The sequence below is a fragment of the Carassius carassius genome, chromosome 37 (genome assembly GCF_963082965.1).
Source record: "Carassius carassius chromosome 37, fCarCar2.1, whole genome shotgun sequence".
Lineage (NCBI taxonomy): Eukaryota > Metazoa > Chordata > Actinopteri > Cypriniformes > Cyprinidae > Carassius > Carassius carassius.
In genome coordinates this window covers 24,274,061-24,553,351 of record NC_081791.1, presented here as the reverse complement: position 1 = coordinate 24,553,351, position 279,291 = coordinate 24,274,061, and the positions used below count along the sequence as shown (strand labels likewise).

The following is a 279,291-nucleotide window of genomic DNA, read 5'->3' as shown; positions in this document are numbered from 1 at the left end:
TTATATTTGAAAATGTAATTTATTCCTGTGATGCCTTCTTTCATAATTCATTCTAATATGCTAATTTGCTACTCAAATCAATCAATAAATAAATTAAACAAGCTAGTTTAGCTGGTCTAAACCTGTTCTGGCTGGTCTGCTTAAGGTGTTAGAGAGGTTCTAGGCACTTTTTAGCACTGGAAGCCCATCTTAAACTAGCTAAGACCAGCATGTGTTTTCAGGATTTTACCGTCTGCGTCTGTCTAAAGTGAGATGCATTGTTAATCTGAAGGTCTGTGTTTAAAGTTAAACACTTCCTGCAGGACGCACGGTTTCTTTTCTGCGCCCGCGGCTTTCATTACAATTCCAGTTTTCAATTACAGAAGTGCAGATAAAAGTGAAATTCAGCCTGTTCAGAGTGTGGTTTATCTTCAACCCGGCTATTCTTTCCACTTTTTTCAGCCGATAATGAGGATTTAGCTATTATCTTTTCATTTTCCCATGTTGCCAATTTCACACATTAAGAAAGAATCCATGAAGTCCTCTTCACATTAATGAACGCCTTTGAAATATAGTAGCTTAATTTACTTAACCAATATACATTCTGTGATTTTAAAGTGTCTATGTGGCCATTGATGAATAAATCTCTCTCTTTCTCTCTTCATATCAGGTAACAGAGGTGTGCGGTGCTAAGCGGCTTGGCTATTTCGGCTGTGGACAGTTTTACGTGGCTCTGAAGCTAATGGCCGCGGCGCAGGCGGGTTTGCCAGTACGTCTGGAGAGCGTCGCAGGTGGTAAGTCCTCAGAGAAACAAACGGGATCAGGGATTTGCCCTAGTGTGCTTGGATTTGCACTAAAGAGGGATAATGCACGGAGGCCGTGCTGCGCGGAGAGAGCGCCACACGCTGAGCCAAAACTCGCTGAGAACGAGCTGTGTGATCTAAACCCCAGAACTGTTTCCTCAAATGCTTGTGAGGGCCTCCTTTAAGGGTCTTGCCCTTTAAATCCGTATTTAACCAACATAAGTTAACTTTTTCCTGTGTGGCATTACAGTAGTGTTTTTACTGACAAATTATGAATGAAACCTGATAAGCAATACATAATTTGAAAGCTTAATTACTTAAGATCTTGATATTATTTTCTCATCTTGATTCATTTTTTAATTCATTTATTTTTATTTCAGTTTACTTTAGAATCCACCAAAGTAAATAAAAATGTATTACAGTTTAAGTTGGGTCTTGAGGGGGAAAAAATCAACAAACAAAGAAACAAATAAATAAATAAAAAATACAGTGTCAGATCCAATAACCAATATCCATAACATATTATTGTTTATAATTTCTGCAAAAAAGGACATAACAAAATATACATTATTATTATTATTATTGTTGTTGTTGTTGCTGTTAAATTATTTGTTTAATTATGGTAATAATTCATATTATTTCTTACTATCTATAAAATGAATTGTGTATAAATTGAATATGCATATATGCATATTCTGCTTAAGAAATTAGAACTTAAGAAATTAAGAAATTAAGAACATCTTAGTAACTCCACAGTGATCATAGCAGTGAGTTTTGCTTTTGCAAGCACCACTAGTTTCCAGTTTCAATAATATTATCCAAAATGTTGCTATATAACTGTTGGGCCTGAGCTCAGAAAATAAATCAAATATTAACTCAGCAGAGGCAAAACATTCATTTCCTAAATGTATTTACTTAAACACTGTGATATTGAGCACTAGGCTAATTCAGAGCTCTGCACAGCTCCAGGCCACCCTGCCGGAGCTGGATTAGTCTTTAATCCTGGTACAGACTGTTCCTCAAGAAGACCCTCACAGTGGCGAGAGGAGCTCAGGTGACCTCACGTCAGCTTCTGTTTAACCCACAAATGTAACTATCTGCTCCTTTTACTGTGGAAAGACGAGCATTAAGATGAGTTTGTTGACTGAAAAGACAAATTTATCAAGATGACCTCAAAGGTTCCTTTGAGAGATGATTGGCTAGGTTAAGTTTTACTTTTCAGAGAAGATCCTGTAGATCAGCGCTTCTCCGTCCTGCTCCTGTTTTTGTGCAAAGTTTAGCTCTTGCTGAACCAGCTGATCCCTCAGGTTGTTCACAATTCTGTGAACGTGAAACAATGCAAAATCTTTTTTCTTTTCTTTTGCAATCCTGCATAATTTGCTATTTAACCCACAAAATTAGTTTGATAAAAAAATGTATACCATTACTGACATTTCATTTTTCATAACTAAAGTTAACTTGTTTAAAAATGTAATACATTTTATAGTACCATTTTTTTTTTACATTTTTCCTGTCATATGATTATTTTAAATCTAGTGTGTGACAAAATATCATTTACAGCCACAAAATCTGTCATTTTGATTGCAAAAAAATCGCAAATTTAATTCCCATTATTATTGCTTTTATTAATTCATTTGTTATTTATTTATTTGTATTAATTATTAGTGCTGTCAAATGATTAATCGTGGTTAATCGCATTCAAATAAATGTTTTTGTTTACATTATATATGTATATGCAGTGTGTATATTTATTATGTATTTATAAATACACAGACATACATTGTGAAAATATATACATATATATACATTTTTGTATATAAACATTTTTTATTTATTATTTTTTATTTTTTATTTATTACATATACATAATAAATATACACAGTATACACACATATTATGTAAACAAAAACCTTTATTTTGGATGCATTTATCGTGATTAATCGTTTGACAGCACTATTAATTATTAATTAATATCTTGATGAAAAGTTGTGTATCAGAATTTGATAAGAGTTTTCCCCACTGTCATGAATCATTATTATACCTAGCGTCATACATAATATGGTAAATGTGGTATCATAATTATAAAAATAACCACGAAATTCAAAACTTTTCAAGAAACGTATGAAATTTTCCACGAAATCACTTTGATCGTAAAAAAGAAAATCGCAAAAATAAATAAAATAAAATCTGAAGTAATAAATTTATACAATTATTTTTTTAGATCTTAAAAGTTGTCATAATTTAATAAGATGTCAAAATAAACAACCAAAATAAAGTAAAAATAAATGTAATAAAATATAATTCATTAATAACATATATATATTTTTTTAAAGTGAAATCCTGGTGGATCTTCTTTTACACCACTGTACACAGAAAATAGGATGAGTAGTACACTGTTATGAACATATTCACTCTTCTCTACAGAACTTCCTCTGCCTGTGTTCATCGGGATAACGAACGAGCTTGAGATGCGTTACCCCAATCACCCCTCGACCAATGAGATTCAGGCTCACATCCTGGGCTCGCTACCAGGCTCCGCCCCTCATCCCTCTGCAGACAGACCTGTCCTCAGACACCCTGACACCAGCATGGACAAACAGGTCAGGTTATCAGCGATGACATGCAGCACTAGCTTGATATGTTTCCTGTAATTAATGATTATAATGAATATGTTTCACACTTGTATCTGACAGGAGGCGTGGTCTCCACCGCGGTCACCTGGCATCTCCCCGCCCCGCTCACCATCAGCCTATCGCAGCTATCCATATGGTGCACAGAGAAACGGAACAGACACGCTATTGGGTGAGAGTCGCTGTCAGTCATTCTGCATTCACAGAGACCAGTCAAATGAACCTAAACATGAAAATGTTTGGATTGAAATAAATAAATGAATACATTGTGGAGAATAAATATTTGGACTTGGATGATCATTTGCATAGTAAATATTCAGATAATTAAAACAGAAGATGAAACCTCTTCTTAAATGATGCATCAAGGGAGTTTTTCTTTTTCCAGCAATTCCTATGGGAATATGAAAGGAGATATTTCCACATTCACACACAAAGTCATGCTGTTATTAGATAACACAAGAACACATCACACAGCCGCTGTGTTTCACACACTGTGAGCGTTGATGTCGCTCGATACCTATGCTGTCAGACAGCTGTGTGTGTGTGTATGTGTGTGTGTGTGTGTGTGTGTATGAGCGCTCAGCCTTGAGCTGCTGTCTGCCCTCAGAAAGCAGTTGGCTAATTGCTGCTCTCCTGTGGCGTATCAATATCACGCTTGTCTAATCACACACCTGTTGACTCACAAGACCTTCAGTTTATCCACAGACAGCAACACACACTCACACACACACACACACAGGTGAGAAAATGCCTTGAGCATGGATATTTAACCATGTAATAATGTATGCTAGTGTGCTTCATTTATTGCTGCTTGTCCCCCTTGACACTTTGCACTCTAAAATGTCAAAAGAAGCTGAAGTGTGAAGCAATTATGCACTTCAACTTACTTTATCATGCACTTGTCAGAAAGCAGAAATACTGCTTCTTGTACACGCCACCAAAAATTACAAGGTTAGCGGTTAAAATCTAGTATAAATTAATTAAAAATGCTAAATATTGGCAGTACATGCAGAATCATAAATTCATGCAAATTATGCCGACTGCTATGAGGACAGTATTTTCACATATACAATAGCGCCCCCTCCAGTACAGTAGGAAGCAGTGCATATGAACTCCATAGAGATTAACTGTGTACATTTTACATATATACAAATGATATTAAAAATACTGTAAGTTATCCTATCTATCTATCTATCTATCTATCTATCTATCTATCTATCTATCTATCTATCTATCTATTCATCCATCCATGCATCCAATTGTGTTTATTATTAACACAGGGTCGTGTTCAAACATACAAATATTTATTAATCTCAACTAAAGCCAGTGATTATGAATATTAAGTGTAGATTCTCCCAGCGAGGGATGAACTCCGTGAATGTATACTGTGCTGATATTCAGCGTTGTGAAAGAGCTTTTATCTCATTGTTAAATCCGTCCGTGAACAGAGAAACGTCAGTGTTATTGAATGCGGCACGGCTTTCTTCATTAGTCAGCAGGGACCATTAATACTTTAGAATCTACTCATAAAAGAAATGATGCTCTGGAAGAGCTTCAGATGTAAAACACGCTCATGAGATCAAACCCCAGTCAGGCCTCTTTTATTCTTTCATATTGCAGTTATATCAAAGATCATGGCCATCACGGACCTCATACTGAATAATTGATGCTCGTTCAGTACTTTACATTTATTATTCCATTAAGTCTAGGCTGAAAACTTTTACTCTTCTTCTTCTTCGGTTTAAGTTGAGTCTGAAAGTGTGTCTTTTATGTCACAAGCATCTGCTGATAGTGTTTAATGCTGTCATCTGCATCAGTGTGTCATTTACAGTGGTGCGAACTGTTTAGATGCCAAAAGCAGTGATCACAGTAATGAAACGCTACAGTATATGCTATCAGCTGTCTTCACCTTGAAATGTTCACTCTCTCTCTCTCATTGTCATTCACAGTGTATGATGGTAAAGTGGCGGGTCGTCCCAGCGTTCCTCAGGAAAACTCCTCTCCCAGTCATTACTCTCTCAAAGTGCAGTCAGAGCAGCCTGTCATCACAAGCGTGAGCATTTCCTCACACCGCCTCGGTTTTGCATCTGATTGCACAATCAAATAGAAATCTGGGTGTCAGTCTTACAGGAAATGAGGAAACACATTAGGGCTCGAAATCAGGATTTAGGTCATGACACTGCTTTTTAAAAGTGTTTTTTGGGTTAGAATATCAGTAATAACAAGTCGGGGCACGTACACACCAGACCCTATATTTTGTTAGACTTGCTTACAAAAAATAGATAAATATTAGGTAAATTGCATCCAAAATGATTACAGACATGAGCATAAAACATCAAAACAATTTGAAGGGAATAGAAAAAGTCCAATATGATACTGTATCTTGTAATCTTCATCATTTCACAATGCTTGGTGAAGTGCTAAAAGTAATGTATTGAATAATATATATGAATTATATTGTATTTGCAAGCTGCAGTAGTGTGCGGTAGTTTTATATATATATATATATATATATATATATATATATACAGTATAAATGATCTGGTCTTTGGCAGGTCTTAAAATTTGGAAAATAAAACCTCACATTACACATCACTCCGTTTTATTATTTAATTAACAAAAATTAAGCAAAAATGGAAAAACCAAGTGTGACAAAGTTAGGACACTCTATCATTGAATTGCCTGTAGATCCACATTTAGCTGCAATAACTTGAATTAATCATTTTCTGTATGACTTAATCAGTCCCTCCATCGTTCTGGAGGAATTTCATCCCAGTCTTCTTTACAACATTGCTCCAGTTTATATTCAAGTTTATGCACAGCTCTGGCCACAGTATTTCAGTCAGGATGAGCTCTGGACTTTGACTGGACTGTTGTAACCCCTTGATTCTTTTCAGCTGTTGTGTTGTAGATTTGCTGGTGTTCTTGGGATCATTGTCCTGTTGCATGACCCAATATCAGCAGAGCTTTAGCTGTTGGACGGACACCCTCACATTTGACTCTAGAATACCTTGGGATACAGAGGAGTTCATGTTCGGCTCAATGACTGTGAGGTTCCCAGGTCCTGTGGTTACAAAACAAGCCAAAATTATTTTTTTTAATTATGTCCTGACATGGAAAACCATGGAATTCATTAGGGTGTCCAAACTTTTTCACATGACTGTATTACAGGTATATACTGTGTGTGTATTTAAATCTTAAATTTCCTTATCAGTCTGCTGTTTCCTTGAAATCAGTGAAAGGCATATGTAATTGGAAAATATTTTCGTCTGCAGGCTTTTCAGTTTTCCTCCGACAGTTGTTTTTCTGATTCAGGTTGCGTCTGTGGAGCGGCTGGTGGAGCGAGCGGAGATGGATTACTCCGACGACCCCTGGAGGATCACAGAGGAGCAGCGAGAATACTACACCAACCAGTTCAGGAGTCTCCAGCCTGACCTCAACGCTCTCATCATGGGTAAGAGAGATCCGTCTGAGATCATCTCATACTTTTAGATTTATGACTTCATGTGGACACTTCTGAAGTTTGCATTGGTTATGCTTTCAGGAACTGTTGCAAAAAACTTCTTCACCAAGTCGAAGCTTCCAATTCCAGAGCTGTCTCATATATGGTGAACATAAAGCCTCAATTCCTCTTTAACATATGGTGAACTGTCTCTTTGTATTCAAACAGTCTTGTTTGATGTCCTATAGGGAGCTGAGCGACGTCGACAAGGATGGTGCTCTCACTTTCCCAGAGTTCTGCACTGCCTTCCATCTGATCGTGGCCCGGAAAAATGGTTACCTTATTCCTGAAACACTCCCCGCCACGCTGAGACCCGGCTTCATGGAACCAGGTGTGGTTACAGCGCCACCATCTGAGGTATGAGATCTAAAACTCGCAAAATACCTACAATATTTACATCTGAAGTATTTAATGATGTCTAGTTCTTAAACTGTCTAGTATTTCTTATTCAGTGTCATGTTCTGCAATTATGAGAAAATTCAGATAGACAAGTTTGAACTGTGCTCCAAATGGGTTTGCTTTACAGGCGACTGAACCGCTTATTGTTTTTGATGACCATACGATGCCCGGAGCCAATCAGCTCGTAAGAAGATCTTCATTTAACATTGATGCCAAGATTTCAATGTTCTGTACATTTAGTTCTGTCTTTTTTGTCACTCATTCTCTCTCATATTAAAATGTTTTACTGGCATAATGATCTGTACACAAACTTGCCAAAGCATTAAAACAAATAACAAGAACAGTTGCACAGTAATGGTTGAAAATAAGTAAATAAATTAAAAAAAAACATTTTTGTTGTTGTTTTAGTTACCTATGAAATCACACATTCATTCATTCATTCATTTAGCTTTTTCTATTAATAACAGTCCCTGGTTTTAAAAAAATGCACATATAGATAGATAGAGAGAGAGAGAGAGAGAGAGAGAGAGAGAGAGAGAGAGAGAGAGAGAGAGTTTTATTCATGTGCAATTTTCTCTGAGAAAGTATATTTGTCTGAAGGCAGAGGGTGCTAATGAGTCTCATATGAGATCCCAGTAATCAAAAATCCATCTAGTCCAGCCCTTATATCTGACTAAACCTCTTAATGTCCTCATATCAGTCATTTTATGCTGGCTTTTCGTTTTCCCAAACAGGAAATGGGTTCTGTTGACCTGCAGATGACCTCTAGACCATGTGAGACCGCTAAACAGGACACGAGAGATGAAAGCAGGAAACCGGGTAATGACTTTAGAGACAGATGTCAATAAGCATAAACATGATTACATGAAAAATATAGCTAATGCTTTTTATACAGTGGAAAAGTATTTGGACGCTTAAAAATGTCTAAAGAAGAATTACAATACCTACAAAATATCAAATGAAGTGTCTGTACTAAGTGTCAAACAAATAAGTGATTTTTTTAAGTAAGTGCATTTGTGCTTTAAAATAAACTGCACTTGCTTTGATATTTTATGTTTTAATGCAATAATAGATTTGTTTAGTGTCTTCAGTGTGCAGATATTTTTGGGGCCTCTCTTCCACACTTGAACTAAAAAAAGGAAAACCTGTAAACTTATTGATGGTCTTATGTATATGGTCTCATTACACTTTTCTTATTGTGTTTTTATTGCTGTGTCAGAAGAATTCAGCCCAAAGAGAATTCCAGACCCGCACGAAAAGCCAATACAGCGTGTCAGCGCTTTAAAACCAGGTGAGTCAATGTCCTCAGGCGCAGCGGGCCAAGCACACACCCCTGACCCACACCAAATAACCCAAAGCCTCTAATTTACCTCTGCTTTACTGTCTGTGTTCAGGAAACAATGAAAATTCTGTGGTCATTTACTTACTCTTATTTTGTTCAACCTTTATGACTTTTCTTTTGTGTAACGCAAAGAGAGATGTGTAGCAGAAAGTTCCAGCTGCTCTTTTCCATATAAGTGCAAGTGAATAGATGCTGTCTAGTTCAAAAAAAAAAAAGCACTATACAAGTCTCATGAAAGTAGCCCACGTGCAATAGATTTCAGGTCTTCTGATACAAGAATGAGGCAGTTTAATGTCAAAAACAGCCCAACATTTATTTGCTTGGTTTAAAATCAATCACACCAGAAACATTGTTTTTTGTGTCTCATGTAACTAACATTACAGAGTATTTTGAATACATGAAAGTGTGAATGACGAATGCCACTTTCTGTATTGTAAAGGGCAGCATGACCAATCTGCAAAACATCTACTTTTGTGTCCCACGGAAGAAAGTCATCTGTATTTTCCACAACATGAATAAATCATGACACAATTTCTCATTTCTGGATGACTTGTCTCTTTAAGTGACCCATGATAAGATGAATCATAATTAAAAACTGACCAATCACTGCTGTCTCTTGGCAAATCAGCTCAGATCAGGTTGAAGTCACATTTAGCCAGTGTATTATCCTAGCACAGGCCTGTTTGTTATTTTCTCTCATGACGGGTGCGATGTTATGAAGTAAAACCTCTCAGCGCCTCTGGGTGTGGACACAAAGCCTGTTATATCCACAGCACTGACCTTTTGTTCTAATATTTCATGCAGCTATGCTCTGATCCAATAACAGCTCATATTTATTACAGTGCCCAGATCCCAGGGCGTTCACAAATAATCTGGCGCTTTATTACTTCAGTTTGAATGCAACATTGCTTCCAATATGGTTCTTATGAAATGATTTTTCACCCAGGGTTGGTAGAAGTCGATACTGAGTTTTCGTCAATGCCCCGGTGCATGATGGGATAGGAGACAGAGGGCCGTTTGAGGTGTTCAAGGCCTGTTTCAGATGCTGTTGTTTGGATAGTATCGATGCTCTCGAGAGTGTTTGATGTTTTAGGGTTGCGATTCAGTGTTTCTGTTGAGAAGTGGAATCTTTTGGCTAGAGAGAGCAGTTTAGGCTTAAAGCTTCAGGTTGTGGCTTTGTTCTCTTGTAGATGACCGGTAAATAAAAGATGTGGGGTGTTCTCAGTAAGTAAAGTACAATGCCTTTGTTTGGATTATAAATTACATAAGGTTTTTCTGTAGAGTTTGTTCAGTTTTATTGCAAAAATAATAATTTTAATGTGTAACTGTTTAATAACATACAATGTTTTACAGATTCTCCACAAGAGCTTGATGCAAACATGAAGTCAAGAACACGGCCCAGGTAAAACCTTTTTAAACTCTCTACTGCTACACAGTTTTTTATTTATATATATATATATATAAATTCATACTTTTATTCAACACAGACACATCAAATTTAAGCAAAAGGTTGATTTTTGGATGATTACTGACACTGAAGACTGGAGTAATGATGCTAAAAATTCAGCTTTGCATCACAGGAATAAAAAGAAAGTCGTTCATCTTCAGAACACAAGTGACGATATTATTGATGCATTCTGAGCGCTCTCTGACCCTCTCATACACAGCAAAGTAATTACCACGATCAAGGACCAGAAACAAAGCAAGAGATCGGTCAAATGATCGATGTGACATTTAGGGTTCAACTGTAATTTTACCAAGATACGAGAATACTTTTTGTACGCAAGGAAACAGAAATAACGACTGCATGGAATAGCATCTTTTAAAGCTTCTGTTCTACAGTTTATAACTTTCCAAACAGAAAAGTACAAAGGAGTTTTTTTGAAGTACCTAAAGTACCATACAAATACTATGGTATTGTATATATCAAAGTATCATCTAAATCCCTTACTGTACCGTGCTACAACTACATATTGCTATTTATTTCTTGGTATACAGTGTAAAAGAGGTCTGTATGTGTGTTTTCCCCACAGGTCGTATTCCAGCACCTCCATAGACGATGCCATGAAGAAGGTGGAGGAGCCGCCCACTCCTCCTCCTCGACCCCAGAAGACTCATTCCCGCGCCTCCTCTCTCGACCTCAACAAGCTCTTCCAACAGAGCGCTCAAGGTTCTCGCCCATCCCAACATTCCTTGAGTATTTAACCGTTAATACAAACAGACGTTCATATGCTGAGAATACAAAGTACAGACATTGAAATATCTTACATTTATTACATTCATTTTAATTTAATTTAAGTAAATATTTGACTTGATTTTCAATGCGGTATTGGCTGTTCTAGAGTTGTACTGGCACATGTGTGGATACTTTGACTGCTGCTTTTGCAAATGCAGTAACAGGATTCTCTGAGAAAATATTGAAAGTTTATTCTTAAAATGTATGAAGCCGCAAGTTCATAAAGTAAGAATAATAAGCTACCATACAAATTTTTGAAAAGAGCTTTGATACGATGTGTATTTGATCGGAAAACAAATGATCTTTGTGGTTGCGCCTTGTCCGATTTCAATAAAAATTCTGGTCCCAGTTGTGGAAAAACCATGCAAGTTAAGTAAACCCTTAGTTGGTCTTAATTTGAAGGACATTATTATTAAGGGTTTTCTTAAGTTTGAAAGGTCTGTTGCTATACATAAACACATTCGGAGTCTAGTCTAAACCATAGAAATGTTTAAAAGAGTAAAATATCCTTTTGATCAATTTTGCACTGATATCTGTTGCTGAATTCTCATCAGTTTCATGGCAGGCAAACAATTTTAAAAATGGCCTTGGCTTGATTGTTAGTGCATTAAACTCAGGCTACATTTACAGTATCTGATCAAAAATACAGTAAAAACGGGAATACTGTGAAATATTTTAAATAATTTTAAATAACTTTTTTCTGTTTTAATATATTTTAAAATGTAATTTATTCCTGTGATGCAAAGCTGAATTATATTATATATATATATATATATATATATATATATATATATATATATGTAAAATTTAATTTATGTATATTTGTTTATTTTGCTAATGAAGTGTGTGATTACTTCTCAATTGTATGTACTTGTAATATTTTAGTAAACAAATTGCGCAAAAGAAATGATGATTATTGCAGTGCATAGCAGATGCAACGTATTTTAAAGTGTTGAATTGTTAATGAATCTTGTTGTGCTGAAGGTTTGTAATCAGCCTTACTAGTAGTAGCAGTTTTAGAGTGGCTGGGAAGCTTTCTGAACATCTTCTCTTCTCTCAGGTGCTAAAAGTGGATGTTTGCCTCGTCCTCCAGCTCTCCCTCCACGACCCCCAGCTACACAGGTGAACCGCTCAGCATCTGCTCTTTTACAGTGTTTCATGATGCCTGCGGACAGCTGGTTTTTCTAGCTTGTCATTAGCTGTTCGACCTGTTTTCATCTGCCAAAACCCAACTTGACCTTATGCTGGTTTGTGACTGGTCAAAGATGATCAATAATATAGAATTTAACTGATGTGCAGTTTCTATGGTTTCAAATATGGCTCATCCAATCAGATTGTAGGTCTGTTTCATGCAATGGTTAATGGTTTTGGTACTTTACTCTTCTTTAACTTGTATAATAACTTGTGTCTTAATTCAATGTCTCAGATCTTCAGCTTCCTCCCTGGCTCAGAGAAGAGTTCCCAGAAGGCTGTTCAGCAGCCAAACTTTGCAGATTTCAGCAAATTTAGGGAGGAGGTGAGTAGATGTTCACATTGATCCTACTTACAAGTAAGGCCTAAAAAAACACACACAATTTATTAACGTCAGATGTGGGATCTCTAAACTGGCATTGTATCAACTGAATGCAACTTCTGATGTGACTTTTCCAAACTGAAACAGAAAATCCATCTGGAATAATGTAGGGTGGAACTTAATTTTTATAATAAATAGACTTGTAAAATGTAATTTTATGATAAATTGACTTTAACCATTAAGAATTAGGACATTTTAATTAACTCTATTTTTAACATTTCATTTAGATTTGTATTAGTTTTGTACTTTAGATTAGTATTTTGTATATAAATACTAGAGTACTTAAGATAAGTACTTTAGATAAGTATTTTGTATATAAATCCAAGATTATGAGAGAATTATGATTGTTTTGAATTCATTTTGCAATAATACTTTTTTTTACACTAAATTGTATTTTTTAAATAAATGAATTGTGTACAGTAATAATGAGGTCTTTTGAATTGATTTTAATTTATAACATTTAAATTATTTTTTATTTTGTAATTAAGTATTTTGTACTTAAATTATTAAAATATTTATTAAACTAAATCAAAGATTGTGTGAGAGCTATGATTGATTTGAATGAATTTTTATACGTACCAAACATATTCGTACCAAAAACTTTCATTACATTACACAATCATTACATTTTTCCAGGAAATTCAGACTATAAATGCAGATTTTTATATATATATGGCTCAATCAGTGTTATTAGGTTATTTATTTCATTTATAAAAGTACATGCAGGGTCTTAACCATATTTGTGCAATTATTAATGTCCAAAAATATATATGTAGTTCACAGATTTTGTAAAATAATAATAATAATAATAATAATAAAATAAAAAGACTCCAATCAACCAGTTTAATAAGGGTAGGCTCATTGAAATTGTGCACACACACTCTTCCTGCTGTCTGTCATCCCTTATCTCTCGGTTATTAATTATATATCCTCTTTGAAGAGACTGAACTTCCTCTTTTTGGCGTGTGTGAACGTGTCTGCAGCTCTTCAGCCGTGTAACTGTCCATGATGTGTGTGTTCTCATGTTTCTGTGGCTGCAGGCTGGGGAGAGACGGCAGTTTCCCACAGTTTAATAAGAGTATAAAGCTGCAGGAGCCCAGTGAAAACACACACTCTCATCACAAGCTCATGCGCTCACCGCTGCGGGCCGTTCTTACCTCAGCTTACATTACACACACACTGTTTTGACAGCACAGGCACCTGCATATATATGTGCTCAAGCCCTGTCTATGAAAGCTAATACTTACATAAGATATGAAGATTTGACCATAGACTCTATATGAAGGGATTCTGGTCTGATCAAATACTCATAACTCAGCTGAAGTCCCTAAGAGCCCATTTAACCCTCTCGTACCACAAGCTTTCCCTCATCTTCATGGCCTTTTTGCCCCTTTGTGCTTTTAACTTTTGATTTCTATAAGGCGGTGAGAGGGAATGTGATCGCTGTTTGAAATTCATTTGTCATAGTCGTATGAGTTATGAGTTTCATGAGGACAAGAAACTTTCTAGACTGCATTTTGAAGACATTAGAGGTATGTTCTTTAATCCCTTATAAATCTCCAATATCTCAATAATTGATTTGGTATTAATATTTCATGCATTTCTAAACACAATACAATAGAATAATAGTAACTGAATATATTTCATTTTATAATAATTATGATGATAATATTTTTATGTTTTATGTTCATATTTATGTATGTTTTTATACTTATTTAAATGCATCCAAGATTGTGAGAGACTAATAGGTTATTTATTTATTTATTTATTATTCATTTGTTTATTTATACTGTAGGAGTATTGAATAAAAACATTTCATAAAATTAAATAAATAATAATGGACTTTTTTTTGGAATTATTTAACCTTGTTTTTTATATTCTAAAATAATCCAAGATTGTGAGATTATAGTAATAAATGCTTTATATATAATAACATTTGTTTTATTAAAACAATTATAAAAAATGATAATAATCTAAGTAATAGTGGACTTTTGAAAGTTCAAGATTTTTATTTATTTATTTATTTTTTTGTATTTTCTTGTAGTTATTCAAATAAATCTAAGATTGTGAGAGAATAATAGTAAAACTATTATTTAAATGTATAACATTATAATAATAATAATAATAATAGCATTATTAATAATAATATTATTTAATATAATATGTATATTAAGTAATTTTTATAAATAAAAAACTTGTTTTGTTTTGTTTTGGACAACTTTATTGGAATCGATTATGAATCATAGCCATAATAAATCCAGCATCTGTGTTTGCTGAGACATGTTTTCCTTCATATCTGGCAAGTTCGGACACGCATGATCTACCTGCAGGACTTCACCTACCATCTGATTTTACTTCTCCATCATAACGATGACACTTAACATTTTATTTAGGACTAGACTGACAGCCTGTGATTAATTATATCTGGGGTTTTATTATTATTATTATTTTTTTTCATTTTCATGTCCCTTGTTGAATAATGACAACACAGCAGCCGAACCCTGAGGTGTTCATTACTGAGTTTCATCCCGAGCTCAGGGCACATGTCATGGAAACACAGTCTCAAAAAAACATCCTCCATCACTTACTTTCCGCTCATTTACATCTCAGATCTCTCCGTTTTCTTCAGGGGATGAGCTCAAGCTTAATTAAACTCTGAGCTGAGATGTTTCTGAGCGGGAACCAAGAGATTTGTGATTGACCTGAAATCACATCCTCTCACGCTATTATTATCATCATCATCATCATCATCATCATCTCTCATGAGTGCTGATGGATCAGAGAGCATATTAATGTAGTATTCAGTATTATATTGTGATAATTACGATACAGTCATGATTTGTTTGAGCCCCTGTCGTTACAGAAACACTGTATTATAATTGATTCATTTATTTTAATTGGATGTACTGGTTGTATTACAACAAGTTCGGACGTTTTGTAAAAATTTGGTGGCATTGCATAAGAAACCATCAGGCTGCGGTGTTAAATATAACCACATGGGCTCAGGAGTACTTCAGAAAAATGCTATCACTGAACACAGTGTACTGCTGCATCAAGAAATGCAACTTGAAACTCTGTTAGAGAAAAGAAAGCTATGCATCAATTCTATGCAGTGATTCTATGACTGGGCCAGAGTTCATCTTCAATAGTCCAAAATACATAAAAAATGTGTGCTCTGGTCAGATAAGTCCACATTTCAGTTTGTTATTGGGAAATCCAGACATCAAATTCTCAGTCCCAGAGACCAAGGAACCATACAGACTTTTACCAGCGACATATCCAAAAGCAAACGTGACATTGTATGGAGGTGCATCAGTGCAAAGGACATGGGTGACTACCATATGTGTGAGGGAACCATTGACATAAACTGGGATTGTACAGAGATATATACTGCCCTCAAGATGACGTTTTGGTTATTAGATCAAGACAATGCCAGCTTTTGTAGACAGAGTGAATGTGACTGACTGGACATCAGATCAGTCTCCTATTGAAAATGTATGGCACAATCATGAAAAGAAGAACGACTACAGATTGATGAGCAGGTGAAGTCTTGTATCAGGCGAGACTAGACAAAACTTTTGCTTGCAAAACTTTAACAATTAGCATCCTTAATTCCCAAATGATTCAAATGAAAGGTAATGTGACACTGTGGTAAACATGCCGCTGTCCCAGCCTTTTTGGAGTGTGTTGTAACCATCACAATTTTTTATATTTACAAAATACAATTAAGTTGGTCAGTGGAAACATTGGAATTTTGTTATTTTCTGTGTGCTTTAGTCAGTAAGGGAATTAACAAAATAAATTAAATAATTAAAGAGAATTAACAAATCACAGATTCTTGATTTTATGGCATTTCACAAAATTGGGGACACTGGAATTGGGGTTGTACCGTAGTTATATGCTTACTGTGATTCACCGAGCCTGTGTAGTGTTCCTGAATCAGTAATTCTGTATTAATATTCCCATCAGCCAATCAGATTTTAGAGTTTGGGGTTGTAAAATGTTTTAGTAACATCAGGCTATTATTATTTCTGTCCTGTCTCAGAGGTAGTAGGGTCAGGGTTAGGACTGTGCTGATTTGACAGAAATGTTGTTCCAGGAACAAAGAACTCAATTTTATTTGATTTTATAATTTTTTATTTTATTACATTTTATTACATTTTGTTTAATGTAATACATTTAGTAAAAAATATTGAAATTAATATTTTTATATAATATTATAGTTTTTGTAACTATGTGCTTTTCAACTTTTTAACTTTTATTTGTTTTATTGAATGACTATATATACAATACTCTCTGCATTAGATCACTAAATCGAATTAATTCTGCATGCAAATTCCTCTGTTTTGTAGTATTATTCTCACTACATTATACAAGCAACAAGTGGCACTATTGTAAATTAACAGCTTTAACTGACAGGTTTAGACTATGTGACCCCATCCAACTAACCAAACTTAATTTTTCCTATTTTTCTCTCACAGTTATGCAAGGCAGGTCATATTTTTCCAAAGTTTTGTACTGTTCGAAGAAACACTTGTTTTTATTTAATGCTCCTTTGCCATGTAATAGTCCTTCTGAGTTTTAAAGGAGACGATGGGCACCGTTACCTTCACACGGCTGTATTACGCTCGTAACTCTTGCGTGTTTTCCCGAGGGTACGGCTGGCTGAGTGAAATAACTCGTTGCGTGCCGCAGCAAATCAAACCGCTTTATGACTTTTCAGACAAATTTATAGCCTCGCAATCGGCCTGTTTCTGCTATTACTTTTCATTGTGCCATAAAGAACAGATTCCTTGTGCCACATCGACCACAGCCCCGGACGACAGGCGCTTTTTAACCAACACATTGCATTTTTTACGAAGTGATTGAATGTTTGCACAACACCGTCAGAGTATGATAGTGTTCCAGTCACGCATGGTTAAATGAACAGTAGTCACATCTGTGTGAAATACAGCAGCGTAAGTGGGATGTTGTAAGCTGGAGAGTCTTCAATGAGAATGTCAAGATGGATGTTATGCCTTCAGTGATCCATGAACACACACGGCGCAGCATTGAGAGAGAGAGAGCGGTGTAATTCACTTTAAAGAGAGGGAAAAACTTAATGTGGCCTTCTCTTCTACATCTCTACTTTTTCTTTGCCCACTTCCTCTGTGAGAGAGACTCAGAAATTGTGGCTTTAGGAAAGAGACGACTAAGGGAAAATGCAGACTTAAAGTGGTAGTTCATCCAAAAATGCACATTCGGTCATCATTTACTTTCCCTTAAGTTGTTCCAAACCTGTAGTTTCTTTCTTCAGTTAAACACAGAAGTATGTGGGTAACCAAACAGTTTCTGGTCCCCATTGACTTCCACTGTATTTTTTATCTGTACAAGTCAATGGGGACCAGCAGCTGTTTAGTGCTTACCAACATTCTTCAGAATGTCTTTTTTTTTTTGTTACGATTAAATGATGACAGAATGTGCATTTCTGGGTGAACTGTCCTTTAAGGAAGTATTTGGATTAATACGCTTTAGTTAAAACCTCAAATTTAAATGTCCTGATTACATGCTTGTGTAAAACAGGGATGTATAAACAAGAAATGACCACAAAAATGTCACAGGGAACACTTAGTTACTTCTATGTGCATTATGTGCAATCCTTGAATCCTTGAAAATTCAGCTTTCATCACAGGAATAAATTACATTTTAACATATATTCAAATAGAAAACAGTTATTTTAAATTATAATATTTCATGCCATTATGACCAGATAAATCCAGCCTTGATGGGAATAAGATACTTTTTTCAAGAACATTTAAAAAAAAATCCTTTTGAACAGTAGTGTAGATAAAAATTATTGAAGCCCCTCATGATGAAAGATCCTCACAAATGTGTCGATGTCTTGGTTAATGTTATAAATTGCTTTGGAAAACTAACATCGAAGGCTTTCTGATCTCAAACTCCTCCTCTTTTTACAGCAGGAGAGCAGCGTGAGAGGAGGTCTGAGCACAGAGGACCTGGCGCCTCCCAAATCGGTATGTGCCATTAACATGCTCCCAGCACCTCATCTGAGTCCCTTTAAAAGAAGCCCATATCTCATGGACGCTCAGCCTCATCATAAACTTGAGCATCTTCTACTCATCTTCAGTGTACTTACATTTAGGGAATGTGTGTTTGATGATTTTCTTTTGAAGTCCATCTTTATCATTTAAACCTCTTCTCAGGATTCTACACTGAGACATCAAGGCCACACCCCTCAGAAGCCAGTGCGAAGAAAGCTCCACCCCGAAAGTCAGAGTGTCACGCCCCCATCGGACACGCCCTATCCTGCTGCAACATTGACCAAATCTACACAGAGGTCCATATATTTGTATTTATTTGTATTTTTTTTTAATGGCAGTGTTAAAATAGCATATTATAACTATAAATATGACTTACAAAAGTAAAAGAGTTAAGCAAATGCAATTGCAGAAAATGCAATAATAATAGTAACAATTTCAAATGTGTTAAAGGAGTCATACCCTCGTATTACCTTGGATACCTACTGCTGTATTATAGTCTTTCAGGCCCTTCTAAAAAAGAAAAGTGGAAAAAAAATAAACACAGAGCTCCTCAGACCCTTATCTCTGTAGGCATTATTGTCTCGCGAGATCTGATGCGATATTTTGGCTGTCGTGGACGGTCATTATAATAATGCAAATGAGGGGCACGTTGATTGGTTGCAGGAAGGAGGGGGGTTGACACCGCAGGTAACGCTTTAGCATATCATTACAAACTGACATCATGGCGTAAGTTGTGAATGAACGCGACCGGCTTCCCGGCCAGTGTATAAGTATGAGGCGCCGTTTAGGGCTTAAATCAAACTTCATTCACGCACACATATGAAACACGCTTGCATATATACTAAGTACTAGTCACACATACATGTATATGAACTATCCACGCACATAAAGTTACTCATATGAGACGTGAGCACAGCACACACACACAAATATAAGACTTGAGCACACACACACACAAACTAGACGGGGCCTCATGTAAGCGTTAGGCAATAAATAAACAATAACCGAATTCATGATGATCTCAGTCATTTGTTTTTTGCAAAGTACGTTAGCAGCCATTCCCCATACCTCGAAGCTAATACTCCGGCCAGAGTTGTGCCTGGACGCGTTCATTGAACGATAATTCATGAATTCGTTCATGTTTTGGACTGAACTGAACGTACCGCATTACTGCCTGATGAACGTTAATGTGAACTCGTTCATTCTGGTATCTGTGAACGCCACGCTCTCTCAGTTTAACTTCGTTCAGTAGGATGCCAGATTTCTATAAAGCCTTCCATGCGAAAACCCACCTAAAACCCACAGTAAACCGGCCTTAATATGTAGCGGAAAAACACCCAATCTGGCAACGCCAGACTCTCTTGTTCAAACTCGTTCATCAAAATGAACAAATCTTTTTTCGAGTCATTTCGTTCATTTAAGGGGCTTTAAATGTTACTATTAACTGGCAAATTCCCCGAACACATCAACCTACGCAATCTTGATCATATTCTGAATTAAGAAATCATTATAATGCAGTCAAAAGTCCGTTTTTGCAGTCAGTTTACAGGGAACATAAATAATTACTTCACCACGAGTCTTTCGTTTATTTGTCTAGTGACAGACGCAATAGCAGCATACAATAGCCGCATTAGCAGTTAGATGCTGTTTGTTACACACAGTAGAGCAATAAAAACACAGTCTTACCGTTTCAATTGCAGGCAATTTTGTTGGAATGGCGCTTTTCCCGAGCTTCGATGCCAACTTCGCCTGATATTGCCCCAAATTTGTGAAGGATTTCGGCGTACAATGTTTAGCACAAACACGTAACGATAAACCAGTGGAAGGGTTGAAGGAACCACGTCATTAAAAATGAATTTAATCCACTGGTCTCTGATAGCTAGGTCCGTTCTTGGTAGAGAAAACACATTTACATGTTGATTCTGGCAGTCAACCACAGAGCAACTCACGTATGCACTACTCCAGCATCTTTCGCGACTGAATATGAGGGGGAGAGGGGAAGGGCGAGCTTCCTGCTGCGGTGTCCATATATGGTATATCCTGCCTCGTCTTGACGTCAAGACGGGGAAAAAATCTCGTATTTGAGTGCGCGTGCACGTGGGCTATTTTACAAACCCTGAGGTAAACAAACGCTTCACTTTTATATATCGGCTTCCCGGCCAGTGTATAATCGTTAGGCAATCATAACATACATTGTTTCTCGTGGAAAAGTGAAAATTGTGGGTCATGACTCCTTTGAATATAAAATATTATATGGGGAATAGAAATATTTACAACAACTGTTTAAAAGAACTTATTCTAGATTAGATAATGATCTAAATAAGTGATAATCTAATGTGTATTGAATCTATAATATAAAATCAATATAAGAATGTTTTCAGTAACTATCGCAAATAACATATATTTGCTTAAAGATATACAAATATCCAATATTAATAATAATAATATAAATTGTATTTAATAGATATAAAACAATTACATATGCAAGAATAGCACTGTTTACAGTAACTGTTAACCAAAAAGCATGCTATAGCTTAGATATTAATTATAAAAATAAAATAAAAAATAAGCAAATATGTAAATGAACAAATAAAAATAAAATAATGTATTACATTTATAATATGAAATATTAAAATATACAAGAATGCCAGTATTTAAAATAACTATTGACAATAATATATTATATCTTAAATATTATTTTTATGTAAAAAAAAAAAAAAAAGGAAATACGTAATTTAGAAAAAAATAAAGATTCAATATTCATAATACTAATAACAAAATGTATTAACAATATAATATAATATATTTAAGAAACATTACAAACTACATTTAAATCTTAAAATGAAGATATCAATAAACACCCCTCTTACAAAACACATTAAAGAACAAACGGCATGAATCAGTGATTTTTAAATTCTAAACAAGTGGGGTCATGAATTGAACACCACTGAAAGCTCATCTACACATGCATACACAGGTGATGATGGTTATCCGCTCTTGTGTTCCAGGCCTCCACCCAAGCAGAAGAGAGAGATCCAGATGGCCATAAGGAAGAACCGAGAAACCAACGCAGTCCTGACACGTCTCAACAGTGAACTACAGCAACAGCTTAAGGTGCCCATTTATACTTACAGTTCACTCAAAACATTTACATTCTGTCATCATTTCTCACCTTCCTTGGCATTCCATGGTAGAAAGAAAGTCATATGGTTTGACATGAGGGTGCAGAGGATGACAGATTTTATTTTTGGGTGAACTATCCCTTTAATTTTTCTTCTCTTACACATGGCTAGTCCAAGAAGCCAAGACATTAATAAATAAATGGCGTCCATTGATGCCTAAAATTTTAGCAGTCTCATGTGATCGGATCTGGAGATTAAAGCTGTCTGTTCACATATGGTTAGTTTTCTAGATGGGCAGCACATACTATTTCCGACACCTCTAGCCAGAGTGGATCAAATATCTCTTCTAGTCTGGTATTGGACGCATGCCGCTCTTATATATAAACACAGGCAGCTAGTGTTTGCCTGAAGAGTTATTGAGTGACTGGAGTGACTGGTCTAGAGTTACAGTCCTCAAATCATTCAGAGATCCGCTCAACGAACACACACACATGCTGGCTTTCTGAAAATGCAAGGTTGGACTCTGGTTCAAGCAGTTGTCTTCTTTAAAATAGTGCATCCTACAGCAGCTGTTGTGTTTTAAATGAGGCTGAGATGTTTCTCGTGAGCATCAGAATTTGCTTGGAAATGCATTTTAGCACCGACAATGAGAACAGAAAGTAAGAGAGTAAGGGAAATGAAAAGCATAAGACGCTAGATTGCTGCAGATCAGGTTGCACTGCATGCTGGGAACTGTTAACCTGTGAACCACTGTATTCTGTGTTACGACTGTCACATCACAAAGATGTTTGTTTTCTAGTCTTTAGGTCCTAGTCCGAAACTCTCGTCCGAAATATTCACACGTTAAAAAATAAATACAACATGATGTGTCAATCACATTTACACACTGTCTCTTAAACCTTCGTCCATCATAAAAAAATTGAATCGGGTTCAGTTTACTGTGTTTATCATATCCATAGCAAGTATTTGGAGAGGTGTTTTGGCTATTAAGATGAAACTCTCCTTCCTCTCTAAGCATCTCAGGATTGGATTGACCCAATATTTCCTCTTTTTAAGAAGAGAGAGCACAATAAAATCATCCTCACTGATGGAAGAATTTTTAGTTTTTTTTTTAATTATTATTAATACATCAGATTCTGTGTGCAAGCTTTCTGTGTTTGACAAACACAAAAAAAAGAAAGAAAGAAAAAGAAACGCATTAAAGGTCCTTGCACACCGAGTGCAAAGTTTTTGTGCTAGTTTTGAGAACATTCTTGTTTCATTCAAATTTTTTCCTTTTATTTATTTTTACTTTTTACATTTATTTACTTAGCATACTGTAAATGATTAAATGTAAATATAAATGTAAACATTTATAGTAGATATAAAAATACAATTGTATTTTAAAGTTTTAAAATTTAATTAAGCACCTTTCTTTTATCAAAGTTTGCTTTGCTTTAAGGGTTAAACATGATTTAAATATAAATGACAAAATATATTTATATATAATCAGTCGTCTAGTGAAACTAAAGTGTGCGTTGCAACAAAAATATAGGATTTTTGCGAATGCATGAAGGTGTAGATTAATTTCATGAGAATTGGATTGTAAGATGTAATTGTTGTTAAAGATGCACCCATTTGTATTAAATTCAATCCTTTTTCAAAATAAATGAAAATTAAATCACTAAATCAGTTGTTTTAAATGTACCAAAGTCCTCAGAAAATGATCATTTACAGTATGAAAAATTTCGCTTTTGAGATTTGCTAAATATTACGTTTAACAATGTTATTCAATTATTAGTGTTTTAAATATGAACTTTTTAAGTGAGCTTTACATGGTGGGTAATATAAATGTAAAAAACAGGAAAAATGAGCATGCACAATAGAATATCCAATATATTGCCTCTAACTTTCTTAGTGGAAATGCACGAAGTCTTGTGAGCAATAGCACCATGTATGGAGTATCAAATTCACTGATACAACAAGAATCTGACATATGTTTCAAAAAGAAGTCAGACGACTGCAGATATTTGAGAAGACGCTCCTGATGGGTGTCAGATCCGACTGCGTGTCTTTGTCTGTCTGGATTGTTCCAGAAGATACGTGATATACTGGACTTTAATGACAAATGAGGACAAGTAGCAGTAAATGTTCCAGAAACATCAGTGAGTGTCAGACCAGCCGCTTTCATCCTTTTGTTTGATGTCATCTGAAGGTCGTGACCTCAGGTCATTCTGACCAGCATTCAGTGGCATTCCTCATATAACAGATGTCTCTGTGCTCAAAACATTTGTCAAATGAGGATCAGCTTATTAGTGTTAAACCAAGCAACGCTTGTAATATTGCTCATGTTTGAGATTTGCAACCACTCAAAACAACCACATAGCGGTCAGACCACTTCTGTTTTGGCTTGAGGTTTTTGACTGTGAAAGAGAGGAGGATTTCATACAGGCCTGAAGGAAATCGTGAAATGAAGTCGAGTTTAATTTAATCGAGTCAGCTCCGCTTTTCTCAGATCATCACAGCTTTGTTTCTTTGTCTTCTTCATAAGGTTGTGCATCGGGAGCGAGTTACTCTGGAATCCCAGCTGGAGTTACTGCGGCCCGTGGCGTCTACCTGACCCGACACGCGCTCGCCGTGCCTCTCTTTCTGTCTCTAACACTGTGAGGTGGCACAGGATACGCACTTTAAGTGACCAAACTCTTGGGACGCCACAAACACTGTGTCAGAAGCAGAGGAAGAGGATTCTACCTCCACGGGAGAATGTGAAGAATTCTAGGAAGTTTGTTCAGTCAAAAAACTCTCTTGGTTTAGTTGGTTTTGGGTTTGTGTTTGTGTGTTCCTGCCTGTTTTACAGCAGAATCATGCTAACACCGCTAACCGCTAGTTACACAGACTAATGCAAAAGAAAAGGTTCAGTATTTCACTTAATTCCAGGAAACTGGAAATCAGTTTATGGTTTATCCAATGGATCTGGTTCTATAACTGCACAAATGCATCGAGTAATGATTTAAACTGTTTTTTTTATGTTCCCATAATTTTATAAAACATGAATTTGTTTGAGGCTAATCCTGTTCTACCAAGAATAAGCTTATAAGGGTGAATATCATGAAAAAGTCAAGAAACATTTCACCCCAAAATCAGAAGAAAAACTGAATTAGAATTAGAATGTCTATATATATAATTATTATTTTATCTATTAAAATGAACATGTGTACGTGTATACGTGAACGTATAACATATATATGTGTATGTATGTGTGTGTGTTCAAATCAAATTATATATGTATATATATATATATATATATATATATATATATACATACATACAGTATATATTTTAATAATATTTAAATGTCTATATTTATGAGTATAATTCATTCTCATTCATATAATGTATATTCTAAAATAATATAATATATAAACAACATATTGTTCTGAAATATACTTGCATTATAAATACACACAGAGTATGCACACATATTCAAACTAAATATTTTGGATGCGATTAATAGTCATTTATCATTTGACAAGACTTAAAATATGTAATTATTTTATTTATGATTATATTGATAATTATTATAATAAATATTACATTTTTAATGCATATAGTAAAGCCTATTAAGATTTATGACAATTAAATCTATAATTTAATCATTAACTAAAGTCAGCACAACAAATAATATCCTCATCATAATAATATGTAATATTTGTTTTCCATTATAGTAATTATTAATAATACTTTGGTGATGAAAAAAAAAAAAAAAAACAAGCTCAATTTTCTTTGATAAAAATATAATTTATTTTCTCAGAACTTCAGTCATTTTTTCTTTTGGATTTGGGGTCAAAAAAAATCTCCCTTGACAGTTTTTGTGTGATTCGCCCGTGATGAACACTGTTGAAAAGTAAGTAAAACGTAGAATGATCATTATTTTATGTGCTGGGACAAAGAGTGTCGGATGTGTTGTAGAGACTCTTCAGATGTGAGTGTGTTTGTGTTCATGCATGAGATGAACGTTTACACTGAAGAGGCATTTATTTTTACACAGCTAGTTCTGACGGCATGTTGTATGTGAGTAGTTTGACAGTACAGGACTGTTTATGACTGGAATATTAGAATATGTAGACGTACCTGTTGAATGCCACACTAACCTCAGATCAATGAGGGTGATCCAGTGATTGTGCTTGTAATGGATTACAAAAACCATCCATCCATTTGTGCTTTTATTGCTTGTCCTATCTTAACTATTATTTCTAACTTTTCTGTAATTTCTTAAGCATTTATCAATATCCTAAAAATAATTTTTTGGGGGTAATAACAGTAATTATGAAATGTCAATTGTTGATTGTTTAAAAGAAATGCATCAAATGAAAACCAGCCACTGCAAAAAAACTAAGTATAAATGTCTGTATTTTTTTGTTCAAAAGTGTGCTAAATACTTTCCTATGCAAATCATATTGGTGATTTTGCGGGCCAAGCTTGTTGTGGGCCATGTTGTGTGTTTTTGATACTGATTGACTTTATCATGCACTGTGTTCTGATGCAGGAGTGTTCAGGAATATTCTGTTTGAGTGTATCAATAAACAGGGTGGAATTATGGGAGATTGTGATGGATGTGGTGTCTTGCCTTGCAAATTTTTAAAAACTGTTTGCTTGTCATTTTGGGTTAGTTTTTAAATGTTCATGATGCATATATGTAATTGTTGTTCGTTTTTACAAATTGTTGAAACTATTTTCTAGTGTGAAGGAATGCATGTTATAGACTTAACCTGAATGGAACCTTTTCCCGTCAGTTCATCTCTCTGGTTGTCTCATATGTGACTCGAGCATGAGGACCGTAGAGAATCAATTGTACAGTTGTGGTAAGTGGAGCGATGGCTCGTGACCTCTGACGACCCTCTTCTGTTTGTCTGGAGAGCTTGTTTCACTGCCTGATCTCGGGCTTTTCAGATTGATGGTTTGGAAATGCTCGTTTTCTTCAGCACGGACATTTGACATTTTCAGCATTTGTGATGTCACTATAAATGCTCAAAGACAACTGGGCACAACCTGCACATTTTTTTTTGTTTTTTTTATGTTCCTGTTTTAATGTCACTTAAATTATAATATGTTCATTAGGTGCTCAGGTATTTTCAAATATTATTTGTGCTCCGTTATTAATAATGGTATCTGATTAATATTGTAGAAACAACTGATAAATTTTTGTCATATTCTTTGAATAATGGAAAATTAATAATAATTTGATTATTATTATTATTATTTAAATCTTATCACGTATTTTTGAATGTAAGTCTATTACAGTGACCACAAAAATATTAAGCAACATTGATGATAATAAGTAATGTTTCTTGCGCAGCTAATCAGCATTTCAGAATGATATCAGTATATTACATCAGCAATGATGCTGAAAATTCAGCTTTCATCACAGGAATAAATTACATTTAAAAATATATTTAAATAATTAAAAAAAAAACAAATCAATGGATCAAATGGTTCCAATAACTCTTATACATGTTGTTACAAAATGTAGTTAAATATGTCCTGTTGCACATTTATACTTACACAAACCATCCTGAGAGTTGTTACATATGTGTAGTTACAGAAATATTACAGCTGTAGATACTACCAATGTGTACTTACACTGTGGTTACATACTACATACACATTTACTTAATATGTAAGTACACAGGTATTAGGGACAATTAATATAAACTGGGATCCTCACTTTTTTCCTTATTGGATCCCTTTAGGATTGATTCTGAATACCATTAGCATTCCAGCCAGGCATTTGAATTTGTTTAGATTCCAAACGGTTCTGATAACAACAATCAAATGCTCATATGTTAGTCCAGATAATCAACAGAATTCCAGCTATTGATCTAAACACATTTAGTCAAATATTTCTTTCAGGGGTTTAAATGTAAAATAGCATGCGCGATGTATACTTGTAAATGTTGGGATCGGATGCTGTTGAGAGGTAATCATGTGAACACTGAATCTGACCTCATTGCCTGATAGCACGTCATTGTTCTGTCCATCATGTGCCACAGCAGTGGAATGAAGGCCAAACAACAGGACAATAGAGAGTGACATGCTTATACAAACATATGACATAAACCTCATCCTGGGCCTCATGTCCTGCCAGTCTGGAACAGTCCACAGTGTATTTGACAATTAAACCACCCATTTAAGCCCACCGGCAACTATAGTTGCCACAGTTAATAGTTGTCATTTTCCTTTTGTTAGTATTTTTTTTGAGTTATCCATGTTTTATTTCTCAATGACATGCAAGAAAACAACCAAATAAAGGATAAAAAAAGGTATTAACTTCGTTCTTGTCACATGGGGCTGTCAACTTCCATGAAGCATGGCGAAGGCAAACCCTCCCAAAGAAATTACTACTAAGTATTACTAATAAGTATTTTATGCATTAAAAAAGAGAGAAACCTCACTGGCACACTTTTCAGACGTAATTCAGAAAAATAAGTTTGAAATGTTAAAATAATAGATCTTGTGTTGACTCCATGGGCTCCCATTCAAAGTCCAAGTGGTTATACTTTACAATATTGTTTAATAAGTTACTATACATTATGCATCAAGTATAATGAACATCTTGGTTACGTACATAAACCTCATTCTCTGCTGGAGGGCCCCAAACATCTCTGACTTTACGAGAAAGTGCCAATGAAATTTGGCGAGTGGATCTTGCGTTTCTGAACCACTCCCTGAGCATATGAGTATAAATAGGCGACAGGTGCATCCACTCGTCAGGTTTTACACTGAAGAGCCGCGAGCTTGTCACTGGCCGCCTGCGATGGTCGAGGTTGTGACATGGGGAAATAATATCTCCATTTCCTCCATCAGGGAACGAGGGTTACGTATGTAACCGAGACATTCCCTGTCTGTTGCTCACGAGTTATGTTGTGATGACATTAGTGGTCCATGGAAAGCATCACAACCTGAACCCCGTCACAACCCTATGCCATCGCAAATGTTAACAAGCAGCTGCGTGTTAGACAAATGCCGCGCAAAGGACGTAATCTTCCCACTGACCCAGCGCAAATGAATTGGCCTTGGTACCCGCAGAGACCAGAGGGGAGTATAACACTGCTGGTGATAGCCAAGCCGCTGTTGCTTTCACCACAGTCATTTCTTAACAGAAAGGATTTCGACCTTCAGTAAAAGATTTGCTTCAAATCTGTTCTATTTGTTGTTACAGCTCGGCAGTAACAGTGGGGAAGCGAGCCTTCCGGAGAAGGGCGCTATGGAAGCCACATCATACCCACAGGGAGGTATCATGTGAAGACACTGAATGGACTGACCCAGGACTGGGGCAGTATTACTGTACATATGGAACGGGTCTCTGATGCCGGTTCTACCTGAGAGTAGGGATGGAATGACTGCCAGCAGAGACTGACAGAATCGGTCAAAGGGAAGACACCTAGCCAAGTACAGGGGCTGACCGGAGATCTGGGCAAGCTAACACCGATACTGGGCCTGGCGTCAGACTGCTCCGCACAGTCTGACTGCTGAGGGTGCTGGAGGATACTCAACCAGGATTCGGCATACAGGGGACTTACTGGAGGAGGAAAAAGAGTGGGTGAGGGGGAATGGCGCAGCAAGCGTGACACCGGCCAGCTCTTCCCGCCACTTAACTGTTACCCAACACACGGGAAGAAACTGCCTCAACGTGGAGATGCACGCAAAAGTGTTCGGTGTCGCCCAGCCTGCAGCGCTACAGATGCCTTAGTTTAAACTATTTCATCAAACAGTATATTTAAAAATATAGTTATAAATACATTAACTTATTAATAAATATAAAATAATACTATATTTAACCAAAATAAAAATATATTAATAAAATATATTTATACATTTATAAACTCTAGATTAATAACTAACAATGAAACTTTAGAAATATTGTATTATTAAAAATAAATATCAATAAAATAAATGAACAACAGTGTGTGTATGTATATAGATAGATAGATTAAATTAAATAAAAATATTAAAATATAAATATATAAAAAAGAATGATTATATAAATACATACATGCATACAAAAACACTACAACAGTGAGTTAACAATGCACAGTTTTGTATTTATAAGTTACAGTGACCCAAAATTAATAAAACATATATTAAAATATTTTTATTAATATAATAATAAATAAAAAACAAATAGAAAACAATGAACAATAATATATTTCTATTTATAAATTAACATTAACCTAGATTAAAAAATGCTGTAAAAAAATGTAAAAAAAAAAAAGAAAGAAAAAAGTTTTCAATGAAAATGTACTGTTTAAATGTAAATGATTTGGACTGTATTGTGAAGTTTTACCCTAGTTCTTGCTCCTTGTTCTGGATGCACTTCAAATGTTGCCTAAATACTTTAAATAACGCCTAAAAATCAATGCATTTTAGATAATAAAGAATATCAAAGCAAATTGCATTTACAACCCGAATTCCGGAAAAGTTGGGACGTTTTTTAAATTTGAATAAAATGAAAACTAAAAGACTTTCAAATCACATGAGCCCAGGGGCGGACTGGCCATCTGGAGCACCGGGACTTTTCCCGGTGGGCCGCTAGCCAATGTGGGCCGGCCCACCCGGTACACAAATATATATATATATATATATATATATATATATATATATATATTTTTTTTTTTTTTTTTTTTTTTAATTAACGGAAATCATAATATTACATCTCTTTTCTACGCAAATGGATGAGTGAGTCGATCGCGCAGCCAACAAGCGCGTTTTCGTCTAATTTAGAGAGAGACAGATTCATCTGGTACAGCGAATTTCTCTGAGCAGCAGGCCACTGTATACGTTCACTTAAAACATAACCGACTGTGTTTACGAGAATACTTGCAGAGACAATTATTTTGAAATAATTGTGTGTGTATTTGTTCATTCAGAAGTTAGGATACCCAAAAGATGAATTAATTCTTTGTACGCGCATTGTCTGAAATGCTGCTCACAGCGCGTGCTTTGAACGAGTGCGCGCAAGCTTCGAACGCGCGCAAATTGTTTAAAAAAGTTGAATCAGCGAGATTTAGAAACAAGTGAGAACGATCAACTACGATACATTTCACCCCTCCAAGCGAGTGAACAACGCGAATTTTAAATCGCTATTCACGATAGCCCGTCGGGAAGAGCAGTGATACATTTTGGAGCCCGACTGCAAAACACAATAGCCCCTGGACGTCGGGCTAGCGATTTTGCGAGCCCTGCACCTCAGATCTATCCAGTTTGTGAACCACTGGTTTCCACAATGTTTTCGTTAAACAAAATAAATGATTATTTTAAAAGATTTACTCAAGAGAATAATCTGTTCACGAATCGGATCATGAACTTATATTACCGCATATTCATGCATCTGTTAATTGAATGCAAAGTGTGAGTTCTAGGAGAATGTTTGTCTCGTGATGAACATGTATCGCTCACTAGGAGTCGCTAAATGAACAGCTGCAGCACGCAGGTTATCTTTTTTTTTTTTTTTTCAATGGAGGATCAGTTGCCCTATTGGTTAAAATCCCCAAACAGTATACTTAAATATCAAATAAATAAATTACATCAAAACAGGGGCGTTTGCGTTTTGATGTGGTGGGCTGCTGTGGGCCAGAAAGTCCAGGGCCACTTTTTGGTCCCAGTCCGCCCCTGCATGAGCCAATATTTTATTCACAATAGAACATAGATAACATAGCAAATGTTTAAAATGAGAAAGTTTACAATTTTATGCACAAAATGAGCTCATTTCAATTTTGATTTCTGCTACAGGTCTCAAAATAGTTGGGACGGGGCATGTTTACCATGGTGTAGCATCTCCTTTTCTTTTCAAAACAGTTTGAAGACGTCTGGGCATTGAGGCTATGAGTTGCTGGAGTTTTGCTGTTGGAATTTGGTCCCATTCTTGCCTTATATAGATTTCCAGCTGCTGAAGAGTTCGTGGTCGTCTTTGACTTATTTTTCGTTTAATGATGCGCCAAATGTTCTCTATAGGTGAAAGATCTGGACTGCAGGCAGGCCAGGTTAGCACCCGGATTCTTCTACGACGAAGCCATTTTGTTGTAATAGCTGCAGTATGTGGTTTTGCATTGTCCTGCTGAAATAAACAAGGCCTTCCCTGAAATAGACGTTGTTTGGAGGGAAGCATATGTTGCTCTAAAACCTTTATATACCTTTCAGCATTCACAGAGCCTTCCAAAACATGCAAGCTGCCCATACCTTGTGCCCCATACCATCAGAGATGCTGGCTTTTGAACTGAACGCTGATAACATGCTGGAAGGTCTCCCTCCTCTTTAGCCCGGAGGACACGGCGTCCGTGATTTCCAACAAGAATGTCAAATTTGGACTCGTCTGACCATAAAACACTATTCCACTTTGAAATAGTCCATTTTAAATGAGCCTTGGCCCACAGGACACGCCGGCGCTTCTGGACCATGTTCACATATGGCTTCCTTTTTGCATGATAGAGCTTTAGTTGGCATCTGCTGATGGCACGGCGGATTGTGTTTACCGACAGTGGTTTCTGAAAGTATTCCTGGGCCCATTTAGTAATGTCATTGACACAATCATGCCGATGAGTGATGCAGTGTCGTCTGAGAGCCCGAAGACCACGGGCATCCAATAAAGGTCTCCGGCCTTGTCCCTTACGCACAGAGATTTCTCCAGTTTCTCTGAATCTTTTGATGATGTTATGCACTGTAGATGATGAGATTTGCAAAGCCTTTGCAATTTGACGTTGAGGAACATTGTTTTTAAAGTTTTCCACAATTTTTTTACGCAGTCTTTCACAGATTGGAGAGCCTCTGCCCATCTTTACTTCTGAGAGACTCTGCTTCTCTAAGACAAATCTTTTATAGCTAATCATGTTACAGACCTGATATCAATTAACTTAATTAATCACTAGTTGTTCTCCCAGCTGAATCTTTTCAAAACTGCTTGCTTTTTTAGCCATTTGTTGCCCCCGTGCCAACTTTTTTGAGACCTGTAGCAGGCATTAAATTTTAAATGAGCTAATTAAGTGGATAAAAGTGTAAAGTTTCTCAGTTTAAACATTTGCTACGTTATCTATGTTCTATTGTGAATAAAATATTGGCTCATGTGATTTGAAATTCCTTTAGTTTTCATTTTATTAAAATTTAAAAAACGTCCCAACTTTTCCGGAATTCGGGTTGTATTTTAAAGGAAGCGAAAAGGACGACGTTGTGAACTGTTGAACTACACCTGTGACTGAACACCTGTGTGAACTTGAGCAGATCTGACTTCATACATCCATGTGAGAGAGATCCAGGACGAATGAGCACAGCTTATTTTGGGGACATGGAGAGAGTGGGAGTCTCAGCCGCTTGACCTCTGACCTCCACACTGCCTGTGTCTTTGTGAGACCGGCACAGCTGCCACCAGTGAGTGTGTTTCTATATCTGTCTGTTAACGTGTGTAAGAGTCCGTGTGTATGTGTCTAAATATGTCGCTCTGCTAAAACGACGTCTCATCTGTGACGCTTTACCCTGTGGTTTCACCGCGAGAAAGCTCATTCAGATACATCCAGAAGGCTTTGTTTTACATTGTTCACAGAAAAAAAGAGCATCAATAATGAATGACAAAGGCAAGCAGAGAGAAAATACAGAGACGGAGCTAGAAAGAGAAACAGAGCTGAACTGGGTTTGAACTCATTTATAGATTTGTATCCTGACAGAATGAAGCCAAACACTCATGTGACCCAAATCTGGCTGTATTGATGTGTTTGTTTGTGATGGCTGATGGGGCTCTGCATGGTTCAATATTCAATATGACTTCGTACTTCAGAAAAAAAATGAGCTGAAGTCATTGAATTTAAAAAACAAAATATCAAAGCAACTACTCTAGGGTCTTCTCACATTTTTCTCACTGTATTTAAATGAGTTGGTGTTTTAAAGAAGTATGTGTTCATTTGCAACACTACATCTATTGTTTTAGCATTTCTTTTTATTTTTCTGAATTTTTTTTTTTTTTTTATAAATGCTTTTACATAATATAATAAATAATAAATGCAACTGTGTATTACACTGCATTACATTATACACTACTTACAGTAGTGTATAAATTTGTACTTTTGAAATGGATATTTGGCATACATAAGAAGTGCAGCCTTCTGAATTTCAATACAGTTACTGTCATCCAAACTGTTGCCATAGTTTATATCAGGTAATATTAACAGCATGAATAATATTAACAACATGGCTTAGCATTTTGATTATCTTGTTTATGAACAATGACACAAGGACTTTTCATTCTGGTGGCACTGATATATTCACTGGCATAAATATTTACTTTTGATAGATGAACTAAATATTTTGAGTAAGTTACAGGCTTTTGCAGGTAATCCATTGTGTGGTGCTGTTTGTACAAATTGTTTTGAAAAAAAAAATGCACATACTTCTTTGCAAATATTAAGGATAATTCAAGAAATGCACCAAAGAGACTAAGAAACTAATAATGTAACTTTTTGTTAAGATGATATATACTTTGTGTACATGTACACACACACAGATCGAAAAAAAATGTTTGGACAATTTTGACACGGAGGGATCAGCATGTAGTACTGAATTTTTCTGAAGTTACTTTCTGAAAAAAATGGGGGGTTAAATTTGTAGTTTTAATTAAGTTAGATTATCATCATGTTCCTAGCCCCTGATTAAGAACCACTGATCCAAAATATCTTTTCCCTATCCGACAGTAAAGTAGTGTCCCGAAAAGAAGGCTGTGAAGGATCTGCCACTAGAGGGATCTGCAGCATCTGATTAAACACAATCCAGCGGCTACAGTGAATGCTGTAATAATACTGAATAAACTGACCAAATTCACTGTGATTTCTCTGATTTTGAGGCAGTAAGCAGCTCTGCACTGCTCTGTGGGTTTGTGCTCTGCAGTGATGGCAGTTGTGTGTGAGCGGCGCAGTAGGAAGGGCTTTAGGGTCGCGAACTCTTCGGCTCTTATCAGGCTTTAATGAAATCCTCACTCAGCAAATGTGAATGAGACTCTCTCAGTGACGCGTCCACACAAGAATGTCTCTCTCACACACACACACTCACACATACTAACCTGCATGGAGTGAAGTGTGGAAACACATTTTAATGTTTCACACACCCACAGTCTGCAAAGAGCAACATTTATTCACTCAAAGCTCAGTTTTTGTTTGCTACATTACAGGTTTACAGGTTATTATACAAGCTAATGTTTACCACAAGCATCAAAATGCATTCTATTCTATTCTGCTCTGCTCTGTCATTAAATGTTGAAGATGTCACATATCTAGTCCAATACCTAGGTATGTTTTAAATGTTGGCACATTCTCTAATATGTTTTGTAATTTTATACAATTATTTACAGTTTCTATGCACCAAAACAGTGGTATGATATATTTATTATCTTTTATATTTTTGCCTTCACAAATTCCTTTGCATTTAGTTTTGTTTAATAGTTCATTAGTTATTCATATTTATTTTACTGTTTAAAATTTTCTGAAAAAAATAAATAAAATAAAAGTCATTAAAAAGCAGCCAGACTGAAATCAAAAGGGAGTCCAAAAATTATGGTTAGATCTAGTTTCTGGGCTAAATAAAAATATGCATTAAAGAAAAATACAATATTAAGTTAAGAAGGTTTTTTGTTTTTTTTTTACATTTCCACTTTCTTATTAAAATTTATAAATATTTACTGTACATACATATGACTGTCTACCAGTGTTGTTATTGTTAAATGACACTATTAAAAAAAGGTTAACTGAAATAAAGCTTAAATAAAATAAAATATTAATATTAGATAAAAAAATCTTAACCCTAAAATTAATAATAATAATTTATGACAGTGTTTAAGTGCCACATAAGAAGTAACAATAGTGAAAACAAAATCTAAATTTGCGAGAAAAAAGTCATAGCAATATGAGAATAAAGTTAAATATGACTTCTAAACATATAATTTCAAAATTTTATGACTTTATTCTCATAATCTTCTTTTTTTTTTACATGCCACTTAAACTCATTGAACTGAAGAAAAAATACAGTTAAATAGAAATATATATATATATAAACAAGAACAAATAGAAATGGCACAACATGAATAAAATTTAAAACGGAACATATAAAAATAATAGCTAATTCAACATATTAATAAATGCTACAATATGAAAAAAATTATACAAAATAACACTGCTCTGTACATAAAAACTATTTATTTTAATTTAAAAAGAAAAGTAATTTGTACTGATATTTTATTTAAAATGCTCAGTTTCTCTATCCAGCAAGAGATGAAAAGGGAATTGAAGATCTTTTAATGTATTTGCCATAAGTTTACATTTACCAAGTCATTTAGTATACGCTTTTATTTTTTTAAATTGACTCTGAATAACATCTGTCTGTCTGATGAACGGTTAGCGGTCGCTCCGGATCCAGCTGTCGCCGCCGTCCGCTCCACGTTTTCGCTCCGCCTTTCCTTAAAAGCACTCGGAGTTTAAAGCGCAGAAAAACACGCGAGTGAGTGGAAGAGGGATCAGAGCGGCAGAGGCGGATCTCAGTGCGGTTCAGCGTGTGTGTGTCCGGAGGAGGATGGAGGACGAGCCGCGAAAGACCCTGGACTAACGCAGGAGGAGGAGGGGGTCTTGCTTTTTACATGGAACCTGTTTGCGTTTTCCTCCAAAGGTGGATTTTATACTGAAACACTACAGGACAAAATGCCATTTGCCAAGCGGATCGTGGAGCCCCAGTGGCTGTACAGACGCGCGGACGCGGATGAGGAGGGTCTCCTGTTCCAGGACCTGTGCGCCTTCAGTAATGTGGCTCTGTCCCGGACCCTGCGCCAGCTGTCGGATCTGGCCAAACACGCCTGCTCGCTCTTCCAGGAGCTGGAGCACGAGCTGCTCGCCACGAACCTGCGCGTCTGTGCGCTCCGGGACAAGATGGGCAGGATCCAGGAGACCACCAGCGCGCTCGACCCCAAACAGGAGGCAGTGCGTGAGTACCTACCCCGCTCCTGGAGTGTCTTTTCTATCCAAAAAGTGATGAAGAGTTCGTTTTCTCAAGGTTTAGTCCCTGCGTCATGGTGATTGATTGCGCTTGCGGTCTTTGGGTCACCAGTCCAGATGTTTTACCGCTCGGATACATCATACTAACAGCTCTTAAAGAGTTATGTAATAATACAACTACTTGTTTACTCTTGCGCGCTCTTGACTCCTCTCCAGCCCGCATGACTGGTGGTCTGGTGTTGTAAGATCTGGACTTGTGATCTAAAACTTGTGGGTTTGAACCCAATCTGAAGTGATTCATCCAATTCTCAAAACCTCTTGTTACTCTATTGGGAACGTGTGGTTGTTTGGTTTCTAGGTAGACCATCTTGATCAAGCTGGTTTTTAGACATCATTGTAGCTAATCACCATCTTATACCAGAAACCAGCAAACATGTTCCAGAAACGCAGCTACTGTAGGGTTGTGAGTCCCTTTGCTCCTCACAGCAGATGATATTGGGAAAACATGATTCTTGTTACTGTGAACATCATTTCCGTGTTGCACAAGAACAGATTCTGTCATTCATGCACATGTGAAAGTGAAACAAGCCTGATGTCTGTGATCCGTGATAGATCCAGGCAGAGTGTCTGTTTCTGTTGGATTCTGTACTCAGTTTGTGTGGCATAATGAATTCAGTAAGGTTAGGTTGTTTTGTGTATTTGCTGATTTGCATCACATGAGTAATGCAGTCCAAATGGACCTGCAAGAGTGACAGAGAAAGTTTTCTTCTTCTTCTTCTTCTTCTTCTTCTTCTTTGAGAGTTTTAAAGTCTCTGGCCTTTTGGATTAAAAAAAAAATCATGAAAGTGTTTCAATAATATTTATTAGAAATTATATATTATATTTTGTATAATTGTATTTTATATTTTATTAATATTTATGTTAAATATTTAAAATATTATTAATACTACAACTACTACTAATAATAATTATGACATAAATAATAAAATAAAATATATTAATATTATTTTGTTATTATTATATGTAACTTATTTCATGTAATGTTTATATTTTGTATTATTTTGTTTATTTTGACTATTTTATATAATAATAATAATATCTATTTTGTTTAATGGATTGTTTTATATTACATTTTTGTGTTTATTTATGTTATTGTAGCGGCTTTATTTAATTGTTTATTAAATAATAATAATAATAATTATTATTATTATTATTATTATTATTATTTTATAAAATATTAAACAATATTAAATGAAAATAAAACAATCTAAAATGTAAAACATAAAAAAAATTAAAAAACATTATTGCTGTTGTTGTGGTCAAAACATCTGGCATTGTAGAAAAAGCCCATAATGTTCTCTTTAAGAAGACCTGGAGTTGGCATGTATGATTTTACATATATTAATATAAACCAGTGACCATGGACACGGTTGAAAGCAATGTTTCATAACAACTGTGATATTCTATTTATTTGTTTATTTTTTGTTTGTTTGTTTGTTTGTTCATGATAAATATAAACCTGTGAAAATTTAAACTGCGAGTAGCTGATCAAATAATCGGTGTTTGTAATAGCAGAAAAGCCTTTACCGTGCTGTCGGGACGTTCTGTCTCTTCTCCAGATCTTCAGGGTCATTTTGGGAGAATGCAGTATTTATGGAATAACACCCAACCTTTGTCCTTCCAGCCCTCTTTCCTTCCTTCCCCGTCACGTCTTTCTTTAGCCACTGAGAGTTTGTTTTGCTCTGGGAGATCTCATTCAAACACTTTCCTCATAAGGTTTGTCTCTGTATGTGACCCATTCAGGGGTCAAGAAGGAAGTCTGGTCCAACCGAGACTGTGAGAGGATCCTGAACAAAATTCATAACACATGGGCTTGTGTAATCCAGCTGGCTTTAGACAGTGAAATCTGCTTCAATAACTGAACAAGCACCTGCTTTCAGCCTCTATTTCTGTTTAACCTGTGGTTTGGGGGTCAAAGGTCACTAATGCACTTCATCCAGCTCTAGTCGCCAGTACCTGTGGGTCATCATGGGTCAGCCAGATGAATTTCGTCATTAATCAAACAGATTGGGATGTTTGTGTCGGTCTGCTTTAAACATGACATCATAATTATGGTAATTCATCAAACCAGACCACATAAAATTTTTATTTTTTCAATTTAAGAGGGTCTTGAAAGTAACCTGTTATTTTGTCGGCAATTACAACAGACCTGGGTGGAGAGGACACAGAACCATGCAAAAGTTTTAGTTACAATGCAATTATAAAGAAGAAAAAAATCCAGACCTATTTTTTATGCATCATCAATTAATTCTGCAATCAAAAATGTGCAAAATATGTGGTTAACAAAATGAAGTGAATAGTATTCAGTAAGTGCACAATCATGATTCAGAAAACTAAATTACAATATGTTTTGGTGTGATTATCAAATCAGATTCAAACTGAGTTAAATAAACGTATGGCTATGTTTCAGAGTGAAGCGTGGCACTGAAGAGAAACTTTAAGGACTTGCTGCATTTATTCATCAGAATAAATGTTGGATGGTTTAGTTTAATTTAAAAAATAAGACAGACATAAATATTAGTATTGTAATTTTAAAGTCTAAAATAAAATTATTATTATTATTAAATAAGTTTTTATTTTACAGTGAAATATTACAATAGTATTCTTATTTTGTTTTATTTAGTAATAGTAATTATTATCATCATATAGCAATATTCATTCATAATCACAAATTGCATTTTTTTTTCAATTATAATTATTATTTTTTTTTTTTTAATTACTATTTGGCCCCACCCACACCAAAACAAAACAAATACAATAGTGCAGTGGTAGTATTTTGCTATTATGTGGGAGATTTATTATGTGAGACTACTATTTTTACGTTTTTAACTTTTTATGTGGAAAAATGTACTTGTTGCACCTTCATTTGGATTTTTACATTGCTTTTATTTTTGTTAATATGGGTTAGAGCTCTGTTTAAATCTGAGGTGTTCAACTTTAGTGTGTGACTTGAGCCTGTAAGCAGCTGGAGGCCCTAAAAACACTAAATCACTCTGAACACCTTAGCAACCTTTTAGCAACGCCCTGTGATCCATCCCAGCAGTCACATTATGGCAAGTTTTATTTTGGCATGCTCCGCTCATATTTTCTTCAGAAAACGTGAAACTGATTTCTGAGCTTCCAGCTGGTGTCGTGAGTATGATGTTGGTTTGTCATATCAGAGGAACTTTTGAAGTCTGTGTTATTGTTGTGGTAATGATATATATTGAATAGATTTGTGTACACCATCCCCCAGCACCGTAATTACTCTCCATCAGCCCTTTCATAGTGATTGTCTCTTGTGCGCTTTAACAACAGAGCAGCTAATATGAATCTGAATTAGTGCAAATGTGTGTGTGTGGTGGGATGGGGGGCGGGTTTGTTAGGGCCTGTAGTACCATCCAGAATCACCACGTTAGGATCTGTTTACGTTGCTTCCAGTGCACATGGTGTGTGTGTGTGTGTGTGTGTGTTCATCTCTGTGATATCAGGCATGATGCTGACACAATTAGGTCAGTGTTTTGCACATGCTCTCTAAGCCTCATCCCTGTTCAACACACTCTCATATAAACATGCCCTTCTATTTTCCTCATATATTGTCTAAATGCTAATAATGGTCCAGTATTTAAAAAATATCAGTGTGGTTAACATGAAACAACATTTACAATGCATTTAACCTTTCTAAAGAGACTTATTTTTATGCAAATAAAATATTCAAATAAGAATATGGGTTGATTTATGAGAACTGAATCATGAGAAGTAGGCTATTTTATTATTTTGTTGATATCTTTCTGTCATTTGAGAGGTGGGGAACATTTGACAAACATGCAACATGTTATTATGCGTGATTTTTATTTTATTTTGCATGATTTCTTTTTTTAAATAATTTTTTTTTTTTTTATAATAATCACTTATATGCTTGCATTTATATTATATTATATTATATTATATTATATTATATTATATTATATTATATTATATTATATTATATTATATTATATTATATTATATTATATTATATTATAATACTTCCAAAAATGTCTATATTTGTGTGTGTGTGTGTGTGTGTGTGTGTGTGTGTGTGTGTGTGTGTGTGTGTGTGTGTGTGTGTGTGTGTGTGTGTGTGTGCGGTTTATTTTTTAGCCTCTAAAGCCTCAGAGTAAGTGAAACACTTTTTGGTGGGTGGAATGGCTGTAAATGCTGAAGTGTGTGTGTGTGTGTGTGTGTGTGTGTGTGTGTGTGTGTGTGTGTGCGGTTTATTTTTTAGCCTCTAAAGCCTCAGAGTAAGTGAAACACTTTGTGGTGGGTGGAATGGCTGTAAATGCTGAAGTGTGTGTGTGTGTGTGTGTGTGTGTGTGTGTGTGTGTGTGTGTGTGTGTGTGTGTGTGTGTGTGTGTTGGTGTGCATGTGTGTGTGTGTGTGTGTGTGTGTGTGTGTGTGTGTTTGTTAGCTTAATAGAAGAACGCATGACTGTGAGGCACTGAAGTGTGTTCAGCTCTTTCAGATTAGCATTTCCGTGGTAACGAGACAAAAACTCTAAATGAGGCGGCTCACCCTTCTCCTTTCAGTAAAACCTCCTCAGGACAGCTAAAACTCCTCATCATTTTGATTTCAAGGCTGGATGTTGTTAGGGTGCATATCTTTAACCCTCATGTCCAGTTTGGGGACTGAGAGAGAACCTCGCTGAGAGTCGGGTATCACTTCATAATCTGTTTATAGTGTGTTTTATAAAATTGTCAGTGATTTTAGATTTTAAAAGTAAAATGTTATTAGTAGTTAATATTGTAGTGGTTGAAATATTATTTACGTATGTATTTTATTTATTTACTTATCCTTGGTGAGATCAGCTGTTAAAAAAATAGTTTTATTTTATTTTATTTTTTTCTTTATGAAAACCATTTGAAAAAATAATAATAATAACATGCACTGATAAATTGTGCACATAGGACCAGAGACATTTATTAAGTTGATGTGGTCGGTTTTGATGTAATGTTGGCTTCATAGCAATATTTTATTTTATTTTATTTTATTTTATTTTATTTTATTTTATTTTATTTTATTTTATTTTATTTTATTTTATGATAGTAATGATGATAGTAATGATAGCTAGAGATGAGTGAAAGTATAAAGAGAGGCAGAAAGTGAGAAGACAGTATTGCATTCTGCTTTAAAAATAGTATACAGTATGCACATACAGTATTTAGTAAGAAGCATGCTGGTGTTCCATGCTTCCCAGTATATCCTATGTCTGCTGCTACAGTAGAGGACTAATAAGGGTGCAGAGAAGAGGTCTGGTCTTTGGCTACGGTCTGGAAACACACGTGCTTGGCCGTGAGCCACATTCCAGTCCTGCCTGTCATGTTTGTGTATTTCTTTCCAGTGGAGATTAATGGCTTGTGATGTGTGTGAAGTTCTCAGGAAAGCCTTTTCTAGGAAAAGAGTATCTTACACTTGCACATAGTTCCCTATAGTTGCTCCTCGAGGACCCTGGCTCCGGCTCAAGTGACTGCGCTGTGGACATTCATCGTTTTTAGCGGTGCAGGTGTGTTGATTTCAGACTGCAGGGTTGTCAGTGAGACTGTATTACTGGACGGTGAGCTCTCACTGCTTTCACTGCTTGTGTTGAAGAGAGATTCACAATGAGAGGAACAGTCAACATCCTGTCAACCGAATGTCATGGGTGGAGCAGTGTGCAGGAGGAGAGCTTTGATATCGAGATGGACAGGGTGTGTCTGAAATATGAGACAGCGGATTATTTTTGAGATGGGTGTGAGCTGCTTTTTGTCTGACTATCTGTCTGTCTGTCTTTTATCATGTGTCAATCTCTCTTTCTGCCTATATGTACTGTAAATCCATTTGTCTGTCTATCTGTCTATGTAAATAGACAGGTCTAGTTTGTTTATCATTTGTCAATCTCTGTTTATATGCACTTTATATCAGTCGGTCTATCCATCTATCAGTCTCTGTCTAGACTCTGTCGATCTGTCTGTCTATTTCTCAAGGGTAAAAAAATCGAAGATAGATCTGATATCTATATATATAGATGGATCTATCACGTCTATCCTTCTGTCTATATCTATTGTATATTCATCTGTTCGTCTGTCCATCTCTCTGTTGATTCGTCTGTCCATTTTTTATCAGTTTTTCCATCCCCATCTCCTTTCGTTTGTCTTGTGTAGTGTCTCGATCCCAATTATCTTGCCGTCTCTCCATCATTTGCTGTCGTCAATGTATGTCAAAATGATGTTTTCATAAAAAATAAATAAAGTACTGAACCTGGAAGTCTATTCCCTACCACAGTCACCTTTCAGCACACTTGCATTGATGTCTTGAGTGAATCCATGCTGCGCTCCAGTGTGCTCTTCACCTCAGTTTTGTTGAATTATATATGACGGCGTGAGGCTGGAGCGCGTGGCTGTTTAATGCAGCTCTCGTGTATGGTGTGACTGGAGACTCCACATACTAATGTCTTGCGTGCTTCCTTACGCGTGTTTCCCCGATCTTACACGCACCCGTTGAACTGTTTTTCGGGAGCTGAATCACCTGAAGGAGAAGGATGACAACAAACACCTCGCCCTTCCCCCGTTTGCATCATTCTGTTTTTCTCTTTGTCTCATCCAGCTGTTATGGGTCCTCTACTCTTTTCAGAAGGTGGAGGGCGGGAGGCAGCGTTCGCTGTGTTGTCATGCGTCTCCAGGCTAAGCAGCTAAACAAGGAACACAGCGAGCACATTTGTTATGCAACATTTAGAGTAGGCCAGCGGGCTGCAGGCAACTTTCTCTCTCCCTCTCTCTCTCCCTCTACCGCAAAGTCTGCATAGTAACAGCCCAGAGGTGAAACTCGTCTAACCTTCTCATCGAGGACCCAGACTGCAGCTGTGCTTGCGTGTTTCTCTTCTTTATCCACAGCATATTTCTTCTGCATCACTTCTTCTACACACTTTAATCCTCATAAAATGTACAAAGGAGCTTCAAATGGTCAATATTTACTTCTAAACCTGTATGACTTTCTTTGCTCTGTGGTACACAAACTGTGAATTTCTGAAGAATGTTCTGTCAACACTTTTCAGGAGGACTGGGGCTGGCAACTTTCACAATAGAATGTTACTAAAAGTCTGTATCACTCACTATGCTCCAAGTCTTCTGAAACCATTCAATAGTTATGTATGACAAAAACATCAAAATTTAAGATAATATTTAATAAAAATTCATGATTTCTTATTTTATTTTAAATAAGATATTTTAAATGAATCATATGATTCTATCTATCTATCTATCTATCTATCTATCTATCTATCTATCTATCTATCTATCTATCTATCTATCTATCTATCTATCTATCTATCTATCTATCTGTCTGTCTGTCTGTCTGTCTGTCTGTCTGTCTGTCTATCTATCTATCTATCTATCTATCTATCTATCTATCTATCCATCCATCCATCTAATCATCTCATCTAATCATCCATATAATCTTTTTGGATCTTTTTGATGAATTATATTTATTTTTTCAGTTTCAGTTCTTGTGAATTGAACTCTAAAACTTAATGTAACTCTGTTGATCTTTGAGTCAGATTGTAGTGAATCAGAGTGTTTAAATGCACTTTCTCAGAAAGGAAATCGAAAGGTTGTCAGGTTTGGGTTGAATTTGGAAATGTACAATTTATCGGTACTGGTCAGATCTGGATTGGTTGGGTCACAGGTCTTATTTATGGGCTAAGTAATGTGCATAAATATTCTTGAATGGTCTCAAGGTTGTTTCTTTTGAGATTGGCAAGATCCGACTGTGCGTTTGATAGATAGGAATGCTTGAGATCCCTTTTTATGTAATGTAAACGAGTCAGGTCAGTGAATTGGATTTCCAAAGGCACAGCTGAAGTTTTCATTTTCACTTTCTGTTAAAAGCCTCATGCAGGTCTAGATGACTGTGAGCAGATAAAATATAGTTGTTAATTATAGCTGGAAATCAAAGACCCGTCTCATTTCTTGAGTACGTGTCTGCAGACAGGCTTGATGCACCTCTGCTAGTGTACATCTCAGGTCAGGTTTGAGGCCATATTGCTGAGTTCAGGGCCCTGGGGCCACAGGAGACACCTCCAATTTTAAGCTAAAAGCAAGTGTCAAAAAGACACTTTATGTCTGCTTCAGGTGGAAATGTGTTTGAAAAGGATTAGTACATCTGTTTTTTTTTCTTTAGTTGTTTTAATTGCACTGAAATTAAGTGGTGAAATGAATCCTGGTTGTACTTTGTTTAGAAATGAATCATAGACTGGCGGTTATTGGCTTTGTCTCACACACACACACACACTACGGGTGAACCCAAATTCAACGGCGGTCTCCGGTAGGATGGTTTTGGTGTTTTAAGTGTCTGTCTGTTTGATGTGGTTTCAGTGGGTTGCTCAATCATATCAAGCATTTTAAATCCAGCTGATTTATAGGAAAACACTTTTTACACCTCAGGGAGGCTGAGTCCATTTCCAAACTGAGAGTGATGAGTGGTATGATGGGGAAAGAGGAAGGGGTCAAAGGTTAAAGGGAGGATTTGGGAGTGTTTACACTTTGAGAGTTTTTCAAGCTTGAACAAAGTTTGTGTTTGTATGTGTGTGTGTGTGTGTGTGTTGTAACTTACTTAGGTAAATACTTAGGAATGTTTATACTTTAGAAATGTTTAGAAATACTTTAGTAGGGTTGGGTGAGTTTTAGGCAATTTTTCAGATATTTAAAACTATTTGAAACAGTTTTGTTTTCAGAAGAAACATTGTTTGAAATGATCAGTGTTGTCAAGTAGATTCATAGTGTTTAATGCTAAATAAAAAAATAAATGATAAAATAAATAAAATACAGTCAAATAAATCAAATAATGTTACATTTATTTTGTTTTACACATACCAGTATTAAAATACACAATAATAAACAGCAATATATTATTTTTGTTTCGTTTATTTATATATAGTGAAAAGTAAAGAAATGTTTTTATATATATTTTACTTTGCAAAAGTTTTTTTTACGTGTAAGTTTGTGGTTAAGATGTAAATAAATGTAACTGTCTGCATAACTATAGTTTTGTGAATGTATGAGAAAGTTGTGGTGGAGTGTGAAAGGGAGTGAAAGCTATTGAAAGACGAGACGAGACTTTGGAAAAGGTCATGACCTCTCAGGGTAGTCCATGATTTGTTTGGAGTTGATGTTTGTTTGTCTGTGTAAAGTAGATGTGTATTCCCATAGGACAGTCACAGTTTAGATCTCTTTATTTATACTTATCTGAAATCTCTTGAAAATTTAGATATCTTGAAAGCAGTGAGATTAAATAGAGCCCAAATGGAGGGTCCTGTAGTGTTTAAGAAAAGATTGCCAAATCTTTTACGTTTCCATATGAAAATTGAGCATGAAATCCCATGACAGCAGCTCTCAACCAGAGTTTGTTTTTGTATGTGTATGTTTATCACATAAATAATCAGGTCACCCTCACTCATGATCTGTTTTAATACAGCACACAAACTCGTGCACACACACACACACACACACACACACACACACACACACACACACACACACACACACACACACACACACACACACACACACACACACACACACACACACACACACACCTGTAGACAGGCAGATCTCAATCCTAATCCCATAGTCTTTATAATTGCACACCTCCATAAGTAATAAGCACTGAATCCTCCCTCCTGTGCATGAATGCTCTGACTTACAGTGAACCTAAGGATGAACAGCCTCTTCCTGTGCGATCTGACTTTGTGGGGCGGAAACTCAACACCTGTTTGTTGTTGTAAGGGTGTGTTTCTTAATGCAATGGAGGTCACCCAGGTGCCCGTGTAACCCTTGCCTTTCTGTTCTCACACACACACACACACACACACACACACACACACACACACACACTGCTGGTGCTAAAATGTCTTAAAGGGACAATTCACCAAAAAATGAAAGTTCTGTCATCATCACCCTCATGTCATTCCAAACCCGTATGACTTTTTTTCTTCTATAAAATACAAAAAATCCAGGTGTTTTTTTTCTCTGCAGACAAAGTGTTGACCAGGGCTGTCAGGCTCCAGAATTTACAAAAGCACTGTGAAACAGTTCATATAACTTGTCCATTTTATTCATATGAAGCCATTTGATAGCTTTTAGTAAGGGAAAAGACTGAAATTAGGAACATTTCAGGTAGGTGCTAGCATGTTGCTGTGGTTGCTCGGGTGTTTGTTAAATTTGTTTGTTAGAATGTCACATTACAATTATATAGTTAATAAGCTGTTCTGAGCTATCTTTAGCATCTTTATCACATTACAGTTATATAGATAATAAGCTGTTCTGAGCTATCGTTAGCATCTTTATCACATTACAGTTATATACATAATAAGCTGTTCTGAGCTATCGTTAGCATCTTTATCACATTACAGTTATATAGATAATAAGCTGTTCTGAGCTATCGTTAGCATCTTTTTATATGATTAAATGGTTCCTGGGATGTTTTAGTAGTTGTTAGCCTGTGCTTTACAGTTATGTTAGAGAGTTTTTTTTTTTCAGTTTTTGTAAACAAGCCACTTAACGGTTGTCCAGTGAGGTTTTCTTGTTGTTCTTAGCATGTTGCCATATGGCTGTGTTTTCTAGATTTAGTTGTTGTTAGCATGATGTTGTGGTTGTTAATGAGCTGTACAGTTACGCAGTTTGCTGAGGTGATTTAAGTAGTTTTTAGCATGTAGCTATATTGTTAATTGTTTCCTAGAGTGTTGTTGTCATTGTTAGCATATTGTTGTAGTTTTTGAATGTCTTGAAAGTCTTTTAGCATGTCATTATACAGTTATGCAGATGCTAAGTTTTTTTTATGTGATCTTTAACATCTTTATGTATGGATAAGTAGTTCCTAAAGTGTTTTAAAAAATTTTTAGCATGTTGCCCCACAGTTACACAGCTTTGAGTATTTTTATTGATGAGTACATGCTAAAATTAATACTTAGAGGTTTATTTAAACCATTTACACTAAGTATGACAATAGAAAATCAGTTTTGCGAGTTTTTTTATGTCAGGTAATGTGTCCATGACTGTTGCAATCATTCCTCTGCATTTCTCTGTATTGTTGAGATCACGCTCCAGCCTAACACGGAAGTATGAAATGTCTGAGGATTAGGAGTGACACTCCGGGCTCTGGAATGCCTTTCATTGCTGTCAGGTATTTTTGTCGCGCTGTCTTCTCCCTTTGTGTTGTTTTAGTGTGTGTTTTTGTGATGATGACAGCTCATCTCCTGGCGGTTGAGCTCTCCAGGCTTGCGTTACCATAGAAAGCTGCCACTTGGACTGACATCATGCTGTTGTTCAGGGCTTGACATCGATGGAGCCCCTGTGTAATTTTTCCTCTGAAAAATGTCTGTTATGACTTTGGCCTGCACACTCTATCCATGACATCAAAGACATTCCTCCGGCTTACCGTGCTGTTAGATCTGCCCGCCCAACACACACTCACACACACACATGCTCTTCTCTGTGATTAGATTGATGAAAATGAGGGGTGCGTCCTCAGACGTGTCATTACAAACTCTGCTGCTCATAACTCAGACCCGTTGCCTGTCTCCCTGAGACCTCCAGCAAACCTCTAATTACTCTACATGTGTTTAATGTCTTCACAGCAAGACTCTCTCCTCTCAATACAGTTCAGTGGAATTTGAGACTTTTAAAGGGGCCATGGCCATGGCCTACACCAGGGATGCCTAGTTCTGTTTCTGTAGATTCACCTACCTGAAAATTTCATTTCCAGCCCTGCTCTAAATCCTATCTCTCTCTTTCCATTCATAGCAAAAACCCTCAAATGAGTAGTTTACAACCAGGTATCATTGTTTCTTTCACAGAACAACAAACTGGATGTTAACCAGTCAGGTTTCAGGAATGGCCATTCAACTGAGACTGTGCTACTGTCAGTTACGGAAACCTTGCAGATTGCAAAATCTGATTCCAAATCATCATTTCTTATTCTGCTGGATCTATCTGCTACTTTTGACACTGTCAGTCACCAGATCCTCCTGTCTGCCCGCTCATCACTGGGCATCACAGGAATTTCACTTAGCTGTTTGGAATCCTATCTCACTGGTAGGTCTTTTAGGGTGGCCTTGGGTGGGGAGGTTTCCAAAGCACATCAAAGACTGCTCGATCTTGCAGGTTTGGATTCCACAACATCAGAAAGATCAGGCCCTTTTTTTAATGGAGCATGCTACAAAACTTCTTGTCCAGGCCCTTGTCATTTCTAGGCTGGACTACTGCAATGCTCTTCTGGCTTGACTTCCATCATGTATAATCAAACCTCTACAAATTATTCAGAATGCAGTGGCATGACTAGTCTTCAACGAGCCCAAAACAGCCCATCTTGCACCTCTCTTTATCTCCTTGGACTGGCTACTGGTTGCGGCTTGCATCCGGTTCAAGACATTGATGCTTGCATATAGAACAACCACAGACTCAGCACCCGCCTACTTCCACTCACTATTACGAATCTACATCCCCTCCAGAAGCCTGAGATCTATGAGTGAGTGACGCCTTGTGGTACCATCACAGAGAGGCTCAAAATCACTTTCCAGAACATTATCATTCACTGTTCCTGGCTGGTGAAATGATATTCCCACCCCTATGTGGAATGCTGAATCCCTGCCAATTTTCAAGCGACAGCTGAAAACTCATCTCTTTCAACACTATTTGACTAATTCTCTTCTCACTTTGTGTTTCCTCCCAGTCTGCCTGTCCCTCATCTTCTCCTCTCCTCTCCCTCTTTAGCACACATCTCCTCATTTCCTTTTGATTCCTTTTGCCTCATTTCATCTCTTCTCTCATCTAATTCTGTCTTGTTGGATTTTCTTACACCTTCAGTTCTCACAATAGTCTCATGAATAGCCAGTGTCTCATGCTGTAAGCGATCTCTGTGGTTGTTCTCATAGTGGAGTCTGTCTCTCCATGGCAGCGCCGAGAAACATCTAAAGCAGATTATTCCCATAAAAGTCCCCAGACCCTCCTGCCTTCCATGCACCCCTGGAGCCAGCCCACCTGCCCTCATCTCTTTCTCATCATCTCAGAAAAGGGCCTTCAAACAGCCCTGTGACTCCGGCCAAAACCAGATGAGAATTGAATGGCTCCTCCCTGAAGTTTGGCTTTGTCCCCCTCTTAAAATCCTCCCATAACTGTGAGAGACGTTATGTAACTGTATTACATAGACAAAACACAGCTAGCCATAACCCTGCCCTGCTCGCTGGTTACAGTCAGAAGTGAAGACACTTTAAAAGCTAAAACACTCCCATAATGCCACAGTAAAACTTTCCATTTTACATTTCCTCAGAATAAGTGCTGGAGAGCACAGCCAGAGAGGCTTGTCATCAGGAACCAGAGAGCAGGGAAGAGGGAGGGATGGGTTTAAGAGCTACAAGTTATTCCAATTTCCAGGGTTTTTGGGTCAGGGAGACCAACCAACCAGCCCGCCAGTGCTGGCAAACAAGTGTGTGTTAGTAATGCATCTGATAACACACACACACACACACACAACACACACACTTCCATCCCATAATATCTTTCTGATGTCATTATATGATAAATGAGTTTTAGAACTGATGACATGGGAACCCTGTATTTTCTGTGTACCATGTCTGTTTGAATATAAATAACCTGTTAGTTCTAAATCTGATGGAAATAATTGACCTATCTGTAAGCCCCGCCTCCCTTATTCACTGTTGTGAACTCGGACAAACAAACGGTGTTGCTAACTGTCTTACAGTGACAGCTGTTAGTGTAAAAACCTTGTCATTATATCTTTTTGATAAATTTTGGACACAGAAGGACCACCATTCAAGTTGAACTTAAATAGGCGAGGTTTTACAAATCACAATTCAAGCGGGAGAAGCCTCATGTTACGTTCGTCACGATCGCAGATAACAACATCCCAGATCGACACGGTTCATGTATCACAGGGTACGATTAAATTAATTTACATTTAACCACTTTAATATGAAGAGACAGTGAAATATTGACCTTCGTTTATGTGTTTTTGCCCTACAATGTCCATGATGTGAGAACAGTTCGCTATTTAGGTTTGTAATAGCATTTACTCACTAACTTTTACATTAGCTAGTTTTAGCTTGCTGAAACGCAAGATGACATTAACGTTCTGCTTGAGAAGAGGAAAAGTGTAACTGATGCTCAACTGCCATTGGCTCATCTACGTTCGAGGGGAGGGGCTAAAAACAACATTTGTGACTGAAAACCACCTGGCTGACCATTTAAACACCAGCAGAAGACCACAGAGGAGACAACAAACCAGTCTGGTCTAATCTGTTTTTGCCTGGGAAGCATCATAATAAACAAATTTTTTTTTTTTTTTTTGGAGCAAGAAACCTCAACTAATGTTATGAGTGGGATTGAAACCATAAAATGCTACAAAAGTGAGGAATATGTCCCCTTTAAAAGTCTCAAATCCCACTAAACCAGATGGGCCCTCACTACCCATAACCCAGCACGTGGTGCCAGTAAGTGGGTCTCTCTGGAATAATGCAAACTCCCTTTTTTCATCTGAGTTAAAAGCTCATCTTCATAAATCATTTTTATGAGCAAACCAGTGCCGACGTCAAAAAATAACACCTGTGGAAATGAGGAGACAAAAAGAGGGAGGGAAAAAGCACAAAAGCACTCAGCTGAAGTTCCTTTTCAACCAAAGCTTCAGTGAGCCTTTAAGACTCCAGGCCCTCATATCTCATATATCTTTGCTAAAGATGTTTTTACACCGTATATATACAACAAACATATTGTTTTTACGCAGACAGACAGATACAGAATCCCTAAATCTTGCACCTAAAAAAATCGCATACATAATGTCTATTATTGTCTTTTTTTCCCAGCTAAAATATATAAAATTACATATATACATATACATATGTACTAAAATATACTTTTTCAGTGCAAACTTTCTGTAGCTCTCCAGATGTACACTTTTTAAGCAAAAAATATAGAAAGACAAGAAAGAGTAGAAAAGTTTTGAAAATAGGGCTAAATTGGCCAAAAATCTGTCCTTCTCCAGCTGTGATATATTCAAATCTATCTATAAAAATGACCATGTATGACATCACAGATTGTGGGCGGAGCCGTGCTTCATGGTTTACAGAAGGGCCTCATTGATTCACGGTCTGCAGTATCTCAAACCCCAGCGAATCAGCGACTGGACAGTCTGCGTTCAGTCACGGCTTTGACAGGCAGTTGTCTCAGACGGCTGGAGACTGAGCGCCTGTCAAGTCAAGTCTTTATTTTGCAAGAAAGACCCACATTGCCTGGAATTCATTTTGGTGAATTGGCTCAAACAAGACAGTACAACACAACATATTATACAATAAAAACATGAAATCTAAACAGAAAAAAATACTTAAATTACTGCTAATAATTAGTAATAAAGCTAATCAGACAAAGTGTGTCACGTTTGGTGTTACTGAACACACAGGAGAGAGAACCAATAGCGAGTATGTCTTTTATTAGGGGTTAATCCACAGAGAATAAACAGTCCAGGCGTGAGTCGAAAACCAGAAGAGCAATCCAAACATAAACAAACACGACGGCAAGGCAAGGCAAGATGACGGACAAGAATTAACGTTCAACATTCAACAAGGACTCCGTGACTGAGACTCAGACAGACCAGGTATAAATACACACAAGGATGATGGGGAAACAGGAGACAGGTGGGGAACACAATCAATTACCTAAACAAGGAGGAAGGTGACCAAATAAGGAGACAGAAAGTGATAAGGTGATAGACACCGTGAGAAGGAGGACATCTAGTGGACACCCAGGGACACAACCCAGACACTGTGACAGAACCCCCCCTCTACGGAGCGGCTCCCAGACGCTCCACGACAGACACAAGACAGACCAGGAGGGAGGCGGACAGGTGGAGGCTCAGGGGGAGGGACGGAGGGCCAGAAAAGAAAGACATTGGAAACAGGCACCAGACAGTAAACACAAAACAGGAAGACCAGGAGGGAGGAGGACTGGAGGAGGTTCAGGGGGAGGGATGGAGGGCCAGACTACAGAGAGGAACAGGGACAGGAGTAAATACAAAAACAACCGACAAAAAACAACATGAAGCCCCCCCAGGGCGGGGCAGGAGACCACCATGTCCGTGTGGTCAAAGCAAAAGCCCCCCAGGGTGGAGCCGAAGACCACCACGTCCTCGTGGTCAGAGCGGAAGCCCCCAGGGTGGAGCGGAGGACCACCACGTCCTCGTGGTCGACGCCAGAGTCCCCCAGGGCGGAGCGGATGACCACCACCCCCCTGTGGCCGATGCCGGAGTCCAACCGGCCCGAGCAGCAGCCCACCCAGTGACTTGACTTGACTCCGAACGTCCCACGGTGACCCGCCCTGACTCTGGAAGGTCATCAGTGGCTGGTCCTGACTCTAGACCGGTCTTGGGCACCGAATCGGGAACGGCCTCAGGCACGGGCACCGAATCGGGAACGGCATCGGGCACCGCCTCGGCCTCGGGAACGGCATCGGGCACCGCCTCGGCCTCCGGAACAGCATCGGGCCCCGCCTCGGCATCGGGCACCGCCTCGGCCTCGGGAACAGCCTCGGGCACCGCCTCGGCCTCGGGAACAGCCTCGGGCACCGCCTCGGCCTCGGGAACAGCATCAGGCACCGCCTCGGCCTCCGGAACAGCGTCGGGCACCGCCTCCGCATCGGACACCGCCTCGGCCTCCGGAACAGCATCGGGCACCGCCTCGCCCTCCGGAACAGCCTCGGGCACCGCCTCGGCATCGGGCACCGCCTCGGCCTCGGGCACCGCATCGGCCTCGGGAACAGCATCGGGCACCGCCTCGGCCTCCGGAACAGCATCGGGCACCGCCTCGGGCACCGCCTCGGCATCGGCCTCCGGAACAGCATCGGGCACCGCCTCGGCATCGGCCTCCGGAACAGCATCGGGCACCGCCTCGGCCTCCGGAACAGCATCGGGCACCGCCTCGGCCTCCGGAACAGCATCGGGCACCGCCTCGGCATCGGGCACCGCCTCGGCCTCGGGAACAGCCTCGGGCACCGCCTCGGCCTCCGGAACAGCATCGGGCCCCGCCTCGGCCTCCGGAACAGCATCGGGCCCCGCCTCGGCATCGGGCACCGCCTCGGCCTCGGGAACAGCCTCGGGCACCGCCTCGGCCTCGGGAACAGCATCAGGCACCGCCTCGGCCTCGGGAACAGCCTCGGACACCGCCTCGGCCTCCGGAACAGCATCGGGCACCGCCTCGCCCTCCGGAACAGCATCGGGCACCGCCTCGGCATCGGGCACCGCCTCGGCCTCGGGCACCGCATCGGCCTCGGGAACAGCCTCGGGCACCGCCTCGGCCTCGGGAACAGCCTCGGGCACCGCCTCGGCCTCCGGAACAGCATCGGGCACCGCCTCCGCATCGGACACCGCCTCGGGCACCGCCTCGGCATCGGCCTCCGGAACAGCATCGGGCACCGCCTCGGCATCGGGCACCGCCTCGGCCTCGGGCACCGCATCGGCCTCGGGAACAGCCTCGGGCACCGCCTCGGCCTCGGGAACAGCATCGGGCACCGCCTCGGCCTCCGGAACAGCATCGGGCACCGCCTCGGCATCGGGCACCGCCTCGGCCTCGGGAACAGCCTCGGGCACCGCCTCGGCCTCGGGAACAGCCTCGGGCACCGCCTCGGTCTCGGGAACAGCATCGGGCACCGCCTCGGTCTCGGGAACAGCATCGGGCACCGCCTCGGCCTCCGGAACGGCATCGAGCACCGCCTCGGCATCGGCCTCCGGAACAGCATCGGGCACCGCCTCAGCCTCCGGAACAGCATCGGGCACCGCCTCGGTCTCGGGAACAGCATCGGGCACCGCCTCGGCCTCCGGAACGGCATCGAGCACCGCCTCGGCATCGGCCTCCGGAACAGCATCGGGCACCGCCTCAGCCTCCGGAACAGCATCGGGCACCGCCTCGGGAACGTCCTCTGGGCTTTGAGGAACGGTAGACGCCTGTCTCCTCCTCCTCCGTCCTCTATGTTGGCGAGTCGGTGACACCTTGTCTGGAGACTCAGGCGTTGAGTCGGCCATCCTGTGCTGTGGCGCTGGGCTGGCGGCCATCTCGTGCTGTGGCGCTGGGCTGGCGGCCATCTTGTGCTGTGGCGCTGGGCTGGTGGCCATCTTGTGCTGTGGCTCTGGGCTGGCGGCCATCTCGTGCTGTGGCTCTGGGCTGGCGGCCATTTTGTGCTGTGGCGCTGGCTCAGCAGCCATGACATTAACCGTCTTGGGAATCTCTAGGATCTTGGACAGCGTAGCGAAATAATCCAAGAAGGAGTCAGCGGCCCTCTTGGGCGTTGGCGCTGAGCTGGCAGCCATCTTGCACCGTGGCGCTGGGCTGGTGGCCATCTTGTGCTGTGGTGCTGGACCCGCGTTCATCATGGGCAGTGTCGCTGGCTTTCTCCTTCTGCCCTGGTGAGACGGCGGCTCTGGTCCCTCCCACGTGAGCCCAGAGTCAAAGGGGAGCCATGGTGGAGAGCGATGCTGGGCTTCCTCTCGCCCACCTCCCCCTCGGCGCCCTCCCCTGGTCCCGCGAAACACGACCAGGCGGGTTCCCTCAAACTGAGTGCCTCTCTCCCGCTCGGTGGCTGGGGAAGAAGCGTAACTCGACATACCGCTGGATCTCAAAGTGACGGAGTCCTTCTGTCACGTTTGGTGTTACTGAACACACAGGAGAGAGAACCAATAGCGAGTATGTCTTTTATTAGGGGTTAATCCACAGAGAATAAACAGTCCAGGCGTGAGTCGAAAACCAGAAGAGCAATCCAAACATAAACAAACACGACGGCAAGGCAAGGCAAGATGACGGACAAGAATTAACGTTCAACATTCAACAAGGACTCCGTGACTGAGACTCAGACAGACCAGGTATAAATACACACAAGGATGATGGGGAAACAGGAGACAGGTGGGGAACACAATCAATTACCTAAACAAGGAGGAAGGTGACCAAATAAGGAGACAGAAAGTGATAAGGTGATAGACACCGTGAGAAGGAGGACATCTAGTGGACACCCAGGGACACAACCCAGACACTGTGACAAAGTGCTAGTGCATTTAGTAACCCTAAGAAGAAGGAGGGCATAGCTGTGTCTGTAAAAGGAAATTAGATAGAGATTGTTGTTGTGAGTTGAGAGCCCTCACAGCCTGCGGGTAAGTGCTATTAGAAAAACGGGTGGTTCTGGATCTTATGCTTCATAACCTTCTGCCTGATGGTAAAGGGATGAAAAGGGAATTAGCAGGGTGTGATGAATCCTTGAGTATTTTCAGACCGGTTTTGAGTAGACGGATGTTATAGAAGATCTTAGGGAGGTCCAACCCAATTATTCTTGTCGCAGTGCTAACTACCCTGTTCAATGCAGACTGCTCTCAGGAATCAGTCCATAGGAATAAACGCTAGCTGCCAGCTAGTCTGAGCCACAATAACATTCCTGTATTTTCTCTCTTTCAGTCTTTCCTCTTTTGTCGGATTATCTGCAGCGCTGTTTGTTCAGTCTATGAGATCTGACACACTTTCTCTCACCTCTTGACCCCTCTTGTGTTGAGTGTATGCGTGTCTGCAGGCCCATTCTTTGACCAGCGTTCCTGTCTAGGGTGAATTTAACTCTTTCCTGATTGGATGTGACTCTGGGCCTGTTGCTGTTGTTAGTTTTGGGTCAGAATTGGCCAGAAAACTAAATATGTGTCCCAAAAGCTCCTGTGCATGATGTCTAAGATCCTTTTAGACGATTCCACAGCTATGAGGTTCAAACTGACTTGTTTCCACTCAAACAGATGCCAGACCACATGAGTGGATTGGCCTCCACACACACACACACACACACACACACACACACACACACACACACACACACACACACACACACACACACACACACACACACACACATATGTGTGCTTAGATTACTTTACCCTGTTATGGGCTGCAGATCATTGTTGGGTGAGTCTCACGACGCATATAAAACATAAGGCCTATTTTAGAGTAATGTGATTTTTTGCATTGTGCCATTATATTCATGACATTATATTCAAAACAATAGTTTTTTATCAATATTATTAATAATTTTGTATATCACACAATGCTTATTATTTCTACTATTCATTATTATAAATATATTAATATATGATTATTACTCATTTTTATTGTTAGTAGTAGTAGTAGCCATTATTGTTTAGAACTTATGATTGTATTATTATAATATAATAATGTTATTTATATGTTATTTATTATAACAATTAGTAATAGTAGTAGTACTTATTATTAGAAATTATAATTCATAATATTTTATGCTTATTTATGTCACTATTACTTGTGATAATAGTAATAATAATAATAATTATTAATTATTAAACAGTACTGTGTAAAAGTCTTAGGCCTCTATTTCACCAAACAAAATAAAATGGCTTTAAATTAGTTATTTCTATGTTTTGCTGTAGTGTGTCAGTAGTAAATATCAGTTTACATTTCCAAACATTATTCTTTGCCATTAAATGTAATAATCCAGTGAGATTTTTGTTTGCACAAGGAACATCAAAGAGCAAATAACTGACTTAAATCAATTTTTTGTTGGTGAAAATACTAGTGGCCTAAGACTTTTGCAATAAAAATACATTATATATTAAATGCTTGATTTTCATTAAAAAATATGTCACACTGCATCAAATAAATAAATAAATACTGCAGTGTGGTCTTTTTTTTTCTTCTACATTTCTAAATAAAAGTATTTACATTTTTCTGGACCATTTCTGATTTTATACACACAAGCTTTGTCCCAAATTACAGCCCGTTCTGTTAACCAGTCCCTGTGTTGAAAGCGTGCTCTGGCCTGCCGAGGACCGTCTGTTATCAGCAGAACCCTCTTCACCTTATCTGTGGTCTGAATGATGGTGTCTTGTGTCAAACTCCAGCCAACAGGAGGAGGGATTTTCTGCTCATTGTTATTTTACAGCTCTAGATAAAAGAAGAGTTTGTAAGACAAACCAATGAAGTCCAGTGATAGCGTTCATCAAGTAGTGCTGCTACTTCGCCTGTAAGACTCTGTGTACAAGCATAGTTCAGGGTTCCTTTAACTTTTGACCAAATCATTTCTATGCTAGTTTTTTTTTTTTTTTTTTTTTTTTTGATAAGAGCTAGATACAAGTCATTTTACACAGATTGTATTTACAAAGAACGACTAGCAATAAAAATCTTTATTTGTGTGTTCTGAGAAACATTTGCTCTGTCTTTAGCTTTACAGTCAATGCTCCGTTTCTCTTTTTCCGATTCTGGCATTCCTTCTGTGGCCGTGGCACCAGAATAACCCCTCATTATTAATGCATTAGCGTCTGCCTGTATGTCCACTTCCTGTCAGTCTTTTTACACTGATTTTCATGATGATGTGTTATGTGCAATAACAGCACAAAATCAGGGGTGAACGCTTGTGCACTTTTTTATTTCAGCAATGTGTGGGTTGAAATCAAACATGCACCTATTCAATTTAATCCTTTGATTCATGCAGTGATATGGTGGATTTTTGAATATGAAACTGGAGAACAGTCATGCAATCATACATCTGTGTGCGGTAATCACATGGGAACTTCCCAAGATATCCGAGACACATACTAATGTCACGGATCATCCATGAAACTAAACTGGGGATTTCTGTCTCTCTCTGTCTGTCTGGCTCATTCGCTTTCACACCCTTCTGGAGCTGTTGGTGAACTTAGTGCGTAATGATGCATCTGCTCACAAACATACACACAGTCTTATTCTGTTTTTTGTTGCTTTATTTGTTCTCATTTTGGCCGATGTGATGACATGCTGTAACTTCCCAAAGTTCCCCTGGAGGCCTCGGATTTTCCCACAACACAAGCATCTGGCGTCCCGCTAAAGTTCATTTTCTCATTGGTTTATCTCCAGTTAAATTTGCAATGAAAGGAATAGTTAAACCAAAAACAAATTCTGTCATCAACGTCCGCCACTCATGATTTTCAGAGCTTCCCTTTCTTCTGTAGAACACAAAAAGAGATCATTTGAAGCATGTTCAAGCTGCTGTTTTCCATACAATTTGGAGTTGTCAAAAGCTGTATTTTAGTCTTGTTTTTCAGGACAAATACCTAAACATTCTTAAATCAAGATGCAGTTATTTGAGAAGCAAAACTTAAAACAAACAAAAACAAAACAAGTCTGCCAGTTGGGTAAAAAAATAAAAAGTTGGAATTAAACTTTAAATTAATTTTATTTTTATTTTTCTTACCCCATTGGCAGATTTTTTTCTTCTAAATTTAAGCATAAAATCTGATTTTCATAAAACATGACTTTATATGTGAAATGTGTCTTAATTTAAGAATATTTAGATTTTTTTACTGGAAAAACAAAAAAATACTGAGAAGAAAAGTTTTTTTTGCTTCTGAAACATTATAAAATGATCATAAATGTTCTCAATATGGTTTAATATGACATTTTATTCCAAAAAAATCTGTATAAATTATGATTTGTTTTGAGTGAAAAAAAAAAATCTAAGTATTTCCACAGAATATGATTAACAAAACTGTTGGTTCAGTTTACTTCCTTGGAATTCATATAAATTCCACTTAAGTAATTTACATAATTCATGCCACCTTTGTTCTGAATATGTTATCATATGTAAATGATTGTTGCCAAATGTTTGAGCTCATGATTGTCATAACAATTTGGGCAGTTTAGTTTCCATCTTTCATTTACCATTTACATAATAAGGATGGGAACCATCATGAAAAACTAAATTATGTATGTTTTGGGGAAATATACACATGACTAAAAATGCAAGTGGAATCATATTTGTTCATTGGAAACTACTAATTTAAAATTATGTTCTACTACATTACACTAAATTTAGGTGTTCTTTTAAACTTTGGATTTGTTAGAGTACGCAACAACAACAACTACAACTTTAAAAGAGTTCAAAAAACAAAAATAGATGACTTTGATGAGAATTTGATGAGTTTTAATATGAGTTTGATTATTGATCAATGGAAAATAAATTGCAAATATGGTCATTTAGAAATGGTCATGATTATGAAGTGACCATTATGAGCTCATTAACATATGACAGCCAGTATTTGCATATAGTCAGTATTCAGCGAGTGGACTAGATAGGAAGCTTTGTGTTATAAATGGTAAAATATCCCTTAATTAAAGATATTTACATTTATTCATTTAGCTGACGCTTTTATCCAAAGCGACTTACAATTGCTATATATGTCAGAGGTCGCACGCCTCTGGAGCAACTAGGGGTTAAGTGTCTTGCTCAGGGACACACTGGCGGTTCACAGTGGATTCGAACCCGGGTCTCCCACACCACAGGCATGCGTCTTATCCACTGCGCTAACACCACCCCATATTAAGTCGCAAAAGAGTTTTAAATAATGTTTTTCACTACATCTGTTAGCTTTTTTAGTTTTTGTGTTTGTTGCTGAGTATCCCAGGTCTCGGAAAGCGAACCCCCAGGACTCCGGCAGAATTGAGTCGACTCTCTCCCACTATTAGGAAAACAGTAAAGATCAAAGGAAGAGGAGAAGAGGGGAGGAAAAACAAAACGACTACAACCACCATGTTGTCATTTTATTCCAGACCATTAATCCTCTATTAGAGTCATCAAATGTTGTACAGCACATCGGGGACTTCGTCCACAAAACATGACGTTAAAGGGGTTTTTGCTTCTCTTTTTCTCTCTTGTTTTGCTGGATTCTCAAACTTAAGCGCACACACTTTGGAATGTAACTTGGATATGTTTCTGGAAACCAAAAATCACACATAAAGGACAGAATAAACACAACTAGATTAGTTACATGTGTTATGTGTGTGTGCGTGTGTGTGTGTGTGTGTATTTATAGTGGGCGATGGACTGAAACAGACCACTGTCATAATCCAATATGAAGGAAGATGCAGAGTTTCATTTAATTTGATTGGGCAGACATGTGTTCTATTTTATCCGAGCAGAGGAGGACAGCTGGATATCAGTTTTTAATATATGGAATGCTTTGCAATGAGTTAGATCATCTGTGTTTTTAATCCAGTTAATTGGCCTTGATTCTTCTCATAGGACAGGAGGGAACTTTTATGAATGGTGTACCACAAGAAAATGTCCTGGAATTGAGGCTCACGTCGACTCTGGCCTTGGTCAAGTTGAGCTTTGTGTATCTCCAAGGCAGAGACATTCTCAGTTACATGAACCCACTCATTGAATCTGTAAGATCACTGTGGTGTCACATTCTCAGATGTGCTGAACAAAATGAGGCAGTCGTTATTGTAAAGTCAACTATTGTCATGACAAAGCAACATTTTGAAGAGAGTCTTGAATGCTAAAATATCTGGTTTAAAGTAATAGCTCACCCAAACATTCAATGAAAATGTACTCACCTTCAGGCCATTCAATATGGAAATGAGTTTGTTTCTTACAACTTGTCAAGTGAAAAGCTCCATGTTTTTAAGAAACAAATCAATCATTAAGATGTTTTTAACTTCAAACCATTGCTAAATTACAAATCTTATATCCTTAATATTGCTTCCTCCTGTGAAAATGTGTTTTTTTAATGAATAAATGATGACAGAATTTTCATTTCTGGGTGAACTATCCCTTTAAGTATGTACAAATTACGTAGGGTATGATTCTTCAAAAGCAGTGCAGAGGCAGAGAAATCATTCACTGGCATTGTAGCTCTCCGCACATTGTTCGGAATGACTCCCCTGAGCCAGTTTGGCATGAGAAGCAATACTTTGGGCTCCACTGAGGATCAGATTGTGTGGTTCTCTTTCTCTCTCTCACACACACATGCTCAATACAGTTATGAATACATAAATAAGTTTTGGTTTTAGCTCGGCTGAGCCAGTGTTCATTCCCAGTATGTCCTTGCCTTTGGATCTATATCTTGCTTGAATGACTGAATAACACTTTAAGGCATTATTTGACATGCCTAGTAGCTTGTGCTCGCCAGTGGGCAGTTAATGGAAGTGTTTTTAGACTGTTTCTAATCACACAAACACTTTGAGTCGAACACTGTTAGATTTTAATGTTGCATATTTTCATTTGCACTAAGGTTGGACAAAATGGATAGATGGTTGGATGGCTGGATAGATCAGTTTATTAAAAAAATTTAGGAATTTGGCAAGCACAAAGACAGAACGCGTCTCCGAGATGAAACAGAGCTGTTCGTGTGAAAGGCAAATGACATGTAGGCATATATATATATATATATATATATATATATATATATAGCCTACAAAAAAATCTTATGCATTGCAATCCTTTGATTTTTAATATTTGGCATGTTTGTGTGCTGCTGTCCCTGTGTTTAATAAGCAGGGTGTACGTGCTTTAAATAAAAAGAAAAAACATTGCGCCAGACTTTAGACCATGTTTGAGCTGGTCTATGGCGCAGTCTATTTTCAGCTCCTTAAAATAGCATTGCGCTAGCAATGCGCCTGAACACAGCTCTTTTTTAGACCAGCACGCCCATGGGCGCAAAAATGAGTGCAAATTCATTTGCTAATTAAACGACATGACGCTGGACGGGAAAATGCGAATGGCGCTGGACTGAAAATAGCAAACACACTTGTGCTGCGCCTTGCGTCGCATTGTGCCGGGTGTATGATAGGGCCCTTAATGTCCACTTCCTGTGCATGGGGTGTGGTCAATTCAAATTCACACTTAATTCAATTCAGAAATTTGAACAACCAATTTTAAAATTGATCTTTAAAAATGTGAGCTTTAGATCTTTTAAATTACAAATTGTTTGTCGACTTCCATTGTATGAAATTTACAGTAAACACATTTAAAAATTGTATAAACTGAGTCAAATAATTTTCTTGAAATATTCAATAGCATGATATAGACAGTTTAGAGCTTAGGTTGTATTTAATAACCCAGGACTGTTCCTGGCAAATATTTCAGGAGATAACTTTGAAGGATGTAACAGGACATGAGTTGCGTGACATGCAGGTGTTTAGCTTCATGCTAATAACTTCTATTATGAGGCAAACCTGTCAGAGGAGAATGACGTAACGCTTACAGCTGCACGCTATTCATGTGGATGGCCAAAAAAGAGACGGAAATGAATGAAAACTTCGCCACTAGTCTTGCGAAGGTATGGGGCTCACGGGTTGGTTGTTATGTAGGGATTAGATTCACTCAGAAGGCATGAATAGTGTGGACACAATCATGTGGAGGAAGCCCTTAACATACAGCCAATGCACTGACACGGACCAAAAATTATGTTATTTTTATTGCATTACTGCTGCTCTTGTCCAAGATAAACAGTGTTACCACAATCAGATAAACAGATGAACATACATATGTGTCTGCGAGAGAGAGCCGGCAGTGAAAGCATCCCAGATGAATGCGTCTAGCTTGGCTGTGCATCAGAGAGAAATCTCAATTCCGGTGGGAATGTTGGATAAAAACATGGTCACGGTACATCCAGACGTACCACCATAAATTCTCAGTTTCCCTACATTAGAGCACTTTCCTTTACACACAGTTACACCCGGTCAAGCTGCCAGTGACCTGACTCTGTTTTGTGGCTTCTGCTGCCTTTGTTTTCGGGGCTCTGATATTGTTCTTGGAAACAGCAAAACCCTGCTGACTCACTTTCGGGAAAACGTGCGAGAGTGTGTGTATGTTTTTGTAAGTGTGTGTGCATGTTATGTCACAAGCTAGAGTCGTCATTGTAGCTACCAGACTCAACATCAGCTGTATTCAGTGAATTTGCGTGTGTGGTGAAAGAAGGGGTTTTTGTTGTCTGTTTTAGATTAGGAACAAAATTAGTAATATGCATCGATGGGTTACTTTACTTTTACAATTAAAATGAAACAAATTGCTAAAAGTGTTTTAAGTAAGTAAAGACATTTTAAAGGGTTACTCCACCCCAAAATGAAAAGTTTGTCATTAATCACTTATCCTCATGTCGTTCCAAACCCATAAAAGCTTTGTTTGTCTTCAGAACATAATTTAAGATATTTCGGACGAAAACCGGGAGTACCTTGATAGTGTAATTTACTTGGCAGTCTATGGGACAGTCACAAGCCACCCTGTTTTCATTCGTAATATTGTGTTCCGAAGATGAATTAAGATTTTATGGGTTTACAACCACATGGGGCTAAGTGATTAATGACAAAATTTTCATTTTGGGCTGGAGTATCCCTTTAAATGATGATTTACATATTAATCAAATTTTAAAATGTAAAACATGTAAATGCACTTACTATGTAGCCGTAAAACAAGCAACTATCAGGTGTAAATCTAAAACATAAGTTACGTTATTGTTACATCAATTAAAAAAAAGGTTTGTTTCGTTGTTACTTTTTATGGGAAGTAATGTATAATGTGTAACTGAAGTAGTATGGTATAAACATTTATAAAGATACATTTTTGTTTTTTTTTGTTAAAAGTAACTAAATTTGTTGCTATTTTTTCAGGAAGTAATGTTACATTCTCTGGTGTTATGGTGTAAATACAAAAAAGCAGGTTGAATTACTGTTACTTGTAATGGAAAGTAACACATTTTGTTTCATTGTTGCTTTTGTATACAAATAATGGGAAACTGAAGTGGTTTTTGAAAAGTACCAAGTATGTTTTTGTTACTCCTATGAAAAAGTAACACCATTTTTGCTATTGTTTTTCCCCCCTCAGGAAAATGTTCTCAGGTGTTAACTTGTTGCATTATTGTTACTTCTAATGAAAAGTATTGTATAGAACTATTGTATAGAAATAATGAGTAACTAGAGTGGTATAGTATAAATACGAAAAAGTTATGAGTTACATTATTGTTACTTCTATTAAAAAAGTAACCAAATGTATGCCATTGTTGTTTTCCAGGAAGAAACATGTTACATTATCAGGTGTTTGGTGTATACACTAAAAATAACGTATCAGATTACTGTTACTTCTAATGAAAAATAACACAATTTGTTTCAGTGTTGATTTTCTATAGAAATAACAAGTAACTAGAGAGCTATGTTGTAAATGAGAAAAGTAGAAAGTTACATTTTTGTTACGCTTGTTAAAAAGTTACAATTTTTGCTACAGTATTTCAGGTGTAATGGCCTAAATACTGACAAGAACATGTCATAATAAAAAGTAATATATTTTGTTTTAATTGTTGCTTTGTATTGAATTTAACAAGTTATTATGGGGCCAATTCTAAGTTACGATAACGGTGTAATGGTCACCTTTTCATTACTCCTAATAAACATTTATGAATATATATTGCGTTATATGACATTAAATGAAAACAAGGTGTTTCAGAACCTAAATGAGCCTCAGAATAAGTGACTCTTATCTCCTGAGATTAAGTGACTCTTGCACTAGTCAATTCACACAGCAATGTGAGGTTTTGTTAGCTTTATCTAACTTCTGGGAACAATATGTCCCTAAATTACTGCTAAATAAACCCACATACTCACCCCTCAGCAAATTCGCACACATTTCTGAACATGTTTCCAGCACTAGCCAGACGGCCCGAGGAAAACCCCTCGATTGTCAGCACCACAGACGGTTCGTGTTGTTGTGTGAGACAGAAACGCAGGAATGAGAGAGACAGAAAGTGGAGTGAGACTTTAGAAGGAGAGTTGGCAGGACAGGCATCCCTAAACAAAAGGGTTGGGGTGGGTGGGTGGGGGGGGGGTTGTTTGGAGAGGGGCGCGTGGTTGTGCAATTTTAATTCAAAGCAGGTTTTACGCGGCTGATGTTGCAACCGGCCGCATGTGGCCTCTCGTTCTGTCTCTGGCCTCTCTCTGTTTCTCTTTCTCTTTGTGGTGGAGAGCGGTCAAGCAGCTGGCGGCCTAAGGAGAAAAATGTGTGACGTTTGGGCCGTGTCTCAGGGGATTTCACTTGTTTTTTTCCCAAGGCCGGAGGGTTTAATTATTTACCATAGAAGCACATTCATTAATAAAAGTGAAAGGGATTTATCAAGATTAAAAACCACCACCGTTATTTTCACAATCAAGAACATGAACAGAAGAAATTATATATTTTACAATGGATTGTCATTTTTTTTAATCATTTAGTTGATGGATTTTTAATCATTTCTGGTGGACATAAAAATAAAAAATAAAAAAAAAAACATGTTGTGAAAAGATGCATGATCTACTTTAGGATATATTGGCCAATGCATCACAAGTATGTGATGTGTTCGATATTATGTTACTGTGGCAGTAAATGTATGTACCGTAAAAGTTTATAGTTTAACTTACTTGAACTAACTTGCATCCAAGGGTTTTTTTTACAAACTGTTGCTCTTTTCTTCATTTCTACCGTGACAATAGACCTGAGAGCCCATTTTTTGGTGATTGAGAAAACCCAAAGTAATAAATCAAATCAAATAAAGAATTAAGTAAAATAACATTTAAAATAAATACAAAACAAAATAGAAAATAAAATATAGGGTAAAATATAAATAAAATAAAATAAATGAAAACGAAAATTTTAGTATTTGCAACCAACTATAATATATTGAAGCCATAGCATTAAAATTACTAAAAGTGAAATAAAAATTAAATAAAAGCTACATAGAAATATAATAGAAATGTAACTGAAAATTAAAATGAACAATGGAAATATAAAAATAAATGCTAATTCAAAATAATAAAGCTATAATAGTGTATAAATACTGCTAAAACAACACTTATGTAGCTTGAAACATTTGTCATGTGCACATAAAGTATGTTTTGGACAGACAGTATGGTACACAAACTTTATTTCTATTTCTCATAACCTTGTTTTGTTTAGGCAGTTTAGGCTAAATATGGAGTCTGTTTAAGCTCAGGAACTGTTGGTGTACCTTTAAGGAGAATTTGTCTTTCTGATAAGTCTCAGCAGAGGTCAGCAGGGGTCAAGGACGGGATGCCAGGGTGGTCTCATTCAAAGGTCGTTCAGGTCTTCAAAGAGGAAATGTTCACTCAACAGGCTGTGAGTCATCCCTGTTATAAAGTGAACAAGAATTAGCTAATGATAATTTGTATGTGTTTTACAGATCAGACATGTTCACATTTCTCATTTAATGAATAATTAATAAGTTGAAACCTGTACTGTAATTGACACTACAATGTATTGTAAAATATGTAATTTGTTTGTTTGAGCATCCAAATTAGTAAAAAATGACACACTTTACCTTAAATAAATCAGTCTAATGATTCTGATATTCACTTCAAGCAGAAAGTGCATTTCAATAAATATTAAAGTGAAATGACTATTTATTTTCCCTCCTTTTCCAATGAATCTCTTGTTTCATCTCATCTCATGTTTCTATTTTCCTGGACCTCATTCAGAACAGAGAGTGTGTGAGTGTAAGTGTGGGAGAATGCAAGCGAAAGTAGCCTCGGGCTGAAGGGGGGCGTGGGGTCCCATCTGTCCTGCACAGATGGCCGATGTGTTGGGTTAGGAGAGCAGTTCGACCTGCCCGTCACTGGGTCGTCTGTCATGTCTGATCTGAATTGGGTCTGGTCTGGAATCTGAGGGTCAAATCTGATCTATGAAGGTTTGAATGGTGCCAGCGGTCTAGAAAGCATAATAATTTCATTTCAAAATATATTCAAATAGAAAACAGTTATTTTAATCTGTAATAATATTTCACAATACTACTGATTTTACTGCATTTTTGATTAGCTTTGGTGAGCATAAAATAGTAATTTGATATGAGAAAGTGAAGTACAAGTTTTGCATAATCCCATTACCTCACCTCTTGTTTATTTGTACGTTCATTGACTTTGTTTGCATGTTTCCACTATACGAGTGAGCAAGTCACATCATGTCGATAACTTAAAATGCTGAGGGGTGAATAAAATTTCACTGCCTGTCAGCAGCTTCCTCGATGTGATTTGTGTCTATAGCTGTTGACGTTGATGCCCGGCCAGAACAACGACTGGAACGACACAAACCTTGGCACCAAACACACAGAGATAGGCTGAGAATTTGACTGCAAGGAAAATAGATAAACAGATATGGGATGGAGTATATGAGGGCCCCTCTTGCCCCCAATAGAATGCCCATTGCTCCAGATATCCCCCCTCTGCAGGCGGATTACAGTAATAAGCACCTTACAGTTTGATGAGGGGTTGAACATATGACCTCATTCAATCACAATAGACCCCATTATTGTAGAGCTGTGGGGTTAAGACTGAGGCTATAAGGGGGTTTGTGTTTGTGTATGTGTAGTATATTGTGTTTGTGTATAAATTATTCTGTCATCACTTAACCAAACTATTAGCCATTGGTAGCCATTGACTTCCATAGTATGGAGACAAAAAAGAAAAAAAATAATAATATTATAGAAGCCAATGGCTTCCAACAACTGATCATGAACATTCTTCAAAATATCTTCTTTTGTGTTCAACATGAGAAAGGTGCTTAGATGGTTTTTATACTGTACAAACTGTATATTCTATCGGCTTTCACCAACCCTACACCTAACCCTAACCCTCACAGGAAACTTTGTGCATTTTTACTTTCTCAAAAAGTAAGCGTTTTGATAAATGGGGACATGTGTTATGTCCTCATAAGTCACCCTCTCTTTGTAATACCTGTGTCATACCCATGTCATTATACAGAGTTGTGTCCTGATATGTCACAAAAACAAGAGCACACACATAGGTTCAAGTCCTGATCCCATTCCCCTTTCTGTCCCGGTAATTTCCTGCTTGGGAATCACATTGTCAATGGTTAACAGCTACTATACTGTTTGTTGACTTCTTCTGTTGAGTCAATCAGCCGTTTCTGTCTTTAATGGGCTCTACAGTGTACTGTGTCGGTGCCCAGGTAGTGGTGACATTTTAGCCAGACCTTTACTTAATAAACTAATACCTTCTGAGAAATAATGCTGTAAGTTAATGATTCCTGGACTCTCTGAGATGTTTAGACAGACGTTGGCACCAAGTGAGGATCCCTGCCGTCCACCTGTCTGTCTAAGGGACATGGATTTCAAGGTATCTGTGACGGGGCATGACAGACAGTAAGAGATCTCTTTCTGATTATGCGTTCTCCTGAAATCACTTCCTTCTCATGTACTTGGTTGTAATTCAACAAGTGCTGAAGGAATCGCCAGACTGGCTCCAAACAGTGGCCCCTGAGGCTCGGGTTTCACATCAGACAGAGTCACCTGATCGCTTGAGAACTATCTGTGTGGTAAAATACTGTGATTTACTGTGAGTGTGAATCAACAGTCTCCGCTGGGTTGGAAATCAAAACTCCATTACACTGTTTGCCAACCAACAGAGAATTTTGATATGCACTTGTCTTGTCAAAATGTTTTGGAACCTGGAGTGCAGTAGAACTAATTTGGGTGAATTATTTAGGTTTTTAATTCCATAAACAATGTTTTCTCGTTGGATCTGATCCTTTAATAACATACAGCATCACTGACGGGCGGATCATTTTCTCGTCCGTTGAGCCCAACTATTGATATTCGTGAGCTTTAGCCATTCAGTCTGGGTCTGTGTGGTAAACACAGACATTAAGAAAATGTCCTCATCACATTCCATGGATGTTAAATGGATGACCTGCCAGTAGCAGTTGCAGTATTTCCTATTAAAACAGGAAGCTGAGGCAGTTTTCAAAGAGCTTCCCAGCTAGCCAAGTCAAGTTTATTTGTCTTTTTAATATATTTATTTAAGGAAATTTTAGGGTTATTTATGAATATAGTATGTATTATTGTTTTGAATGAGCTTTTTAAAAGTATTTTTGTTGTAATATAATTTTAGTTTAGGTTTTAGAAATTATTTCATGCTCTTTTATCGTTTGTATTCATTTTTTACTTCTTCTAATTCTAGTAACCTTGAATTTATAGCACTTTTTTAGCACTTCAACTTAATCTTATTCATTTAACTTTGGTTCCAAGGCGACTAATCAACTTTATTTTTTACTTTTTTTTTATGTATTATTTTTTCAGCTTAAATTCATTTAACAAAAAGGAAATAACATAGATTTTTATTTTTAGTTAACAATATCAGCACTGCACGTAATAACATTTTAGTCCACCTTAATATCAGATAATGCATATTTTCATGTTGCAGAAACCTTTTATGCAATTTGTTATATGGAATTTTTTCATCTTTAAAAATGTGTTGTGAATGTATACATTATGTTATTATGACATAATTACATAACAACATAACATATACCAAACATGCAAAATTTTTGTTTTATTTTATTTTATTTTATTTTATTTTATTTCACTCAGTCGGAGTACTTTAGCAAATAAGTCGAAATAAAAAATACATGTACTAAAGCTCATAAAAACTTAAATTTTTTATTAATGGCACAACAGTTAAAACTGCAGGATAAACATCTCATTCTGTTGCTTGTTTCTACTTTGATTTGAGCCAAATTCCCATGATACTGTTGTATTCTGTGCATTGATGCATGCATTATATTCTTGATCCTCCCTTAAGGCGCATACAGTAACTGACTCTAGAGAGGAGAATCATTTGGGCGTTATCTAATGCTTAAAATGTCACAATAGCTGCAACAACACAACAATATAGTGCATTGAGAGTGTTTGTGTTGAAATAGAGCTTGTCCTACAGAAACTGAGTGATGGCACACTTTGATTTGAACTTATTGATTTGTTTGCACATGTCTGTATTGTTTACAGCCAGAACTGCAAGTGCTGCTATTCATGTGAATGAAAGCTGACTCTCCAGACTGTGTTTGTTCAGCATTGAATTCTTCCATCTATATAAACAGGACATGAAAAATATAGTCTGATAAATATGTTAAGTAGCCTGATTTTACTACCCCACACCGTTAGTGTGAAAATGTGTAGCACTCTGCAAACTGTGTATGCACATTGAGTATGGTTTATACTCTATAAAGTATATAGCTTCTCTATGGACTTCAAATGAACCACTAATTAATTACTGATATGGCAACACATGCTAAGTAGAGCATTCCAGTGTTATTTTAGTATTGATGAGATGTTATAATTAAAAAAAAAAAAATTCACCCAATGTCTATCGAATTTGAGGTACATTTTTTCAAGTTTTTTATGTTGTTTATTTGTGTATGTGGTGTTTTTTTTTATTTGCTTTTGGACAAAACGTGTGGCAATCCATTAATCAACACCATTGCTGAGTAATTTCTCATTAAAACTATAGTTTCCCAATAGCAGTCCCAGAAACGTTGTTTGAAACTGCCCTTGGTTTACTATGTCACAAAATGCAATAACCCATCATGTAAAGGGAAAGATTCCTATGGTTAGCAAATCCTTCTCTGTATTTATACAAACACGGCGCACATAGAGATCATAACTACATTAAACTGATTATTAAGTTTTGAATATGGATATTTTTCTTACAAAAATGCATCTCTTCGCTACAGGAGACCTTTGTTCACCCCCCGGAGCCATGTGAGACACTTTTTTTAGTGGATGAGCTTTTTATTAAACTTCTCATGGACCGATGCAGTGCAACACCCTCTGAGTTGCATCAAACAGCTTGAAAGATCACAGACCATTTTAAAAATAACTCCAACTGAATTCATCTGAAAGAAGAAAGTCATATACACCTAGGATGATTTCAGCGTGAGTCATTTATGGCTTAATTTTCATTTATGGCTATGTACAAACAGGTGTGTGTGTGTGTGTGTGTGTGTGTGTGTGTGTGTGTGTGTGTGTGTGTGTGTGTGTGTGTGTGTGTGTGTGTGTATATATATATATATATATATATATATATAATGACTATACTGTAACATAAATGACTATACTGATATATATACTTTGTCAAAATACTAAATAAATAAATGCAGTCAGAATAGAAAAAAAACACAATATTTTATATATTGTGTATGTAGTCTGTATATCTTATTTTTTTACTTTTTTTCTTTATTACTTTTTATTATTATTACATTTTCTATCATTTTTATCTTTCTTTTTTTCTTTTTTTTATCAAGTCGCATATTTATATTATTTGTCAATAGAATATAGGGTTGCAAATTGGCGAAAGATTCTGGAAATTTCTTCAAATGTTCCACTCTTTTGCAACCCTATTGCCATATACAGTATAAAAATATGCACTTCATTTAATCTGTAATCTGAAGAGTGGTGTCTTTAACTTTTGTGTTGACATCTGCATAAATAAACAACTAATGGCAGCACTTGAGAATTACACATCTAATAACAACATTCCAGACGCTTCCTAAATCTCCATGTCCACTCACATTCCTCTTCCATGCCTGCGAGCGCCTATCCCTGACCCGTCATTTACTAAAGCCCTAAACCAGTTAAAGTGCTTTAGACGCAGTTTACACAGTCAAAGCCCTGCATTACTTCTACACATCATTGACCTGATTGTGTTTATGTCTGTTGATTAGATTAGTGTGCTGCATTAGCAAGGTGTGGTGCTGGTTTAGTGGTGTGTTTATAACCTTCTTCCAGGGAGGTTACTTGTCAGCTAACTGGCCTAATGACTTTATTGCTGATCTTTACAGCACTGATGGCTATTTACCCAGCATCTGCTGGAGAGGGAGAGAGAAAGAAGAACTTTAATGTGCAAACTGCGTGCTAAATCAATCAGGAAGGAATTTGAAACGAGGCCGTCGACTTGAGTTTATTAGTAGGTGCAAGAATACACTTATTTTCAGTTCTGAAGACACTGTATGTAGTTTTGAGGGTTGTTCGTTGATATATATTTTTGAAATTTGTTGCATTATTGTGTTCACAGAATATTTTTGCAGGGATGTATGATAAGGTTTCACATTCTGTATCTGCATATAACGAATTTATTTATTTATTAAATGTAACATTTTACATTTTTTATGTTATTTGTTTTTTATCTTATTTATTTCAAAAATTAAATAAAATTAAAAATATAAATGCATTTAATTATTTTAATGTTAATTAATTTTAGTTTTAACTAGTAAATGTTTAGTTAACTACCTGGTAAAACTACCTGGGTTTTGTTAAAACTCATTTACATAGAATTTTTTAAATATATATTTTACTTTACTGCTGACAGTAAAGTACAGTTATATATGTAATATGATTTAAAGCGTTTCTCAATTATTGGTAACTAAATATAGTATATAGTATTTTTATTTATCCCAAAGTGACTTTGAAAGATGAGAGTTAATGATGACACAATGCACATCTTTGGGTGAATTAGTCCATTTAGACACACACTTTGAATTAATGCAATGTGTTTTTATAATAGCCATCGCTGTAGATGGAGGAACTCGAGTTAAGTTGTCAGGGATCTGCTCTGGCAGCTTTGTCTGTGTTGTCTTTGTTTAATGTCTCTTTGTTTGTCGTGTGTCTTCACACATTGCTTTGTCTTTGTTTATGCCTGCCATGTGTTCCTGTGGTCCCACCTCCTTGTTTCCCTTGGTCACTCCCTCTTGTTTAGGCCTTGTCTTGTCCTCATTTCTGTAATTTTCCTCTCCTGGTCCTTATGTACCTTCCTTCCTTTATATTGTGCTGTTTTTCCTCTTGTGGTTGCTGGTTCGTCTTGTTCAATAGAGACAGTTACTGACTTACTGCTCTATATACCAATCTTGCCCAGTTACTGTGTGTCCTTGTTGTAGTTTTTGCTCTTGATTTTTTCTTTTGGTTTAGCTCTTTAGTAATCTTGTTTATATTTAATTGTAATATCATATTTAGTTATTCATCAGTTGTTTCTACTCTTGAGCTATTTAGATTTTATACTTTAGATATTTTTCAGTCTAAACTTGGATACTTCCATTACATTTGTTGGTATTTTATATATATATATATATATATATATATATAATATTAATTAATTTATTTGTTTTTATTCACTTTTTACATCAAGTTGTTTCTCTTTGTGTTGCGCTGAGCAGTGTTGCTGTGTGGTCTTGAGTGGTGCCTTGTTGTGTATTCGTTTGTGCTGTGTGTTCACTACAGTCCTGCTGTACCTGCCTGTTGGTTCCCCTAGGCAGCCTGCCAACCAAGCCTAGTGCTGAGAACCGTATCTCTGATACTGCCTGCTTTGAGCTCCTTCACTCTTCTTGCATGCTCTGCTGTTTTCTGCTCTGGCTTTCTCCCCATCCTTCTGCCCAGATTTGACCAATGACTTACACTGTACCACAGACTGTCTACCTCTCCTGGCATTGATCTTTCCCTGCTGGTTGGAGCTGTCCCAAGATTGTCCACCCCTATGCTGTAAACTTGTGTGTTTTCACTAAATCTTGTTTCACTTACTCTACATTTGGGTCCCTTCCTTTGTCTGGAGACAGCACTTCTGATGTCCTTCAAAGCCGATAAAGGGCTGTTCAGAAAGTCTGAAACTCAGAGTGCGATCTAGTTATGTGCATAGGGCTCACACTGTTCAACCTACAGGCACCTCTGAATTACTGAATAACCAGATCGTGCTTCCCCAGTGATCTGCCTCCCATGGTGTCGTGGTTAGCCGCAATCACGGCCATGTACACCTTAAAGTGTAGAAGAGATAGGAGAGATAGGTGCCTGTCCAGGCCTCCTCGGAGGAAGGAGAGCACAGATCTGATACCACATCTCAGAGGGTCTTTTCCCTGGGAAGAACACAGATTCACAAAAACGTGCCACTTCAGGTCATACAGCCACCTCGTTGAGGGGGCTCTGGTCTGAGTAATGGTGTGCCCTTCCACCTAGAAAGGAGGTCCTTCCTCAAGGGAATTTGCCAGGGAGGAACTGATGCTATGAGCACAAGCTCCAAGAACCAGGCCCTGTTGGGCCAATAAGGGGGCACAAGCAGGAGCGGTTCTCCATCTTCCCTGACTGTGCACAGTGTCTGTGTCCACTTGCCTCCACTAGAACCTGTTGCTAGAGGAGATCCGCTACACTATTGAGGTCACCCAGGATATGAGCGGCATACAGAGACCTGAGTCTGTGCTGGCTCCAAAGTGCTTGCATTGGATCAAGGGTCGAAACCTCCTCAAGGCCAAAATCACTGTCAACAACTCCAGGCAACTGATATGCCAATGCAGCTGAGGGCCTGTCCAGACCCCCGATGATGCATGCCCATTGCACACATTGCCCCAGCCTGTCTTGGAAACATCTGTTGTAATAACAATGCATCTGGACACCTGTTCTAAGGGCACTCCTGCCTGTAGAAAAGAGATGCCCTCCCAAGGAGTGAAGCTTTGTGGCACAACGGTGTGATGTCCACACAATGTGAGCCATGACGCCCATCTCGGGACTCGGGTACGAAGCCAGTGCTGAAGCGGTCTCATATGCATTAGTCCCAGCTGCGTGGCCATGGCTGAGGACGCCATATGCCCCAGGAGCCCCTGAAAGTTTTTGAGAATGACCATTGTTCTCTGCTTGAGAGCCCTCAAACATTTCAGCACCGACTGAGCACAATCCTGAGAGAGGCGTGCAGTCATCGTAACCAAGTCCAATTCTACATGACAAAAGAGATATTCATCACAGGGGAGAGGTTGCTCTTTTCCAGTTGACCCAAAGTCCCAATTGCCTAGGTGGTTGAGGACCATGTCCCTGTGTGTGCAAACCATGAGTGAGCTTGGATCAGCCAGTCATCAAGGTAGTTGAGAATGTGAATGCTTACTTCCCTGAGAGGGGCAAGGGCAGCCTACGCTATCTTCTTAAAGATGTGAGGAGACAGGGACAGCCTGAAGGGAAGAACTTTATACTGATATGCCTGTCCTTTAAAGACAAACTGAAGAATCTGCCTGTGACTTGGTAGGACTGGGACATGATAGTATGCTTCCTTCAGGTCTATTGCCACAAACCAATCCTGATCTTTGAAACATGTTAATATGTGCTTGAGGGTTAACATTCTGAATGGAAGATTGTGAAGGGCTTGGTTCAGAGTCCTCAAATCCAGGATTGGACTGAGCCCCCCTTCTTTCTTGATTACAATGAAGTATGGGCTGTAAAACAAGAGAGCAAGACACTTAACCCCTAGTTGCTCCAGAGGCGTGCGACCTCTGACATATATAGCAATTGTAAGTCGCTTTGCATAAAAGCCTCAGCTAAATGAATAAAATGTAAATTAATAAATGTAAAACCCCTTCTTCATTTCGGGCAGGGGAAAAAGACTCAATTTCACCATTCTCGAGAAGGGTTGCAACCTCTGCCACAAAGAACAGCCACATTCTCGCTTCGTACTGAGGTAAACAGAATGCCCCTGAACTTGGGTGGGCGCCTTGAGAACTGAATCACATAGCCAAGCTGAATGGTTCTGAGGAGCCATCGGGAGGGATTGGAGAGGCTTAACAAAGCATAGGAACCATGTTCAACATACCTTGGGGAGGGTTCCTGTGGTTGAGCGGAGTGGAAGGTGCTGTGGTAGGAGGTAAAACATCCTGTAAAACACAACGTGCCTTGTCTGCACGGTCTGTTACATGTGCCACCAACGGATGAGGGAACATGAATATGCCAGTATGCATCATGGTGGCTGAGTGATAGACCCTTTGCATCTTATACTTGAGGAGACAGAGTGTCTGTCCAAACAAATTCCGATGAATGGCTCCAGCATCTGCAAATGGGAGGGCCAAAACACTCACGCTGTGTGTGACACCCAAAAAAGAAGGAGCATTCGGCTTTAAAAAACAGAATGGGTGAGCAGATGCCACACTAGCCTATTTATACCTAAATGTCCGGGGCGTGGCCAGCTATGCAAATTCTGCACACCCAATTTCATTGGCCTTTTCTCAAAGATGTCAGAGGTGTTTGGGCTCCCAAGAGTGACCCCTAGTATCGTACACTCGACACAGCGTCAGAGTGAACGACAGAAAGTCTATGGACCATAGAAATTCAAAGCAACATAGTTATTTGTTTTATTGCATTTGGTCAGTATGCAATTTATGGTGCCTTCAAGTCCTCCTGTGAAGTTAGAAGTTGTAAATACAATGTTAGGTGTGTTCAGATAACTTAAGATGGCAACTTAAAAATCAAGATGGCAATGTACCTTTTCTGCATAAAATTCAACAAGATTTTTTTTAACTCTACATCTACAAAATAGTGCATAAAGAATGTGTATGTGTGTTTAATGCAAGTTCTGAAGGTGCTGTAAATTGGAATGTTAACTGCATTTTAAACTGTACACTATTTTGATGTTTTACCTACAAATTGCATTAAATTTGCATTCATTTGACCAAATGTACTATTAATACAGATGCTGCATCATTGCATCCAATGACACGCCCCAAACTTTCCTGTTTTCCTCAACTTTCCCACTCATGATTACATCTTTGTGGTGATGTTTATGTGTGTTTAACTCATAAATGCAGTCTTTCCGACATGACTTGAATGCACCATTCTTAACCACACAGAACAGTTGTGACCCAGAAAACATGTGGGAACTTAATATGTTGTGTATTGGCTCTGCGGGTCTCTGAATTGGACAGTGGATGGAGTTTAATTGTGTTGCTCATTAAATCAGTAGATGTTGTGGTAATTCTGTGCAGTTTGTCAGCGAGTTCACAAAGCAGCAGCATCCCACATGTTCACTGCTGACAGCCAAAACATGGCCTTTGTCTTGATCTCACGTGTTAGTGTGGATTAACGTAATCATGGATGCTTAGAGGGAAACTGAGACGCTACACTGCGTGTGATAATGCTGATGGCAGATTTTGGGAGTCGCTCCCCCTCCCTTTCCACATGTTCCCAACCAGCATGTGCCCCTATTGGAGGTCCCGACTCTCCCTGCTCTGTCTCCATGGGAACTAATGACTCCTCCCCTTGTGCGGCGGCATGTGCGCTTGTTTGTGCTGAGCTGTAATCTCTGCCTCCTGCCGCGAGCATCTCTCAATGAGCCTGACAACAAGCAGACAGGATGATTTTACACACTACACACTCGGGGAATGAGTTAACAGTTTGTGGAAACTTTCTATGCATTTTGTAACTTGCCAACAACCAGCCAGAGGCCAGGGTTATTATAGTCAACTAAAACTAAAACCATAAAAACGTTACTTGAAATAAAATGAACAGTAACTGAATTAAATAAATTATTGAAAAAAAAGAGAAAATCATTTTTTAAAGTTAGCTAAAAATAAAGTCTAAAATGCACAATGATATTACTAAAACTTTAACTCAAAATGTATAAAAAAATAACATAAATACTGAATAATAGTGTATCTAACTATTTTTGCTTATGAGAAACTTGATATTGCCCCTTTGGTCTTGAGCAACTTTTTAAAATTTGGATGATGCCTTTGAACAGTTGTGTTTTTCTCTGTGCCACCCCATTCTCTCTGTAATCTGTTTTTGGGGGCCACTGTCTCTTTGTGTCACATCCTTGTAATCTGCTCTGGTTTTCTGTGCTCATCCAGACACAGACAAACATGTCTCATTAACATTAGCATGACACACACCAACTCACCCTGAGGTCACAATGGCTAGTGTATTTTGGGACACTACATCTGACTGAGCATATTTTTAAAGACTGGATCTCATGAGGTCATATTTCACCCTAAAATAAAATAAAATATTAATACATTTTTTAAAGTATTTTCATGAGCTTCACCCTAAATGTGTTCATTTCGTCTTCCACTTCACCTCCATATGAATTTTCTTTTCTTTTCTTTTCTTTTCTTTTCTTTTCTTTTCTTGTATTTTCATGAGATTCACCCTAAATGTTTCATTTAATCTTCCACTTCACCTCAATATGATGATTCAATTATTTATTTTATTTTATTTTATTTTTCTTAGATTAACCTTTTAATTTAATTTAATTTAATTTAATTTAATTTAATTTAATTTAATTTAATTTAATTTAATTTAATTTAATTTAATTTAATTTAATTTAATTTAATTTAATTTAATTTAATTTAATTTTCATGAGATTCACCATAAATGTTTTCATTGAATCTTCCACTCCACCTCTGTATAACACCATATATAACAAGGGCAGTTTTAGTGCAAGAACAGACATGGCAGTTCAGAACGGACCTGCTGCTCTTCTTTCGTTATAGTTTGTAACATATTCAATATATAACCCCTTTGTAAGGGTTGCTTGCAAGGAACGGTAAAAATCACTCATGCTTTGTTTTTGTTTTTTTTAGATCTCTAATCCACAGAAAGAGTAGGATTAAATTTGACGCTGAAATCCTATTTGGCTGAACTTCCTTGTAGATCTTCTCTGAGAGCATTATGTCAAAATAAGTGACTCAGTGTGTTATGCATTCATGCTCAATGAACTTTCATTTTAATGTCATAAGCTTCTTAATGTCGAGTTTTAAAAGAGATTGAAAAAGTAAAAGACAGACTGAAAAGAATAAGAATGAACCTTTTATAGATCAGTCCTACCATAGTTTATACACTTCAGCAAAACTTCTTAGATGAGGTCTGTCCTTTTGCTTTTTTATGTAGCTGAACATAATACTTTCATTTAATGCACTCCACCAAAGCTGAAATTCCTAAGATGCATCAGAAAATCCTCTCAGGAAAGATTCTCTCAGTTTATTCCTGGCCTGATGACACATTCTGATGACGCTCGTCTTCATTTTTCCACAGTGGACGTCACGGCCCACATGACTATGAGCAGTGAATCTCACAGAACATCTCTCATCCTTTTTTGACCCAAAAAAAGTAGAAGAAAAAAAAAGAAAATGTATTTTGCCTAAATGTTTATTTTTTGCATTGTGACATTCTTTTCATCACAGTTAAAGTGTAACTAAACCCCTGCTCAGAGCCTGACTCCACCCACTGACAATATTTGAAAAATGCTGAAAAGTGGGCAGATCACAGCGGAGATAGAGGGGATGAACCTAGGGCGGGGCTGAGCGAGTGCGGCGTGATCCTGAGACTCGCAGTGACGGATTGATTGACAGCTGCTGTCAGAGACGCTAAAATGGAGAGTGACTGTAGTGACGCAAGTAGCTTTGCAACAGAGCGATCATTTGAAGTAGAGGACTTTTCTCCCCCACTTTCACCTGAAGTGGAGGGTGTCGAGGTGTCTGTTCATATTAATTCCAGCCGCTGGCTCAAACTGCGGTCTTACCTCCCGCACCGCGTCGCTTTTCAGCCCGAGCTGTGTGGAGAATCCCATTTCCACCTCCATTGCGTTGGAGAAGCAATCCCGTGTAAAATGCAGTTTGCACACTTGAGCTCTAGGTGGGAACTCACGGTCTTCCAGGCCAAGTGCATGCAACCACTGGCGCTTAATTTTAAAGTCTGCTGGAAAACTATGCAGTTCAGCAGTTCTGTCGCAACCAGCAACACACCTCCGTACCATCCTGACCACTGTACTAAATACAGATAAATCTACGCTAACTTGAAGATCTAAATAACTATATAATTGCTATGCTAAATAGATGCTATAATAGTCTATCCTGGTCGTTACCAATACTCGCAATTCCAGCTCCTGAGTCCTGACTCACTACAGTGATTTTGATGGTTTTATACTGTCAAGGGCAAGGGCGTGTTAGCTCGTACCAAGGGGTGTGGTGAGCTGGAAACTGCTTACGTCACCTGCCACCGCTTACGTCACTTGCCACCGCAACATCCAATAGGAAAAATCAACTGCAGTAGCCACCGTTCAACCTGAAGAGGGCAGCACTCACACGTTTTTACACCATATATTTTAGAATTAAAACACTTTATACTCAAATGTCAAAAAAGTTACTCGAATCAATGAACAGCACTAATAAAGCCCCATTCTTACAGATCATTAACTAAAAAAAGTTGGTTTAGGGTTTAGTTACTCTTTAAATACAGTCTCCCCATACTGCAGTACCATTTTTGTCATGCATAACAAACACAAATGTACAGTTGTAAAGTGCATTCATAATGGTACAGTAGTAGCTGTATGCTTATTATTTTATCATATATTACTTTTTCTTTTATAACATTTTATGACCTTTTATGACAGTTTTTATTGTTTTATGACATTTTATCATTTCATTATTTTATTAAAAGTATTTCACAATTGTAGAGTATTGTAGAGTAATAATAACCCTGCTATAATCACCCTTATTTGGGAGGAAATCATTAAAATATTTTGAAAATAACGTCACAATAAAAAAATATATATATATTATTTATAAATATTGTAACTTATTTTTATGAAGTATGTTCACATAGTATGGTTACTTATATGTTTATTTCATTTTATTATTTCATTTTTTTAAAAATTGTATTTTATTTTTATTTTTTTAATACGATTTCACTGTAATTCATTATAGTGAATAATATGTGGGGAGGAAATCATGAAAATTAACATGAAAATAATGTCACAATGTAAAACGCTTTGTTTATAAAAAAAAATCGAATTCATTCATTATTTGTTATTTTGATGCTATGCACAGTTTACCTAGTTAGATTCTGATTGGGCCCCGTGGACTCATGCCCATTATGCAATCCAATTGAATTTCCATTAGAGTTCAGTGGTACATGATTGATGAGGGGCTCTTTGTGATGTCATCAGCCTCGCTACATGCTAATGTGATTAGCATCACTGACATCACTTTCGGTGTCGTCATACATGCTGTTCTCTTTTCATCTTTCTCTCACTGTCTCTCTCTTGCTTCTCTTTTCTCCTTCTACACAACGTTCGACTCTAAAAATTCCTCAAAACCATTATCTCCTTTGTTGTGTCTCTGTTTTCTCTCCTGTGCTTTCCATTTTTGGCATTGTCTTTTTTCTCTCTCAACATTCACTTTTAATGTAACTCACACGACTGAAGTGTTCTGCAATGAATCTGTCTCTCTCTATATATATATATCTGTCTTTCTCTGTCTCTGGATCTCTTTTTTTCCTGATGTCATAGCCTGTGGAGCCGTATTACCCACAGAACTCAGTTCCCACAGAGAAAGAAAACGAAATAAGCCACAATTTTGCCGTATGCAGAATCTAATTTAGCATGACCGAAGCCTCGCTCATTCATTTGAGGCCTACAATCTCTCTGGCGCTCTCTAGCCAGCTCTTATGTGGAACTTGGCCATGATGCTTGTTTTGCTATAAATGGTTTTTTTTTCTTTACCTGAGGAATGCTCACACACATATATACAGTATACATACATATATATATATATATATATATATATATATATATATATATATATATACACACACACACACACATAAATATTTAATTGCCATAAATTCACTGGAATTTCACTGGAATTTCATGTTTAAACTTTACCTACCCTGACTGTGACTGTGAGTTAATATATTGTGCTTTGCTTTCTAACTCACCGTAGAAGAGACATCACACACCCATCGCTAACAAACTTGTGTCTTCCTCACTCTGTTTCTGGTTGTGGCGTTTTTGCTGGGAATTCACGGTGGCCCACACAAGATGTCTATTCCCGTGGAGGAGAAGTAACAAGCAGTTCAGGCATCAAATATTTACCTTTCTCTGAATTCTCCTCGAGCGGAGCGCTGTGGCTGTGAGAGGTGGTTTGCTGTGTGCATGCTTGCTTATCTTAAAGGAACAGTTCACTAAAAAAATCATTCACTCACCCTCAAACATACAAACCTGTATGATTTGTGATTCCTTTGTGAAACACAAAAGGGATAGTTCACCCAAAAACAAAAATTCGAAAATCCGAGAGACTTCTGACCCTCCATAGACAGCAACGCAACTGACACGTTCAAAGCCAAGAAACGTAGTAAGAACATAGTTAAAACAGACCATGTGACATCAGTGATTCAACCGCAATGTTATGAAGCTACGAGAATGCTTTTTGTGTTCAAAGAAAACAAAAATAATGACTTAATTCAACATGAGGGCATGTAATTTATGCCAGAATTTTCATTTTAAGGAGGACTATCCCTTTAACCATCAAGACTGCAAGAGATCAAGACTATCAAGCTTGAAAGCAGAATTTACTTTGAAAACCAACTTGACCATAAACAGCATGGATATACAGCAACAAAACATATACACATCAGATTTCTTGTCTTTTTAGCACAGGTTGTGAAGCAATTTTTACACCTGGAAACCTTTTTTGTGTTCCAATTATAGTGCGTATTAAGAACAAAATATATGTTTGAAAGTATATATAGTGTGTTGGTGCATAAAAGCAATCAGCTGGTTTCCTCCTTCACACAATCTCTGTTTCTCTCCCGTTCTTTTTGTCCCTCAGAGTTTCATCTGCAATCCTCTTTCTTGGCAGATATGCTCCTGAGCGCTCATCAGCCATTTGACTTCCATTAGCCTGCAGTGAAAGTATGCCCACACTTTTACTATAGAAACCACCCGCATAGAAAACCACCTTCCAGCTCTTGTTTAAGTCTAAATCGGTGAGTCTGCTGAATTATCTTATGCCAAAAGATAATTTAGCGAACCTGAGACTTTTAAACAAATCTAAACTAATCAGATAACTTCTTAGGAAACAGTAGATCCCCACAGCTGGTCTTTTCAATGCTTTTAAGTCATTCAAATCAGTTATAATCACACTATTGTGCGTCAGCTGGCGTCTTCTTATTACTGAGCTGTAATCTCTGCCTCCTGCCGCGAGCATCTCTCAATGAGCCTGACAACAAGCAGACAGGATGATTTTACACACTACACACTCGGGGAATGAGTTAACAGTTTGTGGAAACTTTCTATGCATTTTGTAACTTGCCAACAACCAGCCAGAGGCCAGGGTTATTATAGTCAACTAAAACTAAAACCATAAAAACGTTACTTGAAATAAAATGAACAGTAACTGAATTAAATAAATTATTGAAAAAAAAGAGAAAATCATTTTTTAAAGTTAGCTAAAAATAAAGTCTAAAATGCACAATGATATTACTAAAACTTTAACTCAAAATGTATAAAAAAATAACATAAATACTGAATAATAGTGTATCTAACTATTTTTGCTTATGAGAAACTTGATATTGCCCCTTTGGTCTTGAGCAACTTTTTAAAATTTGGATGATGCCTTTGAACAGTTGTGTTTTTCTCTGTGCCACCCCATTCTCTCTGTAATCTGTTTTTGGGGGCCACTGTCTCTTTGTGTCACATCCTTGTAATCTGCTCTGGTTTTCTGTGCTCATCCAGACACAGACAAACATGTCTCATTAACATTAGCATGACACACACCAACTCACCCTGAGGTCACAATGGCTAGTGTATTTTGGGACACTACATCTGACTGAGCATATTTTTAAAGACTGGATCTCATGAGGTCATATTTCACCCTAAAATAAAATAAAATATTAATACATTTTTTAAAGTATTTTCATGAGCTTCACCCTAAATGTGTTCATTTCGTCTTCCACTTCACCTCCATATGAATTTTCTTTTCTTTTCTTTTCTTTTCTTTTCTTTTCTTTTCTTGTATTTTCATGAGATTCACCCTAAATGTTTCATTTAATCTTCCACTTCACCTCAATATGATGATTCAATTATTTATTTTATTTTATTTTATTTTTCTTAGATTAACCTTAATTTAATTTAATTTAATTTAATTTAATTTAATTTAATTTAATTTAATTTAATTTAATTTAATTTAATTTAATTTAATTTAATTTTCATGAGATTCACCATAAATGTTTTCATTGAATCTTCCACTCCACCTCTGTATAACACCATATATAACAAGGGCAGTTTTAGTGCAAGAACAGACATGGCAGTTCAGAACGGACCTGCTGCTCTTCTTTCGTTATAGTTTGTAACATATTCAATATATAACCCCTTTGTAAGGGTTGCTTGCAAGGAACGGTAAAAATCACTCATGCTTTGTTTTTGTTTTTTTTAGATCTCTAATCCACAGAAAGAGTAGGATTAAATTTGACGCTGAAATCCTATTTGGCTGAACTTCCTTGTAGATCTTCTCTGAGAGCATTATGTCAAAATAAGTGACTCAGTGTGTTATGCATTCATGCTCAATGAACTTTCATTTTAATGTCATAAGCTTCTTAATGTCGAGTTTTAAAAGAGATTGAAAAAGTAAAAGACAGACTGAAAAGAATAAGAATGAACCTTTTATAGATCAGTCCTACCATAGTTTATACACTTCAGCAAAACTTCTTAGATGAGGTCTGTCCTTTTGCTTTTTTATGTAGCTGAACATAATACTTTCATTTAATGCACTCCACCAAAGCTGAAATTCCTAAGATGCATCAGAAAATCCTCTCAGGAAAGATTCTCTCAGTTTATTCCTGGCCTGATGACACATTCTGATGACGCTCGTCTTCATTTTTCCACAGTGGACGTCACGGCCCACATGACTATGAGCAGTGAATCTCACAGAACATCTCTCATCCTTTTTTGACCCAAAAAAAGTAGAAGAAAAAAAAAGAAAATGTATTTTGCCTAAATGTTTATTTTTTGCATTGTGACATTCTTTTCATCACAGTTAAAGTGTAACTAAACCCCTGCTCAGAGCCTGACTCCACCCACTGACAATATTTGAAAAATGCTGAAAAGTGGGCAGATCACAGCGGAGATAGAGGGGATGAACCTAGGGCGGGGCTGAGCGAGTGCGGCGTGATCCTGAGACTCGCAGTGACGGATTGATTGACAGCTGCTGTCAGAGACGCTAAAATGGAGAGTGACTGTAGTGACGCAAGTAGCTTTGCAACAGAGCGATCATTTGAAGTAGAGGACTTTTCTCCCCCACTTTCACCTGAAGTGGAGGGTGTCGAGGTGTCTGTTCATATTAATTCCAGCCGCTGGCTCAAACTGCGGTCTTACCTCCCGCACCGCGTCGCTTTTCAGCCCGAGCTGTGTGGAGAATCCCATTTCCACCTCCATTGCGTTGGAGAAGCAATCCCGTGTAAAATGCAGTTTGCACACTTGAGCTCTAGGTGGGAACTCACGGTCTTCCAGGCCAAGTGCATGCAACCACTGGCGCTTAATTTTAAAGTCTGCTGGAAAACTATGCAGTTCAGCAGTTCTGTCGCAACCAGCAACACACCTCCGTACCATCCTGACCACTGTACTAAATACAGATAAATCTACGCTAACTTGAAGATCTAAATAACTATATAATTGCTATGCTAAATAGATGCTATAATAGTCTATCCTGGTCGTTACCAATACTCGCAATTCCAGCTCCTGAGTCCTGACTCACTACAGTGATTTTGATGGTTTTATACTGTCAAGGGCAAGGGCGTGTTAGCTCGTACCAAGGGGTGTGGTGAGCTGGAAACTGCTTACGTCACCTGCCACCGCTTACGTCACTTGCCACCGCAACATCCAATAGGAAAAATCAACTGCAGTAGCCACCGTTCAACCTGAAGAGGGCAGCACTCACACGTTTTTACACCATATATTTTAGAATTAAAACACTTTATACTCAAATGTCAAAAAAGTTACTCGAATCAATGAACAGCACTAATAAAGCCCCATTCTTACAGATCATTAACTAAAAAAAGTTGGTTTAGGGTTTAGTTACTCTTTAAATACAGTCTCCCCATACTGCAGTACCATTTTTGTCATGCATAACAAACACAAATGTACAGTTGTAAAGTGCATTCATAATGGTACAGTAGTAGCTGTATGCTTATTATTTTATCATATATTACTTTTTCTTTTATAACATTTTATGACCTTTTATGACAGTTTTTATTGTTTTATGACATTTTATCATTTCATTATTTTATTAAAAGTATTTCACAATTGTAGAGTATTGTAGAGTAATAATAACCCTGCTATAATCACCCTTATTTGGGAGGAAATCATTAAAATATTTTGAAAATAACGTCACAATAAAAAAATATATATATATTATTTATAAATATTGTAACTTATTTTTATGAAGTATGTTCACATAGTATGGTTACTTATATGTTTATTTCATTTTATTATTTCATTTTTTTAAAAATTGTATTTTATTTTTATTTTTTTAATACGATTTCACTGTAATTCATTATAGTGAATAATATGTGGGGAGGAAATCATGAAAATTAACATGAAAATAATGTCACAATGTAAAACGCTTTGTTTATAAAAAAAAATCGAATTCATTCATTATTTGTTATTTTGATGCTATGCACAGTTTACCTAGTTAGATTCTGATTGGGCCCCGTGGACTCATGCCCATTATGCAATCCAATTGAATTTCCATTAGAGTTCAGTGGTACATGATTGATGAGGGGCTCTTTGTGATGTCATCAGCCTCGCTACATGCTAATGTGATTAGCATCACTGACATCACTTTCGGTGTCGTCATACATGCTGTTCTCTTTTCATCTTTCTCTCACTGTCTCTCTCTTGCTTCTCTTTTCTCCTTCTACACAACGTTCGACTCTAAAAATTCCTCAAAACCATTATCTCCTTTGTTGTGTCTCTGTTTTCTCTCCTGTGCTTTCCATTTTTGGCATTGTCTTTTTTCTCTCTCAACATTCACTTTTAATGTAACTCACACGACTGAAGTGTTCTGCAATGAATCTGTCTCTCTCTATATATATATATCTGTCTTTCTCTGTCTCTGGATCTCTTTTTTTCCTGATGTCATAGCCTGTGGAGCCGTATTACCCACAGAACTCAGTTCCCACAGAGAAAGAAAACGAAATAAGCCACAATTTTGCCGTATGCAGAATCTAATTTAGCATGACCGAAGCCTCGCTCATTCATTTGAGGCCTACAATCTCTCTGGCGCTCTCTAGCCAGCTCTTATGTGGAACTTGGCCATGATGCTTGTTTTGCTATAAATGGTTTTTTTTTCTTTACCTGAGGAATGCTCACACACATATATACAGTATACATACATATATATATATATATATATATATATATATATATATATATATATACACACACACACACACATAAATATTTAATTGCCATAAATTCACTGGAATTTCACTGGAATTTCATGTTTAAACTTTACCTACCCTGACTGTGACTGTGAGTTAATATATTGTGCTTTGCTTTCTAACTCACCGTAGAAGAGACATCACACACCCATCGCTAACAAACTTGTGTCTTCCTCACTCTGTTTCTGGTTGTGGCGTTTTTGCTGGGAATTCACGGTGGCCCACACAAGATGTCTATTCCCGTGGAGGAGAAGTAACAAGCAGTTCAGGCATCAAATATTTACCTTTCTCTGAATTCTCCTCGAGCGGAGCGCTGTGGCTGTGAGAGGTGGTTTGCTGTGTGCATGCTTGCTTATCTTAAAGGAACAGTTCACTAAAAAAATCATTCACTCACCCTCAAACATACAAACCTGTATGATTTGTGATTCCTTTGTGAAACACAAAAGGGATAGTTCACCCAAAAACAAAAATTCGAAAATCCGAGAGACTTCTGACCCTCCATAGACAGCAACGCAACTGACACGTTCAAAGCCAAGAAACGTAGTAAGAACATAGTTAAAACAGACCATGTGACATCAGTGATTCAACCGCAATGTTATGAAGCTACGAGAATGCTTTTTGTGTTCAAAGAAAACAAAAATAATGACTTAATTCAACATGAGGGCATGTAATTTATGCCAGAATTTTCATTTTAAGGAGGACTATCCCTTTAACCATCAAGACTGCAAGAGATCAAGACTATCAAGCTTGAAAGCAGAATTTACTTTGAAAACCAACTTGACCATAAACAGCATGGATATACAGCAACAAAACATATACACATCAGATTTCTTGTCTTTTTAGCACAGGTTGTGAAGCAATTTTTACACCTGGAAACCTTTTTTGTGTTCCAATTATAGTGCGTATTAAGAACAAAATATATGTTTGAAAGTATATATAGTGTGTTGGTGCATAAAAGCAATCAGCTGGTTTCCTCCTTCACACAATCTCTGTTTCTCTCCCGTTCTTTTTGTCCCTCAGAGTTTCATCTGCAATCCTCTTTCTTGGCAGATATGCTCCTGAGCGCTCATCAGCCATTTGACTTCCATTAGCCTGCAGTGAAAGTATGCCCACACTTTTACTATAGAAACCACCCGCATAGAAAACCACCTTCCAGCTCTTGTTTAAGTCTAAATCGGTGAGTCTGCTGAATTATCTTATGCCAAAAGATAATTTAGCGAACCTGAGACTTTTAAACAAATCTAAACTAATCAGATAACTTCTTAGGAAACAGTAGATCCCCACAGCTGGTCTTTTCAATGCTTTTAAGTCATTCAAATCAGTTATAATCACACTATTGTGCGTCAGCTGGCGTCTTCGTCCAAGGACTTTGTTCGTCGAGTTTCCTTATGCTAAATTGACCATCTGCAGTCCGTTGTGCCAGATTACACAAAAACCAGACTGAGATCATAATTCCTTCAACTGTCTCTGTTTTGATGGAATAAATCAACAGTTTTTGTTTGGGGGAAAAAAAGATTTTGAAAGTTGTGAGGGAGAAAAGCAGACCCATAAAACGCCTGTTCTGGGTGCAGGCAAATAAGGTGAAATCAGATTGTAATTGGACTAAACCTCACAATTTATTTTTAAAGGTCTGTACAGATGTTTGTCAACGGTCGTTTGAAGGTAGGAGGCTCTTCATAATTATAAGTGCCCTTGTTAAAACAGCTCGTTTTCAGATGAAGGTGGTAGGCATAATTGCAGCCAGATTCGGCCGTCGGCTACCTTGACTCAACCTGTCACAGTTTAGTCTGGGAGCTTCGCTCTGTTGCCGAGTCAGACGGTCTGCCACGAGCCGAGCGGGATGCAAACTCCGGCGGGGATGCCGGAGCGGCTTCGCTCTCCGTTGTGTTGCCAGGCAAGATGTGCCCAGGCTGCCAAGTCACATTTTTGTCGCTTCAGAGTGGCAAGAGAGAGTGAGAGAGTTTCTTCACAACACACACTAGCGGTTAATACTATCTAAATACTAAAATCCAATTTTTTGAAAAATCATCACCCTGTTCTTCAGAATCAGTTGATTGTAATAACAGCTGATCCCTTAATACTGTTCCTGCTTGACCTCTTTAACCTTTTAAGAAACATTTCTCTTTATATGCTGTATGTGAAATATGATTTAAGGAGAATACGAGTTAAGGAGTAATATGTTGAGGACTTAGGAGAGAAAACTTGTAAGGAACATATCTGTGTCAAAAAATCAAAAGAAAAAAAGATGAATTTAGATTTTTCCTTTGTATATGAAGCTTATTTAAAATTAAATTCTTAAATGCTGATATTAATTTCCAGACACGGAATTTAGATTTTCATTACTGTAAAACAAAATATTTAGTAATAATAATAATATATATATTTGTATGTAATATATTTAATTTAATATAGCCTCCTCAAAATATAAAGAAATTAGTAATATATTCAGAAACAAATATATAGGTTTAGCTTTATATTCATATAGAATTTTGATGAAAATGTGCTTAATTGTCATAAAAAATAAATAGTGTCATTAATTTTACACACACACACACACACACACACACAAACACACGCTTGCATAATAAATATCACAAAGAATCATAAAGAATATTTATTTACATTTATTTTATTGCTTTGGAATTGACTGTAAGTGTTTTGGGGTTTAAAACTGTAAGTTTAAGTGCTTTTAAGTTATTGTGTATATAATAGGGGTGTATTTTTAGGCTATGTATGGAGTGATGATGGTGTTGTAGAGGAAACTGTGGTTGTGTGTGTGTGTGTGTGTGTGTGTGTGTGTGTGTGTGTGTGTGTGTGTGTGTGTGTGTGTGTGTGTGTGTGTCCCGAATTTTCCGGACCCAGTCCATTCAGACCTCTCTCGTCCTCTTTAAAACAGACAGAGAGGGAGACAGAAACAGGAACACAGTGAAGTACTGGCAGAAAACAATTGGTTTGGAAGCAAGAGAGATGGTGAGAAAACAAGAGACGAGTCCCTGACAGAGTTTGTGTGACTATTAACAGAAGGTTTGGAATAATCTGAGCTCTGACAGACAGACATCACACACACAAACAATGCAAAACCAGGCCATTGGCTGCCAGCACATGCTTCACCGTCCAATCACAGCTTGTTTTGTTCTGAATTACAATACGCATGCTGCATCTGTGTAATCCGGCCTGGTCCAAAAGGATTCCCCCCTTCTCTGTTGTTTTGATTTGCCTGGGTTGTGTTGCATCTGTTTGAGCATCTGTGTTTTGAAATAAAATAATAAGTATTTTTAGATGCTTTATTAAGTTTTAATGATAGGTGTTAACAATCCATTTTCAATTCCATTACGCGTCGTTTTGGATGAACTTTCCCTTTAAGAAAGTAAACAAGGTCAATTCTGATATATCATGTTGACTTTAAAGAGACAATTGTGCTCTTTTATTTACAGATGTTTCTCTGGTCGTCATCTTTGCCTAATTTTTCCTCAGAGTCCACTGTTAAAATAAAAGAAATGAGCAAAGCTGTCATAGTGACAATGACTCACAAATTATTATTATTATTTTATTTATTTATTTCTATATTTATTTTTGGCAGTGGTGTCAAAAGTATTGACATTCATTACTTGAGTAGAAGTATAGATACTAGGGTTTAAAAAGACTTTTGTAGAAGTTGAAGTATCAACTCAAGCTTTTTACTCAAGTAAAAGTGTAAAAGTACTGGTTTAAAAAACTACTTAAAGTATAAAAGTAAAGTAAGGAAAAGAAATGCCATTAAGAACAAAAGCTTAGGCCGCGCCACAGGGGCCTAATGTGCACTACCCCACCTCCTCAAAAAACATTTTTCTAAAGGCCATAGGCCATAATGACTATAATGTTATATTAAAATGTTCATGTTGAAAAATTTGGGATGCACTAGGTTACCTGTTTCTGCCGCATATATGCTATATGGGGGGGTAACAAGTTACAAAGTTGGTACAGCCTATTTATCACAATATTGTCAATCACGTCGTTAATCGCAAACAATAATGTATTAAAATGTCTCACTACTAAACTACCTACAGTAGCTTAATTTGTGGTGGACGAAGAGAAAGCACCCATTTGGTAAATGAGCCAGTAGTGAGAAATAATAACTTTTATGTAGGGTCCAGTGCCATTTTGATAGTTTTAAAACGGTACCAGTGCATAAACGGTGCCTGAACCGATACAGTACTTTAAAAAAAAGAGCCACAAAAAAATCTATGGATAACATTAAAGAACTTTCACCTTAGATGCTCTCATTTCCCAAGTTGTGCTTCCCTTACTCTAAGGCTAATAAATGTATTTCACAATCTGGGTCATTACTTAGTACAAAACCACACATAATGTTTCTACTGTATCTCTGTCTCTCACTCTGATATTTAGTTAAGATGAGTGCTGTCTGTCACTGTCTTTAATGAGTTCTGTGAATTACTGTATGCTCATTCTTTATAAAGTATAAACAATGTCATTAGTAAAGTACAGTACTGTGCAAAAGTTTTAGGCACATTAGTATTTTTACCCCAAAAAAGGATTTTAAGCCAGTTATTTATATCTTTTGCTGTAGTGTGTCAGTAGGAAATATCAGTTTGCCATTAATTTTAATAATAATCTAGTGCGATTTTGAATGCACAAGCAGTCTGACAACGGCAAAATGAATGTTTGGAAATGTAAACTGATATTTTATACTGACACACTACAGCAAAATATATAAATAACTGGCCGAACACCATTCTTTTAAGTGAAAATACTAACGTGACTTTTGCACAGTAGCTAGTGTATGTATAAAGTACGTATGATTAAATAAAGTATATTTAAATAAGTGTGATTAAATGTATGTGTTCGTTCATATGTTAGTGTTAAGGGCTACATTTTCGCTGCAGGAAACAGCTGTTTAGTGATGAGCGGTGAACGCAGCGAAAACTTTACAGTAGATGTAAACTGTATTTATGACAAAGAACTGCACAGATAAGGATATTCGAACAATCTATCGATAAACACATACCTTGTGTCCTCTGTTTGTGTTTGAGTCCGCTTGCGCTGCTCCGCCGCGGTCTGCGGATTGAAGAGCGCACTGAAAGACGGCGAGGAGACCGGTCTGACGCCGGTTTCATATGAAACTTAAGGGGACTGACTCTGAGGCGATCGCAAATTTGTGTACAGTTTATGGAGCTAAATGCTACAGCCCCGCTAAAAAAAGCCTAGCGACGCCCGTGCTTCTTGTGTACATTTCAGAGAACCAGGACAAAAATTTCAATCGATCGCTCAGGCATTTAAAAGGCACCGAAATCTGCTTCCACTTATTCGGTTCGGTGCATACCGGTTCCATACCCAACCCTACATTTAAGAAATATATTTTTTGATAAACGAACCCAACACTGGCTATGTCCCGGCTGGAGTGTGATGTGATTTGTGTCATGTGCAGGTGCGATGGATCGCGTACAAACCAATAGGGTGTCGGAATGGAATATATATATATATATATATATATATATATATATATATATATATATATATATATATATGTTTATACTTCTCATCCAACCACAATCAAATTCACTCCACCCGGATGGCGCGATTTATCTGGATAGGTGTTTTTTTTTGAATGATGACAAGCCGGAATGAAAACAAGCCGAAATGAAATAGCAGTAACGAAGCTATTTTTAAAATGTAAGGAGTAGAAAGTACAGATACTTGCGTGAAAATGTAAGGAGTAGAAGTAAAAAGTTGGCTGAAAAATAATTACTCAAGTAAAGTATAGATACCCCAAATTTCTACTTAAGTAATGTAACAAAGTATTTGTACTTCGTTACTTGACACCTCTGATTTTTGGTAAATAAGGACAGAAGATTCACACTTTCTGTACATTAATTACTTTTCAAAGATTTGTGGTTAGTAAGATTTTTTTGTGTTTTGAACGTCTCATTTGAACGTCTCAAAAATATAGTAAGAACAGTAATATTGTGAAATATTATTACATTTTAAAAGAACTGCAATCTGATTGAATATATTTTAAAATGTCATTTATTCCTGCAAAGCTGAATTTTTCACTATTATTACTACAGTCTTCAGTGTCACATGATCCTTCTTCAAGAAACATTTCTTATTACTATCAATGTTGAAAATAGTTGTTCTGCTTCATATTTTTGTTAAAACCATGATATATTATTTTAGTATCCTTAGAAAAGAAATGAAAGCATTTACTTGAAATAGAAGTATTTTGTTACACACACAAAAAAATAACAATTTGGAACAGTATAGTGAAACTCTTTTTATGGCATTAAACAACATTTTCAATCTCTTGTTCTCTCAGTTTCACAGAACTCTTGTATTCTTTTCCATTTGTGCATCTCTTTTTTTCCCCATTAAGCCTTTAATATCATAGGAATTTCTTATTAACCTACTGAACACTTGGCAGACCCTAGAGTCCCTGAAGTAAAACCTGTTTATTCAGAGCTTGTAATAATCACATTTGCAGTTTTTATGGTGGCGTTAAATAAACAGAATCCAGCCCTGGAGACTTAGAGAGCTTATTTCTGATATGATAATCATGCTTCGTCTGTCTAACATGTATCATTCTGTCCAAAAATCTAAAATTTTTCATCAAACGATAGCGTGAAAAATGAGCAAAAGCATTATTTTTAAGTTTACAGTTTTGCAAATGCATATCCAAGCAGTTTTGATAAAGCATGATGCATTTATGCCTAAAAACGATTGCATTTTTGAGTGTTCACTGCTGCTGCAGATGGAAACCAGGTCTGTGTGGGGTCATCTCACTTTGATTGCACATTGTCAGATCTACTTGTCTAGATAGACTCGCTCAGACACATGTAGCACACGTGAAACGCTCAAAGTCATCTGGTTTTAATTTGGTTTAATGGATTGGGGCAAAGGACATCTGTAATTTCAGCACATTCATCTCCTACTAGAGGCATATTAACCAAACCAGACATTTATTGACGTGTGTCACACACATGCAATCTCAGAATAAGCTTGTAATTTACTTAAATTGAACTCTTTTTGTGAACAAATTATCAGTGCTGTTTATTTAGAAGTCATTCCAAAGGAAAGCTGTGTGAATATGAGGGCCATGCATTGTGTGAAAGTTAACACTAGATGTATTGTGTTTCTCCTCTTTCTTCTGCCATTACTGATCTCACAAATAGCCCTTATGCCCTTATTAACTTACTATAGATCACAGATGCAAGTGATATTACTGGTAAATAAGGGCGTCTCAGCATATTTACTGTAATGCTGCACTGTTTCTAGTTTCTCTCAGCTGTAGGTGTGCACACTCTTTCTGTCAGGTCCTTGGTATGTAAATCCTTTTTTCACTGCCACATATTTTCCATGATAATTCCTCAAGCTTGGCTCTTGTCTAAAGCTGGAGGGCTGAGCAGAAAGATCTTTAAAAGGGTCTAAAGCCAGGCAGGTGTGCATTTATAGTGGTTTTATTGATCATTCTTCAATATTTTTTGAGCTGAATGACTTCCATATGTTGCTTGCGACTGTTTGGGAAAACAGTATATTCACATCAACAGAAAATACTTATTTTTGCGTTCACACTTGCATTGACCTTTAAAGTGGATTTAGATTCATCTTCACTCCACATTTGTTTTAATAGGATGTCCTTATGTCTTTATTTCGTACTGTTTTTGGACCTATGCTATAAAAATGATGTGAATATGAACTCTAATACTTTAAAAACTACTTAAAATACTTGTGTTTTGTTTGAGAGAAATTTGATTCACTGAATCATTCCCCATATTGACTTCGATGTGTTGTCTTTTTGGATCTTATCTGGTTGCCATGTGAGCCAAACTTCTGTTTTTGAGTCTCGTCTGTTTATGTGAATGAATTGTAAAACTAACATTTATTTCTCATAATTGTGACTTTACAATCCTGAAATCCATATAGCTTGTAAAAAAAGTAGTGTAAAATAAGAATGTTCTAACATTTGAGTCCTGTACAAAATAACCTCAGACCTTTTAGGACCAAAAAGTAAAAACACAAAACCAGTTCTTTTTGCATTCACTGTCATTGGCATTAACAGTGGTTTGAGATAAGTTTTGCTCAACTTTAGTTATGATAGGGTCTCATTATGCTTTTACTTTGTATTTTTTTTTATTATGCAATGAATTAAATATGAAATGCTTTGCATTCACATTTAAAGGTACAGTATAAGTGAACTGCACAGCGAACCTAAAGCGAACTGTACTTGGAGCACACTTTTGTTTTGTTATAGAGCAGTCTGAGTCAGTTAAGATTCGTTTTGAGCTGAAATTCTTTAAGTATGAAATGGACCAAGCATGAAAACACCTTCAAAACCCCCAAATTCCACAGTGTAGGAGATCCGGCTGTAACACCCTGGGAAGCTCTTTAGAAAACACCGCCATGGTAACAGCCAACTTTGTATATTTAAAAACCCAGCCGACTTTGCACTTTGACTTTGAGAGGTTCATTGTGGACTAAAGAGTGTTTAGCACTAAACCAAGCAAAGACGGAGTTACCCATAACAACGTGGGTGAGATTTAACAGCCCTCGCTGCTTCACCTTGTATGGTAAAATGAAAGTGCCTTGAGGTTCTATCTAGGGCTTCCCTCCGTGTGAGCATCAAAGAAAACAAGTAAACAAGTGGCAGCAAGTGTCGACGTTTGACATGCTGAGGAAGAATGATGAGAGGGTTAGTGCGCTTACATAAACACTGGGAAACAAACTCACCATAACTAACGATTAGTCCTGTCACATTTTATTTGAGAGCTTTACCTTTCTGGTGTACAGCTACTCTTTTACAGATATATGAAGACGTGGTTTCCATCTGCTTTTTTAGATTCCAGACAGATTTTCACAGCTGCCTCATATGGGAACCTGCTGGAAGGATTTACTGAGGTTTTGTGTCCAACATTTTGCCCAACTGAATAACAATGGGGAATAAATCGCAGTGGTTGAGAGAGTGTGGCTATCTATATAAGGTAAAAAGGATTGGTGTGATTTGAAGATAAAAGTAGAGAAATATGAAAGACAAACACTGGTGAAGTATCTAGGCTGAGCTTAGATGTTCCGACCTGCAGGCCGTTCCTTAGAGTCTGGACTTTAGAAGAAAAATAAATGATGTTTTAGCTGAGCTATGTGAAACGAAACAAAGAAATAAATAGACAGCCTTGTTTTGTGTTGAGAAGTCCTGCTGGTTGCAAGCTAGAATTTACATGCAGTTTGACTCGCGAACAAAGGACTGTGATGAGTTGTTTCAGTTTTATGCAACTGAGGAGTTAAGGGACTAATTTAGTTTAAAACCATGACAATGAAACACATTTTATTCACACATGAAGTAGACCCAATCATCAATAATAATAAAAAAAAAAATCACTCTTTAACTCAATATTGATTTGAAGTCCAAAGAAAATTAATTTGATCTATTTAGTAAGTTTTTGGACTGATTCAAATCAAAACACAAGCACACACTTATTGTTCACACAGGAATCCCACTTTGTCATTGAAAAAAAAGACTCAAAATAATTGATTTGAATCAGTCCAAAGACTCACTAAGTGAATTATATTAAATGATTCCTGAATGTTAAGTAATTCATTAATCATTCCCTATGAATGATTTAGAGAGTTTTTGGACTGATTCAAATCAATTATTTTTATGGTCCAAGTCGATATGAAATAAGAACTGCATCTGCATTATGTTGTGTTTAAGGCACATCAGACCTTAAATGTGTGTGGTTACTGACAAGTTTAAAATGATTGAATTGAGCAAATAAATGTTTTAAACTAATATATAATATCAAATGTTGTTCATTATGCCAACTATTCTTTCCAGAAAACATCTGGTATTAACATAATCATTAATGGAATTGAAACCCTACCAATTAGTGTTATTGAAATCAGAACCAGAATTCATGATGGGTTCAATTTCCAAGCAGTGCATTAGCTGATAAAATGTTTTTCTTTGGATAAAATGCATCAAATTCCACATGATTCCCATCCCTACTTAGAAGCACAGTATGTTCTTCTGTGGTCCTTTGCTGAGAAGGGACAAGATGAAACGAGGAACTTGTCATGTGCATCCTTACTGGTTAATTTGGACTCTGCTTAGCCAATCAAATCAAAGGCCTGTCTTGAGATATAACAACAATTGTCTCCATGACAACACTGTAGTTTTCCTGGGGGCCAGACAAGACTATTCACCTCCTGTGTGAATAAAGTGCTTTTTTCCTAATGCATTGTTGAGACAGTCACAGCACTCCGTTTTTTAAATTTCTGTTTTTAATAATGATTTTTCAACTAAGTGTGTTGTGTATAGCAGTTTAGCAGTGTGTGGTTTTGTTTGTTGAAGCTGACGTGTTGTTGCTCTGTGGTGAGTCGGGGGCTTTTAACTGGGTCAGTGTGTGTGATGTCTGTGGAGACTCACGGATGTAGAAATGATTCGCTGTCCCAGGAGCCTCTGCGCTGGTGTGTGGCCCATGGTGTGACGAATGATGTCATCCTCACTATGAGAGAAATGTCATTTGCAGCATTCAGAGACAAAGCTCTCTTCTCCAGTCCTGCTGAGAAGAAACATACACATCCCGTTCCTTATAACCAAAAGTATGCTGGGAATACTCTTGAAGGAGCTTGACATACTAGAGGTGAATGTTTTTGGTGGTATGATACTTCTTCAATCCATGTTTGATAGGGTTACCTCCTAAAAACTGTGAGCACCATGTGACACTTTCAACATATTGGTCTGTTTTGTCTCGCAACAACCACGTGTCAACTTTTGACTTAACATGAGTTTTGGGTGGCAATATCTGGTTGTGTGACCAATGGCAGATGGGAGGCTAACAGAAATACTTTTGGAAACAATAATTATGGAAGTGGCACTAAATGTGCTTAATTCATCATTTACTCACCCTCATATCTTTTGAAACCTGTATGAATTTCAGTATGAGTTTTTTCCATGCAACACAACAAAAGGGATGTTAGGCAAAATATTCACAATTTGTAAAAAAAAAAAAAAATTGCCTACAATTAATGTGAATCAAGTTGGACACTAATATGTCCTAACATCCTCAGATAACATGGAACATTCCTGCAAGGTTCTCTTGAAGTAATTCAATAAAATAATTTCAGTAACATTGATAGAAGATTCATTTAAAGATGTGTGTTCTTTAAAAAAGTTTTCAAAATGCACAACATTTTTTCCAGCTAACAAATACCTGTTTCCCAGCTAACAGAAATATGTTCTAAAAATGTTCTGACAACTTTCCATTATTTTTTGAAAATGTTATTTCTGAATGTTCTCTAAACGTTCAAAATGTCCATGTTTTTATTTTTTAATTTTTTTTATAAATGTTTTAAAAACACTTTTTCATGGCTATTGGAATGTAAAAAAAAAAACATTTCATTATACAATTTTGCAAATGTTATGGACACATTCGTTTTGAATGTTTTTGGAACGTTCTGAAGCAAGTAGTAACAATTGTTTAATCAATGTCCAACTAAAACTAAAGCATTTTAGAAGAAAAATGTTCCATTAGAACAACGTATAAATAAAGTTCACCATCATTGATAGTTATTTTCTTTTTTTTAAAGTATACTTTATTTTTTTATTAATTTATAATTTTTTTAAAGTATTAGATTTTTTAATCTTTATGTCTTTCTTAATCTGTCATTAATCTATCATTATAATTTTTATGCAAAGCACTTTGAATTACCATTGTGCATACATCGTGCTATTTACTGTAAATATACTTGCCTTATCTTGCAAATGTGTTTTCACATGCCCTATCTTATAATGAGCAAATACAAATTTAAATATAACAAATATAGATTTAAGATCCATGCCTTTAAATTTTGTTAGTACATAAGCCATATACATTAATTTTACTGTGTTTTTATGGTGCATATGTTTATTCTTACACTTCACACTTTCCGTCTTATATTTACCTTTCATTTTAAACTGGCATGTGCAAGAATTCCTGTCTGTCACTTCCAGTACATACTGTACATAAACAGGTCATTATGCTGCCTGATGTGGCAAACTGGTATTTGTTATCATGCAATTTTATTAATGTAAGCTTATTATTTTATTAATTAATAAAAATTAAAAAAGTGCACATTAACACTTTTTTGTGTGTGTTGAAAAATGAGCTGAATAGAAAAAAATGGGGTTTGGAATTACATCATGGTGAATGAATGATGACAGAATTGTAATTATTTTGGGTGTTCTTTCCCTTTAAATAGAATTCCTCCCATTAGACGAGTACCAGTGTTTTACCAGTGTGCCAAGACCTCATCCAAAGTCTTGGACAAACCCCTCGACAGACCCCGAAAATGCTAGTGGCGGCAGATGTATTTAGTTACTCTTTTCCGTCCTCGTGTTTTAGCAATATTCAACCTTATGGCTCACAAGAATGCCCCACATCCCTTTTAGATGAGTGTGGTGCCTTTTAGCTGTTGTCCTAATGCCAAACTGTAACTGGAGCACGTGTAGATCCACAAGCACCAGACTCTGCCTAATTACCTCCATGTGCAGCGACTGTACTTCCCCAGCGCTGTGCTTTTTTACAGTACACACATCATGCGGTTAGTTTCTACTACGATCAGAATCGCAACTTATTGTGCGAAAGAGGGAGGTCTAACTGAAAACAGATTATGGATGTGTTTCCTCATCCAAAAGTGTCACCCAATATCTTTGAGATCAGAGTTACGAATCGAAGTGCTTACCTCACCAGGGCGGCAAGGCAGGTGTTTGTTTTTAAGAAGCCTTCAGGGACATTAGTTTAAACCGAAATCGGATGATATTCCTGGCCACGTCCAGCAAAAAAAACATTAAACATACGGGAACAATCAGGATATTTATTTGCTAAGTGCATGTGTGTTTTTAAGAATGCAGTTAAATAGGGTATGCCAGAAACAATGACAGTAAAACACACAGGTTCACTGACACACCCTCACTTCGGGTCAATCCGGCACGCTCCAAATGTTTTCTTAGCTGGGAAATAAGGAATCTTCAGGGTGGACAGATGATCTTTGGAATGAAGGGGTCAGACAACACATTTTTGTTCCAGGATTTACAGGCAGAAGGCAATCTGGCCTTGAGGGAGGGTCACTCAAAGACTGCAGGTCTCGGCACGCAGATGTAGCCACTCGCATTCATATGTTCGGGGGTCGGGGACTATCGGGAAATAATGGAGAGCAGATTTAGTGGCTTGCCGTGTTTTTATTGTCCCACAGGTGCCTCTTGGAGAACTCTACTCGTGGACCTGTCAAGCATCCAAATCTCAACTTCCTGAAAATGACTCGCTTTTGTTTGCTCTCCAGCCCCAAAGCTGATGTAAAACTTCAAGGAAGCGTTCAAAACTTTGTTTCCGTAGAAATCGCTCAGGGACGTTTAGAATTGGTAACGAGGTCTTGTGCCCCTCAAACGGTGGTTTTTAATCTGTTCTGTGGTTCAGAGCACCGGATGCATTTAAAAAGAAGAGCAAGAGACTCTAGGGTCATGTGACATTTACAACTGAATTGAGAGCATTTAAAATTCCATTTCGTTCCTGAATTTGAATTGAAGTTATTTCAAATGGGATTCTAATTTTCAATTCAAATGTGATTGTAGGGATGTAGATTTAAAAGATGAACTAAGAAATACATGTAACTAATTTTTAACTAGAATAGCAAAGTTTGTCAGTTCAAATGTTAAATTGATTGATTGATTGATTGATTGATTGATTGATTGATTGATTGATTGATTGATTGATTGATTGGTTGATTGATTGATTGATTGTTGAATGGATAGATGTATAGGAAACACTTAATTTCCCACAATGCATTGGTTGTATTTTCTTTAAAAATGACTATAACATGAATTTCATTTCATTGGCACTCAACTCTAATATCAACAGTAACCCAAAAAATTGATGGATGGATGGAAAGATGGATGGATTGATTGATCGATTGATAGTATGAGTGATGGATGGAATGACTGATGGATGGATGGATGGATTGATCGAACGATCGATCAATAGTATAATTGATGGATGGATGGAATGACTGATGGATAGAATGACTGATTGATGGATGAATGGATGGATAAATAAATGGAATGACTGATGGATGGTTAGGAGACATTTTATTTCCCACAATGCATAGGTTTTGTTTTCTTTAAAAAAAAAACTGTTACATGAATTTCCATTCAATTTAATGTACTTCCTTAAATTGAAACAACATTTAATTGTCTTTGCTATCTCAATGCAAACTGAATTAGAATAGAATTTAGTTCTGATTGGTACACAAACCTAATATCAACAGCACTCAAAAAATCTAAAATGTTTCCTGGATGCCCCTTTAGCTATATTGTCCATCTCAGGGCCTTAACATACGTAAAATGAATATAAATCATGCAGGGACAGGGACAAAAATCACCACAAAAATCATAACCATAACAGATAATTACTATAAATAGTATAATAATCTTTAAGTTCTACTATTATGTAAATGTTGGAGGAAGGGAGCCCAGATCTTGGAAAAATTAAAAGACTTTGACTCGTTCAGACAAATTTTTTCAAGGTTTAAAACAGAGACCATCTCCGCAAGCCATTTCTGAAAACATGGGGGAGCAGTGGCTTTCCAATCCTTTAATATAATTCTCTTGGCTACAACCATGCCCAACATTAATGCCAACTGCACATGATCAGGCAAAGAGGAAACTGTGTCAGAGTAGCCAAAAATGGCCAATTCCATTTCAGGAGGAAGAGTATAAAATCATAATAAAATCATAATTTGTGTTCTACTGAAAAAACAAAGTCACCTACATCTTGGATGCCCTGGGGGTAAAGCAGATAAACATCAACTTTTAAATTTTGGGTGAACTATCCCTTTAAATCAGCACAGCCAGCGAAGGATCAAATGCAGCTGAGCGCACTTTCGTTGTAGTGGAAACGCAAACCGAGCCATGCCGTACTTTTCTGGGTCGTACATACCGAGCCGAGTCGTACCACGCAGTGGAAAAGTGGCATAACTTTCTGTTGACTATCACAGACCCAGCCCTGATATAAAAGTGTTGGGTAAATTCTTCTGATTTTGGGATTGAGAAGCACTCTTCTCTTGCTATGCAATATCGTAATGGTGGTCCGATATGATGCCAACTCCGTGTGTGGGCTAGTTCACTGACTTTGTGCCAGTCCTTTTAGCTTATCTCTTCAGTTCAGTAATGACTGCCTGCAGACAAGGGCCGTGTTGCCTTGACCTGCTTAGAGTAAGGAAATGGATGAATTTGGAGTCAGATGTTTAGTAGTTTAGTGCTAATTGAGGAATATTGCCCATATTTGAAATCTGTCATAATATGAGCATGCACATATTTTATGAGACTCATTAGAACTCTTAAAATGTGTTGATCTAAAAAAAAAAAAAAAAAAAAAGGACAGTACATTCACATAAGGTGTCACATTCTCGTACTTTGGTTGTTTCAAGCAGGTTTCAGGCAGATTGTTCAGGATTGTTTAATGCTTGTGGCTAAAAAAAATCAATACAATGGGAATCAAGACATCCCATATCTTTCTCTGTTTTGTTTTTCTCATTTTGTCATGCTTGTTATTACTGTCAAGTCAGCGTTTCCAAAGAAGGAATTCTAGTTAGCTGGTAATACTTGCTATAGACCATTTCAGGTGTCTTTAAATTTAACTAATTATGATAAAGTTTAACATTCTAGTGAGGATATTACAAATACTCAAATTTGTGTAATGTAATATATAAATACATATCCTAAAATTCCTTTTTTCCCATTGACTTTCAGTTTATAGAAAGAGCAGCATGAACATTCTTCAAAACATCTTCTTTTGAGCTCTACGGAAGAAAGAAAGTCATACATATTTTGAATGACACAGGGTTAAAAGGCAATGAGAGCCATTTCTTTTATTTGTTTTTTTGGATGAACTGTCCCTTTAAAATGATCTTGTGCTGCTCACTGTAATACTACACATGCTGGTTGAACGCTCTAGTGTGTTTCTAAGTGAGAATACATCTCTCTAACTATTACCAAGAGGAAAAAATTTGACCTACATTCTCGTAGGCTTTGAGTAGCATGAGGTTGGTCAGAGAGAGAGAGAGAGAGTGTGTGTGTGTGTGTGTGTGTGTGTGTGTGTGTGTGTGTGTGTGTGTGTGTGTGTGTGTGTGTGTGTGTGTGTATGTGTGTGAATGACGGCCCGTCCCATTGGCTGTTCCCGCAAATTCTCTCGACATCACGCAGAGTGATGGAGACAGAGAAACAAAGATGGAGCAGTGAATGAGTGTATTTGCTGAAGACAGGGAGGATGAATGTTTTCGCATTTGCCAGCGAGAGACAGAAAGTGTGTGTGTGAGTGTGTCGACCACGTGTGCCAGTTGGCGTTGTTGCTACCCATCCATTTCCTCTCGACCAATCAGAGGCGAGTAATGATGCAGCTTGCGAATGAGTGTGTGTGACTTTGCCTCTGGGCTGTGTGTGTGTGTGTGTGTGTGTGTGTGTTTGAGAGAAAGAGAGACAGTCTTCATACTTTTGGCACATCAGATATTTTTGAATGAAGGATCTCAGAGGAACATTTAATGCTCTTTTATAGCTCAGGAGACTTAATGGTTCTGTGAGTTATTGTATTTACTATTTAAACTTTGTGTCAGATTTTTCTCCTGAAACTACTTATGAGAACAAAAAACAAGACACTTATTGATAGATTTATGAAATGAATATGGATAGGAGCTCAGATCAGTTGGTCTAAAAAAATTAGAAAATATTTTTTCTTATATATATATTAAAATGTTTTTGTTATTTATATATTAGAAATTCTCAAAAATATATACAGTTATTATAATTGATCAATTCTAATTATGATTTGTATAGAAATAAAGTTTGAATGATCCCAAATTAAACTTGACCTTCAGTCTGGTTTTTAAATCCACTTTGTGCACACTTTAGTATGTTAAAATATTAAAATATATGGGCACATATTGAGTTTCACACATAAATTCTGTCACATGAAGTGAAGTGCAGTTGACCTGAAATGTATGACCTCACATTATAGAATTCAGTTGAGGGTTTCTCTTTATGGGCTATAATGGCTACTTTGTGCTCATGAATTGTCAGGACATAAAGACATTGAGGGCAAACACTTAAGTGCACTGCTCACATATAATGGGGAAAACGGCAAGTTTCAATCCCTGGGGCAACTCTTATTGAGGTTACTTAAAGGGATAGTTCACCCAAAAATGAAAATTCAACTCTTCAAACTGATTGCATTTTGAGGTCTATTTAAGTTCATACCACAGTGATGAAAGCAACTTTAAATATAATATTTATTTCATTTTATTATAAGATTTTTATGATCATATGTAATATGAATTTAATTTTTTTGAAATAAGTATTTTATGTTAACCAAGAATGCATTTATTTGATAAAAAAAAAGAAATTTTGTGAAATATTACTAAATTTAAAATAGCTATGTTCGATTTGAATGTATTTAAAAATGTTATTTATAAGTTTCAGTATCATTACTCCAGTCTTCAGTGTCACACGATCCTTCAGAAATTAATTATCAGTGTTGAAAACAGTTGCGCTGCCAAATATTTTTTTATGGAAACTGCCAAATATTTACTGTCACTTTTGCTTGATATTATGCATTCTTTCTGGATAAAAAGACAAAAAATAAAAAAGGTAACTGATACCAAACTTTTGAACAGTACTGTACACACTCACACTATATATCCATTGACTGACTATCTGTCTGTCTTTCTTTCTCTTTCATGTTGTCTCTTCACCAATCCTTTCTTCTCTTCTTCTTCAGGTAAGTAACAATTTTTATACCTTAGATATTGTTTTTATTGTGTCAAAGCCAAAAGTTGATTTTGCTGAAAGTACTATAGAATCAGTTTGATTTGGTGTTTTTGGTGTTTTGAACCACAATGTTGGTCTTGGACCTTTAGTTGGTCAGTAGTACTTCTATAAAGGGAAACTTAATACTTTTGTAACGATTCCTGGCTCAAATCTCTTTAAAGCACCAGATTGTTTAAATGCTAGTGGTGTTGAAAATTAATAGTTGCATCGTAGCACATGCAGTGATAGACCTCAGAGTGAAATAGATCTGTGCATTAGTGTGAATGCAGCCTATTTAAGCTGGCACTGTCTATGATCTCATCAGTAATAATCAAATGGCAATAATGCTGAGGAAAAAAGAAGAGCCCATAAATATGATTGTCTGTAGAGTGCTTTTTGTTTATCACTTGTAATTGTCTTTTTTACCCCCTTTATTACTTTATATTTGCTTGTATGTTTTGAAGCTGTTTACTTTCATTCTTAACAATAATTAATTAATAAATCAATTATTAATACATTAATTAACTTAATTAAAGAAGTAGTCTGCTTATATAATTTATATTATATTATATTTGAGCATTCAAACTGCACAAAATAAATTTGATATATCCGTGATGCATCGTGATACCGAATTAAATCGAATCACTGACATGATAATCGTAATCAAATTGAATCATGAAACCAGTGCTGATTCACACCCCTATTAAATACTCAGTTTTGGTTAAAGTACATAGACCTGTACAGATGTGGCCTGAAATCAGACACTCACATGCAGAGGGTTTACACACTCCCATGCAAGTTGGCAGGAGTGTGCGGGTCTTCTCATTTGTGGCAGTTTCCATGGAGACAATGAGTTAAAAATAACAGCAGAGACGGCTTTCCCGTGCCATTTGCTGGTAGCGCTACCTCAGGATGTTATGATGTGCTCTGAGGACGTAACACACACGCCGTGACGTAGTGTGGGGTGATGAATCCAGGACAGTCCAGTGAGGTTATTTTTAAACCCAGATGTTTGTTTTTAAGACATTGTATTAGACAGGAATTAATTTATTATTTATTGCCACATTTTAAATCATAATTTAAAAGTATCTTTAACAGAGAAAGCAATCCCTAAATGCATTGAGCCAGGGAGGCGGTTGAGGTGACAGAATTGCTATAACTATAACTTGTATATGAAACTACAAGCATGCGTTACAGCTTTGCGTCACTTTCAGCAGTGGCAGCTCTTAAAGTAATAGCAGCCAATAACCTAATAACATAGCTGCTGTTATGTTTGTTAATCAAGAAACAAAAGAAGAAAAAAGAAATCAATATCTTTATTCATCTATATTTAATTGAGAATTTAGTGTTTGATAACTTGGCTATATTCAGTGGTAATTATTAAATTCACAGAGACATCAGTAGAAGTATTGGTTTCATTGATACTAGCTTTCAGTCACAAAAAAGAAAAGAAAAAAGATGCCATTAAACAAATGTAAAAATATATACTGTTTGTACATTAATTTGGAAATTGATTGTGAAATTATTGCAATAAAAAAGTATAGTTAAAAACTTTATTAATCGCGATTAATCACGTAAAATTTTGATTAATTTCAGGACAAAATATTGCTAATTGCGATTTAATTTGTTATTTTTTTAATCCACTTTTCATGCTCTGTTTGATTTAAATATGTCCTGTTGAATCAATTTGAATACAATATTTGTTTATATATGGATACAACATATGTTATATAAAGTAAATAAAATGAGTAATAACAGAAATTAAATAAATAGCATTTTATGTGAACATAATATTTATATACTCTGGCCTTTTGGTCACACGACCCTTAAAGTTATTTCACCGAAAAATGAAAATTACGTCATTAATGACTCATCCTCATGTGACTCATGACTCATACCTTTAAAGCTTCATTTGTGCCTTCATCCTCTACCAGTTGAGCTAGTTGTTTGTTATTTTTCTGGACTATTCGACACCATTTGGTTTTGACTGTATAACAGCGTCAGTCGCTGTCTGTTGTCACCAATTTGTTGTTCCAATCATCAGCCAGCATTTCTCCACGTTGGGCTCATTTCTCTGACTGACAGATGAGGGCTATGATGGCTTTAGCATGCGTTGTAGCTCCCCTGCTTTGGGCAGTCGGTGACTTTTGGGAATACTGACATTTTCTCAGACACAGACGGGAGTGGCTGCAGCGTGTTTCTGCAGGAGAACGATGAATACGGTGAAACGAGGAGATGTAAAAGCCCTCTGGAGTGTGTTAAGCGAGTCTCTCATTTCTCAACTGGCTTTCACCTTCCCTCAAACTTTTTACCTGCGTGAGCCCTGTGTTTGTGGGCGTGCAAAGAGCTGTTGAGTGACAGCTGTGGGAATTGTTGAAACTGGATGCGTTTCTCTGTAAGTTTGTGGTTACACAGGGCTCAGTGGGCAGAAACGCTCTTATGATCACACTAGTGAGACGGTTACGTAACGGGCACCTTCATGCAAGCTGCTTTTGGCCGTCGCTCTGCAGTCTGAGGAACCTGAATCAAAGGGCGGCGCTCAGATCATCTGTATCTCACACGACACACAGAAATCTTTTCTTCTCCAGTCAGCTCAGCTGCTTTTAATGCAATTAACTACACGTTTTCCCCCCGTGTTAAAATTACGTCCGAACGTAAACGCTGTGGTGTGTACATAAAATGATTTGTGGGTTGCAGAATGAGGCTCATAAAAGGGAAGTGGGGCAGAGTGCTGTGTTAGTTTTGGAGGGAGAATCCCAGGCCGTGTTTTCCAGATGACCCATGCTGCACGTGGAGAACACGAGATGATGGTGTATGAGGGAGGTGAATGATTTTGTGAGTTTAGTGCAGAGTTTTTATGCAATTTTGGAAGTAGGGAACTGATGGAAAGCTTGTTAGAAAAGTGAAACTCAACCTTAGAATTTTCCAAACCTTGATATTTGTGTATTTATTGATTAAATCAGTTCATTTTAATGCTATATTAAGAATTGATTGGTGAGTATTACTTTGGCTTGATGCAAAAAAAAAAAAAAAAAAGAATATTGTGCATTTACAGCTAAATAGGAATATGTGATGTTTACACTAAAGCAAAATTTGTGAGCTGTAGGTGCTTTATTTATTTATTACTTAACAATATTGTTTGCAAATAAGTACAAAGACGTATTATAACTATTTATTATAATAACGTGTGTGTGTATATAAATATATATATATATATATATAGTCCACATTTAATAATATTTCTTATAAAAATGTAAATAAAGATTATTTATTTGTTTGTTGTTTCTGTCTATATTTAATAATATTCCCTGTAAATACAATAAATGAAAAATATATATTATAATAATCTGTATGTAACTTTATTATAATGAATTTTTGTTTCTATTTAATAATATTTATTTTAATATATTAATATATTTATTTTTGTCCACTTTCAATAATATTGCTTGCCAAAGATAAATATATGATTTATTTATTTAAATTGCTTGCACATGTGTACAAAATAGATTAAAACTATTTATTATAATAACATATAATTTAATAATATTGCATGTAAATATAATTTATTTATATATTTATTTACTTACTTTATTTACTTACATATTTAACAATATTGTTTGCAAATAAGTACAAAATATTTATTATAACTATATATTATAATAACCTTTATATAACATTATTATAATGTAATTTTGTGTGTTATTATTAATATTACTTGTAATATATTTATATATTTTATATTGCTTATCAAAGCTATTAATTAATTTATTTATTTATGTATCCCTTTCTTTATTGTACATGATAACGTGACATCATAAGTATGATCTGACATCATCAAACAGGAAGTGATGTGTACTCCATTCATACCCCATTCATCTCTCTACTCGTCCTTCTCTGTCCTGCTTCCAATCCTGTGTCATCTGTTCATTGTCAGGATTATAATAAACTTTAGTGATGTAGTGGTGAATGAATTTCATTCACTGTATTCAGTGTATCTAAAGTGGAATGTAAACTCAAGTTAAATGAATAACCATAACTGATTCTTTGAGTGCTTTGAGGAATGAAAAAATCTCATGCAATTATAATAAAACTATTCAGATGCTATGATTTCCTTGCTGAAATAAACCAATTAAACCAACCGCAAATGATTTGCTAGTCTTAGCTGGTTTATAATGGTGTCACAGCACATTCAAATTCGTCCGTCCATCTGTTTATTTAGTTTTTGTCCCTATTAAATAATATTGCTTGTAAATAAATAACTAAATTATAAATGTATTTGTTCATATTTTAGTTTTTTGTTTCTATTTAACTATCTGGGGTCTGAGGGGATTTTGAGGCCTGGAGAAGTTTTGACATGCCCTGACATTTGTGCTTTTTATTAATATGATTCTTATAAACATTAATAATATTGCTTGCAAATAAGTAAATAGTATATTGCTTTACTGCTGCTGTTTAGCTGGTTAGCAAACTAGACATTATTTGTTTGTCTATTTTTGTCCCTATTAAATAATATTGCATTTATTTATTTATATTCTATATATGCCTGTTAAATTATATTGATCATTAATATATAACTTAAATATTTTGTATTTATGTATTTTTATACATCCCTATTAAATTATACTAATTGTAAATAAATAACTTATTTTTTGTTCGTTTATTTATTTATCCCTATTAAATATTTATTGTAAATAAATTATTTATTTATTTATTTCTGGTGTTTAGCAAAGTTCTGGTCTGCAGTGGTAATAAAAGGCACCAGTGTAATTATCAGAATAAACAGTACTTCCACAGAGTTATATTATATTTTGTTACATTGCTGTTCATAGTAGCTAAGCAATGCAGCAATATGGTACATTAATACAGAATTTGCAGAACCGATTAATGTGCATTTTACAGCAGTTTGAATGCAGTTCATTCGATCAGAATTTAGAGAAAGAACTATACTCTACTGCATTTTTCAGTCATGCAGGAATTTGTTCTTTTATTAAACTCTGGCATGCAGTACATCCCTGCGATAAATCATCAGAGATGACATCAGAGGACAGAACAGGCTTTGTGAGGTGGGCTAGTTTGGCAGTCGAACCGTGTGATGAAAGATTCATCATATTATTCTCTTCCATGTTTTAGTTGGCAGGTTGCTCGTGAGGGTGAACCATACAACGTATGCTTTTAAAACTCCTCCTTGTTTCAGCAGGTTAAGCATGTTTGATATGCTCTGAGAGCAGGAACTGTGTTCCTGTTGTGGTCGGCGTGAGGGAGAGATGCTCTCAGGTCGGGCTTGTTCAGTCGAGCAGAAACTTTCCCAAATTGAGATGGTGAAGTCTCAATCGTAACGGGATCTCCTGGGTTCTCTTTGTAACAGCAGGGTCTTTGTTTGACTATGATTTTCCAGGGATGAGAAACTCCTACATGGGTGAGACGGGGACTCCCTAAATTCACAATCCCCCTCTCAAATTGAACTATCTGTTGAGTAATATACTGCTTCTCTGGCCCACCGTCATGAAGGTAAAGTACCGTAGTTCCAGCATGTTTGTTACCATGTGTATTACATGACCCGTGCAATAACAAATGTTGTCATTGTTAACTAAAACTAAAACCAAATACTACCAACATAGTTTTCAGTAATTGAAATAAAGCTGAAATTAAATATAAATATTAAAAAATTATGAAATACCTTTTTCAATGTATTTATTTTTTCAGCAATTATATTTATGCTGGTTTAATTCACAAAGCACTGACTTTATTGTAGAACCAATGTCTTGTTGACTATCTTTTGTAAGTTTTTGATGATTCATTGATGTGTTTCCGCCTTCAGAACAGAACGTTTGTGTTGTCTAGCGCTCTTTCATTCACGAAGGCTGCATGTTCTTCATGGCCGTTGTGTTGGTGCGACCGCACTGAGATTAGCAAGTTGTTCTTGGAGCTCATAAGGCCAAATTAGTTTCTTTCTCATGGCCTGCTCAACATTTCATGGGTCATAAAAACCTTTTTTTTAAATGAGCTTTTTTTGCAGAGAACACACACTTCGGTCAGATCTCAAAGGCCCTTGTTCCCGCCAAACCTGCTTCGCTCACAAAACACAGCAGTTACAGGATTGGCAGACAGTCTGTATGAAAGGATTTGAAGCAATGACGGAGGTCTGCTCTCAGTAACATCTGTCTCTCTCTCCACAACAACTCCAGCAGACCTCCAGCCAAATGGATCTCCGTCAGCGTCTGTAACTTCTGCTTCTTTGACTCAAAGGTCTGTGAAAATCCAGATGCGGGCAGATTTTCAGTTGGGTTTCTTATTGCGCAAGCTGAATTGTAAGCAACCACAGTTAGATAACCAACAACAACATTTTTGTTTTGTTTTTACTCTAGTGAAGTGATATAAGGGTACTTTTTGTTGATGTAGGATCTCATGTTGGTGTTGGCAGAGTGTGATTGTTATTATTATTGTTAACTAGATGAAAATAAGTACAAATATTTTTAGAGAGGTTTGATGTTTGTTTAAAAAAAAGTTTATTTTTGGTAGTGCAGGTTTGTCTTTGGCTTTCAAAGACATCTTAAAACTAAAAATCTTGTTCTTTTTTAAAAATTAAGATTTACTTGTAAAATATAAGTGTATGATCAGATAAAACAGGGGCAGTAATCGTCATGTTATTATGTACTTACCATCTATTTTACACTAACTAATTGATAGCAATATTAAAAAATATATATTTAAAAAATTTGACTAAATAAAAACCTGTTATTTGTTTTACAAATGTTATTAATATTTTGATTTTTTTTTTCAGGTTTCACTTCAATTTCAGTTTAACTTCTAGAAATTTTGTTATGTGCCTTTGCCTCTTTTTTGTTATTATGTTTTTTAATATCGCTATTTAGGTTTAGTATATTTTCTGTTTCAGTTTTAGTTTTTATTTATTTATATTTAGTAATTTTAGTCCTTCAACTTGAACTTAATTTGTGCTCAGTTTAAGTTTTCGATGTTAAATTCATAGTGTTTTATTATATTTCAGCTTTATTTCAATTAAATTAACAATTAAATGTTTTCAATATAGTTTATGTTTTATTTCTAGCTATTTAGTTAGTTGCAATTGCAGCTTTTTACATTTTTACTTAGTTTTACTAAGTTATCCATAATAGCCTATATGGTTACTATAATGTTGTTTGAAAACACTTTTGAAACATATATGTATTGGAAATATGGGTAACAGTTTTCAATAAGGTCTCATTGGTTATCAGCAATTAATGCATTAACTAATATGAACTAACAGTGAGCAATATATTTTTACTGCATTTATTACAATAAATTTTGTTAATGGTTCATGTTCATATTTGTTCACAGTGCATCAGCTGATGTTAAAAGACACACTTTTCATCTTAAATGTCAGTAAATGTTTAGAATAATGTTAATGAAGATTTATAAATGCTGTACAAGTATTTTTCACTGACAGTTCATGTCCCTAGAATTGGTTCAGCTCATATTTTGGGTGGTTAGACCCCCATACCCCCATACCCCCAGTAATTTGCACCCTGGTTTGACTGAATGAGGTATTCAGGTGGTGATGAGCTTAATGGTGATTGGATGAAACTCGATCTCTGTTAGCTGAATTCAAAAGGGGGTCTCCATCATTGAGCCCAATTGCAGGAAAATCAGCATGGTCAGTAGTTGACCTTTCCCCTCGGGTCAGTCTGTCTCAGATCAGAGGGCTCTGCTTCTGTTAGGAGTGCTGTAATGAGGTGGCTGGGGGTCAAAGGTCGAGTCTGTGAATGTAGGTGGTGATGTCAGTGACCCCGGGCAGTACAGATAAATGACCAGTGGGAGGTCCGATTTGTGCATACGAGTGTGTGTGTGCCTCTGATGCAGGGTACACAAAAATGACCCAGTAGGAATCACAAAGACAATGTGCAATAAAAAAATGTCTTTTGCGCCTGCTGCACCCATGGTATGGCAGCAAAGTTCCTCGATTATTACACTAGAATGAGAGTATAGTTCCTAGCCATATCGACCTAGAAAATCACAACTTTTCATTTTCCGTCAGTCTTGGTACACGATGTAACTATAGAAGAGTCAAGTTTTAAATAGGAAAAATATAGAAACTCTTTGGACATTTTTGAGCGAGATGCTAACGTTCTAGTCAGATTCAGTGATCTATGCTAAGCTAAGCTAAAAAATGAACAGTGCTCTCTTCCACCCTCAATACCCATGGCTGAAGTGCCCTTGAGCAAGGCACTGAACCCCCCATTGCTCCTGTATGGGCTGCCCACTGCTCCGGGTGTGTGTTCACAGTGTGTGTGTGTGTGTGTGTGTGTGTGTGTGTGTGTGTGTGTGTGCATTTGGATGGGTTAAATGCAGAGCATCAATTCTGAATATGGGCTACTATACTTGGCAAATGTCATGACTTTCACTTCACTTTCATTCTGCCAATCACAATGTGCTGGATAGCTGTCAGTGTACACTTCGCTTTTTTAGAACGATGACTTTTGTAAAAATCAGTGCATTTCAGAAAGGCTGGGCATAGAGTAGAAACAATAATGTACAGTATGTGGAAAATAATGTGTTTTTTTTTTACCTTAAATTGCATAAACATGTTTAATTGCACCAAATAATGTTCTTTTTAGCAATGTCATATGACCCCTTTAAAGGTACAGTAAGTACAGCACAGCGTTAAGTGAAAACATATGGCAGAATCTAATATTTTGTGTTCATACACATTTTTAACTTATAAATTGCCATGATTTTTCCACGTCTCTTCTGCTGTAGATGGAGAAGGATTTGAAAAAAATGTTTTCTTAAATCATTGTGATTGCACTAACAGCAATTTCTCACCAACAAAATATTGACTACTTAGCAAAACAATAATTTATATTATGAAGATTGTTCCACTACTTGTCCAGGCCTGGAAAAATTACAATTCCCTGACATTTATTATATATTTATTTTTTTCAACGAATGTACTGTAGGTACCTTGAATATTTGTCAATATAAACATTTATTTTATGTATCAAATTTATTCTACAATGTCCATGACCATTAATGCTTTATTTAAGATATAATATAGATCCATCATATATGAATTATTAATATAATTCCAATGCTTAAAATTGCCCTCAAATTACAGTTTTTAAAGTGATTTTTTTTAAGTGTGCCTCTTAAATTTTAAGAATAATAAATAAAAAAAATTTAAAAGTTAACCTAATCTGTTACCCCATTTAATCTTATCCCATTCCTAAACGTAACAACTACCTCACTAACTATGAATAAGAAGCAAATTAGCAGTTTATTGAGGCAAAAGTCATAGTTAATAGTAAGAATTTAGTGTCCAAATAAAGTGTGAGCCCTAAGGTAAATGAGTTGTTAATTGTTGAATTATTGTTTGTTGATGTGAAATGTAGCCAGTTATAGAACAAGGCATATAAAGTGACTAAATACTTATTCTCAGATATACAGTAGTTTGAGATATTGTTCTTAATGTGGCTGTGGAGATTCTATGAAGTTTAGTTTACCTGTAAATAGACATTGCCCTATGCACCACTAGAGGGCATGATATCTCCTGTCCTGAACCCAGAGTGATGATGATGCATTGTGTTTCATTTTGAGGTAGATAGACTGAAATAGTATTTTCTTGTAAAACATGCTCCAGTAATCTTGGTTTTGTTTACAAAATTCAATGTTCCCAGACAAGACACGTGCGTTGCATTAGCGTTTGATCACATCACTAACTGTAAGTGTGAGCAATAGTACCAGTGAAGTGTAGTCATGAACTCCGAAGGTGGAAAATATTCTTGAGTAAACCGCGGTGCAGAGTAATACATCACAGCTGGAGAAACGAAAGTTCTGCGTTCTGCGCAAACACAGCTCGCTCGACTCCTCCTGTCGGCCTTTGAAGAGTGTTTTTCTCTGGGACTCAGGGGTTTGCGTTCACTTCTGAAATTAGACAGCTGCTGTGAGGGTCTGCACCACTTTCTGCTGATTTATGGCTTCGTAAAGGATAACTGTTGTGTTTTTTTTTTGTTTAGAAAGGTGAAAGCGTCCAGTGGACCTGCTGTTTTCAGGGGGTCTGGTGAGTTTTGATGTTTGGAGAGTTTAGGAGTTTTCCCATGGCCTGGATAAGTGCTTCTTGATGAGTTTGGGTTTGTGCCTCTTTGCAGTGTGGCCTTCCGCCAGGCTGTTACTGTTTCAGATGCCAGACCCTGTCAGACAGATCAGATGAGAGAATGGGTGGAGAAAATGTCATAAAATTACATTAAAGAGGGAATCCAGCCACATCTAGAGTTCAGAATATCTCAGAGATTTAATGGCAGACAGTAAGCAACCGCATAGCAATGACCTGGTTATGAGTTATTTAACACACACACACACACACACACACACAAAATATTTGTAATTATTTGATGTAGAAATAATATTCACTCAGTAATTAGAAATAAATTAGTAACTAAAAAGAAATGGCCAGTAACACTGATTTAAACATGAAAACTGAAAAAAGAAGAACTGTAATATTTTATTTTCTTATTTATAACTTTATTTTTTTAACAGTGTAGTTAACTAAAACTTTATCTTAAATGATAAAACATTTTTTTTTACAATTTAACTTATTTCAGCTAGTTAGAAATGCAACATTTTTCATTTTCTTTTAGGTTAAGATGATGTAGCAAAATAATAAAATTAAACTGAAATAAAAACTTAATATTATAGACATTTTTCAAAAAGAAAAAGAATAACAATTACAAAAACACAACAAAAATTATTTAAACTTTATTTAAAACTAATGAAAATCTATCAAATTAAAATTGTAAAATTATTTTAGTATCTCAGCGATACGAAAATAACAGTATTGTTTTTTGTGTTTACTTACTGGATATGGTTGATAAAGTTTCATTTGCAATTGTTTGTCCAGAGCAACTTATATTCAAGTATTGCATTGTATATATTTTAGCATGCATTCCCTGGGAAACGAACCTTGACCTTGGCGTTGCAAGCATTGTGCTGTACCATTTGAAAGTTGAACACATTTAACCAAGAATATTCCTTTCCTGTATTCTTGTAGAGATCAATTGAATAGATTTTCACCCTTATAAATATCTCTAATTATAAGTCAAATTATTTAGCTTTATGAATCTGAAAACTACTTAATTGTTAAGTGTTAATCTAATTTAATAGCCCAAAAAATGGAGTATGCAATTATCCTGGGACAGCATAATAAGTGCATTGTCATAGTACACGTGCTGAGAAATTAAACACACTTTGGATTGCATGCGTGTCGAGAGTACAGACTTGAATCAAGTTGTGTTGATTTTATGTTTGCATTTGCATTTATGCAACACTTTTATCCAAAGCGACTTACATTGCATTCAAGTTACACATTTTATTAGTTGATGTGTCCCTGGGAATCAAACCCATGACCTTGATGTTGTTTTTGACATCTAAATTGGTGAATATTTTTGCAAGAGAATTGTAAATGCATGTCATTCTATAGAAGTATTGTAATATATAAATGTACTGAATTTATTGTTTTATTAAAGGGAGTAAAATCACTATATTTTATGCAAATAAATTAAAAGCAAAATTCTTCACACGCTTTCTAAAATACCACATTTTTTATGTACCAAAGCACACAAAACAAGTTGATGCTGATGCACTTTGACAGTTCTGTCCGAAACGTCTAATGAAGTTCATTTCTGTCAGAGTTCAGTTTGCAGTCTCACAGGCTCTGGTTTGGAAAGTCAATGTCTTGTGAACCACATCACTTGATACTTTAATGATTCGGTACAGGCGTCCTGCTAATGAAAACAAGACACTGTGGATATACAGTTTAATCCAGTCAGCGTTCCGCACAGTTTTGGTCTTATTCATTCTTACGGAGCACACAAATACCATCCATCTGTGCTCTTAGCTTTAGCGGTCAGGCGGTATGTCACAGACTAAACCACTGCAATTTAGCCCTGGATAGGAGAACCAAGTCGCCCGATCCAGTGTTAGTTTAAGAAAGTGGAGAAAAGACGTCCTGTGCTTCCTCTTTGAGTGATTTCAATCGCAGATGGGAAGTTTAATCAACTCTACTTGAGCAATATTTTGAATGAAATTACCTAAAATATTCATGCATTGTACTATTCCTTGCATTATATAGTACAAATGCATAAAAAAAAATAGTATTACTCACAGAATCTTGTTCTCATTCTCATATATTTTTCATTTTAAATAAAAGTTGTTATCTCCAGGAAGGAAGACCTGAAGGTGTGTAATGAAGATGACTGTGGTTGTTACCTGCGGGGCAGCTGCTGCTGTAGCAGTCATGAACCTGGCTGGCAGACTCAGGCTTTATAAAACCTACAATCACATTCCAGGATGATCTATGAGCTCCACCCACTTAGAGCAGATCAAAGAGCTTCATCACAGAGGAAGGAGTGAAAGATCAGGAGACAGAGAGAATTACAGGGAAAGCTTTTCTTCCTGTGCTGAGATCATGCTGGAGATATTCGATAAAAGGACTAGAAACCATGGCTATAAACTGCAAGTGCAAATCACAGTGTGCAGTTACAAACCTCAGTACTCAAGGGGGCGATGGAGTTACCTTCAAATGGTGGCTAAATATAAACATGCTTACTTTAGGACAAGAGTGTTGAAAAGTAAATCACACTTTGGTAGCAGTGATGAATTAGCACTTATAACAGATCCACTGACCCACCAGCCTTGGTGTGTGTGTGTGTGTGTGTGTGTGTGTGTGTGTGTGTGTGTGTGTGTGTGTGTGTGTGTGTGTGTGTGTGTGTGTGTATGCACAAACAGGCACTCTTGGCTTCATTTCAGACTGAGGGTTACCCTGCCAAATTATAGCTGACTGCATTAGACGTGTTATTTTTGGACGTCTACCTGCTGTCTGAGACTTAAGCTCCTCCCTTTCCTGCTTCTCACTGATTTAATCATACTTATTTCACAGTCTAACTTTTTTGTCCATGTATACAGTGCAGATAAATAATTTACGACCATCCTGGACAGGAGATCATTTAGTACCCAGCTAACACAACTATATTGTAAAAACTTTAAAAAATGTATTCTACATACTTAATTTGGCAGAGGTATTTTCATAATATTGCCCAAACATTTTTAGCAAATCCCCTTTGAATGTTTTATAAAACACATAACCATTTCCTACCTGGTCCTACCCTCAGTTCCTACCTGGTCCTACATTCAGCATCACCAACATATTAAGATAAGATAAAGATAAAGACAGTAAAGACATTTATGATGTTCCAATATTACTATTTCAAATAAATGATTTTCTTTTGAACTTTCAAATAAATAAATAAAAGAAAAAAGCATGACTGTTTTCAACAATGAGAATATCAAGAGATTTTTCTTGAGCAGCAAATCAGCATTTTAGAATGATTTCTGAAGAATAATGTGACATTGAAGACTGACTGGAGTTATAGAAAAGTTATTTTAACATTTATTTTAAATATATTTCATAATATTAATATTTTACATGCATTTTTGATCAATAAATGTAGTCTTGGTGAGCATAAGAAACATATTTTCTAAAAGCATAAACTGCATGTCAGGTTTTGGTTACATATTTTTTTATTTTATTTTTTATTTTTTTATGGTGTGGTTTATAGAATGTTTAAATACATTGCAATGCAATGTAACATATCTGGAACCAACAATTCAACGTTGTCAAATGTTTGCTGATGCAAGGAATTTTGACCTTCTATTAACACACACACACATGCACTTCCTTCTATACAAGCCCCGCCTCTTTTGTCCCAGGTGAGAACAGCTCTGTAAGGTCTTTGTTTTTTTAAACACTCTGGTCTCAATCCAGCATTTGGTCATGATGGCGCTAAGGTCAGTGGAGGCTGAGAGTGAGTCGGATTAGAGGAGATTAAGACAGAGGCTTGGATTTCTCTCTCTCTGTCGCTCTCTTTCTCTATAATTGTGTTTGTAATCAACACAGAATAAGTGTCCTCATCTTTCTGAGACATGTGTCAAAGCACTGTATGTGAAGCCCCCTCTCATTTAGTCAGCAATACTTATGCAGTTGAGACCCTCCAGGGAGCAGGATAATTATATAACCTTTGTTTCAGGAGTTTCTCCTAAAATTAAGTATTTTTGAAGTATATTTGAGTTCATATTGAAATCTCCAACTTTTGATTGCAGATTTAGGTGTCTTGACAAAACTTGACAATTTGAAAAACAATTGAGACACTAAGGAAATGCAATTTGTATTTTTTTCCGTCATATAGGCCAGGTTATAGAGCTGGATTGCAGCAGTTTACCATCTGCCTCCTCTCTGAATCTTCTACACCACCATGACAAAGCAGTGATTGGTGTACCAGCTAACATAACACACACACACACACACACACACACACAGGCATATATACGAGTCTATTAGCACACTAGCCACAACTCACAGTAAATACAAGCCATTTACTCCAGTAACTGAGCCATTTCCACCTTAATTTGTGTCTGAAAACAATAGGTTGTAAACTGCATACTGGTTCCTTTAGAGCGATAAGAAGATCAGTTCCTTGTTTTACGGATTGTTTCACTGGGGGCTCTTTACAGTATTATCAATAGACAGGATGCAGTTACTTTAGTCTGGTGCTCAGGAGAAAGTTAGATGTAATTGTTTTGTTTACAATGTATTGTTTTAGAAGATTAGCGAATGGTTATGCAATTCAACTGTAGATTAATATTTGGGGAACATATTTGGAAACATTTTAATTGTTCCAACCTGGAAATCGATAAAGTAATACATGTTTTTTAAAAGCAGTTCTAATTTCTGCACCACTGAAGACCCCCAAAAGATGTCTCTCAAAGTGCTCTGTCCACAATTATCTAGACAAACAGGTAGTCCTGCCCTCAAACTTGCACCATTGGTTGAGCCAAAAGTTGACGTCAGATTGTCAATAAGAGAGTTTTAAAAGAGTCCCACTGTTTACAATTATTGGAATGTCAACTTAGTTATTTGATTTTATAAGTTTCCTTGAACTGCTGATCATTGTGAATCAAACATGCATGAGCCTGTGCAACCAACAGCATTAACTGTCCAGCGTCCCACTGGCAGCAGTGCGGATTAGCGACCCTGTGCTTCCTTTCTTTGGACCGCTCTAGTGAAGCATAAAGGGATTATAGCAGCCCAAGTTGCAGCTGGACTGAACCATGTGCATGGTCTATGGGGGGTAGAGGACATCTAGGGTAACAGGGTGGAGATTGGGGGGTGTTGCAGATGTTGCAGCAAAGCTGAGCTGAAAGTAGCCTGAGGTCACAGTTAGTCAGTCAGAGAGAGAGAGAGAGAGAGAGAGAGAGAGAGAGAGAGAGATAGAAGTGTGCTGTGATTCCATGGGGGTGATGAACAAGCCCCAGGGGGCTGAAGCAGAAAATCAAATGAAAACACGAGGAAAAAAACAAGAGGAATGATAAAGACATACTCATCCCTTGCTGACCAGCTTGGCTGAGACGCTCCACTACAGTCATGGCTCTCGGATGCTGCATGCCGTTACGGTCTAAAGGTACAGTAGACGTCTCCTGTTACAGTGACATCTTGAATGCTACACTTTGTAGCTTCTTATGGCTTCTTATGTTTTAGAGTTTATCCATAACTGCCAAATCCTGCATTGCAATCTTTTCCCTGGATGTAGTTTGTTTTATAGCCTAGAAACTCCAACTTAAGTGAACTCATGTACTTTGAATGTTGCTAAATTTACTTTTGCATCATACTGACAATGTAAAATATGCATTACTTTGGCTCTTCTATGGCTCAGTGGGTTTATTAACAGCATTGTATGGTTGTGATGATGTGTACCTGGAAGATGAATTGGCACACTTTAGTTATTTTGGCTCTTCTGTAAGTAAACACAAACATTTCAATTGTGGTAATACCAAATGTGCTGTGACCCAAGAGGAGGGAAGGTGGTCTTCAGTGAGGTGTGGTTTCATTGAAATGAATGGCTAACATTTGGAGGGCTAGACTTTCCCACGTTGGAAGGTGTGTGTGGTGTGTTTGGATTGGGGAATGTCAACGGTCTGGGTTTGGCACAGGGTTTGTGTCACAACCAGTGGCTGATGATTAGATAGTGACTGTTGACTGAAAATGGTGGGTTTGAGCTTGGGAAATAGGTAAGCCTTAAGGTTTGTTCAGTCGTTATACATTTGCTTGCAAGTCAGCTGTAAAGGGGTTGCATGATATATTGGCATGGGTGAAATTGGATATTGAATTTTGCATCAGCCATTTAATTTCAGCCATTCATTTTATTTTATTCTATTCATGTATCTGATTTATTCATAAAATGTGAACGTGTAATAAAAGGATATTAAGCATTTAAAAATTTTAAAATGATATTTTTAAAATAATATTTTATTATTATGCCATTTTGCATTGGCAATGGTTGCTGTCCCTGATGCAAATCACTGGCCTTTTTCAGGTTATTTCAGGTTCAGGTATATAAACCATATAAAGGTTAGATTCTGCACCATTGATATTTACAGCAAAAGAGATATTGTTGAAGATATTGCTGAGAAAGTTATGAAATCCAACACTGTAACTATATAAAATGTTCTGAAAGTATGTTCTGTTGTAGTTGAAATATCTATTAAATTTACTTCCAAAATGAAAATGAATGTTTGAGGTTTTGGAATATCCAGCATGAATCCACGCCAAGGCCTCCAACTTTAGCTCAGCTTTCCATCTGTGGCATTAAAAATGTAAGTTTCACCATGTTTAATCTATGGATAACATTGATAATAGAAGAATAGCAGGGAAAAACATCAGGAAAGGAAAAGGTTGAGTGATAAAGCCCGTTCTGTTTCCCATCTCCACTTCTCATGCCAGAATAAGCCTGTTGGCTTATCTTAGATGATACCATCAGTAGACAAGCAGTCTCCATTAACCATTTCTATTGTTTCTATTGCTGTTTACTCATGTCTTTGCAGAGCAGAGGAATTGGAGGTGACTACTTTGGCCAGATTTCTCTTGATTTGTGTGGAGAAGGGGGAATTCACTAAGAATTAATTGTGTCTGTTGATAGCGATGTTAATTTGCACGTTGTCTTTGTTGTTTAATGCTTGGTTGAATGGATTGATGGCCAGTTATAAAGTGACATCTCTATTATTTAAGCAAAATTTGATGAATGACTGCTTCCGTGATCACCTTTTTGCACTAAAATGCTATGCTCAAATGTTATAAATTCACTCAACTTGATTCTTTTTCTCGGTTTAGTGTGGAAACACTTTAGGGTGTTTATCAATTAGGTGTAACAGCTGCTGAAAGGACCCACATAGACAAATGCCCTTCCCTCTCTGAGATGACTGAGGTGTTTGGACTGTGGAGGGATATAAAGAAAGAGCTGTTAGAGATCACTGCTGGGTTGCTCTCTACCCCATGCTGCTAAACAACTAACAACCAAACAGCTTTATGAGGAAGAGAGCTCCCAGCCCCCTTCCCAGCACAACTACCTCGCCCTGGATTAACTGACTGACTGAGTTTCAGAAATTCTGGATGATCTATTGTTGCTTGGCAAAAATTCCCATTTTTAGCATATTTTCTGTTTAATATACAAAGGAATGAAATAGAAAGAATTCTGCAGTCTCAACATGAGAATTAATTTTGGTTTTGGCATTTGTAGGCATTTTCTAAGTATTTGAAGGTAAAAAGGTTTGTAAATTCCCTGCTGTGGTTTCTGTTATGGATTTATAGAAAGGCTTCTGGGTCAGAATCACTGTTCATTCTTTTTTAATGCACTTTATTATTTATGCATTGTCCTCATTTGACCCTTTCCAGAGTACGAAACATTATGTTTTTAGGTCAAATCACATCAATACTGTATTATCTCCACAAAAGCATGCACAAGATTATAAACAACTGGTTATATATATACATATTTACCATTTTTTATATATATCATATAATTTATCCTAAATGTATTATTATTATTATTATTATTATTAATTAATAAAAAAATTATATGTAATGTTTTATTGATCATTTTTTATATAATTAAATTTTTACATTTAAATGTATATTTTAATAAATGTACACACTTTATTAAAAATGTAACTTTAGTATTTATACTAAAATACTATACTAATACTTTTCTATTTTAATTTTTTAGCATTATTTATTTTTGAATGTGCAACCTCCCATTATGTGATAAGTTCAACAAAATATACTTTTTATTTCCACTAAACCCCTATAAAAATTATGTGCATGTCAGCATAAAAATTTTGATTGTAGACTTGCAAATTAAATTAGATCAGTGAAATGTAAATTTAACATGCCTGTGTGTTCAGTTGCATTATGTGATTTTTTGCGTTTAGTTGCATGGTGCCGTCTAGGACATCAGTGCTGGTTTTCATGCTGATGGTGAGTTGATGGGCTGCAGGGGCTCAAAGGCTGAGATGCTGAGATGCTACCATGATCACCATGGTTGACTGGAGCCATGTCTATCTGGATAAAGACAACCAAGAAGGGCATTAGTTCAGTCCTCAGTGGGGGGTCTCCCCTTGGGGAGCATACTTGGAAACCCTGGTTTAAACCTTCCCCGTGTTTTCAGCCACACTGAGTGCCCAGTCACCATCACCCATATTTACCATGTTGTGGCCTTCACAGAATGAGTCATCTCGGACTAATGGATGTGAATATTTCATCCCAAGATTAGAAGGGTGGCACTGTAAATAAACATCAAACTAGAGTGAATTCAGGAAAATCAAGCTACGATTTTTACCCCATCCATACAGCCGAGGGCAATTAAACAAGACAAACGGACATGCTGTTGGGGATTTCTCAGATTAGTCCTTAAAACAACGGTCACTAAGCATATTTTCAAGGTCATTGAGAATGTTTGGCATAATGAAGCTTGAGATCAGAGGTCAGATCTTTTGACTTGACTTGTGAGTGTACACTACAGTCAGTCAGTCTGTGAGGTCAGTAAGATGTTTTTTGAAAGAAATTACTGCTTTGATTCAGCAAGGATGCATTAAATTGATTAAAAGATTTCTGTTATCAGTAAATGCTGTTCTTTTGGACTTTCTATTTATCAAAGTGTCCTGAAAACAAAATGCATCACAGTTTCCACCAAAAATATTAAGCAGCAAAAACGTTTCAACATTGATAGTAATAATAAATGTTTGTTGAGCAGCAAATCAGCATATTAGAATGATTTCTGAAGGATCATGTGACACTGAATATGAGATTATTGATGCCGAAAATTCATTTAAATTACATTTTATGTTAAGGCCATAATTGCAGCCTTAGTGAGCAGAAAAGATTTTCAAAAACCTTTAAAAAAAATCTTACCTGCCCATGGAAGGTTTTTCAGATGATTAAAATGTGCTTTACACTTAGGAAAAAAAAATATTATTTTAATAACTGATCGCTGAAAGGATCTTTGGAGAACCAAAAATGTTTCCTTTATAGCTTTACAGAGAAAGCCCCCATTTGGAACTTTTATTTTTAAGAGTGATGTTGAATTCTTTAGTTGCTTTGGAGGAAAACTCTTGATGATACATTCTTCAGATCAGTGTATTGGTTCTAGAGGACACATTAGGCCCGGCGGGTCTTTCTCTGAACCACAGGTTCTCTTGTGACATGTGAAATTGTCTCTGGAAGCTTTATTTTTCACAGTGAAAGGCATTACATCTGAGGGTCGGTTCATCTTCACAGTCAGGCGTCTTTGATCAAGACCCAGAACTCTGGTCCAGCTTGCTTCCAGATAGATATTCCCCTTAAACAAAACCTTTGAATCCAGTCCCAGATGGGAGACATCCTCAGAGGGCAAAAATGAGAGAAATAATCTGGCAAAGCTACAAAGGGGAACAGGGTATGGGATGGCAGAGGTGGTCTGCAGAACAGGCATATATATGAGCAGAAAGGGTCCAGGACGACACAGAGCAGGTACTGGAGGAAATGTTTAGCAGACGCCCCTTGTCTGCTGTAAACAAGGTCCGTGATGCATTTTCTCAGAAGAGCTCTGTGTTAGGGTGATGTCATGCTCCGCAGATCAGCATGTCTGTGTTGTAGAGGATCATATTTAAATGGGATTTGTGTAATTTTGGGGATAATAAACAGTTTGGGGGTGGCAAGATTGTTTTCTGTTTTAGCAGTCCACTTATGCTCACCAAGGCTGCATTTATTTGATCAAAAATACAGTAATAACAGTAATATTGTGAAAACACATTACAATTTAAATAGTTTTAGTTTTCATATATTGTAAAAATACATTTATTCCCGTGATGCAAAGCTGAATTTTCAGCATGGTTACACCAGTCTAAGTAAAATTTATATTAAGTATTGTCTCATATTAGTTGATTAAAACACAAGAATAAATCATTTATTTTACCCGATTTTACCCAATGTTGCCATAGAATACTGGCAAATTGTTTTTACTTTACTGAACATTTACAGATGTCATAGAAAGTCTAAATTATCGATCTTTAATGCGAAAAATCATTAGGATATTAAGTAAATATCAGTTCCATGAAGATATTTTGTAAATACCATAAATTTTGATTAGTAATATGCATTTTTAAGAATTTCATCTGGACAACTTTTAAGGCGACGTTCTCAGTATCTGGATTTTTTTGCACCCTCTGATTTCAGATTTTCAAATAGTTGTATCTCAGCCAAAATATTGTCCTATCCTAACAAAACATACATGAATGGAAACCTTATTTATCATCTTTCATACGATGTACAAATCTCAATTTTAAAAAATTGACACTTATGACTGGTTTTGTGGTCCAGGGTCACATTTATTATTTGCATCATAAAATGTAATTTTGCTGTAAAGTGTGCAAGATATTAAAGTGTGTGTGTGTGCACTTGTGTGTGTGTCTTAAAGGAGCACACACAGAGATAACAAAGACACAGACTTGTGCTCTATTGAGTTTGTGACCTAGATTGTGCTGCATTAATGCTGCTGTGTGCTAATGACGGCAGAGGAAGAGGAGCTGTACGTCTATTCACTTATATTATAGTCAAAACTGCCTGCAGCATCCCAGCCAGACACACAGACACTCTATGTCTATTCATAACCGAGAAATGAATGCGTGTCTGCAATATGTGTAGTCACAAAACATGTGAAACATTACTTTTCAACCACAAATAGTATAGCTAGCTAGCTAGCTAGCTAAATAGATAGATAGATAGATAGATAGATAGATAGATAGATAGATAGATAGATAGATAGATAGATAGATAGATAGATAGATAGATAGATAGATAGATAGATAGATAGATAGATAGATAGATAGATAGATAGATCTCATACAGTGATGCATTAGTCACTGGCAGATTGCAGCATTGTTTTGCTAATGTTGGGCTATTTGATCAGCCGCTCAGTTTATTTGCTCTTTACACCAGAAGCAGATTCTCTGAAAGCATTTGAGGAAGTCATTAGAGCAGGTTTAGTTTTCAGCTACTGAGTTAAAGGTCTACATTCTTAACCAGCTCATATCAACTGAAGACTATTGTTTCACTTTGTGTGCATAGATTATCTCGGTAAAGCTTAAAGTCAAGAGGATATGCAATAATGCCTGAATCTTTATTGAAGAGGGAAGAATATATGTTGTAAAACTATTTGTATGTGTCTTTCACATGTCAACATGGATGATAAAACATATGTTTACTGATGTACAAGTGATATTTTGTAACAGATTTTCTCTTTCATCTGCAGCGCTGTCTAATCTGGACATTGAGAGTAAACTGAGTGGACATTATCAGGCTCCATGGCACCTGCAGAGAAATGTGTTTCTGCCATCGACTCGGCCCGCGTGTGTGGAAGAGCTGCATCGTAATGCCAAACAGAGCCTGCGGGCGTTGTACAGAGGTTAGACACACTTATGAATCAATACTGAACAGTTATCAATCACCCAGTGAACACCTTCTGAGCTCATCTAAGCAAAGTTGTTCGCTCTAGTGAAAATCCTCCATTCACTGGCAGTGAACACTGCCCTCTAGAGGACGAAGATAGAAGCATCAAGTTTCTTTTTTAAAGGACCAGTGTTATTTTAGTATTATTTATATACTATTATAGTATTTGTTAAAAAAAAAAATTAACTCGCTTATTGTTTATATTTTCATTTAAAATTGTAGTAATGTTGTTAGTAAGGTTGCTTTATTTTTGCAGTTTCTGTTTTAGTTTTAGTAATTTAGTGCTTTCAATTAGTTGCCAAGGAAACAATTCTAATTTTCTTTTGTAAGTTTTTTAATCTAATATTTAGATTTCATTTCATTTCAACACTGTAAATGACAGGATAGAACTATTACAATTATAGTAATATGAACATGTGTATTCTTTAAACAGAATCTATTTATTTGTATGTGTAATGCGTAGTGGGTAAAACAGCAGAAGGATATCAGATGACAAAAATCATCCACATGCTATGATACATTAAATCATTAAATCTTTAAATCTCCACTTTACATATCAATTATAAATGTCAAAAATTACCAAAAGTAAAACGATTAAAAAAAAGGACAAAAACAGAACATCATTTTTATGATTATGATTTCATATAACTCATTTCTAAATACTAGTGGTGCTTGCAGGCATCACTGTTATTATATTGCATTTAGGTAAAGTAAGTATTCAGCTTCAGTGTAACCCTTCCAGCACTATTTTCTGCTCCAGATATAATTGATCATTTGATAAAACTGACTTACGGATTTGTCTGTTGTGTGTGAAACTGCTCATCAGACCAGCAGCAGAGGCAGGAGGTCAGCGAGAGAGAGCGCAGGGTGACCATTTCCATCTCCATGGCTCCGCCCATGCCCACCTACCCGTCGCCCCATGCCCACCGCAGACGCCAACAGAGAGACAGACCCCTCACCACGGTAAACATCGACCCACTGGCCTGCAGCTCTGATCTATAGTGTGATTGTAGACGATGTTGATGATGGTGTGTCTGTGTGTTTAGGAAAGGACAGAGAGAGACATAGAAACTCAGACAACACAAGCACAGGTAAACACACACTGCATGGAGATCTTTGATTTTAGCTGAATGAATCCATTCTTGTTGTCCTTTATTTTTGTATTTTTGCCTTTTGAAAAAGACGTGCACTTCAGCATTTTTTTCAAAAACGTATTTATTACACAAATAACCTATTTTAAAAGAATATACTTAAGCACATAGTTAATATAATATTTTCGGACAGTATATTGCATGTTATTTGAAATTAAGTTAAAATATATCATAATTAAAATTTATACTAAATGGAATTAGTTAAGAGTGTTAAGAGAGTGACCCACTAAAATTGCATGTCTTTGCATATAATTCCATAATTTCTTATTTTGTCTTTGAAATATGGTTAAAGTTTGCTGCCGAACATTTATAGTAGACTAAAATGTACTTTAATGTAATTTATATTGAAATGTGTATGTTATGTATGTATATTTATTTAAATACATATTTGAAATGGTGAAATATGCAGTTCAGTACATTTAAATGTAATTATTGTATTAACTTTAGCCTCTTAACTGTCACCCCCATTTCTGAACATAGATATGAAAATACACAAACTTCAATGGTTGTAATTCATGAACACTTTGGAATACATGACTAAAGCTGGCATTTAAAAAAAATTAAGTGTAAGTTTACTGTAAAGAAAATGCACTGTACTAAAAAAAAGTTTTATTTAAAACTGCATGTCTAACTTAGTTATGTTTCAAATTTTAAGTTGATATCACAAACATCGCAGTCCCTGTGAGAATTTTTAGTCCCTATACCAAAAATAGCCACTGGGTGACACCCAAACTCCACAGATTTTTTAAAATGGATTTTCCTTTGACAAATTTATAAATTTCTGTCACAATATTATTTTGTTTTGTTTTTATTATGTAAATATTGCAGTAAATTTTGTAATATTACACTTGACACTGCCCAAAAGAGGGAGGATCCCGCTTTAAAGTATTTAAAGTACCATAGCAATTTTCCATAACAACATAAACTTTCAAATAATATCTCATTTAGGATGATTACTAAAATATGTGATAGGGGAAAAGGGTAATAGAATATACAGCAGGCAGTTAACAGGTTAAATGTTATATTGAATAACACTACAGACAGTTAAAATTATAATAAAATATTTTACAAGTGCTTTAGTATGCTAATCAACACATCAAAATGTGCACTTTAATAATTAATAAAAAGATTATTAAAACATAATGATTTAAAATGTATTTTTAAAAAAGAAGAAAATAAGAAAATGCCCTTGATGAAAGCACTGACATGAATGTGTATTTACACTTAAGTAAACTTTCACTTCACTAATATTATATTATCTGCAAGTATGGTTGCTTAAAAATATGCTATAAGTGCACACTTAAACAATTAAGCACACTTCTTTTTCAGAAGGCAAATAACTTGGAAAGTATGATAAGACCATGCACATACTTCACAGTCATTTAGAGATTTTTGACATTTTCTTTGCACTGAGGTTCATAAAATCATAATGTTTTAGATTATGCATTTATTTTCAACCTCATAGTTTGTATCTGTGACTTGCCGTGAGTAAAGCAGATGCAGGTAAACATCTATATTAATCAGGTTGCCAGTTTCTTTCTTTCTTTTTTTACCCATGCATGAGTAGTCATTCCAGTCGAATGATTATTTAATGATTATTTTGATCCAGCTGTTTTAAAGAACAGGGAGTGTCTCACTGGATGTCGTGCTTTAAGGACATTAAGCACTTACTTGTTTGTACAAGGCTAGTCATTATGAAAATAACTCTTCTTTCGCAGCAAGCCATGTGGACAAACAACGTTCATTTCTTTGTTAAGGCTCCTATAATAACTCTATTTATTTCAGGGTGTTCATGTGTTGCTGACAGGTGTTCAGTCATCTGTGCTAGATTACATACCTTTACTTAGTAAACCATGATTTTGAGAAATATTACACCCCTTCAAAATGAAATTGTGCTTATTTATTTACTCTCAGGCCATCCATGATTTATTCTGATAAGGAGTTTGTTTCCTCATCAGAACAGATTTGAAGAAATTTAGCATTTCATCACTTGCTCAATAATGGATCCTCTGCAGTGAATGGGTGCCGTCAAAATGAGAGTCCAAACAGCTGATAAAAACATCATAACAATCCACAAGTATTCCACACCACTCCAGTCCATCAATAGAAAAAAAAACTGTAAATCAAAAATAGGAGTCTATAATCCATAATAACTCTAGATGTGAATTGGGTGTTATAAATGTTTCAGTTGCTGCAGAACTGAGGACGAGCTTTTAATTATATTTAATCAACTAAATCTATATTATCACGTTGTGTTTTGACAAGCACCGTGAATCGCAGCTGTTCTTTCAGTTCTGATATGGAAGCAGATGCACCCTCATTGTGTTCATTCATTTCTGTGTTCATGTTCATCCTCACATTCATGTCCATCTTTGTGTTTGTATGTGTTGTAGTTCCAAAGCACCCGGTCCTCCTCCCCTACTGAGTGTTGTCATTTTTCCCCATGGAGCAGAAAGGTATTTTACCCCCAAATGTCTCCTAAATCCTACATTCACGCTGATCTAGAAACAGTTTTACATCCTTAATCAAATCATAATCATGGGGATGAGGCCAAAACTGCTTCTAGATCAGTGCTTTAACAGAAAATCTTACATAAGATAGAACCTTCAAAACATGTCTGTGTTAATGTTATTTAACTCTCATAAGTTTTATTATAAACACAATCAGATATTAACTTCTGAATGTAATCTGAACAGGACTATTTTGTGTTTGTCTAACATATCTATAATATATATAACTAACTATTGTCTAATTCTTTAAAACTCCTCTTCTGATGCTACTACCTTCTAACATCAGCAGTACGCCTGAAATTTCAACTGGATATGCAAATGTCAAAATGATGATCATCTGTGCATATGAGTGCAAATCTGAATTATGGAAAATGTGTGTGAATTGATTTCGATTGGGCATTTTTGACCTTTATAAAAGCATAAACTAACTTCCAAAAGTTTTAGTTCTTAACCTATTTATAATTGAGGTCTCAGAACTTGTAATTTCCCAGAATTGTGAGATAAAATGTCTCATTTTACCTTTTTTTTTTTTTTTTAATAACATATGGAAATGGGCTTCCACGTGTTTTGGCAAATCCAAGTCACTTTGAATTATCTTCTTTATCTTTGCCCTTGTTTCAACCCTGGTAATGCAGTATAAATCAGCACTAGCACAGATTAATAAAACACTGCCCTTCTCATAGCCTCTCCAGCATTATGCTCCTGAAATACTTTGTGAAGAATGTCTACGATAAACACACACACACGGAAGTGCGCAGGTCTGAGGTTTCTTAATGATATGGTTTCCAGGGTAGAGCTGCTGTCTGACTGTGTGTGTGTGTGTGTGTGTCTGTGGCAGAAAAATATAATTACCCATCAACTCCGGGCACTGTGGCTTACCCACAAACCCCTGCTTGTGCGCCTGACTCCAAGATAGATGCTTTAAAGAGCGAATAGAATATTCTGTCATAAGGTCCCTTTTGAAAATTTCTCTTCACTTGTCACTTGTTGTTGCTTGTCTTTTCTGATCTATTTCAAGGCATATTTAAGGTCCAAAATTAATTTAAAGTAAAAAAAAATAAATACAAAAAATGGCTGTGATGGGTTTTGGCAACATGATGCATACTTTTAAGTACAATGAAAAAACAGTAATATACGTATAAGTAATATATAATATAAAGAAATATAATCTAATCTGTAATCACAGTTTCCTCTAGAAATTAATTTAGTGACACAAAATAATGGAATAGATGGGATACTAATGAAAAAAAAATTTTGTGCAAATATTTTTGTGCAGTTTTACGTATTCATACTGGGTCATCCTGTGTGGTTGCAAAGAACATGGCAAAATAAACTCTGCCAATATTTGCTTATTTTATATTTTAAAAATATATTATTATTACTATTATTTTATTATGGTCAAACTTAATAATTATTTCTCACTCCTTTTTAAATATAAACACTATTATTATTATTATTATTATTGTTAAAAAAAAAATTTTATATATATTTTTATTGACATTTTTTAATCACTTGCCATTGCAAGGTTGCCAAAATGTAAATTTTGGACTCTTGATATAGGTTTTGTATACATATTATAATGTTCACTTTTTCTGTTTCCTCGTGCTCCTTTACGCTCTGTGTTTCTCTCTTTCTGCTGCTGAACTTCATGAATGGCATTCTTTCATTCCCCTAATGTCTAGTTTCTTTTCTAATCAAAATAGCTTTTGAACACGAGCCAGATGGAGAAATCAAACTGTCACATTTGGCTCTTTCCCAGCCCCCTATGTTCCCTCCTCTCCTGCTCATTTTGGCTCCATGCACTCCTTTTTTTTCCCTGCTTTGATCCTGTGTTTTTCAAAACTCCACTTCACCCCTCGCCCCTCATTTCAGTGCTGGCAAACAAAACGGTCATAAACTCCTTTTGATTCTGTCCATCTCTTTTTGTGGTGCTTCCCTCATTCTTTTCGTCCTCTTCTGATTTTGGGAGAAGTTTCCGTAGTAACCCTTTTTTGGGGGGTTGCTGTTTATTGTGAGATTCTCATTGACCGGATGGGAAAAAGACACACCGAGGCAGAATATCACAGCTTGCTTTAACAATGTGCATGTTCATATGTGGCTGGGTGACAGCCACTAAACTCTCCAAACTTCTTTAGTTAACACTGTAAACTCCACAAGGTAAGGTAACTGATTAGAATAACTGCTAAGTTAACTATCTGACAGGGTTTAGCAAGTGTACTTCAGTTGGTGCTGTGAGTGAAAGCTGAAAAGAAGGGATTGAACTTGAGTTGTGTTTTATACTTAATGAGAATATGCATTTGTTTAATTTCTTTGTTTAATAACTTTTACTTGAAACTGTTGTATACTAATGCATCTCCATTGCTACTTACTTTACTACTTGTTTCAGTGTTTCTTTATGCATGTGCATGTAAAACTAAAAATATAAATTTTAAGTTTTTAATTTTTAGTATGTTGTTTCACTTTTTCACAGACCTCATGAAATCAAAATAGATTTTTGTGGGGTTTTGTCTACGTCTGTTTGCACTGAAGTATACTGCACACAAGTGCACTGCTAAATGTTAACTTTTAGCATATGTACACATTGAAAATGTCTTTTTTCCAGGAAAAATGGACCAAAAGCAATAATGACGTATCCAATTGCTGTAACAACTGACTAGCAAACATCCATAGCAAATCGAACCAACACCATTGGCTATTTATAAAAAAAAAAAAAAAAAGAAACAGCCCAACATCCTTTTCCAATTGGAAATATTATGCCAATTTAGAAACTTAAACTGCACTTATCAACTGAATTCATGGTGTCTAAAGCATTAAAGCACGTGGAACCATCATTGTTCGATACAAATATAAAAGATTTTCCAACCTCAGTAACCCTTATATTTAACACCGTAATGTTGTTCTAGGTTGCTCCTCCGGTGGATTCCGATTCAGAGGTGGTGGCTTTGGGCCACTGGCCGAAGTATCCAATCCCAAACGTGCCCTCAACGCTGGACAAACAGACCAACTGGGCTGGAATCTTACCACTGCCAACCCCAGATGAGAAGATGAAGACGGACTCTCAAATCATCACCTCATGCATCGTTCCCATTAATGTAACAGGTAAATGCCCCCTAGTGTTTGCTGTCGATAATGCATGCTGAGTCAGGGCTGAGTATGACACATAAATAGTAGCAGCATATTTCTTGGGTAAAACATAATTTCATTATAACAAAGAAAATTAATGGTTGTATTCATCTTAATGTTGCAAGTTCAAGTACATATATACATAAAAATACATGTTTCAAGTACATACTATAAGGCTAAAGTCTGGTGACGCTTTCAATACTAAAGGAGAACTTTGGTCCATTAGAATCTAGTGATGTTGTGAATGTGTGAAAAAAAAAGGTATATAAACAATATATTGTATGGGTGAAAATGATTGATTTTTTCTTTTATGACAAAAATCATCATGTTCCATGAAGATATTTTGTACATTTCCTACCATAAATATATCAAAACTAAATTTTTTATTAGTAAAATGCGTTGCTAAGAACTTCATTTGGACAACTTCTTTGTCTCAGTATTTAGATTTTTTTGCAGCCTCAGATTCCAGATTTTCAAATAGTTGTATCTCGGCAAAACATTGTCCTAACAAACCATGCATTAATGGAAAGCTTATTTATTAAGCTTTCAGATGATTTATAAATCTCTTTTTTTTATTTACCCTTATGACTGGTTTTGTGGTCACAGACTGTGATTGAGTGAATAATATGTTAACATTAATAGTTTGTGATGTGTTTAAAATGACTAATAAAGCTTTTTTTTCACCACATTTTACACTGTTAGATAATATGTGATTTGAACTGACATTTGTTAGCATTTGAATGTACATTAACAAATTTCTATTAAACTCCTTTTTTTGAAAATTTTTTTAAGCACATTTTTGAAAAGTGTGTGATTACATGAGCTGGATATTTGATGACTTAAGCATTTTAATTTACATGAAATAATAATCTGTTAATTATTAGGTAGTGTTTAAGTTCATTAGTAAACATTAACAAGCACATTATCTCATAATTCTAGCTTTGTGAATATATATATTACAAATGATCTGTTAAGCATTACATACTGTTTATTAATGGTTTATTAATGACATTTATTATTGAACAGTCTATGTTACACCTCATAACTAAATCTAATTGAGAATATCATCATCTTGACCAAAGTTCTCCTCTGGCATCAATGAACAGAAAGATTATCTTGTGAGAACGCTGAATTTTGCGTGTGTTGTTTTCAGAGGAGGGCACCAACGCTACTTCTCCCTCAGCGATATCAGCTGTCCTAAGTGAGAGATCTTTTACATGTCCATTAAGTTTCCCCCTTCAGTATCAGTGACACTTCATTCCCTAACCATCACCATTTAGAATAACATGCAGAGAGAGAGAAGGGGTTGCCATCTCAGCCATAATAACACTCTCATTTTGGCTATTGTAGCTTTCTAATTTAATGAAAAAAGCTGTTTTGATTTTCACATTACTAGCACACGCTGCTATAAATTAGCGCTAAGTGGCCACTAACTCTATAAATTAAGAGTTAGTAGTCCTGAAACGTAGATGGCTAAAGTAAATGTTTGATTTTTTAGTTTCTAGTTTTAAAGCGTAGATTATAATTGCTTTAGACGTTTGCTATTTTAGTTATTTTGCTAACTCCCATAAAAACATGTTAGGAAAATGCTTTACAGACAAAGGCAGACCAAAAAAAAAAAAGTAAAAGCATGGGCTGCCTGGCACCGTTTTTTTGTTTTTTTTTTAGTTAAAGGTTGAATAAGGCCATGAACAGAGCCTTTTTATTCCATGACACATGATTAATATTTTAACATAGATGAAACATGATTTTGAGAATTTCTTTCTTCACGCTGTTAGAAGGGCCCAAACTGAAGAATCACCCAGATACATTAGAATAATAACAGTATTAGACACACTGGAAAGTAGGTTAAAATCTGCAAGTCATGAAATTTGAAACAAAAAAGTTCTTAGTTGTCGTGGTAACTTACTTTGTGCCAGGAAATGCAAAGAGTCAAGAAAGCGTTTTGTGCATGCTAATCAGTTGCATTAGAATTACAAAGAGGCCAAATATATCTACTCTGGGCTTGACTAGAACAGGACTTTTGAGGTGGGTGTCAGAGAGGACTGAGTCAAAGACAGTGTTGACTGGAAATTGCACATCACAGGCACAGTGGTGTAATTGGTGCTTAAAGGGCCAAGCCTTGCAATCACATGAGAGTCATAATGCATGACACTGGACAAACATCAAAACAAATAGAGCTCAACAGTACAGCAGCAGACTGCAGTCTAGAGTAAGGCTGGGGTCGGGTAGGACAGCAATATTCCCATTTTCAACCCTGGTTGTTTTCTGTTCTGACGTCCTGAATATGTCGCTCCTTTCACCTTGCATGATGTTGCGTACTGTCCAGTGTGCTTTTGTGTCAGTTAAAATATTTTAACATGAATGAAAACCATCTTTTTATTGCATTTATGATCGTATAATATATACTTTTTTTTTCTTCTGAGAAGTGTTGTTAGCCTTGTATATTGATGCATAACTTGTCAGACTTTTCATATATATGATTTGAAAGTAGTTAAATATAAAATATATACTCATTTAATATGTGTGTATGTATATATATATATATATATATATATATATATATATATATATATAATTAAAATGAGTTAAGATACATTATTTTCATCTTGACTAAAATATTGTATTTAGCATCAAAAATCTCAGTGGTGTATGAGTGTGAGAAACATGGGAGGGAGAAGTAGAAAAAAGTGGCTTGCACCCAACAGCCTCTCACATGTCTGGTGTTCTTTGCAGGGGTTGGGTTCGACAGAGAGGCCAGTGTGCGCTGTTCACTAGTCCATTCTCAATCAGTGCTTCAACGGCGAAGGAAGCTAAGGAGACGGAAAACTATCACTGGCATTCCCAGATGCGTGCAGCAAGATTTTGGTGTGTGAACTTGTAAAATTCTTTTATTCCTCTTTAATTTTCCATTATTTGTTTATTTACAGTAAAGAATAAGACATATAATAAGAATAAATGGCATGTATAAAATATTATTTCTGAAAAATCTTTTATTGTTTTTTAGATTCTGATGAGTCTCCGGTGGCCAGAGAACGTACAGTGATAGTTCATACCAACCCTGAAATTTGCCAAGAGGATCTCACACTCTCTCGTTTCAACACCAAGGACTCTGGTTGCCAGACAGAAGAATCCCTGATTGTTGGGGCAGCACCCTCACGTAGACGGATCAGATCACAAAGGGTGCAGGGTGTGACTGTGGCACTATCCCATTCCACAGGCAACATATCTTCTCTGCCTGACAACTCTGACACAATGTTCACCGCCTCAGTAGGCTCCCATCTGCGTTCTCGAAGCCTCCCGCGTAAGGCAGGGCGAATGGTGGACGAAGGCCATGATGACAGTGATGAGGATGATGAGGAGGAGGATGAGGAAGAACTGTCCCCGTTTGAGGCAGAGGATTTCCTACCAGTCCCAGGGGAACATATTCTAAAAGATGATGAAGAAAGTACTGATGACCAGGCAATCCCAGAGGACCAGCATAACAGTTTGAAATTCAAGCAGCATGCTGGAAGTACAGAACATGACTGGATAGAGAGGGGTCGATCCCATCTGCCTCGGAAAGCTGACATGGGTAGCTGTGAGATTTCCTCTAGTTCTGATACATTCAGTAGCCCCATTCACTCCGTTTCCAATGCTGGTGTGCTGACTAGCCAAATGGACCACAAGGAGGATCACCAATCCTCGAGCGGCAATTGGAGTGGTAGCAGTTCTACCTGTCCCTCCCAGACATCAGAGACCATTCCACCTGCAGCCTCACCTCCACTCACCGGATCATCCCACTGTGATTCAGAACTATCGCTGAATGCAGCTACCAATACTAATGATGACTCCTCTGGCTTCATTATTGATCCATATCCTGGAGACCAATCACAAGACCTCCGTAGCCATAGGACAGGTTCATTTACTTCCACTGTGACTGACATGCTTGATGATGCTGGAGTCAGCACTGCCAATGAGGGTGAGTGGAGCTATCCACATTACAGGCACAACATGCCTTGCCATCCCGACTTCAGTCCTAAGCACTCTAGGGCAGAGAATATCCTAGAATGCCCCAGTTTTGCTAGCATAGCCACTTTAGAAAGTTTAACAGATAGGCCACCATCTGAAAAGGCTGACACCACCTCACACTTTTCTGTAGATGCTGAGGGCTACTATACCTCCATGCACTTTGACTGTGGTCTTAAAGGTAGCAAAAGCTTCACATATAACTATGCATCTGTAGACCAGCAGCAGGCAGAATATGGACATCAAACAAACACACTTGGGAGATGTAGTCTCTCTCTAAGTAAACCAAAGGTGAAGCCATCCCCACCAAAACGCAGCTCATCCTTGAGGAAAATAAGCAGCCATGTTGGACCTCCCACTGACAAGATCGAACCAAAGAATGCTGTTGGTCAGAACAAATCTATGTCTTCCGGTGAAAGAACACAGCATGTGGGGTTGAACGGAGGCTCCTCAAGTCAGCTCGAGAGTGAGAAGCCACTGGGGGCTTGGGGTGTTGAGAGTTCTACAGAAATTCCAGAAGTTGCTTTGTTTGGCGCCACAGAAACACATTCCTTCAAGGACGAGGGAGCTGTCCGGTCAGACTATGCAGATCTCTGGCTTCTTAATGACTTGAAATCCAATGATCCTTACAGATCATTGTCAAATTCCAGCACAGCTACGGGTACCACTGTCATTGAATGCATTAAGTCACAGGAGAGCTCTGAGTCCCAGACTTCCCAGTCCGGATCTAGGGCCACCACTCCTTCATTACCATCGGTGGAAAGTGAGTTTAGATTGCCTTCACCAGAAAAGCTGGTAGGTCTAGCGTCACCTTCCAGTGGCTACTCAAGCCAGTCAGAGACACCAACATCATCTCTTCCATCAACTTTCTTCCCAAATGCTCACCCAATGTCCCCTACTGGTGGCAAAAGGAAACCAAAAGTCCCAGAGAGGAAGTCCTCACTTGCTTCTTTGCAGCAGTACTCATCCAAAAGGGACCTTGAATTGCCCATCATTCCTCCCTCCCATCTTGACCTAAGTGCCCTTCCCAATGTTAGCAGGCCTTCAATTCGCAACAACCAGATGCACATCCTCCACCAGAGCAAACAAAATGCAGCAGCTTCAGCCGATACCAAGCGTGAGAGTCTGGCAACTTCAGATTCAAGTGATGAGCTGGCAGTCACTAGTCCTTTGGCCATCACTCCTACAGTACTTCGTTCAGTTCAACTACGTTCAGTTGGCAAATCTGGAGAAGGGAGCCACGATCGACCTATAACTGATACTGCCACTAGGCCTAAGTGTCCCACTGTGACTATCATTACCCCACCTACTCACAATAAACCCCATGAAACTAGGAAACCTCCACCCTACAGACCCCTTTTCACAGAAACCTCCTCTCAGGACAATTGTGAATCACTGTTTACCCCAGTAGATGGACTAGCTGATAAGAATATAGCAAGCCATTTTGGTGCAGGAAATAGATATGACAGATTAGCCCCATCACCTCTTTGGAGCATGACTGCTTTTAAGGCCCCATCTGAGAAGATGAACATGGATGAAGTGATGTCTGTGAATTCTCGAGAAGTTTCAGAAGAGGTGAGCATCTCAGATAATTTATTTCCTCAGAGTAGTCTGGAAGTGGAGCAAATCCAACCATGGAAATCTGAGCCAAATGAGGGAAGCCCTGGTCAGAATGGTGTAGGAAAGAGGTCAGATAGTCTTGACCAAGTGCCTGATATTGTCAATCAAAGATCAGAGACATTGCAAGCTTATCTAATCAGTAGTGCTGGAGAAGAATCTGTAACATCAGGTGTTCCAACCAGAAGTGCCTCACAGGAACTTGTACAGGAAGGATCAACACCAGACACCGAGGACTATTTCAGCAAAGGTTTGTTTGTGTAATATTTCTATTACTAAGTAAACTAGCTTCCATTTTGTGGAAAGTTTAGACATTTTGAATTGGAATGAGTTTCAGATTTTCTATTTAAGAGTCCACACCAAGCGATCCAACTGTGTCCCCTCTGACAGACGAGTCCAAAACTGAGGATGATAGTGTTTTCCTTTCACCAAGTAAAAGTCGCACAACAGAGGATCTCTTTGCCATGATTCACAGGTGTGTTTATCTGGTAGATTTTTGATGATCTGAGAAAGTACTGAAAAATCTCAAAATGTTTATTGTCTCTTGTTTTGTTTTTTGGCATCTTAGGTCAAAACGAAAAATGCTGGGCAGGAAAGATTCTGGAGAAAAGTCAGTGCGGAGCCGTTTAGAGGTTGTTTCTGGGAATGGCTCTGCTACTAATTCTGCAACCTCGCCAAGCACCCCAAACATGCCTGCAAGTCCATCTACTCAAACTGGGGCTCAGAGAACCCCAGGCCCAATTTACAGGAGTGTCAAAAAGTCCAGTACCTCAAATGAAGAGTTCAAATTGCTGCTGTTGAAAAAGGGAAGTAGGTCCGACTCCAGTTATCGCATGTCAGCTACAGAGATCCTTAAGAGCCCCGTTGCACCCAAAAGCCCCGGTGAGCTCCTGATGGAGGGTTCTAGACCATTTGAGGAGCCACTCTCTCCTTTACATCAGCAACTTCCAGAGGGAACTCCTGAGCAAATGCCCATCCCCTTTCCCAAATCGTATGCTGAGGGCTATTCTCCAAAAGCTTTTCCCACATCTGCCTCAACTAGACAAGGTCGGTCAAGGATGCCGCCAGCTGCGAATAGCAGCCGCTACAGTACACGCAGTCGACTATACACTGCTCCCATGCAGGCCATATCAGAAGGGGAAACAGAAAACTCAGATGGAAGCCCACATGATGACCGTTCCTCCTGAAAAATGCATCTTGACTTTTAGAATCAGTCTAGACACAATCTTTGACATCAAGTTCATAATGCTGTGCACTTGGCATACTCAATTCTGTTCTTAAGAAGACCGTAAACAAACTACGTAGCATCTGTACCATTTTGTATCAAGAAGAACAAAACATTCTAATAATGATTTTCAGTAGTGATGTTCTAATAACTTCCATGAACATATGATTTTATGTGAATACTTTGTGTAGCTTTCATTTTAGAATGAGAGTGGAGAAAACTACATGATAAAAATCCATCACTTTGTAATTACTCACAGTGATTCAGTTGCGGATGCTTTTTATCACACATTTAATATTGTCTAGAAAGATAAAAACAGTACTGTACTGGGCTAACTGTGAAAATGAGTCCAGATGGTATTAAAAGAAGGGAAAATCTTTCTTGTACCTTACACACAGACTGTTTATGGCAGACAGCTTGGGACAATCAAAGAGTGGCCTTTTGTATAGTTAGCTGTAGCATAAATGGGCTAAGTGCTTTCAAGTTAGCCCCGCAACTGGATATTATTGGGCAAGAAATGTAGCTGTGTTTGAATATCCTGATGGCCAACCACTATATTGCACTTCTTTTGGTACTGAAAAAAAATTTAATTTTGACATTTTAAAGAAATCTTACAAAAATGCCACAGAATAAAAAGTGACATAAAAATAAATATCTATATACAGAATATAAATGTAAAAAAAAAAAAAAGTATTTTTAACGAGATTACCTTAAGAAGATAAAAGGCAAATTGTGTCCATATTTGGCATTTTTAAGATATTGAGCTTTTTAATGCACCAACTAATAATTTTAAAGCAATGCTGTAATATATGACAACATGATTATTTGTTTTCATTCGGTATTTATCTTTTTTAAGCAAATTTCTTAAAAAAATAATAATAAAGCAACCCATGGTTTCTATATCAATAAATTGATTTAAGAAAAATGACAACAGCCACAACACAGACACTAAACGTATTCTGTGAATACTGTACCCATTGTTTCTAAAGTATATATAATTCTGCTCTTTGTGAAGTGATTTTTTTGTTATTGACCACTGACCCACACAGCAGGACTAATACTGTGCAAGCGTTTTACAGCCAACTCGAAATTATGCCTCTACTGCAGTAGTTGTAGCTTTTCTATATTTCACGTTAATAGATCAAATTAACTGCATGCAATAAAACTTGAGGGGAGCTGATATTGGTACATCATTTTTTAAGTGTATCAAGGAATTTGCCTCCTCAGATTTGTAAGGCCATGAGCTGTTTTTGTCAAAAATCTGATTGAAACACTCTTGACAATCTTTTTCAAAGGCATTTACATGTAGTAAACAGATCATGGCAGAATAATATTGTAGAAGGATAAAGTAGAAGTTTTTAGAAGTGTGTAGTGGACGTTTTGGTCAGGAGACTTTTGCAGTTTGTGTTGCTTTGGGTTTGAATTTGCAATGTTGAGAGGGCAATGAGGAAAGTTACATGAAGGACTTAAAGTTTGGTATCATTCTTGAAACTGATGGAAAACATATTCTTTTCTCAATGCTGTTGCTGTTTGTGGCACAGTAAGATATCCAAAGAAAGACTACAGAGGTGTAGAGTCACGTTAGACTGAGAGACAGAGCAAGTCTGCAGTAGGAGGGTTTGCGTCTTGATAAAGACTTTCTTTTGCTGGAGCAACAAATAAATATGTGCATATGAGGATGTGCTGAAAAGGATGCAAATCAAAGGAAAAAAAGGTTGTAAAAAAGGTTGCAAAGGACAGATGAAAAAACATGGACTTGCACTACTGTTTGGTCATCGTTCAGCTTTTTTAAAATCAGTTTCCAAGAGCCACTTCGTGTTTTTCATTTTGGTACTAATGCAAAAGGATTATTAGTATCTTGCTGGCTTTTATGAAATATTGGGCTTTGATACATTTATGAATGCAGATTTATTTATGGATTAATGGACTTATGTTTATCTTTTCAGAGGTTAAGCTTTAGTTGGTAAACACTGGTTTCAAATGACAGATGAATTTAATGCAGAAAAGAAAACCACTTATAAATAATATTTAAAAAAAAAAAAAAAAAGTTATGGCATAAGCTACTCTGTTAATGATCCTTTGAAACCTAATGATGTCCAGTGGTGTATTTGGCATTTCTCTCCTTTGTACCATTGACCTTCTGGTGTATTTGCAATTTACCTTGCTTGGTGAGATTTAGTCTTTGGATCAAGAATCAACTATTCAATCACTAACAACTAACTAGCTTTAGGTAAAGATGTTATACAAAGGGAAAAACACATTTATAAATCTGAGCAATCTAAAAGTTCGCAAAGACTTTCACTATACATCTCCAAGACAGAGGTAAATGATTTTGTAAGCTACCATTCCAACATTGTAAAGTCTAACCTTAAAATTTGCACTGATGTTTAGTATGTTTGTGAAGGTTTTCTCATTGTCTATTGCTGTACCTAAGGCTATTTAAACAGGAATAGTTAACACATAGCAAAAGCAATTATGAACTGAAATCTCATATTGTTAAAGTTAATAAAGCATGCTTGGTGAATGGTAACATGCAAAGATTTGTGTACCAAAGGATTTCAGAGTCAGACAAACACTTGCTGTACTGAACACACACAGTTACGTGATGTCTCTTCTGGTACTGAAGTCTTCAAGCAACTAAAAAGATTTGTTTTGTAAAAACTTGTAAATAGAATACCTTTTAAAATCGTTTCAAGGGTGTTTCTTATGTAAAATGTTTTCAAAGTTTACATTAATTATAAGCCTTTGTATATTTTTGATCTGTGCAACACTTTTGAGTCTTGTATTTATTTTTTAGTAATCTTTGTGGAAAGTCCCATTGTAAAATGTCTCTAAAACTGTTTGCCAGCTTGTCTGGCTGTTTAGTAAATGTGCATAGAAGAGGCCAATAAATGTGACTGCTTTAAACACATGAATGCCTGTGTGTGTTTAATGTTCGGTGATAATGCTGAACTGGGTTGAAGTATGGTAAATTGTACCACATTTTAAGTCATCATTATATGAAATATAAAGCTCAAGGATGCAATGGTTTTAATAGAGCTTGAGATGCTGAAGTAGAATAAAATGAATGGCTTTTTGTTAGTGAAGTGTTAATGGCAAGTACCTGCTCTACTTTGACAGGTGTTTTCATAGTTTTTAGTTTTGAAATACCTTTATTCCACCGTGTTTCAGTGCTCTTTGAGTCTTAATACCAGCTAGATGCTGTAGTTTAGGTTAATTAGTGAACTGAGAGCCACCAATGATGACGTTTAACAAATAAATGAATAATAAATGTTTGGTTTTTCCATTTATTGATCGGCATAGAACTACAAGCAGAGGCTAACTAGGATAAGTACCTCGAAAAGTATCATGCTTGTATTGCATAGATTAGGTCAAACACATTTTGCTCTCATTATAAAATACTGAATCCACAGTGCAGTTGTCATTGTTTTAAGAATGTGGATATTTGCACTGATTAGATGAAGTGAAGTTTATTCAGTGATCTTTGACCAGGATGTTTGGGACTCCGTGCACCTGAGTGAGCTGAGTACAGTCAAGTGTTGCTAGAAGCTTCTGTGGGCCGGACCGTTTGGGAACAACAGTCTCTGTCAGACACATTGAGGCTTGCTCTGCAATATCACTGAAAGAAAGTATAAAAACAAAAGTAAATATAAATGTAAATGTTATATGGATTAGTATTATAAAACACAGTTTGACCCAGTCTTTGCAAAAGGATGTCTTACCCATAGTGAATGGTTTTGACATGCTGCATTCCCAATCCTTCAATCCGGAATATGACGTTCTTCAGCACACAGGGCAGTGGCTTCTGGAACTTGATTTTGACTTTTAGTTCTCTGCAGAGCACAGCATCACATACAGGCTAAGAGAGAAAATAACACACAATAGCACAAGTCACATTAATACAATATAGCCATGATAGATATTATCATGTGTAATCTTAATATACAGCGAGTCATCTGAACTCACAGTGATGACGAGGTCTGGTGTGCACAGCCTGAAGCTGAACTATTTGGCCAGAGTTTGTCTAGTCTGAGTGACCTGTCCAGAGAGAGTGAGCATCAGCGCCGCATGACCCACCAGATGGTCCTTATTGGGTGCACCCAGATTAGTCCATACATAATTCATGCACTGCAATTTGATTTGATTTATTTTTTGTCATTATGAAGTGTCATTCAATTGAAACTGTGAATACTGTTAAATATATATATATATATTTTTACTTTCACTTTATTCTCTACAAAGAACTAATTTATTTTCAATACAAATTTATTTCCCCACAAAGTTAAGCTTGTTAATTTATGCCTTCCAAGCCGAACCTATTGGCCTATAGATATTAGTATATTGTCAGTGCCTGTCAATCAACGCAGGTGTTACACATTCAAAATGTTCAAACTAGACGCGGTAGTCGCGAATTTGACGCTCTATTCGTGTTTGGTGTGAACGCAGCATAATAAATCAACCTGTCACTCACAGACTCTCACAAATACATCCCTTATAACCAATTAAGCTGTAATTACACAGCATTTTCAGATTCACAGCATCTGAAGCTGCAATCTAAATTATTATTCTTTTTATTTATTGTGTAAACCCAATGCTGAATAGTGTGATTGAGAAGTGAGTGTATAAAACTATTGACAGCCGACCTACACCATAAGTGTCCGGCACATCACAAAACCATTCTCATTTAGACAATGTTTATTTGGTTTTGAATCTTCAAGAAAAGTGTATGTAGCCTAGCTACTGGATGTGAAATACAGGTTATTCATCAAACAGACAATTATTCTTACACATTTTGTTTACATTTATTCCCCCTTTAGGTAGACAGGTTGCTGTATAATGTTGTTTTAGTGTTTAATATCTCTGCAAGAACACCATATTATAGTCAAGCATTATAGAAGTACTGATTATTCAGTCATTATTGAAACACTTGCCATTATTGAAGGTAGGACAATAATGCTTATAATAACACATCAAAATAACTGCAAAATATTGTAGGTCCTTCAAAGTACTTTTACTGTATGAGATAACCATAAGCAGAATGGTTCCATATACTCTGGAAAATATTGAGCTTCAAGTATCAAGTCTAAATCTTTTCATGAATATCAATGTTGGTGAATCCATACACCTGAGTGAGGTGAGGACAGTCAAGAGATGCTAGAAGTTTATGTTGCCCATGATATTTAGGAACAAAGGTCTCCGTCAGGCTCACTGCGGCCAGACTTGGAATATCACTGAAGTGACAGAGAGACAAAATTAGTATAATCCATTTGTATTAATTTTACTCATTATTCAACTGTAATTTATTTCAGGTGGTGTAAATAAATGTAAAACTCTCGTGTCTTACCCATAGTTAATTGTTCTGACGTACTGCAATCCCAGTCCTTCAAACCGGAAAATGACATTCTTCAGTACACAGGGAAGTGGGTTCTGGAATTTGATTTTGAATGTCATCTCTTTGCCCACGACACCACCACAAAGAGTCTGAAAGAGAAAAACAGTCAGGCACTAGTCTGCAAATTCTAATGCTTCATATAAGAAATTAGTTGTGTGAAATCTAACTTGAATGCAAAAACTGGCAGATGCGCATATGAAGAGTTCATAAGAAAGAAAACTCACAATAATGATAAGATCTGATGTGCGCAGTCTGAAGTTGAACTGGGTGGTCAGTATCTGCGTAGTCTCTGAAACCCGTCCAGAAAGAGTGAGCATCAGCGCTGCTTGATCCACCAGGTGTTCCTTGTAGTCCTCATACTGCAAGATCCACTCCAGAATCGGGACTACAGAGGAAAACAATGCTTTTATAACAAATCTACAAATCAAGGCCTTTTGAGCTCTGGTGTAGTACATGGCTGCCACCTGGCTGTACAGAGTGAGGCTACGAGGAGACCTGCACTTGTTCTTCAGGATGATGGAAAGCACTGCATCCTGACCAACACATGGTCCGTCACCCTTCATATTGACTTCAATGATCACATCCTCAGTGTTGGACAGCGGGTATACAGACTGTTTGGAGCCATTGCGACAGGCTGTTTCTACAGCAATTCGTGCACCGTCTGAACCTGAGGAATGGGATAATATAATAATTATACTCATGAATATTAAATGTGTTGTTGGTTACTATGCATAAAACATCCCTACTTCCAAAAATGACTGAAATCACGTATGCCACTGTGACAGAACTAGCCTGTCAGAAAACCAACTATTTTCAAATGCTTGATTTTATATTATAACATATTGAATTTTATATTTTATCAGAATGCATTGCTATTTTTGAATTGCCATCAGTAGAGAATGATGCTTTTCGTCCATAGAATGGCGTAGTTATGATATCTCACACTTTTTTGTTATGTATATAATTCCATATATAATTCCACATGTGTTAATTCATAGTTTTGATGCCTTCAGTGTGACTCTACAATTTTCATAGTCATTAAAATAAAGAAAACTCTTTGAATGAGAAGGTGTGTCCATACTTTTGGTCTGTACTGTACATGTACACCAGGGGTTGAACACTATGTAAATATCGCTTTCAGTTGAAGTGGCCTTTCCTCCTGGGTAGCTGGTTACGATAGTAATTTGTACCGTCCAATAGAAGCAGCTGACCGAGAGTAAACACACAGTTTGATTCGGTTTTGCATCTGTTCAATGATCCTGGCTTCCCAGGAATCTATCTTGAATTCCTTTACTAACGGAACAATCATGAGCGTCTCGCTCCATGCTGATAGGATATTACCTATGAAACCCAAACAGGAAGAGGAAATAATGGTAAGGGTTTGCCATTAGAATATTGTGAATTTTCCGGTTTGTATTTTGGATAAACATAGAATAACTACAGAATTTGCACTTGTTTTGTCTTTCTAAATGTAATACATTATTAGCCAGTTTCTTTAGGTTGTCAGAACACATCTGGCTGGGTAGCAAGATGGCATCTAATGAAAAGAGTCCTTAACTGACATAGCCTCAGCTCCAAGTGAAGTTGGTCACAGTTTGGATCGAAGGGTCGGGACAGCTCAATCCACATCACAAAACACTGTCCTCTGCGGATGATGAGGTGATTGCTAAGATAATGATCGGTGTGATGCTATTGTCGATTCTGTCCCATCCTGGATTTGATGAGGTCGACAGAACAGACCTGCAATGGCAGAGCTGAGAAACAGAAAAGAAGATGATTCTTCTTCTTCTTATTATTATTATTATAATTATTATCTTACTATCACTCTCTGTTGTTTAAAGTGATAAAATATTATCTTAATTCCCACCATATTTCTGATATTATCTATCAATCTAATTTGATTGATTTGATCGTTCGATTTTATTCTAAATCTGCGAGTAGAGTGCACCTGCAGCGCGTTAGCATTCGTTCCGGGATTTTTAGCTTGTTTACTGTACACCTTGTCACAAGCACTTTTAGGCATTGCTCTGTTTTTTGTTCTAAGTCAGAAATGACAAGGAAGGAGCTTCCCGCAATAGAAATTAAAAAGAGTATTGAAATGAGAGGCACAGTTTAGTGTAAAGTCAAGAAAAGATGAGACATAAGCATGACAGTATGTTAATGTTATAATGTAAAAAAGAAAATGCTAATAATTATAATAATAAAATAAATAAAACATGTTTATTCTGTGGCTCCTAAAAAACAATAATTTGGCACTAAGTATTTTTATTATAGGAGCCAATGGATCCTTGGAACCCTGTCACTTAGGCTTATATGTGAATCATATTAACAAAACACCAATAAACGTTGATATACTCAAATAGTATCTTTCTCAGATAACTTAATACATTCCCCCCATGAACAGATTACAGTCTTAGTAATAAGATCACAACCCTAACAAAAAAAAAATTAAAGAACTGAAAGGATCTAAATGAGAAAAAGTCAGATTTGCAAGAAGAAAAGTAACAGTTTGGAGGGGAAAAGTCAGAATTTGTAGTTTATGTCTTGCGATTCTGTGTTTACATCTCTGACTTCTGAGCTTTTTTCTCAAAATTGTGAGATAGAATGTTGCAAAAGCTTCCATATATTAGTCTTTACATACAAAAATATCACATTCTATATCTTGTATTATTACAAAGACTACAATATGTAATTCAGTATATTAGGTGCTGTTTCTTTGTTATTATTTGTGAAATGTCCTCACAATTCCTGAGAGAAAACTGTTTCTACCGAGTTGTTTATACTCATTCTGTTGTTCACACACACGTCCTCATAGTCACACTTTCCACACATATACATCAAGCATGGCTATTTTTCACTTTATTTCACGGAGCTGCTGCTTTTCTGCAATGCTGCATCTTGTTTTTGTGTGTGCCATAAAGAGGTTTTATAAAAACTACTGAGTGATGACATCTGCTTTATATCATGCTTGTCAGATTAACTCGAGATAGAAGTTGTTAATCTGTCAGATTAATTCTCCTAATGACAAATGAGGTTTATTATTACTTCTGGTTAAACCTCCTTTCCCATTATCACTAAAATGACTCACATTTACACTTATGTAATGCTATAGGCTGTGAAATCTAAATAAATACAGCAAGTGAAACAATCTTATGTAACACTAAAGACTGTACAGCTGTATTTAAGTTTAAAGAAGTGAGACCCATTCTAAACACTAAATGCCCTCTCATGAAAAATAATGGATGAGTGTAAATGCAGTGGAGCATGTGGAAAGCATGCATACATCTACATCAAGCCACTTGTTTTGTCAGTACAAACCTTGCAGCAACCTGACATCATGCAATGATCATGTGGTCAAGACCGTCATTCAGGATGACAGTGAATTGGAAATGAAGTGTCCGTCTCATTCCCTGTCAATAAGTGGAAGTGTGCATGTTGCACACCGGGTTGTGATCAACTACCACTGCAACTGACCGACAGAAAGCTGTGATGATGTTGGACTGTGAGGTTTCAGTCCTCAGATTATTGTGTCAAAAACTGAGATTAATCTTGAAGCTGGAAAAATGAGGCTAAATGTATAAAGAAATCTCAAATGGAGAATAAAAGCATTAAAAATAATACATGAGTGAATTGTTTATTTCTACAGTTAAAACTATCCCTTTTCCCAATAATAAACAGACCTGTACTTGCAGTTATACGGTATGTGACCCTGGAGCACAAAACCAGTCTTAAATCACTGGGGTATATTTGTACCAATAGCCATAAAAACATTGTATGGGTCAAAATGATCAATTTTTCTTTTATGCCAATTATTTGTATACATTTCTCAATTTCACCAAAATGACCCTTATGACTGGTTTTGTGGTCCAGGGTCATATAGAGCATAAACAAATCTGACTAGAAAGAAAAAAAACATTACGCTTAAGTTTTACTGATGCATTTTATTTAGTCTAACTAAACATAAAACGATCAGTGTGCTGCTTAAAATTAATTATTAATAATTGGATAAAAAGGTATCATCAACCAATCTCACAAAATAACCCCATATTAAACTCCAAACAGGCTCTTGTATTACTCTGGTAGAGTTCGTTTTGCGGTAAGCGGGACAAGGATGATTATCAAATAAATACACAGACATAAAATACTGATTTAAGTGAAGGTTATTTTATTACCTGAGACAATAACTGCAGAGTGCAGCAGATGTGAAACAATAGCAGCTGTGTAAGAATATGAATAAGTCGCTTTGTATAGAGCAATCTAGTGTTAGAGGCCATTTTATTAAAACATTTTTATTATATAATAAATTAAAAGAAAACACATAGATAGAATACAGAAAGTACAGAGAAGCTAGTACTTTTTTAAAGAAAATAAGTAAATGAATAGAGTGGAAGTCTAAAAGAGGCAAGTTTTTTCACTTATGTGATTTATTTATTTAAATATGTGATTTATGTTACAAGTTTTTAGAATATATAGCTACTTTTGGATGCCTATCAATGCAGAAATATGCTTTGCACCCTAAACAGCCTTTTGACTGACTTTACTGCCTTCAATTTCAGACACAACTAAAATTATGTACAGTAGGATACATGATTAAACATGGGGGTTTTATGTTACCAAATAAAAACAAATGCTTCTTTGTGCTTCACAGTGAGCTTCAATGAGCGTATTCTTTTATTTTATGATGCAGTCATATGGCACTATCGAGGTACAGCACAAATGTGGAAGGGTTCAGGAGCAGAAGCGATGGCGACTGTTCTTTTGAGACTCAGTGTTTCTCCCTCAGGTGGCAGGAAGGTAAAATGCTGCATCAGACAGATAAAGAAGAGGAAGAGCTCCATACGAGCGAGCTGCTCACCTGGACACATCCTCTTACCTGGAAATCAGGCTCTGGATCAGTTTTTTAATTATTATTATTGGTTTATATATAGTACCATTCAAAGGTTTGGGGATCAGGTAGATCTTTTTGAAATAAATTAATAGTTTAATTCAGCAGGAATGCATGAAATTGACCATAAGTGACAGTAAAGATATTTAGAATCTTACAAAAGATTTATATTTCAAATGAATGCTGTTCTATTGAACTTAAGAGTAATGATGCTGAAAATTTAGCTTTGCATGACAGGAATAAATAAAATATATTCAAATGTTAAACAGTTATTATAAAAAATGGAACGTTCTGGTCCTTGATTCTGATTGGTTGAGCCGCGTTTGAAGCTGTTGTAAATTACTCTACAAACATACATCTTTGTTTACTTCTCTGTGTTGCTCGGCAGCCACTTAGTTGGAACCTCAATTTTTTGGTGGAAGAATACTGTTTATATTAATATCATTACACTTTATTTGCTCTGTTTTATTCTGTGCAACCTTACTATGGGCATGGAATAACCATTTTATAAAAGCAATAAGCCACGTGAAGCCATGGTTTACAGTGAACTTATAACAGCTAAGGGGGTTTTAGGCTGTCTGCTTTGCATCGTGTTATAAATTCACTGTACACCACAGCTTCTTGGGGTTTATTGCTTTATTTGAAACTGCAGTCATATTTATAAAGTAAAAAAATTACTGACCTTTAAACTTTTGAACAGTAGTTTATGCGTGCATGTATATATTTATTTTAGTTCTAGTTTATATATTGTGTTATTATATCATTATGTTCCTCCTCATGACCTACCTATTGAAAAGGGTATGAAATTTTCTCTTTTCAGAAATTTGCCATCTTCATCCAGAAAGTGAGCAGGATTGAATTCATATGGATTGTGATATTCATTCTTGTCCTCCAGAATTGGCTTCAGCATTGGCAGCACCATCACACCCTGTTAAAACGTAAGAATTCGAACAGTCTTCCATAATCCTTGCATCTAATGCTGTATCTAATGTGAATAATCATTGAGATATACAGTGTGGTTCTAAAATCTCTCTTTTTTTTGTTGCTACTTATAATTTTCCTTGTGATTTCTGGTTAAAACATGACCTGGATTCTATTCTACAAACGATACGTTATGACTTACCTTTGGTATGAGACATCCTGCAACTGTGGTGTCTTTGCTGGCAACTCTCGGTGGAATGAAGGCAAGAACATTTGCGAACCTCAGAATCTCATGCATCACTGCATAGGTGTACGGCAGATGTGCCCTGTCTTCCATCAAGGGCTGACGTGTCTGTCCCAGCACTTGATCAATCTCAGAATGGACTTTCTCTGTGGAACATGAATGTGCATGAGTAGGTGGACATGAATATACATACACATCTGCCTAACAAGTAGACAACTAATAGGAGCGAAGTGGCCCACCTTGCACTTCTTGAAACTTAGCCATGTAGAGTAAAGCCCAGCTAAGTGATTTAGCAGTGCTTTCGGTTCCTGCTCCAAACAGATCCAACACACAGTGTATCAGGTTTTCCTCAGTGAATTCCGCCTCATTGTCCTTACACTGAAAATAATGGAAAGATGAGAAAGGGTATACAACAAAGGAAGGGTTAAACACAGAGTGTGTTTCATTTGAAATGCTTGATTTATCAGCTAGCAAATGTGCATAAAAACCCAAGAAAAGACTTGCAAACATCTGCTAAAATCAGTAACCTTCTCAATTTCCTCCAGATAACAGTCAATGTAGTCTCTAGGACTAGATGGGTTTCGGTCGTTTTTGTGCTTCCTGATTTCTTCCTTAAAAAAGAGCTTAAGCTTGGAAAGGTTGGCAAATGCAGTCTGGTGCTTTCCTGGCAGCAGGGACATCAGAGCGGGAAACGTGTTATACAACTATTGAGGGACAAACACATTTGGACTTTAGAAGGTTATAAATCTTTGCAGGAAATGACATGTTTTAATAAACATTGAATGCATGAGTTAAAAGTTAAAAGTCAATAGTCAAAATGAAATAAACAATTTTCATATTAATTTTTTTAATGGATGGTCCTAGTCTTATTCTGTGTGTATTTGTGCATGTTTTTCCAAAGAACAAACGTTTGTCCTTGTAAGATCCAAATGGGTTGCAAAATAGATTCAGATTGACTTAAACTTGTAAATTACAGTTAAGACATTCAGCTACTACAGCATGCCTTTATTTTTATGAACACTTATCACATTTTCCAGAAAGCGGATGTCAGCATAGTGAGGTAAATTGATTTATTGGTGAATGCAAGACACATTTTTGCATTATATATATACGTATATGTATAGTGTAATAGTCTTTCTGTGTCTTTAACCAAGAGGGTAAAATATCAAGAGATAGATTATGTTGGTCATCAAATTTGCAATCGCTCCTTTAGCCGTTGAGTTATAAACACTTACACAGCAGTGTGGACTTTTCTCTTTTTCTTTACTTTTTTTCCCTTTAATGTCAGGGTATGAAAAGTGTATTGTTTTAAATATATTAGTTTAAATAAATAGAAGTTTCTTCCTTTTGTAAAACAAAGAATGTGGGTAACCACGTTCCTCATTGACTTCCATAGAATGGAAAAAAATACTATAGAAGTCACCCATATTGAGGATACCCCACATTCTTCAAAATATATTTTATGTTCAAGAGAAGAAAGAAACTCTTACAGGTTTGGAACAGCCTTTAATGACTGTATGCATTATCATCACAGTCTGTTAAAAGGGTCTAACATAATACATTTGGTCCCCTACCCGGCCCCAGACGTTGATGGGCAGCTTAAAGGTTTCATCTGAATACTGCAGCAGCTCATGAAAATGATGGTCGTCATACTCAAACTTGTAGCCAAAAACCAGGCTGCATATTATATTGCCCACTGCGCAGGTCAAGAGGTGATGAGGGTTGAATGGCAAACCTTGGAAAGCAAGGAGAGAAAGAATGGTTACAGGTGAAAACTACTTTCAAATTGTTGCCTTTAGAGTTCAGTATGTACTCGGAGATATACTGTATGACTTGACACCGAAATGGTGCTCACTGACCTTGCTTGGTTTGCAAAGCACTACAAACAAAACGACACTCCTCCAGGATTGAGTTTTCTAGAGTTTTCTTGCCCACACCAAAATACTTCAGTGTTGCCAGAGCAAAACGCCTCTGATGACGCCACATGTGTCCACTAGAGAAGATCAGACCTACATACAAAAGGATAAAAAAATTTAAAAAATAGCTAAATCCATGATCACTAAATTTGGCCTGCAAATTAGCTACTGGGTGTGATATTTGCATATCTTTGCAAAGCTGTGTTACACTCAATGACAAATCAATCTGTGCCAAGAAAAGAACAAAGTCTGGCAAACTTATACACCATCACAATGACAATTTTGTCACAAAATGTTGGCATGTAAATGTGGTCTGTCATGTGTTGATGAATGGCGGTTTGAAGAAAATGGAGCATTTACAGCTTGCAATTTCAATATATGTAACTTTTAAATTGTGGAATCTATGTTTTCAGAGTACTGAATGAATGAACCTTTTTATTTCAAGAGAGGAAAATTCAATTTCCCGTTACATCAGAATCACCATAACGTTTAATGCAATCTATGTCATGAATAGTTCTGCATATCTTTAACTACAAAGCTTGCTATTGTAGCCATTGCTGAAGGAAATTTTACCACCATCACTGGAGCTTTTCACAGTTTAAATCCAAGCTATTTTATTGATAAACAAATTAGCTGTATCTGAAATGTTGTGAATCCATATTAACATCAAATGAAAGCAGAATTAAGAAATATTTCACGATGTTCTACAATATTGCTGCATAGTTTCTTTTTGATATCTGATTTAACAAGGTTATTAACAGTCATATTTCTGAACATTTTAAAGTGTAAATGGTGTTGCTGTGTGTATTGCGTCTCTCTACCTTTCCCTTTACAGATCTTGTCGTTCACAGGGAAGTACGGCCGGTCTGTGAAGATGTCCGCCTGCTCCACAAACGCCTCTTTGAAACTCTCGTATCCAGTGAGCAGTATGCAAGGTTTGTTTCCCAGATACAGTGTGCTCACATCTCCATACCTCTCAGCAATCTGATCAACATGTTATATTATAATGTACACAACTGTAGTAACCATGTCATTACTGCCCTTCATACAACTGAAAACTTACCTTTGGGAAAACCTCCATTGGATCACTAAAGCCTATATTCAGTACGTTTCCAACCAAAGGCAGGGGGAAGGGTCCTGGCGGCATGTTGTTTGTAAGAACATCTCGCAGGTGTTTGACCAGCAGCAGCACACACAGAAAGATCAGGAGACCCTGAACATCCATCCACTGACCCATCAGCTGTGACAGAACTGACGCCATGCTTACTGATACTAGAGGGAGGTTACACACAGGAAGAATACTTATATACATATTTTAGAAATCATTCATCTCTATGTGACCACACATGTCTGAATTTCACTGCATTAGATACTTTTAAAAGTGTGTTTTACATAAGCTGAACTTGAAGTTGATATATATATATATATATATACACACACACATATATATAAACACTACCAGTTAAAAGATTTAAAGGGGTCATATATATGATGCGATTTCAAGTTTTCCTTTCTCTTTGGAGTCCTACAAGCTGATTGTGTGTAGATAAGATCCCTTAAGCTGCAAAGACTAAAGTCTTAAAACCAATGAGATATTCTTTAGCAAAGTTAAAACTCTGCCACACCCCCCTAACACGGCTCATTCAAACACGCCCCACATATCTACGTCACGATGTGGAAATATTTGCGTAATGCCGCCCAAAGGTTCACTCAAAGAAAGAAGGTGTGGTTTCAGTTACACAGTTAGTGTTGAAGCAGTCATGTCAGAGAGATGCTGCGTGTATCTAGGCGAATGCAAAAGCACTTTATTTAGCCTTCTGAATGTTAGATGCATTTAGGAATCTTTAAGATTACTTATTACAGATTACAAGTTACAACAGAACAGAAATGCATTTTATGGACGACAGTTTCGTGAACCTAGGAGAATAGGTAATTGTGACTTTGCTACGACAATCTGGTGCTTCTGTATCAGCAAATGTAACTATGTTTTGTTATTAGTTTTTGCTATTGAATGTTCAAATTTTGAATCATTCTAATATGCAAATGTTTTCATAATAACATGAGCTGCTTAAAATGATTAACGTTATTTACGTTACTGATATTCAAAATGTTAAGCAAGCACTGCTTTGTTTACATTTTGTACATCTGCGTTTATCTCGTATATCTTTGTTTTGGTTTCTCCTTTTGAATGACGAATATATACTTTTATTAGCTGTTGATATGAACAGCTCGTTCCTCGAATGCATGCGCAAAATGCACATGTTAGTTTGTCGCCGGGTGTAGTCTGTGTGGTGTGTTCCAGCCAAGCGGCAACCTTCCGCTCCCTCTGTTGAAACCAACACGTAAGTGACTAATACTGCAATTAATCGACTGGCCACTGGAGGCTGGCTCCAAAAGGAAGACAATCCCATAGACTCCCCATGTTAAAATGCCCAACTTTGCCCAATTTTTATTTTTTATTTTTACCTTTTACCATCCGTGGCTTGTGTACTGCAAACACATAGGAGCTTCATCACTGTGTCTGTCACGTGACCCTTTCGTGCTTGAACTGATGGTAAAACTAAGGACATTATTAACTGTCTTTACATTTATTTTGAAAGATGACGCTCGCGATTATGGAAAGGGGCGTTACACATCCGATGAGTGCTTGCAGTGTTCGGCCAATCACAATGCACTGGGTCAGTTGGCCAATCAGAGCAGACTGTGCTTGTCAGAAGGAGGGGCTTTTTTAGAAATTTATATGTTTGAGAGAGGCAAGGCATAGAGGACATAAAATAATGTACATTATTTGAAAAATAATGTTTTTTTAACATTAAAGCATCAACATATTCTGTTACACCAAATACACATCTTTAAAAAAGCATCCTATGACCCCTTTAGCACAGCAAGATTTTTAATGTTTTTTACTAATTCTCTTCTGCTCACCAAGCCTGCATTTATTTGATCCAAAATACAGCAAAAGCAATAATATTGTGAAATAATTTAACTATTTAAAATAACTGCTTTCTATTTTGCTGTATTTTGGATTTTAAAAAAATGCAGGCTTGGTGAGCAGAAGATAATTATTTAAAAAACATTAAAAATCTTACTATCCAAAAACTTTTGACTGGTAGTGTGTATAGCCCCTCAGTTAAAAACACGTCCCAGGCAACCCTTTCTCCCTCCCTTGGAATCCTCCTAACATTCCCCCAACATTTTTGAGCGTATCTTAAGTGTCCAAACACTTTCAGAGTATATAGTATTAAAACGTTTGCTAGGAATGCTCACAAAGGTTTAGGATTGTTTTATACTTCACAATATGCTGAAAAGGACATGCAAAATATCAGGAACAAGATTGTATTACTTACCCTGTGTTCAGACCAGATTTTTTCAGAAGTTCTTCAATAAACCTGAAGAAAACACAGCCAGTTACTATATACGTAGCCTACTGTAAAGGGTCTGCAATGTCTGATAACTAGTTATCTACTAGATTAATTCAGAAGCTCAAAAAAAACATTTTAAAAAATGATGTGTTCATGCTCGAGCTTCTAGCATCCATCAGGGATATCAAAGGTCGATTGTCGCCTGGTGGGGCCCCCAGCATCTGATCATATCATAAATAGACCACAAATCTTGATATCCATAATTACATAATCAGCGTATCAACAGTATTTTAAGATAACGCTACCATAAAGCAATTAGGGAAAGAATTTTCACTAGCTGCCAATTAGATTAGAATAAAGAATTGGTCATGTTCGTTTAAGCATACATCACCAGAGTGTCAGAATCAGATGGTTTATAGACCAAAAATATGCAGCCTATTGTCATTAGGCCTATTTATCACTTTAATAAATATATATCTCGAAAACAAAACAAAGACTGATCTGAACAGTTGAGCTGCTAACATGCGTGCAGTTATAGTTTTTATCCCTGTGCAACTGTGGGCTCTGATCTACTTTGTTATCTTCCATATCTTTTTGCCTTAATTGATATACAATGTATGCATTGAGTGTAAGATAGCATATGTGTGTATATAGTGCTAAGTTCTTTGAACTCTAACTTGGAAAACATACTTCTTCCATTCGAGAGACAGCACAGAGTACAAAGGTTGTAGGACATTCAGCCTTGACCTGAACTGAACCATTTTCTAATAAAGAGCCCATATTTCCCTTTACAAACATTTTCCGGTTTTAGTATAATCATATACAGTATATTAGAGTACTCCATTATTTGACACAGACACATCTCATAAAGTCTAGAAATAAATGAGTAGCCTAAACAGAAGAACTAACACTACTGATCCTGCTACACATGTGCCTGCATGACTATAGTCAGAATACAGACAAAAGGAAGACTCAAGATCTCACCTTCAGTCTTTTGAGCAGTGGCTGCTGGCTGAAGATGCTGTGAATGAGAACGAGGTCAGTGTGTTTCTCTTGGTTGTTGTTCAATTTATGGACTGTGGAAGAATTTCATTTCACCAACAAAACCGAGCTCCGTGACTTATGACGTGCTGAAAATGGTGCATTTAGTTCATTACTGACCACAATGGTGAGACTGGAAAGGTTTTGGTTTGAGAATCTCAGAGGCCATACAAGGACTGAGGGGGACTAAAATGTGCAGCATATTAGAATGATTTCTGAAGGATCATGTGACACTGAAGATTGGAGTAATGATGCTGACAATTCAGCTTTGCATCACAGGAATAAATTATATTTTAAAATATGTTTAATATATAATATAACAGTTTTTACTGTGTTTTTGGTCAAATAAATGCAGTCTCAGTGAATAGGCTATAAGACACTACTTTAAAAATCGTAATTATTTCAAACTTGACCAGAGTATAAACAAATTATAGAAATCCGGTAGAATCTACGTGATGGTCATAATGTGTTGCTTCAGGACTCTTCTATCATTCTTTGTAAAACAAAGCTAATAAAATGTTAGATTCCCCCGCCATGAGTCAAATGTTCTACTACTAAAACAGCAAAATCAACAGGCTCAACAAATTTTAAGTTGGTTTGACGTACCTGATTATAGCATGACATTGCAAAATTTGATAAATTAGGCCGTGATTTTGTATTGTTTTCAGGGAATAGATAAAATGGTAAACGGCTGTACCTTAAATGTACTTTATGGCACATGATTAAAGTTAGATTGTTTCAATAAGAACAGTCAAGTACAATTATTTTCTTAAAAATGACATTAAATGACATTAAAATGCAACACAGTTCACTACATTTCACTCACTCAGTGTTATCTGTGTTGTTATATAACATATAGATAGATAGTGTAGAAAAACATTGTCTGATCTGATGAACCTTCACTGAGATATGGCAGGTTAAACATTATGGCACAGTGTAATCTGTGGGATAATTTTCTCCACACATTAGGCCCATTAATACCAACTGCGTATTTCGTAAACTCGTGCTTTATGGTCACAGACTATAGCAATGTTCTGATGGTTAAGCACCATGTCTCAAAGGATACGTCATCTCAGACTGCTTCCATAATGAGTTTATTGTATTGCAATGATTTCCACAGTCATAAGATCTCAGTGTAAAAGAGCACCTTTGGTTTGAGGTGGAATGGCAGATTTGTGGCACGAAAGCACAGCCTTGTTATCATGTCATGATGAAGTAGAATCTCTGGGGAAGTTTCTAGCACCTTGCTGTATCCAGATCATGAAGAATTCAAGTTATTCCAATGAAAAAAACTAATATTAGAAAGGTGTACCTGATAAAAAGCCAGTGGTTTCGATGAATGCATGGGTTTCGATTTTTCCATTATCCTCAAATGTGCTGCAGCCTAATAAAAAAAAAACAATTACTTCATTCTTAAATTACGGTTACATTAGTGAAATTTCAGCAAAATGTTGCATGCACAAAAAGTCTATTGCCAACTTTGTTTCTAATTTTTATTTTATATCTCCCAATTCTTCTCTCACTTCTTAGAATCGAAAAGTCTGAATTGTGAGATGTAAACTTGCAATTGCAAGAAAAAAATAGTGAAGCTTGTTTCCAACATAGAAAAAAATTAATTTATTTGCAACTTTTTTCCTCACAAATCTGACAATGCAAAATTTTTTAAATGCACAGTTTGTGAAGAAAAATCTGAACTTTGAGATATAAACTTGCAATTTTTAGAAGCCAGAATTGTCAGTTATACATTAAACTTTGCACAGTTTGAGCAAAAAAGTCTGAATTTTTAGATATAAATTCGCAGTTTTAAGATGAAAAGTCTGAATTATGAGATACTGTATAAACTCAGTTTTGACCAGAAAAGTCTGAATTTTGAGATATAAACTCAAAACAAACAAAAACAAACATGTAGTTTTGAAGATAAAACCATTCTGGGATAAATTTGCAGTTTTGAGAAAAGTCTGAATTATTCTGACCAGAAAAGTCTGAATTTTGAGATATAAACTATGTTTTGACAAGAAAAGGAGAAAAGTCTGGATTGTGAGATATACTGTAAACTCAGTTTTGACAAGAAATGTCGGAATTTTTAGATATAAACTCGCAGTTTTGAGAAGAAAAGTCTGAATTATGAGATACTGTATAAACTCAGTTTTGACCAGAAAAGTCTGAATTTTGAGATATAAACTCAAAACAAACAAAAACAAACATTCAGTTTTGAAGATAAAACCATTCTGGGATAAATTTGCAGTTTTGAGAAGAAAAGTCTGAATTATTTTGACCAGAAGTCTGAATTTTGAGATATAAACTAAGTTTTGACAAGAAAATTAGAAAAGTCTGGATTATGAGATACTCTATAAACTCAGTTTTGACAAGAGAAGTCAGAATTTTGAGATAAACTTGCAGTTTTGAGAAGAAAAGTCTGAATTATGATATATAAACTCAGTTTTGACCAGAAAAGTCTTAATTTTGAGATATAAACTAAGTTTTGACAAGAAAAGGAGAAAAGTCGGGATTGTGAGATGTACTGTAAACACAGTTTTGACTAGAAAAGTCTGAATTGGGAGATATAAAAGTCTGAATTATGAGATATAAAAGTATGAATAATGAGATATAAACTCAGTTTTGACCAGAAAAGCCTGAATTGTGAGATATAAACTCGCAATTGCAAAGAAAGAGTCAGCCTTGTTTCAAACCTGAAACAAAAAAATTTAAAAGGACCTGTGATTTTGTATATCACAAGCCGCACAGTTTCCCATTGAAATGACTGGATTTCTCCTTTAAAATTTTGCTGAGCAGTGGTAAATGTAACCACACCTTTACTTTGCATGAATGGCTCTTAATGCTCAGCTTGAGCTTCTCTAGCTGACAGTATATGGATCCTTCAGCAGATGTGTGAGGTGACTGGAGCTCAGATCCAGCTCTCTGAAGTGTGAAGGGTTTGATCTTACAGCCGGATAATCTACACAGACACACATCAAGAGTCAAGATGAGATTATCTGTGACATTAGAGCTGAGAACATACAAGCTCACGAACTTGCTATATATAGAATGAGACAAAAAACATTTTTGCTGCAAGGTTTAATCCTGCAGTTTTTTGTTGTTGTTGTGTTTTGTTTTGTTTTTCACTAAAAATGAAATTCCTAAAGATCTCTAAGTGTCTCGAAATTAGCAACATGATCAAGAATTTGCTGAGATATTCTCATTATATTACAATATATGAATTATAAAAGCCTGATGTATTAAATATGACACTTAACAAAAGCACACATACAAATCTTTTAAAAATATTTTGCATAAAGGTAAAAAAAAAGGGCTAGTATTTTGTTATTTATTTTACATTTTTTTGGCTAGTATTTAATATGTCAGGCTTTACAGGTATAAAAAAATAGCAGAATGCACATTTAACAGATTTTTTATTAGATATTAAATGCCTATAGCCTCTTTTACGATTATCTTTGCTATCCATCTATAAATGTTAATAGTGGCCAATATGACATCATAAATGAATTCTGCAGACATTCTGGAGACAGATAATAGTCATATTGAATTGAATTTTCCTGCTTGAAATAAAAGAGCTTATTGAATATGCTGTAACTTACAGAACAAAAAACATCATCCATTCCAAAAGACCATGTATTGCTCTAAACTGCAAAACAGCATGTTCAGAATTACTTGAATTTCAGAAGTAGCATTATTTTAGATTAGATTAGATTAGATATAGATTATTTTAACATCACTGAGATTTTTTTTTCAATATATTATTTTTCCCCAATATATTTAATAGTTATTTGTATTTTCTGCATTCATCATTTTAAGTTTAAAGTTTTAGTAATTTTGTTGTGTATTTTTACATTTGTATTAGTTTTTTTCTTATGTCTTTTTAGTTTGTATTAATTTATATTTCAGTTTTAGTTCATTTAGAACATTAAGTGAAACTAGCTTTTGCATGATATGATCCCTTAAAAGAATTGAATGCACACTTAACACATTGCTAAGAATTGCATCAATGCATGAATGTTTAATGTGTATTAAAAATAATATATATATTTTTTTAATTAAACATTTTTAAATTCAATTCATTTAATTTAATTTCAGTGTAATGAAATAATGGTGTGCATGGACAGTGGGTAGTACTATCATTTTCTGGTTTAAAATGGTTTGAGGGGCTACAGCAAATGTACTGACACTGGTGACAGTTTTAGATTTAAATGTGTGAACAGTGAATTATTTTCTCAAGCTTTATTGTTTTTTGTTGTGGTGGGTTTTTTCAGCAAATCACGTTTTAAAAACACCCTTAAATTAAAGTGTGAAAAGCAGTAGTGTAGCCAGAAAAAAGACTCTGGGTGTGCATATGAAAATCTGGGTGTGCCACATTTATTGTCAGATTACTGTGCAAAATTATGGGATAGTATTTTTGTCGCACTGCTTCTGTCCAACCATACTCCTAGTGGTAATTTGCAGGTCATGTAAAAATGTAGTTAATTGTTAAATGTAATAATTTTCTTCCAAATACGATAATTTTGAACTTCTGGTACGATACTTGGACATTTCCAATCTGGCAACACTGTCTGTTGATGTTGGGCCCGGGGAGGGAGAAACATCCTCATCAGGTGTAATGTTAGGCCTTGTGTCCGGCTGTCCATCAAGCCAAGGTTTTTTGCTAAAAAAAATTAAGAAAGGAGCTCTGCAACATATTGCTAGCTAGCAATGTGCAATCAAAAATTATCTGTTTATATCAAAGACTGCTGGGGTCACAGTCAGCTGCTGTTTGCTGATTGGTTGGCAGTCCAATGTCGGCAGATATATTTTAACAAAAATAATTTAAAATGTAAATTACATTTTAACATTTTTAGCATTATTGCACCATATATTGGATTCTCATTTCTGTGCCCCTGAGAGTATGAGTTAAAATGTTCAGTGCCATCACAGAACTGCCAGATTCAAACTGCTTTTGCGCGTTGGCTGGCACTGAGCCAGAGACTGAGAGACACCCTTTGCTGCAGACTGTAGCGCGGTGACGTCACGTACGTACGTCATGTATGTACGTCACGTATGTACGTCACGTATGTGTTTACCGCGCATGCGCTTGTAATTTGCATTGCGTGATGACGTTAGTTGTTTTCGCGTTGTGCGTGCATTAAAACGATGCGCATACTTAAAGTGTAACTAAACCCCTGCTCAGAGCCTGACTCCACCCACTGACAATATTTGAAAAATGCTGAAAAGTGGGCAGATCACAGCGGAGATAGAGGGGACGAACCTAGGGCGGGGCTGAGCGAGTGCGGCGTGATCCTGAGACTCGCAGTGACGGATTGATTGACAGCTGCTGTCAGAGACGCTAAAATGGAGAGTGACTGTAATGACGCAAGTAGCTTTGCAACAGAGCGATCATTTGAAGTAGAGGACTTTTCTCCCCCACCTTCACCTGAAGTGGAAGATGTCGAGGTGTCTGTTCATATTAATTCCAGCCGCTGGCTCAAACTGCGGTCTTACCTCCCGCACCGCGTCGCTTTTCAGCGCGAGCTGTGTGGAGAATCCCATTTCCACCTCCATTGCGTTGGAGAAGCAATCCCGTGTAAAATGCAGTTTGCACACTCGAGCTCTAGGCGGGAACTTGCGGTCTTCCAGGCCAAGTGCATGCAACCACTGGCGCTTAATTTTAAAGTCTGCTGGAAAACTATGCAGTTCAGCAGTTCTGTTGCAACCAGCAACACACCTCCGTACCATCCTGACCACTGTACTAAATACAGATAAATCTACGCTAACTTGAAGATCTAAATAACTATATAATTGCTATGCTAAATAGATGCTATAATAGTCTATCCTGGTCGTTACCAATACTCGCAATTCCAGCTCCTGACTCACTACAGTGATTTTGATGGTTTTATACTGTCAAGGGCAAGGGCGTGTTAGCTCGTACCAAGGGGTGTGGTGAGCTGGAAACTGCCTACGTCACCTGCCACCGCTTACGTCACTTGCCACCGCAACATCCAATAGGAAAAATCAACTGCAGTAGCCACCGTTCAACCTGAAGAGAGCAGCACTCAGACGTTTTTACACCATATATTGTAGAATTAAAACACTTTATACTCAAATGTCAAAAAAGTTACTCGAATCAATGAACAGCACTAATAAAGCCCCATTCTTACAGATCATTAACTAAAAAAAGTTGGTTTAGGGTTTAGTTACTCTTTAAAAGAAAACTCTAATAAAATGTTAAAGTATTAAAGAACATTAAGGTGTAAAAAGACGGGGAAAACAACCGTGTTTAACCATGTTTCATTTGAGGTAAAATTATATGGAATTAAAGTTTATTCTGTAAATCTGTGTAGTATCTTACAATACATTAACATTCTGTTGCACTTTACTTCACTGTATATTGTAATATTACACTTCAATGGCACCTTATATTTCTTATTGAGCTAGTCAAAATTACAACAGATAAAGTACAGTCGTCGGCTCTAATAGTGCAGATGGTAAAACGTGTGTTGTTCACAATATGATGCAATCGATCCGGTTCCGAATCTGCCTTTTTCCCCCTACCTTTTCAAATTTCAAATCACATCAGAAAAGCATTTATTTTAAATAAAAACGAAGGAAAAAATCAAACAGTTTTGAGGGAGGGCTTTATTGTCCTAATATGCTGGCATCCATTTAATAATTTGAATTAAAATTATAATTTACACTCAGTCATTATTGCATACTGTTTTATAGTGTACTACAATACTGAGGTGCAAATAATTGCCACTATTTGCCATAAGTATTTTTATTTTAAAAATGAAATTCCTAAAGATCTCTAAGTGTCTCGAAATTAGCAACATGATCAATAATTTGCTGAGATATTCTCATTATATTACAATATATGAATTATAAAAGCCTGATGTACTAAATATGATACTTAACAAAAGCACACATACAAATGTTTTAAAAATATTTTGCATAAAGGTAAAAAAAAGGGCTAGTATTTTGTTATTTATTTTACATTTTTTGGCTAGTATTTAATATGTCAGGCTTTACAGGTATAAAAAAATAGCAGAATGCACATTTAACAGATTTTTTATTAGATATTAAATGCCTATAGCCTCTTTTACGATTATCTTTGCTATCCATCTATAAATGTTAATAGTGGCCAATATGACATCATAAATGAATTCTGCAGACATTCTGGAGACAGATAATAGTCATATTGAATTGAATTTTCCTGCTTGAAATAAAAGAGCTTATTGAATATGCTGTAACTTACAGAACAAAAAACATCATCCATTCCAAAAGACCATGTATTGCTCTAAACTGCAAAACAGCATGTTCTGAATTACTTGAATTTCAGAAGTAGCATTATTTTAGATTAGATTAGATATAGATATAGATTATTTTAACATCACTGAGATTTTTTTTCAATATATTATTTTTCCCCAATATATTTAATAGTTATTTGTATTTTCTGCATTCATCATTTTAAGTTTAAAGTTTTAGTAATTTTGTGTGTATTTTTCACATTTTTATTAGTTTTTTTCTTATGTCTTTTTCTTATCACAATATGATGCACTGAGCCAGAGTACTTGGAGACGGACACGCTCAGCGCTTGTCATATATCACAATTAATATGCAGTGTTTTCAACCACATAATGTTTATTTTAGGTTTCATACATTTAAATATACATTATCACTAGTAAAACAATACATTGGTAGTTTTTAAAATACACACTGATGTCTATGGAAGCAGCAAATACTATCTAATCAAATGTAATTTGCCTACGTGTTTTATTCATATATCAGACACACTTGCAGAACAATGAAGTTTACTCTATTCTTCGTCCAGTTCAACAGTCACTTACTTTCATGTATTTCGGGAGAAACAGGAATTCAAGTGATGTAGGCCTACGTTAAATCCGGCTGACAGGACTCTGAACTGCAGCGCTCATCTCGTTATAGATCAAGAAAATTTATAAATGTTTTTAAACGAAGAATTGGAATATCAGATAGTTGACATGGTAAGCAAGTTTGTGTATATATTATAATAAAAAATGAAAAATTAAATAAAACGAATACCGATACATCTGTTAGTGGCTGCGGTGTGTCACGTGACAATCATGACGTGTCGCCATGGAAACAAGGGGTCAGTTAAAATATTTGTTATTTACGCGTGAAAGGGTTGATTTAAAAAAATATATATATTCTAAGTAAACAAAAATAGCCCAAGTTTAGTAAACATTTTTTATTGGGACTATAAAAAATAATTCTGCATCTATTTTTAGGTGTGCCAGCTGCCACTGTGGGTGGCACAGGCACACCCGGGCACACCCGTGGCTACGCCACTGGTGGAAAGAAATATGCCCTGCAAAAAAATTATGACTTGGTTTTCTGTAATGATCTTCTCCACCAGGAGGTGCTACTAGCTCAACATATGTTTTTGATTAGTCCACTTAAAGGGATAGTCCACCCACAAATTGTCTGATTTTATACATGGATTTCTCGGCGACGTCATCACTGCTTGCGCACGCAACCAAGAGGCAAAAGACCCGCGCTCTTCGTACCGGAGTAAATGGTTTAGGTGGTGGTGTTGTCGCTAGTCAAAATGCCAAGGAGTTGTTGCGTTGTAAATTGTACCAACCGAGCCAGAGCTGGGTGTCAGATGTTCAACGTGCCTTGGGGGAAGCATGGTTTTGCCAAAAGCCGGCGGAGGTTATGGCTTCAAGCTTCTTAAATATAATCTCTACGGTCGGAGTTACTAAGGCTTCCCACGTAATCCATTGTCAAATCTTTGATTAGAGTAAAGTAACGTTATGTGTGCAGCAGTCATGATATGTTGCAGGTCGTAAAGTAACGTAAACAAGGTTAACTTATATAAAAGCAAATTCGGGCTCTATAGAGGCTTACATTACTAACTTTAGTATAACGTGATAATTCATACATGCATCACAGTATGTCCGGATTTTGATTCGTAAACAGTTGGCCATTTTACATAATGTTATATTAATAATATATTAATATGAAACACAAACAAACAGATCCCACTCTGAAATTGCAATTTATTATTGAGTCAACAAGAAATTACAAACAATGTGAAATCTACATTAATTACAGTGTTCTTTTACTGAACTCGGCATAACAGATAGTGGTTTTCTGCCTCCTGGATGCGCGTGCATCCGGTATTGTTTGTATACAAGAAACCCGTGTATACAACATTTTATTTCTAAATGCATGGTAAATCAGTCTATCTATCTATCTATCTATCTATCTATCTATCTATCTATCTATCTATCTATCTATCTATATACAAAACAAAATAATAATTTTGAACCTGGCTTTATTAAATGTTCAGATTTATGTTGAAAGAATAAAAAAAGAAAAAAGAAAAAAAAGCCAGATGCAAATGCAATGTAATTACAGAAAATATATTATTTAAAATGATAAAAAAAGATGAGCTCTTCATGCTTAACCTTCAGAAAGTAAGTTGTACTTGCATATTGTGGCCTGTAGGAGGCAGTACAAACTTTCTATATATGCAGCTGTTCTGCAAGACTTTATGAAATGCAAGCTAAAATCTCTTCCGTGAGCTGGTTTTCTTTTTGTATATATTTGTAGTGTTTAATGCATTATACAAAACACCAACATAAAATCTGCATGTAGATAAAGTCTTCTGTTGCTCACTGACCTCATTCAATATTACACTCCTGCAGCATGGAGTTGTCTGGTGTGTTGACAGACCAAAACATCTGCTGATGTGGCCACTGGACACAGACAGAATGAAGAGGGAAAAGGTCAGATTTTATGATCCAAAGCAAATTTAATTAAATGGTTAACATTATTTAAACTTAAATACATGCTGTCAACATATTTAAGCCATATGTTTGTTTACTTACTGAAAACAATGAGTTTGAGGAATTTGTTCACAGAAAAAGATCTGGAAAAATTTAGCATTCATCACTTGCTCACCAGTGAATGGGTGCCGTCAGAATGAGAGTCCAAACAGCTGATAAAAACATCACAATAATCCACATCACTCTAGTTCATAAATTAATGACTTGTGTGTGTGTGTGTGTGTGTGTATGTGTGTGTGTGTGAGAAACAAATCTACCATTAAAACATTTTTAACTTAAAACTATCTCTTCTGGTTCAAATTTGAGTCCTCTGTCTATAATATTGCTTTCTCCAGTGAAAAATTAATCGCGTCTGAATCATGCAGAGATCAAGCAGTTTACAAGAGAAAACAGTTCTTAAAATATGTTGGATGATTTTGATGTGAGAGAACAAGGGATGGAATTTTTCACTGGAGAAGTTAGTGATAATAAACGTGTATTTTAGCCAGAAGGGATATTTTAAAGTTAAAAAGCCTTCATTATGAATTTGTTTCATACTAACATGCAGTTTTTTGCTTTGCGAGATGTTAACTGATGAACTATAGTCATGTGGATTACTTGTGGATTGTTGTGATGTTTTTATCAGCTGTTTGGACTCTCATTCTGACAGCACCCATTCATTGCAGAGGATCCATTGGTGAGCAAGTGATCTAATGTTACATTTCTCCAAATCTGTTCCTGTGGAGAAACAAACCCATCTACATCTTGGATGACTCGAGGCTTAGTAAATCCTCAGCAAATTTACATTTTTGGGTCAACTATTGCTTTAAACTCAATTTCACATTTCCAGAGATCATGTACCATGTCATAAAATACACCTAATAGTAATTCAGCTCTCACCGTGGGGTCTGTAGCTGAGAAAGCCTTTAGCACCAAAAAATGATATTACACCCTTGACCTCGTCCTGCTGCCAGTGATGAATTTCTATGGCCAAGTTGTTTGTTCATCACTGGAGACATATGCAAAGGTAATGGCCTCAATCACTTCCAGTGTTCACTTGATTTTCAAGGGTTTGTTGATTTTGTCAGAAGTTACAGAGTGGAAATCAGAATTTGAACTTGTGAATTGAACTAATTTAATGATAATGGGCCATCTCTGGACCATCATGTCACCTCGTTAATATTCATGAGTCAACATAGTATTATCATGCTGTGAAGATATGCATGAATTATGTGGCCAGTTTGGCATTGAGATACATTACCAGACTAGCTTGTACATTTGCTGAAATCTTTCATGTATTTATCTACTTGTGTTCAGGTTGGATGGTATATGGATATATATATATATATATATGGATATATATATATGGATATATATATATATATATATATATATATATATTGATATATACAATACAACTGAATATAACTGAAATGTTCAAGGCCCAGAAATGTAGTAGGAAGTTCTAGGAACATTGTTAAAACAGGCCATTGTTAAAACAGGCCAAGCATTCTCGTAGCTTCATAAAATTATGGTTGATCCATGGTCTTTATATATATATATATATATATATATATATATATATATATATATATATATATATATATATATAAAGACCATGGATCAACCATAATTTTATGAAGCTACGAGAATACAAAACAAAAATAACGACTTTATTCAGCGATTTCTTCGTGTGGTGCTACTGACATACTGTAGAATGTCCATCTCTCTTAGTTCATCATCTGTATATTCTGGTAAGGCTGGGCAAAAAATCGCTGTACAAATCTTCAGACATGTTTACGAAGACTGTTTTATGTACAGTGTGTGTCTTCCTCTGCCTGTAAACATGGTGCAGTGCATGCATAGTGTTACTCATGTGAAAACTGACATGACAAGAAACTGTTGAACAAAGTTGTTATTTTTGTTTTCTTTGTGCACAAAATGTTTTCTCATAGCTTCATAAAACTGCAGTTGAACCAATGATGTCACATGGCCTGTTTTAACAATGTTCCTAGAACTTCCTACTACATTTCTGGGCCTTGAACATTTCAGTTATATTCAGTTGTATTGTATAGTTCTCTGATTTCATCAAAAATATCTTAATTTGTGTTCCACAGATAAACAAGATTTTATGGGTTATGAACGACATGGGCTGAGTAATTAATGACAAAATCTTTGGGTGAAGTATCCCTTTAATATGGGCTATTTCCTGCAAAAATACTGTAATAAACTTTTTGGGGAAAAATGTTTATTCAGAAGGTATGCGTTTAAATCATCAAAAGTGACTGTAAAGGCATTTATAATATTACAAAAGGTTTCTATTTCAAATAAATGTTGTTCTTTTGAACTTTCATAAAAGACTCCTAAAAAAATACATATCAGTTATGTATTTAAAAAACATTTAGCAGCACAACCGTTTTCAACACTGATAATAATGAGAAATGTTCCTTTAGCAGCAAATCAGCATATTAGAATGATTTCTGAAGGATCACGTGACACTGAAAACTAGAGTAATGATGCTAAAAATTCAGGTTATTCCTATCACACTTAAAAAAGCAAGAAATATTGAAATTGAAACTGCTATAAGATTTCACAATATTACTGGATTTATCTTGCTAAATCAGATTTCCCTGCATTTGATGACCAGACAGTATATAAGCAGAAATGTATACTAAAAGAAGAAAATCAGATCAATTTCCTTTCAAGATGCATTAAATTCCTTCAGTAATTACTGTTAGTGAGCCACAGCTGTGGATTCCTGTGGGAAAAGAACCCATATAATGAACACTGGTGCTTGAACATGATTCTGGAGCGGAGCTGATTTCTGAATGATTAAAATCTACACTATCGAGGCACAGCATGTATCTGGAAGGGTTCAGGACCAGATGAGACGCTGATAGTTCCTTTCAGACTCAACGTTTGTCCCTCAAGAGGCAGGAAGGTGTAACGCTGCATCAGAGACGTGAAGAATAGGAAGAGCTCCATTCGAGCGAGCTGCTCACCTGGACACATCCTCTTACCTGGAAAGCAGGCTCTGGATCAGTAAACTCAGAGTAAATTCACAGTACTACAGCTGTACGGACACGACCTACCTATTGAGAATGGGATGAAATGGTCTTTCTTCAAAAATTTGCCATTTACATCCAGAAAGTGAGCAGGATTGAATTCATACGGAGTGCTGTACTCATTCTTATCCTGTAGGATTGACTTCAGCAGTGGCATCACTACCACACACTGTGATAAACCAACAGAAGTTGCAGATTCATTCACATACATACAGTGGGGCTCGAAAGTTTGGGGACCCCTTGCAGAATCTGTGAAAATGTGAATAATTTTCAAAAAATAAGAAAGATCATACTAAATGCATGTTATTTTTAAGTTAGTAATGTCCTGAGTAAGATATTGTACATAAAAGATGTTTACATTTAGTCAACAAGACAAAAAATTGCTGAAATTAATAAAATGACCCCATTCAAAAGTTTGGGAACCCTTGGTTCTTAATAGTGTGTGGTTACCTCAGGCAATTTGATAATAGCTAGAATATAAAAATCAACTGCGGGCGGAAGATCCTTTTCCTATTTGGCGCCTAAACTCTGGAATAACCTACCTAACATTGTTCGGGAGGCAGACACACTCTTGCAGTTTAAATCTAGATTAAAGACTCATCTCTTTAACCTGGCATACACATAACATACTAATATGCTTTTAATATCCAAATCCGTTAAAGGATTTTTAGGCTGCATTAATTAGGTAAACCGGAACCGGAAACACTTCCATAACACCCTATGTACTTGCTACATCATTAGAAGAATGGCATGTACGCTAATATTCGTCTGTTTCTCTCTTGTTCCGAGGTCACCGTAGCCACCAGATCCAGTCTGTGTCCAGATCAGAGGGTCACTGCAGTCACCCGGATCCAGTACGTATCCAGTCCAGATGGTGGATCAGCACCTAGAAAGGACCTCTACATCCCTGAAAGACAGTGGAGACCAGGACAACTAGAGCCCCAGATACTGATCCCTGTAAAGACCTTGTCTTAGATGACCACCAGGACAAGATCACAGGAAACAGATGATTCTTCTGCACAATCTGACTTTGCTGCTGCCTGGAATTGAACTACTGGTTTCGTCTGGTCAGAGGAGAACTGGCCCCCCAACTGAGCCTGGTTTCTCCCAAGGTTTTTTTCTCCATTCTGTCACCGATGGAGTTTCGGTTCCTTGCCGCTGTCGCCTCTGGCTTGCTTAGTTGGGGTCACTTCATCTACAGCGATATCGTTGACTTGATTGCAAATAAATGCACAGACACTATTTAACTGAACAGAAATGACATAACTGAATCCAATGATGAACTGCCTTTAACTATCATTTTTGCATTATTGACTCTGTTTTCCTAATGAATGTTGTTCAGTTGCTTTGACGCCATGTATTTTGTTTAAAGCGCTATATAAATAAAGGTGACTTTGACTTTGACTTTGACCTGGATGATGCACGACTGTCTTTCTGTTGAACCCTTTCCAGCAGTAACTGTATGATTTTGAGATCCATCTTTTCACACCGAGGACAACTGAGGCACTAAAAACACAACTATTAAAAAAGGTTCAAACATTCACTGATGCTCCAGAAGAAAACAAGATGCAATAAGAGTTGGGGGGTGAAAACTTTTGAACAAGATGAAGATGGCCAAATTTTTCCTATTTTGTTGAAATATAATTTTTTCCCATTTAGTTCTGCTCTTCGTAAGCAACATAAGATACTTATCTTAAAGCGACACTCCTGCAGTATGTTTCCCGGAACACAAATGAAGTACAATTTACCTTGATCTTCAAATCTTCAAGTTTTCACCCCCCGACTCTTAATGCATCTTGTTTCCTTCTGGAGCATCAGTGAATGTTTGAACCTTTTTTTAAAAGTGGTGTTTTAGTGCCTCAGTTGTCCTCAGTGTGAAAAGATGTCTCTCAAAATCATACAGTTACTGCTGGAAAAGGTTCAAATATGCAAAGATGCTGAAAATCTGAAGAATCTGTTTAACAGTTAACTCTTCAGAACAAACAAGGGACTCATGCACAACCATCACAAAACAGAAAGACAGTCGTGGATCATCCAGGTAACCACACACAGTATTATGAACCAAGGGTTTCCAAATTTATGAATGGGGCTATTTTAATGATTTCAGCCCTTTTTTGTCTTGTGGACTAAATGTAAACATTTTATGTACAATATCTTACTCAGGAGAGAACTAAATAAAAAATAACATGCATTTAGTATGATCTCTCTTTTTTTTTTTTTTAATCATTCACATTTTCACAGATTATGCAAGGTCTGCCCAAACTTTCGAGCCCCACTCTAAATGCTGTATGGTGCAAGACGCAAAAACCAAATAACCTTCGGGATGAGATGTCCTCCCACTGTCGTGTCCTTGTTGGCCATTCTGGGAGGCGTGAAGGTAACAATGTTGGCAAACCTCTGGATTTCATGGATCACTGCATAGGTGTATGGCAGATTTGTTCGGTCATCCATCAGTGGTTGCCGTGTCTGTCCAATCACCTGATCGATCTCAGACTGGACTTTCTCTGACAGAAAATAGTCAACGAAGAGCATGCTGATGGTAGATTTTGAAGGCAAGCAACAGGAAATGACAATTTTGATCGATTGCTATCCCACCTTGTACTTCTGGGTACTTGATCATGAAGAGTAAAGCCCATCTGAGTGTGTTAGAGGTGGTTTCTGTCCCTGCTCCAAACAGATCCACCACACAGTACATCAGGTTGTCCTCAGTGAACTCCGCCTCACTGTCCTTACACTGGGAACGATAAAATAAAATAAAAAAGAGGAAAAAAATTAATTTCACATATGCAAAAAAATACATTTTCAGATATATAGTTTTCATTTATTTCAACATATAAAAATATGCAAAAATATTTGTAATTTTATTACCAAATTATCTGCTTTTTTATTGATGTATGGTAATTAGATTTTTACTTATTTGAATTTATTTATTTACAATTTATTTTGATTATTATACTTTTAAAAAAATCTAATATTTTAAATATTTACATACATATATATTAAGTCATATAAAATATTATCTTTCATTGATCTATTTATTTACAATATATTACTTCAGTATATACATTTATTTATATATATATATATATATATATATAAATAAATGTATATACTGAAGTAATATATATACACATATATATATCTAATGTTTTATTTAATATATATATATTTTTTGTTTTAATTTATTTAAAGAAACTATATATATATATATATATATATATATATATATATATATATATATATATATATATATATATTATATATTATATATATATATATATATATTTATTTTTTTATTTTTTTTATTATTATAACATATTTTATTATATATATATATTTCAGATCTGTTTTTAATCTATTTCAAAATATACTTCATTTTAGGTTCAGTAGTTATGTTTCACTATAAATGCTGTAACTTCACCATTATGAGGCAAAAAGCATCTTTCTTTGTAGGGCAGACATGAATATTTACAAAAGAGGTGCTAACGCATCTCCCGACTACCAATAACGGTCTCTTAAAAGAACAGAAATTCACCGATACCTTCTCAATCTCTTCCAGATAACAGTCGATGTAGTCTCTGGGGTTGGACGGGTCTCTCTCCTCCTTGTGTTTTCTGATTTCCTCCTGCAGGAAGGGCTTCAGTTTAGATATGCTGGCGAATGCCGTGTGGTGTTTTCCTGGCAGCATCGACATGAGGGTGGGAAACTGATTATATAACTGGAAAGAGACAAATAAAGGACAAACATATGTTCAAACAATACAATACTTTTCAGAAAACATGAAATTTGGTTTAATTGACAAGTACTATGATACAGCATTCATTTAATTTCAGTTTATTAACTAGTTTTTGGGTTAGTCTTTTTATTAGCCTTGTGAAAGCAGGCTGATCTCGTACCCGTCCCCAGTTCGAGATGGGAAGCTGTAAGAATTCATCTAAATACTTCTGCATCAGATGAAAATTGTGGTCATCATACTCAAACCTGTGACCAAACACCAACCCACAGATTATATTAGCCACAGCATCCGTCACAAAATGCTGAGGGTTGAAGGGTAAACCTAGAAACACAATAGAGAAAGAAAAGAGCAATGTTATGAGGTCAAAATGCTTTTATTCACATGCTGCCACACATTTACTCACAATTATTTAATTGATTTTTTATTTTTACATTTGATTTTTTTTATCATTTATGATCATTACATTTTTTTTACTTATTATTATTTTATTACTTAATGAATTTATATTATATTTTATTTTAATATTTAATATTAAATTATTGTCAGTTATATTGTTTAAAGGTTATTTATTATCATTACATTTTATTGTTTTTTTAATGATGATTATTAGTATTAGTATAATTAGCTATTATTATTAAAACATTCAAATCCTGACATTTTTTACAGGTACAAAAAAAATCCCGGATTTTCAATGTGGTCTCAGACTTTTGAATCTCACTGTGTATTTATTTAAATGAAAAGAGAAAAATTCAATAAGTTGATCTCTCATGTGGTTTCCTATATATTTGACCTTCAAAGGACTCTTGCACTTGCAGATGGTGGCCTGTAGAGGACAGTATGTACATAAGGCCCTTCAAGACATGATTGTGACACTGAAAATGCCCTTTCCTGGTTTTGAAACATTTCACTGGAGTTTTGGTATAAGAATGACAACAATCTTGTTTGTAAAGTAGAAGAAATGGTGTTTATCCCTACACTGTTGCTCACTGACCTCGTTCAGTCTGCATAGAGTCACAGAGAAAGCGACACTCCTGCAGGATGAAGTTTTCTAGAGTTTTCTTCCCCACACCAAAGTATTTTAGAGTCGCCAGAGCAAAACGCCTTTGCTGACGCCACATGTGTCCGCTGGACATAATAAGACCTAAACAGACAGAATGAAGTGTGCAAAGGTCAATTTTAGAATGAAAGTGATTTCTGATTTTGCCAGTATTAAATCTGATTGCTCCAATATAGCTTTTTCTGCATCTGTACCTTTCCCTTTACTGAGCTTGTCAACTATAGGGAAGTACGGCCGGTCTGTGAAGATGTCCGCCTGCTCCACAAACGCCTCTTTGAAACTCTCGTATCCAGTGAGCAGTATGCAAGGTTTGTTTCCCAGATACAGTGTGCTCACATCTCCATACCTCTCAGCAATCTGATCAACATGATCTGGACATGTTACACATTCACTCAGAATTGTTTAACACATTTGTATTTGATATGATATGGGAAGTCGTGGCCTAATGGTTAGAGAGTCGGACTCCCAATCGAAAGGTTGTGAGTTCGAGTCCCGGGCTGGCAGGAATTGTGGGTGGGGGGAGTGTATGTACAGTTCTCTCTCCACCTTCAATACCACGACTTAGGTGCCCTTGAGCAAGGCATTGAACCCCCAACTGCTCCCCGGGCGCCGCAGCATAAATGGCTGCCCACTGCTCCGGGTGTGTGCTCACAGTGTGTGTGTGTGTGTGTTCACTGCTCTGTGTGTGTGCATTTCGGATGGGTTAAATGCAGAGCACAAATTCTGAGTATGGGTCACCATACTTGGCTGAATGTCACTTCACTTTCACTTTCATATGTGACTTACCCTCTGAAAGGCGCCAAGAGGATCACTAAAGCCTATATTTAAAAAGTTTCCAACCAAAGGCAGGGTTGTTTGTGAGAACATCTCGCAGGTGTTTGACCAGCAGCAGCACACACAGAAAGATCAGGAGACCCTGAACATCCATCCACTGACAGAACTGACGCCATGCTTACTGATACAGGAGGTTACACACAAATATATCATTTATAAATGCATTTAAAATAAAAAATAAAAAGTATATATATATATATAAAGAATAAATCTTAAATTCATTTCCAAGTAGAAATGGTGCCATTTTCATAACTAATAACAGGTAAATGTGTGACACTTCATAATAGTGAACTACATTAACATAAACTAACTATTGTTAACCATAGTTATCACGAACAACGAAAAATACTACTGAAGTATTTATTTATCTTAAAATTAATTTGAACATTTACTACAATCAAAATTGTATATTTTAATAATATGGACCAGAGATAAAATGAACTAACACTAAACAGTTGCATTTGTATTAATTTACATTAACAAATAATAATAAATACTTTAACAAATGTAGTGCTTATTGTTAGTTAATGTTAACCAATGCATTAACGAATGCACCCTTATGTAAAGAGTTACCCTTTAAATATAAATTTGTGGGACATGTTGTGTCTCACATCTCAAGAATCAGTGAGTTTCTGACTAATAGTCCTGAACTTTCAAACGCTGTCCGCTGAACTAGGACATTGAATTTGAAACATGTCAAAGAGAAAATACTGCTAATTATCATACAGGTCCCATTGAGGAACTCGGATCAGATAAATCAATTCACACAAGAAAATATATTACACTCTTGACCTTGCAAATGCATGAATGTTGCCAGTTATGCATTTTTATGACATACTTCTGTGGCACCTGATGTGTATGAAGCGGCGATGGCCTACTTTCCTACAGATGTTTAGTGCATTATTGTTTTATTAGCAAGGCTTTAGAGAAAAACTTCCATAAAATCTTCTTCAGCTCCATCTGAGAACTGCTTCCTAACTGAATAAAGCCGAATAATCAAGTACAACCAGGGTGGCTGTTGGGCCAGAAACACAACTATCTGAATGTTAATATGGGCTAATTACAATCGCATTTCCACTTGCCTTCATGCTTGATCCCATTTAAGGCTTATGGAATTGTGGTAACATTTCATTATTGTGCTAAAACACACTTCATTAATTTTAATAAGTGAGTGGAGATAATTGGCTGTTCTTAATGTCACAACCGCAGCAGATCAGACTCAAACTGAGGAGTGTGAGTTCACACACAAACACAATAAATTACATACTAACAGTACATTTAAAAATAATAATCATGATAAAAATAAAAATTAAAACCTAACTGTAACCAAGTAAAAAGCATAGAATGCATGCAAATGAGCATCAGTAAATGTTTTCTCCTTTTTTAATTGTGGTGTACTGTCCTTAGTGTGAAAATATGGATCTCAAAATCATACTATTTGGAAAGGGTTCAAATATGCAGACGATGCTGGAAAACTGAAGAATGTGCAGGAACTGGAGGATTTTTCTGAAGAACAGCAGGCAGTTGAGCTGCTCAGGACTAACAAGGGACTCATGAACAACTATCACAAAATATTAAAACAACCAGATTTCATGAGTAGCTATTGTATGTAAACTTTTGAATCGGGTCATTTTTATAAATTCAGTCATAATTTTATCTTGGGAGTATATGTAAACATCTGTTTTGTGAAATTACAATGTATATATATATATATATATATATATATATATATATATATATATATATATTACACATTTAATTCATTTTTGTATGCAAGATTTCAATAAAACGTTATGGTCTACCGTTGATATCGTTGATATGTTTTAAACTATTCAAATATATTTACATTTTATTTATCACTGGTATTTCTTAAAGAATGTCCTGTATATCCTTTCAAAAGCCTTGATTTTGAAACTCAGAGGTTTAGTATCATTTATTATTTTAAAAGGGACTTTTTGCCACCTATAACTTTAGAAAGAAGGTAACGTTAACGTTAGAAGAAAACAAACCGCTAAAAGTCCCTTCACGATAAAGGCAAGTAAGTTAACGTCATCATAAAAAACACAACAAAGTTGGACTTTTCCCCGACTGAGAGTTTACCTCACAAACGCAGCTGCAACAGAAGCCGCATCGTAACGTTAAACACTGCATAGATATAGATGTGTGTACTTACGAGCACTCTGTTTATTAATTTAAAAAAAATGAACGGCCATGGAAATATAAACGCAGAGCCGTTCAAATGAAAAAACTGTAGTCGAGAGTCGACTGTCTGAGACCGAGGAAGTGCGGCTGCGGAATGTTGTGGTGATGACGTCACTGCGTGCCCGCCTACTTCTTGACGTCACTGCGCATACACTCAGAATGAAAACAAAACAGTGGGAATGTGAGTTATTTAATTTATAATAGACAGTATAGTAAAAGTGTGATAGTTATAATAGATGTATAAAGTTTAATTATAAATGTATTAAAATTTCTCCACATTGGAAAACCTTTGCACATCACTTTTCTGTCCAGAAGACTAACTTTTGTTCTACTTGCATTAATTAATATCACTGAAAAAGTACCCACTAATAACTTTTTAAGATCTTTATAATGTGCCAGGCTTTGTTTTTGTAGCTGAAACAATAATGTAAAAATGAATACCAAGCAAGTTGTTTTAGATAAATTAGACATGATGTCACACATTTATTAAGGTGACTTTTGTGGCATTAGTGTAAAATACAGGACATGACATGAACCAAAAAAAAAAATCATTTTTGTCTGTGTTTTTCTACAACTTTTGTAACATATTTTGATTATTGTTACATGGCATGACTGGACATATGAATTAGGACTACAACAAAACAATTTTAGTATTTTTTGCATTTTTGTGACATCTGACATAACAATTATTACACCTTGGCTACAAAGGTCATAACAAGTTATTGATATGGCAGGAGTGGCCAGGTAAACTGCCTAGAGCAATTTTTTTTTTTTGTTTTACTATTTTTTAAATACTTTTTTTGTTAAAAATGTATGAAAGAGAGGACAGCAGAAGTTTGCAAAGTTTGAAATATTTGATTATGCCTTTTAATACACACTGACTTTAATATCTGTTTAAAAATGTGATGTTCAGATCTAAAGCTTCACTATGACGACCATCTGCAATGAAACCTGAAATTATAGCCCTTTTAGTTGTGAAGTAAACAGAGATATGTATTTTTTAGACCATTTTGTCTACATATAACTCACATATATTATCAAAAGTCTATTTAACTGCAGTTTTCTACCATTTAAATATATATTTTCAGTGAGAAGTGTTTGTGTAGAATCTCTCATCTCTCTATTATAAAACACATTTTTGGTAACATGGCTTTAGATGAAAAAGCCATTGTGGATTAACTATTGATCATTTTTTCACTGGGGGCTGTTTATCTAAACCATCTTCGTTACTTAAAATTTCAAGCAACCTGTAGGTAGAAGATCTCTAAGCATTTCTGTTTTTAAGCAACAGATCGCAATAAACCTGAAATTAAATGTGAGTATTTGCAAATACCATAAGTACTCAGCCATAAATATCTGCAAAAAGCGGGAGAATCAAACCATAGCAGGTTGCAGGTAGTGTAGGAAATGGATAACAGCAGAACACTATTCTAGATTCACAGTGCATGTCTCCACAAAACAAGAAATAAATAAACCGAAATATTGTGTGACAAGACTGATATGAATGATAAAGAAAGTGTCTTTTCTCTTTCACTATTCGATTTGAAAATATAAAGTGTCTCACAGCACTCAATACGGAACATTTAATGTACTTTAAAGTGATTCCATTCCTTCTAAAGTCTCCCAGATTCTTCAGTTTTCCTCATCCCAGGATAAGTCTTCTGCCATGTGACTTCACCACACCGGCTTTCAACATCACAGATGCTGATCAAACTAAAGCAAATGTGCTTTTCTCCTCGTAATAAAGGGCTGGATCAAAGGTGAGAGTTTGGTCTCAGTTAGGTCCCACTGTAAGCTTCACGAGGTAGCTGCGAGGTCTCATCGATGGTGACCACCAGTTCTTCCAGCTTAATGGTGCTCGGGCAGTCAGAGTGATTGTACACGATGCAGCAAGTGTCGGCTGGATGCGAGAGTTCGCTCATTTCATTCATGCTGCTGCTGATGCAGTTCACCTCACTCTTGCTCCTGCGGTTGTCTGAACGGGGCCCAAACACCCACTCTGATGAGAGACATAGATTACAGATGATTATCAGTCACATTGAGACTCCAGAAGGGACATTAACTTTGTGACAGGCAAGCTGGGACAATATAAAAATGGATAAGTATTATTCTAGATGCTGACTGGCCAGTAAAGCATTCCAGTCATGCTGAAGGACATACTGTACAGCAACAGCTCTGATGTTAAACACCTGTTCTCAGTCATCCATAGAGACCAATTATTAAGCTTAGTTTACGTGTCAGAGGCCACACTCCAAACATGTGGATTAATTGAGATGTTTCTGAAAGACGTTCCACAAAATATGAAGCAGCAACTGTTTTCAACATTGATACTATTTAAATAATAAGAAATATTTCCTGAGAAGCAAATCAGGAAATCAGGAAGGAATTTTGAAGGATCATATGACACTAAAGATTGGAGTAATGATGTTGAATATTCAGCTTTGCATCACAGGGATAAATTACATTTTAAAATTAAATATTTAAATAGAAAATGATTATTGTAAATTCTAATAATATTTCACAATATTACTGTTTTACTGTAGTTTGAATCGAATAATTGGTGAGCATAAGATAATTTTTTATAAAAACATAAAAAGTCAACCGAAGATGTGTGCAAAAATAATGTTTCAATAACTTGCAGGGTATTACAAGCCAATACTATGAACTACTGCATATTATTTTTTTCATTCAAGGTTTATTCAGTCTCAATTTTTGACAAAAAAAAATAAAAAATACAGATTTTAATCCGCAGGTGTTTTGCTATTATTATTATTAATATTATTCAGTACTTATGTTATTATTCTATATTTTTTAGGGTCTAAAAAAATAAGTAATAAAAACATGATAGGAAGCACAAACCCCAGAAATGCCAGTAAACAGCCTCTGGCAGCAGAAGTGAGAGGTTAAACCATAGTAATCTGTACTGACAGAGGTGCAGAAATCACACAAGTTTGAGATAAAAATACATATTCATATGCAATGCACTCAAGTACATACATCTGATTACTGATGACAGTAATGTAGCAAGACTTTTGTGAGCCATAAGTCGGGTGAATCTCACTAAACCTGTCATGAACATGTCCGGATCGTACTTTACAATTCATGAAAAAAAAATTTATATTCCAAATAGGAAGCAACAACAGCATCTTTCTGTAATGCAATACACACTACATATTATATATGAGCCCCAGCCTGCTGTCTGACTGCATTAAACACTTTGCAGTTCACCTATTGCGAATTAAAGTGCTACTTGATTAATGATTTATACAACTGTAATGAACCGTCATCTAGTTTGAACGCTCCATCAAACTGAACACTAGCTGAAACCACCAGCCTACTGTATATATGCTGCCAAAGGCTGGAATAAATGCATTTGCCTTTGACTCAGAGAGCATGCTGGAATAGATGAGCAGAACTCTGTAGTGTGTGAGTAAACAAATGTGGCTGATAAAAACTTTCCACATAATAATGAATGTATGCCAATTAGGAGAGAAATGAGCATGATAAAATGATCAGGATGTTAAAAAGGATTTTTTTATAACAAAAAAAATAAATAAATAATAATAATAATAATAAGAAGAAGAAGAATAATATATATATCTCATGCTGTAAGAAAAGTCACTTTATTCAACCTGATATATTAGTTTCTCTTCAATTATATTTATAGTTTGGTTCAAACCTTACATTTTAATGTAATATTAATAAATAAAAAAAATACTTTCCCAAAGCCCAAAACACTCATACAAAGTAAAAGGATTAGTATAAACACCATACACCTATTCAGTATATTTTCTTAAAAAAAATTACTTCATGTAGGTCAGTATAATATTTTTTGGGCTTTTCAAAACTTAATTTCCCCTTAAACAAAATATAAATTAGCTATAATATGACAGTAGTCCTTTTTAAGTCAATGTTCAATTTAGCTTACTAAATAAAGACAACTTTGAAAGACTAATGTGTAATATGATGTCTTTTTAAAATGTGCATGCAATAAAATATTAAATAAATAACATAAAACTGAATAAAACCACAGTAATTTCTAACTCATAAGCCAGCTAATATGTGTTCTGCACATCATCAAACTGGTGTCAGTTGAAAATGCTATTTAAATAAAATATATGTTTTTCATTGTTTCCCCTTCCAGACAAATGCAAAGGCAAAAGTCACTGCTACTATTCTTAGGTGTCCTGAGTGGTTGCTATTGCTAAAAGGTTTCTAGGAAGTTCTGGGTAGTTGACAGATGATTTCTGTGTATTCTCTGTGGTTCCCCCCCCCCCCCCCCCCCCCCCCCATGACATTTTATCATCCACAAAGAAAAAAATGCAACTCCTGTCACTAAGAGAAATAATGGCACAAAAGTCAATTTTGAAGAAAACCCTAACCTTATTTTCCTTATCAGACAAAATGTAAACTAAAGAGAGCAATTGACTTGTAAACTAAACTGTATTTTACTACGATAGCAAAAGTGAGCTTTCTCCTTGTCTGACCGAGTAGAAAGAAAAAAAATACAGTGAGAATCTCACCAAACCGATGATCTTCACATTTACACCTCTCAGGACCGACACAAAAGCACAGAGCAACATCTACAGAAGAGTACAACCAGGGCTTTTGGAGAAATCTCTCAGGTATTGTTGAGTGCTCATGCCCCCTCTCTGCTTCAGAGGTGTGTGTGGGGGGGGGGGGGGGTGTAGGTGTGACCTGCCTGCTTCATCGCTTCTGGTAAACGTCAAGTTCTTTGAAAAACAGAAGTGAGGGACCCTGAAGGAATTAAATGTAATTCTTTTCATCCCCTTCCGGTTACTCAACACTATAGCTTTGAGAGAGAACGGGTCGGTATGCTTGTGGAGGTGAATGTGAATGTACAATGTGAATGTAAACAGAGGTACATTTCAGAGTTGCATGTAAGAACTGATGCAAACAGTTGTGTCCTCCATCAAGGGTCTTAAAAACTGAATATTATGAGTTCATGACCCTCACATACATATGCATACTTATCAAACATTGGGAGAATCTTCCAAAAAGCACACTTCAGCCAAACTCATTTTATACTCTTATAAATATGAATGCATAAACACACCAAAATCCAAAAGCACACAATATACCCAAAACATATAAATACTGAAAATATATTAAATTAAAATGGCCATTGTACTGTTATAGTGTTGGTTAACGGCTGCAATGAATGAATGTGTGTTTTGTTTATGACTTGCTATGGGAGAAAAAATGCTGGACTTTAGATGGTCCCGAGGTTTTTAAGCACTCTTTAGCTGGGAAACCATCTTAAATCAGTTCAGCCCATAAAATGTTTTTTTCAACAGTGCAATGTATAAAACTGATGCAGATGGAGTAACATTTATGTTTTCAATTTCTGTTAAAAATGCATAGCCAAAATACACAAATAATATCTAAACAGAAAATGATTTACACAAAAAATGACAATAGACTGCAGATGAATAAGCAGCAGATATGTACAATCTGCTGAAAAACCTTAGAAGGTCCAGCATGAACAGGTTGATCTGTTAAATGAGGATTTTAAGCATTGTTCAGCTGGGAAACCAGGTCAGACTATTCGTTGGTCTTGATTTTTCTTCAACAGTGCAATGTACAAAACTGATGCAGAGTTGCATTTATTCAGCTCGTTAGCTATAAATAGTCAAAACACACAACTAATGAAAACTTAAAAGAAAACCATATGGCTGGTTTTAGAGGGGGTTTAAGCACGTTTGTTGGTTTAGACTCAATAGTTCAATAGTGCAATATAGAAAACGGATGCATTTGTATTTGTTTTTCATCCATTATAACAAAACATTAATATACATGCAGATTGTTTAGCAAGAGCGTTGTTTGAATGATCAAATATATTAAATTTCCAGAATGCACTTACCCACAAACTCGTGCACGAGATCCTTCACCAGGTGCCCGACGATCGCGTACGCCACGGCCACCACCACCAGCGCGGCCATAACCAGGTACAGCACCGCCTTGGGCAGCTGTATCGAGTCCCTCGGCGGCGTCCTGTAGTCTGTGTACTGCAGGTCACTCTCGGAGTACGAGTATTGAAAGACGTGCTCCATTCCGGACGTGTGATTAGAGTTGAGCGGCGGGTGACTGGCGCTCATGCCGCTCAGGTCGGGCTCCAGAGCCGCCACCATGGTGCTCGTCACCGCTTCCACCCGGTCCATACTCTGATGAACAAATCCTGCTGAGTTATTCACAAGAGGCAAGATTTGAGAGAGAAAATAGCTCCAGTCCTTGATGGCTGTGGTGTTGCATAAAAACATAATGCCTTTGGATTTTAGCCTATCACTTCTGGTGGAAGTGACCTCCGGCATCACCAGTGGATAGTTGCGCCAAACTCTTTCTGAAGTCTCTTTCAGTTTATCCAAATGCTGATATCAGTTCCCTCATACATGCATGTCCTGGGTTAATAAGATGCAACTTGCAAATGTTAAAATGATTTGGAAATAAAACTACATCTTTAGAATTATGCATACAATTTTACAACATAACTCCAAAATTCAGTATCACAGCACTATATTATTTTCTTTAATGAGATAATAAATATTCTGCAGTATGAGCTTTGCGTAGGCTATAAATAATAATAAGTATGCTGTATTCTATTCTATTCTATATCGTTCGCGTCCATAAAATTCGAAAAGAGCTAGGAATATTCTGTAACACCTCGTTGAACTGAATACCTTTCATTCTATTCAGAACGTTTCCAAGTGTCACATAAACACGATGTTTGTGATGATCATTCGAGTCTTGTTTCCTCTTTTAATAAGATAACATGCAAACAAACGTTCTTTAAATGACAAATGGTGCAGTATGATAGGAGTTTTGAGTATAAAACATAAAACATACCTGTGTCTAAATAACCAAACGCCTAGGCTATTCAGGACATTCACAAATACAGCGTTCTCCTGAAAAGTATTTCCACATAAACACGATCCTTGCGACAATCGTGCGCGTCCATAAAAAGTCGATAAAAGTACGAAAAATCCCTCCAGCAGGCTACTGTCGTAACCTACACGTCATTTTGATTTAAGTCTCATAATATGCAAAAATCCTAAAGTCGTGTCGCTCTCCAAGAAAGCGTTTCCACAAGCAAGACATTTGTGAGCATCGTTCGAGTCCATAAAAAAAGTCCTTAAGAGTAATAAAGATCCCTCAGCGGTCTTCACGTCAAATGTAGCGTCAACACGTCAGCATTTTCCTCACAAGCTCCAAACACGCGCGCTGATTTTGTATGATGTGGGTGGCCGGGGGATTCAAAGCGAGTGCGTTCTAGATCGTAACGGGGGTCGCCTTCAGCAAATCTAACCATGTAATCTAACCCCATGTTGACCTGGAAACGGGTTTCGTGGGGGTTTTGCATCCTTTTCTCAAGAAGGTAGAATAAAGACGACGCGCCACTCGCTCGCGCTTCCAGCCACCACTGAGAGCGCGTGCAGACTATTGCTGAAAGGAGCGCGGTGAGGAATCCTAATTTTAAGATACTTTAAACATTCAAAACACTTAAAACGTTAGCTTTTGTCATAAATGACATTTTTACACGGAAAAGGGCATCTTCTTTGCAAAATAATAGGTTGGGGTATTTTTTTGTCCATTAACCATTGATTCGTTGAAGGACATGGCTGAAGGAGACTATGCAAAATCGACGGATACATCACTCAGTGTTTAGTCTTATAGAAATTATCACATTTTAAACATCACCATCACTAGCAAGGTGATAATGGTGGTCCAGGACCTCAACCCCCAGGACAAACCACTGTGGTTATCTCATCCGAACTATCTAACTAGCCGTGCGGCGTGCGCGCCACAAAAATCACGTGTTCCCTTTTTCTGATCACGTCGTGAGATATCCTCTAGCTTCTGCTGATAAGAAATTAGGAGACCGAGCGAAAACATCCTTCGTGTTGTGACCTGTGCCTCACGACTCCAAGAGCCGGAGAGAAAGAGATATACAGCCTATCTTTAAGACTGTCTTAATGTGACCAACTTTCCTGACTGCAACATTATGAATCTATGTGAGCCATCTGAATTTATTCCATTTTATATATATATATATATATATATATATATATATATATATATATATATATACACCAGGCATCAGAAATGGTAACATCTAAATTAAATGATTTTAACTCGAAAATGTTAGTAATTAAGTTAATCAAAGAGACAGTTCACAATTATTATTTTTTTCAGTCCTTTGAAGTCAATGGCTACCGTCAACCTCTAGGCCACCAACATTCGTCAAAAAATCTTCTTTTGTGTTCAACAGCTAAAAAATTCATACAGGTTTAGAAAAAGGTTCTTTGGCTCTTTAAGGTTAAACTTGCAGGTTAGCACTTCTCACAGTGCAGTTTGATGTTTTAGAGGGGTTTTGAGCACAGTAAGTTATTTATGATGGAATACTAGAGGCTATATAACATGCCAAACACCTGATTATAAAGATAATGAGACCAGCTAAAACCAACTAGAGCCAGAGATGCTGGTTTAAGATGTTTTGTTATCAAGATGATTTAATGAAACACAAAACTGCCCACATTAGTGACATACCTGAAATAACCAATGCAAGATTATAAAGTGGTTTAGTTAGCTCTTTTCCCCAAGACAAATAAGACATCACGAAATGCTCATACCTTTTACTCCCCGAGAGAAATTTGTCATGGATAGAGATTTATAGCACATTTTAGAATAGTAATGCATGAATGAAGAGGTAGGACTGTGCCCTTGCTGCATGCTTTAGTTTGCATTTTCTTATTTTAGTATGAAATCCAGATTCCCGATCATTAATTGAGGCTGGACTCAAACCTGTAACTGTCTGATCAAAAGTCAAATGATATAGGCTAATTATTTGACCAAAAACACCCTTATGCATAGTATTAAATCATGTCCCTGACATTTAAACTAAGCTTAATAGTTTTGCATCATTGCATCATAACTATAATTTATTTTAGCACCACAGAAATTCTGTATTGACCAATCTGGAAGGGAACTATACATTTTATAACTTCAAACTTTTAACTGATGCTGGACACCATCCACCATTAGCTAAAGAGTTCACCGCCACTGACCTCCACGAGTCCCTCTTTCAAGTATAGCAGTAACCCCTGTCACTTTTCTCCACAGGAGGTCATCCCTTCTGCATTTGTCAATTACCTCCTGTGATATTTTGCACACTGTGTGTCCGCTGGCCTTGCCGTCCCCCCTTTCTGATGGACTGGAGTCAATTAAGAGCGTATCAGAGCTTTCAATGAGAAGAAGAAGAGGAAGAGACAGGAGTCAGTGACCTTACAGCAAAAGACCAAATCAGGTAGAGGGAGGCGTGCACGACTGAAGTCTGAGCAAGATGTGATGGATTTTCCGGTTTAGGGTTTGATGATAAATATCAAAAGACCATTTATTAAAGCTTGGCTGAATGCAGCAATGCTCCTTCAAAGATCTGTCTCCTTGTCTTCAGGTGAGATTAACATCCTGCAGTGAAGAAAAAACATGTTTTATTAAATGTTCTGCATATTTAGTTGGGTTTTTTTAACCACACAAATTGATTTTCTAAATCACCATCAAGATATGTCTTGGAAATGAATTAATTTTATTATTACTTTCCATTATTTCAGTATGTAATGTTGATTACATTGCACAACAAGTTTACAGCAAACACTAGTTCTCACTTTAGGGAATATAGTGTTGAAAAAGAGATGATTTTCCCCCCTTCAATCTTGTTTGAATTTCTAAAATAAAAGCTAAAATCTAGTGAGATTGCTGTATAGTATGATGCCTATACAGGAAGTCTAATATGCATCAAGCTATGTGTTCTGTGTTTAAACACAATGTTGTATTGTTAAATACAGGGAAAGTCGTGGCCTAGTGGTTAGAGAGTTTGACTCCTAACCCTAGGGTTATGGGTTTGAATCTCAGGCCGGCAATACCACGTCTTAGGTGCCATTGAGCAAGGCATCGAACCCCCAACTGCGTCCCGGGTGCCGCAGCATAAATGGCTGCCCACTGCTCTGGGTGTGTGTGTGCACGTTGGATGGGTTAAATGCAGAGCACGAATTCTGAGTATGGGTCACCATACTTGGCTGAATGTCACATCGTCACTACAGTGGTCTGTAACATCAAAATATCTGGAATGACACAATATCCTCGCAGTAATCCATCAGATGGAAACCTCAAGAAAAAAACACTCTCTCTCTTGCCATCATGCAGTGAGCTACCTCTAGATTAAACGTTTCCCATCTTCTCAGAGCAATCATTTTAAAGGCATGCACAGGGAAAATGGAGATATTCTGGGTGGATAATCTGAGCCGAATGGCTTATTCAAAAAACATTCTTATCCTCTGAAAAAGTGTGCTAATTTCAAGTGCTGCCATGTCATTTGACGTGCAGGTCTCCAGATGTGCACATAAACTGAGTTTGTACACTCAGCATTGGCATGACTGGGCATTATTGGCAGAGGAGCAGCACTGAATATTAAATTGATGACCGATATCCAGTAATGAGTAACCACTAGAGCCAGACAGAATTATCTGATTTTAGAGGAAGTTCTGCTGAATTTCACAAAGAGATTTATTGCTAAATTAATGATAATTATTACAAATCATTTTCATTAATTAAAACTGAACCCGAAAAAAAGGGAAGATTTGCATAACGCTGCCCAGATGTTCATGCAAAGAAAGAAGGTGTACCTTTTATTCTCATTGTATTATTTTTGTTGCCGCTGCTGCCATGTCATATAGACACTGTGTGTTTCACTGTGAAAGTGAAACTACTTTGTTTGGCCTTCCAAAAGAGGCATCACAATTTGTTAAGGGGCGTAACATTTCCATCACACAATTGAGGTATTCGGCCAATCACAATGCACTGAATAGCTGGCCAATCAGAGCACACCTCGCTTTTTAGACCAATGAGCCTTGTAAAAATCAAAGCGTTTCAGAAGGCAGGGCATAAAGAAGCAACAATAATGTACAGTAATGTGTTTTTTTTTTACCTTAAACTGCATAAACACATTTCATTACACCAAATACACAAAACAATGTTCTTTTTAGCAACGTCATATGACCCCTTTAAAAACTTAAATGGAAAACTACAAATGTTGCCTTGGCAGCTAAGTGAAAATTTGAAGTACTAAAATTTGTAAAACTAAAACTGAAATATAAATAAAAAAGAATAAAGCTCAAAATATAAAACTAAAAATGTAATGTATTAGTAAAGCTAACTGGAATATGCAAAATAGGCTCATTGGAAATGCGTGCCTTCTAACTGGTGTTACAGACATGTATTTAGAGGCAAGTATTTGGAATGAACCTGGGTTGAGAATATAAATACATTGAAAAAATTAATAATAAAATAAAATAATAAATAAAATAATAATAATAAAATAAAATAAAAACCTGAAAGAGCACAAAACTGCTTAAACTTCAAATAAAATGAAAACTGAAAAATGTATATATACTGTATATATATATATATATATATATATATATAATTAATTAACACTAAAATAATACTGGTTATGCATGTGCAGATTCTGTGCTTGGACATGACCTACTAAAATACAATTCTAAATAGACAAATATCTAAAATCTAATCAAATATCTATCTATTGGATTTAAATGAATAGTATACACAAAACAAAATCTATTTATTTTCTGAGAAAAAGGTTAAGTGGAATGTCTAAACTACTTTTTTTTTTCTATATTATGAAAGTGACATGACATGACATGATGTGACCTGTCCTGAGACACCTATCTGATCATTTAAATAGTTTACCATTCTCCATTACATGACTGATCTACACATCTATTAAAGAACAAACATGAAAAATGCAAACATTTAAATGTTAATTGTAATGTAATCATAGAGTTCTACCTTCATCCAACAGTTTCCAAGTTTGGTTCTTTGAAAGAGTTTGTTCCAGACAGTTGTTCTGTTTGCTCTTATCATGTTTCATTCATAACCTTTTTGTCCCAGCCTGGAATGGCACATCTGGGTGTTTTGTAGATCTAGGCCAGACATTTCATCATCCAAGTCCTCAGAGGAGACGTTAGTCGCAGTCCCACTCTGACACGAGTGCAGCTTTGCTATTTTTCAGCTCGGAGTCTATAGAAGACAGATAAAAGACAAGACAAGAGGTCACGAGAGAGCAAGCATTCATAAAAATGTTTGATAATGCAAATTTACACAGTATGTAAACATTCACACCAGTGTTCACACTGCAGAAATTGGTTTCCTTCTTCAGTATTTCTTTCTTTTTTCAGTACAAATATCTAAACATTCAGGTCAAGATACAAACTCTTGACGGGCAAAATTACTTAAGATACTAAGTCTTGTTGTCAATGTCATTTAGATGGAAAGCATGTTTATTTTCTTCCCTATTGGCAGACATTTTTTTCTTATTTTAAATGCAAAATCACTTCTGCATTTTTCAGGAAAAAAAAGAATACGCCATTATGCTTCTTACATAATTGTATCTACATTTAAGATTTAGATATTCATACTGGGAAAAAAATTCAACATTTCTCCTTGTCCAACACATTTAAATTGATACAATGTGGAGTAAATGATGACATTATTCTTTTTTTACCCTACAGTATATTTATACAGCATGCTGCTATATCCAGGTGTGAGTGTTTCGATTGTTTTGTAGGTTTGCCTTTAGCATGAGATGGATTGCTCGATTCATTAAAGGTAAAAGTGAAGTCTTTGATAGGTGCTTATGACTCTCCAATCAGAGCTAATCAGTGCAGATTCATACAAGGATGGAGGAAGAGGAGCATTCCTCTCTTCCTCATGATCCTCACAGGTGACACATGCAATAAACAGTCACAGTTGTGCCGGAGCTGCTTATCTCAGATGAAAATGCTCTGATGAAAATTGCTACTCACTACACTCTTTTAAATCAGATATGACCTCGGATGGAGCACATGGCACATTGTGTGTGCACACGTGTTTTTCTCTCTCTTTCACTGCATGTTCTTGTTTCCTCTTCCTGTCATTTAAAAGAATGTGTGCGTGTGTATCTTCCCTCAGTGGTCTAAATGAATTGTATTCATTCATAACAGTACTCTCAAGACATTTCCCTCAAACATTCTGGTTAGGGTTTGTTCTAAACCGTACAAAACATTTTTTTTCTTATTCAGCATTTTTTGTCTTTTCAGTACAAATATCTAAATCTTTTTCAAATCCAGATACATTTACTTGAGAAGCAAAATGACTTAATATATTAGAAGCAAAACCTAAAGTCTAAACTCAGCTAAAACTTAAACGCTATTATGCAAGTGCTGATATTTTTCTTTTGAAATGCAAATCTCCTTGTGTTTTCTCATGTCTCCATCTGCGATAACTGAAAGTGAGGTCATTTGCTGTGCAGGGTAAACACAGTGAGACAGAGAGCTTGTTTTCCCTCTCGTGTAATGTTTCAGTTTAAATCTGCAAGTCCTCAGGTGAGCTCAGCACTAAAGTAGATTTAAATTCAGGGCTGCTGCCCCGCATCTCCATTAGTCACCCTTTATGATGTTCGTTTCATGATGACCTAGGGCTCTAAAAATAACATTAATGGCTGATGGGGATTACGTCTTTGGGAAGATGTAGCAGTAGTGGTGATATTTAGCCCTGAAGACCTAAACTCATCTGTTTGGTGTGGCAGGACAGGAAGTAAAGACTCATCTGTAACTGTCCTTGTGAGAGGAAAATATATTCAAGCTCCTTTCCTGTTCAAGTGCACTAGAACCAAGTAGTTTATCCATTCAACATCTTGTGATTCGGTTTCTTGAATATTTGCTTATTAAAAAAAAAAAAACGAAATCTAAATGATATTTAGAAAAATGACATTCAAAACGTTCAAGTCTAATTAAATCACGATCAGATCAGTTCTCTGTAAACAGCCATTATAATTCAAAGTTGATCAATTTGTTGAAATGCTAACATGACAATGCTATTCAAACTAATTAAAATGTGTGCATGACATATTTCAAGGCTATCTTACAACACTCACATTTCAAAGGGCCTTCTATCATTTCACAGAGAATAAGAGTGTTTACTGTTGTATAATTACTAAACCATCAACCTTGATTGCAAGAGACGACTGGCTTCAACACAGAACATCAAAGGTAGATAAAGCTATATACATTATTTATATATGCACTTATAAAAAGAAATGGCCCAATTGAATTAGAACAGGTTCATCTCATCAGTAAAGGCACTTTTCTGACCAAATGTGGGCATTTAAGTATTCCCAAAGCAATAATCACAGATGTGAGAGGTTGAAAGTCATGAAAAAACCCCAGATTCAAAATGTAACAAGCAATAATGTTCTAACATTATTTACCCTAAAATCTTGATTTTAGTTTTTTTACTGAATGAGTAAAACAGATTAGCAAATAAAGGCGGTGTGGTAAATACCACGGTAAATACTACTTACAGTACTTTACACATAAAATAATGATTAGAACTTAAATATCGAACATGCAATGTGTTAATATCTCATTACTCTTGAAACATTTTCTGTGTTATAGTAAAATAGAATCAGCATAAAATAAAAGTGGTGCAATAAATACTACCATACATTAAACTTTAAATAATTAATATTATATAAGAACATACAAGATGGTAATATAGGAGATAATGTGTTTAATTGTCATGAAAATAATATTACAATGAATTACATTATTTGTACAATAATGTGCACAATTTGTATACTATAACATATATTTTTTTAATATGTATGTATTATCATAGCATTGCATTCTAATCTGTGCATAACTATGGCATTTCTAAAACGTACATAGGAGGAACTAAAGAACTAAAGCTACATTTTGATTTTCTATTCATCTATTCAGGGACAGAGGAAAATAACAACAACAGCGAGTCACAAGCGAGCTGCTCCATTCACGTTTATCAGTCCTACTCCCCCATCAATCCCGCTCTCTTTTTATTGCTCCATTTATTGCTGTTGTATTGTACAGCCTGTCGGCGCTCTGGCCACTGTTCCTCTCAAGGTTATGTGTGATGTAAATTTCAGATCCATCACAGCAGCTGTCAGAAATGATGAGGGATCTTCTAAACTTTATTTAAGACTTCCTGTCTAAACAAGGCCAGCATCCTGTCCTTCAGGGCTGACAGCTGTGGATTTTCTTCTTACTGTAACAGATCTGCGTTCAGTAACTGTATTTACTCGCTTTTAACCAGAACAACCAGCATAGACATCTGTCAATGCGCTAGCATCCTTTCAGAATACCCTAGCTACTATATAGTCAATGCCCTGGCAACCACATAGCATCTCCCTGGCAAACACTTAGATCACCCAAGTAACTACATAGTGAGTGAGTGGCATCAGAAAGGACTAACTGGCCCTTCTTAATAACCTTATGTTCAGCTTAGAAGCCATACAATGGTAACTTCTCAGAATATCATATCAACCTCATAACAATAATCTGGCAGCCATCCAGAACACACTAATAACCACAATTTAATGCCATAGCAACCATCCAAAGCATGCTGGCAATGACATAGCAACACCCTGCCAACTACCCATGCCAAATATATTTGTTAAATGCAATGTCATTATAAAATATGGATATAAAATAAATATGTTTCATTTTTAAGTGTGTCATAACTGTAAGCAACTATTTGAATCCTGATGTGAAGGAGGTTGACGTCCCCTCATGTGCTTTGTTTAATGTTTTCCTGCCAGTTATTTAGAGGTTTAAAGAATACTCCCAGTCTTGTTGATTTTTTTCTCTTTGGGGTGAAATTAAACTGACCTCACGCTGTAACACAAGCACTCTTTCTTCAATCAGCTTCTGCTCCTCTTCACTCCATTCTGTCCCGCTTCATTTAGATGAGGGGAAATTCTGCAGCAATCTTTCACCTTCAGCAAAGATGAGCTCTCTATTCCACACAGCTCACTGATGACTTCTGCCACACTCACACAGCTCCTGAATACATGAGAGTATGGAGTACAGATCAGTGCAGCTCATCTTTTACGGTTTATTGTTTTAAAAGTATCTCAGTGAATTTGACATCAACATGAAAACCTGATCAGAATATATTTTACTTCCATAATCTTATATATAAATATATATATATATATATATATATATATATATATATATATATATATATATATATATATATATATATATATACACACATACATATATACACATATATGCATACATACACATACATACAGTACAGCGGGTAAAATAAGTCACATCACCATTTTTCTCAGTAAATATATTACTAAAGATATCGGTAACAACCCAAGTAATCCATACACACAAAGAAAACAAAACTAATAAGTTCAGAAAATAAGTTACGTGTAATAAAATGGAAAGAGTAGGGGGGAAGTATTAAACGCATGAAGGTTCAAACATTCACTGATGCTCCAGAAGGAAACACGATAAATTAAGAGCTGGGGGTGAAAACTTTTTGAATTTGAAGATCAAGGTAAATTGTAATTAATTTGTCTTCCGGGTAACATGCAAGTATCATCTGTTGCTTCCAAAGTACTAAATAAAAAAAAAAAAATAGAATAAAATAAAAAGATATTTGAACAAAATAAGAAAAATTTGGACATCTTCATTCTGTTCAAAAGTTTTCACCCCAAAGGGTTAGTTCACCCAAATAGCGAAATTATGTCATTAATAACTCACCCTCATGTTGTTCCAAACCCGTAAGACCTCCGTTTATCTTTGGAACACAGTTTAATTAATTACATGAATTACTCCGGGATATTGGTTTGTTTGAACTCAGAGGGAGTGTCAGCCACATTAAAAAAGTTAACAGCTTAAGTCATTTGTGGATTAATGCGTATTGGAGACGCGAACAGTTTAAAACGATTCAGTTCAATTTGGTGAACTGTTTCAAAAAGATCCGGTTACATCAAATGATTCGTTCGCAAACCGGATATCACAAACTGCTTTGTTTTGAACTCTCTCACAACAGACACGGAAGAGAAGACAATGCTGAATAAAGTCGTAGTTTTTGCTATTTTTGGACCAAAATGTATTTTCGATGCTTCAAAAAATTCTAACTGACCCTCTGATGTCACATGGACTACTTTGATGAAAGTGTGAAAGTGAAAGTGAAGTGACATTCAGCCAAGTATGGTGACCCATACTCAGAATTTGTGCTCTGCATTTAACCCATCCGAAATGCACACACACAGAGCAGTGAACACACACACACTGTGAGCACACACCCGGAGCAGTGGGCAGCCATTTATGCTGCGGCGCCCGGGGAGCAGTTGGGGGTTCGATGCCTTGCTCAAGGGCACCTAAGTCATGGTATTGAAGGTGGATGTTTTTTTCATCATTGAAGGATGATGTTTTTCTTACCTTTCTGGACATGGACAGTATACCGTACACACAGCTTCAATGGAGGGACTGAGAGCTCTCGGACTAAATCTAAAATATCTTAAACTGTGTTCCAAAGATAAACGGGGGTCTTACGGGTTTGGAACGACATGAGGGTGAGTTATTAATGACATAATTTTGCTATTTGGGTGAACTATCCCTTTAATGCATCCTGTTTCCTTCTGGAGCATCAGTGAATGTTTGATGTTTGAACCTTTTATAATAATTGTGTTTGAGCCCCTTAACTGTCTTCAGTGAGAAAAGATGGATCTCAAAATCATACAGTCACTGCTGGAAAGGTTTCAAATATGAAGAATCTTTAGGACATGAAGGATTTTTCTGAAGAACAGTGCTCAGTTTAACTGTTCAGAACAAACAAGGGACTCATGAACAACCAACACAAAAAAAAAAAAAAGTCATAGATCACACTGGTAACCACAAACAGTTTTATGAACCAAGGGTTCACAAACTTTTGAAGGGGGTTATTTTAATCATTTCAGCTATTGTTTGTCTTGTGGACAGTAAACATCTTTTATGTGCGATATCTTACTCAGGACAGTACTAAAAAAAAATAACATGCATTTTGTATTATCTCTTATTTTGTTAAAGTTATTCACATTTTCACAGATTCTGCAAGGGGTTCACAAACTTTTGCATGCCATTGTGTATGTACACATCACGTGGCATCACCTAATGATAAACACATTAATTTTTATTTGAATTGTGTGTTATTTAACCATGTATTACTATGTCCTTGGAAGGATTTTATCTTCAAAACATTAAAATGCAAAAATTCAGGTTACTTCTAATGTATAAGTAATGCTGTGTTACGTGCCTCCTTTGTCTAGGGTCAGGGATGGCAGAAACAAGGACATTTTTGAACAAGGTAGAAGACAACTTTTCTACCGACCACCTGGAGACCTTCTCTCCTGTCCCAGCATGCCACAGAAAACCACACAGACTTGTCACAGTCTAGAATTTTGGTTAATTTAACAACTTCAAAGAAAGATACTTAGCATGGAGCAAAATAAAGTTCAGGAGGGGACCAGGCCAAAATAACAAACATAACAGATCTAACTTACAAAAAGGGGTACTTTCTAATCTCTCAAAACAAAATCCAAAATGAACAACAAAAGTCTTACCTTACTCCCTTTCTAGCCAAAAACAGGTGAAAACATGGACAATAAAAGAAATGGCGTCCTCCTCCCTACAGCTCCAAAATTAATTAAACTTTCACCTTAAGGTGTAACCTTGGGAGCTTACTTGTACAAAAACAAATATACCACAACTCTCCAAAGTTTCAAACTGTATACACCAACAACAATGTAAACAGACAACTAGCACACATGCTATGGTCTGGGGCAGGTGAAAAGTCTCCAGAGGCAGCAAAGGCCAAGAAGGGCACACTTCAGATGGAGTCTTCAGCTTTTATCCACAAGCTTTCCCTCCTGCAGCCAATCAGAGCAACCAGAACCAGCTGATCTTCATGAAGCTTTTGGATGGCGTAGAGAGAATAGAGAGACAAAACACTGCCAAGACAAACTGTAATCAACATAGTGGCAATAACTAAATACTGCACAAATAACACCTTATAAAACAAATTACGCCTAAGGACGTAACATGCTGGGATTCCCAAACTCTTTTACTTTTGGTTAATGTTCACATAACATGCAAGTAAACATAAAATGTTAAAAAAAATTGTACGGTAAGTGTTTTATTTTAATTGATGCTATTTAATATATATATATATATATATATATATATATATATATATATATATATATATATATATATATATATATATATATATATATATATATATATATATATATATATATATATATATATATATATATATATATATATATATATTCTTTACTTGATTATTAGCTTTCCATTAAACTCACGAACACTCTGCTGTTCCTATATGAGCCCCCGTTTGGAAATCCTTAATGTAATGTCATGGATCCGTGCAATCCCTGTTAATAATGAATGGAACATATTTTCTAACTCTTTGTATTTTTATATGTATATGATACAATATTATCCAGTTTAAATCACTGTGATAAACGAGTTAGTTCAAAAGTAACCTAAAAGTAACCAAAAGGTTAGTCTGATTATATTACCTAAAATGGATCACATCACAAACTATAATTTGTGTCATGTTATTTGGAATTAGTAACGAACTACAGTTTGTAAGTAATCTACCCAGCTCTGTTCCAAACCTTTATTACTTTATCATAATAGTCTGTCTTGTCCATAACAGTAAGAATCAACTGTAGAAACAATGTCAGGTTCAATAGAGACCAGTGAAGGTGAAACAAGCAATTAATAAGATATATGGAAAAGAAAGCAATGGTGGAAAAATGAGTAGTCGACAGTGACCCGGCTCACTAAGTATGGAAATTGAAAGCTGTAAATTGATAGCAGTTTTCATCAGCACCTCCTCTGGGTTTGGCAGGAGGTCCTGACCGACCCCTTGAGTTTACAGTGGGACAGAAGGTGAACCGCATCTGCTTTTTATTCAGGATATGTATCTTATGGGACACGGCTGTAAATCCTAAAGTTTCAGTGCTGGATTAGTTTTTTGCTACTGAGGGAAGGAAGTTTGGAAGGGCAGACCGCTACAGGGATTAACTCATTAGCAATTTGTTTTTATAGCACTATGAATCATGGGATTGAAGGCAGTGATAAGCTTAAGGAAGCAGACAGACACTGCAGGAATAATTGCCAAACTCACCCTCACACTTTGTTTGCAAGTGTTTTTGTATTATTTTTTTACCTCCTTGCATCAGCACTGGTTGGGTGAATCCAACGAAACTTGTCAAGAACAAAACAAACAAAAAAAGTTATTTTAATTCTACTTTCATGGCAATAGGCACACTGAAATGTTCAGAAAAATTTCTCATTCTCATTAATAAATAAATTAATAAACAAACAAACAAACACACTATTATTTAAATATTAAAGTGATTTATTTTTTTACTTGAATAACTTTAAACATTCAATATTTTTCATATCTTAAAAAATATATATATTTATTTTTTTATATATATATTTAAAAGTCCTTGTATATTAATCTGTATTTTCTCTTTAGAGTTTCATGTCAAAAAATGCCTGGACATTTCTTTAAGTGAAATTCCCCAAAATTGACAGATGGATACCTGAACAAACGGACCTAATTTGGTGATCATTATTGCCATTTCTACATCTGTTAATTATAAACTTGATCTGAACTCTGTGAATTAAGCTCAGTTTAATATCCTTGCCATAGAAATTAAACTGGACTCAGACAGAGTTCAAGTCATTAAATCTGTGAAGGTAGAGCTGATTAGAACAAGACATCACAGTGTCTTTAGGTCAAAGAAAGATAGACGACACACAGATTTAAAGACACACACACACACACTTTGAGTAACTGTCTTTGTATGAGAGTACGAGTGGTTATCATTATCCTCTTCACTAATAAGTACATACTAGAGCCTCATCTCTATATAGTAAAGCGTATCAAATCAGACTCGTTTAAAGAAGATTAATTTGAAAACGGGAGAGAGGCCTTACGTCATAGCGTAATACAACCAAAAGGCATTTAAACTTATCCTGCTAAAATTACCACACTGCGAGAAACATCCACTGCTGATTAATAGGGTCTTATTCTGATGGACAATGCTTTTTACTACCTGATTTAAAATGAAGATCATGACAAATGCAGTTATTTTGAAACAATAATTATGGAATTAAAAATAAATTAAATTATTTTAAATTGCATTCCTGTTCTTATTGTTGCTGATTTATCGATGTCTGTTATATCAGTTTCTCAATATTTTCACCTATAAATCAACTTCTCCTATGCTAGAGATCACGTTTTGCTTGAAAATAAGCTATAATACAGAAGTAAATTGACTTGAACGCTGTTTCCAAAACTGCTCTGAGCTTTATCCACTACAACGCAGCACACAACTAAAAATCAAAGGTCATGTAAAAATTCAGCAGTCTGCAATACAATCTAGGGTCTGTTAACCCACCGGAGGTCTTCCGGCCCAGATTCACTGACAGTATCAACATGAGATGTTTTATTCATGCTTCTGCACTGAGAGATTCAAAGAAGGTCAAAAGTCCTAAAATACCATGCATTACAAAATGCTCTGACACTGACAACTTTAAAAAGAGAGAAACACACGACTGATATAATGTTAACAGTCGATCCCAATACTACAGAGCCCCGTATGACATGCAAGAAAAAATAAATAAACTGTGCACACGATTACTATTATGTTCCCTCAATTTGCTAAATCGTGCACAAAATAATTCATTTGTTCTCTCAATTTATAAATCAGTGCACGATTTAGCAAATTGAGGGAACGAATTAGTAAAATGTGTGCAAAATGTATAAATCGAGGGAACAAATTAGTAAATTGTGTGCACAGTTTATAAATCGAGGAAACTAATTAGTAAATCGAGCGCACAATTTAGAAATCGAGGGAACAAATTAATAAATCATGAGCACAGTTTATAAAATGAGGGAATTAATTAGTAAATCTTGCACACAATTTATAAATCCAGGGAACAAATTAGTAAATTGTAAGCACAATTTATAAATCGAGGGAACGAATTAGTAAACCAAATTAGTAAATAACACTCTACATTAACAACCAATGTGAAATGTAATACAGATGGATACTATTACTGTTGAAATATTACATTTAAAGACTTAAAACACTTAAGATTTGAAACTACTGCAGTGCAAATAAATCAACAAACATTTTCTCCTACAGTTGGTTAAAGGTATAACATGCCTGATGTTTTGGTCACTTCTATGCTGATTTTGACTGGTCATCGTGGCTACACTGTTCAATCCGACAGCCTGCAACAATAAACGGTTTAACCAGCTTGTGCCAGTAATAGACCAGCAATGCTCATTTTAATTAGATTTTAAAACTCATTTTCCACACATAAATCTATCATATGATTGCATAATATAGTAGGCCTACACAAAATGCATGCCATTTCTTCTATGGTTTCATTACATTCATTATTTTTGGACATTTTTCAATCTGAACAAATCATTAAATATGGAGTAAACTGGTAATATAGAGTAATAATGACCATTCACATCAACAAAATCTATATTTTGTTCACAGCAACATTTGGTTAAGTGCACACTAAAGTTTTGTAGTTTGTTGCTTTAAAGGCTCAGGCGCTTTAAACTGGATTCTGATTGGCTGTCAATATTTTGTTTGTGCATCACTTCTGAAAATAATTCCACTAATATCGTTACTCATATCTTTATCATCGTGTTGGGAAAAGTTACTTTTAAAAATAATCCATTACAATATTGCGTTACTCCCTAAAAAAGTAACTAATTACGTTATTTAGTTACTTTTCATGACAAGTAATGTGTTACATTATTTGCATAACTTTTTTTAATCTGGGCAGGGCTTGCTTGTTTGTTTTTAATATACATGTTTTATTTTTTCACAAATGTAAAAGCCCTTTCACAAGCAATGTGAAATTCATATTTTAACATTATTGGTTTGCGTCATATTCTAAATTTGCTTTTGACCTTTTTTATTCATTTAGAGGAATACTGGATTTGTTTTTTGTGAGTGGGATGAATTCATATAATAACTAAAGTAACATCTTATGATTTTTCTCAACATAAGGACAGGAGAGCTTTCAATCAACAAATTGTAAAAGTAACTTTGAAAAAATAACTCAAATGTTTTCTTGTAAATTAAAAAGTAATGTGTTACTTTTAGTTACTTAAAAAAATACAATTACTCGCATTACTTGTAATGCATTACCGACAACACTGGTTATTGTTACAGCTGCAGACTACTATTGTCATAGAATTAGATTATTAACTTCATAGTTACAGGTATCAGCCTTGGAGATCGTCTTGGTGTGCATCTGCAAATCCAACAATATGAGAATTAAGATACAGACATGTTTACATTCTTCTGCAAATTTTCGTGGGTGAAATCTAGTTATTCCTCATGAGGGGCAAGATTTCCTCACAGAGATCTGGTATTGCATTCAGCTGGTCTTGAAAATTTGTCACGTTTACAAAAAGAAAGCTGCTTTTGAAATAGACAGTTGAGTTTTTTGCCCACAAAATTTCGTTAATGCGACAGCGCTTTACGTGACCCATCAACACTTTGTTGCTGTGGAAACAGGTGGCCTCTAGGATACAAACCAGTGGACAGGTGGTTGAGGTCACCTCCTGTGTTCACCTGTAGTGGCATCTCCTCTCTCCTCTTTGAAAAGCAACCCATGACTGAACTGGGTGTCTGGTGGCCCACTGACTCATTCGGTGATCCTGCTGTCTCTGTGTGCATCTCTTGACGTCGCTCAACTCATTCCACATTGTTGGCTGGAAGACTGTTCATTAGGAGCCCATATGTTGCTGACGTGATGCAGCCTAGAGCCCGCCGCACATTTCTTTCACACATTTTAGTCAGCTTCTCTCATCCCTTCTGTCACACGCTCCCTCTGGAGAGAAAAATGCCATCACAGCTCTGATGACAGGAGAGTCCAGCCAGACACCTTGATGGGAATTTTCCCTGGTTCTACAGGTCTCAGTCTCCCAATGGTCACTGTTAGCACATGCACACACACACAAGCTCTTGAGCATGAGCATTGCCCTAGAATCGCAAATTTGTTTTTTATGTTCAAATCGGTCGTCTTAAAAAAATGATGAGTTAAAGGAGGAGTAAATTAATGGTGTGTAAATGTTTCTAATCAGATGCATGTTTTTATATCTATGAAATGATGTTTGTTTATGTTTTTGTGTTGTAACTTCGATGTAAACTCAGCTGCCTATCTTGACCAGGACACTCCTGTGAAAGAGCTTTTAATCTCAGTGAGTCCTCTTTCCTGGTTAAATAAATAAATTAAAGGAAGGATGTGTCCTTGAGCTTTCTTGCCTTTAATTTAAATCATTCACATCACTTTACATCAGCAAGGTTAGATTTATTATTGTACATTTGGAAGCCAATTTATACTTGCGTTCAGCATATATACCTTGGGATACTCTTACATAAATGTTGAAATTCGTCCACTACCCTCCAGGTCACGTTCAGCAACATCAAACATACATTTTGTTGTAGTTCTATCAGGGTTCAGCTGCCAATAGCTGCACAGCTAGGGTTATTTTCACCTGGGTGTAAATAGTTGAAATATTTGATATATTTGTGCACACTATGATTTTTATATATATATACATGTATAAATGGAAAGAGAGATGAAATATACGCTTGAACGTTACGTCAGAAAACAAACATTTACCTTTGATATGAGTAGCAGTGCGGTGCAGATGGAGCTCAGCTTGGTATTGGCCTCGGGTGAAATGCATCTAAACAAGACATTCAATCAATCAGACAAACGCTGTGTTCTCCAGAGAGAGAAGCAGGATGGAAGAAATGGTGTGATAGATTAGATTTGTTCTTGAGGACTGAGTGCACTCAAAATAGGGTTATTTCAGCCATGTGCCAAACTTCTACACGTTGGGAACACTGCAGTTTGCAGTTTCACAATGCAACTAAAATATAGCACCATCAAGTAATTTCACAAGAACATGCATAAAGAGAAATACTAAAAACAACTAGATGTTTTCTTGCTAAAGTTACATATGCTGTACACAGTGATAATGTTTTTTTTGACAAACACCTCAGAGAGTTATAGGATATAAGTAAAACATACAGGCTCAAAATATAACCTACTACATTCATAAAAAAAAAATTTAGTTTGCAAAAGAACAAAAACAAAAACTGTACACTTAAAAAAATAAACTAAAAGGTTCACTAAAATACAAGTAAAAACATAAAAGGAGAGCAAAAATAATAGCTACTGTATTGAATCTTGATTCCACTATGAAAAAAAGTTTTTTTCAACTTTTTATCTCACAATTCAGAATTTTTTCTTACAGTTGTAACTACAGGTAAAAAATAAGTAATAGCTAGTTTACATCTCGCAATTTAGATTTTTTTCTTGCAAGTTACAAACTCCCAATTTAGATTTTTTCCTCTGAATTCTGAGTTAACATCTGACAATTTTGACATTTTTCCACAGACTTCGAAGTTTACATCACAATTTTGAATTTTATTAGAATTCTGTTTCTGTTGAAAACAATTTAGACTTTCTTTTTAAAATTCTAAATTTACACCTCACAATTATTCTTTTTTTAAACTATTTATCTCATAATTTTGACCTCTTTTATTTTTTATTCTGTGGCAGAAATGCATCACTGCTTGCTTGAGTTGCCAAAAAAAAGCAAGATGCATTTTAATAGCCAAAGACATCCAATGTCAGAAAGCAAGCAGAAAACAGACATTGTTATGTATATGGTACCACCATTCTAGAAAGTGCTAACAAGAACACAGTACCAATATAACAAATACATTTAATTGAATGCATGACAAATTCATACTGGGCTGGATTTTTACAATATAAAGTAGATAACTGAGAAGTATTGAACTATGCTAGGAAAATGCATGTTGAGCCGACACTTGAGAGTGTATATTTCAATAAAAACATGTTACTTCTTGTCTCTCTATTAATGAAACACAAAGTCCTGATTTAAAAATCGTTCGGTGAAAGCATTAAACAGTGCATTCTCATTTGATAAGGGCTGCTGAAGTGCTGTTATGCATATTAATTGGATATTAATTAGCTCTAGCTCTCTTGTCTCTAATGTGCTTATGAAGTGACAGAGGGGAGATGTGGGGTTGTTCTGTCTTATGCGCTGGGGCTTGTGCAGTGCTCACTTCGTGTGCTGTTGGGTCTTAAATGAAGTGCTAATTGCAAATCAACTACAGAAGTAACCCATAGCAGTATATATGTATGTAACTATGTATGTACATATATGTGCTTGTGTGTGTGTGTGTCTATGGGTGCTTCTCAAAAAATTTGAATATCATGGAAAAGGTCTTTATTTTTTGTAATATAAAAAAAGCTACATTTCTTATATTTGTGATTCATTGCACACAAACTTAAATATTTCAAGCTTCGAGTTTTTTATTTTCATTTTTTTTTTTATTCTGATGTTTACAAATTACAGCTTAGGAAAATTTAAAAATTCAGTATCTAAAAAAAATTTGCATATTCCATTTTGAGCTTGATTATTTTTATTAATTTTGAGTATAAATACTGGGTAGCTCTTTGGCTAGTTTAGAACATGCAACCACAATTATGGGAAAGACTACTGACTTTAGAGTTGAGTGTAAGCCACAGAAGGTCATTGCTGAAAGGGCTGGCTGTTCACAGAGTGCTGTATCAAAATATATTCATAGAAAGTTGACTGGAAGGAAAAAGTGTGGTACGAAAAGGCGCACAAGCAACAGGGATAAACACAGCCTTGGGAAGATTGACAGGAAAAGCTGATTCAAGAACTTGAGAGAGCTTCACAAGGAGTGGACTGAAGCCAGAGTCAGCGCATCAAGAGTCACCACACTCAGACGTCTTCAAGGAAAGAGCTACAGGTTTCACAGAACAAACCACTCCTGAACCAGAAAAAACGTCAGAAGCATTTTAACTGGGATAAAGAGAAAAGAACTGTACTGTTGCTCAGTGGTCCACAGTCCTCTTTTCAGATGAAAGTAAATTTAGCATTTCATTTGGAAATCAAGGTCTAGAGTCTTGAGGAAGATTGGAGAGACACATAATCCAAGCTGCTTGAAATCCAGTGTGAAGTTTCAGAGATGAGTCAGAGATGATTTGGGTGCCGTGATGTCTGCTGGTGTTGCTCCATTGTGTTTTATCAAGTCCAAATGCTTCCATCTGATGACAAGCTTTATGGAGATGCTGATTTCCTTTTCCAGTAGGACTTTAGCACCTGCCCACAGTGCCAAAACCACTTCCAAGTGGTTTGCTGACCATGATATCACTGTGCTTGATTGGCCAGCCAACTCACCTGACCTGAACCTCACAGAGAATCTATGAGGTATTGTGAAGAGGAAGATAAGTAACATCTGACAAACAATACAGAGGAGCTGAAGGCCGCTATCAAAGCAACCTGGGCTACAATAACGCCTCAGAAATGCCATAGGCTGATCCCCTCCATGCCACGCCACACTGAAGCAGTAATTCATACAAAAGGAGCCCCAACCATGTGTTGAGTACATAATCAAACCTGCTCTGGAAATCTTAAACATTTCTATTTTGAAAATATTTTTTGATTGATCTTTAAAAAGATTTAGATTTTTTTTGAGATACTGGATTTTAAATTTTCAAAATTTTAAAAGTCATAAACATCAGATTTAAAACAAACAAAAAAAAACTTTCTTAGAATATAAGAAAGTTTGGTATTCTGAATTAAACTTAAATGAACTTTTCCATGATATTCAAATTTTTTGGAGATGCACTTATACATATGCATATATAATTTATTTTTACACCAAAAGTTTTTGAACTGTAAGATTTTAAAGCTTTTTGAAGAATTCTCTTCTGCTCACCAAGCCTGCATTTATTTGATCCAAAATACAGCAAAAGCAGTAATATTGTAAAATATTTTTACTATTTAAAATCAAGAACACAAATAGAGTAACAGGAAATAAAGTGGAAGAGAAAAGCATTCACATACTAGCAGAGTGCCCATGGAATGCTGAGACACAAAGCGTCTGTGCGTGAGAGAGTCTGCAGTGATGCTGCAAAACTGCGGAGCCGTCCCAGCCTGCATGACTCAGAGCCGCGTGTCACGCTGACGTGAGGGGGAATCGAAACAGCACCGAGAGCTGACAGAAGCCGTTTCTCTTCAGACGCAATGAAAATCTAATGCACATCAAACAGATTTCAGTCACTCTCTCACTCACACACACACACACAGAAAATATGCATGATACAATAATAGTTCATCCAAAAATGACAATTCTGTCATTATTTATTTACTCTTGTGTCTGTTATCTAAGATTTCATATTTTTGAATGTTTTTGAAAGAAGTCTCATCTACTAAACAAGGCTGCATTTATTAGCATTTATTATTTTCCAGATGCAAAGCTGAATTTTCAGCATCATTACTCCAGTCTTCAGTGTCACGTGATCCTTCAGAAATCATTCTAATATGCTGATCTGCAGAAACATTTCTGATTATTATCAATGTCTTTTATGAATAAAAGAATCATTTTAGATGGTAGTATATCAGTTTCCACAAAAATATCAAGCAGCCCAAATGTTGTCAACATTGATAATAATGAATGTTTCTTGACCAGCAAATCAGCATATTACTGAAGACTGGAGTAATGATGCTGAAAATTCAGCTTTGCATCACAGGAATAAATTACATTTCAAAATATATTCAAATAGATAACAGTTCTTTTAAATTGTAATAATATTTCACAATATTACTGTTTTGACTGCATTTTTGAAGAGTTGGAAAATAGCACACAAGAAATAAGGACTACATTTATAATTTGTCTATGGTGGTTTTTCTTTTCGGGGGCTCGACCGTGAGCGTGGTCAGTATGGGTCAGGGTTTGGCACTGCAGAACAAAACGTTCCCTTTGAGAAGTGAAACCTGAACACATCCGGGCCTGATGTGCACAATCCAGCTGCTTTGATAAGGCTTTGCCAATCCCATCATGAAAAGCAGATTCATCAGTTTTACAAGACACTTCACGCCCAGAGGGTTTCAGAGATTTAAACTGCACTACATAAACCCGAGGACAAAGATTTACAGGAAAGTGAGATGAGTCACGATTACAGTGAATGAGTGGACTGTAATAGGTGCAGGCATTGCTGTCTGCTTTGATTTGTAACATTGTGATCGCAAAGGGATTTTCGAGGTGAAAACGTCTCTAACGTGTACACGCATACACGATCTCACAGGAAATTAGAGTCAGAACACTGACTCGCATGCAGAATAAGAGCTCCGCAGTCTGTGTGCATTTCACTAGAAACACCTTTAGTTAAAGACTTACACCTTATTTTCTACTTGTTAAAAGCATGCAACAAGTTTTTACAGGAATGGTTCAGCCAAATCGCAAAGTTTAGTTATCATCTTTTTACTGTCAAGTTGTTCCAAACCTGTATGAGTTTCTTTCTTCTCTGGAAAGCAAAATTAGATATTAAGCAATATAAGTATATTAGTAATATATTTCTATATACTGAATGGAGATGGATGTAAAAAAATTTTTTTATATAAATCTATAATAAATGCACAATATGATCTTAATATGATTAGATTATCACCATTAGGTTAGCATCATACACTTGCAAAATTTTGGTGCAGAAATAAATTTCACTCAGAAACTGCTAGTAATATAAACAAATATATGCACAAATAATGATGTGTACAGGAGCCTATGGAAGCCGTTTCTACTACTGAATAAAAAATCAAAAATGGTAAGGTAATTGCAACTTTTAATCTCATAATTCTGACTTTTTCCTCTCAGAATTGTGAGTTCATCTTGTAATTCTTACTTTATAACAAACAATTCAGAATCAGAAAAGTCAGAATTGTTATAAAGTCACAAATCTGAGTTTTTTTTCTCGCAATTCTGACTTTCTTTTTTTCTCACAATTGTGAGTTATAAAGTGTTAATTGCGAGATATAAACTCACAATTCTGAGAAAATAAAAGTCAGAATTGGGAGATAAAAAGTTGCAACTACCTTGTTTTATTTTTTATTCAATGGTGGAAACGGGCTTCAATAGGAACCACAGAGTAAATAATTATTTATAAAAAAAATGTAATTGCATCCAGTATATTTCACAATTTGACACTGACTGACTATGTTTCACAACTGCAACTTTGTCCATGTGATTTTACATCTCAGAATTGCAGCTTTATTTGTCATAATGTGACTTTACATATCAAAGTTAAAACTTTGTCATATGAATTTATATTTAACATATGCAACTTTATTCCTCAGAGCTGCAACTCTGTCACAATGTGACTTCACATATCATAACTGCAAATAATAATTGCAACTGTCACAATTGCCATTATATTTTTCATAATTGCGATAATTTATAATTTATTTTTCATAAAGTTTCCAGTGTGACTTTACATGTCACAATAGCCCCTTTATTTAATAACTGCAATTTTTGTCATAGTTTGACTTTACATATCACAGTTACAAATTAAAGGGATAGTTCACCCAAAAATGAAAATTCTGTCATTAATTACTCTTATGTCGTTCCAAACCTGTAAGACCTTCATTCATCTTTGGAACACAAATTAAGATATTTTTTATGCATTCCAGGAGCTCTCTGACTCTCCCATAAGATGCAGAGAGCCTTACACGATCAAGGCTCAGAAACTATGACAATACTTTTTGTGCGTAAAGAAAAATAAAAATTTTATTCAACAATTCATCCCCTCTGCGTCACCTTATACCGTCATTTTGGAGAGTATCACATACGTTAACAACATATGCAACCCTATAGTATGTATGCGGATATGTTGTTTACATTCAGATCAAAGCGTAAACAACGTAAACCGTGAAAATATCTTAATTTGTGTTTCAAAGACGAACGAAGGTCTTATGGTTTTTGAACGACATGAGGGTGAGTAACTAAAGACAGAATCATCATTTTTGGGTGATTTCATGTTTTACAATGTTACTTTACATATTCACGATCGCAACTTTGTCACAATCTGACTCTACATGTCACAATTGCAACTTTACTTCTCATAATTGCAATGTTTTTACAGTTGCTATTTTTTTCTTAGAATTCTAAATGCTAAAATGTGACTTTACATCTCACGAGATACAGATTTGAATATGATCTCTAGTGATATCTTAACTTAAATTTCATCATTTACTCAACAGTGATTACAAAATCTTCAATTATCTAAAATGAAAAACATGGCTAGAATATTTTTGCTGTCTGAATGTCTCGGTCACCCTCATTCCCTGTCTTATTCTCTCGTTTTCTTAGAATCTGGGAGACAGGCTCAAGCCGTGTGACCTTTTCTGTGGAAGTCACAGCTGATAGTCATGTCACTGTGATCAATACCTCCGTAATGCATTTCTCACGCTGCTCTTTTATCTGTCTCTCTGAAGGCTCTTTGTCCCTGTGTCCATCTGCAGAGATTCCCCCTCGCTCTGACACAACACTAATAATGAAGCATTTCATCTGCACTCGCCTTAAATTTTGCAGGAACTCCATGCGGCCATATGACAGGATGCCTGTCATGTTCAGTTAAGGCTGATGTGTAAATGCTGGCTCTAAAAAACACCTAAATCCCTGAAGATCTAAAAGAAATCAGTAGTTACTACATGGTAAAACACATCTGGAGTAAATTAAATTCATACTAAACACAGCCTATGTGAAGAAAAGAAAAGAAGAAATAACAGTGGACTAAAAGATTATTTGCCAATACAGTTATTTCTAAGTATATTTAACGTTTCTTAAATATTTGTAACAAAAAATCAGCTTATGCAAAAGTATAAGCAAAAATATATTATTTTAGGTTATGCATTTAAAAATAAATTCATATATATATATATATATATATATATATATATATATATATATATATATATATGTGTGTGTGTGTGTGTGTGTGTGTGTATGTATATATATATATATATATATATATATATATATATATATATATACACACACATATATAATAAAGGAAATATAGCTATTTATTACAGACATTACATTACATTATATGTAATTACTATAATTTCTGTAATAAATATTATTTTATTTTATTATTTAAGAAATATTATATATATATTTGTACAAACTTACAAACTACAGCAGACACACACACACACACACACACACACACACACTAAAAGCTAAATGATTATTCGGGGCCCTGCAGTCAAAATATAGTAACAGGACGGAAATGTGAATAATTGCTTGAAATTTTTTCCACAACTAAATTATTTTTCTGGAAAACCATCACAATTCTGTACTGAATTACAAATATTCAAAGTCAAAGCCACTAGCACAATAAACAGTTTGTGAAGGGACACAACATCAGCTTTATCTGTCGGTGCTGTTAACTGCACATATTTTAATTTATTGCAGTCAGGATAGACTGTTACCAATGTTTACAATCCTCGTTATTCCCATTTGTTTTGTGCAGATAATAATAATAATAATTCATTACATTTTTATTTAGCGCTTTTCTAGGCACTCAAAGCGCTTACATTATCAGGGGGTATCTCCTCATCCACCACCAGTGTGCAGCATCCACCTGGATGATGCGACGGCAGCCATAGTGCGCCAGAACGCCCACCACACACCAGCTTACTGGTGGAGAGGAGAGTGATGAAGCCAATCAGCAGATATGGGGATTATTAGGAGGCCATGATGGTCAGAGGCCAATGGGCGAATTTAGCCAGGATGCCGAGGTCACACCTCTACTCTTTTCGAAAGACTAGAGATTAATATTCTGCTGAACTGAAGCAAAACACATGATAAAATCAGCACAACAAACAGAAGAAAGTCCTCAGTTACTGACAAAGCAGATTTCAGCTAAGCTGCTAGCTGTTAATTGCTGCTTAACAACCGTCACATGAACCATTCCAGCTCCTATCTTATCTTCAATCACAGAGAATCAGACGATTGGTTCGTATGCAAAAAATATTCTGTTTTTGACAGAGATAGTTGTTGACTCATTGTTATTAGTGGGGATTGCCAAGTCAAGCATAGTTATTACTATGGCTCATACTTTGTATTAGGGACTCTTATGAACCCTACAACTCCTCATATTATGCTTGACTTACAATTTCTGCCAGTCAGATGACAAAAAAGCAATAGATTTACATTGAAAGTAGAGTTCCAATCAATGCCCCAAAAACTACATAGGAACCTCCCATCAACTACCCAGAATACACAGCAATCAAACAGCTGCATCTAAGGAGCCATCCAGAACACCATAACAACCACATAGCAACACTCTGGCAACTCTATAGCAACCACCCGAACATTGTAAGCTGAGAAAAATGTGTTTTTGTCAAAGACTACATCCGGATCGGATTCAGATTGATGATTAAGACAGAGTAGATAGCTTCCATCAACGCCTCCCTAGCTTCACAGTCCTATAGCACTTCCTGGATGGTCATTTCATTCTGTAATGTTGATGTTTTGATTTATATGCTGTTTAATGTTTGATGATAATGTTATTTCACATATGCATATGCTTACATGTATGCTTGTTTCTGCTGCTTCTTCACAGTGTTTTGATCCAAAGATTCAATACTCTTTCAAAAGATGTGCAATAGCGCCTCTGTGTTTTCCTACTGTATAACAGTGAAAACACAGAAAGATCAAAATTCCAACAGTGGTTGGGAAGCGTTCTCGCAAAAATGATGGAAAATTCTGTTAATGGTGGGGCAGTTTCATCTCATAAATGATGGAACATTCAGTCAAATTCCTTGTGTATGTAAACATAGTTGGTAATAAAGCTCTTTCTGACTTCTGACTAATTCATTAATGACGTTTCATAAATGACAGAAAATTCCCTCATTGGCAGAAAACTTTATCTCATAAATTATGAAAAATTCAGTCAATGGCAGGAAGCATTATCCCATAAATGAGGGAAAATTCAGTTAATAGCAGGAAACATTATCTCATAAATTACGAAAAATTCTGTCAATGGCAGGAAGCGTTATCTAATAAATTATGAAAAATTCTGTCAATCACAGGAAGCGTTATCTCATAAATGATGAACAATTCTGTGAATGTGAGAGGCATTATCTCAAATTACGATGAATTCTGTCAATGGCAGGAAGCGTTATCTCATAAATAATGAACAATTTTCTCAATGGTGGGAAGCATTACCTCATAAATGCTGGAAAATTCCATCAATGGCAGGAAGTGTTATCTCATAAATTACTAAACAATTATGTCAATGGCAGGAAGCATTATCTCATAAATGATTAAAAATTCTGTCAATGTTGGAAGGCATTATCTCATAAATGATGGAAAATTCTCTAAATGGCAGGAAGCGTTATCTCATAAATGATGGAAAATTCTGTCAATGGCAGAGAAAAATTAATTGGGGGAAGCGTGGTCTCATAAATTATTACAAAGTTCATCAATGGTGGGAAAGTGTTGTCTTATAAATAATGAAAAATTATTTTAATGGTGGGAAAGCATTATCTCATAAATTATAAAAAATTCCATAAATGTCAGGGAAGTATTATCTCAAATTACTGAAAATTCCATGCATGTCAGTCACCACTGAATGTAAAAATAAACCAATTCTTGATTTGTTTAAACGCATTCAGAAGCATCACTGTGATGGCCTTGTGGGCAGCACACTGACATGTAGTACTGTTGCGCTTCAGGCATCCTGAGTTCATCTCCCAACTCACAGACCTTTCCCGACCCCACTCCATGTCTCTTTCCCACTTCGCTTCCTGTCCACCTACTGTCCTATCTAAATAAATGCATAAATGTCAAAAATAAATCTTTCAAATGCATGCAAAAGCACTGTATTAACATGAACTCATTTGCAAGGTGACCAACAATTAGTTACGGTTCCAAAAATGCATTTTTCAAAACCTGGACCTGCTATTAGCTAGAAAATATAGCACAGATTGTAAATATGAGCTTAAAAACAATAAACCTGATGAGTATGTCATTAAGATTCTCCATTAAGGCTGTCAATCACAGACATGTCAAACACACACGGCTTTGTGTAAAGTAATCACGTGTGTGATAGCATGACGGCCGAACACCCGCTACACTACGTGAGATGAGAAATAATAAGTTAAGAATGAAGATTAACAGTCTTTGATTTAGCCGTTCCCCATCCACCCACCTTGAGAAAACTTTAATCACCAAAGGTTAAAGAATATTAAAATTGTGCTGCAGTAAATTAGCAGGAGAAAATTGAGTCATCCACGTGGATTTTAATACAGAAAGATGAGGAGCACAAGAGGAATCATGGGGGAATTTTTTCCGTCATGACAATTTACTGAAGAAGAAAAAAGAAAGAAATATTGGACAAAATCTTTCTCTGCAATATCTGCCTAAAAGCAGGTCTCGCCTCCCCTTCATGCAGTTTGGACAGGATTCATTAGGTCATTTCACGACCTTCCAGTGCCGCCCATATCTCAGTTTCAGCGTTGATAAAGAGCAACTTGGAACAAATAGGATTTTTTTGCGGCACACGGTCCCCTGATGAAACGCATTTGTTTCACCCGGCCTCTATCTATTCCTCCAGAGATGGAGAGAAGGAGAGAGAGGGGGGGATATTCTAGGTGTTATCCCTGTGTCACAGTGCCAGTGCTCATTCTGGGAAATTTAATTATCGCCGCCAACAGTCTGAGGATCCGCGGCCACACGAACTATGTATGTCACAAACACCGGCTAATGCAACACTACTCGCCCTCCCCCTCCCAGAGTCTGTGGGGTCTACTTCCATCATTAAAACACACCACGACAACAACGCTGTGTGTGATTTAAACGGCTCCTGCTTGTAAGGATCCACCGTTTTATTTGATAAGTGCATAATCACATTAGCAAAAATCTGCAAAAGCATTTGCCACAGTCTGAAGACATAAGCAGCGGGAAATATTGTGTCACAATCTCTTATAAAAATGATATTTTCTCTTACTGTAAATGGAGAACTGGTACAAACCTCCTCAAACAGTTGTTACAAAAAGTTTATTTAAACTTGAATTTTGTAACCCTAGCAACCACATAACAACAGCCTAGAAACCAGACAGAACACCATAATAACCAGATAGCAACACCCTAGCAACCACCCAGAACACCCTAGCACTGGGGTGGCAAGTTCCTAAAAAAAAATAAAAGTAACTGTTTGATAAGCTTAAATTAGAATATTTTATTATACACTTATTTTGTAGTTATCTTTGCATGCAAGGTAATGGAAATGGGCAAAAATATTTGGAATGACATGAAATTCAAAATGCATACAGCAAGTGAACCACATTATAGACTCAAAGAAAAAGAAAATACAGTTTAAATATAATCGTAAACTTAAATCTTAAAACTTAAGTTAAAATGATTCATTAAAACTAAAACTCCAAACATTTCGAAAATCTTACATTAATGAGTATTTAATGAAATTACATTTAAATAATTAAAGTCAAATAAATAAAATAAATTCTGTGGAAGAATCTTGAGTTCATTTGGGAAAGTTTGTGCATATTGCTCTCAGATTCTTCTTAAATGAATCAAGTGTTAATTAATTTTGTTTAGCCGTCATTACTATCACAGTGCTGTATCCCAGTTCTGGGATTCAAAGAAGCCTTTCAAACCACAAACACATCGATGAAGCCCGGTCCCACGTAAAGCACACATTAGCGGGCCTGCGTGAGCGTGATCCCCACGGACGGAGCCCAGCCACAGACCACTGTTATTAATGAATTGTCTGGCGAGGTAATGAGCTCTGAACCTGGAATCCTTGCTGAGCTGCTGAAGAGATGTGAAATATGTGCTGGCTGAAGTAAAGTGACTGTCAGCAATACTGCAGGACACTGAGCAGAACGACCTCTCTATACACTCTCACAAACGTATTCTCTTTAACCTGGCCTGATTTGTTTCGGGTACAGTGGCAATTTATCTACGTCTTTAGATATGGACAGACAGCACTTGTATGTGTGTACCATGTTTGTATGGTCAGCAAGAAAAAAGATTGAAATATCTGATAAAACTTCTCCTTTTCCAAGTTTCTTTCTGTCCCTTTTCCTAGTGACAATGAATTGATAATTAAATGTACTATATTTTATTTAAATGTAAATATATTTTAGTGCAATAATAATAATATAGTAATTAATAATTGTAATAAAATTTAATTAATTAAATGTACTATATTTAAATATTACATTTCAATATATTTAAATATAATAATTTTACTTCAAATTAATTGTAATTGTAATTGTAATAAAACATTTTAATGTATTTAAATGTAATAGTACATTTAATTTTAATAATATAATGAAATATTGAAAATTATGTAAATTATATTTAAATATAATTATATATTTATAGTTTATACAAGCACTGTCCCAAGTTGCTACACCGGCTTTGGAGGATCCTAAAGGTCATCTGGAGAAGAGGGAAAGCAGCGCAGCAGTGGCGGTTTGCTGAGGGTGTGTGGATCCCTAAAGAGGAGGATGCCAAAGAGATCAGCCAATTCAGAATCATCTCACTACTCAGTGTTGAGGGGAAGATCTTTTTCAGCATTGTGGCTAGAAGGCTGGCTGACTTCTTCCTTAAGAACGGGTACATCGACACCTCAGTGCAAAAAGGCGGCATTTCTGGTGTACCGGGATGTTTAGAACACACAGGCGTAGTCACGCAGCTCCTTAGAGAAGCAAGGGAGAACAAGGGAGATCTGGTGGTCCTCTGGTCTGATCTGGCCAATGCCTATGGCTCTATGCCCCATAAGTTTGTGTGGGAAACACTGGAGAGGCACCATGTTCCAGCTACAGTCAGAGACCTCATTCTGGATTATTTCAGCGAGTTCAGTCTGAGAGTCTCAGCAGGGTCAGCAACATCGGAGTGAAACAGATTGAAGGTTGGAATTATCACAGGCTGCACCATCTCCGTGATCCTGTTCGCACTAGCAATGAACATGTTGGTAAAATCTGCTGAACCAGAGTGTAGAGGCCCCAAGGTCCGAGATCCGCCAACCACCAATCCATGCATTCATGGACGACCTGACAGTAACCACCGAGTCAGAGCCAGATTGATCTTGAGAGGACTAGAGAGGCTGTTGGGATGGGCCAGGATGTCTTTTAAGCCTGCACAGTCAAGATCCTTGGTCCTGAAGAAGGGCAAAGTGGTCAACAAGTTCCGGTTTTCGATCTCAGGAACACCGATGCCTACCATCTCCGAGAAGCCTGTGAAAAGCCTAGGGAGGTACTTTGACAGCAGCCTCAGGGACACAGCTTCAATAAAGAACACCTGTGAAGAGTTGGAGAAATGGCTGAAGAGCGTCGACAAAACAGGCCTACCCGGCAAATTCAAGGCGTGGATTTACCAGCACTGGATTCTGATGAGGGGCCTGTGGTCACTGCTTCTATATGAATTCCCGATTTCCACCATTACAGACCTGGAGAGGAGAGTCAGCCGCTATCTGAGGAGATGGTTGGGTCTACCGCGGAGCTTAAGCAACATCGCACTCTATGGAAACAGCTGCAAACTGACACTACCTCTAAAATCTATCGAGGAGGAGTTTAAGGTTTTGCGTGCAAGAGAGGTGCAGCAGTTCCGGGAATCAACAGGCCCAAAAGTCTCTGGGGCAGGGGTGGTAGTTGAGACTGGCAGGAAGTGGAGAGCAGAGGTGGCAGTGGAGCAGGCAGAGTCCCGTTTGCGCCATGGAGTCCTAGTGGGAACTGTGGCCAGAGGAAGGGCTGGACTAGGAGCCGTTGCAGCCCCCCATTATGACAAAGCGCAGGGGAAGGAGCGGCGGCAACTGGTTCAGAAGGAAGTCAGAGCAGCTGTGGAGGAGGAGAGGACCAGCAGAGCGGTGGGGATGAGACAGCAAGGTGCATGGACTAGATGGGAGCAAGTTGTGGAGAGGAAGATCTCGTGGACTGACCTGTGGAGGGCAGAACCACACCGCATCAAGTTCCTGGTCAAGCCAGGTACAAAGAAAGGAACAGCAGGGCTTCTCCAAACTGCACAGGACTGGCAGCTGTCAGTAGACCTGGGCAAGCAGCTCAAGTTCCCCCAGCATGTAGTCAAGACCTCACTCAGACCTGACATCATCCTGGTATCTGAGGCAACAAAAAACGTTGTCATGCTGGAGCTCACCGTGCCATGGGAGGAGCGAATGGAGGAGGCCTTTGAGTGGAAAAAGGGGAAATATCAGGACTTAGTCAGCGACTGCCACAAACAAGGCTGGAAGGCAAGGTGCTTGCCTGTAGAGGTAGGGTGCAGAGGCTTTGCTGGACAGTCCCTCTGCAGAGCATATACTGCACTCGGCATCACAGGCGAAAGGAGAAGAGCCATCTGTAACAGCACAGAGGCAGCGGAGAAAGCCTCTAGGTGGCTCTGGATTAAGAGAGCGGAACCATGGTTGAGCTGCCAGGGCACAAGCTGAGGCTTGATCAACCTCAGCTGGGTCGCCTGAGTGAGGGTGTCTGATGTTCGAGAGACCCGAAACACTCGATGACCTCAGGATACATCACTGATGATGTGCCCTGGTGCATCAGAAGATGTATCAGTACAAAAAATAGTAAATATATATATATATATACAACCCGAATTCCGGAAAAGTTGGGACGTTTTTTAAATTTTAATAAAATTAAAACTAAAGGAATTTCAAATCACATGAGCCAATATTTTATTCACAATAGAACATAGATAACGTAACAAATGTTTAAACTGAGAAATTTAACACTTTTATCCACTTAATTAGCTCATTTAAAATTTAATGCCTGCTACAGGTCTCAAAAAAGTTGGCACAGGGGCAACAAATGGCTAAAAAAGCAAGCAGTTTTGAAAAGATTCAGCTGGGAGAACATCTAGTGATTAATTAAGTTAATTGATATCAGGTCTGTAACATGATTAGCTATAAAAGCTTTGTCTTAGAGAAGCAGAGTCTCTCAGAAGTAAAGATGGGCAGAGGCTCTCCAATCTGTGGAAGACTGCGTAAAAAAATTGTGGAAAACTTTAAAAACAATGTTCCTCAACGTCAAATTGCAAAGGCTTTGCAAATCTCATCATCTACAGTGCATAACATCATCAAAAGATTCAGAGAAACTGGAGAAATCTCTGTGCGTAAGGGACAAGGCCGGAGACCTTTATTGGATGCCCGTGGTCTTCGGGATCTCAGACGACACTGCATCACTCATCGGCATGATTGTGTCAATGACATTACTAAATGGGCCCAGGAATACTTTCAGAAACCACTGTCGGTAAACACAATCCGCCGTGCCATCAGCAGATGCCAACTAAAGCTCTATCATGCAAAAAGGAAGCCATATGTGAACATGGTCCAGAAGCGCCGTCGTGTCCTGTGGGCCAAGGCTCATTTAAAATGGACTATTTCAAAGTGGAATAGTGTTTTATGGTCAGACGAGTCCAAATTTGACATTCTTGTTGGAAATCACGGACGCCGTGTCATCCGGGCTAAAGAGGAGGGAGACCTTCCAGCATGTTATCAGCGTTCAGTTCAAAAGCCAGCATCTCTGATGGTATGGGGGTGCATAAGTGCATACGGTATGGGCAGCTTGCATGTTTTGGAAGGCTCTGTGAATGCTGAAAGGTATATAAAGGTTTTAGAGCAACATATGCTTCCCTCTAAACAACGTCTATTTCAGGGAAGGCCTTGTTTATTTCAGCAGGATAAAATGCAAAACCACATACTGCAGCTATAACAACAGCATGGCTTCGTCGTAGAAGAGTCCGGGTGCTAACCTGGCCTGCCTGCAGTCCAGATCTTTCACCTATAGAGAACATTTGGCGCATCATTAAACGAAAAATACGTCAAAGACGACCACGAACTCTTCAGCAGCTGGAAATCTATATAAGGCAAGAATGGGACCAAATTCCAACAGCAAAACTCCAGCAACTCATAGCCTCAATGCCCAGACGTCTTCAAACTGTTTTGAAAAGAAAAGGAGATGCTACACCATGGTAAACATGCCCCGTCCCAACTATTTTGAGACCTGTAGCAGAAATCAAAATTGAAATGAGCTCATTTTGTGCATAAAATTGTAAACTTTCTCAGTTTAAACATTTGCTATGTTATCTATGTTCTATTGTGAATAAAATATTGGCTCATGTGATTTGAAAGTCTTTTAGTTTTCATTTTATTAAAATTTATAAAACGTCCCAACTTTTCCGGAATTCAGGTTGTATATATATATACTTAAAACTAGGGATGTCCAGATCCGATCACGTGATCGGAAATCGGGCCCGATCGCGTGGTTTCAGACTCGATCGGAATCGGACGTTACCTCCCGATCAGGACTCGGATATATATACATTCTCATTCATTTTTAACACATCTTTTGTTATACGGTGGCACAGAGTTAGACCCTTTTGACTCCAAACAGAAACAGCAACGCGTGCGGCATGACATCACTTTGTTTTCAAGAGCTGGTGTGAATAAATATAGATTCAAACTCAAAGAGACATGACAGTTTGCGCATGACCTGACATTTCATCCGGACCCAGGATACAGCGAGAGGAACATCACAGAGCGCTAAACTCTCAGGCAGTGTGTTTTTCATTCATACTCGAAGCCGGAGCACGCTCTCGCGCTGATATCAGGATATTCCTAATATGGACAAAAGCGTCCAGCTATGCTGTGGTGCTCACAGGAAAACAGAAACTTATGCAAACACGAAGACATTAATATACGATCACGACAATAAATTGTTCTTCAAGTCATCTCCAGCAGGTGATAAATAAAGTATGAACAATGCAGTGCTGATTGACATAGTATTTATTACAGTATAGAAACTATTCTGCATTGTTATGTGATAAACAGTGTTTGTAGTATATAAACAAATCATTATTATTTGTTATTGTCCAGCATTTATAGATTTCTAAGCCAATTAAAAGCTAGAAATTAGAGAAAAAATAAAGTTGCCTATACTACCAGTCAGAAGTTTTTGAACAGTAAGCTTGTTAAGGTTTTTTTTTTTTTTTTTAAGAAGTCCCTTCTATTCACCAAGCCTGCATTTATTTGATCCAAAGTACAGCAAAACAGTAAGATTTTGAAATATTTTTACTAGCCTATTTAAAATAGCTGTTTTATAGTTGAATATATTTCAAAATGTAATTTATTGAAGATCCTGGATCTGTTTTTTCGCTCTTCTTTATTCTTTTTTTATGTATTATAGAAGTATCGGATCGGGACTCGGTATCGGCAGATACTTAAAATCAAATCACTCTGATCACGACATCCCTACTTAAAACACATTATATCATGCATGCATATATTTATATATATATATATATATATATATATATATATATATATATATATATATATATATATAATTTACATTTATATATATAATTTAAATAATAAAAACTATAAAAAATATATATATAAATTTGATAGGATATGACCCCTTAAAATGTATGCAGTAACTTCTTGTTCGACATTTATACAAATTCACCAATCTAACAAAAAATAAACAGGTTTGAACTAAAGTGGCGAATTGTCTCCATCTAGTTCTTACTTTGTCCTTGTGCCTGGGATCCATCCTTATGCGTCTCATAGCTGAAGCCTCATGGCATCAAACAACATAATTACAAATCAGGCCTCTCCAAACCAATGCCAGAGAGATGACACACAAGCTGATAAAGATGACACAATGACAGGCCACCGGCTGACAGATTGTATACTCTCATGAATATTCACGAAATTAGGGTCAGACACCTCACAGTAATGCTGGGCTTCTCTCTGAAATAAGAAGACACAAACACACACACACAGAAATACATGTAGCAGAAATGACTCGAACCAGACAAATTAAAGAGTCGATCAGGGCTGTGGCTGAAACACGAGCCGAATTCCTCAGTAAGGCAACAGAAAGTCATAAAACATTCTGTGCCACAAGTCCCAAGCAAGATAACCAACCAACCAACGCTTTCACAGAACAGCTTTCAACATTAACACCACTAGAACAATTATTGACAATTTCAATTCGGAGAAGAGATTTGTCAAATTTGTTGTTCGTAATTGATAGGCAACGCCGGACATCACGTGTAAACCCATGAGAGTACTACACAAGATCTTTTGACTTCCCCCACCTAGCAGAACCAGACTGAAATTCCTAAGTGGGAGGGGCCTTTGAACCTCTGGTCTCCACAGAAATCTTTGTCAAGAGAATGGCAAAGAAACTGTCTTTTCTACATATATATATGGACCAAAATGAACTCAAAAAGACTTATAAATGAATATCAGTCCATCGCTTCACTCCATATTCATTTATATGTAACCCACACATTTGACTATCATGTTATAATCACTTATTGTGTATGTCTTTTAATAACTATGGGATAGCTTAAGGATACATATTCATGTCTAGTGTCTATGTAATCGAATCTGCTTGCTTGAAATAGTCCTGACCATCAGTTATTTGTCAAATGTATCATATTTTTGTTATAGGAATCGTGTCCAAAATTAGACCCTGCAAGAGCGGGAAAATTCGGACCACATGCTTGGTAAAATAACATGTGATTTATGATACGCACGAGCCAAGACAATATCTGATTGGTCAAGACAACATTTGAGGTGTTGCCAACAGGCCAGTTTAAATACTTAGGACACCATAAAATCTTGCTTTTAGTTGTTAGCTTTGCTTCTGCTACTAGTCATGCCTGCTTTTAGTTTTAGCTCTGCTTTTGCTATCAGTCATGCCTGCTTTTAGCTTTGCTTCTTAGCTTTAGCTTTTAGCCATGCTGTTTGTCATCACTGTTCTTTGAGCGCTGTTCCAGCGTGCTTCAGCCTGCACACCTGCTGCTACTTAGCCACGATGAGAAGAAACACCACCTAGTCTCGTCAAACTTTATTTCTTTTCTTTTCCGTTTGAGAGTTTCGTGTTCTGAGTTAAGTTTTTTAACGCCGACTGACCTCGACTGCCCGTTCAACTTCAACCAGCCACACAACTCTGCATCTTCAGCCAACGCCCAACCAAGGGCCTTCCCAAGATGTCACTTCAACGACTACTGAACTTCCAGCCAATCAGCGACATCGGGGAACCCCATTTCAACGACAACTTTACACAGGCAATGTACCTTCAGACATTTGTACTGGTGTATCTAATATAATTTTGACCTCATTGAGGAACTCAGTGTGATGGTTAATTGAGTGATTGATGGTTGTTCATGTCTATGCAATTTAACGTATTGCTGTGAACTTGGGATTCCACATTTCCATTCTCTTAAACTCATCTTTCCCTAACTTTCGATCTTCCTGCAACTTGTGTGAATGTGTGCGTGCGTTTATGTGTTAGATTAGTTTATATGTCTTAGATTTATCTAATAAAGTCTTATTCATATTGAAAAGAGAATTATCTTGTGTTTTGTGCTTACAAGTTAATGTCTTAAACTGCCGATCTTGTTACTGTGCTAATTGATAGTGTTTTCACTATACTTTGGATATTAATATCCAGCACAGATTTGATGTTAAACGGCTCGTTCAGTTAATCGCATTGCGTCTCAGTGATCAGCCGTGAAACAGTGATTCTGTTCAAATTCCCTTTAAAATCTTAAATGATTCCCTTTGAGCTAAATTGAACTGTTTCCCTTACACACACATCTCTCTGGAGAGATCAGGAGCGAGGACGGACAAATTGAGAGAACGTCAGTGAAAGTGAGAACCTGGTCGCTCTCTCTCCACGTTTTGACTGATTGTTGTTGTGTAATTTGACAGCTGCAATGAGTTGCAATGACCCTCGTTATGAGTCCATCAAGCGCACGCTTCCAAAAGGAAGTAATGATTACACGTCACAAACACAAACACGGCTGAATGAAATGGCTCTCTCTTCAATCACAACTGCTCAATCATATTACACAAACATGCGCAGAGATTCCAGTCAATGCATTTAAATCACATGCAATTTTATACACACACAGGTAAATGCACTCTTTATAATGCTCCTCCTGCTAAATGTAAAGAGGCGTTTGTGTTATTAAAGCATGTTATTAAAGCAGCTGGTTTGGGAGTGCATGCAGGTTATAATCCAGCGTGCAGCTATAAATAGGTAATTTACCCCAAATTTACAATTCTGACATCATTTTCTCACCCTCATGTCATCAGAACCCTATGAGTTTCTTCTGTGGCAGAGAAATTGAGACTTTGTGAAGAAGCAAGTTTCACTAGAGTGGAAGATTCAGAATTTAGTCTCAAAAGAAATTGTTAAAAGAGTCAATGATTCCCATTTATGTGTGAACTGTTCCTTTAAATTATTTAAATGCAGTGATTAACAAGCCAAGTTTTGTCCTCAAAGAAATATATATATTTAACTAATAATAAATGATGACAGCATTTAACAGTTACAGAAAATGGACACGAAGAAAGCTATACATAGACATCATACATTTAATGCACTAAAACCTGTTTGTTGTGTAGCTGGATTTAGTGCATAAATTACTGGCATATAAGATACCAGAATACCATACAGTTATTGCACATAACAACAATAAAGGCCATCTGACTTTATTTTACAGTCAACATGCACATTTTTTGTATAGCAACAAAATCATTTACAGTTTCCAAAGCAGCAAAAAAATAAGCAGTTTAGAGAAAGAACCATTGATTTAAATCAACATACTTTTGTACTGAAAAAAAATGACATTTCAATTCTTAATTTTGACTTTTTTCACAGTAAAAAAAACTGATGCATAAACTTGTTTTTTGGATTGTATCTATTTATATTTAACTTATTTATATTTAAAAATTTAAGTGAGGAATCCTGCTAGAGTAATATCTAATACACAATATTTGAATTATATCGTAAAGTGAAATTTGGATTATAAAGTAAACACAGTAAAGTTGAATTGATGGAAAACGCATGCACTCCAAAAAAAGGTTAATAATAGGTTTAAAATATTTTATATATATGTATATGTATATATATATATATGTATATATATATATATATATATATATATATATATATATATATATATATATATATATATATATTAGTGCTGAAAAAAGTTTTTGTTTGCATAATGTATGTGTGTTCTGTGTATATTTATTATGTATATATTAATACAGATACATACAGTAAATGTAAGTACATATATACATGTCTATATTTCTATTCATATAATTCATATTATAAATAAATATATTTAATATATAAACATAACATATTTTTCTGAAATATATATGCATACACGTGTGTGTTTATTTATACATAATAAATATACAGAGTACACACAGTTCTCCTCCTACAAATAAGTTGAGTCATCTTAAGCATTTGTATCAACAGGATGCACAGGTCACATCTACTTCATTTTTGTTGGACCTGCATATCAAGTTTTCCCGGTGCAAAAGACTGCTAGTGATAGCATGAGATAATGCTACTGCTGTGCTTGAGTGGTTATGTGGTAAACAGTGTGTGTGTGTGTGTGTGTGTGTGTGTGAGACACGCTGCTGAATACAGATTAGGCACTGATCATTTGCGTGGTGCAGATAAAGCGCCCAGTGACTGTGGCATTTAAGCAGGTCAAGAGCACTGACCTCAGCTGCCTAAGACGAGAGGAGAGCAGAAACACACACACTCACAATCTCTCACACTGCTTCTGTTTCTAACAAACACACACACATTCTCTGTCATCTTGGTTTATTGAGCGTGTTCAGTGTCATGAGTCACTGTAGCCCCTCTAAGAAGTTTCTCTTTCTGTCTCGATCATCAGTACTGTTTGCATAAGAATATTTCACAGATTTGGTCTTTAAAATAATTGCACCAATTAAGAGAAACATTTTTTTTGGAAAGACTAGAAAAACTTAGAATAGGTATGCATATCTGTATCTGTATAAATCATAAATGGAGGATGCTGACAGCTCACAAACAAATGATACAAGTTACTTTTAATTTAATAAATACCATTAGGGAAACAAATATGCATTTCAGAACTCAGCCTTCATCTGTGTCTACCCTAACATAGTCATAACATTATATAATATAGCCATAAAATCATATATCAAAAACCACGACTTACAATTATTTCTTTCTATATATATATAACACTTATGTATAATAATTACAACATTTATATTTTTTTCGAGTATTTATATATTACGTTAATTATATATATACAAAATAAATACATATAATTTATCATTATAATTTAAATATAAATATAATAATAATGCATACAGACATGTATGTAAACTTTAATTTTATATATACACATATATAACATTTCAATAATATTATATGACAATTAATAATATATGTAATTAATTATTATACATAACAAAATAATTGATAAATATGCAGTTATTTGTGTGTATATCATAAATATTAATTATATATATTTTATATAAAATAATTATATATTTTTTATTATTATTTGTGAGTGCATTTTAGTGTTTGTATTTTTACATTAATTATATACTGTATGTGCACAATATATATATAACTATTTTAATAGAGATATTTATATAAACTATCTATCTATCTATCTAGCTATCTATCAAATGGTGTTTCATGTTGACTTATATTACATTGCTGAATATGTGAAGTGACATGACAACTTTTTAACCTGCATCTCTGATTGCTCAAATCTTTTGAGTTATTACGCTTACTTATTGAGTCATAGACTCACTGTTTGCCCACAGCATTTATAAACCCGTCCATGTTCATCATCTCACTTACAGTATGAACAGGAGACGTGGAGCGCTGATCTGACACTACAAACTCCACACACAGCGGAACTCCCCCAGTGAGAGACATTTGAGCTACATCTGGTGGTCTCACGCCTCATTGGCTTGATAGAATACTAATAAAAGCCATATGACAACAGCATACCAAGTATGCAATTAATATTCTAAAATATTCTACCGCGGCATGTGGCGGAGACCTGTTAGAGTCACGTTCTGTGCCGGACTGACAGCTCTGTCTGTGTGGCAGCAAAAAGACGTCCTTATTAACCTTTATTACAGCAGACACAACTAAACACATCCACATACACACACAGAGACACTGAAATATACAGTACATTCACTTACACAAACACATATGCGCTTCAAAGCAGACAAGAATGAGTGCATACAAGTTCGGAAAAGCATTCTACTCAGACTAGCTGATTATTTGTTTACTGAGCATCATATGTCAATTTTTGTGCACTGAACCTTAATTCAACCTTAGTCACATTATAACACTTGGAGGGCAAAACATCTATAGAATTGGAGACCAAGCCTGTCGAATTACTATCTATATCAAGCCACGGATATGTCACCTTTATTTATATAGCGCTTTAAACGAAATACATTGCGTCAAAGCAACTGAACAACATTCATTAGGAAAACAGTGTCAATAATGCAAAAATGATAGTTAAAGGCAGTTCATCATTGAATTCAGTGATGTCATCTCTGTTCAGTTAAATAGTGTCTGTGCATTTATTTGCAATCAAGTCAACGATATCGCTGTAGATGAAGCGTCCCCAACTAAGCAAGCCAGAGGCGACAGCGGCAAGGAACCGAAACTCCATCGGTGACAGAATGGAGAAAAAAACCTTGGGAGAAACCAGGCTCAGTTGGGGGGGCCAGTTCTCCTCTGACCAGACGAAACCAGTAGTTCAATTCCAGGCTGCAGCAAAGTCATATTGTGCAGAAGAATCATCTGTTTCCTGTGGTTATCTAGGTAACCTCTCAGTATTTCAATCACAAAAACAGTGGGATGTTCTACAGCACTTAACCTGAAAAACGTTCTGAAAAACATGTCTAATGTACCAAGACAGTGATAATAAAAGATCAAATGCAATATACAGCTAGCCTACTATATCCACCTTGTTTTTAAAGACATAGTTTTGCTTACAGCAAAGGAAAAGCAGTCTCCTCCTGGTTTATATCAAAATCCATTTCTCTTTGCACATCTTCGTTTTATACTTCTAATTCCTGACTTCTCACAAGAACTGACCTTAGCCTAAGTCTCCTACATCATCCGCTGGAACACTCTCTCATGAACACGAATACAACAGTTAGTTGAAGCTAGATATTATGCTTTTAAATATGCCTATTATTCTTACACAAACACATCGCTTTTCTTCAGAAGGCGTTTATTAACCCCCTGGAGCTATGTGGAGCACTTTTTATGATGGATAGAAGCACTTTTTTGGGCTTCAAAATCTCAACCCCCATTAACTGCCATTATAAAAGTTTGGAAGAGCCAGGATATTTTTAAAATATAACGCTGATGGTACTCGTCTGAAAGAAGAAAGTCATCTACACCTAGGATAGCTTGAGAGTTAGTAATCATGAGGTCATTTTCATTGATTGTACGTTTTACTCAAACCTATTTGTTCACATTAATTCAATATGTTTATATAATAATGCTTAATAGCAGAATATGGTGAAATCTACATTACCCATGATGCCAAGCAGAAAATTCCACCAATAAGAGAGTTGCAGTGCACAAAGCATGCAATTTTTAGCTCCGCCCACTCCCATAAATACTTAAATATTTGTGTGTGTGTGTGTATATATATATATATATATATATATATATTGTACAATAAACCTGACATTTATCGTTTCAATAGACACAACTTCTTACAAATAATTAAATCAAAAACAATTAACAGTTTTATTTTTCGATTGTTTTTAATTGGAATTGCAATCCTTACGGGACTGTAGTTCTTTCCCTCATTAAAACCATTAACAGTCTTACACCTTTGTCTTGTCACTTTGTAATGTTGTGATTCACCTTGTAGCTGCCTGGGTTGGTTCACGGATTATGATGCTTTAACGAAGACACTTTTTAAATTAGTATGGAAAAATGAATAGGAATTTTACCTCAGAAAACAGCACCACTGAAAATGATGGACTGTATAACTGTAGAAAAAACCCTACCTAGATAGCATTTATGGCATCACAGGTAAACTATATTATCCTACCTTCATGTTTTGTCCAATGTTTGAAGGTGGCAATCCCAAAATGCATTATAATAATCCCTGCAAAAAAAAAAAAAAAAGCATAGACAGACATGCAGATTACATTTTCATTGAATACACATGTAATACATTTCATTCATTTGCTAATGGGAAACTACGGAAATCATCTGTTAGCGTATAGCATTTACCATTTGTTAAGTTAAGTGCGCAAACTGACGGACATTTACAGAGTTGCTGCCGGTGTTACGTTCCAAATCAGATATATGTACACGTTAAATTATTCATGCATTATTTCCCCTATGCAAATTTCTAGAGTTATGAGAACAGTATGTGTCTCTTAAAAATCATACATTGTGTCTGAATTTTGTCATACACGTCCTGCAAGTTTCTTTTCAAGCACAATGAGAGCAGGGGCTTCGTGCCTAGAGAGCTGACCTAGATATGAGCCTAATGAATGATTTGGGTGGATTTTTATTTGCATGCTCCCCTATTTTCCATAAAATACATATGCATATGTACACATTTGTCATTAAAGGTGCATTAAGTGCATTTTTGTTTGTTTTGTTAGACAATTAGGCTCAACTAAATATAGCTCGGGTCCTTCCTCCATTGTAAGTCTATGGGATTTTGGCACCTGTTTTGCATCTGCCATCGCTTACTAAAGTAAATGCAGACCTGACCTGAACAAGACACATTAATTAGGGAATATTTCTTTCAAATTATATGTCAGAGTTTACTAAGGGTGTACAGATTTGATCAAATCACTATGAGTATGAGAAATAGTAAAGGCTCATTCAAACCTAGAACAATAAATATAAAGTTTTAACAGGTTAACTGGTCTTAATATATAAGAATAGGATTACAAACATGATTTACCCAACTCTAGATTTTAAAGAGGTCAAGCATTTAAAGCAATGATAAAAGACAACATAACTTCAGTGTGTTTACAAACAGATGTTATTGTGCATTGGTGTGAATGGATGTCAATGCAGTTATCGTTATAGTTATATCTTCATAGTGATCGTTATTGGTGTGAATGTGCATTAATCACTGCTTAAACCAGTTTAGTAGAACAAATGACAAACAGATGTGATAAAACAGATTAGTTCACTTCACCCAAAAATGAATATTATGTTTCCATTTGCTCACCATCAGGTTGAAGTCGATGTTAACTCTTTCCAAACCAGCAGAATTTTCTTTCTATTGTGAAACACAAAGAGAGAAGATTTAAAAATATCTGAAAAATAAAGCAGATGATGAAAAAAGAACCATAAAAGTAAACCAAATGTTGCATTTATTGAGTACCAAGTCTTCTTAAGTCTTATGAGTTTTATGAGGAACATGAGTTTTAAAATCCAAAACTGGTTTTAAAGGAGCATTGCTGGTCTATTAGTTGTTTAGACTGAATGGTTAGCAGTGTAGCCATGATGACCAGCCAAAGTTAGCACAGAAGTGACCAAAACCTCCAGTACTGTATGTTACACATGTAACCAAATGTTCTTTGATTGCTAGAATGTATTTGTGCTGCAATATAGAGTTTGACAAAGTTAATGTTTGACGCACAATTTCAACAGTAACAGACTTTACTGTTGCCTTGAGTCAATATACTATGTATTGTATCTGCAGACATTAATTAAATACTACTAATTAAAAAAATAAATACAAAATAAGATGTATACACATCCAAGATTAGCTTTTGTTTAACTTGCTGAATGCAGAAACACTAAACCATGTGACATAATTCAATCATATCAAAACTTTGCATTACAAGCAAGCATTTCCAGTTTCTTTTTATGCCTTTCTGTGCCGTCTGAATGAATCCTTCAGGTTCTCTTCAGGTGGATCCAGAGGGAAAGGCACGTGGCGTTCTCAGCAAACCCTCAAGCTTTTTGGCCCTGAATTTCCATTATCCGTCCTCGTCCCTTCGGGTGAGCTGGAGCACTATTCCAAAGAGAAGCCATCAATGCTTCAGCTCAAACAGGCATTGTCCGAGTTTGAACAACAGCTGGCATCCGTCATTCCCAGCACACATTACGCATCTAAAGTATTGCTGGATTAAAATAATTTGGCATAATTGAGAGATAACGTGAGGCCATTTGCATTGGTTAGCATTTAAAGAAACACATGAGCACCTGGGGTAAATCTAGCGGTGACCCCTTTTAGTAGCGAGTTAAACCCGATCAAGCGACAGGCTTTTTCCAATGTGCAATGAGCCCATGACAGACCGTCAGTCTCTCTGTCAGTAAAGCTTTCTTATCAGCGGCGGATTCACACACTGTCATGAAATGACATAGAGGTGGGGAGGCAATCATCCATGAGCCACAGGTCTTTGAAAACCGAACATTTACTCTTCAAAATTTCACGGAAAAAAGAGGTTTCATTCAAGTCTCATTCAGCTCAATATCAAACTTAATTTCTACCTTTGAATTATATTAAATATAGTGTCAGCTCAGAAGGCAGACCTACAGAGAGTTCTTTTGTTAATTCATTACTGTTTTAATTAAAACATACATAAGCAATGAAAATGTTCTTAAAAGACTTAAAACTTGTGTAAAGAATTTAATCAATACAGTCGCAGTGTGCTTGGGATTTAACCTTTTTTTATCACTACAAATATTATTGCAATTTAAAAGAACTGGTTTCTGATTGAATATATTTTAAAATATAATTTATTCCTGTGATGCAAAGCTGAATTTTCAGCATCATTACTCCAGTATTCGGTGTCACATGATGCTTCAGAAATCATACAAACATATTGATTTGATGCTCAAGAAAAATGTGTATTATTATACATTTTGAAAACAGTTCAGTTTTCGAAAATGTTTTTTTGTGCTTAATATTTATTTTCTGAATTCTTTCAAAAGAACAGCATTTATTTGAAGTAGACATCTTTTGTGAAACAGAAATATTATTTTTACCTTTACTGTCACTTTTGATCAGTTTAGTGTGTATATGCTGAATAAAATGATTTTATTCTTTATGCATTTTTTTACACATTTAGAGTACTGTTTATTAACAACTGCTATAGAGCTAGCCAGAAAACTAGTAATTTAGCTGATACATGAGTTGACAGACTAGTGCAATCAAACTACATTTCCCATCATTCTCTGTGAGAACAAGAATGACAAAAAAACATTGATTACTCACCAAATGCACATCTTTTGCTCTTCATTATGATGCATTAGTGCAAAAATGCTTCCAGAAGTACATTATAGAGCAAAAACATTTCACTTTAGCAAAAATCATTTGAACGCACATCATGCTGTAATTATGATTTCCAAAGATCTTGAATGCAGCATTAGTCACTTTAGCTGCCAATCAGCCAGTCTAAGTGGGTGGAAGTCTCAGCTTGTATATGGTTATTGTGAATATTTACATACTGGTTCAACTCAGGGAACTGTTTACAACAGGTCTTGGGTGACTTTGAAAACCACAGCGTATTTGAGCAAATGGTGATGGGCTGAAGAGAACTGAATGACCCTTTGTCTATTTTCTCCTGTGTTTTTACTGTCTTTCTAGGTCATCCTCATCTCCAGGACCCATGTGAGTGCTCTCTTATATTATTTATTGCCATTTCTAGAACAACTAAAATATCTCAGCAATAGCGTAACATGTTCATAACATGACACGTCACTAGCACAGGATGACTCATTGTCAAGAAACATCATTCAGAGTTAAAAATAATTCATATTTTTGTTGAGAATAACATGTACTGATAAAAGACGCACAAAAACACCTGGAACATGTATTAGTAAGTAAACAAAGTATATTTTTATTCATGCTTTACTAAGCATCCCTGACAAATGTTATAAAAGGAACTAAATATGTGAATTTATTCATATTTTAAGGAGTGACACTGATGAATCTATACAAACTGGCAGTAAAAAAATGTGTCCAACTTCCTGCAGCACATGTAGGTCAGGTAACCTTCAGAAAGATGGAAACGTATTGCTGCATTGCCTCCTGAGGTCCCACACTGAACCCTGGTCCTGCTACATTTCCCACCCAAACGCGAGGCTCTGAATGGATGATCGGCGCCATTTGTGAAGGTTAGACAAAATGCTCCTTTGAATAATTATGTCACAGCGGACCTGCTCCAGATATTTCCAGCAACAATCCTCTATTGCATGACGAAAAAACAACTGTAATTTTTCAGGTAATTTTCGAATCAGGTCAGCGTGTTTTATCTGTAAAGACATACTGGGGGCTGAAATATCTTCAAAGGTGACATTAAAGGGATAATTTTCTCCAAAATGAAACTTATCTAATCATTTATTTACCCTCCAACCCATATGACTTTCTTCTGTGGAAAAAAAGTGGAGAAAATTAGAAAAATGTTTGCATATCTCTGTTCTATACAATGACAATATATAGTAATCAAGCTCTAAAAATGATTAAAAACACCATTCAAATTTTTCACCAGCTATGCTTCTATTCAAATCTTTAGAATGAATCTATGTAAAAAAAAAAAATGTATATATATATATATATATATATATATATATATATACACACACACACACACACACACACAATATAAACAAACAAAACTAATGTAAAATAAAATGTAAAACTGAATGAATTCAATGTACAATAAAATATAAAATAAAAAAAGAAGATTAAAATATAAAACAATTTGCTAATAACATAAAACAACTTGCATTTTGTGCTCAAGAGAACAAAATCATCACTTCCACAGAATAGAAATGGAACATCATTGTATTTTCATCTATGGTTATACTGTACTAATAATGACTTCTAAATTAAAGTAATTATGCCATTCTTATGCACATTTTGGAAATTATATCCACATCTTGTTTCCATGCAACTTTATTTATTTATTTATTTAATGCCATAACAACCTAGTTGTTCAGAATTTAACTTGGTGAGCTAATAGCAACACACATGCATAAATACATAAATACATGTATGTGCTATCAATTACAGGGAGTGAAATACAAATGGATAAATCCCACAGGAATTAAGAGCATAAACAATCCTACAAGTGCTGTTCAGAAAATGTCTGCCTAAGGTACGTATATGGCCGGGAGTGAGGGACCTTTCAGGACTGAAAGACTTTCTGCATACGTGAGACATAAAGCTCATCAATAGTAGGACGATCAAAACCAAAAATTTTGGAGGCAGCCCATATTATAATAATAATCTAACTTCTCTGCTGAGCTGTGGAGCTAACAAACCACACTGTCAATGAGAAAGTCCGTACGCTTGCAATCATAGCTCTATAAAATTACATACCATCTTTAACTACGCCAAACTTTTTAACCCTTCAAAACCAGAGGTGTCCCACCAGCGGGACACCACCGGCACGAAAAATTGCTAAATCAAATTACTAAGCAACCCCTGAATGGAATAACACAAACTATGTATCATTTTAGAGCTTAGAATCTCAGTTTTTAATGAATGTAATTATTTTAATCAACTCTTAACTAAGGCTGAGCAGTCCCTCTAAACTGAAGTGTACCGCAGGCAGGATCAGAAAGCTCTCTCAGTATCTCGGGTTTGGAATGACATGAGGGTGAGAAATTAATGACAGAATTTTTATTTTTGCGTCAACTATTTCTTTAAATTATGACGGCATTTTAATTTATGGGTGAACTGTCCCTTTAAATGCCCTTTGGAAAACTTTCAGCACCAGACTGTCAGTTTCCCTAAAACTCTTGAAGACCTTGAGGAAGAATGAAGGATGTGCGACGCTCTCCCTTGGCCGTACTTAAGAGGGAGGTGCTGACATTCGTAGAGGACATTAATAAGGATGGACGCGAGCAGGAGAAGGCTCATGTGATGAATGAACGGAGCGCTGAGAGACTTCTGCACATTTAGACTGATGTGGAGCTCTTGATCAATGCTCCTCCTGACAGCAGATACACAATCATCCGTGCCGGACAACCCCATTGTTTAAATGGAGTGACACGTCATTTGCGCTGTGCTAAAGGTTAACGACGTGAGAATCACACACCAAATTATCAATTAATCTCTAAGCACATTTGTTCTCTCACCTGTGTCCTCTCTTTCTTTACATCCTCACCTCTTTCTTCTGGCTCTCCTCCTGCGAGTTTTTTTCATGTTGCGTAATTTGTCGGCTTTATCTTGTTGGAAGGATTGAGCTGGCTTTAGGGAGCATGCTTAGATACTGGCTACATCCATTATCTGTCAGAGGATAACCTGATTCAGAGCAGCTGCTGCCAGACATACAAAGACAGACAGACAGACAGAGATAGAGAGACAAACAGAGAGACAGCCCTTGTTCTGTTTAATTGTCAAGCTGATCAATGAGAGACCATCTCGTAGATTCGCCACGAAAGAACTCTTCAACAAGAGTGACAAAAACAAGGAGATTATGGCAGGTAAAAGATGCTGTGTGAATACATCACACTGATAGAGATGATGGGAAACACATCCCTCCAGAATCATTCATTATCCAAGTGTAAATATAATGAGCAATTACAAAACTGATCTGAGTTCTGATCCTGGATGCTGATGCGGGTCAATACAGAACTCCAGTTATACTAATACACACAATAATGTAACAAACACTGGTTCACTACATACTGTGCATCAAAATTTTAAGTTATTTTTATGCCTTTTAGTCATATAGGACAGAAGAGAGATGGCAGGAAATTACCCAAATTAAATAAACCAAAAGGCTATTGACTTTTATTAGGTTTGATGAACTAACAAAGAAAATACCTTTGTTGCGTCAACAAGTGATGACATTTAACACATCATAACAAGTGACATCTTAACCATGTGGAATTCCACCACTGAATACAAAAAACTAAAAGGTAATTGCAACTGTTTGTCTCACAATTCTGACTTCTGAAAAACTATTTTTCAAAAACTTTATTTTTTTTTGACACTGTAAAGCTGCTTTGACACAATCAGTATTGTATAAAGTGCTATATAAATAAAGGTGATTTGACTTGACTTTTTTTCTCGCAATTGCGTGACTTTTTTTCTCAGTATTTTGATGAGTTTGATTGACAGGCGATCTGACCAATCATAATGCAGAGTCTGCCATTTAGTCTGACAAACAAACCAAACAGTAGAGTCGTTTAACGTCGGCAGACGTGAACTTTAAAAACAGTGTGAATAAATGTTTAAAAAAAGACAAAATTTGAAACCTGAGGCTTTGTTTCATGCCAAAACTAACCTGTTCTGTCTTGTCTGTCGGTTCATTGTCATGTCCTTTTTACACAATGTATTTTGCACTGCAGGAGGGCATGATGTCTGGCGTGAGAGCGCCATGGCTTGTCGGATGTTTGCAACAGTAACTAATGCTCAATTGATAATTATAAAGTCAGAATTACGGGATATAAACTCTATAATAGTTGGTTGAAGGCAGGGGCGATTCTAGGATTTTCATTTTAGGGGGGCTCAGCCCCCAATGAGGGTATGATGTAAAAAAAAAAAAAAATGAGTTTATGCTCTAATGCTCATTATTAACTAGTTTCATTCATTCATCCAGTAACATGCATATGGCACAGTTTTATAATCACTGAGGTACCGAATGTGAGGTACTTAGAGGGGTTCGGGGGCATGCTCCCCCGAGAAAATTTTGATTTCTCTGATCTACATATGTGCATTTTAAGATGTTTTGAAGGCCAAAAAATTGGATGACAATAGCTTTAAAACCATGTGCGGGCAGCTGTTTTTTTTCTCACCTCATCAGCATCACACTCTTTTCTCTTGGTTTTTATCTTGCTTTGTCTTTTCCCTCGTAAAGCTGAGCTTTGACTGATATAGACTTTTTATTTTTGTCTGTCAGTGAAGAAAGTAAACATAGGGTCAACTGATAGGTTGATTTATGAATCATTTTCTCAGACAAAGCTACCAGGAAAGCTAGGTGACTAAGTCCATCAACAATGAAATATAAATTATTTAATTTTTTAAGCTTTTTAGCCTTTGTAATCAACAGTACGGTTGGTTATTCACCAAGTCACCCCGTGAAAATCTATTTAATTTCAAATCATTTAACTAACCAGCTAAACGTGTATTAATGTAACTGTCTATTGGCAATATGATTAATCTGTTCTATATTTATTTCTATTTATTAAAAATAACAACATGAATTATCAATTTGCCACTTCTATAAATCAAGTACTTAAAAGAAAATCACAAATCCCTTTTACTCTTACTCTAATATATGTATATACACTCCTCCTGATTCATTATTAATTAATACAAAACTATATGTATTAATACAAAACAAAAAAACTCCAAAATAATAATGATGTTCTCTCTCTGGGCCATCTAGTGCTTTCAGATAATGTGTGTCTTTAATCATTTCTGTGCATGGCAGCATAATGTAATGCCAAAATACAAAATAATATGTTTTAAAGTTTAAAAAGTAAATAAATAAAATAAATCATGATCGTTTTCTAAAGTATGTTTTCATGGGTGTTAATCGCTTCATTTTTGTAGGATTAAAAAACAACTATCACACAAGGGCTGAAGGTGAACGCAGCGAAACGTATTGGTATTGGATGAGAAACCGAGCCGTCCCGTGTGCTCCCAATGCTCCAGTAACATTACATTATGTAAACTGCAATGCATTTATGACAAAGAACTGCATCGATGCAGATGTAATATCATAGCAATCTATCAATAAATGCACTCACGACACACCTTGTACTCTCAGATGTTCGCTCTGCTCGGCGCCACTGAAGATTGAAAAATGCGCTAACTCCAAGCAGACTCAGATAAGGGGAGGAGCCGAAACTTGACGCAGCTTGCGACCGTTTCAAATGAGTTTTTTTTTAAAGGGGACTGAAGCGATAAAAAATGTATTAATCAAATATTTTTTAGGGGGGCTGGGCAGAAGTCCTGGGCTGGGCTGGGCTGAAGCCCCCCTAAAAAGGGCCTAGTGACGCCCCTGGTTGAAGCTTATGAGTTTGTTTGTTTGAACATCAGGAAGGTAGAACCATGCTCATTACAAGATCTCTCACAAAAACCAACTCCACAAATGAGGCTATAATCATAAATGTTTTGAATAATGAACACCGGTCATCCTCACAGCTAAATAAACATTAAAGTCTTATGTATGACAGAGCAGCTTGTGTCTGCTTTTGAAATGAGAAGACATGAAATCTTGATGTGAGATTACAGAACATGAAAGTGTCAACCCACAGAGAAATCCCATCCTCGCTAATGCTAAACCAACCTTATCAGGGCACCGTTAAACATATCATTATGATTTCAGCCTGGTAGAAACACATTAAACAGAATCTCCAAAGATTTATCATTCAATACAACAGAAACCAGGATGATTTTGCATTTGGAAAGGCCTGCAAGCATGAACGGAAGTATGATAATGAGAGAGTAAAATTGAAACAAAAATGACTATTTAAATAAACCTTCCTGAGATAAATGTTTAAATGCAACACCCATGAGCCTTGTGGCTTTCATTCATCTTCATTTCAGCCCTATCAGTATGTCTGCAAGATAGCAACCACACTTACATGATTAATGTTGTGAACAAACCCCTTTCACTTACATGAAAACACGCTGAAAATGGATCCTACTATGAAAAATGTTTTAAAGACTCCATGTTTTAAAGACATTTTATGTCCCATTGTACACACACAAAGACACACACAAATGTTTAAATGGCTGCTCTCTACAGAAACGCCGTCCTGATACGGTGTATGTGTAAGTGTGCGAGGGTTTGGACAATAACGGGATGTCGTCAGATGAAATAAAAAGGATGAAAGTGGTGATTCATCACCTTGTCAATCTCCACAGCACCTTCCTCTTATACATCACTCTTTCTATCACACACACACTTCAGTCTCTCATGCCGCCTCTGTCACGACCTCCATTAACTTATTCTTACACTCAGATGCACATGTTCAAATGGACTCACCCTAAGGATTAATTAGTCAATTCTTTGACAATACAGTGACTTACAGTAATAATAAAAGACAGTTCTTTTGGAGTAACACTTACATTCAGGGCATTTAGCAGATGAACTTATTAAGAGCAACTAAAAACTAGAAATCTTAATGGAATGTTCACAGGTCTCTGGTGCTCAAGTCTAAGTCAAGGCTCAAATCATGTCAATTCTAAACCAAGTTTAAGTCAAGTTTTGGCTTTTTGTCACCATACAAGACAGTTTTATAAACCTTGTTGTAAGACAAATAAATATTAATTAAAAATAATAAATAAAATAATTATGTTTTTTTTATCAAATAATATATTTTATTAATAGTTATTAATGTAGGTTTATATATGTGACCCTGGAGCACAAAACCAGTCTTAAGTCACTGGGTTATATTTTTAGCAATAGCCAACAATACATTGTATGCGTCAAAATTATTTATTCTTCTTTTATGCCAAAAAACATTAGGATATTATGTAAAGATCATGTTCCATGAAGATATTTCGTAAATTTCTTACCATAAATATATCAAAACTTTTATCAAAAATTTTGATTAGTTACATGCATTGCTAAGAACTTAATTTGGACAACTTTAAAAGCGATTTTCTCAGTATTTGAATGTAGTATTTTTTTTTTTTTTTTGTAGCCTCAGATTCCAGATTTTTAAATAGTTGTATCTCTGCCAGTCCTAAGTGGTCTTATCCTATGTGGGCCTGGATCACATATGCTGCAAGTAAAAGACAAAATAAAATAAAATAAAATTAAAATGAAATAATTCATCGTATGGAGTGTGGATCGTATGGATCTCTTAGAATTAAAAAAAAAAATGCTGCAATAATGTAAAACTTTATTTTTTTTCTTTATTATTTATTTAAGAAAACAAAATATGCTTTCTTAAATAATTAAATAATAATATACCTATTTTATTCATATGTATTTATAATGTAGTTTTCTGTACATTGTAAGTTAGTTTTATAAATCCTTTTGCAGAACAATAAATAGATAAATATGAAAAAATATTATAATTTTATGGATGTCTTAAAAAAACTGCTGGATTAGTGGAATTCACAAACAAACTTTGAAAACAAAAATTATTAGTTGAAAAAAGAGTGACAACTTGCATAAGAGACTTCCTTTTATCTAAACAGGTCCATGAAATTCAGAGAAAATGTTTCTCTTTGTCCTTCTGAGTCTCAAGGTCAATTTAAGCATACACTGAGCAGGCTATTTATAAAAATTACAAATGAAATGTTTTTTTCATAATTTGGAAGCAGTCCAGAAGGACTGTGAATTTTCTATAAGCATTCCAATATAACAAAAGTACATTATTCAAATACATCAAGCAAGGCTCTGATAAAGATCACTCACTAGAAAAATCCTGTAGTAATTTCAGTTTATCCAGTTGCATCTCGTTTAGTTCTAAGAGGATTTATTTATCTGATCCCGTCAGGACTGATTCCAAATGATGTCGGAATTCCAATCGGAATGATTACACATTCATTCGAATCTTAACCATAGATTAGAGCCTCATTTGAGCTCCTCAATCACCTCTTGTGAGGTTTGAACCTACAGTCTTTCAGTTGTCATCCCAGATCTCTAACCAACTCTCTCCGTCTTTCATCTTTCAGTCTTTGCCTGCCTCTGAAGTTGGAGTGGACTCCGTGGTGTGTTAGCACTGTGATTTTATGCTCCTTTGAGGTTTCTGAGCTGTGCAATCTGCCTCCTGGAGGGAGTCCGATCCTCTGCCGGCTGGATCGCATTTTGATCATTAAGATCAGAATTAGCCTGACTTTCACACTTCAACCGTGTTAAGCCGTTTAGAAAGGCAGAAACACTGGGATGTGCCACGACTACTGATGCCCCCCAAAACCACCCATTTCCGCATTCATTAAGAGCCACTTTCACGCCTTAATTTGCACAAATCAAACAAAATAGGGAACCGCGTTGCTTATTAGACTTGTGTTCTTTATCCGCCATGTGCTGGCCTTTCATTTGACCACTGCAAGTCCAATCAGAAGCACATTCTGCGCTCACGTTTCAATCAAAGACAGCGGATTAACCGGTTTGAGGTCCTCCACAGGTAATTAAGCCAATTCTACCTGTCTGTATCTCCCCGTAGATTATCAAGAATTGTGCTAAAATTAAAACTGATTCTATTATCACCTTTACTGCCTCAAATAAACTACAGACCAGTCCTTAATCCTGATGGATAAAATAATTACACCCTGAGAGTACAGGTCAGGATTAGCATGATGGGCACACTGGCTGGAAGACTTCATCTGCCGTGGAACTGAACAACAATTAATAAATCTTCAAGTAATGTGCTGTTGATTACTAATGTCATCTTGACCTGAAAGTATTGGCAGTGCTCACTTGAAAGATTAGGAATGAAATGTCTACTTCCTGTGTTAGGTCGCCCCCTAGAGGCAGCACTTCATATCACTGGCCTTGAAACCTGAACAACTGAAGCATAAAGGCCTAAATGATTTGATATTTTAAAAGTATGTTATATATTTACTTAATATATTTAAAATTAAGTCGATATAGCCGACATACAGCGCCGCTGCGCTTCGGGCATCCCGTGTTTGAATCCCAACTTGAGGACCTTTCCCAAATCCGTCCTCTTCTCTCTCTCCCACTTCACTTCCTGTCATGTCTGATCTGTCCTATATCACAATAAAGGCAAAAATGCCAAAAAATTAAATAAAATGTAATTTGTCTGCCTTAATACCTATCTTTGAACTTTAAAAAAACCATTTACTTAACCTATCATTGTGTAGTCCAGTAAAAAATACAATAAAATAAGCTTATTCAAAATATAAATATTATAAAAAAAATTACAAATATATAATAAAATAGAATATATATATATATATATATATATATATATATATATATATATATATATATATATATATATATATATATATATATATAATAAAAAAATAACAATGAGAATATAAAAAAAACAATAATAATAATATTTTATAATAGCATTTACCATTGCTATTCAGCAAGCTAGGAGACCATTTTTAGGCTTTTAAAACCAATTTACTCACCTTATCGTTGTGTAGAAAGGCAGAATGACTTTCTTTCTGAAGCGGACTGTAATAAATCACTCTTATCTGTGTATTTACTGGAAGTGGCTGTGGCAGAGAGGTTGGGCTGGTCGGGTAACCATGGCACAGTTGAGATTGTACCCCTGGAGTCCAGAGAACTCTAGAGAGAACAGGCTGTGCTTTTATTTGTGGATATTGCTGCTGCTAACCTCATCCGTGCTTGTATCTCAGACACATATCAGCTCAGGACAAGGGCACTCGGTTTGAGAGAGCCTGTTTCATAGACCTAAAGGACACAAAAAGCAGAGATTCAGTGATAGTGGGTAAGTAAATGTTTTCTTTTGCTTCTTTTTTTTAGCATTCAGACACCAACCAAACTCACAGCATTAAAGTATTTGATAGATTTACAGTTTTTAAAGTCAAATTGCCTCAGGAAAGTGAAGTCGGTTATGCGGTTTGACTTCTTGTCATGTAATGCAGTGACATTCAGACAATTTTAAGCACAAAATTCCTTTTAATGCCCAATATATGCTTGTGTGTATTTGAACAATCACTCATTTGTGTCTCATTATCTTCTCTGTAGGAGCTTCCCACATCATGGATGGATGGAAAACCACAGGGAAGACATTCATGCCACAGCTGGTGGTGAAGATTGTTGGTGGGAAACAAATTAAGCATTTTACTAATCAGACAAAAAGGTAAAAAACAAAGAATAATAAAAATAAAAATATAAAATGATTAAAAATGTATATATATATATATATATATATATATATATATATATATATATATATATATATATATATATATATATATATATATATATATATATATAATAAAGTATTTATTTATTATTGTCCACAGCACAAATGGTGCAGGATAAATTAAACATAAAGTAAAATGAAATTAAATGTCGTTTAACACTGTTATGATATTTACCATTACACATTTAATATTACCAATGAAAAAAATATACAAATACATTTAATATAATATAATATATAGGCCTACAGATCATCTTAAGGTAACAAACTGCTCCAAGCATAGACAAAGTCCACCTAACAGAGTCACAGATGGAGATTCAAGCAGAAAATCACCTTCTCATGACCTGGAGCCTCTGAGACCAGTTGAGCAAACAGAAAACCTTTTAGATGTCCTCAGACAGGTAATAAAAAATCAACTACATCAAAACCTACACTGACAATGCAATATTCAACTCACAAACTCTGTAATTTTGCTAGACTTAACCATTGTTTACCACTGTGTGGCTGTCATTGACCAGTTTAGAGGTCTTTAGATGTCAAATGGTTGCACTGTCCATGGTACTGAAACCTAGTATTTACTAATCAAAATACCAGCGCTGTTTAGGGTTCTGAAATCCACTTCCCATTCTTTACTAGAAGGAAAAAATGTGCCTTATAATCTGGAGCTTGTGCTGAAGATAGCTGGATGCTAATGGTTTGGTAATGATCCAGGTTCCTGACAGACGGTGTGTGACGGCACCATGTGGAGATCGATCACGATCCTACATACATCTGAAGTCTACAACCAACATGGGTTACACAAAACAACTCATGCAAGATCCTCATATTACGGAAGCACAGGTAAGACATAATGTGCATGCTGTCTTTAATCAAATCGAACAAATACAACTGTTCAATAGTTTGAGGTCAGAAATTTTTCATGTTTTTAAAAGAAGTCTCATTAAGGCTGCATATATTTGCTTGAACATACAGTTAAAAAAAACTTAAAATTGTGAAATGTTTCTACAATTTAAATAAATGTTTTCTATGAATATGTTGTTAAAATGTAATTTATTATTGCCAATGCTGAAAACAGTTGTGCTGCTTCATATTTTTGCAGAAACTGTGATACCTTTTATAGAATTATTTGATGAAAAGAAATAATAAATATTCTATAAAATAAATGATTAATTTGACATTATAAATGTCTTTTTTACTGGAATAAAATTACTAATTTACTTTTAAAAAATCTTACTGACCACAAACTTTTGATAGTGTATGCTGAATTAAAAATAAAATCTTTAAAATCAAATCTTACTCAATATGTCCAGACAGAGGAGCCAGTTAAATTGAGTCCAGAGTTCTGCCTGCTCTCATCCGTCTCAGAGGAACTGCAGGATCTGGAACCACCAACATTCCAGATCATCGAGGAGGAAGTGACATCACTCGATCCGTCCCGATCAGGAACCATCCATCAGTCAGAACTCACATGTCTCTTCCTCAGACTGCAGCTCCCTCTGAAGCTCACTACACTGGGCTGTATGTTCCACTCCTTCAGTAACACCAGCGACCCGGAGCAGGTACTGGAGATCACTCATCAAGCAGAACCTCTGGGAATCACAGCAAATAATATCATTTGTGTCAGTATTCAATTTCAGTTGCATATGCATTCGTCAAAAATGAAACCCAATGATTAAATCAGAAATCTTAACTTGAATACTGAATTAATTATTCTAGTTTCATATTACACTACACAACACTGACTGTTTTCATTATTAACCTCTTTGTTTGTTTGTCGTGGGGACATCGTTTTATGGTACTGAAAATAGATTTAAATGTATTTCTGCAAAATAACTGTTTTCTTTTCTCTTTTGATTTTGAAACGAAAAGTAAAAATGTTGTAAAAAATATTTTGTAAAAACGATTTATTATAAACGTTTTTTCATAATAAACTATTATAAACAAAATGTACATTTAAAATATAAAGTAAAAAATTGTTTGAATTTCTTCTGCAAAGATTTGATTACTTTTGTCTTTATATTCTAAGATGAAAGAAGAGTTATGTGTATGTTTTTCTGGAATTTACCGGTTTTCAAATTTGGTAAAAAAAAAAAAAGATTTTTATAGGAGATTTTTCATTAAAGTTTGTAATTTTTTATGTGAAGTGATTTTGTTATGTGCATTTTACTCACCATGCTGCTTTGCAGGTGCACTATCAAGACTTGCTGCAGTTCATAGAGAAAGCTGTACAAGAAGACAAACAGCAAGGTGTTGAGGTCTGTCAGTAACTGCCCAAAATATTATCATTTTATACTGTCAGCAGCTTTCTGAAATAAAATAAAATAACACATTTTGATGGATGTTTTTAAATATGGTTTGATGGATGTTTTTAAGGCAGAGATCTGGGATGTGTCAGTGGCCAGTACTGACCTGGAATCAGTGAGTGACAGAAGCGATGTCAGTGCAGAACAAAAAGAAACATGGCTTCAGAGGTTCCAGAAGATGGAGATGGCCTTAAAAATGTGTGACATCCAAAACACAGGTATAAAACCCATCACACAAATACAGTTTATCTGAAGCACATTTTAAAGTGATTTAAAGCACTGTGACTCAGAAAATGTTAGACTAAAGTCATTAATCTGATCTTGTATGATGAAATGATGTTTTCAGGTTACTTGGACAGAGACCAAGCCAAACGCCTGCTACAGAACTACAGCCTCATCTTTGATCTGAATCTGAGTTCTCTGAAGGTCAGCGAGGTCACGCGTAACACTCAGAGAGAGGGCAAAGTTCACCTCGCATCAGCTCTGCAGAAACTGAAGGAACTACACACTGCTTAACCTTTCCTTAAACACAAGCAAATGCTAAAGAATTGCAATCATCTTTAATAAACGCTCTGCCTGGAAATTTGGACAAAAACAAAAAAAAATAAGTAAATTTTTTCAACACTGAAAACTGAGTGAATCTCATATAAACAGGTCATTATTTCCCAAAAAATCTAAAAAAAAAAAAAAAAAAGAGAGAGAGAGAGAGAGAGAGAGAGAGAGAGATTCTATTTTGTAAAAAATAAAAGAAAATTAATCCTAAAAGAATCATATCCTAAATATAAGGTCCTAAGAATAATCATAATTTTCTTTAAGCAAAATATTATTTCTTATTTTTCTTTTGATCTTGGGGTTAAATGAACCTGGAAATTTCTTATCAGGTTTAATGACATTAACTTCCCTTCACTCTCTGCAGTTTAATTAGTCAATAATCAACTGCATTTTATCAAAATGTAGGTTTGGTGCTCCAATCAGTGCTAATAGTCGTTACTAGTCTTAAATTATAATATTCAAGTAATAATGTGGTGCAAAAACAGGAAAAAATCAGTGCATACTGCTTCTGTACATACATCGGATGTGCTCTAAAGTATACTGCACTACTTTTACAATGTTAAAATTAGACACCTAACCTGCGTCCTAATGTGAATACTATCCACCCTATCTGTCCTAAATATTATTGAAAATCACTTATATCACATATAATTTAGGATGGATAGAATGCACATTGGGACGCATGTTACAGGAAATACTTATCATATGCAATACTGTAAACTAGCACAAGAGGGCGTTTTACCTGTAACACAAATTCTTACATATTCTTATATTCTTACAAGCCAGTTTCTTTAAATGTAGCTTATATGAAGACGGAAAAATGAAAAATAAAATCATACACCTCCCCCCTTTATCTGACTGTTCGTTTAAGCATTATGTATGCAGGGTTGCCAACTCTCACGCATTTGGCGTCAGACACGCTTCCAGGCTCTGTCTCGCGCTCTCACGCTGCCCGCGTAAATCTCATTGCTTCGTTTTTTATCCAAAGCACTCTCCAAACAAACCAGCGTTGACAATACCTTTGAAGGGGTATAAGTTGAATAGACTACAGCTTCATCATACAGGAATTACTTGCAGCAATTTTTGGTAGCTAAACATTACAGCATATTATGCATTGATTATTAAGTCGATGGCATTTACAGTAGCTATCATTTTATTCTGGAGAGTGATGGAGAGGCAACATTAATATGGTTTCCTTAAACCTCAGGTATTGCTTACTTATAATGTGACCATAAAGCTTAACTATTTTTTTAGTAAAATAATATTAATTTAATATTTTAAAGAGATCTTAAATACTATTTGTGCAATTATGATGTTTTTCTAATAGCGTATGTATATAACAATTAGTGTAGAATGTAAGGTTAAAATAGGAAGGTTTTAAATTCCTATGCAAATTAGAGTCATTTTGTGGTCAGGTAAAACAAATAATTTTCATTTGTAATGCCATGATTTAGTCACTACCTGTATGGCTCTTTACTAAATATATCTAGAAAACTGCAGGTCATACTTGCTTAATTTTTTTTACAGTTCTTAATTTCAATACATATTTAGACACATTTAAACACTGGAGTTTTAAATAACTTAAGCCTACATCCTTTTTAATAATGATTGTATAATTACACACAATGAATGTAAGCAAATACTGAGTTTAAACCAAGTAACTGATATTGAATCAAAATCGAACCCATACACCCCTCCCCTCCTGAGTGAAGGCAATGGTCCATACCTCTGTGGCAATGCCCAGACAACCACCCTAACATTGCGTACATTTGTGAAAATGTAAAAAATCTAATTATGATTTTTAATTCTGAACTATTAACTTCAATAGTTTGGCAAACTATGAAACTGACACTTAATTTGGGGAAGAAATTCGTATTTTAATTTCACAAATTAATTTGCCTTAAACTTTTTTTTATACATTGAACAACCACATTAAGACTAAACAAAACAAAATTCACAGAATAAACAAAGTTTAAAGGTTGTGTTCTTAGCAATCCCTCAACACCTAAAAACTCCCAAACATATTCAAATGAAGGTCAATTAACACCTACTTAAAATAGCCTATATTCGTGAAAAAGTGACAGACTGAGAAAAGGAAGTTTTACATCCTATTTAATTTGCTAGTAGTCTAGTGATTAGTGTAGTGAAGTTCTCTCACAAACTGTAAAGCAGATGTATTTTTTATTCTGGTGTTTTTGCAGAATTTGTCATATAACTTTTGCATACTTGTCAATTATTGCACTTTGAACACACAGGCCTACAGACCTTTATACAACAAGCCCCCAAGACTGAACAGTGTCTTGGAAAAATAAAAGCTTTTTTTTTTTTTTCAAAACTGACGTGGAAAATGTGACGTCCATATTCTCTGAACCGTTCCTCTTGGGACTGAAGGGTTTTTCACTAGAACTTTTAATTACAGTATGTCATGCCTAAATCATTCTCAGACAGAATACCTTGTGAGGAAGTGAGAGACAGTCAGCTTTATGTTTTAAAAATCTAAGTCTGAAGTTCCTGAATCCAGATGTCATTGTGTTGGAATCTGGCCAATTTATTCCCTTCCACGGTATGTCCCTAGAAGTACTCATGCATGTATATTCCAAAACAACTTCCTTGTAACGTGGGGATTTCCTCATGCTGTCTGTTGAATGCAGACCTGGGTTTTTTTTTCTTTTCATAGGGGAGAGCCCTTTAGCAAGGGTGGGATTCACCTGCGGCTGTAAAACTCTCAAGTTACATTCTGTTTTGCCCTTCTGTTCTCACAGTGGCCAAATGTGTGAACTGTGTAAAATCATGCTGCCATTGTATCAACATTATTTTTTCATGAGCTGTGTTTTGCTATCACTTTTTTATCTATTCTATAGGCTATAGTTTTATATTATTTATCAATAGGACTATATCAGTGTATAGTATTAGTGAATATACTATTGTAGTATTTATTTATATATACTTTTTATTGTATTATTTCAGCTTCATTTCAAATAATTAAACATTTAATTAAATTAATAACAACACTGCTCTATATAATACTTCATATTATTTATATTTTTTATAAAGGTGCATCTCAAATTAGAATATCGTGGAAAAGTATTTCAGTAATTCAACTCAAATTGTGAAACTTGTGTATTAAATAAATTCAGTGTACACAGAATGAAGTAGTTTAATTCTTTGGTTCTTGTAACAGTGATGATTTTGGCTTGCATTTAACAAAAACCCACCAGTTCACTATCTCAACAAATTAGAATACTTCATAAGAGCATTAAAAAAATTTTTAGTGAATTGTTGGCCTTCTGGAAAGAATGTTCATTTACTGTACATGTACTCAGTATTTGGTGGGGGCTCCTTTTGCTTTAATTACTGCCTCAATTTGGCGTGGCATGGAGGTGATCAGTTTGTGGCACTGCTGAGGTGGTATGGAAGCCCAGGTTTCTTTGACAGTGGACTTCAGCTCATCTGCATTTTTTTGGTCTCTTGTTTCTCATTTTCCTCTTTACAATACCTCATAAACTCTCTCTGGGGTTCAGGGCTGGTGAGTTTGCTGGCCAGTCAAGCACACCAACACCAATGAAATTTAACCAACTTTTGGTGCTTTTAGCAGTGTGGGCAGGTGCCAAATCCTGATGGAAAAATTAATACAGCATCTTCAAAAAGCTAGTCAGCAGAGGGCAAATTTCTTGGTAAACGGGTACAGTGACTGGTTTTCAAAAAAAACAATGGACCAGCACCAGCAGATGACATTGCACCCCAAATCATCACAGACTGTCGAAACTTAACACTGGACTTCAAGCAACTTGTGCTATGAGCTTCTCCACCCTTCCTCCAGACTCTAGGACCTTGGTTTTCAAATGAAATACAAAATTTGATCTCATCTGAAAAGAGGACTTTGGACCACTGGGCAACAGTCCAGTTCTTGTTCTCCTCAGCCCAGGTAAGACGCCTCTGATGTTGTCTGTGGTTCAGGAGTGGCTTAACAAGAGGATTACAACAACTCTAGCCAAATTCCTTGACACGTCTGTATCCCTTGACTCCAGCCTCAGTACATTCCTTGTGAAGTTCAATCAAATTCTTGAATCGATTTTGCTTGACAATCCTCATAAAGCTGCAGTTCTCTCGGTTGATTGTGCTTTTTCTTCAACACTTTTTCCTCCCACTCAACTTTCTGTTAACATGCTTGGATACAGCACTCCGTGAACAGCAAGATTCTTTTGTAATGAATGTTTGTGGCTTACCCTCCTTGTGAAGGGTGTCAATGATTGTCTTCTGGACAGCTGTCAGATCAGCAGTCTTACCCATTATTGTGTTGCCTCAACCAAACTGAGAGACCATTTTGAAGGCTCAGGAAACCTTTGCAGGTGTTTTGAGTTGATTAGCTGATTGGCATGTCACCATATTCTAATTTTCTTAAGATAGTGAATTGGTGGGTTTTGTTAAATGTGAGCTAAAATCATCACAATTAAAATAATTAAAGACTTATACTTCAGTCTGTTCACATTAAATTTATTTAATACACAAGTTTTACAATTTGAGTTGAATTACTGAAATAAATGAACTTTTCTAATTTATGGAGATGCACCTGTATACTGCAGTTCACATTTACCCCAAAATTAATCGTCTCTTATTATAACACATCAATTTATTGATTTATTTAATTTAATTGTGTGTTCGAAAGCACTGCAAACATCACTGCACTGCTACCAACACTAAATGTTTACATTCCCTCCAAAATGCAAAAGTAAAAAGTACAAAATGCAATGGCAGGCCTTAGTGCTCAGAATCTTTCTGCTTTAGTCACACAGTGTAGTCCATTCAGTAGATAAACTAGGATTTTCTGTTTTGCTAATGATGCTAAAGTGACATTTAATCCGTCAAGTACGTAAGTAAATAAATGTCACTTGCAAATAAGAGGTAAACGTTTCGTCACTGCTGACATCACTCAATACGGTTTGTGTTCTGAAAGAAGTGAAAGTCGAGCTGGGAAGTTCTGCCTGGTTGAGTCACGTTGTCATGGAATTAGACTGAGAGACAAACCAATTCCATGTTATTATCTGGGTTTTTTCTCAAATTCATAAAATGATGATTTATATATTAGATTAGGTTATATTAATTCAAATTATATTAATTATTATTTTACGCAACTTTTAAAAAATGCGAAAAGTGAAATAATTCTTAAAAGTGTAATACTTTTCCAGTTTTATCATGAATTAGCCTATAAATATCATTAATAATCCGTCTTTAGAGTTTCTACTCTCTCTTCTTGGAAATGGGAAACGGTCACGTCACGTCATTGTAGGCGTGTCTGCGGGAAAAGAAATTTCCCCATTGTTCGCTTCGCGCCTGTCAAGCGTTTAAGACCTCTAGCAGACGGTTTAGTTTCTTATGTGTTTGTGATACATCAACAGCTGGTTACAAGGATCGGTTATTACAGATATAAACATGAGGACAGCTTTCATTCCTTGGGTGTTGGTGAGTGATGTACTTTACGCTTGAGTAACGCTTTGTGCGTGCATGTTAACTAGGCTACACGTTAAAATTAACGGTGGTTATTATTGAACTTGCTAATATCCAGTTTAACAATGAATCAGTTTCTATTTTTCATGTGCAGCATTTAGAACGCTTAGATTGTCGTTGTTATTAAAACAGTGACTCGTGTGTTAGCGTTACTTTCACTTTTGAGTTGAATACTGGTCTTGGAGAAGCATTTAAAGTGTCTGTGTCTAATACACATATAAAAACATTTGCATCGTCTGGTTGTTTAATAGTCATTTAATGCACTATTGTAAGGTCCCAGCCTTCTGTATTGAAAAGCGGTCATTCCGGGGATCTTCGGGACTTTCCGCATTGTTTTTGTAACGTTAATAAAGTCGTTTCGGTTTCAAGTTTGCCCAGTGTTTCTGTTTGGAGGTCTGAGGGACCGCATGCCCACTTAAATAACTCAAAAACATGCTTACATGTAAATATAGTGTTGATCATAATGCTTGTAATTTTTCGTTAGGGCAATTACAAAAAAACAAGTTGACAAAAAGATTGAATCTAAGATCTGGTGATAATATAGCATACTTAAAGATTAACAAGCAATTTTGTACCAGGAACACCAACTAGGTGAAGGATTTTCAGCACAACACAAGGGTTAATATTCTTCATAATGTTCTTTATGTATTTACCTTTGACAGGTCACATTGGTGTACCTTGTGTGGTGTTGTGAGAAGGAAACACATTATATGAAGGATGATAAATGCTGTAAGATGTGTGGACCAGGTATGTTGACGAACTGTGTAGCGTGTCAGTAAACTGATATAGTCTAGATAGAGGAAGTATCAGCATGTAGCCTCTACTTCCTTGTTTTCTATAAAAATACACATGAATAGTCTACAGTACCATATTGTTTTTATTGCCTTAAATTGCCTTAGTTTTAATAGTTTATATTGTTTTACATTAAAAAAAAAACAATAGCATCATGTTTTGCTTACTCGTAGCCCTAATATATGAATCTCTTAGTCTAATCAGAGCGGGTAGTTACTGTGATTGTGTTACAGGTAAGAGGATGTTGGTGAATGATAACTGCGAGGACCCAAGCTGTCAGGACTGCCAAGACGGAGAGTATCAGAGTGGCTACACAAGTGAAACCAGATGTGAGCGCCAGCCCAGCTGTGACCCTAGTGAGTGTCCACAAGTTTAACTTTTTATTTTTTTTTATTAATGTATCTATATTATTAGACAGTTGCACCTATTTTAGCATGCTAGCAATATCTATAAATATTAATAATTAATTGTTTAAAGAACTATTAATCTTAGTATAAATCTTTAGTATAAATTAATCAGCATTTTTAGATTATAAATAAAAGCAGCTACCAAGTGAATAAATGTAATTGGAAAGTCTCCGTGAAGTTACTCTTTATTTATTTTTTTCGCTTGATTTTCTTTTTTATTTTAATTTTTATTCAATTTTCAGATTTGCATTTTCTGCCACAAATTGAACCCAGCAAGACCAAGCTAAGCAAATGTCAGTGTAAAGATGGATACTACTGTACACAATTTGATGACTGCGAAACATGTACAAAACATACAGTTTGCAAGCCAGGACAGAGAGTTTTCAAAAAAGGTTTGTTCTGTCAGATTTGTATGTAAAACTACTTTTTCATGTTGATTCTGTCTTAATTTGAATCATTACATTCTTATTAAAAAATGAATCGTAATATCATGTCACAAAATATAATTTTAAATGTGTTTTAATGAACACTTGGAAGGAGCTGAATGGTGTGGTATAGCTAGTGGTTAAATGAAAGCTTGTAGGTTCAGACCCTGTGCATACACTTCATTTACACAGAATACACACAAGAGTTTCATCTTTGCCTCCTGTTACTCTGTATTTTGACAGGTTCATCGGTTAGTGATACTGTGTGTGAGCCATGTGAAGATGGAACATTCTCCACCAATGATTCTTCTGACACCTGCATGAAATGGAGAGAGTATGAAAAAACTTCTGATAATAAGTCCCTTTGTTTTTTTCTGTTAGTGCTGGTCTCATATACTATTGTGTATATGAAATCCCAGTTTTCTCAAACTTTCTTCCAGTAATGTTAATAGAATCAATTAAAGTTATCTGGCAATTAATAACCTTCCAAAAATGTTAGCACAAAAACACTGTTTATACGTCATTCATAAAACGTTTTAATGAAACATTTGTGCTTGGGCTTTGGTCCAACATTTTTAAAAAATGTCCCTACCTTCTAGTTTCAGATGGTTCAGAAAACATTCAAAAAGTAGCATTCCCATAATGTTTCCAAAATTATAAAATTGAATGTTAAATAAATGTTCCCTTTAACTTTCACATAAACAAGTGTTTTTTAAAACATTAAAAACGGGATGTTTTGAACTTTCTGACAACATATAGAAACAGCTTTTTAATAGCATAATGGGAATATTTGCCTAAATATTCTTAGAACATTTTTTTTCTGCAATGATGAGTGTGCAACAATTGGGTAACGTCATTGTTGCCCAAAAAAGAATATATCTCTGCCTAATCTAAATGTATTTTTAACCTAATGCAATCTGGTTGATTCAGTCATTCTGAATGAAATAACAGAAATAATTCCCTGAGTAATTCCCTGAAGTCTTTATATAAAACTTCCTGTTCTGTTCTGTTTTTTCCCCTCTAGATGTGAATCTGGATATGTTCAAAAAACTCCTGGCAATTCAACCTCAGATCGGACCTGTGGTGAGTACACTGTAAAAAGTGCTTTCAGTCACTTGCACTCTTTGCCCGAAGTCGATATGAATCTTAAATAGTCAGTGGAATGGAAATTGTTGTTTATTTGATAGCTCTTAATGTGGACTAAGTCTAAAGACTTTATTTAAGCATTGAAAGTACATTAGTAAAACTGGAGAATTGTGTGGGTAGATTTTAGTTCCTGTATAGCTAAACTGGTGTGTTCACTTTTGAGAATAAACTTAAAACAAGGCATTTTAAGTACTGAAATGTTGTCAGTAGTAATGTTCTGATTTCCCATACTATTAGATACGATGAAGATTGTCATCCGAGTTTGTTGTGTGTTTTGTTTCAGTGGCTGGTACAAACATTTACAGCGTTCTCATTGGGGTGGGAGGTTTTCTGATAATCGTCGCAATTGTAGTATTCGTTTTCATTAAAAAAAGTAAGTGCTGCAACCTACTGATGATCTAATTCATGTATCTACAATATCTCGTATATATACCTTTTCTCACAATCAATTCCTATGCACTGAAGTGCTCATATTCCAGCTTTTTATCATTAACCGTGTTTTTACTTTCTTCTAGGAAAATCTGGATGTTATAAGGTAAATGTCTGGGTTTGCCATTCAGTCGCAAGCAACAAAGGAAAGCAAAATTCTCATGTTTAGAAATTAATGATAATGGTTTTTTGTTTTTAGTTCCCCAAAAAAACCATAGAGGTCTTAACACATGGAGAACCTGAAGATCCGGAGAGAGCATACCAACCACTAAATCAACAGCCTCAGGAGGACATTGACCACAGCGTACCTGTGAGCCCCACGCTAAGCAACTTGACTGACAATGGAAATTTCGTAGCACAAGAGGATGGCAAACCCACTATTACCCCAACTACTGAATCAAATTCATTTTTGTAGAGCACAGTCTTCTGCAAAGTCTTTCCATCACGTTACAACCTTCTATATACTGTATATAGAGCATTACACTATAAAGCATTGCTTTACTCTTAATGTCTTTGTGTCTTACAAGATCAAAGTGTTCCCAGTTTCATTAACACTGCAATGTGACTGTTACAATATGCTGAAAAGCATTACAATAAAATTTGTTTAAAATGAAAAGCCATTAATCTAATTAGAAGCAAACCAAAATGCAAACAGTGATGGATTCTAGTAGTGGATGAGGGTGGCTTCTTGCTTTCCATGGACACGTGCTACTGACACTTATTCTAAAAGAGTGGAGAAAAAAAGAAGCATTTCTGAGGAGATTTTCTGTCACATCAGCTGTAGTCTGCTATTAAAAAAATGCAGAATGTGATGGAGAAAGACTGCACTGAACAAACACGCATGCATCTCAGGGCTATTGTTTGTTTGTTTAATATTTAGGACTAAACACTTATTCTGTGTTTTCCAAAATGCTTAAATATTGAAGTTTTAAACATTACAATTTTTTTAGTTGGGATTGAAAATAATGTGGTACAGAAGTGTATTATTATTATTATGTTTAAAAATGATGTATATGTTTTTTAAATGTTGCTGTCTTTGAACTGTCATTTCAACTGTTAATTGTTGTGAACTCAGGGTTGCTTGCATTTTGTGTAAATATTTCCATCCAGTTTTTTTTTTTTTTTTATCTTTTATTATTAATTTTGTATTAAAAATAATTTTGTACATATTACACGAATGGCTGATTCTCTGTACATATTAAAAAAAGTTCCTGATTCACCATAAATAATTACCTGTCTATCACTATACGCTTTTCTCTCGCTTCTTATGAGGTGTGAAATGTCCTCGGAAAAACTGGTGTAAAACTGATAAATCGCTCATGCATTGTGGGATACTGTCCACATGAGGTTGCCATTTCCATATTTGAGGTATTTTGAAAATTAAAAACGTTTAATCTCGCTTTTTGATTAAAGGAAAATCACAAGGTGCACTATTTTTCTTATTTTATCTTCCTTTATTTATTAGAAAATGTATTAAATAAATTAATAAAAAATAAATAAATACATTTGGCATTATTATTAAGGTCACATTTTTGAATATATCTTAAACAAATCTAAAAGTGTCTTGTTGAACTATAAATAAGGTCATAATGACCATATGCTCGGATCGAGAAGCCCATTGATGGCTGATTTATGCAATGTATCTCACGCCATTGTTCAACGACTCAATCCTTATCTCAATATCACAGCCTTTTGCCTGTCATGTTTAGACTGGGATTACACATCATTTGGGCCACTGGAAGGGGGGCACGGAGGAGATTGTTGTGCCCAGTGTGTGTTAGCTGTGAATATGTGCTCGGAGGGCGGGTGGGAGGTGCTCCTTTTTGTACTCAGGGGTTTTCTCATTATCCTTGGATTAACAGGCCACAGGCCTTCGAATTTACATGGAGGCCATAGTGATTGGCAAGGAAGAATTTTCCTTTTATCATTCCCTCTGCAGAGGGGAGGCCGCAAAAACAGAATATTGTCCCAAGGCCTAATCCCATTGGTGTATTTGTGCCAGAGAGAGTTATAATAGAAACTAAAGGATGCAAGATGTTTGATGCCCCATTCCTCGATGGAGCAGTTTATTTGACCTTTTTCTTTTATTATTATTTTATTTGATTTATTTGATCGTTTTCTAGTAACAATTAAAATGATGATTGGTGAAATATGCAAATGATTTTTTTTATTATTATTATTGCAAGTACTGTGTTTTTTATGTTCTAATAAATTGTTACATTTGTTTATTTTTTGCCCTTTTTTGCATTAAAAGTAGTTTAATTCTATATTTAATTGTGAGTACCATGTTTATATATATATATATATATATATATAATAAATATATAATATATTTAATAAAATGAGAATTTTTCCAGTTCAAGTTGTCTAATATTAATTTCAGTTTTTAACCTTTTTTCATTTGACTTTTTTTGTCAGTATACTATTTATTTTCTCATAAGTCACTTTGTGCACGTTTGATCCCATTTAAGCACTAAATGAGGGTAAAGGTAGAAGCCTCTGGCACTATTCGTCTGTCAAATCGTGACTAAACAGGAGAATAATCTTAATTATCACACTTTAAAACGGAACAATTCATGTCCTTAATCCGCGCTGTTTTGAATTGTTTTAACAGATCAGAGGCAGATATGCAAATCCCTTAATAGTAGTGTCCTCACTGATAACATGAAGCCTAAATCCAGCTTTGAAGTGAAGCTCTGAGTCTTGATCTGCCTCCAAAATCTGAGAGCCCCTCTTAAATGACGTCAAGAATTATCATATATAAAGTTAGACTGTGAACATGTAGGCTTTTTAAGTTTTTCGAGAGTGATCATGGATAAAGGAGTGAACATTAAACCGATAGTTATCTGATTTTTTTTTTTTTTGGCAGACAGCGAATGGCGAATATGCTGCATTATTTTTTTAAAGCCAATTACTGTCGAATTTGATTTACTAACAAAATTGTAATTTATTTTATAACTTTTATTAGGCCTAGTTGTGGCCAGTTTTTATTGGGTGAGGCGAGTCTTGGTATGCCTGTACAGTATGCATCATGTTGATGCTCTAATAGCTTGTGTAAACAGCATAACTATCTATATTATTTTTATTTCAGATATTACATTTTATAAGGTTCATATTTGTTAAACGATGGCCCGTTTAATTATGTTGCTGGTAACAAACACTTAGGCTAGTTAAATTAACTGAAATTTGAGACTTTTCGTAACTTATTGCTCTAATTAATGGGTCTTTATGACTTTAAGAAACTACAGCATTACAGCTGGAAATCCAGAGTAAGCTGTAACTAAACCTAAAAGCAAAACAATTAAACACGTAATTATTGTTATTTAATAACAACATCAACGCAACTCGCATACGAGTTATATCATTTAAACAAACCCTAAACCACTACCGAAGACTTTAACCATAACCATTGACCAGAATTCTTTACATTTTTTTCAACGTTTTATTTTAGCAAAAATAAGTCAGCAAGTAAATGCACTTATAATTTAAACAAAATATCTGTACAATATTTACACAATAGGTCTACGCATCCTTTGGGTGAAATCTTAGCCCATGCAAACTTCCACAACAAAAGGTTCCCAATTGTTTTTCAAAGTGCATCCAGAATTCAGTCTATAGTGTCTTGGATTAACAGATTCATTGAGTTTGTTTGAGCAGGTCATGTGTGGAGAGGTTCACAGGCGAGTAGGATTCCCTTGAAGGCCACCCAGCCCACCACCTCCCGAAGTCTGGACTGTGGAGATGTTTCAGATCGCTGGGTTTCTTGACGATATCTGAAGTCGCGGTTTCCGCGAGAGACCAGATTTTAGGTTTCTGGACATCGACGTTTTGTTTACACACCTCGTTTTTGCTCTCACGCGACGTGTCAGACTTGTCACTTTCCTTTTGCTGATCCAGTCCTTCCGCTAAACGGCCCTCGACCGACTTTGACCCCGCGACATCCTCCTCATCGTCATCAACCGTTTGAGGATCGATTTCATCTTCATCCTCCGTGCCTTTCCTCAAAGACCCCTCCTCTTCGCTCTCACCCTCCTCTTCCTCATCCTCCTCGTCGGACTTTCCTTTGGAGGCCCAGCTGACCCGGTTCTCTTTCTTCAGGCGGCGCCGGGCGTTGGCGAACCACGTGGACACCTGCGTGAGGCTCATTTTGGTGACGATCGCGAGCATGATCTTCTCACCTTTGGTGGGATATGGGTTTTTAAGGTGGTCGCTGAGCCAGGCCTTCAAAGCGCTGGTGCTCTCTCTGGTGGCCACTTTGGTGACCCTACTCGGGTCATCAGCTGGCATGGGACGATATGGAGAGTAATAAGGTGCTCCACGTCCGAGGAGAGCTTGATACGGAGATGCAGCCTTCAGGTCATAGGAATTGCTCTGAAAGTAAGCAAGAGAATCGGTTTTAGAATATTAAAGATATGCATATAAAGAATAATTTTTCAGTTTGTCGTGTTTTTTATTTTCCACATGCATTAGGCTATAGCTACCATTTGTAGTACAAAATAAATTCTTAAAATTTGCATATGCAATATATAAAAATAAAATACTTACAATGTGTGCCATGTGTCCCGGATGAGGATAAGCGATGAAACTGTACCCCGGTATTCCTGAGAAAGGTAAGGGAACCCCGGGCATTCCAACAAGATGTTGCGGTGGCTGTTGCATTCCGGGCGGGCAGCCCAAAAATTGATATCCAGCGGGCATGCTGATGTTCCTGTCCATGAAGAAGTTTCCAAACCCCGTTGGAGAAGCAGGCATCCTTATTCCCTGAGCTCTGGTGTTTGAATGACGCTCCCTCGAGTTCACGGGCGCTCTTTATAGGCGGAGCCGCGCCAGTGGGCGGTGCCATGGTGGTTGATTGACAGCTGTGATCCAAAAGCTTTCACTGGGGCTAAATCCCTTCAAAGGAGAATCTCGGTTGTTCCTTTTGACGCCATCTAAAAGTCTTTAAACTCACGATGCTTATCTTACGTTTATCCGTAGCCTACTGAAGAGTGAAAATCATTAGGGCTCCAATCGAATTTTTATTTTTTTTCTCTTTTTTTTTTTTTTGGAAATGCTCCTATATGAGATTTGTGTTTGATTGTAGGCTACGTCGATCTAACATACTTTAATATAGGCTAATTATTAAAACCATGAAAGTAAGTTTCACGTAGAGAAATCACTTAAAATATTATTTTACATTTAATATAGCTATTATGGTTTTGTTTTATATGTTTTACTTAATCTATATTGAATGGAAACACTTTAAATTGAATTGAATGAGGCTCAGTCGAGAGAAGCGATTTAAAACCGTCGGAACAGCTACAAATGTCGCACATTAACGTCTCAGAATAAACTTTTTTCCAACTTGCTGAGACTGTTTCATCTTTTTGTCTGAGCAAACCGATACAAGACACGACATGACAAGCCATTATCAGAATTTGATTAGCAACACGGTGCAATAAATGTGTGTCTGAGGTGTTCGAAAAAGCAAGAACATATCTTGTATCTTGTAGATTAACACCGATTTGGTAACTTTAGGTGCTTTGATTTGAAATTAGATTTAGTGCAAGTAAAAAAAAAATAATAATAATAATAAAAAAAAAATATATATATATATATATATATATATATATATATATAACATTTTAATTTAGATTTTTTTTTTAAATAGATAATATTTTCGTTAAACTTATTAAAAATACAATTTGTTTAATCAGATACAATTTTGTGTCTACTTCATTTTAGCCTACACGTACATTTTTTTTTCTAATCCAATAGGTTAAACTAGAAATTATTTTTCTAATTTCAATTATAAGATAAATCATTTCGGCACGGCTGCAAATGATTTTTTTTCTCTCGGTTCCAAACGACCCTGGACTATGAATTAGTCTATTTGGTTTTATTGTTACCGAACATCAAACCACTTTTAAAAGCGGATGACTTTGCTTTTGCCCACAACAAACTAGTAGGATACAACTGGCGTAATTAAATAGGTTAAAGCGAAACAGGTGTCGACTAATGTTTATGGTAATTGCAGCATAACAGATGTTAATGTAGAGAGATACTCAGATAAGATTAGAATTCCTAAACATACATACCAATGCCCTGGAGAGAAAAGCACAGCAAACAACCCGATAGCAAGGGGGTGCAGGCTCTCTGACATTGGAAATACAAGTTTTTTGTTGAAACCTGCTCTTTAATCTAGTAAACAATGCTGGCATGCATTGTTTCCTAAAACTTTGATAAGAGTCCCAGAATTAAGTTTAGATGTATCTTATGTATTATTTCAGTGGTGTATCTGATGGAAAGAAGTGTTACTTACCTTGATCTTTGTCAGGTTCATCACCTTTTATTTGGAAATGTTTATTAAGATTTTGTATGGTGAGGTTGTGAAGGTGTGAGACATTTGAAGGGCTGACAGACGGACAGATAAGTTTGGAAGCAGGGTGGGGTTAAGATCCCTTCGGGCCAAGAGCAAATTTACTCACCTAGCACAATGGTAGAAACAGAGAGCAAAGAGCAAAGCTTATGCTGCATCTCTAGAGATAAGCAGCTCAGGGCTGTGATTATTGTGTTCCTCACACACTCTGCGTTCTCCTCTCTTTCCTCTCTTCTCACACACAATACAGGTGTACTCATGTCCTGACAGGTCCAGTTAAGACTGTTTGCTCATGCGATGGCAGTCATTTGCAGAGAGGAGAACAGTGGGAGATAGCAGACCGACATACTTCAGATAAGAGATGAGCTTTTCCAGTCTTTCACCACAGAGAAAGCAGAGAAATCAAGATTGGCGTCAGTGGAGATTTCTCCTGAGAGCTTAATTTAATTTTGTTTCACTCTACTGTTGTGGTTGACCAAACAGATAAACCAGATTAATCAATACAAATCAACAACTGCAGGATCAGAGAAAAAGATGCCGGTACTTACCAGCTTAGTGTTACTTCTACACATCAAGGTCAACTGGAATCCTCAAATCGGCATAAAATATGTTTACTGAAAAGATATTTTCATAGGTCATAATTAATCAATTGGACAATAAAAAAATATAATTAATGGATACACTTATATACATTTCGTTTGTATATAACAAATATACATAGATACATAAAAATGCACTATATATAAAAAATATGCACAAAACCTGGTTTTACTTTAGAAAATGGCTACTGTAAAATGGCTTAGAAAATAAAAGTAAATAAAATAAAGCAACCATGCAAATGCATGGTAATTAAAATAATAATAAAATAGATAAATAATCTCATAAATAAAATAAACAAGCAGAAAACTTGGTTTGACTATGACATACTCAAAATGGATGTTAAAAATACAAATATGGTAAATAAAAAAGCTCATAAATAAATAAGCAAAAAATGTGGCTTTAAGATATACCTTAAAATAGAAGTTAAACTATTACTAATAAACTAAATAAACTGAAATAACATGCAAATGGGTGGAAAATTATACATATAAACTATAAAGTGTCTGTTAAAAATTTAATAAAATAACCATACATATACACAGTAAATAAAAAGTAAAATAATCACATTTATATATGGTAAAGAATTTTAATTTAAATTTATTTCATGGATATATATATATATATATATTTTTTTTTTTTTTTTTTTTTTTTTGATGTTGTAGTTATACTAAATGTCATATAAAAAGAAATCTGTAATAAATCAACTTCTACAAGCTTGAATTAATAAACTATAAGAAATAAACCATAGTTTATAGTGGTGAGGAAAAATAAATCTTAAACATGTCTAGACAAAACCAGACTGGTCTGTCTAGGTACTCCTAAACTGAAAATTAAATCTGCATTTTACCCAAATGGAAATTTTGCAAATGGGAGGATCATCCATTGAGCGCAGTATGTGTGTCCTAATGAGTTGATAATGACAATGGTCAAAGGTGTGACTCGATTTAGCGCTCATCACATACCAATGAGCAGACAAAAGGCTTGAACATCTCATTAGAATGGCCAATAGTCAGGTGTCAATAAGATCTGTTAACAAAAGCATGAAGGGAATCCACAGAGAGTTTCACACCTTCCACATGTTAGTTTTTCTTTCTGGAAGTAGTTCCTTGTTAAGTCGTTTTGAGGTGAGAAGAGGTCAAATTTAATTAAACACTGTGAATCAAGAGAGAATAAAAAGAATAAAGAATAAAAGCTAAAAATGAATTATAACATTTATCTTTTACTAAAGTATAATATAGAGGAATTTAGTCTAAAGAAACAAACTAATGAATAAAGCCAGATGTTACTTTAAGGAGCTATTTCCACCTAATATGAAATCTAGAAAAAACTTTGTTTGTTTTTTTGATTCAGTTGTACTAAACATATTTGAATATTGACCTAAATAAAAGGTTTTTAAGTCATTTGAATGTCATGAAGCACATTTTTCTAAGTAAAAAACCTAAAGAAATTAAAATAAAGTTGTGTCTAAATTTCCCTTAATGCTTTTAAAATTCACCTTTCTTTTATGTGGGCCATTTCATTACAAGACAGGTCTCATTTTAAATGGCATGAACTCATAAAAGTGTTGGCCTCCTAAAACAATGCTGTTGTTTTTAGCGTTCGAAACCCTCATTTTGAGAGCTAATGAGCTATGCCAAGTCCACAGGCCCAAACAGAGGGAAGTTAGCTGAACGTGAATGTTATCAGTCTTTCCCACCTCCCCTCTATCAATCACCCCCTCCACTATCCATCTATCTTTTGTCATTTGTGTTATCAGCCCCACTCTATCACTCTTCTTTACAGAGAAGTGACATTGCAAGTACTCACCAATGGGAGGATGCCTTTGTTAGGGGTCTGGACCGGGCCCGCCCACTCCTCCTTCTCTTTTGGGGTGTGATTTGATTGACAGCCCCCGCATGGGGTGAGTGACAGGTGGTGTTCGTTAGCCTGTGACAGGCGGCATGGTGGTTGGAGTTTGTGCAGTAGATTGGGGCCCATCTACATTAGCATCCTTGTGTGTGGTTGAGAATACAGTGCACTGCATCCATACGGCCTCCAGATTCCTGCTACATGTTCTGCTGCTTGAACGAAAGACAGGGATGCTGCAAAAATAAGTACAGAACAAGACAGTAACAAGAGAACACCTGTTCTATGAACAGAAAGAGAGACAGACAGACAGAAATATAGACACATATATATGTATAGAAAAATCTCAAATGTATTAGATAGGCTGATATACATTTGATAAATAAAAAGGAGATAGATAGATAGACAGACAGACAGACAGACAGACAGACAGACAGACAGACAGATAGATAGATAGATAGATAGATAGATAGATAGATAGATAGATATGCATTTGGTAGATAAAATGCATTAGCTAGATAAGACATCATTGATCATTTGTGATCATAAACTCCGAATAACAGCCAGCATCGAGACTTGCATGAAGCGCTTAACAAATGCACTGTCTTCTCCTCACAATCAATACCTGGTGTGCTTGTAAGGCATCTGTGACATGACATCTACATTTTGGGTCATTTGTAAAACAAAGACTACAAGGAAGCTGGAGGCCTTGAGCCGCTGGTTTCAGTTCCCCTCCCCGGCACAACGGCGGCCCCAAACCGCAGGGGGAGCGGCCCTCAGATGGAAATGAGCATCCAAACCAACAATGTAGCACCTAATCTCTTCAGAGAGCTGGGAATCAGTTACACAGCAGTGGAGGCCTCTCGGTGCTTTTCAGCGGTTCTCCCTGCAAACACAGACACACACACACCCTCTGACCCCCCTCCTGTGTAGCCACAGGCACCCCTTACACATGGGCCAGATACAAGGTATCCCCCTGCAAAAGAAGGGGCAAGAATAAGTGGAGCGCGGGGTGGGGCAGAGCCCTCAAAGCATGGGATTAGAGCTAATGTGCCCTCCCTGGGTTCTAATCTCTTCAGAGGAGCAGCGTGTTTGAGGACTGCAGGGCAGTCAGATAAGTATCTATTACAGCAAGGCCCTCTTATCCTTCAAACACCCCCATGCCCTTCAGAAATGAGGCACAAAACCACTTGCCGGTCTTCTCCTGGGATACCCAAAACCTAAAAGCAAGTGCTGGCCTTTTGCAACTAAAATGGAATTAAGGGCTCAGGACCTTACGGAGGGCCACTAGGGCCCATATTTGCTCCATCTGGGGAGCTCAAAGCAGAGCGACCGATGTGCATCAAAGAAGGAGAGGAGAAAAGAACCAAGGAGCTTCGCTGGGAAGGTGTGAGCCAGGGGACAGTGACTGAGGTGGAAGATCTGATAGAGTGTAATCTTGTTAGGGTGATCCAGGAGACTGATGAAAGAGCTGCACACTAGATTAGCGCAAGGGCCCGGAGGAAAGCTGCGAGATTGGAACGAAACACTTTATGAAAAAAAAAAGATCTTAACAATTAGAGGGAAAAAAACTGAGAATAATGAACAGGAGAAAAAGCACACAATACACGCAGTATAATTTATTTTTTGTTTTATACAAGGGGACCATAAATTACATGGAAATAAACACTCAGGTAACAGGAAAGACCTTCAGATTTCCAACATAAGGCACAAACTAGCAGATTTACTTAGCATTATCATTTGGAATGCAAAATACATTTATTTAAATATAGAAATGCGCTAAAACATACAATTCAAGACATTAGCAGCATAAAAGAACAGGCATTTACAAAGCATTTGAATTCCATAAAAATATATTTCAATATTTCAAAGTGTGTGACTCATTTTTTAACTGGAATTTGATCATAACTCTAAATCTGGTTTGGGATATTATTGGCTGATATTATTTTTCACAGTGCACAGAGCCTTTGTCATGTCATCATAAAAAAAAATATTTCAGGAGCTTATTTATTTATTTAGCTAAAGTAGGCTTAAATTGTGCATTTATATGGTATCTATCGATCGATCTATCTATCTATGCAAACTATGATTCTGACTTTTAAGTTTGGTAAGGTGGAAATAAGGCAAATAAAAGCTGAACTTGGTCTCTATTCAAGACAGAACTTTAGCATTAGCATACAGACAACATAGTTCTTCATACTTGTAAAACTTTGGGATCATAAGATGAAACGGTAATTTAAAATGCACCTTTTCATTGCTTAATGAAAAATGTAAACCTTTAGCAGAGAAAATAAGACATTAGACATTAGATAGAATATCACACACTGCTGTGGCATACAAATGCCAATTAAGCTAAAAAGCTACTTAAATGTGAATACAACTACATCATAGTATCTGTGCGAATAAAGCAGCAAAGTGCGTTTTCATCTGTACACTATTAAAGCGGCACTAAAGCGAGACTTCACACAGTCTACCGTGAGAACTTTCTGGTTCTAAACGCAGGCAGCATGAGCTGATGAGCAACAGTCCTCTCCTCCAGCACGGGCGCCAGGTCCTCCGCTGAACCCCACTTCTTCATGGAGTGAAATAATGATGTGATCTTCCTGTTCCTGCGCTCGCCGGCCTGGGTTAGGCTGTGGCACTCGCTGACTTCAGCTTGGAGAACAGACATCAAAGCAGTGTTAAGAAGAAAACCACACTGTGCATGAAATAACATGCTGGAAGGACAAATAGGGTGAAGACAAACAGTCCAAAACTGATCCATGAGGCACCCCGCAGATTGAGAGAAACCACATGCCTGCGCTAATGTGGAAAACATCCTAAGTGCTGCTCTTTCCACATGTGCCACACGTCAAACACCCACATGCTGCGTTGCATTTTTGCACAACAAAAGTAAACTGAGATTGACTCACATAGTTCATGGTCTTCTAATTGTGTCTCCTGTAAATTAAGGTAATTATATGGTAAACGGCCACTGTAGTCCCGCAGATTGTCCTTCGCTCCTGTGAACACGTTCATATTTCAGCAATATTAAATGGAGCAACTCAAGTGTTGGTGCTTTTATTTTTACGTCTTATTGAATTTCGGAACATGTCAAGATATTTTGTTCATTTTTGCTCTGTTAATTTGAGTTGCATGCTTAAATAAAACAAAATAAAATAAAACATTTTGAGGTATGAATGCTTACCGTATGTCCTGACCAGCAGGTCAAATATATGTCGATGGCCATGCAGTGCTGCGATGTGTAACGGTGTGTATCCCTGTAAGAACAAAAGACTGAATATATCAAAAACTGTCAAAAGCATGTCCAAGTCATACTTCATCCCATAATCGAAAGAATCAAATACAAAAGAAAACATATAAAATTTAATTTTTTAAATGAAATTAAATTATATAAAATATGTAATTTAATTAAATAGTAAATATATATAATATTTTAAATGTAGTAATATTTCTTTTTGTGTATAAAATATATTTTACAGTTTTTGGACCGTGACATTATTTTCATGACAATTAAGCCTATTTAATAATAGTCACTGCCATAACACACACACACACAAATATATACATATTTTATAATAAATTAAATTAAACAAAAATATTTAATTCAATATAATACAAACTATATTTTACATAAAGTAAAATGTGTCCGATTTTTTGCTCTGCGTGATATAAATATTGATATACTGTATTAAATTAAATTAAACAAAAATATTTAATTCAATTTAATATAAAATATATTTTATATATATTACAAATATTTGACATATTTTGTTTTTGCACCGCAACATTCATTAATTCATATATATTATATGATGAAATTAATAAACACAAAAGTAATGCACACATTACAATAGTGAAAATGAGTGATTTGCTCCACTGCTAGATATAATTTTATTTATTTTCTTTAGATTTGGGGGTGAAATAATGTTATTTGTGAGATTCACCCAAACAGAAAAGGTTTTCTGGTTTAAATATCTCTGGTGATCAATCTCACCACAAAACAGAAATGAAAAGGAAATGGACAGGGTGAAGTAATATTCGACACTCACCCCCTAGTGCCCATGTCCCAATCATAAAAACCACAACACAACAGAATCAGAGAGTGACAGAAAGAAGAGAAGAGGGGGAGAGAAAGACGGGACACAAATTAACTGAGGTTACAGCAACAAAATCTAATGACAGAATCATAATTGCCTGGTAATTGAGAGAAATTGCTTTGCTCTGAGCCTGCTGTTGGAATACATGAAGACATTGTTTAAGGGAAGCTGTTAACATGACAGAGTTTGATTTATGAACAGACATTCTCAAACAGCGCCTGGCTTCATTTGCACAGCTGGGCACCCGCATACCCTTTCACAGGAGTTCTGTCAGAAGCGGACACTTTCTGGCAGCCTGGCACACATGTGAGAAACATTACACAGCAAGGGTGAATGTAAGGTGAGCTGGACTTACATGCTGTGAGAGGAAAGAAGACAAAAACATAATGATTAGTAAATGCATTTAAGTTGCATTGTATGCATGTATGCATTTGTTTTCAACTAAAAATGGATTGATTTATGAAGCAGTGGCACGTACTGCTTTTATATTGACGTCAGCCCCTGCTTCTGCCAACATTGTGGTCATGTCTTCTTTACCATGTTTCGCAGCCCAGTGTAGTGCTGTCTGTAAGAGATATTGAAACATTACACTACCGAATATATACAAATTTAAGTATGCATAATATACAGACACATTTACATAAAATATTACATATAATTTATATCTTTCTGTACAATGTCTTTTTTATATTCATTTTTAAATGCTTTATTAAATTTGACCTATAAATTGTTCGGAATACTAAATATTCAATACTCAAATAATATTTTTGATCATAATTGTATTCTAATATACATTTTTTACTTTTTGAGTATTTTATACTTACTTTCATTAATTCACCCTTAAAGAGTAACTAAACCCTAAATCAACTTTTTTTAGTTAATGATCTGTAAGAATGGGGCTTTATTAGTGCTGTTCATTGATTCGAGTAACTTTTTTGACATTTGAGTATAAAGTGTTTTAATTCTACAATATATGGTGTAAAACCGTCTGAGTGCTGCCCCCTTCAGGTTGAACGGTGGCTACTACAGTTGATTTTTCCTATTGGATGTTGCGGTGGCAGGTGACGTAAGCAGTTTCCAGCTCACCACGCCCCTTGGTACGAGCTACCATGCCCTTGGCAGTATAAAACAATCTTGTTCCGTCAAAATCACTGTAGTGAGTCAGGAGTTGGAATTGCAAGTATTGAAAATGACCAGGATAGACTACAACCCGAATTCCGGAAAAGTTGGGACGTTTTTTAAATTTTAATAAAATGAAAACTAAAGGAATTTCAAATCACATAAGCCAATATTTTATTCACAATAGAACATAGATAACGTAGCAAATGTTTAAACTGAGAAATTTTACACTTTTATCCACTTAATTAGCTCATTTAAAATTTAATGCCTGCTACAGGTCTCAAAAAAGTTGGCACGGGGGCAACAAATGGCTAAAAAAGCAAGCAGTTTTGAAAAGATTCAGCTGGGAGAACAACTAGTGATTAATTAAGTTAATTGATATCAGGTCTGTAACATGATTAGCTATAAAAGCTTTGTCTTAGAGAAGCAGAGTCTCTCAGAAGTAAAGATGGGCAGAGGCTCTCCAATCTGTGAAAGACTGCGTAAAAAAATTGTGGAAAACTTTAAAAACAATGTTCCTCAACGTCAAATTGCAAAGGCTTTGCAAATCTCATCATCTACAGTGCATAACATCATCAAAAGATTCAGAGAAACTGGAGAAATCTCTGTGCGTAAGGGACAAGGCCGGAGACCTTTATTGGATGCCCGTGGTCTTCGGGCTCTCAGACGACACTGCATCACTCATCGGCATGATTGTGTCAATGACATTACTAAATGGGCCCAGGAATACTTTCAGAAACCACTGTCGGTAAACACAATCCGCCGTGCCATCTGCAGATGCCAACTAAAGCTCTATCATGCAAAAAGGAAGCCATATGTGAACATGGTCCAGAAGCGCCGTCGTGTCCTGTGGGCCAAAGCTCATTTAAAATGGACTATTTCAAAGTGGAATAGTGTTTTATGGTCAGACGAGTCCAAATTTGACATTCTTGTTGGAAATCACGGACGCCGTGTCCTCCGGGCTAAAGAGGAGGGAGACCTTCCAGCATGTTATCAGCGTTCAGTTCAAAAGCCAGCATCTCTGATGGTATGGGGGTGCATAAGTGCATACGGTATGGGCAGCTTGCATGTTTTGGAAGGCTCTGTGAATGCTGAAAGGTATATAAAGGTTTTAGAGCAACATATGCTTCCCTCCAAACAACGTCTATTTCAAGGAAGGCCTTGTTTATTTCAGCAGGACAATGCAAAACCACATACTGCAGCTATAACAACAGCATGGCTTCGTCGTAGAAGAGTCCGTGTGCTAACCTGGCCTGCCTGCAGTCCAGATCTTTCACCTATAGAGAACATTTGGCGCATCATTAAACGAAAAATACGTCAAAGACGACCACGAACTCTTCAGCAGCTGGAAATCTATATAAGGCAAGAATGGGACCAAATTCCAACAGCAAAACTCCAGCAACTCATAGCCTCAATGCCCAGACGTCTTCAAACTGTTTTGAAAAGAAAAGGAGATGCTACACCATGGTAAACATGCCCCGTCCCAACTATTTTGAGACCTGTAGCAGAAATCAAAATTGAAATGAGCTCATTTTGTGCATAAAATTGTAAACTTTCTCAGTTTAAACATTTGCTATGTTATCTATGTTCTATTGTGAATAAAATATTGGCTCATGTGATTTGAAAGTCTTTTAGTTTTCATTTTATTAAAGTTCAAAAAACGTCCCAACTTTTCCGGAATTCGGGTTGTATTATTGCATCTATTTATCATAGCATTTATATAGTTATTTAGATTATTTCGTGTAGCCTATGTAGTTAATTAGCATAGTTGTTAGTGTAACCTTAGTATTGTTAGAAGCATAGTTAATTAGTAGCATAGTATTGCATCAGTTAGGATAGCTTCAGGTTGCCGTAGATTTATCTGTATTTAGTACAGTGGTCAGGATGGTACGTATGTGTCGTGTTGCTGGTTGCAACAGAACTGCTGGACTGCATAGTTTTCCAGCAGCCTTTAAATTAGGCGCCAGTGGTTGCATGCACTTGGCCTGGAAGGCCGTGAGTTCCCGCCTAGAGTTCGAGTGTGCAAACTGCATTTTACACGGGATTGCTTCTCCAACGCAATGGAGGTGGAAATGGGCTGAAAAGCGACGCCTGAGTTAAGAGCGCAGTTTGAGCCAGCGGCTTGAATTGATATGGCTCAGGCAACAAACACCTCGACATCTTCCACTTCAGGTGAAGGTGGGGAAGAAAAGTCCTCTACTTCAAATGAACGCTCTGTTGCAAAGCTACTTGCGTCACTACAGTCACTCTCCATTTTAGCGGGTGGTGCTAGCCCAGTGGATAAGACACATGTCTTTGGTGTGAGAGTCCCGGGTTCGAATCCACTGTGAGACACCAATGTGTCCCTGAGCTCCAGAGGTGTGTGACCTCTGACATATGTGGCAATTGTAAGTCGCTTTGGATAAAAAAAGCGTCAGCTAAGTGAAAAATGTAGCGACTCTGACAGCAGCTGTCAATCAATCCGTCACTGCGGGTCTCAGGTTCACGCCCCACCCGCTCAGCCCCGCCCTCGGTTCGTCCCCTCTATCTCCGCTGTGCTCTGTCCACTTTTCAGCATTTTTCAAATATTGCCAGTGGGTGGAGTCAGGCTCTGAGCAGGGGTTTAGTAACCCTTTAAATGTTTTAATTACATTTAACCTAGAAATTGTGCAGTATACAAAATATTTGTAAATATTTTCCCATTACATTATTTTTTTATTTTAATATTGACTTTATTTTATTGCATTTATTTATTTTACTTCACTCACTCATTCACTCAATAATTTTTTTTATTACTACATTTTACCAAGAAATTGTGCATAATCTTAAGAAATCCTTCAAATATTATTTCTTCATACATTCTGCATTTTTTATATTTATTTGACTTTATTAAAAAAATTGACTATTAATTCTTTCATTATTTTATTTTATTATTATTTTTTTCTTCACATAACGAAATTGGTTGACAGGATTTTAATTTCATCTTTTAAATATTTTTTAACTGTATATAACCATTTTTAACATTTAACATTTATAGTTTCATAGAATTACTTAAATAATTTTCTAAATTTGAAAACCAACCTAAAAAAAAAATATTATTTTCTGTCCAAATTGTGGTCTGAGACTTTTGGGCAGCATGGTGGATCTGAATTCTCATATTGCTTGTTTGGACAGCTTGTTTGTGCTAGTACACAATCGTCAAGCCATCTGATTAATCTTGTAATACATCATTTACACTCTGCATGTTCATTCTCTCCCACTAGGTAGATCCCCACCCCCCTAACGCCACACAGTGGAGCGGCCCGCGGCTCCCATAGGCTGCCAGCGGGCCCCAGCTGTGCACAGAGGGTGTGGAGGGGACGGTTTCCTGCCATCTAATGGTGGTCTAATTACAAAACAACAAACCAGTGTGCCCACTGCGGGGGGAGCACAGGCCTGTCACAGGGTGCAAGATTGATGATGTTGGTATGACCCTCCGATGGAGGACCCACCCAGGCATCAGGCTGTTGACAAGGCCTGTCAGAAGGAGAAGGGGCCACGCACCGCACACATGCACACAGACACTGGAGCTTCAAACGCCCGGCGCTCTCAAACACGATGAATGGAGAAGATGGGAAATCTATTGACCTCAGCCTGAGCGACACACCTCCTTTATCAGGACGGTGATGTGAGGTGGATTCTTCAAGAGAACACTGGATCAAAATCAGCCACTTTATGTGCTTGTACTGTGCTTCCGTCTTTGTGAATGTTATTATGGAGAAAATCTGAATTCAGTGCATTATTTAATGCTTCATTTTCTATTTCTGGAAAGTTTAACTGGCACTGTTTAAAGGTATAAATCACCCAAAAAATGAAAATTACCCCATGATTTAAAGAAAACACCTTTAAAAGGCCAAATGAGGAGGAGATAGCAAAATAAAGCACCCGGTTATTAATTAAAAGTTCAAAAGGAGGATTTGTAAAGAAAAAAGTTGGATGACTTCAATATAAACCAAGAGGAGACTGATGCTGTACACAAAATCTGAATCTTGTGAGACTAGTAGGGGTATAACAGTATGTGTTTTCGTACTGAATGGTTCACGGGGTAAATTCCAAATGGAAATGATCATCCCTATGCCCTATTCCCTTCAATGGGCAGACCCTTGGAGACTTTGGAGTGAGAAGGATACATGCCATTATGTAGCCAGTTGGAATGTACTTGGCAAAGGAAGCGAGGGAAATATAAAACTCTTTAAAACATAAAATTTATGTTGATTTTCAACAGTTATGCTAATAAAAATAAAAAGACATTTGTGCCAGTAAAACAGCGATATTTGCTGACGGACACTGTGCTGCGTTGTTATGGGAACATCCTAGCTGAAGATAATGAGGAAATTATGTTGTATCTTTTGCCAAGTGCATTCCAAACAACTACATAATGGCACGTATCCTGCTCACTCCAAAGTCTCCACTCCAAGGGCTCTGCCCTTCAAAGGGCGTAGGGCACAGGGATGATCACTCCCATTTTGAATTTACCCTGTGAACCGTTTGGAACGAAAACACATAGGTTACACCCCTGGAGACTTGCATATTCTTACCGGTTCTTCTCACCGGATATTTTTCTTTAATAATCCCCCGGAGCCATGTGGAGCACTTTTTATTATGGATGGATGTACTTTATTGGAAATTCACTGCCATTATAAACCTTGATAGAGACATTTTTTAATAAAACTCTGATTGTATTCATCTGAAAGAAGAAAGTCATTTAAAATACAAGGTCATTTTCATTTTTGGGTGAACTATCCATTTAAGTCAATTTTTCTGTTCCCTGAAAGTTAAACCAAACCTCTCAAAACTCTTAAAGGTGCTGTATGTAGGATTGACACCGAGTGGTTGAACTAGGTATTGCAGTCCAAATTAAAAATATAAGGCCCCTCCTCCTCAGACTTGACGCACATTCAGGTTGCCACATTGATGACACCATGAACATTAATGAGCACTTGATGATGAATGAAATGAAAAATGTTGTGTTTTCCACCAACTGGCAACCCGGAATGCCGAAATACAATTGGGCAAACTGGCAGTGGGCGGGTTTCACAAAGCAAAACAGAGAAAGACATTCCGGCCCGAAACAGAAATTTTTAAAGGAGAATAACTGACTGTAGCATTGTTTTTCAGATAAACAAATATGCTAACTTAGCATGTTTCTTAAATATCTGCAAACATATAATGGTATTTTTATGTTTTAGTAGAGCCAAAAACCTACATACAGCACCTTTAACAAAACTGAAAGAGTAAAAAAAGAAAGAATGAATGAATGAATCCAATGGAATTTTTTGTTTTGTAAAAGAAATGTATATGTAGCAAAGATTTAAATACAGTTCTGATCTACAGTTTTTAACTTAAAATTTCTGTTTCATTTATTTTAATGCATAGTGAAAAATACCAAATAAATGTATCAAAAGTAAAAATTAAATCACTTCTCCATGCTATATCAGCTGATAATATTTAGATTTTTACCTCAATTTGTCAAATACTAATTCAGACTGCCCAGAGTTAAGATATTTCTAAACAAAACAACACTAAAACTTAAAATAACTTCTGGAAGGAATGACGTCATGTGACAACAATATGTCATACTGAAATGCTGAAATGCTTTTTTGGTTCCTAATAACATACTACTCCTCATTCTAATATGCTGGTTTGCTGCTCAAGAAACATTTCTGATTATCAATGTTTAAAACAGTTGCGCTGCTTAATATTTTTTGTAAAAAAAAAAAAAAAAATTAATGTAAGTGTAAGAACCTAAAGCAGTATCTATCCGCTACAAATTTTAGTAACTTAACCCTGATTCTGCCAAAAGACATTTTTACACAGAATGTCATTAAAAATTCTAAATTACACTTTTCAGTAGTTTTGAATAACTAAAGACCCAACTCGTTGACTAAAGTCACATTACAACAATGCACTACAGTCTGAAATCTATGTAAGCATACTGCATACTATTTCATCTGTACACAATACGCATCATATCTCTACTATTGTGTATTCTTAAGTATGTGTTCTGTACTACGGGAGGGTGCTGTCTCCTGTAGGTGTTTCCAGTCCTGCCCACAGGACATATTGTGATAGATGAAGTCTGGTTTCCCTATCAGCCGCTCTATTGTTTGGGCTGTCGCACCCTTGAGATGGATTGGCCGACGCACATGTTTGACTGACAGCGCGACAGGTCTCATGGAGGCTTGGCGTGACGGATGACTGTCAACAGGATGTGACGTCTAAAACCCTTGTTCCTCATGTTCCTGTTCTGGCCTGGCGGGGAACCCTCAACTCTCACTAACCAAATAGCACCTTTGTGACAGACACAATAGAGACATATTCGCTGCGGCTTATAAAGAAGAACGATGGACAAATAATGTACTCACAAACTGGGCGGAGGGAGAAGGAAGTCCGGGATACATCGGGAGAGGATGACATAGTGGAGGAGAAGAGAAAGAGAAAGAGATGAGCACACAGGTGGATTTACATTTACGCCTGATGTATGGCAAAATTTGTTTCAGAAATCATTCTAATATGCTGATTTGCTGGTCAAGGACAGTTTCTTATTATTAACAATGCTGCTGCACATTTTTGTAAAACGTTGTTTATTTTCAATCTGGAATAGCTGGTTACTTATGCACAGCAAAGTTTTTTTTAATTCTTCGCTCAGGGGTAAAAAGAAATTAAAAATACCTGAGAATAATGGTATCAAACTGTATTTAGGCGTGGCCATATTATAGATATTTCAGTAGATTTTTACAGTCAAAAAAGGTCCACTGTCTTTCGTCAATATTGTAGAATATATTCCCTCATTTTAGATCGAGTTTGCAGGTATTATGAAACGTTAGACTTTTTATGAGCAGGTAAAGAAAATTGAAAGGAATAAGTTTAACGGAATGCAATACGTCAATAGGTTTTCTAAATGTAAATGTCTTTTGTCAGTGCTTCAAAAACAAATTTGAATTATCTCCATAATATTTTAATGCATTTCACTAAATAAATAAATATTTATTAATAAATGATATTTATTTATTACCTTCTGATCACAGTGGGTGGAGAAACAAAAACAAAACAAAACACTACAACAAAAAATGTGTTTCGTCAGTATTCTTGTTTTTCAGTGTAAAAGCCAAATACATTTACTTGAGAACCAAAAAGATCCTAAAAAAGATATTTTATGATAAATTGATCTTCATGAGTTCTCTGAGTTTATGGTTAAAATAAGATCAGTCTATGGGCTCAGAAAATTCAACTTAAAAGGTAAAACAAGTTTTCATTCCTCACTGACAGATATTTGTTCTGGTTTTAAGCATAAACTCACATAATTCTGTAAAATGTTCAGAAAACAAGTGGTTTATGATGTTTAGATGTTTGTATTGGAAAACAAAACAAAAATACTGTGCAAAATAGATTTTTTTTTAATTATGATTTTGTATTTATTTGCAGGCTATGCAACATGCCATGACTATGAAAGTAATATTTTACACTCTGATTTAAGATCTTTTTAGGCCTAAATTTGTGGAAGGGTGAATTAAGACCCGCAGAAACTCTGTTAGTAAATAATGGCCACGTAGTTTAGTTTTAATGAATTCAAATCAAGGCAATGAATTTAAACATGGCCACAATTTACTAAAACAAGGGAAGAAATCAATCAAATCAATATCCATGTTATATGTATATCACTCTCATGAAATGAACTGTAAACAAATACTTTTTTGTTGATTTTGTTCAAAATCACACCACACGCTGTTAATCTTTTGATTTCTCTTGAAGGACATCAGGTATAAACCATATCTGGTTTGTGGCCAGAAAGTGAGCGGTCCTGCTCGAGTGCATGGCTTAAAGCAAGGAGTGTTTGCGCTGCATCTGAGATCGGGACTGTTTATTTATGGGCTTCACTGTTAGAGCTTCAATTGGAATTTTCTCCCAAAGGAGCTTCCAACGTGTGAAAGGAAAACAGAGATTGTGTCGGGTTACGGACTCAGGGTGATGTGCAACTTCAGTGACTGAGAGGCTAAAGGCGAAGCTTAACTACTTAAACTTAAGACTTAAACAATAGAAGTGGCAGAAAAGATCCAGGACAGCAAAAAAAAAACGAGCATCCTTTAAAAAAAAAATCCAACTTCTGTTTTGTCAGAAAAACTTTACTTTAAAGGTTGGAAATGCTGACATTATATATAATATTAAAGGCCATTTTTTTGTTCATTTAGTTTGAGAACATACAATGTCAAGTTTAGTGGTGAAGGTCCAACTAAGAAAATATTGAGCATGCTCAGTTTGATTTGTATTTTTAGTCAAAGCACAGGGAGATATAACAACAAATATTTGTCATTCAGAAATATCCGATGTTTTAACTCTATGCAGTGTTTTTTAGTGTCATTAAATGTATGTGTCAAGTCACCATTAGAGTGGTTCTTTTCAGTAAGATTTTTTTCCATTTCGACACATATACACAACTTTCTTTGGTGTGTCGAAGTAATTATTATTCTATATTTTCATATTTATCTGTATTTTAAGATGGCTCAACAAACTGATACACAAGTTAGATAAACTAAGGCAATTCTACACCACTAATACTTACATTAACTTATAATGATCTAAAATTGAACACATTAATTTTGAGTTCATCAAACATCTATTGCATTTGATGAAACTTTAAGGTGTTAAACTAATACAATGATTTTTCCATAAATTGAGTAAACTTAACTCGAGAAGATGGTTGCCTGAAGTTTTTGAGTGTTTTTGAACTTCTGATATATTTTTTTTTACAGATAAAACGCCCCTTAAACTATCATCTCACAAGCACAGTTGCACTGTTCCAAACGGAGGAGAGGTGGCTTGCTTGGCATGCCGTCCCGGTTCAGGAAGGGGGGCATCAAAGCCACATGGGGGTCAGACTTACCACCTTCCAGGGGACATGGTGGCGATTGTTCTCCAATTAATCCCAGCCTGCTCTATTACTTTCAGATTATCTTTAAGTGGTTGAAGTCTTTGAGGTGAGCCCTAATCTCTCCCGCACTTCAATGGCCGCCGTTGTATCTTGTCAGCGTGGGGAAGGCGAAGGGCTTAGAGGTTCTTAGAAGGTGGTCTGACACGGGACAGTGTGAGAACTCCGGCCCAGGCAGGGACCACAAACACAGGCTCAAAGCTCTTAAGCGCACAGTGGGGACAAATAAAAGGATTTGAGCTTGTTTTGGGGGGTGAAGGAGCTAAAAAGCTATCTTTCATAATCCTTCTGAAAATAAACCTTTGAAACGCATGATCGGGGTTGAGCTTCGCTCTTTGGTCTGTGTTGCACCTGGGTACGAGGGAAGAAACTTTGGAAAGTCAGTAACCTTGTGAGGAGTTAAAGGGAATTGACGGTCCAGAACTCTAGTTAACGTCATGTACGTCGCTGACGAGCTTCTCACCACGCTGGCAAACATTTACATGTGCTGGAGTTCACACATGTGATCCAACATGTGATAAAATACTTATCCACTTGGACACTTGTTTTTAAAAGGTTTCCCCAATAATGAAAAATTTTAACTCACCCCCTTTTGGAAGTCAAATCCAGGAGATATAAGAGAGATAGAGATAGAGATAGAGAGAGAGAGAGATAGAGAGAGAGAGAGAGAGAGAGAGAGAAATCTATTAATGAATACAACTGCAAATGACAAAATTACAGCAAGTGTAAATTGTCATTCAAGACTTTTAGAGGTTTTGTGTGTACTGTATAAGTTTGGAAACACCTGCTCCTTTAATATTCAATTTTTTTTATATTTGACATTTCAGAAGATCAGTGAAGTCAATAAAACTATCAAATATCACAAAGTGGAAGGTTATTATTTAGTGATTTAGTCACTCAAATCAATGTCGCGAGCTCCATCCTACTTTTTAAACAGAATTCAAAGACATTTTATAATATTATATTTTTTATAATGATTGATTGTAGAATTTATTTGAACTAATTTATTTATATAATTGCAATTGGTTTATTAGTATAATAATTTAAGTTCATTTATTAATATGGTATAATTTAAAATATTTTATATTTAAATTAAATATATAATTAAATTCATTTCCATCTTATATTGAGGTTTTTAATAATATGAAAAATATTAATTAAGACTTACATGTCTAAACTTATACTGTAACTTTTACTGTACGTGCAGTGTTGTATGATTGGTTGCAAACTTACTGATGTGAAGTCCTATTTTGTTCCAAGCACATGAAAAGACCAAGAAAAATTAATTATTAAAACTGAGCTTATGAAATGAGACGCATGCATTCAAATGACATTCATGTATTCAGACGGAGAGGGACACATTATGCAACACAAGACACTTAATGTGAGTATATACTGATAATATCTACCTTTTTATTGGCCAGGGAGGAGTCTTGCTTCAGGAGCTGAGTGAGGTGAGACAGTTTGCCACTTGCTGCAGAGAAGATCCACTCTTTCTCAAGAGGATCAAGCTATGGACCAAACAAAACGATGTTTTTACCCTAACAAACTTACAGTACTTCTTAAAGGGAGACACCCTGAGCTTAAATATCTTAATTTAAAGGCACAAAGTCTTTAACCAAACTGTTTTTATTGTCAAGTTATGATAGATTAGTATGCCATCTCCTTCAAAAAGTCTAGGAACCTTTCTTTGGTTTAATTCAGTGTTACTGTATATAAACCACAGTTTTATTGTAGCAACAGTAACAAAAGGAATTTTACTGTAAATTTACCATGATAAAGGTTTCTTATAATGCGTGTTATGATCAGTTATGTGTTATGTACACTCACAGCCACAGCGGTGGATCCCAAACTGCCTCCGCACTCCTCATCCTGCTCGGATTCACTCTGGAAAAGAAACAGGATGTGATATGACTCACAAAACCACCTGTCAGTAGCATCTGGAGCTCAGAGAAGTCAGTGTGAAACTGTACAGTTAGTAACACAAATAACGTGACACACTAAAGAGGGCGTTTGGGGTTTGGCAGGTTCCTCTTCCTGTTCTGTAGTTGCGGTATGAACGGAGGGGAACCAAGCGCTGTGAAGAATGAACAAACTCAACCAAATA

At 36.3% G+C, this 279,291-nt stretch overlaps 10 protein-coding genes and 1 pseudogene across 17 annotated transcripts in view; 5 read left to right on the top strand and 6 right to left on the bottom strand.

Moving 5' to 3' along the window:
* Window positions 1-24,896, top strand: part of reps2 (RALBP1 associated Eps domain containing 2) — a 37,601-nt gene extending 12,705 nt beyond the window's left edge. Inside the window, exons 2-19 of one of the 3 annotated variants that reach the window (XM_059528340.1) lie at window positions 650-773; window positions 3,207-3,382; window positions 3,476-3,584; window positions 5,362-5,465; window positions 6,728-6,866; window positions 6,957-7,020; window positions 7,103-7,271; window positions 7,441-7,497; window positions 8,048-8,132; window positions 8,533-8,604; window positions 10,009-10,057; window positions 10,689-10,825; window positions 11,952-12,013; window positions 12,318-12,407; window positions 18,425-18,478; window positions 18,668-18,801; window positions 21,514-21,619; window positions 24,158-24,896. In XM_059528340.1, the coding sequence (XP_059384323.1) occupies window positions 650-773; window positions 3,207-3,382; window positions 3,476-3,584; window positions 5,362-5,465; window positions 6,728-6,866; window positions 6,957-7,020; window positions 7,103-7,271; window positions 7,441-7,497; window positions 8,048-8,132; window positions 8,533-8,604; window positions 10,009-10,057; window positions 10,689-10,825; window positions 11,952-12,013; window positions 12,318-12,407; window positions 18,425-18,478; window positions 18,668-18,801; window positions 21,514-21,619; window positions 24,158-24,226 (1,800 nt within the window). In that variant the 3' untranslated portion in view covers window positions 24,227-24,896. Of the gene's footprint in view, window positions 1-649; window positions 774-3,206; window positions 3,383-3,475; window positions 3,585-5,361; window positions 5,466-6,727; window positions 6,867-6,956; window positions 7,021-7,102; window positions 7,272-7,440; window positions 7,498-8,047; window positions 8,133-8,532; window positions 8,605-10,008; window positions 10,058-10,688; window positions 10,826-11,951; window positions 12,014-12,317; window positions 12,408-18,421; window positions 18,479-18,667; window positions 18,802-21,513; window positions 21,620-24,157 lie in introns of all 3 variants that reach the window. The other 2 variants (XM_059528339.1, XM_059528338.1) reach the window with 2 other exon arrangements.
* An 11,027-nt stretch (window positions 24,897-35,923) lies between these two features.
* On the top strand, window positions 35,924-143,551 carry nhsa (Nance-Horan syndrome a (congenital cataracts and dental anomalies)). 4 transcript variants are annotated; one of them, XM_059528333.1, is made up of 11 exons: window positions 35,925-36,609; window positions 126,810-126,962; window positions 127,833-127,969; window positions 128,053-128,097; window positions 130,551-130,613; window positions 133,571-133,766; window positions 134,944-134,991; window positions 136,527-136,658; window positions 136,798-139,665; window positions 139,767-139,890; window positions 139,984-143,551. In XM_059528333.1, exons 1-11 carry the CDS (start codon window positions 36,330-36,332, stop codon window positions 140,600-140,602), a joined length of 4,665 nt encoding a protein of 1,554 aa, XP_059384316.1. In that variant the 5' UTR covers window positions 35,925-36,329; the 3' UTR covers window positions 140,603-143,551. The 4 variants fall into 4 exon arrangements, with proteins under 4 accessions (XP_059384318.1, XP_059384316.1, XP_059384317.1 ...); XM_059528335.1 differs by lacking the exon at window positions 130,551-130,613 and having other exon boundaries at window positions 35,924-36,609; XM_059528334.1 differs by lacking the exon at window positions 134,944-134,991.
* A 372-nt stretch (window positions 143,552-143,923) lies between these two features.
* Window positions 143,924-146,733, bottom strand: LOC132118686 (protein-glutamine gamma-glutamyltransferase K-like). The gene is made up of 5 exons (XM_059528647.1): window positions 146,257-146,733; window positions 145,985-146,121; window positions 145,766-145,871; window positions 144,363-144,445; window positions 143,924-144,259 (listed from the first exon to the last, which is right to left on the bottom strand). Exons 1-5 carry the CDS (start codon window positions 146,731-146,733, stop codon window positions 144,115-144,117), a joined length of 948 nt encoding a protein of 315 aa, XP_059384630.1. The 3' UTR covers window positions 143,924-144,114.
* A 3,675-nt stretch (window positions 146,734-150,408) lies between these two features.
* On the bottom strand, window positions 150,409-179,179 carry LOC132118476 (cytochrome P450 2J4-like). 2 transcript variants are annotated; one of them, XM_059528331.1, is made up of 10 exons: window positions 179,064-179,179; window positions 155,062-155,270; window positions 154,820-154,982; window positions 153,942-154,091; window positions 153,657-153,817; window positions 152,610-152,786; window positions 152,322-152,460; window positions 152,041-152,228; window positions 151,704-151,845; window positions 150,409-150,905 (listed from the first exon to the last, which is right to left on the bottom strand). In XM_059528331.1, exons 2-10 carry the CDS (start codon window positions 155,257-155,259, stop codon window positions 150,730-150,732), a joined length of 1,494 nt encoding a protein of 497 aa, XP_059384314.1. In that variant the 5' UTR covers window positions 155,260-155,270; window positions 179,064-179,179; the 3' UTR covers window positions 150,409-150,729. The 2 variants fall into 2 exon arrangements, with proteins under 2 accessions (XP_059384314.1, XP_059384313.1); XM_059528330.1 differs by lacking the exon at window positions 179,064-179,179 and adding an exon at window positions 157,346-157,557.
* LOC132118478 (cytochrome P450 2J4-like) lies at window positions 170,687-176,981 on the bottom strand. Its single transcript, XM_059528332.1, has 9 exons — window positions 176,843-176,981; window positions 176,251-176,413; window positions 175,991-176,140; window positions 175,160-175,320; window positions 174,805-174,981; window positions 173,859-173,997; window positions 173,580-173,767; window positions 171,291-171,432; window positions 170,687-171,218 (listed from the first exon to the last, which is right to left on the bottom strand). Exons 1-9 carry the CDS (start codon window positions 176,921-176,923, stop codon window positions 171,043-171,045), a joined length of 1,377 nt encoding a protein of 458 aa, XP_059384315.1. The 5' UTR covers window positions 176,924-176,981; the 3' UTR covers window positions 170,687-171,042.
* A 1,230-nt stretch (window positions 179,180-180,409) lies between the features above and the next one.
* Window positions 180,410-185,644, bottom strand: LOC132117779 (uncharacterized). The gene is made up of 2 exons (XM_059527085.1): window positions 184,977-185,644; window positions 180,410-181,091 (listed from the first exon to the last, which is right to left on the bottom strand). The coding sequence occupies exons 1-2, from the start codon at window positions 185,422-185,424 to the stop codon at window positions 180,871-180,873; spliced, it is 669 nt and encodes a 222-aa protein (XP_059383068.1). The 5' UTR covers window positions 185,425-185,644; the 3' UTR covers window positions 180,410-180,870.
* Window positions 185,645-191,862: 6,218 nt separating this feature from the next.
* On the top strand, window positions 191,863-218,492 carry LOC132118685 (uncharacterized; annotated as a pseudogene).
* Window positions 218,493-242,480: 23,988 nt separating this feature from the next.
* Window positions 242,481-245,525, top strand: LOC132117777 (uncharacterized protein C1orf87). The gene is made up of 7 exons (XM_059527084.1): window positions 242,481-242,593; window positions 242,901-243,060; window positions 243,371-243,499; window positions 243,970-244,218; window positions 244,846-244,914; window positions 245,033-245,180; window positions 245,309-245,525. Exons 1-7 carry the CDS (start codon window positions 242,493-242,495, stop codon window positions 245,476-245,478), a joined length of 1,026 nt encoding a protein of 341 aa, XP_059383067.1. The 5' UTR covers window positions 242,481-242,492; the 3' UTR covers window positions 245,479-245,525.
* A 5,297-nt stretch (window positions 245,526-250,822) lies between these two features.
* On the top strand, window positions 250,823-255,155 carry LOC132117776 (tumor necrosis factor receptor superfamily member 5-like). Its single transcript, XM_059527083.1, has 9 exons — window positions 250,823-250,974; window positions 251,682-251,766; window positions 252,045-252,167; window positions 252,461-252,610; window positions 252,887-252,977; window positions 253,668-253,726; window positions 254,073-254,162; window positions 254,305-254,324; window positions 254,418-255,155. Exons 1-9 carry the CDS (start codon window positions 250,945-250,947, stop codon window positions 254,631-254,633), a joined length of 864 nt encoding a protein of 287 aa, XP_059383066.1. The 5' UTR covers window positions 250,823-250,944; the 3' UTR covers window positions 254,634-255,155.
* Window positions 255,156-257,445: 2,290 nt separating this feature from the next.
* irx7 (iroquois homeobox 7) lies at window positions 257,446-259,180 on the bottom strand. Its single transcript, XM_059527082.1, has 2 exons — window positions 258,764-259,180; window positions 257,446-258,589 (listed from the first exon to the last, which is right to left on the bottom strand). Exons 1-2 carry the CDS (start codon window positions 258,968-258,970, stop codon window positions 257,855-257,857), a joined length of 942 nt encoding a protein of 313 aa, XP_059383065.1. The 5' UTR covers window positions 258,971-259,180; the 3' UTR covers window positions 257,446-257,854.
* Window positions 259,181-265,003: 5,823 nt separating this feature from the next.
* The window catches only part of LOC132118475 (ankyrin repeat domain-containing protein SOWAHB), a 27,212-nt gene continuing 12,924 nt past the window's right edge, over window positions 265,004-279,291 (bottom strand). For both annotated transcript variants that reach the window (XM_059528328.1, XM_059528329.1), the window contains exons 5-11: window positions 279,015-279,071; window positions 278,574-278,695; window positions 267,600-267,684; window positions 267,374-267,479; window positions 266,209-266,281; window positions 265,934-266,023; window positions 265,004-265,676 (exon numbers count right to left, since the gene is read on the bottom strand). In XM_059528328.1, the coding sequence (XP_059384311.1) occupies window position 267,684; window positions 278,574-278,695; window positions 279,015-279,071 (180 nt within the window). In that variant the 3' untranslated portion in view covers window positions 265,004-265,676; window positions 265,934-266,023; window positions 266,209-266,281; window positions 267,374-267,479; window positions 267,600-267,683. The remainder of the gene's footprint in view (window positions 265,677-265,933; window positions 266,024-266,208; window positions 266,282-267,373; window positions 267,480-267,599; window positions 267,685-278,573; window positions 278,696-279,014; window positions 279,072-279,291) is intronic.

What these genes read in the sequence shown, in the direction of transcription:
- LOC132117779 (XM_059527085.1), bottom strand. Translation starts at nt 185,424, where the DNA reads ATGCCGGAGGTCACTTCCACCAGAAGTGATAGGCTAAAATCCAAAGGC. An exon ending in TCTCGTGCACGAGTTTGTGG is followed by an intron (nt 181,092 to 184,976) that starts GTAAGTGCATTC and finishes GTCTCTCATCAG; the next exon opens with AGTGGGTGTTTGGGCCCCGT.
- irx7 (XM_059527082.1), bottom strand. Translation starts at nt 258,970, where the DNA reads ATGCCTGCTTCTCCAACGGGGTTTGGAAACTTCTTCATGGACAGGAAC. An exon ending in CGGGACACATGGCACACATT is followed by an intron (nt 258,590 to 258,763) that starts GTAAGTATTTTA and finishes GCTTACTTTCAG; the next exon opens with AGCAATTCCTATGACCTGAA.
- nhsa (XM_059528333.1), top strand. Translation starts at nt 36,330, where the DNA reads ATGCCATTTGCCAAGCGGATCGTGGAGCCCCAGTGGCTGTACAGACGC. An exon ending in ATGCGTGCAGCAAGATTTTG is followed by an intron (nt 136,659 to 136,797) that starts GTGTGTGAACTT and finishes ATTGTTTTTTAG; the next exon opens with ATTCTGATGAGTCTCCGGTG. An exon ending in CGAGGACTATTTCAGCAAAG is followed by an intron (nt 139,666 to 139,766) that starts GTTTGTTTGTGT and finishes TTTCTATTTAAG; the next exon opens with AGTCCACACCAAGCGATCCA.
- LOC132118476 (XM_059528331.1), bottom strand. Translation starts at nt 155,259, where the DNA reads ATGGCGTCAGTTCTGTCACAGCTGATGGGTCAGTGGATGGATGTTCAG. An exon ending in CAAGATCTGTAAAGGGAAAG is followed by an intron (nt 154,092 to 154,819) that starts GTAGAGAGACGC and finishes TTTTGTATGTAG; the next exon opens with GTCTGATCTTCTCTAGTGGA. An exon ending in CCATCAACGTCTGGGGCCGG is followed by an intron (nt 152,787 to 153,656) that starts GTAGGGGACCAA and finishes GTCCCTCAATAG; the next exon opens with TTGTATAACACGTTTCCCGC.
- LOC132117777 (XM_059527084.1), top strand. Translation starts at nt 242,493, where the DNA reads ATGGATGGATGGAAAACCACAGGGAAGACATTCATGCCACAGCTGGTG. An exon ending in TTTACTAATCAGACAAAAAG is followed by an intron (nt 242,594 to 242,900) that starts GTAAAAAACAAA and finishes TATAATATATAG; the next exon opens with GCCTACAGATCATCTTAAGG. An exon ending in TTTTAGATGTCCTCAGACAG is followed by an intron (nt 243,061 to 243,370) that starts GTAATAAAAAAT and finishes GTAATGATCCAG; the next exon opens with GTTCCTGACAGACGGTGTGT.
- LOC132117776 (XM_059527083.1), top strand. Translation starts at nt 250,945, where the DNA reads ATGAGGACAGCTTTCATTCCTTGGGTGTTG. An exon ending in CTGTAAGATGTGTGGACCAG is followed by an intron (nt 251,767 to 252,044) that starts GTATGTTGACGA and finishes ATTGTGTTACAG; the next exon opens with GTAAGAGGATGTTGGTGAAT. An exon ending in ACCTGCATGAAATGGAGAGA is followed by an intron (nt 252,978 to 253,667) that starts GTATGAAAAAAC and finishes TTTCCCCTCTAG; the next exon opens with ATGTGAATCTGGATATGTTC.
- LOC132118686 (XM_059528647.1), bottom strand. Translation starts at nt 146,733, where the DNA reads ATGAGTATAATTATTATATTATCCCATTCCTCAGGTTCAGACGGTGCA. An exon ending in CATCAGATCTTATCATTATT is followed by an intron (nt 146,122 to 146,256) that starts GTGAGTTTTCTT and finishes TTTCTCTTTCAG; the next exon opens with ACTCTTTGTGGTGGTGTCGT. An exon ending in GTCAAAACCATTCACTATGG is followed by an intron (nt 144,260 to 144,362) that starts GTAAGACATCCT and finishes ACTTTCTTTCAG; the next exon opens with TGATATTGCAGAGCAAGCCT.
- LOC132118478 (XM_059528332.1), bottom strand. Translation starts at nt 176,923, where the DNA reads ATGTTCTCACAAACAACCCTGCCTTTGGTTGGAAACTTTTTAAATATA. An exon ending in CCATCTCGAACTGGGGACGG is followed by an intron (nt 174,982 to 175,159) that starts GTACGAGATCAG and finishes GTCTCTTTCCAG; the next exon opens with TTATATAATCAGTTTCCCAC. An exon ending in TTTCATCCCATTCTCAATAG is followed by an intron (nt 171,219 to 171,290) that starts GTAGGTCGTGTC and finishes CCTGCTTTCCAG; the next exon opens with GTAAGAGGATGTGTCCAGGT.